The 234,445-nt window shown below is 34.5% G+C and overlaps 19 protein-coding genes across 27 annotated transcripts; 11 read left to right on the top strand and 8 right to left on the bottom strand.

Moving 5' to 3' along the window:
• Positions 1 to 9,503: 9,503 nt before the first annotated feature.
• Positions 9,504 to 12,156, bottom strand: LOC140882241 (chloroplast stem-loop binding protein of 41 kDa b, chloroplastic). Its single transcript, XM_073288108.1, has 11 exons — positions 12,019 to 12,156; positions 11,853 to 11,897; positions 11,553 to 11,687; positions 11,345 to 11,431; positions 11,171 to 11,261; positions 10,974 to 11,028; positions 10,818 to 10,878; positions 10,372 to 10,593; positions 10,169 to 10,285; positions 10,001 to 10,090; positions 9,504 to 9,905 (listed from the first exon to the last, which is right to left on the bottom strand). The coding sequence occupies exons 1-11, from the start codon at positions 12,103 to 12,105 to the stop codon at positions 9,726 to 9,728; spliced, it is 1,170 nt and encodes a 389-aa protein (XP_073144209.1). The 5' UTR covers positions 12,106 to 12,156; the 3' UTR covers positions 9,504 to 9,725.
• A 1,365-nt stretch (positions 12,157 to 13,521) lies between these two features.
• Positions 13,522 to 19,863, top strand: LOC140881758 (sodium-dependent phosphate transport protein 1, chloroplastic-like). Its single transcript, XM_073287314.1, has 10 exons — positions 13,522 to 14,001; positions 15,317 to 15,424; positions 15,651 to 15,806; positions 15,976 to 16,191; positions 16,326 to 16,535; positions 17,273 to 17,410; positions 17,935 to 18,036; positions 18,691 to 18,756; positions 18,987 to 19,071; positions 19,362 to 19,863. The coding sequence occupies exons 1-10, from the start codon at positions 13,612 to 13,614 to the stop codon at positions 19,457 to 19,459; spliced, it is 1,569 nt and encodes a 522-aa protein (XP_073143415.1). The 5' UTR covers positions 13,522 to 13,611; the 3' UTR covers positions 19,460 to 19,863.
• A 435-nt stretch (positions 19,864 to 20,298) lies between these two features.
• Positions 20,299 to 22,168, bottom strand: LOC140880956 (cytochrome P450 86A1). The gene has a single exon (XM_073285872.1). It carries the CDS (start codon positions 22,039 to 22,041, stop codon positions 20,491 to 20,493), a length of 1,551 nt encoding a protein of 516 aa, XP_073141973.1. The 5' UTR covers positions 22,042 to 22,168; the 3' UTR covers positions 20,299 to 20,490.
• A 2,377-nt stretch (positions 22,169 to 24,545) lies between these two features.
• Positions 24,546 to 27,998, top strand: LOC140880955 (uncharacterized). 2 transcript variants are annotated; one of them, XM_073285870.1, is made up of 4 exons: positions 24,546 to 25,890; positions 26,078 to 27,186; positions 27,408 to 27,689; positions 27,797 to 27,998. In XM_073285870.1, exons 1-4 carry the CDS (start codon positions 24,765 to 24,767, stop codon positions 27,950 to 27,952), a joined length of 2,673 nt encoding a protein of 890 aa, XP_073141971.1. In that variant the 5' UTR covers positions 24,546 to 24,764; the 3' UTR covers positions 27,953 to 27,998. The 2 variants fall into 2 exon arrangements, with proteins under 2 accessions (XP_073141971.1, XP_073141972.1); XM_073285871.1 differs by lacking the exon at positions 27,797 to 27,998 and having other exon boundaries at positions 27,283 to 27,547.
• A 19,629-nt stretch (positions 27,999 to 47,627) lies between these two features.
• Positions 47,628 to 50,902, top strand: LOC140881786 (4-hydroxy-tetrahydrodipicolinate synthase, chloroplastic-like). Its single transcript, XM_073287367.1, has 3 exons — positions 47,628 to 47,948; positions 48,698 to 48,782; positions 49,352 to 50,902. Exons 1-3 carry the CDS (start codon positions 47,903 to 47,905, stop codon positions 50,277 to 50,279), a joined length of 1,059 nt encoding a protein of 352 aa, XP_073143468.1. The 5' UTR covers positions 47,628 to 47,902; the 3' UTR covers positions 50,280 to 50,902.
• A 3,727-nt stretch (positions 50,903 to 54,629) lies between these two features.
• LOC140883613 (cysteine-rich repeat secretory protein 55-like) lies at positions 54,630 to 55,747 on the top strand. Its single transcript, XM_073290156.1, has one exon. It carries the CDS (start codon positions 54,781 to 54,783, stop codon positions 55,576 to 55,578), a length of 798 nt encoding a protein of 265 aa, XP_073146257.1. The 5' UTR covers positions 54,630 to 54,780; the 3' UTR covers positions 55,579 to 55,747.
• A 3,508-nt stretch (positions 55,748 to 59,255) lies between these two features.
• Positions 59,256 to 60,266, top strand: LOC140883037 (cysteine-rich repeat secretory protein 55-like). The gene has a single exon (XM_073289333.1). The coding sequence runs from the start codon at positions 59,277 to 59,279 to the stop codon at positions 60,057 to 60,059; it is 783 nt and encodes a 260-aa protein (XP_073145434.1). The 5' UTR covers positions 59,256 to 59,276; the 3' UTR covers positions 60,060 to 60,266.
• Positions 60,267 to 69,972: 9,706 nt separating this feature from the next.
• LOC140882902 (uncharacterized) lies at positions 69,973 to 73,054 on the bottom strand. The gene is made up of 2 exons (XM_073289149.1): positions 71,689 to 73,054; positions 69,973 to 70,273 (listed from the first exon to the last, which is right to left on the bottom strand). The coding sequence occupies exons 1-2, from the start codon at positions 72,916 to 72,918 to the stop codon at positions 70,115 to 70,117; spliced, it is 1,389 nt and encodes a 462-aa protein (XP_073145250.1). The 5' UTR covers positions 72,919 to 73,054; the 3' UTR covers positions 69,973 to 70,114.
• A 1,332-nt stretch (positions 73,055 to 74,386) lies between these two features.
• On the top strand, positions 74,387 to 77,942 carry LOC140883101 (uncharacterized). 3 transcript variants are annotated; one of them, XM_073289429.1, is made up of 12 exons: positions 74,392 to 74,662; positions 74,814 to 74,954; positions 75,270 to 75,323; positions 75,482 to 75,583; positions 75,701 to 75,778; positions 75,899 to 76,017; positions 76,224 to 76,325; positions 76,688 to 76,804; positions 77,016 to 77,082; positions 77,199 to 77,255; positions 77,336 to 77,425; positions 77,650 to 77,942. In XM_073289429.1, the coding sequence occupies exons 2-12, from the start codon at positions 74,841 to 74,843 to the stop codon at positions 77,695 to 77,697; spliced, it is 948 nt and encodes a 315-aa protein (XP_073145530.1). In that variant the 5' UTR covers positions 74,392 to 74,662; positions 74,814 to 74,840; the 3' UTR covers positions 77,698 to 77,942. The 3 variants fall into 3 exon arrangements, with proteins under 3 accessions (XP_073145532.1, XP_073145530.1, XP_073145531.1); XM_073289430.1 differs by having other exon boundaries at positions 74,396 to 74,662; positions 77,202 to 77,255; XM_073289431.1 differs by lacking the exon at positions 75,270 to 75,323 and having other exon boundaries at positions 74,387 to 74,662.
• A 961-nt stretch (positions 77,943 to 78,903) lies between these two features.
• Positions 78,904 to 84,284, bottom strand: LOC140879951 (FRIGIDA-like protein 3). The gene is made up of 5 exons (XM_073283948.1): positions 84,126 to 84,284; positions 83,356 to 83,393; positions 80,685 to 81,747; positions 80,019 to 80,197; positions 78,904 to 79,516 (listed from the first exon to the last, which is right to left on the bottom strand). Exons 3-5 carry the CDS (start codon positions 81,733 to 81,735, stop codon positions 79,097 to 79,099), a joined length of 1,650 nt encoding a protein of 549 aa, XP_073140049.1. The 5' UTR covers positions 81,736 to 81,747; positions 83,356 to 83,393; positions 84,126 to 84,284; the 3' UTR covers positions 78,904 to 79,096.
• Positions 84,285 to 86,867: 2,583 nt separating this feature from the next.
• LOC140882349 (uncharacterized) lies at positions 86,868 to 94,818 on the bottom strand. Of its 4 annotated transcripts, none has more exons than XM_073288298.1 (14): positions 94,402 to 94,818; positions 93,801 to 93,910; positions 92,595 to 92,657; positions 92,311 to 92,494; positions 92,059 to 92,163; positions 91,839 to 91,963; positions 91,187 to 91,760; positions 90,891 to 90,956; positions 90,606 to 90,682; positions 89,806 to 90,087; positions 89,362 to 89,701; positions 89,127 to 89,279; positions 87,875 to 88,408; positions 86,868 to 87,742 (listed from the first exon to the last, which is right to left on the bottom strand). In XM_073288298.1, the coding sequence occupies exons 1-14, from the start codon at positions 94,660 to 94,662 to the stop codon at positions 87,554 to 87,556; spliced, it is 3,063 nt and encodes a 1,020-aa protein (XP_073144399.1). In that variant the 5' UTR covers positions 94,663 to 94,818; the 3' UTR covers positions 86,868 to 87,553. The 4 variants fall into 4 exon arrangements, with proteins under 4 accessions (XP_073144399.1, XP_073144400.1, XP_073144401.1 ...); XM_073288300.1 differs by having other exon boundaries at positions 86,869 to 87,742; positions 92,311 to 92,462; positions 93,801 to 93,900; positions 94,402 to 94,441; XM_073288299.1 differs by lacking the exons at positions 93,801 to 93,910; positions 94,402 to 94,818 and adding an exon at positions 93,618 to 93,759.
• A 9,994-nt stretch (positions 94,819 to 104,812) lies between these two features.
• Positions 104,813 to 107,341, top strand: LOC140882381 (cytochrome b561 and DOMON domain-containing protein At3g25290). The gene is made up of 3 exons (XM_073288357.1): positions 104,813 to 105,645; positions 106,038 to 106,292; positions 106,815 to 107,341. The coding sequence occupies exons 1-3, from the start codon at positions 105,025 to 105,027 to the stop codon at positions 107,127 to 107,129; spliced, it is 1,191 nt and encodes a 396-aa protein (XP_073144458.1). The 5' UTR covers positions 104,813 to 105,024; the 3' UTR covers positions 107,130 to 107,341.
• A 4,022-nt stretch (positions 107,342 to 111,363) lies between these two features.
• Positions 111,364 to 112,852, top strand: LOC140883668 (large ribosomal subunit protein eL32z-like). Of its 2 annotated transcripts, none has more exons than XM_073290223.1 (4): positions 111,364 to 111,409; positions 111,936 to 112,030; positions 112,276 to 112,457; positions 112,555 to 112,852. In XM_073290223.1, exons 2-4 carry the CDS (start codon positions 111,941 to 111,943, stop codon positions 112,682 to 112,684), a joined length of 402 nt encoding a protein of 133 aa, XP_073146324.1. In that variant the 5' UTR covers positions 111,364 to 111,409; positions 111,936 to 111,940; the 3' UTR covers positions 112,685 to 112,852. The 2 variants fall into 2 exon arrangements, with proteins under 2 accessions (XP_073146324.1, XP_073146325.1); XM_073290224.1 differs by having other exon boundaries at positions 111,366 to 111,409; positions 111,939 to 112,030.
• A 4,227-nt stretch (positions 112,853 to 117,079) lies between these two features.
• On the bottom strand, positions 117,080 to 118,710 carry LOC140883782 (serine/threonine-protein kinase OXI1). The gene is made up of 2 exons (XM_073290368.1): positions 118,238 to 118,710; positions 117,080 to 118,154 (listed from the first exon to the last, which is right to left on the bottom strand). Exons 1-2 carry the CDS (start codon positions 118,642 to 118,644, stop codon positions 117,287 to 117,289), a joined length of 1,275 nt encoding a protein of 424 aa, XP_073146469.1. The 5' UTR covers positions 118,645 to 118,710; the 3' UTR covers positions 117,080 to 117,286.
• A 7,922-nt stretch (positions 118,711 to 126,632) lies between these two features.
• LOC140881344 (adenylylsulfatase HINT3) lies at positions 126,633 to 130,998 on the top strand. The gene is made up of 7 exons (XM_073286581.1): positions 126,633 to 126,904; positions 127,485 to 127,540; positions 127,805 to 127,862; positions 128,744 to 128,810; positions 130,288 to 130,343; positions 130,573 to 130,626; positions 130,709 to 130,998. The coding sequence occupies exons 1-7, from the start codon at positions 126,746 to 126,748 to the stop codon at positions 130,838 to 130,840; spliced, it is 582 nt and encodes a 193-aa protein (XP_073142682.1). The 5' UTR covers positions 126,633 to 126,745; the 3' UTR covers positions 130,841 to 130,998.
• A 35,846-nt stretch (positions 130,999 to 166,844) lies between these two features.
• LOC140880937 (E3 ubiquitin-protein ligase CHIP) lies at positions 166,845 to 173,441 on the top strand. Of its 2 annotated transcripts, none has more exons than XM_073285833.1 (8): positions 166,845 to 167,349; positions 167,477 to 167,544; positions 167,673 to 167,736; positions 168,288 to 168,359; positions 172,203 to 172,319; positions 172,448 to 172,601; positions 172,678 to 172,788; positions 172,866 to 173,441. In XM_073285833.1, the coding sequence occupies exons 2-8, from the start codon at positions 167,496 to 167,498 to the stop codon at positions 172,989 to 172,991; spliced, it is 693 nt and encodes a 230-aa protein (XP_073141934.1). In that variant the 5' UTR covers positions 166,845 to 167,349; positions 167,477 to 167,495; the 3' UTR covers positions 172,992 to 173,441. The 2 variants fall into 2 exon arrangements, with proteins under 2 accessions (XP_073141934.1, XP_073141933.1); XM_073285832.1 differs by having other exon boundaries at positions 166,850 to 167,349; positions 172,186 to 172,319.
• A 2,839-nt stretch (positions 173,442 to 176,280) lies between these two features.
• LOC140881953 (U-box domain-containing protein 9) lies at positions 176,281 to 178,434 on the bottom strand. The gene is made up of 2 exons (XM_073287642.1): positions 177,967 to 178,434; positions 176,281 to 177,667 (listed from the first exon to the last, which is right to left on the bottom strand). The coding sequence occupies exons 1-2, from the start codon at positions 178,258 to 178,260 to the stop codon at positions 176,582 to 176,584; spliced, it is 1,380 nt and encodes a 459-aa protein (XP_073143743.1). The 5' UTR covers positions 178,261 to 178,434; the 3' UTR covers positions 176,281 to 176,581.
• Positions 178,435 to 187,922: 9,488 nt separating this feature from the next.
• LOC140884780 (uncharacterized) lies at positions 187,923 to 189,303 on the top strand. The gene has a single exon (XM_073291639.1). The coding sequence runs from the start codon at positions 188,166 to 188,168 to the stop codon at positions 189,072 to 189,074; it is 909 nt and encodes a 302-aa protein (XP_073147740.1). The 5' UTR covers positions 187,923 to 188,165; the 3' UTR covers positions 189,075 to 189,303.
• A 435-nt stretch (positions 189,304 to 189,738) lies between these two features.
• On the bottom strand, positions 189,739 to 190,681 carry LOC140878471 (uncharacterized). Its single transcript, XM_073282071.1, has 2 exons — positions 190,292 to 190,681; positions 189,739 to 190,239 (listed from the first exon to the last, which is right to left on the bottom strand). The coding sequence occupies exons 1-2, from the start codon at positions 190,679 to 190,681 to the stop codon at positions 189,739 to 189,741; spliced, it is 891 nt and encodes a 296-aa protein (XP_073138172.1).
• Positions 190,682 to 234,445: the final 43,764 nt, after the last annotated feature.

Here is a 234,445-nt window from a genome sequence, read left to right as displayed (position 1 = left end):
ACATCATATTATTTTTGTCTAACTCAAGCTTATAAATGAAGAAAAGATATTCAGAAGCCCATGCGAAATATATATTCAAAATCCGGAGATCGATTTAGAAGGCGATTAATGCATAAACGTATAACATCTTGATATAAATAATAACATATAATCTTATTTTGGGGTGTAAAGTTTAGTTATATTTCGTTTCACATTAAAAAAAAATTGTGATTTATTTTAGGAAGTAAAGGTAGGTATAAATAAAATATCTGATTTAGCATATTCTATGCAAATAAACAAACAAACAATTGATTTGTTAGTTGCACTTGCTAGTCAAAATGAAGTTGGCTTAGTACAGTTGTACGTTCATGGAAAGCAGGCGGAGCGATGTTAATTGCAGATTCACCGCTGACTAAGTTGACTGTCGCCCATTCACGGGGCTTCGGCAACCGTTTTAGAGTTCATCAATGGTATCACGGAACAGTAGACCCCTATTAAAAAAAAATTGATTGAATTTTTTAAGGAATACACAAAAAGGGTAGGTCATTTTTATGACCCGATCCATATATATAACGAGAATTAATAAGAAAAAAAATTTAGTGGATCGTGTTGAATAAAAAATTCGTTCATAAAATTAAGTCGCTCTTGTCTATAGATGTAATTCTCCATGAATTTTTATTTATGTGAAATATAACTAACACACCAATACACAAACACACCCCTCATGCCAAGAATGAAACGGGAGTATGAAGACATTAGCAGATGACTTGGTTATAGGAATAACTGACTTGGTTATAGGAATAACTGGTAGCCTAACTATGAGTAATTCAACACGTAATGGTGGAATCTTCTCTTATACAATGTTAAAAAATTGATAACTTGAGTCTAACTACATCCGAAAGATAGTTTTGAAAAAAAAAACATTTATGCTTTAATTTTTGTTGCAAGGACATTTATATCTCTTTTTTTTGCCCGACTAATAATAGATTCGAATATTCGATCATTGTCTATGCACATTTAGAGCTTTATTTTTATATTTACTAGCCACTAATGCGCACACAATAATTTTTACAATAAATTTTGGTGTGTTGGAAAAAAAAAAGAAGCAAATCTCTATTACTGTTAAACGAATGTCGGTTTTCTCCATAGATTTACTTGCACGCTAATTGAAGCAAAATAAAAGCGATATTTTCAACTGAACAATTTAGGGGAAAATGAAGTTGTGAAGAGAAAACTGTCACTAAAAAAGAAGAAGTTATTTTATTAATTTACACTTGTAGATCCAATCAAAAGCCGTTTATTGTCATACCAAACATATCAATATTTCATTCTTAATAAAATATAAAAAATCGAAAAGATTGAAAAGATTTTTTATCGTTTGGCAAACTACATCTTTCCTCGATTGAAGATTATTATTTTCATGGATTTAATGAAGACTTAAAGCGTACTAGAAAAAGATATGAGACAATAAAATTCATTAAATATGTCTTTAATTTCGATTTGACAAGTGATGCTAGTACGTATATAAGTAAAAAAAAAAAAAAAAAAAAACTTTTGAATGGTTTGTTTCGGGGCATGAATTGCAGAAAAATCCCCATTTAGAAATTAAATTATGGTTCAGTCATCGTGTTAGTGCATTTTTATTTCATTTGCGACTTTAGTTAATGATATGAGTGTCCATTGGGGTGCGTCAGGTCTGGTTAAAGCAAAGAATTTAAAACCTGAATCCAAACCAACCCAATTAACACAATCAACCCGATTATGTTTAATATGCGACATTATTGTTTAATAAAAATAAAAATTCAAACCAAATATTAATAATATTTTAATTTAAACTCATTAAAAAATTCACCTAAATATGCTAATTATGTTTCGTAGGTTAAGAGTCTGATTATCTAACTATTAATTCTCCACAAAAGAAATTATTGTTTGAACAATTAAAACATTTCACAAAATAAATATTTTGCGATATTGAAATTGTATGCTATCAATTCAAATAATAATAATAATAATAATAATAATAATAATAATACAAAAATTCAAGCATCTGAAAGTAACTTAATCGTAACATAAAAAAGTCTTTGCGATGTGAATATATATATATTTATGTGTGTGTGCGTTTGTGTGTGGTTTGAGTGGGTCGGATGACTTGATTTTTAATTAAAATTCAGCTTATTTTTTAAAATAAGTTTTAACAGCTTATAAGCTGTGTTTGAGTGAGTCGGATGACTTGATTTTTAATTAAAATTTAACTTATTTTTAAAATAAGTTTTAACAACTTATAAGCTCGTAAAATTTTTTAAATAAGTTATAACAAATTATAAGTTTTTTTTAATAAATTTAGCCAAACACCCTCTAAACATGGGTTGTCAATTTGGACAGAAAATATTATAAAATAATTTATAATTTATTTTTATGTTTTTTTTAGTTTTTAAAAATATTTTATTACTCATGGACTACGTATTTCAAAATATTTCTTAACAATATTTTGAGTATTTATATTTTAATTAATTAATTGTATCTTCCAGGGAAAAAGATAAAATTTCTTTATTTTCTCGTTATTCATTGATATTGATGCATGGAAATATTGTTATCCACATACTATAAAATATAAAATATTTGTAGGTTTGACTCCTTTTAATGGCAAGCAAAGCTAGGCCCGTCAAAATAGACTGGCCCGTCACAACCATCCGTAAACAAACTATCATTAATTTAACATGTTTATTTAAGCGGTATTTGACAGAGCTTTTAGAAAATATTTTACGTTTTTTTTTTATAAAATTTTGACCAAACACTACCTTAGTATGATTGGTTAAAATTTACGAATCCAACCCAATATTTTATGCAGTGAGAAAGATTTAACCCATCTCGACGATTCAAGATATCTTTTTCTTTTCCAAATTCATTGAATCGATATTTTAACAATTTTACATTTAAAAAAAGTAATTTGAATAATTTTCCGTGTTTCTATTTTCAGATAAATTTATTTTCTTATTTATCTTTCCTCGATAGTTGACGCACATAAAAAATAAAATTTACTCACGAGTACAGCACAACATCCAAATTCATCAAATTGCATCGGATTTTCTCTTCGCCGTTCAAGCAACCATAAGGCCAGAAGGTCATCTTAGTTATGTGAGATCTATTGCATCAGATATTAGCAGATTTATGGAGTCTCACAACTTTCGACGAATCAGATGACTCATTCGATTGTTATTTTGTTTTTTCTTCCTTCTCTCATTTTGTATAAGAGCATAGATTTTTTTTTTTAGTTAATTAATCTTGTAATAAAGAGGGAAAAAATTGAACTGCTACAAAGTTTTTCTTCCAAAATAAAAGAAGGGTGGATACATTTTTATTATTGTTATTATTTATTTTTTGCTTAGGGATCCAATATTTAAATTAAGAGGATTACGTGTCAAAATTTTTATTTTTCACATATAGATATTTTTTTGGGTCACAGACTCATGCACAGTCACGATAGAAACGAATATTCATCTATATGTATCTATACGAATAACACACACGAGCCACCTATAGAATATCTCTTTTTATCAATAAATATTTTCCTTCAAATATTGCGTCGTTGCATTAGTCTCTTGATTTGTTCTCGTATATAATTTCATTGTTGTATCTTTTCCTTTTCTATGAGTGAAATGAAATGTCAAATCTATATCACAACTCTCTCTCTCTTACTTAAGAACCACACATATTATATCTAATTTCAATCTTTAATAACATCTACTCATAATCATTATATATAACATAAGAAGTTATTTACACTCCATTTTGTGTTATTTACACTACATTTTATGTATAAAATAGAGTAAAAATTTATTCACAAATTAAATGAATTACAAATAACAAAAAAATGAAGTGTAAATATCAACTTTCTATAATATATGTGATTTACCACTCTTACTATAATCAAGTATGAGGATGACCCCTTGAGATGTCTGGGTTGATAGATTAGTTTAGCATTTGATCAATAATTATGATTGTTTGATTCATCTATCAATACTTTATTGGACGAGTTTGTATCACAAAATATGCATGATGTGATTTACCTAATGACGAGTTATACCCAAATTTGATTATTAATTAGCCCAATAAAGGACTCATGAAATCTCACGCCTGCAAAACCTTTAGAAAATTGTCTACTGCCTACTTTTTAAAAGAGGAAGCTCTTGTATAGTCGTATTGTGCTATCACATTTTTTGCTGGTTTCAGTGTCGAACCTAAGATTTTGAGACGCGAGACGAGCTAAATAATATTACCTTCAAAGTTTAACATTCACAAGTTTTTTCATCGATGTAAATATAATATCAAACTCATAGTTCATAATCATAACCCAGGTAGGTAATATGTGTTTTAAACGCTATTGAAAGTTATGAAAAAAAAAGCTATTGAAATTTGAAATTTATTATTTGATCACAAATAACAAATCCAATTATAAATACTTATTTATTTTCAATACTCCTATAAAAATTGAAATCTAAATATGGAGTACATATGCAATGTAAATCTCAAACATAAAGGTAGTGTTTAGGAGAACGTCTAGAAAACAATTCTTAGTTTTTTTAACAAAATTTTGAAATATTGTGAAACTTTGTTAAGAAAAAGCCGATAAATGCTTTCCATAAACACTTTCAAAGACTGCCAAAATACCAAATTCAAACAGTTTTCCAAGAAAATCATTTGGCTGTCAACTTGAATGAATAGAAATCAAATCTAAAATCCATAACGAAAAGGTTAGGTTTAATTAAGCACAATTAAGAACTGAATGATGATTAATAAGGTTCTGAAAAAAATTATCACCATCTCAATTCATTATTTTCTATTACTTATGCCACTGTCTAGACCATAAATGTCAAAACAATTAACAAAAGCACCAACTAGGGTTCTTGTTCATATCTCAAAGAGGAAGAAAAAAATATATATTCGTCCATCTGATTGTTACATAACCCCAATTCCCCCATTGATTCGAAATCTTTGTAGTTAATAAAATTGTGTTTTTGGGTTGTGTTGGTGCTTTCTTAATTTGAATCTATTATATAAGCTCAATCATAAATCAAGGTCTATTGTTGGGCTCAAGGCCATATATAGCATATCAGTTGATTTTCAAAAAAAATTAGTGCCTCCAAAATTTGTGAGTATGCGTCCTTTCCTCACCACTACATTATAGGTCCGGGTCAGCCTGGTTTATATGGTTTTTGGTAACGTTGACTTAGAAGTTAGGAAGGTTTTCGTCGGACATTATCCGACGCATCTAATGTTACATCTGTGAAACAAGTGAACGATCCATTAACTTTTTCCTAAGGTTTAAGAAAACATACCTAGATCCGACATTTTCATATTCTCCTGAATTTCTCTAATTCAAGTATAGTATTTATCCGGCTACATCACCTAATTAGTGTTATTTACAAACTACAACGTTAGCTCAAAAAACAAAAATATACCTTGTGCACATAATAAGATAACGATTGTTGTTTCATCATATTTTTTCTTTTATAAAAAAATAGGAAGAGGATAATGTTTAGGAATGCGACAGCCCAACCAAAACATGACTAGTAAGCCATGTTAAGCACAGTGTTACCGCATTTGGATCGCAAGTTATTTCAAGGGAGCAATACGATAAACTATATATATATATATATATTGTATATATTTCGTTTATAGTAATATAATTTTTTATTTATGGTTATATTTTTACTATAAAAGTGTGGGGAGGAAAGAAACCAACGGCTCAAAATGGGTTCTTCAAAAGTGGTACTTTTGATTGCAGCCCAACACGATGTGGGGCCACTGGTATTGTCGGGCCCAGATGGCCCGTGTATATCTATATATTATATCAACAGCTGCGATCTTCCCTCCGCACGTGATCTTGCCTCTCGATCTCTCTTTTAATTGATTTCACAATTCAAAATAAATAAATGAATAAATTCCAAATCCAACAAATTTGGCATATGGTGCTTACCATAACCCTCAACAGTTGGCAACAACTTTCGAATCCATTTGCTAATATCATAATAACGACAACGATCAAAAAAAAAAAAAACAATAGAATTACTTATTATTAGTTCTAAGGACACGTGACGTGACTGAATGATGTTTGTTTGTTTGTTTTTTTTTGGTTACATTTAAATTTATGCATATTAGGTTAGAAAAATATTATTTGGATCCGATTTATATTTATAATAAAATATTTTTTTTAGTTAAATCTAATGAATTTGACTTAGTGCGTGAGACGATGTCATATGATATTTGTAATTATTTTACATCTGAGTCGTGCATGTCAACACACGTGATGCATGTGTTTTTATTATTTTTAAAGACCACGTATAAATTGAATGGTGTTTTGATAAATAACAAAACATCTAACGACTAAAAAATAAATTATATATATATATATATATATATAATGACTAATTTGTCTAATGATCTTATTGAAAATTAAGTTGAAATATAATGATAATTTCAAATCAACTTTCATTGAATTGAAAATTAATTAATTATATGGTCTCTATTATAATATATACTAATGATCGCGTGTGCAACATAATATATATACATAAATTATTATTATTATTATTATTATTATTATTATTATTTTACAGTGATAGAGTGTTTTTTAGTGTTTATGTTTTGTATAAATTCATATAAAATAAGGACAAAACAGGAAAGAAATTTTGATGTGTTCATTTCACATCAAAAAGTAATTTTTCTAATATCCTCAACTATAATAAAATAGTAGAGATATACTAGCGTCTTTTGCACGCGATGCGTGCATGTAAATAAATTTTTTTATGTTAATTGATTTTCATGTTATTTTGAGAAGTCACGTGATGAATTAGATATTCAAAAATTTAAAAGTGATAATATCTAATCTAAAATTTTAAAAATACAAACATAGATAGAGAATGTCAATTTGGTAAATAAGATAAAATCGAATGACTAAAAAAATAGGAGACAACATAAACTGACTAATTAATTTGTCTAATAATTATGGTTTTGATTGGAATTAAATTAAGATATAATCATTATTTCATCCCAAACTTCACCAATAAATTGAAATTTAGTTAATTAAATATTCTATACTTTATAATATTAATAATATAGTAAGATATATATATATTATAGTAGATATAATAATAATAATAATAATAATAATAATAATAATAATAATAATAATGATGATGATGATGATGATAACAACAACAACAACAACAATAATAATAATAATAATAATAATAATAATAATAATAAGAGCTAAAGAATTTTAAAAGGAATTAATTTGGCAATGTCCTCAACTCAGATTGGATGTTCATGCTTGTTTCCATGGAAACTTCAATTATTATGCTATTGGAGGAATTGTGAGGAATTGTGAGGGTTAACCACTTCTTGCATTTGGGAGGCAAATCAATCACCATCATAATGTGCTTCTTGCTGATCTATTTGTTATTGCCTAATCCTCGTCTCATTTCTTCATATTTTCTAATTGCAGTGCAAGCAGTCACTTCTCAAAAAGAGGATCTTACATATTATGAATCTTTGACTTTAGATATCAAAATATTTTATGTCAAAAGGGTGTTGTTTCTCTTCGTCTTATGGATAGTAAAACGAATAGAGTGACAATTTCTCTAGCTGCTTTTGCTTTTAAATCCCAGATTCTTTTTGTTTGGTCTCGTGGACATTTTCCATTTTGGATGATAGATCTTGTAATTAAGGATTTGATTCAATAATATTATAAGATCTCTTTTCTTTTTTAAAAAAAACATAATATGCGATAGTAAGATGAGTTATACCCACATTTGAATTTTTTAAAAAATATTATATAACAATTATTCTTTTCGACCTTCTTGATGAACGAACAACTAACAAATTGATTATAGTTATGAGTTTCTGACTTCTGAACGAACAACAAATTTACTAATACAAAATTTTTAAATAGAAATAGAGAACTTGTGTATAATAAGAAGGGGAAATTCTATGCTGATAGACCGGTACTACCCGATTTGTCAGATCCAATGGCCCCGGGCTATTGTGCACATCACATCATGATGATGTGTTAAGGCCCGGGCCGTTGGATTGCCCTCTGGGCACTGCCCCGGAGGGCAGCATAGAATTTCCCTATAAAAAGATAATCTGACACAAAAGTTAATTATTTTAAACTTTCCGACCAAATAAAAATAAAAATAAAAATAAAATAATAATAAAATAATAATAATTGATTTAATGAGGGTAACTTTATGAACTTATTTTGTTATGGGCGACTTTAAATAATTCATAGATATTATCTCACAAATATATATACATTTATGAGATTATTTGATTCGATCTATTATGAGTGAAATTAAAATTTTAAATCTAATTATTATTATTATTTTTTTGTGGAAATTGATTCATAAAACCATCGTACAAGTTCAATAAAAAAAAAATCGTCAATATCATACTAAACTAACTGCTAATGAAAACTTCAAATAATCATATGCCACATTACCTTTTGTAACAGATAGGTGATTAATGTATTGAATAATAAAGTAATAGCAAGAATCTAACTCAATATTGAATCCCAATGTGTTGTTCCTATTTTAACAGTGGTTAGGGAAACCATTAAATCCTTCTCAAGCCACAAAAGGGAATAATTGGTCTTGTTCACAAAGCTCCATGGTTCAGTAAATAGAAGCTAGGACAACTTGCCCATGGTTTTGGAAGTATGAAATTATCAATTTCAGGGAAGTCTCGAATTTTTTCTAAGTTGCTTTTGAATAGAATGATTTTAGTTGGACACATATTCGATGATAAAAATTAAAATAAAACCATAATGAAATATTTTAATAAATGATGTTGATCAAACTATTTTTTTGAAAACCAACATTCTAAAGTGTATTTGAAACACGTCATATATACTTGAAATCTTAATTTTCGGAAAAATATTTGACCGATGTCATTTTGCTAACTATTATTGAAATTTGAAAGTTCATTTTTGTTAAATTAAATAAAAAAAAAAACGTACTTGGAATTTGAATTTCAGATGGCACATTCACAAGAATATTAAAAATGAGCTCAAAAGTCAGATGGGTTGTTGGCCCAAATTTTTTAAAAAAAAACAATAATCGAAACCCGAGGTGGATCGTTTCAGTTCTTCGGTCCAATAGGAAAAGTGGACATTCGGCCCAATTCATGATTAAATTTTTTACCTTGAAAAAAGATAAAGTGTGAATTGTGAATTTGTGATACTACTGCTTGAGCTCGAGGCCACCAACTTAGTATCCAAGGCAACGATTTCGAGTTTCATCGTCCTAAAAAAATGATTTTAATTGTCATTTTTACAAGAAGAGCCAAATTTTGATATATTTTGTTGCGGACGAACAATGAAATTGTGTTATTGATTATACTTTATCTTATTGTTCAAAGAATAATGCTACTTAATCGCTGGATTCGTTATATTAACAAAGATATACAACTCCTTTTTAAGAGTTGAGAGGTTTCTAGATAAAATATTTGAAAGAAACAGCCAAAAAGAACAAGTAAAATAGCACTAATATAGTTTCAAACAAATGCTTAATGGGATGTCTGAAAATGTTGCAAGGATATACAAAGCTGGAGACTTTTTCCAAAAAAATATATTATAGTTTTCATATATAGTAGATTTTTTTTTTTTTTATTTTTTTTTTGAAAACATATAGAGTATATTTTATGAGCAATATACCGAGTAAAATATCAAGATTGAGTAAGCTCGATATCTAAGCAACAAGGCTAAGGCTCTTTCCTAGGATGATATCATCTGTTGAGAAATCTGCTGCTTTCCTGAATGTTCCCCTGCCAAAATCCAGGTTGTAGGAATCGGTAAGACCTTCCACCAGACCGAACTCCGGTACCAATCCCAGCAGGCTCTTTGCCTTTTCAACCGACGCGAAGAAATGCTGCAATCACATTGCCATGAAACCAAGATTTTAGGTATGCTCCAAATGATCAAGAAATATTTGACAGATGAAAGTTTTTAGAATGATCAGAGTACCTGGTCCCGGAATGGAAAAGCTTTCTTTTTACCGAAATCGAACTCCTTGGGGTTGTAGTGAATAATCTCAGGTTCTGGGAATCCACCGGCCTGTTTACAAAAAAAATGCATGGAAAATTAATCAGGTTTCTTGATAGTATCATTCTATCTTGACAGGAAGAATTTTACCTTGGCGCATGCTCTAGCTAATCCATCGAAAGTAACGTATCTGTCTCCGGCTATGTTGAAAACCTCTTCTCTTGCTTTTTCATTGCCAAGAACCCGAAGGAAAGCTACAGCAAGATCCTGGAAGTTGTTCAAGTACTCATTTTTAAAACCATTTATCAGTCACTCTCTGTCTTTGGTCAAATATGGTGTGATTTTTCGCTAACCTTCACATGGCCAAGTTGTGTGATCTGCATTCCTGAATTGGGAATTGGTATTGGTCTACCAGCTTTCAATCGGTGGAAGAACCACTCTTCAACTGGATTATAGTTCAATGGTCCGTATATATAAACTGGCCTGATAGAAGTCCAATTTACGCCCCGCGATTTCAGTAAGCTCTCCGTCTCTAGCTTGCCCTTGTGTCTGCTCTTTGGATCAACCGCATCAGTCTTCAATTATAACATCAAGAAACAGATGATTCAGAACAGATACAAAGAAAAGTGATAATGAAGCACAAACAAATGGTGTGCTTGTCAAGGAAAATTTGGTGTTCTCAAGAATTATATGCCTAGTAAACAGTAGTAAACTCAATTATCAATCAGATTCCAACCTGGATAAACATCCCAGTTTCTTGTTACAGTTTTGTATATGGTTTTTGCTCGTGTGTACTGACCTCAAAATGTGGTAGATAATCGGTTTTGAGGTACACTCCGGCTGAAGAGCAGTAAATGTACCTAGCGATGAGTCGAACAGATATGAAATCATACACAAGTGATGCATACTATGATTAATAACAAAAAGAACACAAAAGTAAAGCCTAGAGATTTACTGTTCAAGGTTTGGTAGAGCATCTAGAATTGGCTCCACTTCATTTGCTTCGCGACCTGAGACAGTGAAGGATCGACTTTTCGGGGTAAATCATTTATCTATAGCATCTCAGATCACGAACCAAAAAGGCACTTCAACCAAGAAACATAACATGCTGTATTATATATATAAAGGAAACATTAAAGATCTCACACCCACCATTTATATCATACACAACATCAAATCCTTCCGCCGAAAGGCTGCTCTTTACGAATTCAAAGTCCATTCTGTCTCCCTTCAAGTGCAAGATCTACAAAAGGAAAACATGAAATATATACACAAAAAATTCCCATTACGTACCATCAAACATCATATAGAACAAATTAAGCATACCTTGGACGCAAAATCGTTGAAATCTGCTTCTGATTCACCCGGCAACTGCGAGGTAATGGGTGCTTTCCCTCTGGTGAATAGAGTAACCTGCAAGAGACATAAATGAAAATCTTTCCGGAGACAAAATTTGAGCAACAAAGACTCAAATAGTAGAAATAACATGAATGGGAATAAAAACAAAACTTGGGAATATGTTTGAATTTGGTACCTGATGGCCCTCTTTGACAAGGAGTCTGGACAAAAAAATACCAATGAATCTGGTGCCTCCCATTATGAGAATTTTCTTGGCACTTGATGCAGTCACGCACAATGCTCCTTTTGACTGCCGTTGTTTCTTCTTGTACTGCACAAAGTAAGATTTGAACATGCAAATTGCAACCTTATATTAATCCTCTTTTATTTGTATAATATATAGACCATATTTTTTTCTCCAAAATACTCTTGTTTTTTTGAAATAAAATAAAATGAAAACTGAAATACAAAGTTTAAATTTAAGGGTGATAGTCACCTGATGCCCGACACTCCCAAACCTTGAACTTGAGCATTGCCCCAGCTAAATCAAGAAACAAGCAAATTTACTAAGCAGATAAAGAAAAAAATACTGAAACCCAATCAAAGAAACACATGAAATGAAGAGAAAATATCATCGTTAATATGTTATAATAGAGTCTTACAGATTTTGAAAATGAGTAAGAATCTGACTTGGCTATCTGCGTAGAATTAATATGGATGCAAGGTTTGAGGAGTGTGAATGTGGCCATGTTCCAAGCTCGGAGAGGGGAATGGTGAAAGGCCGTTGAGTTGCCATTCTCCCTTTTTGCTGTTTTTTGGATTGGATAAGACAAGTATTTGTATCCACACTTCTTCCAAGCTTGTAAATTTTAATATAATTCATTTTTTTTTATGTCTTTAATTTCTTGGGTCACATTATCATTGGAACTTGGATGCATCATCATCTGTCCATTTTATTTTTTAAAATGGATGGAACCAAACTCAATTTCAAGAACCAAATAAAATCTCAAACCATGTGAATTAATTCAAATCTTGTAGTCTCCGATAATAATAGAGGCGTACCTTATATATTCGTACGGAATTTTGATACATGCCATACTTTATGCCAGAAGGTCTATGTAAATTGGGCATGTTAATTAATGGATTATATATTAGTACAATGTGAAATCGATAACCTTATGCATGTATGACATGTATTGTTGACATAGATGATATTTATGATGATGTTATTTTTATTTCATATATGTCTCCATGTATAATTTCCTTGGAATTCTTATCGGTAATCTTAACCTACTTTCATTTTTTTTGGATCAACGATAATAAATAAAAAAAAAAAGAGATATTCACATTGCAACTCTTGAGATTTATCACATTTTCTAAAAATTCCAACTCTATTTATATATTACATATTCCTCCTTTGAGTTTTATAAAAATTAACAAATAAATCCAATAACTTATAACACTCGATCGAGCGGATGTATGTAATTTAAGCAAACATTGGATTGGTTTGTTACATTTCTTAGACTCAACGGAGGTACATGTAATAATTTTCTTTTTTGACACGATAAACTTTCGGAGAATAAAATATTTTATGCTACCTATAAGGGCACTACCCATGATAGATATAAGAGTGATCATTCATCAATACATGCGGGGTCCAATAAAAAAAATAATGGACCGCGAATGTATTGTTAAATGTCGACTATCAGTTAATGAGATCCTAATTGCCAAAATTATGGATCTTACGATCTATATTTTAACACATAAGCATAATTAATGTTATAAAACTAACGTGTGAAACCATTATATTGACAATTAAATTAATACTCGTAAGATATGTTGAAATATCAATGACATAATTAATAATAAATGCCGTTAATTTTGAAGAAATACATGGGCCTCACACAATCGGTCCATATGTAAGCAAAAGTGTAGATAGGCCCATGGGCTTCTCCAAAAGTTTAATCCTCAGACGACAATATTTCATCCGCGATGTATGTTTTTGAACAAAAGGCCCATTAAATTTGTCATCTGGGCCAAAAACAAAATTGTCCGGTCCATAGATAAAAATCTCCCCATGGAATGATTCTGGCATAAATAAAGATATTTTATGGACACGTGTCCATACAATCAACCAATTGCCCGGGGAACAAATATCCACTTGCCAACTCTGCTCCAGTCCAGTCTCCCCATCCCATTTTACGTTCATTTCCGCCAAAAAAATTGCAGAGGAGATTCTCTCTACTTGTTTCGCAATGAACACCAGATCGGTGCTCATTTCCTTCTACTCTGCTCCTGTGTATCATCAGATTTCACCGCCTAGAAGAAGGTTTGAGCCCGATAATCTTCCACAGTTGCAGTCATGTTCCCGTGAAGGATCCAATCTTCGCCATTTTTTTTCGGGAAGTGCGAGGATTGGTCTGATTAGAAGAAGTTTAAGTAGTACCGGAAGAGTGCGGGCGGATGTGAAGAACGAGACACGTGGTGTTGCGGAATCGCCGCTTCCGGAGCGTGTGAAGATTGGTTCGGATGATTATGCCGATGATGGAGGCTTCAGTTCGATGCCGTGGTGGGAACTGTTTCCAAGACGTTGGGTGATAGTGATTCTGTGTTTTACTGCTTTTCTACTCTGCAATATGGATAGGGTAAGTGGCTAGAGTCCTCAACCAACGTGAAAAATAATTGCACAATGGCTTCGTGCACATCGATATTTTGGTGATTTGGTAGTGCCTGTAGTATCATATAATTGTATGCTCTCTCCGACTAATTAACTAGTTGTAGGTTGGCTAGCCACTGTATACGTGGTTCACCTTTTTATTGACTTTTCCATTTAAATGATGAGTTACCCAATCACGAAAAAAATCTGCTTGAATTATGTGTTTGTGGAATGTGGCCATTTTGTGTTAAAATTATCGCAAGCCTCGTTTATGTTTCGTTTCAAATGTTCTTTGATGCTGTATTACAGTACGCGCTCTCATCCCTGCTTTGTATACACACTTCCCTTACAAACTTTTCGTGTACTTAGTAAAAGGCTGTCTTTCCTCACTATCAAGGAATGTGAAATGAAATGTGGTTGGAGTTGGAACAGCTGATCATCTTTGAATTCATCAAATTATTCCTGACTTTTTTCTTATTTTGCTCGAGTTTTTAATAAAGAATTTTCTTTTCATTTGACTCCCTCCTAAATGAAATTCCATGTCTAGTTTATGGAAGAGGAATGCATTTTTTTGTCGCAAGTAAAGCGTAAAATGTTATTCTGAATATTGGTTGTCTTTAGATCATGTAGGTAGTATTATTATTAGCCTTGCACGTGCACGCTAGTATTGTTTGCATGTCCACTAAATTTTTTATGACTAGATCTACCTAAAAGTTACCAAAAATCAGAGATAAAAGTAAGGCACTAAATTGAATTTGAAACGATATTTGATGATAAAAGAATTTAATAATGGGTATAAATTGGCTATAAAACTGAAGATTAAAAATTGTTTTACAATGGTTTAAGAAATTCTGATGATTTTTTTCCTCGATAATTTCCGAAGATGTATTTTTTCAACCTGGAGGAACAAGTTTATTGAAAAAATTGTAAAAGAAACTCAATGAGCGTTTGAATCTCTCTGTGTCTTTCAAAAATCGTAGGCAATATGATTGTTATTACCACAGCCACCAACACTATCACTACAAGAATGTGCACTACACAATTTTCAAGAACGTAATTGTGGTGCACGGATGCTGCATTTCTGCTGTGGTCATGGCCTCATGGGTTGGCAGTGAGTCCTGTCCTGGCACAGTGGGCGTGGCCGAAATTAACCTCTTACCGAGTACTAACTCCGCCATTTGGATTGAACATTTAATTTTTCTGCTTCATTCTTTCAGCTGATCACTTAGTGCTCTCAGTTTAATATTCCTGAAAAAGTTGCAAAAATGAGTGATTCTGTCTCCTTCTTACCTTTTGTATTGTAGGTGAACATGAGCATTGCAATTCTTCCAATGGCTACAGAGTACCACTGGAATTCAACAACTGTTGGTTTAATTCAATCTTCGTTCTTTTGGGGCTACCTTCTCACTCAGGTATGAAGATATCCTACTTGGTTTATGAAAAATGAAACATTTTTTTTTGTCTGCAAACTTCACTTCGATGAGATTGAGAATAATTCTTAAATATTTCTACTTTATTTGTTAACTCTGAGTTTGTATTGATTTTTAAATTTTTAAATGCTTGAAAAACCACATCTATACGTACTAATTGGGATCGAGGAGTTAGTTTCTCATTGTTTATAAATGGTGTGATTCTCAGATCGCAGGAGGTGTATGGGCAGACACTGTTGGTGGGAAGTTCGTTTTAGGATTTGGTGTAGTTTGGTGGTCAATAGCAACAATGCTCACACCTGTTGCGGCAAAGCTTGGTTTGCCTTTCTTACTCGTGGTTCGTGCTTTCATGGGTATTGGTGAGGTAAGTACTCTGGCATGTTAGGTTGGTATTTATCGTTCCTCTGAGTTTCTCTTTGGAATGCTATTATCATCAGGATGTCCCTAGGTTGTAATGTTTCGTGTCAACTTTGTCACAACAAATTTTGCTTTTCCAGTTTTCTGTTGAATTCAGCAAGATAACTTTCTTACAGGGTGTTGCGATGCCTGCTATGAATAATATACTGTCAAAATGGGTACCTGTATCAGAAAGGAGTAGATCGTTGGCATTGGTTTACAGTGGGATGTATCTTGGATCCGTAACTGGTCTATCATTTTCACCAATGTTGATCCATAAATTTGGCTGGCCATCCGTCTTCTTTTCATTTGGTTCTCTGGGTGCAGTTTGGTTCACTTGGTGGCTTAACCAGGTTAATTCTTGACTAGTATACAAATTTGTTGCAAATTTTCTATTTGCATTTATATTGATTCGTTTTTTGTCACAAAAATTTTTTCTGCCATCAATTGCTTGCCATTTGGTTCTGACAAGGAGTACTGGATGTAGGCATACAGTTCACCACTTGAGGACCCTAACTTATTGCCTGAAGAAAAGAAGCTGATTCTTGGCAACAGCAGAGTGATTGAACCTGTAAAATCTATACCATGGAAATTAATATTGACTAAAAAACCAGTATGGGCTCTGATAGTGTGTCATTTTTGTCACAACTGGGGAACATTTATCCTTCTTACATGGATGCCAACATATTATCACCAGGTATATATTTAATTATTTCCGATCAAGAATACTAGTACAATACTGATTGTAGTTGGGAAAAGTGCAAGTCTATAGTTGTTACTAACAAAGAATGCTGTTTTGGAATTCCTGGGTAGTGATATCAGTGGGTGAGGTTGGGAGTGTTCCTTGCTTTTGTTGACAGTCATTATGGGAAATCTGATTATAGCTACAACTCATGAATCCACACGTCAGCTGGATCCTTCCAAATTATGTTGATTATCCATGCATGCACTATGCAGTAGTCTTGAATTTGATAGTAAAAATAAAATGTTGATGAATCTAAAAAATAAAAGAATTTTTTTTTTTGGAACAATTAAGAATTTTACTATTTGAATTATGGAAATGCTGTGGAAAATGGAAGTTTTGATTGGTAAGGGAAGATGATGCCGGTGACGGTGGGTATAGGAAAATGGTCTGTCACATTACTTTGTGAAAATCATGGAGATTGTTGCATTGTGAAAAGGGGAGGAGATATTGAGGTGAATTTTTATACTTAAATATGGAATGCAGTTCAGTTTCTCTTGTTATTGAAGGGATTCAGGTTATCATGTCTTTGCCTGAGTGGTTGTTCATAGAGTCTCCGTGTTTAGACTTACTAATTAGAGTGGAAACAAACACTTAATTCTGCATGTGGCAAGCATTAAATATTGGCCATCCAAGCTCCTTGAAGATTCGGTCAGAGTTAACTGACCAAAGTTTTCTCCCTGGATCTGTAGGTGTTGAAGTTCAATCTTACTGAATCGGGTCTTTTTTGTGTCTTTCCATGGCTTACTATGGCCTGTTCTGCAAATTTTGGGGGTTGGATTGCAGATTCTCTTGTGAGCAAAGGTGCATCTGTGACCAATGTTAGAAAGGTATTCCCATGATTATCTTTTTGTCGACCAACAGTTTTTTATGTGCATTGGTACTGAGTGATTGTTATGTTCTATTGATGTAAATTGTGAAACTTTCTAAAACAGCTAAATGAATGCAAAGTCATACATACCAGAAAGACCCTTGCCAAATCACTTCCAACATTTTTCTGGCACATTTCAGTTACTTGATTCCCCAGATTTTTTTCTCCTGGTTGCTTTTCAATGCTTCTATAATCTACTAATTTTAATTATTCAGACTTCATCTCTCACTTGGGTACTAAGTGATATCGCCTCTTTTTGTTTACTTCTGTTTCTGGAGTTGTATTCTTGCATGCTTTTATCACGATCAGTAGATCTTCGTTGCTGGAGCTGGCAATTTCAAGTTTAACTACGTTTCTTTTCTAAGAATATTTTTTGAATGACCTATTGCCATTTCATGTTAGGGCCGTTATACGTGGATGCGATTGGGTGAAATTTGCAGTTTTTAATAACATCTGACTGGATATGCATAAATTGTCGTGCAGATAATGCAATCCATTGGATTTCTTGGTCCAGCTTTCTTCCTATCTCAATTGAGCCATGTGGATTCTCCTGCAATGGCAGTTTTGTGTATGACATGCTGCCAGGTTTGTTGTTATTTTGTGGTAAAAATATCATAATTCTAGTCGATGGTGGAAATAATGTTGAAGTACTCTTGTCAATTTCTAAAATTGGAATAATTTATCCACTTAAGTTTTGATTGTTTTCCTTAATCGATTTCCATGATAAGTTAGGATTTGTTGTCTAAAGGAAATAGTTGATAGGGAGAGTTTACTAGGTGTCAGAAAATTGCAATGTGTACTGTCCCTACATACTTTATGCAATGTGTATTTATTCTATGACCTAGTATTAAGATAACAGAAATTTTTTCCTTCTTCTGTTTCATGGGGAAATATGAAGATATCGTCTTACAAAATTTAGAGTTATTACTTTGTTTTCATTTTCTTTTCACTAAAATTCATTTGCAGTGGCTTAAAAGTACATGTACTTGTGTTAAAAAGATGAGGTATTTAAATTACGAGATATTTATAATTTGTAAATCTACTTCATGAAAGTTACCCAAACAGATTGAAATTTTATGCTTTTATTGTACAAAAAGAGAACATGATATTATTTTGTTTCAGCCGTTTTTCATTTTCTTTTGCTTTCTTTAATATATTCCTAGATCCAGCGGGAGCAATACTATGCATATTCAGTGAGTTGCCATTCTTGTAATGTGTGTAAAATTTATTATTGGTCAGGGAACCGATGCCTTTTCACAGTCAGGGCTGTATTCAAACCATCAAGATATTGCTCCTCGATATTCAGTAAGTACTTCCCCTTAATCTTCCATGACTACACCGATTTACTTGCTATAAAATCAGGAATGAGCTCTTCATTAAAAAAAAAAAAAGAAAAAGAAAAGAATCAGGAATGAGCTCGATGACAAATCAACTGTTGATTGCATTTAGACAATGTGCTCTGGTGCATGCTTACTTGGTTTCTCTTACACTAGCAAATAATTTTTTATGGTTTATCTTTTTTAACACTTATACAGGGGGTATTGCTTGGTCTATCTAACACTGCTGGGGTTCTAGCTGGTGTTTTTGGTACTGCTGCGACTGGTTATATCTTGCAACACGGTAAGCTTTCATTGCTCGCATATTTTAGCTGAAATAACTTGATCTGTCATCTGGCTCTGGTTCTTGAGTTGCAAATGGAAGTGAGGAATCTTCACCTATCTTCTTGTGAAGATTTGGTCCTTCATGTTCTTTATTCTTGTCTAGTTTGGTTGTCTCTGTTGCTGGAAGTTATAATATATTAACCATTAAAAGTATCTCACAATCTCCCATAGGTTATTCAATCTTGAAACCTTAGCACTTAATCTTAAGATGAAATCTGAGACTGTTAAATTTATCCGTTCTTAAAATAGGTTCTTGGGACGATGTCTTCAAAGTTTCGGTTGGACTTTATTTAGTTGGCACTGTGGTATGGAATCTTTTTTCGACTGGTGAAAAGATATTGGACTGAAATGATAGCATAATAGTCTGCATCGAGTAGGAACAAGGACCTCAAAGTAAACTTTGAAATGAGATATTGAGCAGATGAAGCTCATGGATGCATTCAAAATCCTGTTTTGATGTGTTCCATCTTTTAACTAATGGATTTACGATGGAGAGAACTGAAGAACTCTTTTGCAACCAGTATCTCCCAGAGATTGATGCATTCGCGGCACTGCCTATTTGGAGGAGAATAGGAATGTAGGAAGATTAGGATAGATACACAAATTTTATGTACATAATAACATTATATGCAACTCTTAGCCGATTCATGTAACATTATGTCCATATCTACGTTATTTGATATTGCTTACTATTTGCAAAAACCATGCATGGCTATTAATTCCGAAGTTGGTAATTGTTTGCTACCTACAACCCTGTCTATAAGGATGATCTGTAACTCACTAAATTATGCCATTCAGTGGGACAATAACTAAATACATACCCTTCGGCATGCCTGCTTTGTGCGAATCATTCCTAGTTGTTGGCCCTAGTCCTCTCACGTAATATTTTTTCCCTTTTTTTGGCTTGTATCAACTGCATTATTGTTTTTTTCCCTTTTCTTCTTTGTTGGTATAATTAAACGTTTATCATCTCCATAAATCAGAGTGATTCCAGCTCTATACCATAGTTTTACCGCAAACCATATCCTATTTAGCTTCCAACTCAGACCCCTTTCACGCATACTCCAATCCATTTTATAGCATGTATCAGATGAGTATCGAAGTTATCACGATCCAGTGTTAATCAACCATATATTTAGAATGTGCGTGGAATGAGCAAATAGTATTGTATCATTAGATTGATTGAACAAATTTTACACACATACAAAGTATAAGTGAACAACAGCAAAGCAAAACAAAAAATAAAAGACGACATTTTGCAACAAAAGAAGTTGCAATACCAATTTACCCCCTCCTCTTCTCTCCCACACATGCAGATGACACTTTCACTGTGCCTATTGCAAAGTTATGGCAACTCAATGCATATGCACAATCACCCTCACACAGACACTGTCACAGGTAATTCACGTGGCTTCAAGTAAACTTTGAGCCCATTCTTCATGAATAAAGTCAAAGACATCTTCTGCTCGACCCGGTGGCCCGGAACTAATGACAGCCGGTACCGGAGGAGCACGGCTGATGCCACAGACTTCATCTGCAGATAAGCCAAGTCCTTGCCTAAACAAGTCCTAGGTCCACCGTTAAACGCCACAAACTTGTACGTATCCTTGACCGGTTCGAACTGGTCTCCACTCTCTGATAGCCATCTCTCTGGTTTAAACTCCATGCAATCGTCACCCCAAATACTCTTCATCCTCCCCATGGAGTATATCGAATATGTCACCGTTGAACCAGCAGGTAACTCCGTCCCATCGGGCAAAACATCATCCGAGACCACGTATTTGAAGTCTTCAGGCACAGAAGGGTACAGACGGAGAGTCTCGGCTAGTGCTGCCTTTAGGTAAACTAGTTGGTCTGCTTCGTCAAATGTCAGCGGCTCTTCAATCCATTTCTGGGTGTCTTTGCCTCTGGTTTTCTGGAGAACATTCAAGATCTCCTTTATGATCTTTTCTTCGACGCGAGGTGTGTTCATTACGAGCCAGAAGAACCAACTTAGAGCCACCGAGGATGTGTCACGCCCCGCAAGAACGAAGTTTAAGGCTATCCGTTTGAGTATTGAGTTTGAGAAGAGGTTACCATCAATATCTCTCTTCTTCATGAAACGGGACAAAAGATCATCTGATGGGGTTTGTTTTCGGGCATCAAGTGCTTCTGTCATGTAATTTTCCACAATACTCAAACTTCTCCTCAACCTCTTTTCAGCTCCCACATCAAAGATTTTCTTCAATCTCCATAGAAAACCAGGGTAGAGCAGCCTCTGCAGAGTTGCTTCTGTTGCAGAATCAAACGCAATTGCAAATGGATTCTCCGGCATTTCAACTGACAAAGTTTCCGGGTCCTTCCCAAACGTAAGCCCACATATATTATCAAACGTTAAACGGAGCAACATATCTTGCAAATCCACTGATATGTGATCTTTTGCAGCCTTCTCCAAGATAACCCACAATCGGGTTCGTATTGTTCGGTTCACCCAACGAGCCATCGCTTGGCGAAGAGTCCTCGTGGTAAACTCGAGAGCCGCAGTTTTTCGCTGCAGCAGCCATGTCTCACCATCACTGTTGAATATCCCTTGTCCCAAAAGATCATGAAAGGCGGTTTGCCAAGTAGGGCCTTTCGGATAGTTATAGAACCGGGTCCGAAGAATGTGTTCTATGTTTTTCGGGTGACATGTGACTGTGTAGAACCCTTGTTTCCTAGCCAAGAACGGGATGGCAATGGTGCATGTTTGATACGTGGCTGCAGCGCCCGTCGAAAGGAGGTTTCCAGCTATCCAGTCGTGGATTCGACTCCTATTGACGAAGAGATGCGGAAGGCTACCGACGAGTGGCCACGCCTTCGGGCCAGTGAGTTTTCGTGCTAGCGGCCAAAACCATAGGCAGTAAGCTGTGACCACCGCTGTTAAGCAGAAGAAAAGTAGTAGAGTGTCCATGTTCTTGGGTGAGAAATTAAGTCGAGTACGTAAAATCTAGTGAATGCGATAGGTGAGGATGATACTCTGCTAATATATATATCTGTGACATTGTGTGATATCTATAGAGAATTAGGAGAGAGTTGTTGGGAAAAATTTTATGGGACAAAAGAAAGGGTTGGTTTGATAGTGAACTTTTTGGAAGTTGCGAATTCATAAGAAAAGTAAGCTAGACTTGCCCTTTTTTTTTTCTTCGTTTATTTGGTGGCAAATACGTCGGTCCATACATCGTCAATAATACTTTCTATTTATTGGGTATATTATATTAGTGTCACATTGTCTTGAAAAACTTTGACATGTTTTAAACATATCCAATGTTAGATACTACAACAAAAATATTTGTCCACAATCAGTTGAAAGTGAGCAAGATTTAGTGATCCATGTACAATTTTTTTTTTAAAAAAAATGTTTGTAACAATTAATATTGATTTGAATTAAGTATCGCGTCTTTGATTTATGATTTGCGCTATTTCGTAAATTATGTAATACCATAAATTATGGTTTTAGTTCGTAACATATATTAAAGGTTTTTTTTTGGTATACTTGTAGATTACTTGTGCTGATCAGTACTTGTTTTTCAGTGCTTGAAATTTGATTTACTTGAGAAATGGGCAAGTTTCCTATACATGCATTGAGACAAAGGGTAGTTGGAAGCAGTTCATTCCAGTTGAGAAATTATGTTTGTCACACAAATCTTTAACTCGGACAAAAGTAGTGAATTTGAAGGCTGAAGAAATTTTGTGACACCACTTTGACTCTACACTGATCTAACCATCAAACTAAGACACAAGCCCACCATTAACTACAGAACGAGTCCCGGAAAAACCATTAAAAATAGTCTCTAAATGTACAAAAAGATTTTTTTTGATATAAAATAAATATACGGTTATCGTTAGAAATAAAATAATTAGTGAGATATTTTATTTAATTTTTTTAGCGGTTCGCCTAATTACAAGTACAATCGATCAAAAATAATTCAAAATTTTCATCAAATAAACCGGTTATTACGAAATAACTAAGAGATTAGATATGAATAGAGTTGATTTGTCTAACGGATATAAATATGTGAGACATTGTACAAGAGATCTAATAAAAAAATAATATTTTTTATAGATCAACTTGAATAGATGATTCATCTCACAAAAATTGATTTTGTGAAACCGTCTCACAAGAGTTTTTGTGTTTTATATTGGATCTCCATGAGTTGGATTGATCGGCTCATATACAATGAAAAATAATATTTTCAAGGTTCGGGTTGGATAGAAGATTTGTCTCACGAATTTGATCCGTGAAACCGTCTACGGAGTTTTTGTGTTAATTTTAATATAGTGCTAGTTGTCAACACACATGTGTTACGTAAGAATAATAGTTGTATATATACACTAATATTTTGTTATAATAATTTTTAATTGTATTTAATAAATTTATTTTAAGGTGGAGGAAGATAATATAAATATAAGAAAATAGATAAATATGTTGAGCACCAAATAATAATTTGTATAAAAGGAGCTGTTGAAGAGAGATAATTAGAGAGTAAAAATGATAGAAACTGAAAGTTATCTTATGGAAGGCTTCACCAATGCACCAAAATAATTACTATAAGTGGTTTTAACTTTATCATAGTATAAATATATAGATAGTTCAACTAATCTGTAAGGTATAATATATTCCTTTTATAATCACGACCCTGTCCATGTTGTCTGAGGGCACGGTGCCCGAAGGGCAATTGGACAGGGTCGTGATGGAAGTGTCTATGCTGGCTTTAAAGTACTGCCCTAAACATAATCACCATGAACAAATTTTGTTAGCTGTTAAGCACAAAAACCATTTTAAACTACGTCTCTTTTATGTGAAAGCCTACGGTAAGGCCAAAAACAAACAGATGATAAGAATAAGCTAGGATATACATTTTATTTTTTTTGGGTTATGGATCTTTTCACTCCATGGTGGAAAATTTTCGTTTTTAAAAATAACCTGGGGAAGAGTTGGTTATAATTTTGTTTCGAAATTGATATCTAATTCCATATTTAAAATATTGATGTTAGACAGATGAACTATAAGTTATTGGTTATAGTTCCTAAATCCTACATGCATACTAATATAACAAAAAATTAAAACTGAGTATATTATAATTATTAGGTCTTCAATGAGATACAGTCACAAATTTATATACGTGAGACAAGTTGAGTCGATCTATATTTGCAATGAAAAGTAATATTTTTAGACTAAAAATAATATTTTTTCATTGATAAAGTCGAAGAAAAGATTCGCGAGACCGTCTCATAGGAGTTTTTGTGTATTATAATATAATGTTAAATGAGTGTTGCCCCTAAATTTCTCCATTTGCTGGTTGCTGTCGCGTGCCAAAAAAAGGGGGGGTGCTGGAGAGTTGTATTTTTTTGCCCTTAAATACAGGATCAACTGAAGTCATCAACCAAAAACGGATGGATAAATATAGAAAGAATATAAAATAGATTTAACATTTCTTTGGGGGGAATCTGGGGAGCTCAAAATTTAGAATTTTATCATTTCATATGCTCCAGAAAAATCCAATCCCATTTTTTCTGATTCAAGTTTTTCTTTTTCATTTTTTTTTTGGTTGAATCTTGATTTCGACACCAGGATCTTGAAGCCATGCAGATAAGAAATAGCTTACAAAGTGGCAAACACTTTCGTAAATAAATATGGGTGTCGATGCATATGATGTTCAAGTTTGTATAGGGAAACTATTAAGATTTTCATCAAGAATTTGTGTTGCATTCTTGATAGAATATCCATTAGTTTCATTTCCTTTGCTATGTTTATTTCTCTTGTACATGTCATTTCCGTCGGTTTTCTGGTTTTTGCTATATAGTTTCCCCTTTCTTGTCTTTACGGCCATCATTCTCAGAATCTTTTTCAGTATTGAAAATGGAAATGAAAAAAAAGAAGATGAGTCTGGAAGTACAACGTCTGCAGAGAACAAAAGATATTTAAAGCATGCCCGGTCTGTGAGACGAAGACGAGCTCAACATGTTGATGTAGAAGATAATAATAACAATAATAATGGCCAATGCAACTTGGAAGAGAAAAACGCGGTTTTCTCGACGAGTTTCAATCATGATATGGTTGACAAAAATGCACTGATTGAAGAAAGCCCAAGAGAGATTCGAGAGATTGAAGTGGATTCTTCATCTACAAACAGCATCACATGTGAAGGGCCTAAAAGATTGACATGTTTAAAGAGGTGGGAAGATGAAGACCAAGAAGAGAGTAGAAAATGGAACAGTGGTGATCAGAAAAGCGTAATGGATGTCGGTCTTGAAAGAACGAAGAGACTAGAGAGTATGATCGCAAGGCGTAGGGCGCGAAAACTCTTGTCTCTTCAAGTTAGGAGAACGCTGATGACTATGGATAGAAATGATCGTACAACTGCAAATCTTTCTTCCCTTGTTATTCCCAAACATGATGATACCTTTATATTTTCTGGTAATGATAGTTGTCAGGTTTCGCCTGTACCTGGTTCGGCACCGTCCATTATGATACCAATGCGCAACCCCTTTGATATTCCATACGATCCACACGAGGAAAAACCGGACCTCACAGGGGATAGCTTCCAGCAAGAGTTCATGTCTGCTAACCAAAACGATGTGATGTTTTGCAGGCATGAGAGCTTCAGTTTAGGGGCTTTCTTTCCTGTACAAAACAAGCAGAATCGACTAGGAGAAACATCGTCGTTCCAAGATTTCCGTTTCAGACAACAAAGTTGTTCAAAAGAGTATCAGGTCTCCAACCCGGGACACCTCTTTTGCAAGCAGAAAACTTGCACATGTATGTCTTGATTCATGTTTCCTTATTATGATGCTGATGTTTTCTACAGTTAACAGGACACCCTAATTGCCTAATTCTCACTTAATGCCTGTGCAGCAACAATTGCCAATGATATTCCCCACTTCACTTCATTTTAATGGATTCTTTCTTACAAAAATAAGTTACCCCCATATTTTCCTTATCCCAGGTAATGAAACTAATGAGACAAAAGCAACAGAGTCAGAATCATCTCAAGTAATCGAACCCGAGTCGATATCTAACAGTGCAGATGATCACATCAAAGAGGTCATTCAAGTATATGAGAACGGAAATCATTCCCAAGAAGATATTGACAGAGAACATGAAGGATCGATATCAGGTGGCAATTCAAACACCGAGCCAAGTTCATCATCTTCATCAGAAGAGAATGAGGCATACTTTAAAATAGATAAAGGAGCAATATTAAAATCTCTTTCTATGACTCGAAGAAATAATGACATAGAAGCAAAGGAGAACACTGACCAGATAGGACATCATCTGAATTATGAAGCTTATATGTCTGACAAGAATAGCTTGCACGATCACTTTTATTATGCCGATAAAATTGTTCCACGTCACACTCCTTCTTTTTCGATCGCTTCGGATATGCAGGTCGAAGTCTCAGAAATTAGTTCCCCTCCACTAACAATCAATGAGAACATCTCATCCCTAGGTGAGGATTTATCAACATATGATGTTGACATGGATAAAGAGATAACTAGGTGCCGTCACGACTCATGGGAAGGCTCGTCTCACCTGTCAGGAGTGGAGAGTGAATCTTTATCAAGAGAAGTAAATGAGGTCAGTAGTGAACAAGACATAACGGAAGTTGAAATTTCAAGAATTAATGAGTATGAGGATAGTCCAGTGATTGAATCAATTGGCCATCGCGAAATGGTGAATGTGTCAGCACCTCCTGAGAACACAGATAATCTTGAAGAAATTCGACACAACGAAGGTGTCCAAGGCTTTGTAGGAATTACCCTTTTTCGGTTTAATTCTAACGGTCCCCAAGCATTAAATTTGACAGAAAATCTTGTGGTGCAACAATTTCCTGAAATCCCAAGCTCATCCTTGTCTCCCAACTCTGTACTACAACCATCATTTTCATTGGATCAGAGTATTTTGTCAAGTGCTGATCAAGAGAATGAGGAGATTCAGCAATCCGTCGCCCATAATGGAGAGTTATTGAGTCCAGTTACCTCCAGAAACTCAACACCTATGACAGAGCACTCAATTGCTCTTCCGCCGGCTCGTGCAGACATCGAAATTTCACAGGTTTGTAAGGGGAAAATAAGTTCTCCCGCAATTGATATATTCATCATCTTACATGACTACTTTTTCATGCTATAACTTTCTAAAAAAACATTGAAGAGTGCAGTTTTCTTATGACATGACATAAAATGTTGCCCTTTCATCTGCACGCAAAGACATGGATGTTTACTAAAAGAACAAGAATGTGGTGATAAAAAAAAAGTAACGACGCTCCTACGTAGCAGGAACCATATGAAGCTCCTAGAATGTCTACTGTGGAAGGTGAAAACACTACATCGGTCGACGATCAAGAAACTCTCGAATTAAATGGCCTGAACTCTATTAGTGTTGCAAGTGTTAGCTCACATATATTGAGCAGTGATGATGAACCTGCAGAGTTGTTGCAGCCAGAGGAAACCGAATTCAGATCTCTCGACAAGAATGCTGAAGTCTTGGCGAAAAGTATTGAAGCAGGGCATATAAATCATGTCGACGATGGGCCGAACACATCACTATCGACTGAAGAGGTATTTGTTACAGATTCCATTACGTTGTACCTCTAATAAACATTGATCAGAACATTTCTAATCACATCAGTGTCTCTTACTTCTCATGCATGTGAAAATCTAACCAGGAATTGATTGAGGATCAAGAAAAGGGTGCAGAAGAAGTTATTACGCACAGTCATAGTAAGACTTCAAGAAGTTATGAAGATCAGAGAGAAAACTCAGCTTCAGAAAACAATACCACAGAGGAAAACCATTCCAATAATTTCATGGATCATATATGAATTAAGCACAGGTTCCACAATTCAAACTGCTTAACTTTGACGAGACAAAAACGAGCATCCAAAACCCGCCAAATTACATGTAGGCCCGCTGGGTTGGCCCGTTCCGCCACCTAAAATAGATGGATTGAGTTGATGTTTTTCTAACTCGCCTAAAAGGTGGGCCGCCCCGCCCCGTCTAATGATGGATTACGACGGGTTGTGGGCCGGCCCGACCCGCTGACCCGTTTTGACAAGGGGTTTTATATTTTGGATGGATGTGTTGGACTTTGAGATTGTATTAGGCTTTCTCATTGTGAATGGAAATTGGACTTGCCATATGGTGGCACGTGGGATTGTCTCACATTGAATATAAAAGAGAAAATGAGTGAGCAAATATTGTGTTACACTTTATGAAGGTGTAAAAATTTAAAAGAAAAAAATTAAGTACAATATTAAATATAAACACACCAAACAAAATATTATAAATTATATATAAAGCCTAATAAACAATTCAAAGTTTTAATTATGTATAATTCGGTTAATCAATTTTTTTTTACGAAAACCAAAACCGAACCGAAATAACTTATTTAACCGAAATTTTCTAACACTAAAACCGACTTTTGAAATTAACTAAACCGAATTTCCGAATTCATTAGGTTCAGTCGGTTATTTTTGACGCGTTGAAGTTTTTTTTTTAAAAAAAACTTATATTAAATATTTATAATTTAATATAAAATTTAAAAGTTAAACATATTAAAAAATAAAATTAAACTTAAATATTTTTAAAACAATTATTTTTTCACGTTTTTTTTTGCATTTTTCATGTTTTTTTGCTCTTAATTTGGTCAATCAAAGGGTTGGCCGCTTTTTTCACGCATTTGCCCAAAACGAACTTTTTTACTCACGCTTAATCGCGAGTAACCGAAACTTTTTCGTGCTTTTTAGAATACTGAATGTGATCCCCAATTGATCTCATGATACGACTCCCTATTTTATTTGAATTTGTTTTTTTTACCATTTCTTCTTCTTATTATTATTTTTCTTTTGCCCAATTTTATGTGCGCCCTACTTTTTTTTTTTTTTTTTTTAATTTTTATGGAGATCCACATGAAAAATATGTGGAGTTAAATCTTAGTAACTCCCATGCATCATCTAACAACCCTTTATACAGAAAATTTAACCTTGTCTGTATAATCAATGTCTTAATAATGCACATAAGGGTATAATTTTATCAATACATGTAGGATCCACAGAAAAAATAATGGATCTCACATGTATCAATAAATGATCTCCACCTTTATATCATCCTTGGGTCATTATCTGTGCAGATAATATGTAACTTAGCGTCAGTGCCGGCTTCAAGGGGAGGCGGCCTAGGCGCCTAGTGTAGTAGTCCGTACCCAAAATCAGTGATTAAGTGTTAATCAATTCATTAATCCTACTAATTAAGAGTAAACATGATTAAGAAAACTCTTAATAGGTTAACGGAGTCCGAAATTGGATTCAGAACACTTGAAAATGGTTTAAGGGTCATCGAGTTCGGAGGCTCCGAAGTCAAGGTTCGGACGGTCCGAAGTCAGGGTTCGGACGGTCCGAAGAGTGGTTCGGACGCTCCGAACGTGCTGCCGACAGTCGTCATGGATGATGTCATCATGCTGACGTAAACAATGATGTAATATCGGGTTCGGACGACCCGAAGCCCAGTTCAGACGACCCGAAGTCCAGTTCGGACGATCCGAACTCCGTCTATAAATAGGAGGGCCGAGATTCAGATTTAGACGCACCAATCACCTCTTCTCTCTCGATTCCTTATCCTTCTAACTCCGATCTAGGGAATTTTAAGCGTCCCATCGGAAATCCAGAAGTGGCATAGCGATCCAGGCGTCGTAGCGGAGCTGTGGCCTAGTTTTGAGGCACTCGACAGCAAAGGGCTAACGACGGACGAAGGTATAGCTTTTGCTTCCTAAAAATATTTAGGAGTATGCTTTAGCTTAGTTAAGGCTTTTAGAGCACTATAATGATAGTAGTATCATTTGGCAGTGTAGAGCAGACTATAGGCGTGGACCTAGAGTTGGTAAAGCTTGCACTGATTTGAGGTACGAAAGTACTGTTCGAGATATCCTGACTGAGTATGCATATATTATGTGACTGCATGATTTATATGTCATTGATTTATGTTGCATTCATTTGCATACTGAGCTATCTCCTTCGAGATGTCTGTTAGTAGGGTTTTTCCCTATCCTGTTAGTGGTTGGACTTCCATCGATTTGGGTCCGGCATATCCACTGGTATTATGGTATGGGAGCCACCTCCTGAAGTGCCGGCACAACGTGCTACATACCAGGGCCCGGTCTGTCTCTGTTATCTGATCCTTGACCTCGAGTTTATAGGGAGTTCACTTTGCATGTATGTATACTCATACTCTCGTACTGAGCGTTTTATGCTCACGTCTCATACTCTGTGTTTCTGGACACCCTATTCCATGGGGCAGGTTTGCGATTGGACGAGGCGGGTGGATCCAAGAGGGGCTAGGCAGTGGTTGGCCAGCTGGAGCTTCGTCTAGGTTTTATTTCTGTTGTTTTGGGTTGATACAGCTATTCGATTTGGTTGTATAATATTTGGATAAATTACAGATTCCTTTCCTTGGGATTGTATTTATTTATGATTTCCGCCAGTTTATTCTGATATCTGTTTTATTAAGTTAATTGCATGCCTAAAGTTCTGTTAGTAGGTGATCCGGGTAAGGGTCACTATATTTATGGTATCAGAGCATGCAAAAGTATTCTTGGGATTTAGTCTTATCATGAGGTATTTTTGTAGATGGCAAACTACGATGATGAGAGTAGCCACGGAAGTGGAGTCGGTCTTTGGGGCGATGCCGACCGAGAGCGTCGTCGAGAACGGCGTCATCATCATCATGAAGACAAGCGTTTCACTGTGCGTCGATTATTAGCTATGGGTCCTAAGCCCTTAGTTGAAGGTGAGTCTCCGGAGGATGCGGAGAACTGGTTAGACCGCATGGAGATGACTTTTCAGACTTTCCACTGCACCGAGGAGCAGAAGATGGAGACCCTGGGTTATCTTCTGGATGGACGTGCGCGCAGGTGGTGGAGGTTTACTTCTGCACCTTTTGTTGCGGTGAGAGGAGTGGCCACCTGGGCCGAGTTCCGCACAGCTTTTTAGAAGCTATATTTTCCTCCTGCACTCCGTCAGTCGAAGGCAGGCGAGCTACTGAGTCTGCGATAGGCAGCCATGTCTATCGATGAGTATCAGCAGAAGTTCTTTGATCTGCTATCCTATTGCCCCGAGATTGCTGACAGCTCTGGGATGAAGTATAATCTGTTCCTTCAGGGCTTTAACCCTGAGATCCATGACCGTGTGGCGGTTGGCGACGACATGTCCTACGAGGGTTTGGTGAGCCGTTGTCACCAGGCAGAGGACAGCATTCGGCGGAACAGGTCTTTCCCTCAGTCGAGGCCTGCTAGTTTTTTGGATCCCCGTGCCCAATCTTTCAAGAAGTCTGGATCAACTTTTTCTTCCTCTGGCTCTGCTGGTGTTGTCCGTTTTGGAAAGAAGGACAAGTGTGATCACTGTGGGAAGAACCATCCATCCGAAAAGTATCGTAGAGCTTTTGGAGCTTGTTTCCATTGTGGAGAGACTGGTCATATCCGGAGGGATTGTCCACTATCTGGGGGAGGCGGTTCTGGTTCTGGTTCAGAATCTGGTTCTTTGGCCACCGTTCAGCAGAAGTCGCAGGGACAGCCTGCTGGGGGTTCTCATTTGAGGCCACGAGCTTCTGGCCAGGTGTTTGCCTTGAGGTATGATCAGGCAGTGGAGGAGAATGAGAAAGTCATCGCAGGTACATTTCTGCTTTATGGTATACCTGCTCTTGTACTTATTGACACTGGTGCATCTCATTCCTTCATTTCTGGACGTTTTGTTAAGAGGCATAAGTTACCATGCATTGCACTATACGTAGTGATGTCTGTTTCTACTCCGACGGGCCAATCTGCTTTGGTTAAGCGTCTAGTGATGGGTTGCCCTTTAGAGTTCGAAGGGAACATTCTGTTAGCGAATCTCATGGTCCTGGCGATGGACGACTTTGATTGCATTCTGGGAATAGATATGTTGACTACCTATCGAGCTTCAGTGGATTGCTATCAGAGATTAGTATGCTTTCATCCGAAAGGGAGTGAAAGCTTGTTTTTCTATGGTGAGGGAGCGCGACCCCCGATGCCTTTGGTATCAGCTTTGAGAGCCTGTCGAGCTTTAGAGTCTGGCGGGGAAGGCTACCTTGTCTATGCAGTTGATTTGTCCGCTGAGAGCATTGGGATAGAGAGTATTCCTGTTGTAGATGAATTCCCAGATGTTTTTCCTGATGAGATTCTGGGTTTTTCTCCTGCTAGGGAAGTCGAGTTTGGCATAGAGTTGATGCCGGGTACTTCACCTATTTCTCGAGCACCGTATCGTCTGGTTCCGTCAGAGATGCGTGAATTGAAAAATCAGCTACATGATCTTTTGGACAAGGGGTACATTCGTCCTAGTGTATCTCCATGGGGAGCTCCTGTTCTTTTTGTAAAGAAGAAGGATGGGTCGATGCGGCTGTGCATTGACTATCGGCAGCTGAATCGAGTCACTGTGAAGAACAAGTGTGAGGACCTCGGGTTGCTAATCTCATTTTAGGGCAATTAATGATTAAAACCAATTAATCATATATAAAAAGAATACTCAAAAAAAATAATTCAAATTTTTTTTTGTGAATAGTGCCTGGCTAGATCGGTAAGATCTTACCGATCTAGCGAGCACATTTTTCAGCTTCTCTGTTTTGGAAAAATCAGGGCTGGCAAGATCCGCCAACTTCTGCGGATCGAGCAGCCATCAAATTCCAGAAATTCAGCAGAAAAGTTTTTGCTGTCACGGCTTGCATCTTGGCACAATTCAACATCAATCAAAGATACTAACATGATATAACTTCTATAAACATACATATACTCATAAATCAAGTCTTGAACATAATAAACTAGCTTTTACAACTTCAACTAGATCACAAACTACTCAAAACATAAGATTACACAACTTGTTTCAAAGTTCTTCCAACATATCATGTTAAGTGTTCTACCATGCTTTTAAGTATATCTACAACCCGAGTCTTCACGTGCTAGACTCTCTCCCAGTTGTCAATGACGTCGATGACTAGCTCCTGCCCCATCTGTTGTCATGCACACATAGAAAACAAGACAACAGTCGGATAAACTCCGGTGAAAAATCAATCTCAGTATAATCGACATATAAATGCGTTAAATAAATTCATATCAACTCTAAACATATCAACTCGAGAATAGAGTAAAAATAACGCATATATCGACTCAAACTGCAAATCAAACTTCAATTTATATAGGGCGCTTATCTCAAGAATTGATTCGTCTCAAATCATTGCCATCAAGATTCGTATCCGATCTTGATATGGATATCCATCTATCGAAATCATTCCGGAATTCGAAAATAAGGGCATCCTCCAACCTCGGCATAGAATCAATTCGTATCATTCTCGTATCATAATCACATCGACTCAAAAGTAAAGATCCACTACCTGGGATGGATCGACAAGAACAATAACAAGTTCTAAATCAAAAATAAAACATAATCAGTATGTGATTTGGCGGACTACTCAAGATTCATCAATCTTGAGTATCATAGTCCTAAATGTCGATGTCGTCTTATACCTTTCATTTCATTGAGTCGTAGTTGCTTCAAATCTGTACAACTTTCATCAAAGAATAGCAATCAAACTTGCTCAAGTTCATTATCCAATCTTCAAGGTAACATAACTTCAACCTTGAGCTATTTGATCTTGTTTATCAAATGCTAAAATCTCGAGTCCGAATCTCTTATTTACAATCTGAAACACATCATATCAAGCTATTTCTATCAGCTACAACTCACATAAAAATCAGCTCAATCACAACTCAAACTTCAAAGCAAAACGAGTTACAAACTTTGCTCAATTCTTGACCGATTCGAATTGTAGCTTCTCGAACTCGAAACATTCAAATATAATCTGATATGAAGTGTAAACATGCTGCATATATCAGCAACCAACTCATATCTAACTCAGCTCAAGCATTATAAACTCAAACATGATCAAAGTCTTGAACCGACGGCATAACGGTATAAAATCGGTAACCGAAACGATATCGAATTCAACTAACACCATATTCATCATACACCAACAATATATCATCATAACCCATCATCTAAGCAGCTATAGATTTCGAAATATATACTGTCATATCATAGCAATTACAAACGATAATCATTCTTCAATCCAACTTCGATATCGAACGGCATACGAACTCAAGAACACAAACATAAATGCATCATCTGATCTCTGCCATATATTGATCTTCAAAACATGCCGAAAGGATTAAATACTTACATCAAATCGAAGGCCTCGTCGCAAGGATTCCAGAACATCTTTTGGAATCGAAATCGAACAACCGACGCAAAAGATACGGAATTTCGAAAATCGAAGAGCAAAAGAGAAAATAAGATTTCGACTCTTTCTCTGTTCTCATTTCAACTTTTCTGAAGGAATTCTGATTATACACGTGCCTATGCTGATAATCAAGTTAATAATCTGATATGTATTGCATAAATTACAATTTAGTCCCTCAAGTTGTCATTAATTGCAATTCAGTCCTCGACCTTCTCTTTAAGTCAATTTCAATCCTAAATAATTTAAGAATATTAGAATTTAAATCAAAACTCTAAATATTCCCAAATTAAATATATTCGGATTAAAATTAAATAACTTCGGATTAATTAAATAATCCTGGCCTTTTGCACTTTAGCCCTTGCAACTTCAATATTTGCAAACCAGTCCCTGATCGGGTTGTATCTTCAAAATTCATCTTCTTTAATTCCCGAAATATGGAATTTAATCTTAAATCCCATAAATATTCAAATCGAATATTTATTTTTTTAATTTAAGAATTCTCGGGATTTAATTCTCAAAATCCGTAAATTCTCAAATTAAATATTTTCGGTTCGGAAATTTAATCTATCATGTCCATAACTTCTCAAATCATGATTAATAACTTAATATTTTTGGGCCTTACAATTCCTCCCCTCTAAGAAATGATTTTGTCCTCGAAATCGTAGTCAATCCAAATATCAAGTCTGATAGACTGAATGATTATCTAAAGTTATTCTCACTTCAATCATCCAGCTCTGCATTTCATATCTCACTTCATCTTTCAATCTCTTGTCAGATTATTACTTCGAATCTGCTTCTATTCTCTTGTATTCGGTATCTATTCAGTTGTACTTTACGTCATTGAAACGAATTTGTTCTGAGCTGTTTCTTTCTTCAATCAAGGAGTTGTCGAATAATCGACTTAACGCAGAATCTCGTCAATATCTATCTCATCTGAATAAAGTACATAAGAAGAATCTACTGATACTTCGTTCACCTAGATATTGAACTTATCAAGCTGCAAGAATACATTCATTCAATGAAATCATCAATTATGTCTGACATTTCATTCAGTGAAATTCAGCTTTTGTGATGACTTGATTCTTCCTCTATATCATTCTATAAAGAGTATAGAACATAAATCAAGTCTACACTGTTATTCAGTTCATCGCTTCAAGATCAGTATTCAACTTCATATTCTGAATCTGTAAATTAAACTCTGCTCTTTCTCTATTCTGAATTGAATGATGTCTCAAGAATAACTTTTTCACTTAACTAATCAGTGTCAGCTTCAAAAGGTATATCTATCATTCAATACTACTTATGTTTCTTATTCTCTGTTTCCATTTCGTACAGATTCATATTCATCATTCTTGTGTTCCTCAAATCAAATCTGATCTGATGTCGACAATTCATGTCTGATCTGATATCATATACTTCAATAATAGCATTTCAACACAAAACAATCGGATTTTCTTTCATCATATCCTCATAACATTATCTCAAAATCGACTCATTAGCTGTTACAGGAATTGTAATCATCAAGTGGCAACAAATCAAGTCAAATAATACCGAATTAGGTATTAAAGTTCTGAGAATAGTCTCAAAATCTGGAAAATCAAGTCAGATAATCCATCAATCGAAAAATGGTATAATGTAATCACATATAACCAACTCTCAGAACATCAATCAATCAATCGATGCCACATCTGTCGAATAAATCTAAAGTCTTAATCCTGACAATAGATTTTAATCATTCCTGTAATTTCATCATATCTATCTTCTTCACAGATCTGAATAGATAGCTGTTATTCATATCTCATACAGTGTATTCTACAAATCTGATTAGTCTATTCGAACTATCTAGTAATCAGAGTGTATGCTGTATTCACAGATTTCAAAGTATTCAGAGCTGTTGATAATTGGTATCATGTCAGATAAAATTCATTCTCGAAATTCAATTCATCTTCTCTGATTATTCTTCCAATTCAAGGATAACATATTGTACCTTTACCTCAAAAAGTACACAAAATCTTCTGATCATCTGTATTACAATGTAATAGTAAACCTAATGTTTCAATCTGAAACATTATTTCTTGGCTTACTGTTAGTCTTGAAACGAATCTAATCACAATTCAGTGATTTAATCATACGGACAGATTATCATATCCAGTAATTTCAATCAATCTGTTCATATCTACCACCTGTTTACTTCATATAAACTGTTTCATCTTGGTAGTTTCACAAAATATTCTTTCAAATCATGATCTCATATCGATTCTGGAATTTCTCAACTATCACTGAACTCATCTGGTCAATGATTTTCAACTTCATCAGAAACTCCCTGTACGTTTAACTTCGAAAACGTACTAATTCGGTTACTTCTATTTGCTTTATCTTCTGATAAAACAAGTATTGAATGAATATTGAATTCATTATTGTGCAATTCTTCATATTTTGATATTTCTTGTCGGAAATATCAAGCACAATCATATTATCTGTCACAATAAAAATTCATCTATTCTGATCAGAGGCTTCAATTCATATCTCATTCTAGAATTTTGTACTGAATTCTCATCGCTTCAGTTTACTTTCTGTGTTTCTGTCATCTTCTAAACAGTTCTGGATTGCTTTCAATCAAAATCCATTCTGATTGGTCATTTATTCATCTGAATATTCAAACCAGAATACACAAAATCTGAAATCAATTGATCGAATGCCTGTTTCGTTCTTCATTTCTATTTCTCAGTTGAATTCTAATAACTTGATCTCATCTCAATGTGCTTAATCTTTCCAAATCCATTCTCACTTAATTTGGATTACAGCAATTCTGAATGTATTCGTATCTATCTCGATACTTCAAGCACATAAATTCAAAAGATCAATCAATCACGCATTCATCTCTTCTCTTCGTTCTATTTCCCAAATCTCAATTGGAAATTTTATCAGTTACGAGTCAAAAATATTATAATACTGAATGTATACATCAATAATCAGTAACTCTTGAAATTCATAATCAGGGAAACTCACTTAAGTCGAGTTCATTCACAGAACAATAATATGAATGGCAATATGCTAAGTGAAAACAACTCACTAGCATCTCAACTCAAGACGAGTAGATCAAATCAGACCCTAACAAAGAATAAGAGTCAATCAAAATCGATTGAGGTCGGTACCAAAACCTCAAAATCAACATCAGGAATTTCAAAAATCATGATTTTATGATGTAATAACTTCAGTAAAATCAAATAAAAGACTCATCTGTAACTGATTTTCATATCATTATTTACTCGATAAACCTCAAAAGCAGTATTCAATTCATAAACTCTTCACTTCTCTGATAAATTTCAGTTCACAACTTAAACTAAAGTCAAGAATCTTACTGAAATATATCTGTCATCTCTACTCATCGGCATATCTTTCAATTCTGGTTTAGATCATGAACATATCTAGTGCATTGATTATACTTATTTCGGCATATTTTTGTAATCAAACATCATATAGTAAACCAAAATCACAGAATCTTAATTCGAGATTCTATATCATCATATTCAATTGCACATTATGTTCTTACTGATCTAATTTAATCGCTTCTTATCATCAATTCTTCTACTAATCTGTATTCGATTATTGCATCATCATCTATCAAGCAACATAAACAGATATTTCAATATGAACTAAATCATCTTCAGTTTCATTTCTTTGAAGCGAAATCATATTCTGTCTCATTTCATCAAATCAGTAGTTCTATTCTTCAGTTCAATTCACAAATTCTCTTTACGGATACAGAGTTGAAAATATAATATGCTTTCAGCTATTATGAATCTATTGCACCAATAATAACCAGGTCAAAACAAAATAAATCTGTTACCTTAAATTTCATTTTCAGGTGCAATTTCATTCTAATTCTCTTTATACTTTTGGAATAGAAATTGTAACTAAATATGTGTTCCTCTTACACACCGTAGCAACGTTACAATTTCAGTCCTTTTTGCTTCATCATTCTGCTTTAGTTCTATTAAATAAGACTATGTCTTTCATAACATGTTACAGTCGTCAACATTTATTCTGACATATTCTTGAAGTCAAGCCATTAAATATACAACTCAGTCTTGAGCTTTTTCATCATCTTCAATTCAAAGAATTATAATAGGCTTGAAAACCTAATAAAACATTCTTCAATACTCAAAATATTCAGCTTCTAAAAGGTATATTTTTCCTTCTCATAATTTCTATCTGTTGTGGCAAAGAAACATTAATAAAACTCTGTTTTAAGCACTTACCAACAAATAAATATACCTCTATTTGTCAAAATTTCTTAGTCAAAATCTATCAGTTGGTTGCTAGGTCTTGAAGTTGGTAGACAGTCAATCTGATACATCATTCATCAGTATCTTTCAGATATCTGAACATCAGTTTTTCAGAACAACTTCTACCTGCAATACTTTTATTCATTTGCTGATATTCTGTTCTGTTCAATCAGATATATTTCATTCAGCTGAGTACTAATATAGTTCTGTTCAATCTGACCATACCATTCTGTTCAGTCTGGCCATACAACTCTGTCAGTCTGGGGTGCTTACGTCACCCAAAGAACACTGTTCTCTTCAATTTTGGGTGCTTACTTCACCCAAAGAAATTCTTATAATAACATCGATAAGAATTCGAAAATTTACAAATCAGTAAATTAATCAATTCAATTTCAAAGTAGATCAAGAGTACATGCCATTTATCAAATCATCGAATCATATACTGCATAATCATGCAATAATATAAATGCATGTGACTCACTCTACCCCGTTCAGCTTCTATCTCAGTCCAGAACCTACGCTCTAATACCACCTGTTGTGAGGACCTCGGGTTGCTAATCTCATCTTAGGGCAATTAATGATTAAAACCAATTAATCATATATAAAAAGAATACTCAAAAAGAATAATTCAATTTTTTTTTTGTGAATAGTGCCTGGCTAGATCGGTAAGATCTTACCAATCTAGCGAGCACATTTTTCAGCTTCTCTATTTTGGAAAAATCAGGGCTGGCTAGATCCGCCAACTTCTGCGGATCGAGCAGCCATCAAATTCCAGAAATTCAGCAGAAAAGTTTTTGCTGTCACGGCTTGCATCTTGGCACAATTCAACATCAATCAAAGATACTAACATGATATAACTTCTATAAACATACATAAACTCATAAATCAAGTCTTGAGCATAATAAACTAGCTTTTACAACTTCAACTAGATCACAAACTACTCAAAACATAAGATTACACAACTTGTTTCAAAGTTCTTCCAACATATCATGTTAAGTGTTCTACCATGCTTCTAAGTACATCTACAACCCGAGTCCTCACGTGCTAGACTCTCTCCCAGTTGTCAATGACGTCGATGACTAGCTCCTGCCCCATTTGTTGTCATGCACACATACAAAACAAGACAACAGCCGGATAAACTCTGGTGAGAAATCAATCTCAGTATAATCGATATATAAATGCGTTAAATAAATTCATATCAACTCTAAACATATCAACTCGAGAATAGAGTAAAAATAACGCATATATCGACTCAAACTTCAAATCAAACTTCAATTTATATAGCGCGCTTATCTCAAGAATTGATTCGTCTCAAGTCATTGACATCAAGATTCGTATCTGATCTTGATATGGATATCCATCTATCGATATTATTCCGAAATTCGAAAATAAGGGCGTCCTCCAACCTCGGCATAGAATCAATTCGTATTATTCTCGTATCATAATCACATTGACTCAAAAGTAAAGATCCACTACCTGGGATGGATCGACAAGAACAATAACAAGTTCTAAATCAAAAATAAAACATAATCAGTATTTGATTTGGCGGACTACTCAAGATTTATCAATCTTGAGTATCGTAGTCATAAATGTCGATGTCGTCTTATACCTTTCATTTCATTGAGTCGTAGTTGCTTCAAATCTGTACAACTTTCATCAAAGAATAGCAATCAAACTTGCTCAAGTTCATTATCCAATCTTCAAGGTAGCATAACTTCAACCTTGAGCTATTTGATCTTGTTTCTCAAATGCTAAAATCTCGAGTCCGAATCTCTTATTTAAAATATGAAACATATCATATCAAGCTATTTCTATCAGCTACAACTCACATAAAAATCAGCTCAATCACAACTCAAACTTCAAAGCAAAACAAGTTACAAACTTTGCTCAATTCTTGACCGATTCGAATTGTAGCTTCTCGAACTCGAAACATTCAAATATAATCTGATATGAAGTGTAAACATGCTGCATATATCAGCAACCAACTCATATCTAACTCAGCTCAAGCATTATAAACTCAAACATGATCAAAGTCTTGAACCGACGGCATAACGGTATAAAATCGGTAACCGAAACGATATCGAATTCAACTAACATCATATTCATCATACACCAGCAATATATCATCATAACCAATCATCTAAGAAGCAATAGATTTCGAAATATATGCTGTCATATCATAGCAATTACAAACGATAATCATTCTTCAATCCAACTTCGATACCGAACGGCATACGAACTCAAGAATACAAACATAAATGCATCATCTGATCTCTGCCATATATCAATCTTCAAAACATGCCGAAAGGATTAAATACTTACATCAAATCGAAGGCCTCGTCGCAAGGATTCCAGAACATCTTTCGGAATCGAAATCGGACAACCGGTGCAAAAGATACGGGATTTCGAAAATCGAAGAGCAAAAGAGAAAATATGATCTTGACTCTTTCTCTGTTCTCATTTCAACTTTTCTGAAGGAATTCTGATTATACACGTGCCTATGCTGATAATAATGTTAATAATCTGATATGTATTGCATAAATTGCAATTTAGTCCCTCAAGTTGTCATTAATTGCAATTCAGTCATCGGCCTTCTCTTTAAGTCAATTTCAATCCTAAATAATTTAAGAATATTAGAATTTAAATCAAAACTCTAAATATTCCCAAATTAAATATATTTGGATTAAAATTAAATAACTTCGGATTAATTAAATAATCCTGGCCTTTTGCACTTTAGCCCTTGCAACTTCAATATTTGCAAATCAGTCCCTGATCGGGTTGTATCTTCAAAATTCATCTTATTTAATTCCCGAAACATGGAATTTAATCTTAAATCCCATAAATATTCAAATCGAATATTTATTCTTTTAATTTAAGAATTCTCGGGATTTAATTCTCAAAATCCGTAAATTCTCAAATTAAATATTTTTGGTTCGGAAATTTAATCTATCATGTCCATAACTTCTCAAATCAATATTAGCCCATATTATGAAATTTAATTCTCAAATCCCATAATTAATAACTTAATATTTTTGGGCCTTACAACAAGTATCCGTTGCCTCGTATTGATGACTTGTTTGATCAGCTGCAGGGCACGTCAGTTTACTCCAAGATTGACTTGAGATCTGGGTATCATCAGTTGAGAGTCCGTGATCAGGACGTAGCCAAGACTGCATTCCGTACTCGCTATGGGCATTACGAGTTCCTAGTGATGCCATTTGGTTTGACTAATGCGCCGGCTATGTTCATGGATCTGACGAACCATGTCTTCAGGGAGTATTTGGACAAGTTTGTCGTGGTCTTCATTGACGACATCTTGGTGTATTCGCGTAATATAGAAGAGCATGTTTCTCACTTGCGGTTACTACTGCAGACTCTTCGAGATGAGCAGTTGTACGCCAAGCTGAGCAAGTGTGAGTTTTGGATGGATGGAGTGGTCTTTCTTGGCCATATCATATCCAGGGAGGGGATTTCTGTTGATCCAAGCAAGATTGAGGCGGTGCTTAATTGGTCACGTCCGACGACAGTTGCTGAGATCCGTAGTTTTCTGGGTCTAGCAGGTTATTATCGTCGCTTCATTCTGAACTTCTCTCCGTTAGCTCGACATTTGACGCAGCTTATCCGCAAGGGTGTGGATTTCGAGTGGTCCTCCGAGTGTGAGGAGAACTTCTGTGAGCTTCGACGGCGGTTGACTTCTGCGTCGATGTTGGCATTACCGTCAAGATCTGGAGGGTATGTGGTATACACTGATGCTTCTCTTCAGGGGTTAGGTTGTGTCCTGACTCAGAATGGGCATGTGATCGCATACGCTTCTAGACAGCTGAAGCTTCACGAGGAAAACTACCCAGTCCATGATTTGGAGTTAGCAGCCATTGTGTTCGCTTTGAAGATCTGGCGTCATTATCTGTATGGCGAGAAATTTGAGATCCTCACCGAGCATAAGAGTCTCAAGTATTTGTTCACTCAGGCGGAGTTGAACATGAGGCAGAGACGTTGGATGGACTTGCTTAAGGACTATGATTGCGAGATTAAGTACCATCCGGGAGCTGCTAATCTCACTGCTGATGCTTTGAGTCGCAAGGTGCGACTATCCGCACTTCATACTTGTTCGATGTCTAGTGCGATCAGTGACTGTTGTACTTCAGGTTATATCTTCAAGCATAAGAAAGGTATGCAGAGTATCCAGATGTTTGCAATATTATCTGAGCCAACTTTGTATTCACGGATTCAAGATGCTCAGATGTCTGATTCGAAGACCCAGCGTTTAGCTCGTCTAGCTAACGAGGGTAGCTCGTCTGGATTTCATTATCAGCCAGATGGCTTTCTGTGTTTGTCTGGTAGGCTTATGATTCCGCAGGATGAAGAGTTGCGAGAGGAGATTTTGTCTCAGACACATCGTACTAAGTTGAGTATTCATCCTGGGAGCAACAAGATGTACAAGGATCTACGTACTCGTTTCTGGTGGAAGGGAATGAAACACAGTGTTTATCAGTTTGTTTCGAGATGTTTGGTGTGTCAACAGGTTAAGGCAGAGCACCGAAGACCTGGAGGATTGCTTCACAGTCTGCCTATTCCTGAATGGAAATGAGAGTTTATCACAATGGACTTTGTGACCCATTTGCCGGTATCCCCGAGGAACTGTGATGCTATCTGGATTGTGGTAGACCGACTCACCAAGTCAGCGTATTTCATTTCCTATAGCCGGGAGTACAATGTGGATCGTATGGCTCGGTTGTACATTCAGGATATCGTTCGACTTCATGGAGTGCCTGTGAGCATTGTTAGCGATCGAGACCCCAGGTTCACTTCTAGATTCTGGGGGAGTGTTCAGCGTGCGATGGGTACTACTCTCAGTTTGAGTACTGCCTATTATCCGGAGACTGATGGTCAGTCAGAGCGCACTATCCGTACTTTGGAGGATATGCTTAGAGCGTGCGTCATGGATTTTGGTTCAGCCTGGCAGGATCATTTGCCGTTGATCGAGTTCGCGTACAACAACAGCTATCATACTAGTATTGGGATGACACCTTTTGAGGCGTTGTACAGGCGACGTTGTCGTACTCCACTCTTCTGGGATGAAGTGGGGGAGAGACATGCTGAGGGACCAGAGTTTATCCAGCAGACAATTGACATTGTTGATCAGATCAAGAAACGGATTAAGACTGCACAGGATCGTCAGGCCAGCTATGCTAATACCAAGCGTAGGCCTTTGTAGTTCGATGTCGGGGAGAAAGTGTTTCTGAGAGTGTCACCTTTCCGCAAGATTCTCAGATTTGTCCTTAAGGGCAAGTTGTCTCCCAGGTTTATCGGTCCGTTTGAGATCTTGGTGAGCATCGGCGATTTGGCTTATCGACTAGCTTTGCCACCGCATCTATCCAGTATTCACGACGTGTTCCACGTATCTCTGTTGCGACGGTATGTGGCGGATGAATCTCATATTCTGCAGCGTTCTGAGGTTCAGGTGAATAAGGATTTGACATATGTTGAAAAACCTATTCGTATCCTGGATTATAAGGATAAGGTTTTGCGGAACAAAGTCATTCATTTGGTTTTAGTTCAGTGGCAGCGCCGAGGCACTGAGGAAGCTACTTGGGAGCTTGAAGACAGGATGCGTGAAGACCATCCTGAGTTGTTTTGATTTCATTCTTTTAGTTGCAAACTCTGTAAACGTTTGATTTGAATAAAAAATGTTTCTGATTTCTATTTTACATTCAGTACTTAAGATCTGTTTTCGAGGACGAAACATCTTAAGTGGGGGAGAATGTAGTAGCCCGTACCCGAAATCAGTGATTAAGTGTTAATCAATTCATTAATCCTACTAATTAAGAGTAAACGTGATTAAGGGAACACTTAATGGGTTAAAGGAGTCCGGAATTGGATTCAGAACACTTGAAAATGGTTTAAGGGTCATCGAGTTCGGAGGCTCCGAAGTCAAGGTTCGGACGGTCCGAAGTCAGGGTTCGGACGGTCCGAAGAGTGGTTCGGACGCTCCGAACGTGCTGCCGACATTCGTCATGGATGATGTCATCATGCTAACGTAAGCAATGACGTAATATCGGGTTCGGACGACCCGAAGCCCAGTTCGAACGACCCAAACGTGTTCGGACGACCCGAAGTCCAGTTCGGATGATCCGAACTCCGTCTATAAATAGGAGGGCCGAGATTCAGATTTAGACGCACCAATCACCTCCTCTTTCTCGATTCCTTAGCCTTCTAACTCCGATCTAAGGAATTCTAGGCATCCCATCGAGAATTCGAAAGTGGCATAGCGATCCAGGCGTCGTAGCGGAGCTGTGGCCTAGTTTTGAGGCACTCGACAGCAAAGGGCTAACGACGGACGAAGGTATAACTTTTGCTTTCTAAAAATATTTAGGAGTATGTTTTAGCTTAGTTAAGGCTTTTAGAGCACTATAATGATAGTAGTATCATTTGGCAGTGTAGAGCAGACTATAGGCGTGGATCTAGAGTTGGTAGAGCTTGCTGATTTGAGGTACGAAAGTACTGTTCGAGATATCCTGACTGAGTATGCATGTATTATGTGACTGCATGATTTATATGTCATTGATTTATGCTGCATTCATTTGCATACTGAGCTATCTCATTCGAGATGTCTGTTAGTAGAGTTTTTCCCTATTCTGTTAGTGGTTGGACTTCCATCGATTTGGGTCCGGCATATCCACTGGTATTATGGTATGGGAGCCACCTCCTGAAGCGACGGCACAGCGTGCTACATACCAGGGCCCGGTCTGTCTCTGTTATCTGATCCTTGACCTCGAGTTTATAGGGAGTTCACTTTGCATGCATGTGTACTCATACTCTCGTACTGAGCGTTTTATGCTCACGTCTCGTACTCTGTGTTTTTGGACACCCTATTTCATGGGGCAGGTTTGCGATTGGACGAGGCGAGTGGATCCAAGAGGGGCTAGGCAGTGGTTGGCCAGCTGGAGCTTCGTCTAGGTTTTATTTCTGTTGTTTTCGGTTGATACAGCTATTCGATTTGGTTGTATAATATTTGGATAAATTACAGATTCCTTTCCTTGGGATTGTATTTATTTATGGTTTCCGCCAGTTTATTTTGATATCTGTTTTATTAAGTTAATTGCATGCCTAAAGTTCTGTTAGTAAGTGATCCGGGTAAGGGTCACTACACCTAGAGCCTCCCCTTGGTGGGGGCCTCAAATTTTTTTAATATATATTTTTAAGTATTATTTTTTATATATATTTAAAATATTACGTGAATCTGTTTATTTTGTTTAAAATTCGAAATCGTGGTCAAATTTTTTTATTTTTTTTCATCATTTATTTAGTAAAAAATATATTTTTTAATTTAAACAAAAATCTTTTTTTTTTTACGTTAAATTGATTAACTCAAATGAGTTAGGTTATTCAAATTGGGCCAATCATCTTTCGTTTATTTATTGAATGAGATTTATTTTTGTCTATTTTTGTAATGTGGTTGATTTTTTTTAATTGATTTAATTTTTGGTCTCGATATACTAGAATCTTGTAATTTGCTTATTCGACAATGAGAATGATTTTTACTTAATTAGATTATAATTATTTCTTGTTTAAATTACTATTAAATTATAATTTATATTTTTTTCAGATTTGTTATGATAAAAATATATTATTTATGCTTCCTTAATTTGGAGATTCTTATTCTATTTGTAATATGCATTAAATCATCTCTGACTAATGAAATTTGTGAATTCATCGAGTTTTTTTATTTTTAGTTTTATTTTTTATATTTCGATTCAATTGTTTATATTATTATTTTTAGTTACAAAAAGTTGAAAATTTGATTTTTAGATGAAGTGATTGTATCTATATTTAATTAAAAAAATTATATAGCTCTCTCCCCTGAATATTTGCGCCTAATATTCTGGAGACGGTCCTGCTTAGCGCTACATACATCTACTACTGCTACTACTACACTATATCAAGGGGGAGACCATGAGCTGACAATTGGTCTCATGCTTTGGCTCCCTGTTTTTTTATTTTGTTTTGTTTTGTTTTATTTTTATCATTTTTTAATTTTATTAATTTTTTTGGCCTTGCTCTCAAATTTTTGTATGGTCCATCGTTAATTTTATAATTATTATATTATCTATAATTTAATATAAATCTATTTTATTGCAAAAATATTGTAGAGACATGCAACCCTTACACCCAGATTCTAATATATATTATTAAAAATCTTATAGTTATGGGTAGGGATGGAAACAAATCAAACTACTTGTGAGTAACTCGAGAGCGGCTCGGTCAAAACTCGACTCGAACTCGGTTTGACTGAGCTCGAGCTCGAGTAGCTCGTATGTATAATCGAGCTCGAACTCGAGTATTATATGTATGTGTTTGAGTATCTCGCGAAGTACTCGATTATATGTATATATATAAATATAATATATATAATATAGATAGAGTTTTGTTATGCTGCCCAACAACTATGTCCAACTTCATGCCCACTATATATAAGTCAACTCACTTATTGAACTGGTCAACTCAATTATTGTACATGGTGGACACGAAGTTGGACATAGTTATTGGACAACATAATAAAACTCAATATCGATTTATATATAAAAAATATATATTTATATATATTCATTTACATATAAATTTATTTTTTGAATTTTTCGAGCCCGAATAGTTCGAAATATACACAAGTCGAGTTAGTACTCGAGCTCGACTCATTTACACCCGTCTATGGGTCACCTTCTACAAGAACGCCGTTACCTGATGCAAACCCATTAGGGCCCAAATTTGAATACATCCACTCGACCCGAGACTATTTTTTCTAACCCATAATCCCTCTAAACGGGCCATGTCTTGTCTAACCCGAACCCACACACGCCGGTAAATAAAATAATATAGTAATATAAATTCTTGACATATGTCACTCAACGCCTTCCCTTTGTTCTGACTAAAAAAAACCTAATACTCTTCCGCCGCATCTCCACCTCCGCCCCATTTCTGCTCACGCCTCCGCCGCCGCATTTCATCCAAATCATCTCCAAGACTCCTGCTCCAGGAGTGGTGATTTGAGAGAGAATCACGAGTGATCTATCTTTGAATTCAGAAATCGTAATGCTACAGCGGCAACAACACGTCGGGCCTCCGTAGTACAGACATTGCTGAAAATTTCTCCGAATCCTTTTCTCCTCTATTGATTACGTGTTTCCGTCAATGACATCGGCTCTTGGATGCTGGTCTCTCAAAGCTACTCATACAGGTATTGTCTTTGTGCCTCTATTGAAGTAGACGATTCTAACTCGTAACTATTACCGTTCTGAAAGATGCACGACAGTAGCTTTGTTTTCCCTTATTATTTTTGTCTTTATGCCTCTATTGAAAATCAAGTAGCTTGATTTTGATGATTGTTGCTGCTGGAATCTGTCTATTTCTCGTGTTTATTCAATTTTTTGGCTTGTTTTCGTATATATATGTTAAATATTTCTAGTTTTGTCTTTTTAAAATCGGACGCTTTTTGTCTGGCTTCTTTTCTTATATGCGGTTAAAATGACTGCATTATTTTAAAAAAAATTGTCTCTAAGCGTTTAAAATGTGGATGCATTTTCACATTTCCTGTTCTTTGCTTTCTTCTTCTTCTTTTTTTTTTTTTCTTGTTTCGAATTCCTTACACTTTTCATTCTAAGTTGAATGCGAAATCTGTGCTAAAAATGAGTTAGTTACACATATAAAATTGTCATACATTCTGCACGATAATTTTCTTTGTTGTTTGAATGAAGTGAATATATTAAAAAGTGATCTTTCTATGGCCTATCTACCCTTCTTTCGCTCGATCCTTTTGACACAGAAATATTTATCCTGATATGATTGATGTGAATACATCACCACAGACTCAACTTTTGATTGTATCAACTGAGCGTTAAAGGTTGATTTTGCTTCTTTCTATAACCTGTGCCTTTTTCCTACATAATGATGAAGCCAATTTGTACTTCTACTAATGCAATCATGCAGGACGAATGCCAAACTGGAGGTCTCCCAGAGCAGCGGTAATTCCTAATTTTCATCTCCCAATGCGTAGTAATGAAGTCAAGAATAGGTAACTATTTCTTCTTACAAGCAATCTTTTTAGTTTCTATTTTATATCCAACGGAATAGAATATGAGCTGATTTTATTTTCTTGTAGCAGAGTGCAGTCTTTCCCTTTATTTTCTGGTAGCAGAGTGCAGTCTGATTTGGTTAATAGCTTGAATGATTAACAGAATATGATACGAACTGATTTTGTTTTCTTGTAGCAGAGTGAAGTTTCTCCCACAGTTTTAAAGATAAATTCTGTTGTTGTACTATTGATATCTAGAATAATCTTGTGAGTGCTTGGAATTGTGTTACACACACAGGAGGTTCTCTCCTGTATTGTCATTATTTATATTTTTTTGCTGTTATTGGTTCCTTAAAAGTTAAAACTGAAGGCGAGTCATTGATGAAAGAACATTGTTAACTTTAGGATGCTCACAATGTGCAATATTTGTTTTTATGGTTAGTTGGATGGCAGGAATACACACTGATAGAAGATGTTGCTCACATTACTTTAAAAGAAAATAATCGTTATTATCGTGTCAAAACAAATAGGTACACCTGAAATGTGATTCCTTTTTGCATTTTTGACAGGACCAATGTTGATGATATAAAATCGCTTAGATTGATAACCGCCATCAAAACCCCCTATCTCCCCGATGGCAGATTCGATCTAGAGGCCTATGATGTGTTAGTAAACATGCAAATCGAGGATGGTGTTGAAGGGGTAATTGTTGGTGGAACCACCGGAGAAGGCCAGTTAATGAGCTGGGACGAACATATTATGCTCATTGGTCACACGGTGAACTGTTTTGGTGCATCCATCAAAGTTATTGGCAACACTGGAAGCAACTCAACACGAGAGGCAGTTCACGCCACTGAACAAGGCTTTGCTGTTGGAATGCATGCCGCCCTTCACATTAATCCTTATTATGGTAAAACCTCCATGGAAGGTATGATCTCTCATTTCAATAACGTTCTTCACATGGGCCCAACGATTATATACAATGTGCCAACACGAACCGGCCAAGATATTCCACCACATGTAATCCAGTCAATGGCGCGGAACCCCAACTTAGCTGGTGTCAAGGAATGCGTCGGGAATGATAGGATCGAGTTGTATACAAATAATGGCATTGTCGTGTGGAGTGGGAATGATGATCAATGCCACGATTCGAGGTGGGATTATGGAGCTACTGGAGTAATTTCCGTCACCAGCAACTTAATTCCCGGCCTAATGAAAGAACTCATGTTTGAAGGAAAGAATCCAACTTTGAATTCCAAACTTCTCTCTCTAATGGAGTGGCTTTTCCACGAGCCAAATCCTATTGGCTTAAACACAGCTCTTGCTCAGCTTGGGGTCGTGAGGCCTGTTTTTCGCTTACCTTATGTACCCCTCCCGTTCGAAAAGAGGGCCGAGTTTGTTAGCATAGTCAAGGAACTTGGAAGAGAGAATTTTATAGGAGAGAAAGATGTTCAGATCCTGGATGACGACGACTTCATTTTGATTGGGCGATATTAGGTACAACAGCTACTTGTTTCCGAACTTGGATTTTTTTTATACTTGTTTTACTAGGGCTTTATTGCATTCACACCCCATGTGAAAAGTTTAAAAGACATAAAACCCCATAAGAAATATTAATAGGTTAATGCATCCCTCAGTTTTTTAAAATGTAGCACATTTCACCCCTATGTTATACAAACTCGGGTACATTTATACCCTCCCATAGGGGTTTATATGCTAATTTTTTTAAAACATAAGGTTTAACATGCTATTAATTTTACATAGGGTGTTTTATGTTTTTTAAATTTTTTACAGGGATTTGAATGCAATTAGCCCTGTTTTACTATAATATTTATATATGGTTTCGCATAATAATGGACAATTTGTTAGGTATGAATTCAAATCGGCACTTGTTTTATAGTGGGTCGGTTGCATATCAAAACCACCACTTCTTAGTGGACAAATTAGCAAAATGTAGTTCCACTGGATGTGTACGACTGTCCTCGTAGGCTTTTATCTTTTTGAGGTCCATCGACTCAATTCGTGCACGTATGTATCCTAAAAACTTGGTGTGAAAGACAATTCGCTTTATGTTAAACTGAACTCATTGTTTCAAATATCTATAGAAATTTTAGATTGTATATATTTAGCTATCTCAAAAAATTTCCTCCGAAATAATCACTTACTCATTTCTGACTTTTTCGTGGACAGACTGTTGTAATGGGATGGATAATTCGATGTTACAGATAGGATACCATAGCTTCAATGACCAAGATTTGATCAATCTCACATTCTTTCTTTTCTTTTTCTTTTTTTTTAATGATTATTATCTGGGTCTTATATGGAAAACCATGTGCGACCAAATTTGGGTCATTATCACGCAGAGGGAGTACCCCTCTGTTGTAGTGTTAGGTTTACCCCTAATTCAAGAAAAGGAAATTTTCATGCTAATCTATTGCTGTGCGGGTATTGCGATTATACGACGGATGAAGGTAGTGTTTGGGAAAGCTTTTGGAAAGCATTTCTCAGTTTTTTCTTAACAAAAATTTGAAATTTTGTTAACGAAAAATTGAAAAGTGTTTTCTAGAAGCTCTCCCAAACACTAACGAAGTATTCAAACTTAAACATTACGTTCACTATCATTAAGTTGGGATGATGCATATAGAATTAATGAGTGGCCGTCTTTGATTTTCACTCATTTATGTTCATGAATTGAGTGTAGAGAGGCCTACGAAAAAGGGTTTGGACTAATCTACGGTTTCATCACCTTATCCATTGACTTGATCCTCGCGATCATGGTATTTACTATTTAGGAGTCGGGGGCGCAATTATGAGTGGAGCCATGTGTTGCTCCGTCGGGTGGTAGCTTGGGTGACCAATTATTATTATTTTTTTTTATACATTAAATTTAGTTTATTTTGTCAATATCTGTGAACAATTTTAAAAATAAAAAGATATAAGCTAAACACATTAAAAAATTGAGAGATTATAAAATTTTAATTCAGGTAAAAATAAAAATCTGGCTTCGTTGGATACAATTCATAAAAAATCATGAATGCATAATATATCTTTTACTATATTATAATACATAAACCCCATAAAAAAATCATATTTGATCATTTTAGTATATTTTCAAATTTATCCTTTATCATTTTTCTAATATGTTTAATAATGGAGGTCGTAAATTTTTTATTAAATTTTTTTTCACATTTTGTTCTATTATCCACAATTATCCTAACCACTATCATATTATCCTAACATTTAAACAAAAATTATAATTAAATTTAAGTTTATAAAATAATATTTAATTTCAAATAATATATATGTTGCATGTGCACCGTGTAGGCGTGTACTAGTATTACTAAAAGACGAGCACAAAAGTTAAAACATTGTCATCAATTCATAATAATTCATGATATAATTATTTGATAAGTCGTTAATATTTTTATTTTTCAATATATAACACCATTATGAGTTAGAATTGACGTGTACCATATTTTATTAAATAAATAATACAAGTATATAATAAAATTTTATATAAAAATTGAGGGTCCGTTCAGACAAGTGCGTATAAAACTTTTATAAAAGTGATCTTTATAAAATTTTTGTAAAATGTTCTAAATTTTTTTTTAAGAATAAAGGCGTGTGAACAATTATGAAAACGTTTTTAAAATCGAAAAGCTACATTTTAAAAAAGCGATTTTATATTTAAAAATAATTAAGAATATTTTTGGACAGTTATTCTATATAAAAAATTTTAATTCTCATTTAACCCATATCTTTTATTCTAAAAACATTAAAAAAAACACCCTGAAAAAATTATACTTGGAGAACATTTTTTAAAAAGTGTTACATAAATTTTATTAAAATATTTTCATTCATAAAACACTAAAAAATAAAATCGTTTTTTTAAACTTCTTGTTGTTTTTTTTCTTTCTAACATGCAACAAACAACGATTAATCATGGATAGAAAAGTCCAGATTTACAATATTGATTAACCAAGATGGTATGCAACCATGCAAATATTCCAAAAAACAAGAAGTTTTGAAAGCTTCCTTCGACAGTTGGTGCGCAACTCTATTAGCGCTGTTCTTCTCATAGGTGCAATGGAGAATTGAATCAAGAAGCACTTTAATCTCGAGAAAATTTAGATGTTGATCTTCTAATTATTTAAAATAATAATTATGTTCTAAAAGGTACAATAACTTGATTTTTTTTTTTTGTATTTTTCCTCCGTCGCCGAAACTGGAGGGAGCAACAAAATTTTGCTTATTTGCAGTGTTCTAAAAAGCACGCTTAAGCGACGATTAAGCGTGATAAAAGTGAAACATACCTAAAAAGCCATGCTTTCGAGAAAAGCGGAACAAAAAACAAGTCAACCATAGTTGAGAACGATAAAAAAATATATTAGAGTGTTACTTTTTTAAAGAACGAAAGTATTTTTAAATATATTTTTAGTTTTTTAGCTAATTTTGTTAATTTAGGTTGAAACTTATTTATATGATCATTAATAGGTGCTAAGTGGGCGAACATTTAGTGCCAAATAAATAAAAAAATCGAAGTTACAGTTGAGAACGATATAAATGAATGTTTGTTTGTTACTTTTTAAAAGAACAAAAGTATGTTACATTTAATACATTAAATTAACATATTTTAGATTTTATTAAATTATTTATATTAAAAAAAGTTTAAGCGTAAAAAAATATTTTTTTATTAGCTAGTTGTAATTATCTCAAACCAATAATAAGATAAAACATGAAAGAATAAAAAATATTTATTACAAAAATAATTATAGATCAACTTTTAAATTCCAAAACATGATAACATACATGACGAAAACCAAAAAACAAACCAACTTACAGGACCAAAACCAAAATAAGCCAACATATATGACTAAATCCAAAAAAAAAAATCGAGTTACATGATATTTTCCAAAACAAACCAACATACAGGACCAAAACAAAAAAGAAGCCATCTCATACAATACCAAAATGCTAATTTTGACCTTTAATCTCCATGGCAAGTACACTCTCTGACCCAATATTCTCGGATGAGCTAGCGAGTCACTGCTTGGTTCTAGAAAAAAAATAGATATTATATAAAATAGGCGGAAGACTAACTTACAATGGGGATGATTCAATGTTTTGAATATATACATGATTCTAGGAAAGTACGCACACAATTTAAATATTTTGTGCTAAGTAATTCATGGTCAACTCAATTCGATTGAGTGGATAATACATAATGTAACACAACTTTAATGAGATCGTTTCACAAGTCGATTTCGTTAAACAAATCTCCGATTTGACCCGTGAAAAATATAATTTTTTATGTAATATATACGTGTATATATATATATATATTAATTTTCATTGTAGATAAAAATCGGGTCAACCACTAACGAATGTATATCTATGTCACCGTCTCATTTTATAGACTTACTTGTTCAAAAACTTTAGAAATGTAGGGTCTATAAAAAAATATGAGCATCACTTATTCAAATTAAAATTAGAATTTTAGGTGTTGCGTGAGGTTGCTCCCTTATACTACGCTTGGTTCCCTCATGAAAAATCATCCAATTGAATTGTATTAAAAATATATATATCACCCACTCATTTGCTAAGCTCGTTCAAGAACAACTTGTATGCTTTAAAAAAATGTGTAGTAAAGAAAATTGAAGAATATATAAGATAAAAAAGGATATTTGACAGCTTATAAACTGCTTAAAATTTACTTAAAAAAAAAACTTGTTTGAATATCATGTTCAAAAATTTTGTCACATCTCAAATATGTCCTCCTATATATAGTTCGGTGCTTATATACCACACCTTTTATCTAGAACAAATCCGATATATTCAACCCGAAAAGAAAATTCAAAGTGCAACCACCAAGTCAAAAAACACTGCTACAGACCCCTTGCCTCCCCCCACTTTATATATAATTTGGCAACTGAAAAAGCAAAGCCATGAATTAAGCCTAGCTAGCTAGTAGCTATTGCCCTATTCTTGGTCACGAAAAATGAATCAAATATTGTACAATTTTCTTCTTACCATACTCTTCATCCACATTTCCACCGCAGAATCTGCAGACCCTTCAGCTTATTTCTGCAATGATAACTCCAACGCAAATAACAACACCCAATTATCAAGAAACATCGACTCATTGTTACCTATATTAGTACAAGGCGCGATCCAAAAAGGATTCTTGGCGACTTCTTATGGTCACGGTGCAAATCAAATCTACGGTCTGGCGCAATGCAGAGCCGACCTCAGCCGCTCCGATTGCTCCGCTTGCATCCAAGACGCCGCACAACAAAGCCAAAAGCTGTGTCGTCCGAACCAACCGGACGTAAGGATTTGGTATGACTATTGTTTCTTGAAGTACAACACCGTCGAGTTCTTCGGACAAGTCGACACCTCCCCCAGCGTAATCTTTTATAACGTGGCGAACGTGTCGGATCCCAATGTTTTCAACGAGAAACTCGAAGCTTTGGCGGATAAGATCAAGTCAGAAGCTGTGAAGCTACCGGGAAGCAAAGGACTCGGGAAAGCGGAGACAGAGCTCTCCGCTTTCGAGACGCTATACGGGTTGGTGCAATGCACGAGAGATTTGTCGCCTATAAGTTGCGCTCAGTGCTTGGCTATTGCGATCGAGAACTTCGCCACATTCTGCCATGGAAAGAAAGGATGCCGAGTTTTGTATGGGAGTTGCTACGTGCGATACGAGCTCTATCCCTTCTTCTTTCCTCTGGATTCGCAGGGATCTTTGGTTGATAACGCTGCCAAGTATGAATCTTTCAAGGTTTTTAAGCCTTGATCTTCCCTATCTTCTTGTCTTTTTGGCATCTTTTGCTGCTTATTTTTTGAATAATAAAATGTAACGTTATCTTAATGGTGTACAAGGTTTTTCGATTAATTCTCCGCCGCCATGCATTTATCTTTATTTTTGTCGTTGAATTAAAGTTGACTCGTTCCAGTCTATGCATTGACTGATTCCCATGAGTTGACATGATCCAAGATTAATCGTTTTTGCCAAGTCAAACACGAACTCGATCAATCTTTTTAGCTCAAATTAAATTTGAAAAATTAAATATCATTTGAGGATATTATAATTACAGAAAGAATAATGTTAAAATTACAATAATTATATCAATATTTATAATAATTATATCGTGATATTTTGATATTATATCATGATATTTTGTATTCAATGCATCATTAGATTTGATAATAGGTGTCAGATGGGCCAACCCATGGCGGGACGGGCCGGCCCCCCAAAAATCTACATTTTGGCGGGCCGGCCCACCATCCCAGCGGGCTGAAAATACTCAACTCAACCCAACCCAAGGTGAGTTGCGGGTTAGGCAGGCTGGCCCGCGGGTTGACTCACTACAAATAAAAATAAATAAAATCATTATAATTAATTATAAATTTCAATACATGAATAAATATTAATAGAAAATTTTAATAAAAATTTTAATTATTGATTTTATACGTGTAAATTTTTATAAAGTAATTAATACAAAAAAAATCACAATTTCATTAAAAAATTCATATATCACAATAAAAATAAAAATAAAATAAAATTATCCGGGCCCGCAGCGGGCCAACTCACGCGGGTCGCGGGCCTAGGCAACCAGGTTGGCCCATCTAGGCTCACCTTTAGTTGGGTTGAAAAAATTTCAACTCAACCCACTTAAATCGTGTGGCGGGGGCCTAGGAGTAAAAACGAACCGAATCGAGCCGAATAATGGTAAAATTTTAAGGTTCGAATTCGGCTCGATAAGAGTATATTCGAGTTCGAGCTCGATTCGAAGTTCGATAATTTCAAATATTTTGGCTCGAGTTCGGCTCGAAATGAAGTTCGAGTTCGGTTCGAAATATTCGAACCTATTCGTGAACTATTCGGATATTATGGTTCGAAAGCTCGAAATGTATATATATTATTATATAATTATATTATATTAATTAAATATTAAAGTTCGCGAACTATTCGCGAACTATCGAACAGAGTAATTTTGGCTTGAGCTCTGCTCGAAAAAAAGTTCGAACATGTTCGAATTCGGCTCGAGTTCGATAAGCTCGAATACAGATCAAATATTTATCGAGCGCGCTCATAAAGCTCACGAACAGGTTCGGTTCATTTGCACCCCTAGGCGGGGCGGGCCGACCCGATGGGGCTAATCCAAATTGACGGCTCTAGACTTGGACCTAATATTTGTGGCTATATGAAGAGTTACCGTTGATAAAAATAGTATAATTTAATTTTTTAAATTTTAAAGTAGATAAAGTATTATGATTTGATCTCTCTTCCAACAAGTGGAATTATTGAATCCCATCACGAGTCTTCAAGTAATTTTAAATAGTTTTTTTTTATTAATTATATGTTAAAGCTCACTATTTATTTGAACATAATAATTTGAGTTGGGTTCAAAATATACTATACCATTTTTTTTGGAACGTAAAATATACTATATATACCATATTTGAAGTAGTAGTTAATTATTATGTAAAATCAAATGCATAATATTCGAACCCGCTTGCAAGCCTAGTGTATCACCAATTTGTGTGTGCATGTTGTCGTCCAAGTCCAATGCAACGTAAAATCTAAATATGTTTTGTAATTATGAGGTATAGATTAAATACATAAAAACAATTATAAATATGAAAAATGAACGATATATTTTAGAGAATGAGAAAAGAAATATGATCTTTATACACAGAGGAATGGTTGTAGGAGCTATTCCTGGAATACAAAATCCAGCCATTGCGGAAGCCTTGGGCATAAGGGAAGCATTAAGCTGGCTAAAAGAATTGGATTACCATCACTTTCAAATTGAATCAGATGCCAAAATTGTCATAGATGCTTTTAACTCCTCGGTGTTTGATCAATCCAGCTTGGGCCTTTTCAATTGAAGATTGTAAACTTCTTGTCGAAGAATTTCAATTTTGTTTGTTTTATTTTGTTAGGCGATCAGGGAACCAAGTAGCTCACGCTTTAGCTAGGGCGGTAGGTTCTTTGTCTGATTTTGAAGGCCGAGTTACTTCCTCGCCTTTTTTTATTTCAGATGTACTTTTGGTTGACTCTGTTTAATATTAAGCTTCTTTCGAGAAAAAAATATGATCTTTATATTTAGGAGTACGGAGTATCATGATTGTTCAATATATATTATAATTGGACGATCGACGGAATATAGTTTTTAGAGGTTGCGAACACTACCTAATAATATTGCATTTTAAAATATCATTAATAGACTAATCAAACTTCACCTATGCATATATATGCACAATATCATTAGGTTTGCATTCATATATATACAATTATATTGCAAGGTCAATCCACTAACTATGATTGTGTTAAAAATATACAGTACCTTGTACATTATGATTTTGTGTTCTAGTTTATTAAGTTTTGAAAGTTTGATTTTATTACATTATCTTTTAATTTTTATTTATTTTGGTGAAATTGTTGCCGTAACACAAGCAAGCTAATTAATCAGCAATCTTCTTCAATGTTATGTCAGCTTTTGTTTCATGATGCATGTAAGCAATTTTTTGGTGTCGCATTACGTTTTTCATCCAACAGATATAAATCTATGAGACCGAGACCCGCTGTTATTTAATACGGTGTTATACCTAATCTAGCTAGCTTGTTGTAATAATCTTGAATGAGTTTTCATTTGTTTCCAGACCGAGTGTTTGTGAAACTTTCATGCTAATTAATGAATCAACGTACTCTTGCGCGGGTATCGTTGAAACTTTAGATTATAGACAAACCAAGTTTTCAAAGTTCATTATTGAGGTGCAAGTATGGCCAAAATAAAGGCTTTGACAAATCTACAAGCGTTCCATCACAATATTCATCGACTTCATCTTCCAGAACATTGAACAGGCCGCTAGCTGTGCACGATTGTATTCAGGAAATTTAAGTCGGAAAGAGATTCCAGCCTGTTAATTAAGTAATTGCGTTCGGATTGAAGATTTGGATTTGATGAAACGATTTGAAAAAAAAATAAAATTAGTTGGTATTTAAAATCCCTTGTCAATTGAATTTTGCTAATCAAATGAACGTAAGTGTTAATGTTGTTATTATCGATTTGAGAATCTTTAGCTTCAAATCCATCTATACAATTTCCGTAACTAATAAAATCTTGTGCAAAAGTGTATTACAGGGGTGTTTTATAAACAAATTTACCATTCGAAACAAATTTAGTTTTAACATAAATTTTTTAGGGGTGGCTCCCTCCCTCAATGCGTGGAAGACTAAGATAGTGTTTAAGATAGCGTTCAAAATTTTATTAAAAAAAAAAAATGCTACGTAAGATATTTGAGGTTTTAATTTCAAGATAAGTCCACAGTGTCACTGTTCTAGAACACTGCCAATATTTTCAACCCAATTCCAAAGTAGTCAAAAAACACTGCTACAGAACCTCCCCCACTTGTTTTTATTTATTTTTATTTTTTTTATTTGGCTATTTGAAAAGGCCATTTACCCTGTTTTTTCATCACAAAAAAATGAATCAAATGTACAATTTTCTTCTTACCATTCTCTTCTTCTACATCTCCACTGCAGAATCTGGAGACCCTTTAGCTTCTTCCTGCAATCGTGATTACACCAACAACTCCCAGTTATCAAGAAACATCGATGCCTTTTTACCTAAACTAGTACAAGGGGCGATCCAAAAAGGATTCTTGACAACTTCTTATGGTAACGGGGCAAATCAAATCTACGGGCTGGCGCAATGCAGAGCCGACGTGAGCCAGTCCGATTGCGCCGCTTGCATCAAAGACGCCGCGAAGCAGAGCCGTAAACTGTGTCGTCCTAACCAAGCGGGCGTAAGCATTTGGTATGATTACTGTTTCTTGAGGTACAGCACCGTCGAATTCTTCGGACAAGTCGACACTTCCTACGCTGTCTTCTATTGGAACGTGGCAAATGTGACCGATCCCGCTGTTTTCAACAAGAAACTGGGAGCTTTGGTGGATAAGATGGAGTCAGAAGCTGTGAAGCTGCCGGGAAGCAAAGGACTCGGGAAAGCGAAGACGGAAGTCTCCCCTTTCGAGACGCTATACGGGTTGGTGCAATGCACGAGAGATTTGTCGCCTATAAATTGCTCTCAGTGCCTGGCTAATGCGATCGGGAACTTCCCCATTTACTGCAATGACAAGAAAGGATGCCGGGTTTTTTATGGGAGTTGCTATGTCCGATACGAGCTCTATCCCTTCTTCTTTCCTCTGGAATCTCAGGGATCCAGCTTGGTTGCTAACTCTGCCAAGTATGAATCTTTCAGGCCTTGATATACTTCGGTAGTGTTCGTAGAAGCTCTTTCAAACACTGCCTTCATCTCATTTGGTGTTGTCATTGTAAGCTACAGCAGGAGTTCTACTCGGAGCTTTTCGTACACATTAATCTTCGTCTGAATAAAATGTAACGTTATACTAGTAGTGTTGTTCAAGGTTTTCGAATTCTCGGCCATGCATCTATCTACCTTCCTAGCTATGTCATTACAGCAGAGTACTTTTTGTTAGCTGTTTTTCGATTAATCGGGATAGTTGAGATTAATTTATGATTATATTTTAACTTAATTTTTATCAAACTAAAACTTTTAGGCAAATTAGTTATTTTTTTTTTATCATTATTATTAAAAAGTAGAATTCAATGATACAATGTTTAACAAATAAGGAAATTTTCCGATCACCCAACAAAAAGGTGTAGGAAAAGAAATACCAAATTAAGCTAAATAGCGAGCCACTAAAGTAGATGGCCGACTAGCATAATTTAAACTCAAAATCGAGTTATCAGTCATCAAATCATTAATCTCTTGAGCGCACGATCCAATGTACCCCCAATCATCAGATGAATCCATGACTGATTGCACGACCATCTTTGAGTCGGAATAAATAGAAGTGTTGAAGAAGCCCTTTTCGCGAACTAACTGAATACCCTCCTTAATAGCCAGAAGCTCTGCATGAACCACGGAAAGAGGCTGGCCAATTCTTCTCCCAAAAGCCAGCATTAGATTACCGTCAGAATTTCGAATCACGCCCGCTATGCTGTATAAATTAAGTCTCTCATTAAGAGCTGCATCTACATCAAGACGAAGGTGTCCGATCGGTGAAGATAACCATGTGGTGGAGTTCGCATTCTCTGGTTCAAGCATATCGATCTTCAAATCTCTAACAGCAGCCCAATACTCCTCAATATACCGATCATCCCAATTTTCTGGCATATAACTAATCACGTCATCGGAATTGCGTATAACTCGAAGACGTCCACACCAAACACTCCATGTCCGACAAGCAAATATTTCAAAATCTATTTTGTTAAAGTTTTTCATCATCCATAACAAATATCAACCCCGAACTTGATTCAATAATCACTTAAACACCTGGCCCTTCCAATGACCCTTAGTTGCTGGACAAAAAAACAGAGCATGACTAGTCGTATCATCACCAAACCCACAGAGAGGGCACTTACCCGAGACTGGAACATGGTGTGCATCAAGATTCTTCTCTGTCCGAATTATATCATGTGACAGTTTCCACCAAAAGATTTTAGTTATTTTTATATGGTCTCTTCTTTTTTTTTTTTTTGGTCATTTGATTTTTTTTATTCACCAAAATAACACCCGTCCTTTGGTGTTTTTTTCTTTGAAAATGCTATACATATTTGTGAAATTGATCTATTTATTGTGTTTTTGTGACTTTGATTGCGAAAACGCTATTTTTTTTTTAATTTTTTGCGTTTTTTAACTTTACCATTTATTTATATATTTTTGGTTTTGAAAAAATAGATTTTATAGATACACGACACGGGCACCGGAATACTGATCTATCTTTATTTTTCTGGTGGAATTGAAGTTGACTCAGGCTCAGTCTACATATTATTTCCTTTTCGATACATACAAATGATTTGGATCAAATTTTTTCCAAGTCGAACTTTTTAGCTCAAAACCAACACACACATATTATTATACTAACAGCACCGCACACGCATGCACACGCATTATGTGTATAATATTATATACAAATATTATGTTTTGTGTGTATATAATATAAATTTATTTTTTTCAAATATTTGATTTTAATTTATCCTTTTTATTTTTGCAATTGAATAATTTTGTGGGTTTTTTATTTTATTTTAAAAAAAACAATTAAAAGTGAGCATATCAAAAGACTACTAAGGTGTTCTTCCTTTATATATAATATAGATATAGATATATAAAACATGAGAGAGACATCTATATATAGTTTATTGATTTGATCCATGAAACATAGAACCTTCGATTTGGATTAGGTCCGTCGGGTCGGCCCACCCCGTCACACAATTTAAGTGGGTTGAGATGACATTTTTTCAACTCAACTAAAAGTGGGCCAACCCATGCGGGTCGCGGGTCTAGGCGGGGATCAGCCCCTTAGGCGGTCCTGGGTTGGCCCGCTGGCCTGAAAAATTATTATTATTTTTTATTTTTATTGTGATATATATATATATATTTTAATAAAAATTATTAAATTTTTGTATTAATTATTTTATATAAAATTTATACGTATAAATCAATAATTAAAATTTTTATTAATATGTTTCTATTAATATTTATTTATTTATTAATAATTAATTATAATAATTTTTATTTGTAGTGAGCCAACCCGCGGACCGACCCTCCTAACCCGCAATCCACCTTGAGTTGGGTTGAGTTGAGTTGAGTTGAGAATTTTCAGCTCATCGGAATGGTGGGTCAGCCCGCCCCGCCATAGGTTGTCTTGCCTGACAGCTGTAATGAGACATCAACGTCAAATTACTTATCAAGTCAATAAAAATACTCATTCATTTCTATTGGAAAAGGGCAAAAAATTCGAAATGAAAATTACATTCTCTAATGTATGATATAATCTATTATCATCTACAATTTAAATTTAAAGAAACCATCTATCAACTTTTTTTCCACTCATATTTTTTTATTACTTATCTTCCTCGATTTTTTTTTATCTACATCATTTTTATTTATTTAGTTGCACATGCATCATGTGTATCTCTCAAGTTAATATTATATATATATATATATATATATATATATATATATATTTATCAATACTATTATATAAAAGACTGTTTATTATAGTAACTATCTTAAGGACACCAAATTTATTTATTTCAAAATTACCTTTTTATACTCAATATTTCACTAAAAACTTCCCACACTAACTTCATGATTTGCTTTAAAAAAACTTCTCTTCTACACAAACAAAATGTTGAAAGAGTTGATGCCCCGCTAGCCAACTTGTGGCTAAGGGCTTTGAGAGTCTCTTATTGTAAACAATATTTGTTTAAATATAATTTACATTCTTTAATGACGTTTTATTTATCTTTCTTCATATTGTTATATTGTGATATACTATTATTATTTTGATAAAGACCTTGAATATACTATAGTGTAAGTAAGATGAGATAGTGGAGACAGAGAGAGCACTATCATGAAACACATCTTATAGCCACTGTATATTCTAAAGAGTTCCTAGTCAATTGAGCCGTCCGCAATAAGGATAAGGATCGCTCGAGATTGAGACTAGCATTTGCGATGCCAAATACCACGTTTCATTGGTATGAAATATAGAGATGTTCGAAGCATGCAAATGTATATTCATTGGATGAATGATTGAACTACCATATTCGGACTATACAAGTGGTTTTCACTAATTGAGTGGATAAGTCTGCGGTTTTGGTTGTACACCATTAGTCCTTATTACTTGAAACATCATGGAAACTCTATATGCTAGTACTGTGCTTTGACTCGTTTATCGACTCTATGAGGGTCATCAGGTGTCGAGATTGGGCACAGTTACGATACATATAGGAGTCAATGCTTTGTTGTCAAGGATTCACCACACGCTTGCGAGTGTGGATATCCTATGCGATCTGACGAGATATTAGTGTGACAAATCTCTTGCCAGAGTACACGATGTGCTTTAGGTTACTTGATTTCCTAGTTGCACATGCGATGTCACTATTTGATCTTCAAGATATATTGCATAGTTATCGAATCTCGAACAACTCTCGATATACCAATGGTTGTTGATTCGATCAGGATATATGGATGAAGGAACCGTACTATACGTTAACCAAAACCTACTGGTTCTTGCAGGCACTATCAGTGATACCTAGGGAATCATGGGGCGATGTTGCTAGGCGCTTTTACCATGATTCGATGGGCAAGTCGAAAATCGTTGTTCCGAGTCACAAGGAGTTGTGAGCCCACGGCTAGCTATATCCCTGAACCATTGAGGGTCACACAAGTAATAGATTTTTAATTCCCGTTGAGATAATTAAATTTAATGAGTCATCAGTTTCTGGGATATACAAGAAGAACAGATTTATTCTGTTGGAGTCCAAAACCTCAAGTTGAGACTTGAGAGGTAAAATTTACTCTTGTTTTATTTTACTTGTTTTTTTTTAATCGTAGAGATTTGATACCCACGATCTGGAATCGTTCCAGATCAGAAAATAAATTTTTAAACTTTTGCTGCCACGGGTATCATATCTAACAGATGCGAGATCGTGATCCAACAAATGTGTGCATTTTTTACTAGTTTATATTGTAGTTGAGCTCGGCTGAAGTGCGGGTCCAGATTCAAATTCAATTGGTTCCGGAAAAATCAAATAATAGGTCCGATGAATGTGAAAGTTTGTAGTGCGTGGATTTGATTTATGATGATGGTGGTTCAATATATTGGACAGTCGAATAAAATTTATATTGACCCGAACAAATGGAAGCCCAATTAACAGTGTTACACTGCAAGCTAACTACTAATTAACTATTGGATGAAATAATTGAATGGGAAAGTGGAGTAATTAGGCCCCCCATTAGTGGGAAGTTTCTGCTGCAATGCTTTAGCCACAGCTTGTGAAGTTGACGTTTGGCGTTCATGGTCATCACGTGAATGTTTCTTATTTTAGCCTTCACTAATCATGCTAGACTAAAATAATTACTTTTTCCCAATAATAATAATAATAATAATAATAATAATAATATATACCTAAGTGTTTTAGAATATTCATAAAATACTACCACTTATCAAAAATCTATTTTGAATATTCTAGAGTAGTCTACAGATCCTCTCTGTGTGGATTAGAAAATTCCGTAACGCAACAGCAAACTCATATCATATATGCTTGGTTCGATCGAGGACCATCTACTTAAAAAAAGGGTCCATCAATAAATAATGAAAATCCACGCAAAAAGTCAGTAAAAAAAAGAAAAGAAAATGATGTAATTTATTTTTTCCTAATAGGCAATGAATTATGTCACGTCCCTCACCCTCACATGCGTTTGAGCGACTTGACAATAGGTTCTTATAACAAATAGATTGTATTTGTTTTTGTTTTATGAAAATGATTAATCTAAGTTGTTATAAAAGTTTATTGTAGTCTATTATAAAATCATTTTAAATATTTCATTTTTTTCATATTAGATAGTGATATCATAATGAACCAACGAGTCCATAAGAAGTGCTTCCATATTTCTCATCAGGTCCAGGTGGCAGATCAAAGATCTTGAGCAATTATCTGATAATTTTACGACATGAGAATCCACGATCGCAAAGGTGGATGGTGATATCCCGGGAAGTCAGGGATATCAGGGCTAAGAAGAAGCCGAAGCATCAGGGATGCTAGTCAGGGCAGTGAACAGAGCTATACCGAGTCAGGGGTATCAGGGCTGTATTAAAGCAAGGGTAGCAGGGCTGTTAGTCAGGACAACGAGTAAGACTCTAGCCCGACTATTTTTGGGAGGAGTAGTGATACCCTGGTAAGCCAGGGGTGGCAGGACCAGGAAAAGCCAGGGGTGTCAGGGCTGTATTAAAGCAGGCTAGGAGCTTCAGGATCCCGGGAGACCAGATCTGCATGACTTAGACAAAGCCCATGTCTCAAGGGCATGATCCCCACGACTACCATAATCCCGAGCCTTCCGGCTCCATCGTGCGTCACAGGTAAATGTGGGTAACTCCTACACCCACGATCCAGATCGTGGCCACTACCCTGGAAATGCGGAGTGACTCTCTCACTCCAAGGCCTATAAATACCTGGCCATAAGCATTTGTAGAGGTATGTTCATCTAAAATCCCAAAGCACTATACTCATTTTTCTTAAAAGCCCACTCTATTTCTAAGTTTGACTTAAGCATCGAAGTGGCCCCGCCGGAAAACCTTCCGGCGCCCCACTAACGTGCTTTCATTCTTTTCCCTTGTGTGCAGATCATCCCGATCCAGGAGGGACAAACCACATTTTACACCTACTAGCCCGGTCATCACGTCAGGCCCACTTCACTACCCTGACAACCCGGGCCCCGATTTGATAAACCATCATCAGTGGACATTGAATAAAATGAACCTTGATTCGAACAAAATTATCAGTTTATTTTTATTAATCAAGAGTGTGTTATAAAAAAAATATTATCCTTTCATCCAAATCGGGTATGATTTTATGCTTCAGCAAATTAATCCATTTTCTTTTCGATGCATGCGGAAAAATGAATGAACATATATGGGATTAATATTAAATTAAATTTGAACACCTACTTCGGCCCTTTGGTTCCATAAAAGAGTGTGCATAAAAGTAGGCTCTTCGGAGTTAATTAGGGGCTTTCTCCAATACTAAATTTATAATTATAAACCTAACAACATATATATTATTTCTTTAAAAAAATATATAATTTAATATTCCATCAACTAATTACTTACTACATGATTCTAGGTCTTTTTACTGTAACTTGATGGGCCGTCGCCTCGTCAGTATTGATTATTTTCAACCTTTCCGCAACCAACCTTGATTTCAATAATATAAAACCCTTTATTTAATAATATTTATTTAATTTTTTAAATTAAAACTGTATCTTTAAACTTCTTTCAAATTCCACCAATTTATTATCGTAAAAATATAAAAGATTCGATGCGGCATGAGGAGCATAATAGAGGAGGGTGGCCCAATATCAGTTAAGTTTGATTTTTCGTAGCCGAAAAGTTGAGTGACCATAATAATAATAATAATGCTATTAATAATATAAAAATAAGGCTAGACTACATGCTGTAATCATGACAACACTTCTAAATATTAGTATTTCGCTGCACGCGTTGTATGCTCGTACATTTCGTTTTTTAACGAAGAAAATAAATAATAAATTATAAAATTTAAAATAATAAAAATATAATTTTTTTCTAAATAAATATTCACAAAAATATATATATATCTTATAAAGTGAGAGTCATTTTGTAAATAAAATAATATCAAAGGGCACAAAATGAGCTTTTAATGACTAGAAAATAGGAAACCATTTAAAATGACTATTTCGCCCATTAATTTTGATTTTATTGAAAATTAAGTTAGGAGATAATGATAATTTCAAATCAAAATTCACCAATTAATTGAAAGTTTGTTAATTAGAGGGTCTTTACTTTAATAATATAGGAATATATATATATATATATATATATATATATATATATATTTTACCAAACTTCTAAATATTTTTTTAAAAATGGAAAAATTTATATATGCGTTCTCAATAATTATGAGTATAATTCTCTTTAGTCTTTATCAATTATCAATATTAATATTTTTAAGCACTGTTCGTTGGAATAATTATTTTAATATGATAACTTTTGTTATTTTTGAATTAATGAATTTTAACAGTATTTTTTTAAATTAATAGTGATATAACTATTTAAAATTTAGAAGTATAAATATAAATTTAAAAAATCACCAAAAGTAATTATTCTAGCGATATAATGTAGATTTATCTAATGTACATGGAAGTATAACCACCGTTGCATCATCGTCATAAAAAATATATATATAAAGAGAGAAAAAAAAAATCATCTTCTAAAAAAAAGTGATATTAATGTGCGTGGGCACCACTTGATAAAACACAATTATTGCTCTAATTGTCTTCATAATTACCTTCATTATTAACTCTCTCAAAACACTATTTATACACTATCACCACTTAGAAACAGCTTAAAGAAAAATTCCCCCTGGGGATTGAAGTCTCTAGCCAGGTGAAAATCATGCTTATGAGAGCATATAGCATATCCCTACTGCCCAACTCCACCGTGGTAATAGGGTGGTGCCGCGGCGGCAGACGGAAGAGGCGGCAGAAGGGCGGAGCGATTCGTCTAGGGAACCGGCGTCGACGGTTCTTCGTGGTGTCACGTTCGATGTTAAGACGGGGTATGATCATGGCTACTTTGCCTTTCCGAATGTTGAAGAAAATCCTGACCCAAATCATGAGAAACGGGCAATTGATGGAGTTCTACCGTTGGTATTTGCCAATGTTGCGGCCTCACTTATTTCCTCTATGTTGATAATTGATTGATTGAAGAAAAGTACTCAACTCTTTGTATATCTTGCCTTTTATTTTGTACCTTTCTTAGTTTAATTTCCAAAGTTATTATGTAAAAAATAGGGAAACCTGCGATAACGGTTCTTTATGTTTTGCGATTTCGATCATTTATGCTTTCATATTTCAGTTTTAGTCCTGTATATTTCGATTTATGACACTATACACGTTAGCTCCTAATCAGCATTACATTCATCAGGGCCACATCGAAAAAAAAAGACTAAAATCGTCAAAAAAATCAAAAATATATAGCGAACAAAAATGAAATCTAAAAATATAAAGGATCGAAATCGCAAAATGACTATTTCCCTAAAAAATATTGCGGATCCAAGTTAAAGTTATAGCAGGCAGCAAGCCAAAGATAAGAATTCAAAGATAGATATTAACAGGGCTTCTAAACATTATACAACGTCAGATTAAATAAATCTCTATTCACAACTTAATTAGCAACATGTATATACAAGACCTCAGTTAGTTAACAGTGCGCGGGCGTTGGACGTGGGTGATCTGGTCTTTGATCGCGATGTTCGACCGATGCAGTCGGCACTTGAATGAGCCGGCGTGAGTGGTGTCGGAGCATATGCATAGCTTCTTCGACATCGGTTTCTTTTCCGAGTTTTCTTTGCCATGGAACATCGATTCCGCCGCCTTATTCGAGCTGCGTGTGTATATTGCCATCGACTCAATACAGTTCATCAAAAATCATTCATCAAGTTTGAACAATAAATGAAATTAATTATTAATCTGCCAAAAAAATAGGCTGCTTGCTACTATATACTCATGTAACTATAAATACCAAAAAAAAAAAAAAAAAAAAAACTGATCCCACTAGCTAGCAAGATTATATATAATTACCAAAAGAAAAGATGAAAATCAGAATATATTGAAAACTGAAACAAGATTAAAGTTTTGGGTTACCAAATAACGTGGCTGGAATTGGAGTGCTGATCGTGTATCCCAAAGGGTAGACCCATTTTTAACAAAATATATTGTTTGGATAATTGTATTTAGTTTAAATTATCTGGAAGTGGGGGAAATGGTACTTTGCATGTTCATCGGATACGGATCCTAACAAATCCGGATTATTTGTGGGATTTCAATAGGTTGACCAGAGAAGTTTGGGTACATGCAATTTCAGCTTGTTACACGTGTATTCAGCTGGATCCGATAAACTGCATTTATTTATTATTTTAATTTTTAACTGAAACAGTGATGAACATTCACTTCTTTTATCTACCTTTTTAGGTAATATATAAAATCTTAGATAATATTATCTGCGTATCTAATTCTAAAATTTGTAATAGCATATGTACGACATTTGTTAAGTTTGAGATGTATTATATTATATATACTAGTGTATTGATGTACAACTTTGTATAATATTTTTGTAATTAATTTGATTATATTGAAATAAGAGTAATATCATAGTTGTAAAAATAATCGAAGGACTAAACTGTAATTTGAAATATTGAAATATAAAAAAAATAAATAAAACAAAAATGTAGTATCCATGTCACATAAGAGCAATTTTGGTTTAAAAAAATGGTGTTTAAATGACAGATTCTTTATATACGTTAAAAGATATAGTATCTTTAAAATATGTCCCGGATTTATATTCAAGCCATGACGTAAGACGGATACATAAAAAGTAATATTTTTTTATGGGTTGGATCGGAGATCCATCTTAAGACAAATCGATCTAATCTATATATGGAATGAAAAACAATACTTTTACATATAATAAGGTGTTTTTGTGAAACTTTTATACCCTTGTCTACTTGAGAAGTGCCAACTATTTGTGCTCGCACTATGGAAACTGGAAATATAAAACATGATTCCATACAACAGTGTTCCAACCAGGATTGGGTTGAATCCAATAAAGTGTAAAGAGAAAATCTTGCAAGAGAAAAGTGGTTTTCCAGTGTTATGTTATCATCACAACATAAGAAAGAAAAAACCAGCACCTCACCAACCGTATTTTGCTTGCGTTTGAGCTTTAGTAGCATATCCTTTCGAGCGTCGTTCAGCCAACTCCATCTCTTTTTGCTTCAAGTCATAAAGTAAAGACCCAATCTGGTGCTTCCTCTTGTGCAACTTTGAAGGCTTACCCTTGGTTGATATGGGCTGCAAGAAGGCATATGGTAGATACATAAGATGCTAACTGAACTATTATAATTTACAGCACTTGAAGAAAGTCAATTGATAGCTGAATGTTACAATACGGCCCTATAAGAATCACTCAAATTTTCGTCAGCAGTTAATCAGGTACAACATTGCTATTCAAAAACCAATAACATTGTAGTTGCCTGCATAGGACAAACTACAAAACACCATATCTGCCCAAAGTTGATTCAAGCATGACATGTTTTATTGGAGATGAAGTGAACGAGAATGAACAAATTAGGGGAGATATTACAGGGCAAAATGGTGTTTCATATTTGCAAGCCAAGATGGTTTATCAGACAAAACGAATTAGTAGATCATAAATGAGGAAGCAAGGCCAGTAGTCAGCATGCAGCCAGTACAACCACTAGCTTCTTAGGAGGCATTCCCCGTCTCATGGATTTTATCAGAATACTGTATAAACTAGTGAACACTGTAGACACTTGGGTTTTCCCGAATGCTTTTGACGGTTTGTAAATTATTTTGAAGATTAAAGAGATGTGTTTAAGAATATCTTGACACAGTTCGCAACATAACCAGAAAACAGTATCCCCTATATACTGGGGGATGATGAGTATGGCACATAAGTTTTCATCATCGTGCTTCACCTGAACCTAATTTCAGGCAAGCAAATTTTCTGCATCGACTAAAAACGTGCACAACAATTGCATATCAATTCACAATATTAGTTGGTATAACTACTAACAGTATTGCTCCCAAAACAAAAATAAAAAACTGTTCACGGTAAGCACTGGAAGATTTGAATTAAATATCATTTCATACTTTTACGCAGCAGTGAAAGCAGACATGGAGATACTTTTGCTAATCTCTGTATATTCACAACGCTGGGGCTTAAGTATAGTCTCTTTCCCCCTCCTAAATCTTAAAAATTAACTATATCGTGTGTAGTGTCTCACAACACAATTTCAATGAGATCGAGTAGTGTTTGCAATCACAAAAAAAAGTGATCGCTAGATTTTGACTTAAAAAGATCATTTTTGTGTGTTTCTTAAACCCAAATTACGTGTTAGTTTATGCTTGACTTAATTGAAATCCAAAAGCTAGTCATTGTGGTGATTATGATTATCTGAAAGTGATTCTAATAAAAATTCTAATAAAAAGGTCAAAGTTAAAACCAATTTAATGACTTGATTATCAAACACTACTCATCTTTAATTTTTAGATTTTAACAATTGTTTCCAATCAAATACAACTTTTGATTTTTATTCACTTTTTATAATCTATAAATTTAATTGCTTCTACAAAATCATAATCTTGCAATAATCTATAAATTTAATCTTCTACGAAAACATAATCTTTTGCAAGCCCTCCCTAAATCAGAAATGATAATTCTCGAGTCTTGATGAGAGGAGTACCTGATATGCAGTGCCAAATGCAATCCCAGTCATTTTGGTCTGGTCTTCCCGTGGCCGATTTTTCATCAACTCGTCCTGCTTCACCTCAACTATATCTTGTGGAGCATCTCTTCTGCCCCTCTTTCCAGGAACATTAAGTGCATTCTCAACCCCTCCAGATGCCTCAGGAAACGCAGTCATAATTGAAGTATCAGCCCAATTATTCTCATCCTGTGGATTGTTGCTATAATACCCATAACCCGCAGCATAATTTGGGTAATCCGAATGATCCTCACTCCCGTACGAATAATCAACTGCCTCAGCGCCAACATTAGCAAATTGTCCACCATTCTGATGATTATAGTAGCTTTCACTTCCTGAAATCCTACCAGAATAATCATAATTGAACTCATCGGATTTAACCTCAGAGAATCCCAAATTGGAACTCACGCCGTCATCATTTTCCATAACGCTGCTCACAACAGCTGAGCCAACCTTTTCACCATGGAAAGATTCAATTGCACTGAAATTTTTGGTGCTTTTACTTCCTAAGCTCCAACTAGAATTATCATAATTCATCTCATCCGACTGATCATTGACAAGTCCGACATTTGAACTTACAACCTTATCACTTCCAGTCACACTCTCAGTAGAATCTCGAGCTTCAGGTTCAATTATGCATCTGTGGCCAGAACCCAAAGCATAAGGCATAGCGCCCAAAGTGGCTGAGTTCTTCGGTGCGGGCATACTAGATAAAAATGACATCGCAGAGGAGGTAGATAATGATGCTTTCGACTTTTTCTTTTGCCTTTCCTCTTCATCCTCCTCCTCCTCCTCGTCATTATCGCCAGAAGAAAACGGGTTTACCATTGGAGGAGGTCTGAATTGAACAACCTTTTTGGTGGTAGTAGTAGAAGAAGCGGAAGTCGACGATTTGGGCGGAGGAAGGGACGAGAACAGCGATGAAGATGATGCCTTCGGCTTTGATTTTTCTAGAACCTGATCATCAATCTGTTCATCATGTTGCCCGTAATTCGTCTGGGATTTGGGAGGGGGCAATGAATTGAAAATAGATGATTTTGGGGGCGGGAAAGAGCTGAAAATCCCACCGGGTCTCGAAGTGGACTTTGAGGGGAAATCTCGTTCTTCTTCAGCTTCGGACTTCGATACGAGTGGTTCTGATCGTGGTTTCGACTGCTGATTCTGTTCTTCTTCATCAGAGGAAGCGTAATTTGCCAACAAAGAATCCATACAAAATTTATGATTGGAGAAGAAGAAAATCCCAATTGGAAGAAGAAAAGAGGAATTAGGGTTCTGGAGCTGAGGGTAGGAAAGGGATAGGCTGTTCGGAAATCCTGGATTGGCCGATGAGGAGGGATGCCTAATATTTGCTACATTTTGTTTTGTTTTTTAAAAGAAAATTTGTAATTTTGTTATTTATCGGGAAAAAAATATTAAATCATAATTAAATTGAATTTTTCCTTTTAAAAAATATCTGTTTTTTTGTTTTATTTTTTGAACCATCTATTTAATTTTGTTATATATAATCTAGTGTCTATGTGCACACGCATTAGTCATTACATGATTTTGTATAATAAGGATTTTTTTTAAAAAAAAAGAATAATTTCGGGATTGTTCTTGTGATCTATAATTATAAAATTTATGTTCACCATATTACTAATATATGTATAACTTATCATATCTCATGTCACGTTCTGCTCATCATATTATTTATCCATATATTAACTATTTATTTTACATCAATCAAATCATTAATTATTTATCTAACATCAATCAAATCATTGAATTTAAATTACTATACTACCCCTTATAAATAATATAATTTTTATTTTATTTATTGTTAAAAGGACAAAATAGTCATTTAACATTTTTATATAAAATTTAATCAATCAAATCAAATAAACTATAATTTATCAATCAAATCCAATACTATTTTAACTATCATTTTTTATTTATTTATTATTATATTATATTACTTATATCATACTTCAAATCAAACGGTAAATATTGTAACTATATAAATAGGTAAAAGGTAGTTCTGTAATTTATGAAATTAGATTATTATAGTATTAGTGTATATGACACACACATTGCATGTATAACATAACATATTAATATATATTCTTTGAATTTACAATACAACAATTGAGAACATGTAAGAGATTATCCTTAGAAAAAAAAAAAACCAACATGCTTTTACCGAAACTTTTATTAAAAAATAAAAATAAAAAATTCAAACTAAAATCAGTCCTGGTGGAACAAATGTGTAAAAAAAGAAATCGGCAAGGTAAGAAAGAAATTGGATTTAGAGGAAAGAGAGTTTGGAGGCACGAATATTGATAGGCATAGTTTTTTTTGTGAGACGATATTTATTTGTGAGATGAGTTAATCTATATTTATAATAGAAATTAATATAAAAAATAATATTTTTTATGTGTAACCTAAATATGAGACTCGTTTCACAAAATTAATTTGTGAGACCGTTTCACAAGAATTTTTGTCTTATCGATAATTTGATATGTACAATATTGAGATAGTGTTTGAGATTATTTTAGGAAGCACTTTCTACCTAAATCTTATCTATCCAAATGACATGAGAACAAAATTGACACAAAACTTTTTTTGTATTTTATCATACCAAAACATTTAGTCCAGCATGCTAATAAAGATAGCAAAGAGAGAGATTGTCCAACTTCACTTATAATCAATTATATTGTTCAAATTCAATTGGGCAATTTATCTGATTTTAAGAAAGAAGCAAATAAAATATTGTCCTTTTAAAATTTATACCCAAAATTCCACCACTCTTTCCCACCCCGTTGACTTCTACACAGACACACTTGTACACATCCATATACGTTTCACCTTACTTTATTCGTATAATTCCGAATTCTCCTTAATCTTTAACAAGTTTTCTTTGCATCCCTTCAATTATCAATCTTTTTTTCTCCCTTTTAGTTATTCGTGATTTTATGTAAGTGATGATGTTATATCCATCAAGTTGGTCTTCATTGTTGTGTTGAACTAATATCATCACATGATCTTTAGTCTTGGATAGCAATCTGAATGAATCATTCGGGATAACTTATTTTTTGATGATCATGTGTTTGACGGATTGCTTGCAGAATTCGGATGGTTTGCGGGTACGGAAGATGGAGACCAAAAGGCAGATATCATTATCAGTTTGCAGTTGGCTTCCATCTGCAATACTTCTTTCTGCAGTTTTCTTCATAGGGAGCTTACTTATGGTCATGGATTACAAACAGGTACTTTGCATCTCTTTCATCTGGGATAAATCCGTTTGTCAGCGAATCCACCGGGGGATTTTGGTAGAAATGCAGCGGCTTAAAATTTTTCCCAGGGGTACCAAGTTATTCATCCATATAAATTACATTTATTTTTGTGAAAACTGGTATAAAGTTTGAGTATCTGATGCCGATCGTTTTTCGAGCCGCCAATATGTCTGTCCAACATGTATTAGTGTCTGTTGTTTTCCAATCCGGCAGCGATATCAATAACTCTGTTTGTGATGGATGGATATCTTTAGAGTGAGCCAAGTGAATATGCCATTTCCTTTGCAGAGGTTCTTGGGATGTCATTATGCTATAAAAGCCACAAAATTCAACATATGCGAGGTTTGTACAGAAATTTCAGGAGTTATTAGTTATGTTACCACAAGATTAATGTATTAGTCTTAATAGGGCATGTTTGCAAAATCACCACCTATCACTATCAGCATGCTGCATGTATAAGTTCTACTCTGGAATCCTTTATGCTGTTTTACTTGGTGTAGAATCGGTGCAGGCCTGATGGGACCGTCACGTTGCCTAGAGGCATCATTTCGGAAACAACTGATCTGGAGATGCTGCCACTAAGGGGACCTCCGAAGAAGAAGGTATGGGTGTTAGTATATTACTGCTTCTTTGTTTTAGAGATACACATTGAAGAAAATAACAAGGGTTAGAGACAGCGATCGGATTCAGAAATCTTTTCCTAACTTCTGCTGTAACAGTCAAAATCCCCGACGAATTTGCTGGCTGTTACCGTTGGAATAAAGCATAAGAAAAATGTAGATGAAATTGTTAAAAAGGTAAGAAATATTGCATATCCTGGCAGGATTTGTGTGTGTTTATTTATTTTATTTTTTTTGAATAAACCATTTGTGTGTGTTTCTTGTGCGACTTCAACAATTGGATTATTGGATTTGCAGTTTGCATTAACTGATTTTGCGTTGATGCTCTTTCATTATGATGGGAACTTGGATGGCTGGAAAGATTTAGAATGGAGCAAAAGTGCCATACATGTTTCAGCCATCAATCAAACTAAGTGGTATCATTTTTTTCACTCCCAGTTTATACTACTTGTCATACAATTAATCGTCGTCTTTGTTTATTGGTCGTGTCCCATGTGCATCAGAGAAAAGTTAAACAATATCTAGTACTATATCCTCAGCTATACAAATTGTATTCGAATTAACATCTACCTAGCATTTTAGATAAGTGGCAAGTTCGATTTATGTTCATATTTTTGGTTAGGTGGTTTGCCAAGAGGTTCCTACATCCGGATGTTGTTGCACACTACGACTACGTTTTCCTCTGGGATGACGATCTTGGAATTGAAAATTTTCACGCTCAGAGGTGAATATATTTGATATGTATGGTTACATTTAGATCAGTAGATGCATTACTTTTCTTATGGTACGACACAATTGAAAAAAGAAAGTTAGGTGTGGCCAATTGGCTAAGGGTTGTGCCCTCGGAATGTATCTATGCTCAAAGAATGGCCCTCGTTGGCTCTTGAGCCTAGGCGCACACCTTGTTCTAAGTTGAGACGAGTAGTCTAAAAAGTTGTCTGTTTTGATAATGCATTCTGATATATGAGTTTTTGGTCAGCTGTTTAAGATTGTAAGAGATTATGGTGCGGAACATCGACAGAAATTTAACTATTGTCACGTTAAAATTAAAAGATGTACTTTCTTACTTTCTTGGTGGCGACACAGATATCTATCGGTTATCAAAGAAGAAGGGCTTCATATTTCGCAACCTGCACTAATTTCTGCCAAGTTTCACGTGCATTACAAACTAACAGCGGAGAAAGTTACTTCCCAAGTTCACGGGTACTTCATGTGTTCTTCACAATGCTTACTCGATCTTTTAGTCAAGTTTTTGATATTGTTGAGTAAGATAAATGAGTTATTAACGAAAATATCATGAGACCACAAAGTTTATCAGACCAAAGTAAGAAAGGGAACAGCTTTACGCTACGTTAAAAATCCATGATTTCACGTTATCAATTAGTTGACATGATAAATTTCGTGCATAGTGCAGGTTTATGGAGATGATGGCTCCGGTTTTCTCGCAAACAGCGTGGCGTTGTGCATGGTACATGATTCAGGTGTGGAGCAGCAGCTGAATTATGCTACTACATTGTTGGTTGATCTCTTCTTTGAATTTTTTTTCTCTGGAACAAGTTGTGTGAAGCAACATCTTTTTTGTTACCATTATTGTCAGCAGAATGATATGGCAATTGCACTGGGGTGGAACTTTCAGCTTGGATACTGTGCACAGGTTCCCATTTCACCAAAAGAAACATTTTTTGGCACCACATATAGTTTCTGAAATTTCGGCACAACATATATTTCTTACAGGGAAACAAGACAACAAATATCGGGATTGTTGATGCTGAATATGTCGTTCACCGAGGCCTTCCCACCCTCGGAGGTTCAGCAGTCAAACAGGTACCCTAAGAAACCGTAAGCTTTACTTAGGATACCGATGGTCGCAAGCGAAATGTTACGCATAAGTTGTGAGCTTCAATGAGCCACATTAACTGACAGGGTGTAGAGTGAATAAATATGCTAATGCCGAGGGGAGTCGAGACTTTGTAATTAGCATGTTTCGTAAAATCTCATGTTAGAAAAATGATGAAATTGAATAAGTAGGTGAAATTTGATATTTGTAGATTGAAAAAGAGTCTTTGATTGAATTAAACAAGTTCAAGAAAAGGTGAAAAAAAGCTGTTGGAGAAGATGAATGTTGGGTGCATCCATTCCAGTCGCGATTAGTCCACAACAAGTGATCACACGGCAACACTCCATAAGCAAATATAGGTGATATACAAAAGAAATATTGTAGCATAAATTGTTGAAATAAAATCAGTTGTGATGGCCTAAAAATCCATTGATTGTAAATTATTTGATTGTATGGATCCAAACACTTTAATGTTATTCTAGCACAAATTAAGGAGGAGATTCATTAACGTCTTCATGGAATATGAACATTTACGTTGATATTAGTATGATAAGTTCAAACCACAGATTTGAATAAATCTAATAATTAAATCAGTACTTATCCTTTTTATATGTTTACCTACAAACATTAGCAATTATATAATTTTTGTACTCGTAATAACAAATAGAAAATCTAAGAAAAATATTTCAATTTTTTTCTTTAGAACCCACCTAAACAAAATGCAATAAAAATATTAGATAGATCAAAATCTTTTTCTAAGGATAGTTCAAGAAGGAATTTAATTTGTGTCAAAAAAAAAAAAAGAAAGAAGTAATTTAATTCCTTGTGTCGCATATACAAAACCAAAAAAACTAAAGAGAATATAATATAAAAAAAAGATTGAAAAATATTTTTATTTCAGAATATGGACAATTTGCGGCGGCTTTTGCACATTGCACCATAAAATATTGATTTTGATAAGAACGAGCAAAAAGACTCGGCTCGATTCAAAATATCTTCAAACCCAACTTAAAATTTTGCAAAAACTCTTGATTTTTTTCTGAAACATTCAAAATAGAAGGAAAATGTTACAACACAATCTTAAGTTTTACCCATCATGAGATCTGAGAATTACTCTGTGAAAAATCTAAAAGACATAAAACCCCCTAAGAAATATTAATAGGCTAATGCATCCCTCAGTTTTTTAAAATGTAGCACATTTCACCCCGATGTTATACAAACTCGGGCACATTTATACCCTCTCATAGGGGTTTTTATGCTAATTTTTTTAAAACATAGGGTCTAACATGCTATTAATTTTACTAATTTTACACAGGGGGTTTTATGTCTTTTAAACTTTTAACAAGGGGTGTGAATGCAATTAGCCCGCTAATGAAAGCACTAAAAAAACATTAAGATGCATGCAACAAACGCTTCACACCTAATCCCAAACAACGAGAAATGAAAACAAAATAATAGCGCAGCATTGTGAACATTAGAACAGAGCATATCTATTAGAGGATCGTAATATTAGCTTCTACAAACAGACTAGAAATTAAGGAGGATAAAGTCCCGTTTTTTTGTTTTTGTTTTCCAGATAACTGAATTCGAACAGAATGTAAAAGGGGTCAACACTAAGAGTTAACAGATCATTATCAGACTGTCACCATCTCTGTTAATCAGTGCAGATAAGTAGGCTGATACTGGTACGCGTTTCCAAAGAAGTTTCCATGGTTATGAGAGAAGTTATAACTGGGCGTACCAAGAAATGTCGGAACGTGGTGATCATTTGGTCCAGGGTAAGCATATGGCCTTTCATATATGTATGGGGGTGCATACCTGTCAGTCATTCTCCCGTAGAAGTTCTTGTCAGCAGCAGCATTAGCGACTCGGGGTGCATATCCACCAGCATTGGCACGAGGTCTTTTAGGTTGTGGCTTCGCAACTTCTGTAGCTCTTTTCTTGTCAGCCTTTGCTTTCTCGATTTCAAGAACTTGTTTGTGGAGTGGATCCACTGGGAATTGTTCCTCAAGCTTGTGATCTTCAATGCACTTGATCACAGCTTTAAGTGCGGCGAGCTCTTTCTCATTTGCATCAGTCTGCAATAAAACAATTTTTAGTTTCACCATGATACCTGCAGTAGAAAGTTATAGAACTCTTTACCTGGGGTGGAGCTACCACCATGTTTATGGGTGTCAATTGACCCCATCAACTCCAAAACCTTTCCTCATCTATATGACAAACTTATCTAATAAAATTCATTCAATGAACAATTAAATGGAATCCAAGAGGTCAATAACTTCTTGATTTCACTCTCCAAATAATTACAAGTTACCTCGTATTTCTCAATTCTATTGTTCTTCTTATTGTACTAAGATTGATTTCATAATCTTTTTTGTACGATATATGCGAAAATATGATAATGGTTATTGTTTTGTTTATGCACGTCAACCATATTTATATTTTCTGATAACTGATTTTTTTTATAAAAAAATCATTTTCGCCCTCCACCATACTGAATTTTCTTGCTTCGTTTCTGTTCTTAATCAAAGGTCATATCAATTAACGATATCAACATTGACACAATCAGAGGAAACAGACCTGTGTAGAAGCAGTAGGTGACATATTTCCAGGTTTGGCAGCTGCTGACACTTTTTTCACCTCAGACAAGTAGGATTTCAGCAATGAAATTGGTGGAAACTGATTGGTAAGCTCAAAAGCAAATGCTAAATTGACAGCATCGATCTGCCTACCATTCTTCACCAGCACATCAATCACGCCTGATAAGTCGGGCAAAAAATGTGAAGTGCATAAAATATTCATGCTTTGTATAAGATACATCATTAAGCCAAAAAAAAAAAAAAAACATTTAAAAATATGCAATTTAGAACGAACTCATGTTACAAATACATGGGAACAAAAGTTAGAAATGCAGCATAAAAATTAAAAATTATAAAAAAGAGAGCTAAATCTTGTCATACCACGCTTGGTTAGAAAAGCAACTGAAATGCTTGCATAACAACTACATAAAATTCTATCTGTAATTACATGAAATCCTGGCACTGACTGAATTCATCCTCCTAAGGTCAAAATGCTGGATAAAGCTAAAAGAATAGTGGTAAACAATGAAAAGGAATTAAATATAAGGCACTGTTCTACCAACCCATCTTACAAATCAAATAGTGCACACATGGTATGGGATTTTGACACTCTTTAAACGTAAGAAAGTGTTTAAAGCTTACATTACAAGTGTTTGCAGTTACCAACCTGGCATTTTATCTGACAACCCAAGGAAACGGCATAATTCAGCTGTCTGCCGACGACGAGATACCATGGGAATTAGTTTGGTCAAGATTTCCTCGTCAAAATCTGAATTAATACCAAAAGAAGCCAGAAGCTGCAGAAACGCATGAGCCTCTAACGAATTTCCATTGTTCGCATCTACATCGAGATGATCTAACTTTGGTTTCCAATCTTCAGCAATCACTCTCGCTCGTTCCTTCACATTTTCTGAGATAATGCCAGATAGAGAGCGAACATCAAGATTTACAAATAAACTGCTAAGGCATTCCATCAGCATGATACAGGTCCTGCGAAGTCCTAAGAGATTTGAATCTTTCCGAGCATCTGAATTTGGAATTTCCATGCCATAGAAACCTTTCAGCGAGTCCAGAACCAGGGAAGCAGGGTCAGCTGCAGCTCTCAAAGCCATAGGAATTTCCTCCCTTAATGTAGCAAGATTTTTGCGGTTGTCTGATATAAATTTGTGTAGTCCTTCAGAGTTCATCTGTTGGCAAAAACTCACCAACTCTGGATAAGACTTCACCTCTACATGCATATTTTCAAAAGGTTTTTTCACCCTAGCAAATTCACTCTCTGCAACAATGGGATCAGACATTTGTTTCTCCATGACAGTTACTTCGGCTAGGTTCTGCCTACTTGTGGCACCTGAATCCACTGAAAATGGTTTTCCATTATTCTCCATTGCAGTCAAAATAGCCAAGACAGCGGCATCTCGCTTTTCTTGAAGCCTCTCAAGAGAATCTTGCTCCTTAGCCACAATAGCTGCTTTACGCTTCTCCAACATCTCTCTTGATTCAACTATTTTGGTTTCAAAGCCCTTTTCATGTTCTTCTAGTTCCGTGAATCGTCTTTTCAAGGACTTCTGAAGCCCGCTAAAATGCTCTTCAAGCTGTTTCCATTTCAAATTGAGAGTGATAGCACGGTGGCTTTCAAGTTCAGCAAATGCTTTCTGAAGTTGTTGTATCTTAGAGGCTGTGGAGTCCACTAGTGTGGCAACTGATATGTTGTCTTCCATGACATAGAAATCCTGGAATATAACAAAGTCAATCATAAGTTCACCGACAAAAACAGAAAAATAAATCAACTCAAAAATCTCTGAGGATATGTTGGTATAAGGAACATAAAAGATTCAGAAATGGATATACTTTCACAATTCGAAATAATGAATGAGTGGAACCAAAAATAGACCAGTTCATAACAGTTCAGATTGCAACGGCGTCGATTTCCAAAAAAAAAAAAACCGATCCCTTGTTCGCAGCATAATTTGGACTTCTTTGCCATGCTTCTTGACCTATATAGTTTATCATGACCAGGAAACGACAAATATTTCACTTTGTCTAATATATTTGTAGAATTATACATATGATATGACAAGAAAGCCCTTGAATTTAACAAGTTACATACATCTTGAACTGAGCCAAACATAACTATTTTTGCGCTATAAGTTAACAGGCCCAAGCACCCCTAAGAAACCAGTTGGAACCACAAAGGGAAAAGCGAAAGGAAACAGGAAATTCCCGAATTCAATACTTTAAGCAACTGCTATACTCATAAGATAGGAGGCAACTCTTCATTAATTTAGGGTGTAAGTTTCCGATTCACAGGCAGTGAATATTAAACAGATTATAGTCTTTTTCTTCTTTTTTTGTTCTCTCTAGAAATAAATGATATAGAAAATCCGTACATGATGATGTAACTGAAGATAAGAATCAAGTTCTCTTTAAACTTAACCTAATGATTCCTGGCTACCATCTTATTGCACAACACTCCACTAAATGAGAACAAAAGTTCCAGCACCAGTTCTATGACAAAATTCTGGCCAAGAAAGAGAGTTTCGACAGGGGATAAATCTTAGTCCGAATCAAACTCGTTAATTTCCCGATGATAAGTGAGATTTTTCTCATGTAAGTCCCACAAGTATGTGTTTTTCAGTATAATTCTTGAAATAATTGATTAACAAGATAATTGGACATAAATAAAGAAATCTAAATCTAAAAATTATAAATAAAGGTGTTTGTAAACAAAAGGAAAATAAAATATTCAAGAGCAAGACTCTATATATAAATAGTAAAGCACCAAAAATTGAAACTGTGGTTTCGAATGCATCATATGAGATAACCATCACAAACAAGTATACAACACAGCAAGCACTAACAACAGAACATATAAGAAACATACAGCTCGTTTAATGCAATAATTAAAGCAAAGGAGCATATTAATCTGAACAAAATAGACAAGCATTCTCTGCTAGATATGAAGGAAAAGGAGAGATGCCACTCCTGGAGTACTAACCTAAACTGAGGCAAAAATATTCACCACAAAAATCTTACGATACTTACACCCAGATAACCCAGCCGCTTAGCAAATGGTTAAATATTAAGTTGGCAATTCCACAATAAAGTGTTGGAAAAGCAAATACTAGTTTAATGAAAATTAGAATGATTTTTCTTTTCCAAAAAATAAAATAAAATGATTTTGAGTGTGTAAAGGCCGTGTGCTGTGAAAGAAAAGAAAAATTGATTGGGGGAAAAGTGACATCTAGAGAACAGAAGCAATAATGATAGCCACAAAAGAAGCGATAAATGAATAATAAGTGAGCATACATAGGGATAATTTCATTAAAAAAAATGTGTACCAAGGTAGAGCAGTAGAGATACTTCAATCAGCAACACCCTGCAAAAATAAACCATTAGAATAAAGAAACGATGCTCCAGAAAACAAGAACTAATTTTGATTGAAAACAATAAACTATTAATTTGATTTGGTTTTCAAAATTATCTGGACAAAGAACCGGGAAAAAAAGATAGTCATCAGCAATTTTCCAATTTTATCCCTTTTTTTCCTTTTATAATATTATTATTATTATTATTAACGTTCCTTTCAGCTGTTGGTTCTAGCTGGGTTAACAAATCGAGAGGTGCCAACAACAATGAGCTCTGACACAAGTACGCTAAGCTACAACTTAACTTACACGAGATACAAAAGAGCAAAGAACAACTAGAAAACAAGAAACCGTTTAACCGACTCCATATCCATCAATTTAATGACATAAAATAAATATAAATTTAAATCTTCTTCGTGACTAAGATCAACTACTCATTCACAACAATAAACACAAAAAAAACATCACAAAAAAGTATAAGTAAAAATTAGAACTTTCCCAGCTGAAATACACCCCAAAACACGGTTAATCACGAACAAAAACTCATATCGAAGAACCAAACAAAAAAAGAAAAACAACCAAGAAACTCGAAGCAGCAAGTGAAAACAAAGCTAAATTAGGCGAATACAGAGCACTCGGTTGATAAAATCGGAGTCAGCAAAGTAGAGGATGAATGGCAGCTCGATCTGAAAACTCAAGCAAAGAAATCAACCAAAACACGAGAAATGAATAAAAGTGTTCACCGGATCGGGCGCAACAGGTGGCGGAAGGCGATTTGGCGGCGGCTAATTCGTGAATCGGAGCATATTGGGAGCTGGGGAGAGGCGAGTAGCGAATCCCTAAAGGGAATGTTTGGGGAAGAGGAAAGTGAAGTAGAAGAAATGAGATGTTTTTTATTGAGACAAGTGAGTCTGACAGCTACGCACACTCGTACGTTGACATCACATGCACTCCCTCCCTTTGCTTTTCTTTTTTCAATTTTGTGAACCAAATACCAAATAGTACCAAACATTATTTCCCAAAAATATTAATAAATACAATTTTACATGGTATTACTTATTTATTACATATGAGATTATAATTTTTATATTTATATATATATATATATATAAAGTTTTGATTACATGAACAACCATTATGAGCAACTACGTGAACAACAGCTAACGTGACAATCACTCATTGGATGTACAATATGACATATCAACTGTTGCTCACGTAATTGCTCATGTGATCGAAATTCTATATCTATGTGTGTGCTATAAAATTATAATTCAACCATATGTTTCTTGTATGATCCCAGCCCTTGATGTACATGTACTACAACAATATGGCATTATTTGTTGTGATATAAATCGATTCGAATAAACCAGATGGAGACAATGGAGAATAATGAATATATAGATCGAAGAAGGTCGACAAGTATCGAGTAGTAATAGATGTTCGTCGGCATCGGTCGGAGTTAGTGATTACAAAAACCTACCAAAGTTACATTCAAACTACCTCTAGACAAAGAGCCGGAACTTCTGGGGTTATTCTCATATTTTAAAATCTTGAACTTTATTTACAAAGTTTACCAATGAAACTGGTAAAATATTTGTATTTGAGATTTAAAAGATAAATGGATTTTGGAATTTGGGGCGAGTAGGTTGGTGTTGAAGCAATCACAAAGTGAATGTACAGCACCAATCATTTCAGTCAGTGTGAGCCTACTGGCAGCAATAAATACATACCACTTGCAAGTTGCATGTATAGATCCATTTGAGAATATTTATCAAGGAGACACACGCATCACCCATTTGAATCCTTATTTCCCAAAGACATGAAGGCACATTCATAATTTTTTTTATACTATATTATATTAGAAGTCAATTATAACATCGAATTTAAAGTATATGGAAATTTATATACTAATTGGTTTGTTTGATTGAACTGAAGGATACTTAACTATTTATTCATAGTGTGACAAATATAATTTTGCTTAATCGGGATTCGCAGGATAAGATTTAGAACGGTATCACGGATCTATATTCGTGATAAAGGTCAATCCGATCTAAATTTGTTGTGAAAATTAATAATTTTGACATAAAAAATAATAATGTTCACTCAAGGGATACGTCTCCTATTAAACTATCTTACATATTTATACATGTCGACTCGATCTATACAAAAGCAAAAAATAATATTTTTGACGTAAAACTAATATATTTTTATGGATTGAATAAAATATTTATATCACAAAATTAACTCGTAAGATAATATCACAAAATTTTTGTGTGATAGTTAAAGTTTCACAAAAAAAATATCTAAAAAAAATATTATATTTTAAAATATATTTCAATTACTAATTTAAATAAAGTAATAACTTTTATGAGACGGTATCATGAGTCAAATTTGTGAGACGGATCTCCTACTCGAGTCAACTATAAAAAAAATATTATTTTTTATTGTAAATATGGGTAGAGTATCTCACAAAAGACTTGCTCAATAAATAATTATCAAAACTGAACTCACTGGATATTTTGATAGAAAACTAAAATGAACCGAAGGAAAATGATTTGGACATCGGATTACATGAATTGGACATCAGATTACATCTAAAACTGAAATAACTTATATAAAACCGAACCGATCTATTAACATCTCTAATAAAAATAAAATTTTTAGGAATTGAATACTTTTAACTCAACAATGAATATTATACAATCTTTTTTCATAATATAACTACCAATGACACTTTGCTCTTAAAAATAATACTTTCGAAATCCAAAATACTTTGCTCTGGAAAATAATACTACTTTCGAAATACAAAATAATAGTTTATCGGCCAGATATCACCATCTCACAAACTAAAATTTGAAACGGTTTCACAGAAGTTTTGTATAACATTAATAATGTGAAGGAAAGTCAAGGGACCATTTTTTTAAAAGATCCTACTGTGTTTTTTTTTTTTAATTAACGCCTTTCTCTTGTATTTCAATTGTCAATGAAAACTATTTTTAAAACCAAGCACACAGTATCGATTGGCTATAAATTTCCCCTAAATTAAACTACGTGCTTGAGCCCCATGTGTGTGTATCACAAGTTATCATTATCCTAACCACATAATTACTCCCTCCCAAAATTAATATGGTCCTATCCGTCCGTATCTTCTTTCTCCAATACTTTTATGATCCGTTCTTTACTCTTTTCTTCCTCTCTTTCTTATCCATCACTTCTTTCTTCAATTCTTAAAGGACTACATCATTCCCCTCAAAACTCCATCTTGATTTCATCTGTTTCTTTGCCGCCACCCCGCCCTACCATTGCATTTGCATCTACCTATCGCTAGACCATCGTTGCTGTAGCCCAAGCTCCACCTCTATTGTCGTCCCTGCACCATCGTAGCCACCTCCTTGCTCAGTCATATTCCCCTTCAATGCTGTGTTTGTAGCCACTGAATCCTTACTGTCCGTAAAATTGCAAACCCCCAGGAAATAAATACAAAGGATGTGCAACCCAAAGGATGGTATCCATTTTGCGCCATGTGACAGATAATACCATTTTTTATTTTTTTTTTGGAGAGGAACAGATAATACCTTTTTGCACCACAGATGCTTTGTCATCAAGACAAATCAGTGGATAGTGTCGCTGAGAAATTTGCCAACTAAATACACCTCTGAAGTTTAATATCGGTCAAATATTCTTTTAGATTAACCAACTTTTAAATCCTTTTTGCAAAATAATCATCAAACAGATGGTAAAACCAAAAACAAAACCAACGTTCCGACTTCCAACATAGGCTAGCGATATACTTGATCAATACAGCTGAAAAGGAGAGATTTTTTTCTTTGGAATTATGAAGGACAAATTTCCAAACCATCCACAAGAATATTACAACGTTTCTTTGTCCAGAATCACCTAAATAATTAACAAAAAATGTGGTACCGGTGCAAATATATCTCAGTACAATTGTTACAGCAATGTTTGTAATAGATTAAAAAAAATCAAATAAATTATATTTTCTAGCCGGTTATGAGGCGACCATCAATGGCAACTACTCGTTTAAGTAAATCATGAACTCGGAATATTTACAGATATTACTCATTACGTTCTATACACTAGAGAAAAAACTCTACCCAGAAAACCCAAAAAAAATAAATAAATAAAAAAGAGGTTCTAACCTGAATATATGTCAGGGTTTCCTCAAGGCAGAAGCTGCTCCCATGACGACTGCCAATATGATCCCCACACCCGCCCCAACAGAGGCACCAACTGCTGCCGCTGACAAAGAATTGGATTTAGCCAGGGCATCTTGATCTGCAGCGCCAGAAACTCCACGCTCCCTTGCGAATTCCAAGAAAATACGATCTCTAGCTAACTCCTTCAAGTATAAAAAAATAAATTAACAGTCACTTAAGAAATTGAACCAACGGTGGCAAAACACAACTTGAAGACAAAACCATGCCCAATTTTACACTGAATTTCTTTTGAGAAGAATGCGATCGAGAAATACCTGAAAATCTGCTTCCTCCTTAGTGTGGAGCACTTGATGAACAATTTGACAGAGAGCCGTAACACCTTCTATTGGGAGAACTGCTGGTTTCTTTTGGAAAGGCCTCCGGACAAGATTTAACGGAGTAAAAAAGAGCTTTTCATTACCAGATTTCCCATCAGTGGCATCGCTATTCACAGTATTCCATGAGAGAGAAGCACCAACAGCAAAGGGCATAACATATGGACATGAATTGATCACCACGGTTGAGCTAGGAGACGCTTGATATGCCTGAACAACGGTATTAATAGCTTCCTTTTGCTGGTGTGCACTAACAGAAAATTTGTTTGTTATAGCAAGGACCCAAGGAACACCAAGAGATTTTGCCTCATCTAGGAGTACAGACAGAGCTGGCGGTTGTGATGCACTCGAGCCATATCGAGGCACTCGGTGGGACAAGTTATGTACAAGAACAACCAAATCTATTTTCTTACTCAGGTCACGAATTCCCTTCCACAATTCATCCCTGAAACGGGAGGCCTCCATATTCAAATTCTGCAATTTGAAAACTGGGAAATAAGTGATACACACCTTAATTAAGCACTCACAAGCTAGAAAATGCATACAAACAAGTAAATGAAGCACGTGATAATACTTCACAGGTCAAACATTGTATTTTCGGGGTTACAAATGACAGTCCAACAAAATCATCAAAATGTAGAACATTTTCAAACAACAATTCCATGAAATTCTGTGCGCTCACACTTGTTTGATATGAGGGCAGAAGTCTAGATAGCCAAGAGAAGAAAAGTACATGGGTATTGAGAATCCACCATCTTGGATCCATTTTTTGTCTCTTCGTCACATAAATAAAAAGATATCCCAATTTAACCTTTCAAGCAAGGATGAGAAAAGAAATTCAGGATTTCCAACCACCCACTGCCAAAACTTGGCAAAAGCACAAACTCGTAATTTCATTTGAAAGAACTCCTGCATTCGAATACCCTCATCAAATTTTTGGACAAAGTCATTTTCATACATATGCAGACAGTAATTTACCAGGATACGTATCAATTATCAAAGGTTAAAAGGGGAGAGTTTCGAAATTAGTTTCCTCTTGTTTTTGAAAGACAAATTGGACAGAAACTTCGGAAACAATCGATGTGAATTTGGAATGCCAATTCATGAAATGAACAAGAACTAAATAGTCACACAAACATAAATGGACGGAAACAAACTTTAAGGGTGCTGGTACTAGATCGCCGGAACAAACCTGCAAATTTAGTCCTGCGGAATCTGAATAGAACAAACCACCAGCAACACCTTCTCGAACATCCACATCTGTATTAAACGTTTCTAAACTAGTATTGTTTGTAGTTCTTCCCTGATCCAAGATTGACTTAAGAAGAGAGGTCTTACCCGCACCCTACATGATTGATAAACTTCCGTGTTAACTATGAATGAATATAAAGATTCAGAGAGCCTTAAAGAATAGTAGTGCATTATACCTCAAGGCCAATTAGTCGCACCCTGCGGGTTCTAACATGAACCTCTTTGACAACAGTCGAAAAATCAGTAGTACAAAATACAACAAAATCGCTAAGCCCATCTGGATGGATGAACTTTTCCTCCATTTCTGCAGACATATTCTGATTAAAATTTAGATCAACACGAGTTGGGTCAATTGAAGGGAATGCAGGCATCAATCCATCCCCCAATAATTGTTGTTTAGGTGGTCGTCTCAATGGAGCTCCAACACGTATTCGAATCTTTTGCATCTCTGGTTGCAATTCATGATGCAAAGAGTACTCTGGCGGAGACGGAAAAGATTCCACTGTTGTTGAGCACCTGCCAGAGTTTAATAGATAATGGATGAGCCTCACAGGACATAGAGGAGGGAGAAAAGGACGACCAGAGACAATAATCATCTAACAAGTTAGGAAAAGGGATACCAATTTCCATTCACTCGGGCTTGAACCAATGTACAAAGATGTAATCCAAAACCAGAAATATCAACTTTCAGAGGGTCTCCATTCTTGTCAGAAGGAATACCATTCCATCCTAGTGGAACCAAGGACGTAGCAGCACGAATTATTGGGGATTCCACAATATGCCCAAGTTCAACTGTACCAGCAACCGAAACTCCTAACCATTTTTGTAAATGTGGGAATTGTAGCTCTTGCTCACTCCCCAAAAATGAAAATGTATTTTCATTCATGTAGAGTTCATAGATTCTGTAAGAAATGACAAGAAGTTGGTAAAAATAGTCATGATTCGTGCAATCGAAAGGAGAAACACTAAATAAAATTTGGTAGTAAAAGAGGTTGTGCCAAATCAAAATAGTTGATTGACAGGTACATCAATGTCAAGCCTCAAGAATCATCGTCGAGGAGAGAAGCTTACTTGAGATAAACTATCGCCACCATTTGTCACTAAATCATTTTGATACTAAAATTCACAGAATGAAAGAACTTCAAATCTTAATAGTGAAGCAACTATTGCTAGTTTAAATTATCATAGCAACACAAAATGCGTTTTACGTGTAAATTTTTCAAAATCATATTTTACATGAATGTTACGAAAAGTAGCCTCAAGAAAAATACTCTACCTCAGCATCCCAAAAACTCCAACCAGATTGTAAAAGGATCGACACTAGAACTTACATATTAACATCATAATACAAAAGAAACTAACTGTAACACAGGAGTTCATGATTGGAAAGACGAGAAGAAAACAAAAGCCCAAAACAGACCTTTGAAACCGGGACCTGTATGACCTCATTGAGTGTGACTGGAAGCGCTCTCTGACTTCAGCAATCACAGATCTGACCTGAAAGTAAATTTACGATAAGTTAAAATACAAGAATAAAAAATATGGATATCACATTCCTAAAAACAAATTTAGCCATCAGTTAGAAATAAAAGACTATTAAAAAATATGTATCACATTCTTGAAGGATTGATAAATTCTACTTAAGGGAGAAGGAAACTGAAGGCCCGAACGTTAAAACCACAGAGAATTTAGTAAGAAGTCTCACCGATGTCAGTTTTGAGTATTCTGAACTGGAAAGCGACTCAATAGATGAATTTCCCAAAAGATACAGCTGTTAAGAAAAACAAAAGCTAGATGATTCAACTAATAGAGTTACTTTGACCCTGCTAGCATGAACTCCCAATAGAATGTAGTGAATACATAGATTTTTATTTTTACTGAAGTAGAGCAAAATACATATATATAATGATGTAGGAACACTATGAAGCTACAAATTGTTGCATTTTCAGGCAGAATACCGTGCAGTTGAAAAAAAGAAGGGGAATCAATTGATGGCCATACTTGCCCAAAAGGAATGTATGAAGGTAAGGAAGGTATACTGCGCCATGCCCTCTTGTCCCCACCAGTATTCTTTCCAGGTGATTTCCCATTATTCACTTCATCGGATAAACCTTCATTTTTTTCGGGGAAAGGCCGCAGAGAAATGCCATCTGAACCCTCTTCAATCTCAAGAGACTGTGGGGGAGTAACTATGTCGTCAATTGATGATGTTACATTGGAATCGATAACAGCAGATCTCTCAACTGCCTCAACTTTTCTCCCCATATATTTATTTAGCTGTCTTCTAACACCTTCTATCGGAACAAGTCTTGAAAGTCTCCAAAAAGAAGTTTGGACAGGACCTAAACCTAAAACCAACTCCTCATCTTCATGTTCCTTCACTTTTTCTGCCTTCTGCTTCTCCAAACTTTCCCTAGACTTTGGCACGGATGATGAAGTTTCAGCACCAGAGTCTGACAATGGATTTTGTGCATTATAGTGATGAAAATATGCTGGAGACAATATTCGAGGTACTAAATCTTCTGGAATACAATAGGTTTTAAAAAAATGCTGCCACCCTTTTCCATTCACATAACTGAAACAAAAGATATAGAGAGGTTCGTGACGTGAGCCAGAGTGCTCAAAACATCAAATAATATGGTAGCATACGCACTCTCGCAGGGCGGCATTTCCAACTGGGGGTTGTGAGAATGTGATACACTTCACCTGGACCTTTTCAGTTTCTTTTGATGAAACAGCAATAATCCTCAAAATTGCAAGGGTGGCCAAAACTGCTACCTGAAAGTTTATCAAGTAAAAAGATAGCATTAAGCTTACGTGGACAACTGGAAAAAAAAATGTTTGAAAGCAAGATAAACAAAAAAAAAGCATACCGCTCCACCAAGTGAATGCCCACATAACACAAGCTTTTGTCTTTTCTTCTGTGCTAGCCTGTATAACTCCAATGCCGGTATTCCTTTAGCACGTGCCATGAATCCCTGAAGACAGTTGGAGAATTTTTACTCCAGAGATGGGGATATAAACGAAATGCAAGCTTTGGCAATATAATAGAAGTCAATTTCAAAGGTCCTATTTCCAGAAAATCACATTAAAAACAAATGCCAGATAACGGATACGCTTCCTACCCTGTGAACAGCAGGCTTAGGAGTAAATTTTGTCTGTTTGGGCTTTGACTCCATAGAAATCGAGGCATTCTCCCCATTATTCATTTGACTGTTAGGTTCTGCAGCTTCGATCCCATTTACATCTACCACGGCATCTTCATGGAATATAGCACCTTGAAATATATTTGCATCAGCCATGACATCCCTTTATAACAGATAGGGGAAAAAGAAAGTAAAATAGAATAACAATAATGATTTTCATAAACAAAAATAACCATTTACTCAAAAGTACAATTATTACATACTTGTACTGCTTGGTTCCAATGAAGGAAGCAAATAATGTGTCCCCTGCCTCAGCTAATAAATACCTAAGAAGTCAGAAACAGATTAAATTAATTTATGGAGATAATTTGGATGGTGGATAATGAAAAGGGAAGAGAAACAAATAAGCAAGCAAAAAGAAAAATTTCAATCTTTCGTCCCAATGGACTATGATATTAAAAAAAATAAAACGATGAAAATGCAAATAAGATAAGTGAATGTCTGATCCCCTTCTAATAACTATTTATTCACATAAAACCATCTGGCTGTTATTATCCTGACTACAATTTCCATAGTGATGTATAATTCTCGTTTCCCCAAATCAAGAAAAAAGGGATATCTGCATTCATTATTTCATAGAACATGAGGCAAGACTCTATGTTGGGGAAGGGAACAGAAAGAGAATGGCTGTCATATGCTAGCCACTTTCACTTCCGCTGGCCTGACAAATATTCTACCTCTATCATAAGTCTGCATCAGATAACGTACCCACCACATAAACAATTTTGTTCTCTAACTTATTTTAAGTGTGATTCAAAAAGAAATTCAAGTGCAAAGGTGAATGTTCAACGAAAACAATAATGTGTGCAAACTTTTATTCTCAGTAATGAAAGTACAGATGTTAGATTCTGATTTCCTGTTTCATGGTTTTATACTGCCTTAGCTATTGCTCTTAATTGTCATGACCTCCAGTTTACTTACTAATATTGTGTGAAACCTTGAACTAGTAAATAGTTTACAGGTATAACTTGGACATGGAAGACACACTAGCTAACTTCTATTCTTGACATAAACGATCAAGGGACGATTAGAGCAACAAAATCAAAGAAAGAATAACTCTTTAGACAGTCACTGAAGTGAGCAGTCCCAAAAACCATGCGGAGATTTTCACCTATTAATACTGTCACAAGTGTTACATGTAATATACAAACACAAAATTCGTGTTTTGATGACTATTTTCCCGTTCGCCTTTATTAAAAAGTTTAACCAAATGAAAAGTTCCTTACAGGGAAAAAAACCCATGGTGGTTCATTTTTGCAATAAATCTTTGGTTGTGACATTGATTTCATGTAATTTCCAGAACAAATGTCAACAAGAAAACATCAGAGGCAATTTGTTAAGGATAAAGAGAATAAATTCGAATAGAGGTGAGAAAGGATTGAGCGCTTCATATCTGTTCACTAAAACACCTGTGAAGAACGTGATCAGAAGATGGTTGCACGTGCTCTAAAGAAATTAATTGCCCCCCAAAGTCGGCCTTGAATTTATTCACTGCTCGAACCACTTCAGCTGCAGGTCTCTACCAGAATGCACATGTTACAAGTCACTAGTTTCAGTGCAAAAGGAATGCAAAAATGTGATCCATTAATCAAAAGAAAAACTTACAAAGAAAAAAAATAACCTTCGTCAACATAATTATAAGACCCTCTTAATGATTAAATAAGTAGGCATGTAGCCCTCTAAAACCCTTGAATGATTCAAAGACAGCATTGGCACAAACTTGAGTACAGTTTACAGACAAGTGGAGCAATCTTCTCAAATATCATTTCATCATGATGATCTGTTCCTGCCCCGTTGTAACATGCGGCTATTATAAATCAAATCCAAGATACGATTTTGGAAGAGGGGCGACAGGTTTTCATCAAACATCGATTTCCCCCTTCCAGTTCATTTAATTTTTACCACGAGACAAAATCTCTCGGACTTCAAAATCAAAAGGTAAGAAAACGAAAACATTTAACGTCACTGACAGCGATTTTCACATCAATTGGATCAGAGATCATAATGCACCTTGTAAACACACTCCGAGAGGACCATGCAGCAGAGAATTTCCTGCAAATCTGAAAGCGACTCCGCTTTAACAGCGCGGCACAAATCCAGCAATTGCTTCTTACTGCGCTCCAACTCTTGCTGAATCTTCTTTCGCTGTTCGGGCCGGCCATTGGTCCACGGCCACTTCACCGCCACCCTCCAAGGTGGAGGCCAGTTCACTCTCAAAACTTTGGTCCGCTGATCTCGAATCCATGTCTCCACCCTCTGAAGTGCATCCATCACACATGCAATTCAATAAACCCTAATTTGGATTAACCGATGAGGAGGATTTGTGGTTGTGATGAAGGGATCCATTTGCGATTTGTATGTTTGTGGAAACGTGAGAAGGCATATGCCCTGATTCGATCATGGCTTCGATTATATATTGTGTCGTGTGTTATTGATATTGGTAAATTACATAAGTGGTTTACCCAACTTTCATCAAAAAATATAATGTTCAAATCATAGATTATGATTTAAAATTCTTGATGATGATATGATAATCTGTGTTATTTATATTATATCTTATCTTAATGTATGAAACATGATGTGTGATGTAATTCGATTTTAGGATAACTAAAGGTGTTTGGATCTATTGAAAAATTATCATTTTGTATCGTATGTTTATTGGGGATTTGTATGTTTTCCCATTCGACGCTGTCGTGTTTTTTATTCATTGAAAAATTACCATTTTTAATCACATATTTACTTGGGATTTGTCGATGCTGCCTCATTTGAAAATTGTCCGAATAGGGATTCAACGATTTTTTTCACGATAAACATCTCGCGTGAAAAAAAAAAATTGTTGGATTTAGCACGTTGACATTATTTTTATAAAGGGATTTGAACCAGAAAAAATACGATAATATTAAATACGAAACAAATAGTCATGTCAATAGAGTTCGAATGATTTGAATAACACTTTTTGGTATTATTATATAATCTTTTAACTAAAAAAATGTTTTTTAAAATTTTGGTAAAGGTGTTTGAATATAAAAATTGGCAAATTTTGTATTTTGCGAGTGTCAGGTACTCACGTGCCAAATAGACAAAATAAAATAAAAAATGAAATCTAACTTCTAAATCAAGCGAAATGTGAGTCTTGGTTTCGTCGTCGGTCTCAATTCCATCGGTTAAATGTCAAAAAACACTATAAATATTAAAGAAAAATCATTAATGGCAATTGAAACTTCAACACTGCTACTAAAAATTCGAAAATGACAAGTGTTTGTCATAACACAAAATACAAGATGTTGCTGGAAAACTCGAGTAATTACGAAATATGACTGAAAATATGTACTGAAAATCTAGAAAAATACAAGAACAATAATGAAATTTCAAAAATGTGCAGAAATAGTGCTAATAAAATTCAGATCTTTTGGAGCTTGGAATTGTTGGATTGTTAGTTTGTATCCTTTGTGTTCTACATGAATGTTCCTTTTATATGCGGGTTCTCGAGTCAGTTTCTCAATTGCTCACCTCCATTAGCCTCATTACTTGCAGCACTGACAGCCCCACTAACAACTCCACTAACAGCTCCACTAACTCTTAACTGTTTTGACTTGGTCTTTCTCTCAATCTTTCTCAGCTTGGTTTCTCGAGTGCCGAAGGTTCCCCAAGTGCCTAAGTACACCATCCCACTATTTGTAACTGTTTTGACTCAATCTTCTCCTCTTTCTCTACTTGATTCCTCGAGAGTCGAGCTGGTTCGTGAGTATCCAACTGCATCATCTCACTACTTGCATTGTGGGTCTTGGAAGACGTTGATCAAATCTTTGTAGTTTCTGTATGGGCTTTAATTTACCGATGCCTATCATAAAAATTCTTAATTGATTAAATGATAAATTAATTACACAAATTAATTTATGGGTCAAAGAAGAGGAAAAGTTATTTACCACCAAACACTTTTGTATATATACTACCGTTTTATTTGCAACATGTATGTGCTTATACAATAAAAATAATTATCTAAATATGAATTTTGTTATTTTCAAAATAATCGATTTTTATATATTTTTTTATTAGGAGTTATATCGTTATCTAAAATATGAATTTTGTTATTTTCAAAATAATCGATTTTTATATATTTTTTTATTAGAAGTTATATCGTTATCTAAAATTTTATGATAAGTCGATCTACAGAGTGGCGGTGGCCGGTGAGTCGTGACTTTTTTTATTATTATTAGGAGTCATATGTATCTAACAATTTATGATGAGTGGATTTACATAGTAACTGTGAGTCATGACTTTATATTCACGAAGCTGCCTTACGGATTTAAATTTACGAGTTATATCGATCCAATTTATTTTTAAATTTAAAAAAATATTTTTATATAAAAATAATAATTTTTCATTGATAGAGTCGAATAAATGATTTGACTCACGATATAAACTCAATATACCGTCTCACATAAAATTTAATAAGTTTATTGTGAGACGGGTCAACTCGAATCATATTTACAATAAAAATTAATATGTTTGACATAAAATTAATATTTTTTATGGGTGATCTAAGAGTGTGTTTGGCTAAATTTATTTAAAACAACTTACAAGTTCACATGTCTTATTAGTTGTTTTATAAGCTTATAAGTTATATGATCTTATTTTAAAAAATAAGATGTTAAAGTACTTGGATAAAATAAGATCACAATCCTTAAATTTGTTGATATGTTTGGTATTATAAGATCTTTTTATTGTGATAATTACCAAAAGAGCATGAAAATTATATTGACACGCAACTATTTGTCAACGTTTACATACAATATATAGACTCATTTTATATTTTGATTAATATAATAGTGCTTTCAATTCATATAATTGTAAGAATAATTATTATAATTAATTATTAGATATCACAATGATATTTTTTTTCATTAAAATAGCAACATGATAATAGTGATTACGATTATACTAACAAAGTAATATCAATAATAGTTATTATTTATACTAGTGTACTAATGCACGCGTTGCATACTTATATAATATTTTTGTAATTAATTTGATTTATATTTAAATGTGAGCAAATACTATGGTTGTAAAAATTACCAAGGAACTAAACTGCAATTTGAAATTTCGAAAAAAAAAAAAACATATAAGTGCAATTTTGGCAACAAAGATGGTGTCCTCTTTTGTCTAATAAACATATTCTTTATATTTCTTATTTTCCTTACTATATATTATATATTATTATAATAGCTAAACCCGACTCATTAGAGAAACTATTTTTGGTCATTTTAATATATTTTTAAATTTACCCTTATCATTTTTTTAACGTATTCAATAATTAAGAGATAAAAAATAATTTATCATTAAAAAACTTTCCACGTCCTCTATGCACTATCTCATTATCCTAATTTACAATTACTACTATCCCGTTAACCATTATCCTAATTTATAAATTTATAAAAATATATTTTGTGCACATGCAGTACACGTGCTTCGGTGTACTAGTATATATTATAAACCATCATAGTTATAATCAATATAACCGTAATCATGATTATTTTAATTTATTGTTGATGGTATATTTGGAATATTATTATAAGCTATATATAAAGGTGATTTGGCATTTAAAAGATATTACTATATTTAATTCGCACATATTTTTCACACAATAGAAAATTTATTTTGAAATAAATTTTAAATATATATATTTAAAATAATATAATTTTTTTATAGACCTCGAATATTTTTATTCTAAAAGTGTTATTTATCATAATTTAGCATCTTTATCTCAATTTTCTTTTGGTGTTTTTTTTTTTTGCTTTCTTACAAAAAATTATTCAATAAAAACAAATTTCTTACATTTATAAATCATTTTTCTTGTATGTCATATTGTCATGTATAAAACAATATGTGAGTGCTAAATATCATTAATAAAAATATATTTTTAAAAAATAACAATTAAACAAAATTAAGCTTGAAATAATATTAGTTTTAACTATCAAATCAAATTCTTAAATAACATTAGCCAAATACCACCATGAAATTATAAATCTATGGATCTCAAATCCTAATATAATTCAAATTTCAATTTCAAATCTCTTGATTTTTAATTCTTTTAATTTAAATTCCACAGTATGAGATGCATAGTGTAGGGAGACGGAAATGAATGATTATGGCGAGGGGTGAAAGGAACATTTACTCGCACAATCTCTCGTATTGCAGCTGTTGATTTTCGCAATACCTTGTGTGATGGTGGGTTTTTTGTATAACAATTTCACGCATCCTTGGGTTTTAATACCGGGCCGCAGGGTATTAACCTATTTGCTAAAAACAAACCAAACAACGGACTACAAGGTAATCAAACGGGGTCTCAAGTCGATCAACTCAATTTTCTTTTGTACTTGATTCAACTAAGGCTACGTTTACTTTGAATGATGGGATTGAACAATGATAGATTAAAGTATGATTATTAATATAATTTGATATGATAGAGAGTGATTATGAATAAATAATAATATGTTTAGTTTGATGGATTAATTTTGGAATTGAAATGATAATTAAGAACAAATTACGATTTCACCCTTTAGCTATCATAATAATCATATGTTCGGCAAAGAAGAAAAGAAGGTGGAAGATAAAAAGGAAGGACATAATTGATTTTTTTCATTTTCTCACTCCATAATATTTATAATCCCATTAAAAATTTAGGACTAAAAATCATCTCTCAATCCTATCATTAACGGGCCTAAAGATTTATACCATTTTTCAATTTTGTAAGTAAACATAGGATTAGTTGGTATTATCTATGTTATCCTTCATTTATCAAGGCAAGTAAACGCAGCCTAAACATATAAATGAGACACTATCATTTGAACACTACTTCAATTGTGGATTCTCATCGATATATACGTGAGGTCGGTGAAAAATGGACGTTTGTGTTAACTAAATATTATGTGAATATTATAAAAGATTTATTAGATTATATCCTTGTATATCTTAGTTTAAATCAGGAGCTTATTTGTGCTTATTTAGTCGTGATAGGCATCTTATTCACTTGTATTTATACATTACTTTGTGATTAATAAAATCATTCATTCACAAAACTCCATATGGTATCAGAAGTTCTTGGCTTACGCCGCTAAAATACCCTACTCCCCTCACTGCCGTTGCCGTCCCTCTATGGCTTCCTTGCTAGGGGTGTGCAACTATTCGGTTAAACCGAAAAAACCGACCGAACCTATGGTATTCGTAAATTCGGTTCGGTCAATACGGTAATTCGTTTTGAAATTCTAAAAATTTGGTTATTTAGGTTATTTCGGTTCGGTTACGATTTTGATTTTGGACAATTCGGTTTAACCGAAATAATCGAATTATTACAATACATTTAATTAAGTTATATATGGGCTGAAATAAATTTTTTTTTTAGGATTTATTTAACTAAATAACCTCCGTTAGACCATGATTTGGAAATATAATCTTCTCAATTTTTGTAGTAACCCAGATTCCATTTTAAGATAATAATATGTTAAACATGATTAAGGGTTGGTAATTAACCAATTCCGGGGCTTAATCGGACTTCAGAATCAAGAATTGGATTTTCATTTTCTGAGCCAGTTCGGACGGTCCGAAGAGGACTTCGGACGGCCCGAACTCAGCACACCGGGGGCTCCGAAGGTGAGCTTGTTGACTTCGGAGTTAAGGCACGTTCGGACGATCCGAACTAGGATCGAACGGCCCGAACTGCCTCATGTCATGCAAGCAGGATTACTCAGCCATGGATTTTGACAAGTGTCGGACGTAGAGAAGTTCGGACCCGGCGTGGCTTGCATGCATGCATTGAGTTGGATCGGACGATCCGAACCCCAGTTCGGAGGGCCCGAACTCGTCCGAAAATTTTCCTATAAATAGGGGCCTTCAGATTCATTTCTGATTACGAATTCCCGAGTTTTCTTCTCCAGTTATATAGTGTGAGTTATACACTTGAGGGCCCTATCGGTTATAATCGAGGTTCTGGAATAACCAAGGTGTGGTTATAGTCATCCGGGACCAGCGACTCCAAAGGGCTATCTACGGACGAAGGTATGGTCCGAGAATCTATTTAAGTTTTGGGAGTACTTATTAGCTTAGTTAAGGCTTATAGAACTTGTGTAGTGATACGGCGAATTTTTGAATATAGGCTTGGAACCTAGGATCTACTATACTTGAACTAGCCTAGAGGTACGTACACATTGACTGAGATTGCCAGCGAGTATATATGTTTATATGTTGCATTTATTTGGCATTATTATATGACGTGATATATGATTTACTGCTTTCTATACTCATATGTCATGTGCATAATACACGTTGAGCCTATATCTTGTTATACTTGATTATAGCGCCGCTCATCTCTATACTCGATAGTCTGTCACTGAGAGTACCGCGACGGCGGGGACATGTATGTCTGACTACTCTGGTGTACTATACGAGTGTGGTTGCACCCAAAGGTTGATCCGTACGGTGGCAGCACTCATGTGGCGCCGGTACTGAACATGACTTTTCAGATGACCTTTTACCAGTCATCATGTTGCATGCATCATATATACATATGTTTACTCATGTTTATGTACTGGGCGTTAGCGCTCACGTCCTAGTTATTATCTTAGACACCCTATTTCACGGGGCAGGTCGCAGGATGGACGGAGCTGGTAGTTCAAGGCAGGACTAGAGAGCAGGAGCCTTGAGGAATTAATTATACAGCAGGATTCGATATAGCTGTATAATGTTTACTTTTAAGTTTTTCGATATGGTTGTATCACTACAGTATTAAGCCTGGATATATTTTACTAAGCTGATATGTAAATTATGGATTATATTTCCGCACGTTTTACTCTGTTAAGTATTTTGCTGTATTAAGTTTACTGCATGCTATTAGTTGTCAGTTAGTAGGTGATTCCATGCAGGGTCACTACAATTTTTCTCTTTGTTTTGTTTTTGCATTTCCTTTGTATTTGAAGGTCATTTTGCAAATCTTTTTTGAAGGAAGGTCATAAATCAAAAAATTTGGTTGACCAAGGTCATTTTTCAAACTCTCTCAAATATTTTACTCACCACCAATTATTGACCCACGTATCATATATGGGCTTCCTTTCTCTTACCCAAAATTTCAACCGTAGTCATTTTCATTCTTCGGAGTTCGAGTTCTGCCCTAATTCACTACAGCCGCCATTCAAGGATGAAAAGTGAGTTTCAGACTAAATCTCAGTCGCGCCATTCGAAGGACGAAGAATGAGTTTCAGACTAAATCTCATGTTCTTAAGGCGTGGAAGTTGGGCGTCGAAAAGCTAGTTCTGCAGTCCCGTAGCGAAGCCGATCTGCCGCATCATTCCAGTCGTGCCAAGGCCCAATTCGAAGAGTTATTCAAGGTAAATGAGAAAACACCATAACTTCAATGTTAATTTAACCAATTTCATTTTTTATAGTGAGTGGCTCGGCCATGTTCATGTGCCGAGGAGATATAGTGATATATATAATATATATTATTTTGGCTCGGCCATGGTCATTTGCCGAGGAGACTAAAGAGGAAAATTTATTATATATAATGTTATTTAATTATGTTAGACCACACAACAAAATTCTCAATTTTCTCATTTAAATTTCGGTTAATTCGATCACCATTCTTAAAATCGGTTCGGTCTAATCGGTTATTTAAACTAATTCGGTCGGTTCGGTTTCCATGAAAACATTTCGGTTTATTTGGTTAACTACTTTTTTTGGTTCGGTCAGTAACCGAACTGAACGATTTCACACCCCTATCCTCGGCCGTCGTCAATATCACCTCCACACCCTCCCTCACCGCCATCAACGTGGCTGCTCAAGCACCTCTCAAACTAACGTCTACCAATTATCCTATCTGGAAGCTTCAGTTTCAGTCTCTTCTTATTGGCTATGATTTGATGGCCTATGTCGATGGCTCCAAGTCTTGTCCACCCCCACCATCACTATCGATGCAGGCGTATCTCATATTCAAGAATTTTCTCTCTGGGTTCGTCAGGATCAACTACTCCTCAATACGATTATTGATGTTCTCTCATCCACCATAATCCCATTCATTGCTGCTTCTAGCACTTCGCTTGATGTTTGTACGATTCTCTCCAATACTTATGCCTCTCCCAGTCGGGGTCGCATCCTTCAACTTAAGGCACAAATTTCGAATCTTGTTAAGGGATCGAAATCCATTACCGATTTCATGCAAGGAATCAAAGTCACGGTTGATGCCTTCGCTCTCATGGGTGTCTCTGTTGACTCCGAAGATCTCACCATCAAGGTCCTTCATGGTCTTGATGAGAACTACAAGGAATTATCCCATGCAATTCAAGCTCGGGATACCGCTATCTCTTTTGATGAACTACATGAGAAGCTTCTTACCTTTGAGGCTAATCTTGCTATTGCTGCTCCGCCTCCCTCCACAACGCCAACCACTGCTTTCACGGCTTCTCGCTCTGGCCGGCCACATCCCGCCGATGCCTTGTCGGCCTCATCTCGTCCTAGTACCAGGAAGCGGGGTCGGGCTTATAGTGTCCCTTCAACGGCTTTTCCTCGCCAGCCTGCGGCGCCCTTCACTCCCCGACATTATCTTGGTCGCTGTCAGATTTGTGGTGTCACTGGCCACTCCGTCAAACACTGCCCTTCTTTTCCGTACACCCCGTCGTTAGCTCCTCTGCCCCGGCCAGCCTATATTCCTCCTCAAGCACACACGGCTGCTGCCCCATTGTCCACGCCATCTCCCTCTGATTGGTTACTAGACACTGGTGCTTCTCATCATGTCTCTACGGATCACGCCACTCTGTCTCTCCATGCTCCATATGATGGTTTGGACTCCATTGTTGTTGGCAATGACACTGGTTTGTCCATTCCACCTTCATATTATTAGATAGGATAACTATGATTGTATAGTTAACTGTTAACACAAACAGTACTATAATTATATCATCAAACATTGCAAAATATATAATTATTTAAAAAGTAACTAAACTACTATATAACTTCTTATATCTATTAGTTTTGTTTTCCCAACTACATCTCAATCCTCTCATCGTCTCATTTCATGCGTCGAACACTCAAATTGAAATTTGTCTGACTAAAACAATTATTAGGCAATAATGCATTTTGATTTCTATCTCCCAGTAATTCCACACAAAAAAATAAATAATAAACAAACAAACAAACTTTAGAGCAGGAGTGCAAACGAACCGAATCGAGCCGAATAATGGTAAAAATTTAACTCTCGAATTTGGCTTGAATTAAGTATATTCGAGTTCGGGCTCGATTCGAAGCTCAAAAATTTCAAATATTTTGGCTCGAGCTCGGCTCGAAATGAAGTTCAAGTTCGGGTTCAGCTCGAAATATTCGAACATATTCGTGAACTATTCGAACTATTGCTCGGATATTATGGTTCGAAAAGCTCAAAATGTCCGAAAAAATTCGAAATGTATATATATTTATCATATAATTATATTATATTAATAAAATTGTAAGGTTCGCGAACTGTCGAACAAAATAATTTTGGCTCGAATTCGATTCGAAAAAAAGTTCGAACATGTTTAGATTCGGCTCAAGTTCAATAAATTCGAATACGAATCAAATATTTATAGAGTCGGCTCGAAAAAATCGCAAACCAATTTGATTCGTTTATACCCCTACGTGCTTTAGAGTACCCATTTGTAAAAGATGCTTAAAAGTTAAAATAGTATATATATATATATATATACTTTTAAAAAAACGTGATACTATGTATGAGGACTGGATTTGACCCCAATTTTGAACACAACGTACGCAAGTCAATTAATTTAAATTATTTAAATTTTTTTGGTACAATGTGTTTCCCATTAATTGGATCCAAAAGGGTTAATTGGATTCGGTCCCTACTCCCTAACCCAAACATGAATTATGATTGTTCGTGTCGGAAAAATCTTGTCAACTATTTGATGTGGTGTATTTTTCCATTTCAACCATTTAAATTTAAACTTCAAAAAATTATCGTACATATATTGTTGTTCAGTCACTTGATGCACGAAGTTCATATATTAATTCAATATTTCATATCAAAAAATTATAATCATATACTTATTTTGATTAAGTCGATAATTTAAATTCGTACAACGACATCAGTTTTAGTGTCTTAGATATGACAAGAATCATGGACTCAATTAAAATTTAGTGATATCCAAAAATCATAAATTATTCATCACAACTCAAATCACACGTACAAATTTGGATTAAAAAAACATTATAAGACTATAACGATAAAAACATGTGGTGTTAGAGAGCTCAATCTAATATCTTTTGACACGGACCGAATCCCGAGTTAGGTTTGACGCAGGTGACTCGGTCTTACTCAGCTTGATTCAAAACATAACCCAACAAGATCTCGTCAAAATTTAAAAACGGAATCTTGATTTATTTGGTAATTAATTGTAACAATCTCCTCTCCCGGTCGAAAAACAGGACAGGGAAAAAGCTGACGTTGTATAAAAACAAATGCGTGGAGGTGCCGCACAAATGTCTTGATTTTGGATTACCCCAAACCACACACCGTTGAAAAAGAAAAACGGTGGAATTTGGGGGAAAACAGACATCTTTTAACCGCACATACAACGCAACTCTCTCTGTCCATCAATGGCGCCTTCTTCCCTAACCCTAGCCATCGTCTCTTTGGCAACATGGGTTTCTCTAATCTCACCCGCCCACTCCGCCACGTGCACCTCACAGACCTTCACCAACAACAAGCTCTACGCTTTCTGCAACGATCTTCCCTCGCTCGCCTCCTACCTCCATTGGGCCTACGATCCGGCGGGCCTCACCCTTTCCATTGCCTTCATTGCTCCTCCGGACGGGCCAGATGGCTGGGTCTCATGGGCCATCAACCCAACGGCCACCGGAATGCGGGGCTCGCAGGCCCTCATCGCGTTCAGGGATGCTGGTGGTAAGATGACGGTTAAGACCTACAACATCTCGTCCTATGCGCCGTTGACGGAGTCCAAGGTCTGGTACGAGGTGAAGGAGGCGACGGCGGAGTTTTCCGGCGGGGTTATCAGGCTTTTCGCCACCTTGGTTTTGCCGCAGGGGGCTGCGACGACGGTGAACCAGGTTTGGCAGGTGGGGCCCTCTGTCACAGGTGGGGTGCCGGATAGGCATGCGTTTCAGCCTGCGAATCTCAACTCCAAAGCTCGTCTGGATTTGCTGAGAGGAGAGAGCACTGTTATCCTGGTGGGCAACACTAGAACCAAGAAGAGGAACGTGAGTTTCTTTCTTTCTAATTTCTATTCTACCGATAAAAATGTTATAATCTATTAATTAGGAATATTTATATGCTCAAGCCCAACAATATCATCCATGATGGATTTTGATATGGGATAATTGTCATTATTATTTTTTTCAATTTTTTAAACTATGGTTGATAAGTCATAGCAGTGTGAAAGAGATTAATATAATTTCCGATAAAACATGTTCCTAGTCAAATATTTTTCTTTGTTTTTAATTCCTCGTCATTTTCGTTTTCATTCACTGAAGAAGACTCGGGTATCAAACTTTGGAGCTCACAGAAAGTTTTGTTTCTTGGCTGGTTTAGATTCTCTGATTAAACTGTTTGTATTGGAACAAGTGGTGATATTTGTTTTAAATACTGACAGACTCATGGGATACTGAATGTTGTGAGCTGGGGGATTATGTTTCCCATTGGGATCATCATCGCCAGGTATTTGAGGGCTTTTCCGTCCGCCGATCCAGCTTGGTTTTATCTTCACGTTTCCTGCCAGGTTTCGGCTTATGCCATTGGAGTTTCTGGTTGGAGTACAGGGCTTAAGCTTGGAAGTGAATCGAAGGGCGTTAGGTATGCTAATCATGGCAATATCGGGATCGCACTCTTTGCCTTTGCAACCGTGCAGGTATCACTGTCTGATCAACTTTCTTGAATTCGTATTTTGTTGTTTCAATCGTAGTAGTTTATTCAAATTGCACTCTTTCGAAGATGAATTAGATAGAGGGTGGAAAACACAATCAGTAGGGTGTTGCGGAAAACACAATCAGTTTTAAATTTTAAGATACAGATTTCTAACATGTACTATGATTTCAAAAGCAAGATGCTGACCTTGAATGTCTGTCTTACACGATACTCTATCTGTTCACAAAGTATACGGTAGTCGATCAACTGTTTTAACTTTTGAAAAATCACAAAGGATTTGTGACACGTTGAATACGAATTATGTAGATGCGTCGTTTGACCTGCAAACACAATATTTCCGTTTAAAGTGTCTTGTTAATCGGCGAACCTCTAACTTGAATTACCAATTTAGGTTATTTATTGTGTTTTGGCTTTGCTTGTACCTTTTATCGATTGTCCTCAAGACCTCGAAAAGATCACAAATATGTGTTTTGTCATGTGGCTGATGTATGGACTTCGAATATAGGTTTTTGCATTGTTACTGAGGCCCAATAAGGAACACAAATATCGGTTTTACTGGAATATATACCATCACGGCATGGGATACGTGATCCTCATCCTTGGCATCATCAATGTGTTCAAAGGTTTCAACATATTAAAACCCGAACCGAAGTGGAGAGATGCGTACATCATCTTGATTTCCGTACTCGGAGGTTTAGCTGTATTATTGGAAGCAATCACATGGATCATGGTTCTCAAGAGGAAAAAATCGAGCAAGACGACCCAACCATACGAAGGCCATGGTCATGGAAATGGCAGGCAAGAACATATGGACATGTGATCAATATGTGTTGTGTACTTGATGATGAAAATTTCGATAATCAATATATATTATTAGTAATTCATCCCGGTTCCCCAACTTCTGTGTGCTTCTTGTGTTTTTTTTTTTTTGGCTCTTTCTTCCTTCTTTTCCAGTCAACTTTGCTCTAGTGTTGTAATTAGTTTTGGCACGGGATGCATATATTTATAGATGGATGAAATATGTTTTATTCCCATTTTCTTACCATCATTTATAGCTCAATTAAATTTTACAATGCCCTGCAACTCAAATGCTGCATGTGGGATCTGAAGTTTGCTCCAATGCTTATAATGTGTGAATATAATATAAAATAGAAAATTAAAATATGTTACACCTAAATGATTCCCCCGTCAGCTGCGGTCATTAGGGGACTAATTAGTTCACAATAAAATTTACCATCGCATGCTTAAGCGGAACATGCGCATGAAATTAAGCTGATTTTATGATGATTTGCTTTGATTTGGTGCAAAGGGTCAAATTTTAATTTGGTTATGTTATATGAATATCATCTGCTCGACTCAATTTTATATCCATGGATTTAACATTAATAATGTATTTCTTTTATGATAACCTAAACTCCACTTATTTTTAAGGTCCAAGTTCTTGGTGAGTCAAGAGCGATTTTCTTTTGCTATTATGTGCATGATCGATGTCACATAAATCATGTAAAATTGTGTACCAATGTACCATAATAATATGTTGTGGCTCGTGGCTAACTAACTAATAATGTTGCCTGTTTAATTTGATGCAATAATTCGTGGATCCTTTTCTACTTTTGCTTTTGATTATGCTGTTAGCTTTTTTGGGGGGGATTCTCTTAGGTACGATAAATGTATGTTTTTTTTTAATGATTTCGACTTCCAAGTTATAATATGTTATGGAGAGTAGTTAGCTTGTCTTCTCAATCTCATAATGCTGGTCGCTTTCGAAACTTTATAAAAACAATTCAAAATAAGAAGGTTTTTATTCTTGATTATATTGTTTTTCTACATACATTTGGAAAAAGACAATTGTAAGTCACATGTTCTTATTGAAATATTGAATCGCAAAAACTTTTGTGAAACAGTCTCACTGATGAATTCTGTGAAACAGATCTTTTAATTGAGTTATTCATAAAAAATATTATTTTAATATTTTTATGTTAAAAATAAAACTTTTTATTTTGAAATCATCTCACAAAAAATCTAATCATTAAATAATAAGACACGATTAATATTTATGAGCATGAAACGAATAGAATTCGGAAGGAATGGATTACAAAATTGACGACTCACGGATCTATAATTAGACGAGTCGGGATCGGCAAGTGGACAAGTTGGTCAATAGTTTTGGACTCGACACTAATTTATTTTGTTTTTTTATTTCATTCAACAAATTATGTGGAGGATCTTATTCTTGCCCAAAATGTAATTAATTAATGGTCACACATCGTAACAACGTGAAATTTGTCGCCATTTGCATGTAATGTGCGATGCGATCGTGACCAAATTTTAAAAAATGGGTCTCACTCTTAGAAGATGCTTCGTAAAGATGACGTCAATGTTCCATCACTCAATCATCATCTCATTTGTCATCGGGAATGTTTCATAAATAATGTTAAAATTACATGTGATGTATCAAATATCGGTATTTACATCAATTGCACGGTGATATTTTATTATTATTGTGATATTCAATGTATTTTGAGATTTTGACTAATTTATTTTGAGATTTTGACTAATTAAAATTTTCGTATTGAATTTTTTGTAACATAAATATTAATGTATGCGTAACGTCACTCTCGTTTCATTTATATCCCTTATTATTTCCCATATTTATCAAATAAGAAGGCAGTTACATGAGTGAAACACTAATTGACTCATTTTTAGAAGGTGCTTGACTGATTTTATAGAGCCGAACAAAACAACCTATAATATGTTTTGAAGCTTATAAACTATTACGATTTATTTGACAATAACTTGGTCAAACAATTAACAAGCGATCAAAATAAGTTGTTTTTAAAAAATTAGGGGCTCTAATTTTTTTTAAAATATCTTTTTTAAAATTTTACATCTCAAAAATAGTTTTTTATATTTTCATAAATCCCGTCATGTCTCCACTTATCAATTATTAAATATTTTTTAAAATGAAATGTTCAAAAAATATCAATTTTTCTAAATTAAAATATGAAATGTTTTTATTTTTTTTGTAAAATAGTGTAATATTTATGATAAAATTTTAAAACTATTTTTAAATAACATTCATAATATTATACTGTTTTTGATAATTTTAAAAATAAAAATATCTTATAATGTTAAATACATCAACAACTTTAATTCGTTTAAAATAAGTTCATCCAAACACTTTAACAACTTATTTTTAAATAAATAATGACACCTTATAAACTCCTAAACCAGTCTCAAATACCATGTAAGCTGTTTTTAATAAATTTAGTCAAACACCCTCTTATTTATTTGATTTGGATAATAATTCGAGAAATTAATTTAAAAACCATTTTTATTTTTTTGAAGACTTTAAAACAGTGTTTTCATGACCGGATCGATGATCGAACCGGTTTACTTAAAAAATGATCCAATCGATCGGACCGTTTTAACCGAACGATCGAACCAAATAACCGTTTATATAATTTAATATAATAAATAATATATTTTGAAATTTTAAAAACTCAAAAATTATATAAATAGACATAAAATATATATTTAACATACTTTGAAAGCTAAATAAATATGAAAATATATTTAAAATATCAATTATAGTTATAAATTATTTAAATAATAAATTATTTATTTTTTAAAAATCAATAATTATTAAAATATTTTTTAAATGAAGTAGAAATTTTAAATAATAATGTATTTATATATAAAAATATTAAATATAAGGTTTCAAAATAAAAAAAATTAAATTTTCAAAAAAATAAAAATAAAAAATTTTGAAAAATCGGTTTAACCGGTTTAACCGATTTTTTGGTTCTTGGCCGATCCAACTGGTTCTTGATCGGTTTTGACCGGTTCGATCGATTTTCGGTTCTTGGGGCCGGTCTGGATCGGTCCGGCGACCGATTCTCGGTCGAATCAGCAGGTCCGGTCCGGTTTCAAAAACACTGTTTTAAAATACCATTTTGAACGTAATAGAAGTTACACAATTACTGTTTAAAATTGTATAGTGTGATGATGAGTTGATTTTAATTAAATTCACCGTATTTTTCTACATTCGTATAAAGAAATTTGAAATTCATGAACTCAAGCAAAACATAAAGCTCAGCTGAATTCTTGGATTTTGAATCTATTCATTGCTTGAATAACTTCATGTTTGGAGAATTTCAAATCCACCGCTTTATCGACTTATGCATATATTAATTGTGATAAATTTAAGATACGTCCAAGACCAAAATACGTATAATTTCAAGTCTACCGTTCAATTGTGATCTCCGAGGGTAATTGAACTATACCTTCGACTTGCATTTGGATTTAAAGATTTGTTTTTGATAGATCGATTTGAGTAACACCCGTCTTGGACTCTTGATGATTTGAAATACATTACAATTATATTACAATTGTATAAAAATTAATATATAGTTGATTTGAAATGTAGACATCAAAGAAAGACAAATTCTTTGAAATGTACCATCTCAAATTCATCATCCTAAGAACAATTTAAAGATAAAACAAAATATCGTATGAGTATTTTCGATTGTTATAGCTCAAGGTCGAGTATAGCTTGAAAAAATCGAACATGTCCACTAACTATCCAAAATCCTCCATCATAAATAAATACTTGAAATATCTATATTTAATATATAATATATATTTATACTCATGAAATACTAAAAATGAAATCGACAATTTTTTATACAAATCAATATTTTTCGAGCCACCTCGGTTCATGGACACCCTATGTGAATGGCAAAATTGGGTTCGAGCCCAAGGGTTATTTGGGTCTAAAGTAAACCCCATACAAGGGGAAAGTAATGACTGAAGGAAATAAATCAAATCCAAAAATGGGCCTCAACATATCATTGCTAAAGCCCAATGGTGAGCCGAAACAAAGTTTATTATCACATTGGGCCTAAGCGAGACAGTCCATCATCGAATGTTGATGGTATCGCTGATCAATAATTCGAACCACTCCTCATGGTTTAACGGGCCTGACTAAAAGCTGGCCCAATAATGAAAATTTCAGAAATAAAAAACCGACCCAGTATCTCCAAACCCTAGATCACTTTCTTCATACCCGCAGGAGTTCAGCCGCTGCTTCGCCACCAGGTTCGAATCAAAGCATTCCTTTCTTTTTGCGAATTCTTCTATCTCCGGTGTTAATCTTCATTTTTCCAAAAGAACAATTTCACAGTTGAATTCTTTTTATTTTCTTTATGTACTTGACTATCCTGATTATTTCATTTTTTAAAATTTTGTTCGTCCTCAGTTGTGGGAAGTGAAATCTTTCGTTTTTGGTGATGAGAGATTATGACGAGTTAAATGTTAACATTCGGCGACTGGTTTCGTTTGTGTATATGATGGCGAATTTTTTTTAGTTTATAATATGTGAAAATGAATTGTCCAAGTTTGTTTTACTGAAAAATAAACCTATGGAACCGACTTGTTTTTGGATATGGATGGATTCGATTTTAACCTAAGCTGCACCTTAAGCATCTTGTACTTGGAAATGCATTTTTGTCCATGGACAATTTATATAGTATCGTATTTTATGTTATGTTGTGTCCATATATACTTTCCGACAATCTATGTGGATTGTGGAATTGGGTTCTATTTTGACGCAATTATCTTTTAGAAGACATGGCCGTCCCGTTGCTGAGCAAGAAGATTATTAAGAAGCGTGTCAAGAAGTTCAAAAGGCACCAGAGCGACCGATATGTGTCTGTGAAGGTCATTTTTTTTGTAACTTGTAATCTGCTCATACAGTTTTTACTTATTTAATATAATGAATTCGTACTTGATGAAATTTTGAGTTTTATACTGATCTTAGGTTTGCATTTGGAATTTGCGAACTTCTTTTGTAGCTTTACTCTTGCCCTGCATTTTTTAGGGTCATTTGAGTTTTGTAATATCTGAGGGTAAAATCTTGCATATGTATTTATCTTGTTCTGAATTACGAGTTTTGTGTGGTGCAGACAAACTGGCGCAGGCCCAAGGGTATTGATTCCCGTGTGAGGAGAAAGTTTAAAGGATGCACCTTGATGCCAAATATAGGATACGGCTCAGACAAGAAGACTCGCCACTATCTTCCAAATGGGTTTAAGAAGTTTCTTGTGCACAATGTCAAAGAACTGGAAGTTCTGATGATGCACAACAGGTTTGTAATAAATATTTTATGGTCCTGTGTACTTTTATCATTTTGACTTGCTCCAAATTTTATCCTACCGACTCTTTTATCGTTTTTGTTTTATCAGGAAATACTGTGCTGAGATAGCTCACAATATTTCTACCAAGAAAAGAAAGGAGATTGTGGAACGGGCGGCTCAGTTGGACGTTGTTGTGACAAACAAATTGGCTAGGTTGCGCAGCCAGGAGGATGAGTAAGCAGCAGTCATGTATTTTTTTCCCCTTTTCTTATGCTTTCTTTACCGAGTAGCAATCAAAAGACTGAGTTGGAATATTTCCTTGCGCAATTTTTGTTTGGAATTATTAGTTCTGCATTTTAATGCACGACAATCTCATGTAGTCTTGCAATGATACTTTTCTCTTAAACGTCTTTGAGCTTCAAAATCTTTGTTGTTTTTTTTACCTCGTATTAGCTAGTTTCTATTTTTGTGATTGATGATGGGTTCAACACACGGTGCCACAAAATGAACATCACCAATCACCCTAGCACTTTTAGTTTTCTGACCGGATCTGTGCAGTACCAATCTAGTTTAGTTTGTAGATGATTAAACTTCCCATCTTGGGTACCATCTAAAAATTGATATTTCAAACAAACCGGTAGACGTTTTCAAGGAGCTTGAGCTGAATTTGTTTGGTTTTTATGTCATCCGTCTGTGTTGTTAAGTAAACATCAACAAACTTAATAGTTTCTACCCTCTAAAACAGAGGTTCTTACCCGGTCCCTGACGTTGCAATCGGTTTTCTTGGAAAGGATAGCAATTGAAATAGTAAATGGTATGAAAATGATAAGAATAAATCTGGGTGTTTTGAAATATGGTTTTGGCAGCAGTTTTTATTTTCCAAGTTGTTCTATTGAAATTCTCAAATTTGAAAGTGTCTTCCACTAAGACCATCTCCAGCAGTTGGCACTAAAATAGTGCCACATTTTACACTATTATAGTGCAATCCATATTTCATTTCCAGCAGTCTTCACCAAATTTCTACATCAAAGGAATATTCCATAATATTTTTTATTTTTACATATATTTTATAATATATTTTTATTATACAAATTAATGTGGTAAATTTAATTAAAAATTATATGAATTCGTATATTATTTATTAATTAACATTTTTTAAGTTGAGTGAAATATCAACCAAATTAATGTTATTTTCGGTATTTTGAATTTAAAATTTCGTTTTATTTTGTAATTGTCGTAAAATTTTAATTATCTTACGTTAATTTTTTTTTTCATATATGCAACGAATTATTTTAAAAGTGATATGTAAAATATTATTAATGTTATTAAAAAACAAATTATATAAAAATTATGACAAACGAAAATAATGATAATAACAACAAATGAACCATAAAATCCATAAACAAAAAGGTAATAAAATTAAATTAAAAAAAATATTTTATCGTTGTGAACAGTGCAACTCCAAATTGTTCCAAACTTCAAAAAATCGGCAATTTGCCGTTCACTGCTGGAGCTATTTGTTGCACTAATTTCCAGCAGCACACTATTTTAGTGTGCTGTTGAAGATGGTCTAAACATATTTGACATTACAAAATATTTCGATGCTAATAAACATATTTCTAATGATAAATGAGATTTTCATATTTCAAGAGTGATGTCAATTGTTCTAGCACTATGTTAGACGTGAAGTCACATTTCAATTTTCATGAACGAAAAGATTATCAAAGTGCAGTTCTGAGTGTAGATGTTTAAATTTGTAATTTTTCGAATAGCGTAGTAGGTAAGAGAAGAAACTTTTGAATAAAGATAAATGCAAGTACCGCCACTTCCACACAGCGTAATAACTCGCGGGCTGAACTCCGAAGTATTCACTCGTGAATAAGGGTAGAGTAGACCCTACCCGCAGGGTAGTACTCGGGTGACATGACGGTTCATGATTGGTTAAAATTAAATGGGCTTCACGTGGAACCCACTTATTTTGATCAATCATGGGATTATAGATCACTCGCAGGGTAGTGTCCTGCGGGCGGCATGTACTAAACCGTGAATAAGATGAGAAATAATGTAATGATAATATGATATATTGAAATATATAGACTAATGATAATTTTTTCTCTCACCTCAAATGTTTAACCTAAAGGTGTACTCGATTGAGAAAAGTTTTAGATTTTATGAAATTTCTATCTAAAATATTTATGGCATTCACAATTTTAGGGGTTACCATACTCGATTGACTATTTTGGTTGTACAATTTTTAGGGGTTGCCTAACCATATGAATTAAAGGGCTAATCCTTCAGATACATGTCCCCCACCCCGATTAAGAGATCAAATATTATGTTTTATTGATATAATTAAATTTAAATGCACACGATGTTATTATAAAATAATTATTCATTTTAGAAGACGTTATTTTGTTTAGATTGCAATGTTTTAACAGATTTTTTACTATTGGATTTCAAAGTCGAAATCTCATACTGAATTTCGAATGTTATGTTACATAGATTACAAATCATCGACTATTCTACATGTTTAACTTGTGTGTCTTGTTAAAAAAAAAAAAAAAAAAAAAAAAAAAAAAAACCTTGTGTGATAGCATTGATTAACAACAACTAATATGAGAGCTGTCAAAATGAGCTAGATTCGTTTAACCTATCACGTCATACAAAATAGATGGACTGAATTGACAATTTTTCAACCCGTCTAATGGTTGTGGTCCGGGTCGTCCCACCAAAACCCGTCAAATTACACATTAACGCGTCGGATTGGTCCATCCCACCACCTTAAATAGGTGGGTTGTTTTGGTTTGGGTTGGGTTGGTTTTTTCCAAATTCGTCTAAAAAGTGGGCCGACCTGCTCCATCTCGTCTAATGGTGAGTTACGATAGATTAAGAACCGACCCATCTCGCTAGTCTGTTATGATACATCTACTGGTATGTAGAGCTGCAATACGGATACCCAATGGTTTTTAACAAGTATGCCGCATATTAGAATTTCTTCTTTACTAAAATTGGAGCATTCTAAATAAATTTATATATTAGAATTACTAATGTACCATATATTTAATGCTCAATATTATCGTCAACTTGCAATCTAGCAAAAGTAAAACCAGCATAAATATTGAACATACTGAGAACTGGCTTGGTGATTAGTTATTGTCTTAAATGGTATAGTATTTTATTATTGTTTCTTCACTTCTCATTAACAAAGATACATAGAAACTAAAGAAAAAAGCGACTTGTTATTAATTGAGAAGTGGTCCTCTAATGTGAAATACATGTGCTTAGGTTGAAATAATTTTCGATACTCTAACCACAAGACTTGTAAACTCGTTTTTATAGGTGAATTAGTTGAAAATTAATGAATGAGTTGTTCTAAATTGAAGAAAGGTGGTTAGATTCTAACCTCATCCTACTTAAATGCGATTGTAACCATTGCCTTTTCCTAATTTTCGTTCATCACAAGATTCACACCCACCACCCATGTGAACTTCGACCCACTAAGACCAAAAAAGAAACCTATTCAAAGTTATCACTTGGCGGTCCAATACATTAGATTTTTTGTTTTTGTTTTGGTAAAAAATAATAATTAAGGAAGTAATATCATGCTGCATGCAACAAGGGTTAAGGAACAATTGCTGTTTCGGTCTTATTATTTTTTTGTGATTATTATTATTATTATTATTATTATTATTATTTTATACAATCTGGGTGAAGAAATTTCTTAACTACTGCTCATACACATAAGATTTGAACTCATTACATTTTGGTTCTTAAGGTCTCACTTTGCCACTAGATCAAGAAATCCTTGACTAATTTTGATTTTCTATTTTATTAAATTACAATTTTAGTCATCATTTTTTATATATATATAAAAAAAAGTCCTCTCTCCAACTTGTCTTTTACATGGAATCAATGCAACAATCTCAATGAAAAATAACTGAAATTATCAAAAACAAATGCATAAAACTAAAATTGAAATTTGATAGGATAGAAAGAAAAAATCGTAAAATGATTCATTTCGGGCCTAAAAAGCAATTTTTTCCAACTATCAATGTAAGTGAATTAGGTAAGATTAAGAACTAAGACACCGTTCTGTTCACAGTATTACTAATATATGTATAACTCATCTCATCTCATCCCACGTTCTTTTCATCATATTATTTATCTATATCTTAACTATTTATTTTACATCAATCAAATCATAAATTATTTATCTCACATCAATCAAATCATTGAATTCAAATTACTATATTACCCCTAAAAAATAATATAATTTTTATTTTATTTATTGTTAAAAGAACAAAATAGTCATTTAACATTTTTATATAAAATTTAATCAATCAAATCAAATAAACTATAATCTATCAATCAAATCCAATACAATTTTAACTATAATTTCTTATTTATTTTTTATTACATTATACTACTTATCTATATATTACTCATACTATACTTCAAACCAAACCAAACCAAACCAAACCATGCCTAATTTTTAATATTGTGTCTTGAAGTGTGTCTCCTTCTATGATGTGAAATTTTAGCATTTTGAATTTGATCACCAACAAGCAATGTCAACATCCACTAACATATTATTTACTTACAAGATTTGATGGTATTGAGACACATAATTATTTCAAGCGTAATATCTAACTTGATAAAAAGAGATTAAAAAATATCAAAAAATCACCGATAATTAATAACTTATCTAATATCAAGATTGAGACTAAGCCTTAATTCGACACGAATCGTCTACCTATGCGAATATACAATAGTGGGTAGTTTGATCGATTGTTTTATTTTTATATATATGCTAATTATAAGTTAACCCTTTTTATAAAAATTAAAAAACAACAAAATTGTCATGTTGAATTTGAGTGGGATGATTGTTGACCCACATTTCCCTGTTTTGATTTTCTTCATCCGATTTTTGGACATTCTCCATTTTACCCTCGACCTTAGTAGCAAACACCCTTTGGACGTACGACTCCACGTCAAGTTTCTCATGCCCTCCACCGCCCTCCACCGCCGTTAACTCAGGTATAAACGGCGGTCTGGGCATATCGACGATCGAGTCCCAATCTACGGCCCTGAAGAAATCGTGGCCCTTGATTTCACCGACGGAGATCCTCTTCCTCGGGTCTTTCTCTAGTAGTTTTTTTATCAAGTTCCTTAACGGCGTCAACTCCCCCGTTAAGTCCGGTTGCTTGGTTATGATTCGGTAAAATGTTTCCTTCCGGTTCACTCCTCGAAACGGCGTGGAGCCGTACAGCATCTCGTAGAGCATCACACCTAAGCACCACCAGTCGACGGAGAAATCGTGGCCGTCGCCTCGTATGATCTCCGGCGCCACGTACTCCTCCGTGCCGACGAACGAATTTGATTTCTCCGTTGAATCGGAGCTGGAACTGGTTGAGGTAGCTCCGAGTGTGGCGGAGTGTTTCGGGGAGATTTCGGGATCGCGGCGGTTGAAGGAGATGCAGAATCTCTTTTTCTTCCTTTCCGGCTTGTTGATGTTGGGCTCTGGTTTGGTGACGATCATTGGGCTGGTTTGTGCAGATTTCGATGGGAGTTTTGTGGAGAGATCGAAATCCACGAGCATTAAATGTCCATTTTCCTGAATCATCACGTTTTCTGGTTTCAAATCTCTGTAAACAATCCCTAGTCCATGGAGATACTCCAATCCCAACACCAATTCTGCCGCGTAAAATCTGAAAATCGAACCGAATACAAATTGAAACTAGAAATTGCAACAATTGGTAAGAGAATACTCAAATTAGAAGTGATCGGTTACCTGATGATATCGTCGGAGAACATTTTCTCAGTTTGCTTTTTCCTCAAATAATTGAGATCACGGCCGGGACAGTAATCAACGGCGTATCCGACGATCTTGTCAGTTACCAAAACGCCATGAAGCTTGGGCAACAGCGGATGATTGAATGATGCTAACACATCTCTCTCAAACCAAATCCTTCTGTATTCATCGCCGCGACCTCCGATACTTACACCGGTGGTCTTGCCGTGCTTCTTTTTTTCAATCGAAGATCTGGAGATTGCTTTGAGAGCAAGCAATTTCCCGTCCCCTTGTTTTTTAACGAGGAAAACCACACCTTTGGCACCGCGGCCTAGGGCTGAGATAATATTCAGATCGTTCAAATTCAGAGAGAATGCTGTACCTTCGTGGTGATCGCCGCCGTGCATGGCGGAGTAAGCTTGCCGCCGGTGTAAGGATCCTGTGCGAACAGGAATATTAATGCGGTGAAGAAAAGCAGATGTATGATTTTAAAAGAGTATTTTGTGCTCTACGATGGAACCATTAAATTTATAGTCAGCGGCCGCGGTATCATTTTAATTTTAATTTTCATATTTTATTAATTAATATTAATATAATATAATTATTCAAATCTAGAAAATAAATACAAATCAAACTCTGCATTTGAATAAATAAAATAATACTCGTAATTTTGAAAAAGAAGATGGCAAAGTCCAATATTTTATATTTCAATTTTTTATATAAATGATACCTTTTTTTTTTCTTCCAAAAAATAATTTCTGATAAAAATTTCTTTATCGAAACTCGTCCCGATAAACTAACCCTGGCATGTAAAGATTAATATTCATTTTGTCGATTCATGATATTGCCAGTCAAACAATTAATTTACTTTTGCTTTTCATTATAATTTAAATATTAATTAATTATGGCAAACAAAATTCCTAAAACATCAAACAATTTCACGTCACGACAAGAAAAATGAGACGTTTAAAGACGTAAGCTCAGATACTCGAGAATTAGTCTGACTTCATGTTCCAACAAACAAAATTGTCAAAGTATAGATTTGATTTTACCTTCTAGAAATCATATTTAAAAAATACTATATATATTTTTTTGCTTGGAGTGGTGATCAAGGCCACGCCGTAATGGCAAATCCTGGGCTAGGTGTCAATTTCTGAACATGGAGAATTATATCTTTAAATTTATTATTCGTATATATAATTAAAGTTTTATTTAGTTCTTGACTAATCGTCTTTATGAAATGTTGATACAATTTAACTTAGTTGTTTCCTGATATATCTTACGTACAGTTTTGTTAAGTACTAATACGATAATTTTTTGTGATTGAGTTTTACCTATCAAATGAGCTATAAATCATAAACTTATATAGAATTTCGTTAGTATGATGTAGGACAATGTGTGACATCAAGTGATCAAACATAGTTTGCATGAGAATTTTCAAGCTAGTTTTGGGATAGTCTCATAAAAATATATACGTACAATGACAAATATTTTATAATAGACGTTGAGTTCACTTAATAATCAATGAATTTTTTACATATCTATCATATATATATATATATATTATAATAGTTCAACTCCTTAAACTAATCCATTTTGGTGTGTCAAATCACACCAAAAATTTTTCACATTTTATCTTTAAATTTAACACACATCTCTTTTATGTTAGATCTTAAATGACTAAATTATCTTCGCTTTTTTCTAACAGTCCTATTTCCTTTTAACTTTATCTCTTTTTTCAAATTTCATCATTTATCAATTTCTATTAAATTATTTACAAATTTTTTTTTACAACTTATCTCTGATTTATATATCAAATTATCAAGCACGTAAAAATCATGTGTCGCGATCGCTACTATATCTTATATTGCACATGCTCTACGGTCACTAGTATTAATAAATTTTCATAGTTAGATGAGATCTTGAGACACTATCACAAGAATATCGTCTCATTACCCAGTTTGTGTCCTCTCAAATGGCAAGCACATGATTAGGGGTGGTTCGGTACGGTATACCGCATATCGTACCGAATACCGCATATCGTACCGGAAATTTAGATACCGAAATTTTTGATACCGATACCGTACCAAAAATTTTGGTATATCTCGGTATGACATAAATCCATATCGATATCGTACCGAATACCGAAATTCGATACGGTAACAATATCGGATACCGTGTATATCGAAATACCAAAAATTCGAAAATCTTATACCGATACCGATACCGAAAATTTCTATATATTCGGTTTTTTTCGTTACGGTAAAAGAGGTATGACGACATTTCGGTATTTTTTGTCAGCCCTACACATGATGTCGACAAGCATATTTGTAAGGCATAGGTAAGCCTATTTTTTTTTTAATGACGTGGAAACCCGCAGCCGTTACCTTTTGGTGCATATTGGGTAAACCCCCGGGCTAACGCAATAGTTTGCAAAATACGTTAGCCATGTAAACCACACTAGACGAGCCTTGTGTGACAGACTAGCCCAAAAAAATGTTAGTAGGGAAAATTGAACTCCTGACCTTTGACCAAGATTTCACCTACTCTATCAACTTAGACATTCTTTATAGACAGTAATTCTATCTTTCACACATAGGAAAGCTGCTTTTGATTTATTTTTCTTTTTGTGTAAAAAATTACAAATTATGACAACATTAATTCTTGAGTTCCGTGTATAACATTTTGTCTTTTTTTTGATACATTGACTTTTAATAATGTTGGTAATAGGCATATATATATATATATATATATATATATATATATATATATATATATATATATTCATGATTCATTGCACACCAGTGTGCAGGGATTTTGTGTGCACCGCGGGATGTTCGCGCGAACATCTAAAAAAAAAATCAAATGTTCACGCGAACATCACAGGGTGCACACAAAATCCCTGCACATTGGTGTGCAGAGGAACAAGATTATGTATATATAAATGTTAAGAGTACGTTTGATTATGTGAGACGGTATTATCAATCTATATTCATGATGTGTGTCAATTTTATTTATATTTTCATTGAAAAGTAATTTCGACATAAATTTTTTTTCATTAGTCATATCATATCAAATATATGTATCACAAATTTAATCATGAGACGATCTCATAAAAGTTTTTGTGAAAATTCAAATAGTTGTTTCCCAATGTATTGTATAGTTTCATTTAGTTAGGCAAAAAATTATTATAATTGAGTCTTGCGTATGATTTTGAGATCAGATGCGTCACAAATCATCGAATTATATTTTATCTGCCTTACGTCAATGCATGCCATCAAACATAATTCGCATCTCCTCAAATTGCAAGCATACTGCATATGGTGACAAATGCTCAAGCGAATTTCTAAGGCACAGCTAAGCCTATCTTTCACTTTTCTATAAATTTTAATCCTTTTGATTATTTATACAAAATTATCACAAAATAAATTCTCGAGCAGCGTGTATAGCATTTGTCCTGATCGATCGCGCATGTTATTATATAAATAAAATCCACCCGAATATTTTTATAAGACTGTACGTCTCCGACTCAAATCTCCATATTTTCATTCTTTAATCACTGGATATCCATGTTCTTGATCTATTTCCAAAATTTTCCAACTCATATATTCTAAATGTATCAAATAATCTATTTTTTTTATTTTTTCAACCATAATAAATATGAAATAAATAGATAATTACGTAACATGTTATAAAATCGAACTCAATAAAATGTATATATATTCTATAATTACGTAACATGTTATAAAATCGAACTCAATAAAATGTGTATTCTGCTCTATTGTTTTTTTTTTTAAATAACGAATTTTATTTTATTTTTATTTTGTCGTTATGTGCGTTTTTTTTCTTCTCAAGTTAACTGGTTAAGTAGTTTGATTGCCACAGCCACTGCATTTTTTTTATGTATCAAAATAAATGTTGATGCTGTTGAAATTATTCCAAAAGAACCGTGTTTGAAAATTCGTGAGAAACCTAAATATTGTTCAATATATTAAATTACTAATACTAAGTTATAGTTGACGAATATGTTGATAGGCTATTAGGGTATCTACGAAATATGTCACAACACATGAGTTTAATAATGTTGGCAAACTCTTAAGCACATTTCTAATGATATGCTAATTCAATATTTTCAACTTTTATTTTCTGCCACAGTGGCTCATTTAAAAATCAAATATTTGACTTGTCATCTATTAAAGAGATTTTTTTTGAACTGAAAGAGAACATTTTATAACACAACCATTTGATTTAAATGATGAGATCGATACTAATTGTTTACACATCTATGTTAAGTATTACACAAAAGATTGTAGTATAATGTTATTTTTATCAATATATATTGCAAGTCTTCTATTATTTCATAGAAGATTTATGAGATAATTTTACGAGTAATTTTATAAAATAGATCACCGACACGACTGACTCATAGAAAATTTCATCTTATTATAACAATTTTAAATTATTTTTGAACTAGAGCGCTGATACGTAGATAAATAATGTTGGTTTGTCAAACAACAATTATAACACCTCTATAATTAAACTTGTTATTTAATATCTTAAAACTATAAAATTTGTAATATGTTGACTATGACCAGTAACAATTAATCATGTAAAAAAATGGGGATGTCGATTTTTATTTTTATTTTTATTTTTTTGAAAAAAATGATATTAAAAACTCTCGAGATATAGATAAATATACTATCACACGCTAAAAAACAGTGGAAGGATCAAAGTATATGTTGCGAGGCTGAGAGTATTTTGGGTGGGTGTCGATGCTTTTAATTTAGTAGTGTTTTGTATAGTTTTTTGAACCATTTTTCATATTTTTTTTAAAACAAAATTTTGAATTTGTAGAGTTTTTAGAAGCATTTTTCATCTTTTTTTTAAACAAAAATTTGAATTTGTAGAGTTTTTAGAAAGCACTTCTCAGTTTTTTTTTTTATAAATTTGGTTAAGGAAAAGCTGAAAAACGCTTCCTAGAAGCTCTAGAAAACAATACCTTAATGTTTGACATTTGGTGAAATTTTTCACAAAATGCATGCTTGTCACTTTAATTACTCATTAGGTCGATAGAGTATGTCTATTGTGAAACAGTTCATAGATTTATATTCGTGAGACGCATTGATTCGATTCAAATCATATTTGTTGTGGATACTAATAATTTTGACACAAAAATATAAATTTTTACGAATTAGATTGAGCCTAGTTGAAAATATTTCTCTCAAAATTGATTTATGATATGATCTTATATATAAAAGTTTTTGTGGGTTCACACATGAGCTTTGTTTTGGTTGGGAGATCGGGCAGGGGCTTTCAAAACTTCATTATATTTGCATCATGAATAGCTATTGGATTTTATATTGGAATATGTGCAAAATGTTTGAAATGATTATGGGAGGTAAATTGCATTTCCATACATGCAACGAGAAAATTTCAAGTTTACATATTTTTTTTTGTATATGCGAACAGATGCAAATTGTTTGATTGAAGTATATATGTAAGGATTTAAAATAATTCAAACAATACCTAGTCTTAGTTTAAAAAATAATTCAAAACGTAGATAAAAAAATTTAAAATGCATACTAGAATTAATTAAATAAATTCATGTCGAAAATTTGAAGTCCAAACCCTCATCGATGAGTTTCCTTTATTTTTTTAAGAAAAAAAAATGATTGGTTTCATTTAATAGGATCGATTTTTGTTTTTTGTTTTCGGAATTGGGCTTCCAAAATGGGCAGGCAATAATTTGGCCCATCTTGAAAGACTGTAACCAACCTGCCAATATTTCACATTAAATTATAGCTTGTTATACATGTCCCTCTATTTTTTATTTTTTTTTATTTTTATGAAGTAAAAATCTGCAGTCACTATCTTTCTATGTGTATTGGGTAAATTTTCGAACTAATTTAATGACCCGCAAATTATGCTAGCCAGGTAATCTATACTAGACAAGCTCTGTGCGACATACTAGTCCAAAAAAGTGTTGGTAGGGGGAATCAAACTCGTGACTCTAACCAAGAGTTCACCTACTCCACCAACTTGAACATCTCATTGAGGGCATGTCTCTCTATTTTATTTTACAAAAAATGAGGCCATCGTGAAACAACAGAGGTTCTTTTGAAAATGATTTCACAGTTAAAAATAATTATGAAGGAGTTTGGAGTTTTTTGGACAACCATTGTTTTATAAAAATCTTTTAATTCTTACTTAATCAACCTTTTTGTTTTTAAAAGTGTAAAAAAACACATCTTAATTGTTTTTTGTAGGGATGTAAATGAGACGAACAGTTCGCGAACTGTTCGGGTCTCGGCTCGTTAAAAGCTCGTTCGAGCTCGTTTAATGAGGCTCGTTAAGGCAAACGAACCAAGCTCGAGCTTTACAATATTCGGCTCGTTAGCTCGTGAACATGCTCGTTAACAGGCTCGTTAACAAGCTCGTAAGTCATCTCTTAGACGAAAAAATAATAGTATTGATATTTAATTTATAAATTTACACTTTACTTATGGAAAATATTAAAAAATCTATAAAAATTAATTTATTAGAATAAAATTACAAATTTTAATAATAATATTATATATTTTTTCAAATATATAATTTAATTTTTAATTAATTTAATGAATATTTAAGTTTACAGTTTAAATATATTAAGCTCGTTTAGGCTCGATAAAAGCTCGAATAAGCTCGTGAGCCATGCATATATTCGTTAAATAAGCTCGGGCTCGACTCGTTTATAAGTGAACGAGCTTGAACATTCAAAAGCTCGGTTAAGCTCGAATCGTTTACATCCCTAGTTTTAAAGTACACTAAGATAGCACATTTTTTAAAAAAAAATCAAAAAAGTTTTATAAAAATATTATCCAACCATATAATTTTAAGTGTTTTTTTCATTTATAAAATATTTTAAAAAATATTTTTAAAATACTCGTCCAAAACAAGCCTAGATATCATTTGATTGAAAAAAAATAACATTGTAGAAATTTGTGCATGTTGTCATTTGTTAATGGGCCTTCCATTAATATATATACCATAAATACTCATGTTATTTTCAACAACGACAATAATAATTTACTCACTTGGATTTAACTTTAAATTTTTTTTACCGTACTTCACATTATAATCAAGCATCCAATTGACGGTTTTGTCTATGTTACCCCATTCGGGTAGTATCCGAATAGGATCCAATGGTCCATGTTTTTTTGGACTTGATATAATCTCATTTAAAATAAGATCAAATCAAATCCAAAAAAATATGAGTCATTGGATGCATCACATGGGCAGTGCCCATGTGCTAGCATAGACAAAGCCTTGATTGACTCATGCGTTTATGGTCATCGAGTAATTTTGGGTTTTTTTATTACCTATCGGTAGATGAAATTCTATCATATTGGTAATATCCAAATCATGCATCCAACGATTCGTATTTTTACACATAGGCGTAATTAATAATATATTATTGACGTGACAAATTATGAGATATTAAATCTATCATTGAGGTATTACCCATATGTTAGGTTGAAATGTACCTTATCATTATATTTTCATGTACATAAAGTCGACATGTCAAAAAACTGATCCGAACCCAACACATCGATTCCATAAATTTCGGGTTAAGATTGAGGGGTTTTAGGTTTGGGTTGGACCCGAAAACGGACTAAAAAAAGTAATCAAGTTCGGGTCCCAAATTTTTTTAAATTATTATTTATACAGTGTCAAGCAAAATTGACATTCATCTTATTGTATTTAATAATATAATACATTTTCATTATTTAATATTTTTTATTTTTTTATTTTTAAGATATATTTTTTTACTTTTTGTTATCATGTGTTTAAATTAAAATTAAAATTTATTATTATTATTGTGTAATTTGAATTTTTATTAAATTATTTTGTTAAAAAATAAAAATTAAATTTGGGTTATCCAGGTTCGAGTTCGGGTTGATCCAGATTCGGATCAAGTTCAAATTGATAATTTTTTTAATAATATATTGCGTCAAACCAACCCGAATCCTCCCAATATACCCGAATAATTAACACCCCTAGTAAAATTCTTATCATATTGTTTTTGACAAAATATTCAAATTGACATAATATATCAACACACTATGTGAATGTTTGGGAAAACTTCTAGTAAGCATTTATTAGTTTTTAACAAAATTTTAAAAATTTTATTAAAAAATGACTAAAATTTTGTTTTAAAAAAAGCTAGAAATATTTCCTAGAATTCTATGCTAAACACTACCTATATCCATGAATTTTCACATCAGCACTTTATTACACACACATATCTCATCGAATCGTGTCTTATTTTTTTGAGAAAAACAAATAATAATTAAATGTATAAAATGAAGCTTTTAGAAAAGAAAATAAAACTAAATTCAATCAAACAAACAACAACAATGATGATAAATGATCCAAATTAAAAAAAACCCACAAATCAAATCATCTCCTTCAAATCCATGGCGGACGAGCATTCCTAGCTTATCAACACCTTTCCTACTGTAAATGTAAATGGAGTGCCCTGCACGACGTCGTTTGCTTCTGCTTTCTTCACACCTCAACCCTTCCGCCACAACTCCTTGCCTTTCTACTTCCTCTTGCAGAAAAACCAACGGAGAGACCGATTGCGTTTTTTGCAAGATTATTCGGGGCGAAGCACCTGCTTTTAAGGCGCGTTTTTACTCTACTTCCTTTTTATTTATCCTCGATTTTGTGTTAAATTTGTCTTCTTTGATGTGTTTCACAGCCATTTTTCCTTACTCGGAGAGTGTTGCTTCGCTTGTGAATAGCTGAATCACGAAATTGAAATCTAGAATTCGACAAGAAAGTGTGTGTGGGGTTCCCATGGGTTCACTCCTCTCGACTTTGGATATATATATATATAAAAGAAGTAGCTAGTGTTTTTCCAAATCACCTTATTATTTCATAAAAGTGGACCGAGCTGAAGGGGAACAAGGAACTCGGAATGTTTGACCTGATATTGTTATACTCTGTATTTTTGGCTTTGGTGGATAGATTGAGTAGTGGTTTTTATTTTGTTCTTAGGGAATCTTGGAACTTTATGAAGGGAACATGCTCGGCTTGACCAATAATTATCCTTCAAGGAATACTCTTTTGCTAATTTTTCAACCGAGAACTAGCATCTCAACTTTCAATGCATTGTTTGATCTTAGAATGTTTCTCTAAAGTTGTTACTTTGTATGAGTAGTTTCTGATTTTTGGTTATTGCTCAAACTTTGTTATCCTGTAGGTTTATGAAGATGATGCATGCATGTGCATTTTGGATACACATCCTTTGAGTCTTGGGTAAGGTATTATATGTTAAAACAGCTTAAATTATTCCATGGCCTTACGTAATACAATTACCGTCTTATTCTTATGGAGTGATGGTTATTTGCTCCTTTAAATGTTTGGATTTACATGAAACAATGTCATCGTAGTTTACATATTCTGAGGCATGACATTTACTTCTAGTCGTACTAGTTAATAAGTTTCTAGTTTAAGTTTTTAATTTCAATCCTTTCAGTCTTTATTAACATGTGCTAACTTCATTTTTTACAAATTCTTTAGGCACTTGCTTATCATACCTAAATGCCATTTTCCTTCATTGGACATGACTCCTCCATCGGTAAGTTTTTCATGTATTCTTGTATTTTTTGACATTGAGAGGAGACGTTGCATGACGTTATTTTGTTTTTTCTTAAATTCTTTAAATGTGAAGTTGCTAGATAATAATGCATGAGATGGAAGATTTGTCTCGCTTGTCTGCATAAATAATTATTGTGAACTGCAATTGAATACAGTGTGAACTTAAGTTTGATAAAACTATGGTTTTTTTCATTCCTTCGTTATTAATGTATATACTATCATAATTTCTTAAAAAATGGGGTTGCCACTTGTGATCACATATAGTTCTTTTACCGCCTTGTTACATTTTGGTTTCTGTTTGAATTTATGGTTCCTGTGTCTAACTTTACTCTAATAATCAACCTTTTATAAAACAGTCTTGAAATTTACCTTTTGGTGATAGGAGCTTGAAGTTTTGTTCCCATAAATCCACCAGAAAATTGGTGGATCCTTATTGCAGGATTTAAAAGAACCTCTGTTGTTTCTCATACTTCAGGCATTGTTTGAAAATTTATGTGATATCAATATATTATATATATATATATATAAATATTGATAATGTGATATCAAATATTTTAAAATGCTTAATTCAATGCAAAATATATTTTTCATGGAATAATTTATTTCCATATTTAGCTGAGTTAGCTTGGTGATATTGGTTGACCAATCTTACATTTTGTTGTCTTATGTTTGTTCTCCCAGTTGCCACCTTGACTTGTTCTAAAAAATATCAATCTAGTCTTAAACACGAGGACGATGCTAGTATATTTGGACATTGAGTTAATATTGTGTCATAGAGGTGCTGAGTTCTGCGTAATGCGTATCACTCCTATAAATAAAAAAGAGTTATGAGTATCACTAAATTGTAACATCCTGATGCAGATTATAGGGGCTATGTGTTCAAAAGTGCCTATGATTAGCAATGCTGTCATGAAAGCTACTGGTTTTGGTATGTCTTCTTGTCAACTTAGGCATCCTTTTGTTTATTCTCTTTCTGACACCGTTAACATCAGTGTCGCGGTGGTGATGGTTTTCTTGTTATTGGTGTCATCGCTATACTTTTCTTACTGTTCAATGCCATTTGTTTATGAATTTGAGGTTCATTTTATGTAGTAATTTTCACATATAGATTTTTTAGTATTTTTGCTGGAGGAGGGCTTTCACCTACTTACTGTATGTTTTTTGCATATGGTGTACTTTGCTGAGAGTTTGTTGGGATCCTTTGTTCTGAACTTGAGAATTAATTGCAGAGCAGGTTGCTCTTTTCCTGTGCTCAACCCTTTTAAATACTTGTTGCCTTTAGCCCTTTTGTCTCGTCCTTACAAACCCTAGAGTAGTATCCTACGAGAATGAATAGTGAGAGTTTAGGAAACCTGAAGAAAACACGAAGACAAAGGAAGAAAGCTTTGTTATGCTTGAGAGTTTGAAGATTTACCTGATGGTTGTGATCAGTTGACTTCTTGATTTAGGAAGTTTTTTTAGTGGTGGAGATTCACTTTCCAGTCTCTCTAGAGTTACCAGCAAAAGTATTATCTGGAATGTGCTGCTATCTGTATTCTGCAATTCCAGAGGTTCTACTTGTTCTAGTCTACGTGACTTTGTACAAGACCTTCAATGATGGAGCAACTAGCAAAATCAATATCCTAGCAACTAGAGTGGCTCCATACCAGATATCAATAACATCATGTTTTGTATGCATGATACACTTTTGTGCCCGATAATGCTACCAATAACAAAAGGTGGTCAAATTTTGAATAATCGCTGCTCCAGCTGCCATGGTTATAAAATTCCGCTGTTATATATGTGCGAGTATAAGTAAATGACTTGGGCTTTTGAGTGTGATTGCTAGTCTTTTACAACACGAAACAACTTTGAGCCACTGGAATTTGCAAGCAAGTTCCAAAGATTTTTTAGCTTTACTTTGATATTTGTGCCCGTACCCGTACCCATTCTGGTAACTAATGCTGAGCACGTTGATTCTACATTTATGATTCTTTAGTTTTCGGTCACGTCATTTAGCTTTACTCGTAACACCCAAGATTTTCTGTGAGATCCCTCAGAGTTGGTCTTTAAATGATAGAGGCTGAACTCTTGCAAATCTTATACAAGCACATGCCTGATTCTGTTTTCTTGACGAATATAGGACATTATGAAATCTGGCTTTGAAGTGATGAGTCTTACCAAATGAAATTTTGGCAAGAACCATGAGTAATTTTCATAATCTACATTCGAAATAGCTACTTTTCGCTGAAGAGTCTTGCAGTGAGGCAAGTGTTTCTGTGTAGTAAAGAATATGATACAAGGTTAATCTAGCGTATCAGTTTTTCCCATCATATTATGGTATCTCTTCATTCACCTGATTGTCACTTGTTTATGCTTGACCACCGACAGAGAGAGAACTGTCTAAAAATGTTTTAACCATGCAGATTCTTTCAACTTGCTGGTGAACAATGGTAAAGCCGCTGGCCAAGTGATATATCATGTAAGTTCTGCTACATAAAATTTCAATAAACTGTCATAGCAAAACAAAACAAAACACCTTCATCTTGTACGTACCATATTGACGGTTGTGATGAAATGGAAAATACTGTTAGAAATGATTTTTCCTAAAAAATTTGTTGGGCTCATGGAAAATGGTGACCTGATGATAATATGCATATATTTTGTAACAAATATTGATATTGTACTTTTATGTGGCGTGACAAGTTCAGACACACATTCATATAATTCCTCGTAAATCACACGACTGCTTATGGGCTTCTGAGGTAAGTGTTTTTCTTCCCTTCATGTTACTACAAAATCCTTATTAGGCGAGAGCCAATTCTGACCGAGGATGAGCATTTACAGTCTCTACGAAGGCGTCCGTTGAAGATTGATCAAGAAGCTTCTCAACTTGCAGATTGCATTCGGGAAAATCTATCTTCTTCAAATGAGTGTGAAGATAACAAAGGTCAGGCAACCAGCCTCATAGGTAACTGAAGCGATCAATGGTTTTTGTGTGGATTGTATGATGTTTATATTGTATTATATATACACAAAAATATAGGATCCAATTATTTTTGCTCCATTGCCTACAGGGTGCAACTTGAGTTTGCAATAAATTATTTTTTAAGAATTTGATATTATTATTATAATTATTTATGCGTGGGCCGTAAATCTCAGTCTAACACAATAGTTTGCAAACCATATTGTATTAGGTAAATTTTGTCTAACAGATTTGCTTGAAAAAGTGTTGGCTAGTTGAATCGAATCCTCACCATTATTATTATTATTATGAAATGTGTAAAAGAAAGCCCGAGTTAAATAGTAGCAATTGATCAACTTATTGACCAGCTTTATCAGATACAAGTCAACCATTCATATATAGGTTGTTTTTTTTTAATGTATGCTATTCAGTGGTGGAGCTATATGGTTCCGAAAGGGTGCGATTGCTCCCCTCAAATTATAAAAATTTTTAGTACTATATACATGATATATCTTTTAAATATAAATTTATTTTTCAAATTATAAAAATTTTTAGTACTATATACATGATATATCTTTTAAATATAAATTTATTTGTGCGATCGCTCCTTTGAATTTTTTTTTAAAAAACTTAGTACTATACATATAATATATTTTAGAATGTTGATTTAATTTTATATTGATTAGGATGATCTTTGATGAATAATATAAGAATAAATTTATTTTAGACTATAATAGATTTGACAGTATGATTTGTATTGACTCATATTTGTTTTTGAAAAACGAAGTCTTTTATGCTTGAATGTGACATGAGAAATTTGATTTAGCTTACTCATTTTTATCCACCTGATTTAGGGAGTGTTTGCAATAGATTGTGCTTTTGTAGAAGTGATTAATTTATAGATTATAAAAAAGTTAAGAAAAATCAAAAGTTGGTAGTGTTTGAAAATAAATGTGAAAATCTAAAAATCAAAGTTGGGTAGTGTTTGATAAATAAGTGATTAGAGTGATTTTAACAATGACCTTCTTATTAGAATCACTTTTGGAGAATCATAATCACCACATGACTAGCTTTTGGATTTCAATTAAGTTAAGCATAAGCTAACACATAATCTAGATTTAAAAAATACACAAAAATGATTTTTTTAAGTCAAAAGCTAACAATCACTTTTTTTTAGTGCTTGCAAACACTCCCTTATTCTCGATGGATTTAATTCATCTTGAGTATCAACTTCTTAACTTTATTTTTGATATGCGAAGTAACAATCAATTATCTAAGGTTGCGGGGATTAGCGAACATGCTAAAATGATGTTCCAATCGAATAAAGATCGATTATATCATTTGATATATTTATTTTTAAATTTAACAGTGTTATTACTTGTTGCAAATGCTACCGTAGAGAGTGTTTTCAACAATAAAAATAATCAAAATATCACCTCGTAATCGGTTGGAATATGATGTTTTAGATGATGGTTTGATACCTTATATTGAGCGTGATGTGTTTGATACAGTTGATATTGAAACTATTATTCAATATTTTCAAACTATGAAATATTGGAGTGTGTTATTGTAAAAATATATGAAGTTAATATATAACTTTTTATTATACATTTTGTGTTGTAATAATTTTTTTAATTTATTGAATTCGTCCCTCCTGATTGAAAATCCTGGGCACGCCACTAATGCTATTCGTATATAGATAAGATAATTTTGTAAAATGGGTGATATTATTTATAAAATCAGATGACGTATATTTTAGTCATAAAAAAACGAAGTAATTATTGACCTTGAAACTTATACTAGAACTAGTGGCATACTTTGTTATTTTTCTAATGCCCATTTGCCATTGGTTCGTTAAACTGGTAATTCTCAATTTATACCAATTCTTTTCGCTGAATGCCGAGTCAAGATTAAATATTTATTTTATACTTTTGAAGTTCGTTACAATTTTAACACCAAGTTTCGATATTGTACCAATTCTTGTGATATCATATGAATGAGTGAATTTCCTAAAATTGTTCTAACGCCGGTTATTATTATCATAATTGCAATTAATTAAGAACGGAAACGTGTTTTGGCCGCCCAACAGTTGGTAAACATTGCATTATAAAAACTAAGAAAGACTAGACTAGACTTATTTTCTTTTTTTTGTTTTGTTAAAAAGGCAAGACTTTGAGAATGCCCGACGACTGCATAACCTAACGGCATTAGTAGTTTATCCACAACTTGATCGAAATTTTCGAGCATTTAGATAGTGTTTGCAACCTCTAAACATAAATGGTTATGAAGATTCTATTCACAAATTCATGAAGAAAATATCAATAATCACTTATTTTTAGAGATTGTAAAAACTACCTTAGTAATCACCCGAACAATAAAATGACACCAATGGGGTGTCCTAGTTGGTGTAGTAGATGAGTACTTGACTAGAAATCAAGAGTTCGATTCACCTACCAACATCTTCTTGAAATAGTATGTCGCACATAGTTTGTCTCGTACGATTTACCAGATTAACCGAAAGCTAACGGTGCCCACGTAAGAAAAATGATAAATTGGTTACTTATGTTTTATCGATCAATCATCATTTAATTAACGTAATGATCTCACAAAAAATTTTGAGATATTTCTTATCGAGCAAAGAAAATCCCTCAAAATGAGAGAATAATATAGGAAAATATATGATATGATATTTTTTTTAAAAAAAATTGTCTTTTTCACCCAGCAATATTTGAAAATTGCCATGTAAAAATCGAATGGAATGCGAAGACTTGACTTCGAAATGTTTTAGGGGACATTCGATCTTTACTTGTGTAAGACTCGAAAATATTAAGTTCTTAATTACGGAATTTAAGAGTTAAATTTTGAATAAGAGTGAAAAAATGAATTTAAGAATTTATGAAAATTTGAGATTTCAATTTCGGGTAAAAAATATTTAATTTGAGGATTTTTTGAATTTTAAGATTTTAATATCCAAAATTCTTAAATTAAAAGATTTAAAATATTTGAATTGATATTTATGGAATTTAAGATGTAAATTCTAAGATTATAAATATCAAGGATTTAATTTGAGGATGAAATCCGAGCAAGGGCCAATTTGCAAATAGTGAGAAATTCAAGGACTAAAATGCGATAAGGTCCGAAACGATTTAATTTTAATTCGAGAATATTTAATTTGAGAATATTTAGAGTTTAGAATTAAATTTTATTATTCTTAAATTATTTAGGATTGAAATTGAATTAAATCGCTTGTTCGGGGACTGATTTGCAATTAGGTCAAAGTTCAGGGACCAAAGTGCAATTTGCCTTGCAACTTGCCATAAAAACGTGTAATACGATGCAAAGTGATTAGATTCCCAGCCAAGAAAACCGAAAGAGAGGGAGAAAGGGGTTTCAAGCCATTTTTGATGTTTCAAGCTTCCGTAAAAATCGATCCGCCCGGTAGAATTTTTGATTGAGCATATATTTGCGATCACAACTTCGAGTACTTCGTTTTGACGTAATTTTTATGAAGTTCTACCATGTTTGAATTTTTTGATGTTGTTAAAATTAAGATTTGATTGTATAAACATGTTCTAGCATATACGACGATAGCATATCTAAGACGGATCGGAAAAAGATCGTCGTTTGAATATGTTTTCGATTTTTGAAAGATTTTTCAGAAATCTGATTTTTAGGGGCTGATGTTCACGTTTTATGCTGCTGGAATTGGTGATGATATTTGATTGATATGATTGTATTATTGATGTTAATGCCTTTGGGATTTTTGAATTCGAACCGTTACGTCGTCGGTTTTGATTTTGATCGAACAATCAAGTCTTGTAGTTGTTTCAGAATTTATGAGATTGTAGTGATATTGGGAGCTGGTATTGAATTAAAAATCAATGCATTTCAGATTTGAATGCAAAAGATCGAATTCGAATCGGCGAACTCGAGAATTTAGCCTTTGAACCGAGAAAGACTGAAGAAGGTGTGAAGCAAGTTTGCCTTGAATGATTGTACTGATTTGAGCAGATTGTGATAGAAGTTCTTTGATGTCAGTTGTCCATAATTGGAGTTTCTCAGATTCAGAAGGAAAGGTATGAATAGACATTAATAAGATGGGCAGAATAACTCGAGATTGTTTTTGATTATCGAGTTGCCTAAAATCACATACATGCATGTTTAATATATGTTATTGTTTATGTTTACATAAATGAGATAGATTATTCAAGATAGCTATCTTCTTGAATTCGCAGAATATTTATGTAAATGTTTACTTGTCTTCTTTGATTTATATTATGTTCTGTATTGAACATGTTTTACGTATTCTATGTGATGCTTACAGATTTGTCGGTATCCTTGAGTGATTATATGATCATATGATTATATGATTGATGTGTTCGAGATGTTGTTTTAGCTTACGTATGATTTGATGCATCCAGATTATGTTGCATTCATCTTGAACTCCAGCCTGAAAAGCACAGAGGGTTGAAAGGCCTAGAGTGCAGATGACGTTTGGAGAACTGTAGTTGAGTGACATGAAATGTAGATTTACTTCCAGAGTCAGATGACTCATGGCATGGAATATAGATTTATTTCCAGAGCTAGAAGACTCACTATAGTTGCACCAAAGTCAGAGAAATTGAGATATTTAATACCACCTCGAGTGGGAGAGTAGGTGGTTGGTTAAAAATTTTATTTTCCCGGTATCCCAGAGCTACGATTTATTGATATCAGATTTGATAGCCTATTCTTTGACACATGCATTGTATTTATGCATTAACCTAGAGATTACTATGGTTTAGAATATGCGGTCATAAATGCTAGCATGTTAGTATTTGACATTTAAGATTTGAATGAGTTTATATGCTTGGTTTTATTTTATCATAGATGAACGAATATACTATCATGTTTTGTCTGTTATTACATGATTGGAGATTTAAGATTCATTTGGCATATAGATTTAATATGCTTAAATGATGTATATGCATGTCGTTCATACTGAGATTTATTCTTACCAGAGTTATCCGGCTGTTGTTTTGTTTGTATGTGTGCATTGCATCAAGTTGGGGTATAAGTAAGTCAGACTTGGCTTGGATAGCACGAGATTGAAAGATTAGAAGTGGAGACTCGGGTTTTTAAGCCGATGACATGTATTTTATGATTTGGTAATAATGTTAGAACAACAAGCATTTTTGTATATGTTGTTGTTGAGTATTGATTCATGTATTACAGATATGTAGATTGATGTTTAAATGCATGTCAATTATGTAGAATCATGTTGGAAAGCTTATATGATAGATTATATCATTTTTCAGACTTGATAGCATAAAGAAGACTGATTTTATGCACAGGGCACGGACCCCGTGCATGCCATGTGCATAGGTCCGGATGGACACTGTCCCAAAAATATTTTGAGAAAAGGAGGCACGGACCCCTTGTAAGCCTCCGTGTAAGGGTCCGTGTGTCCTCTGTTCCGCAACTCCTTTGAATTTCAAATTCTGCATAGGCACGGACCCTTAGCCAGAACAGGCACGGACCCCGTGCCCTGGTCCGTGCAAGGGTCCGGACCTTGGGTCCGTGTATGTTAAAAAAAAATAAAAATTTCAGTCTTTGATTTTATTCGTTCAAGTGTGATTCTTTTATGATTAAATGTTAATTTGCCCCTTAAGATGAGATTAGCACCCGAGGTCCCCACAACAAATGGTATCAGAGCGTAAAATCTTGGACTACGATAGAAGTTGAGCGGGGTAGATTGAGTCGCATGCATTTATAGTATTGCATGAGTATGCTTTACTTGATTTACAGAATTGTATGCGACTATGATTGCTTTAGTGAACACTGCTTGCTTTACTGAGATGCGAATTACATGCTTATATGCTGATATGTATGCATGATTTATTAAATTCATTAGAATAAGTGAATTCGTTGCAAGCATGTTTTATTTGAAAAGCATGAGAAATTGCAAGCATGTGTTCTATTCAAAAACATGAGATTATATGTATGTTATACTGAAATTGTATTTTATAATCTCTGCCATATATATTGCTTCTGTTATTGAATAATACAGATTGTACAGATAGCATGAGAACCTCAGATAGAACAGAACAGTGTTGAGAAACGTTTTTGAGCCGATCGATATGATGATTGCACTGTGGAGTATGTTAGTTGAACAACTCCAAAGCTATTAATCACCAACTCAGAAAGATACAGAATATGCTATGTTTAGAAAGGGATTGAATTGAAGAGCTGGATCAGTTGTTCAAGAGAAGAATATTCATATGAACATAGAATCAGCTTGATTTATATCAACTCCTGGACTTAGCAAGAAATTGGTGAAGTTGCCAGAAGAAGTATTGAAATTTTTGGCAGGTAAGTAAACAGAATTGTTTCTTTCCGTATATGATAAAGAAGATAGAAAAGCAAACTTTGCAGAATAGAAGCATAACAACTTCAATGAGTTGATTTCAAGCCAGTAATAGAATAACGAAATCACGAACCGGTAGTACGAGGCAGAGTTGAATTTTTATTCACGCCTCTGTCATTGTGAAAAACTTTCATAGCAGTATAGCTATGAAGCAAGAGATAGTGACAACTGCAGTAAAGATTAATTTAGCCTAAACTCCAGCAGATAAAAAAATATAAGCATAGCTTCCATAGCTGAAATAGATCAAGAGAATCTTTGAATGACAGATAATTTCATAGGCAATAAGCCAATACAGAAAATAAGGTTCAAGTTGTATCAGATAAGAATATTATAGGTATGTGAGTTAATTCTAGTTAACCACTTATATATTGATTGCATAGCATACATTTATAGATTAGTGATTTGTTATGCTACAATCCATATCTGATGAGCCTTTATTTATCGTATTTGCTAAGATTTTGCCTTTGAGTAGATGAAACACATTTGCAAGATTAGTCATAGAAGATGAAATACAGAATTGAGAAAATAAGATTGAATGTGCTGATATCAGGCGTGAAGTATTAGGCTAGCATGCATTATAGATATTAATGCAATAAATGAGTACCAGTTAACAGCTGATTGAATCCGTGTACTACTTAAGCAATAGTTAAGATGTGAGTTTCAGACATTAGATTTTTGTTATTCGGTACTGGGTATACCAAGAGGAAAACGTCGGAAGAATTTTAGTCGATGTACTGAATTAGTATAGAACTAACCTAAAATTGACAGATATGTCAGTGGTTAGAATATACAGAAATATTCAGAAGACATATTCCGACTTTTCTATGAAATGAAAGGAGTTCTATAGAAAGTGATGTATAGTATGAAAGTCTGATGACAACTCGTATACAAGAGCATTACGTGAACTGAAGAACTCCAGAAACAGCTAGAAGATTGAGTAGAAAAGAGTTATTTAGTACCAAAATGATGATTAATTCTATGACAATAAGTTAAGTCGAAAAGATTATATTCGACTATTGTCAGCTGAGAATTAATAAATGAACTCATGTCAATAGAGAATAAGAAAAATCAGTTACAGTTGAGCTTTCTCTTCAATTTTGCTGAAGCTATTACATCATAGAAATCATGATTCTTAATTTTCTTGATATCGATTTTGAGGTTGTGTTATTTGACCTCGATCGATTTTGATTGACTCTTATTCTTTTGCTAGAGTCTGCTTTGCTTAACTCGCTGTCATTCAGAATATTTGATTTTGTCTGACATTTCCTTGAGCGAGGTTCTTTGATTGAAATTTGAGCATTATTGATTATTTGATGTATCTATTCAGTGTATCTTGAAGTATTTGGCTCGTAATTGATAGAAACTCAGATTCAAAGTATCCACAGTATTTATGGGTTGATTGCATAATTTGCCACTAATTGGGAAATAGAATGAAGAAATTAGCTACTTGCTTGATTAATTGAGTACATATCTGTAATGTTTGTACTTTTTGTACTTGAGTTTCTAGACAGATACTCACACAATCAGAATTGTTGCAATCCAAGCTAATATTGATTGGTTTGGAAAGATAAAAGCAACATGGATATGAGATCAAGCAATGAAAATTAAGTTGTGAATGCTAGATTAAGATATGAGATAAGATAGCAGATCAGAACAGATAAACTTTTGCGGTGAATAATCGTTTGAGTATGCCAGATATTCTAGATATGAAATATCAGATTTTGAAAGAGGCATATGACAACAGATTGAATATCCATTCAGTTGTCTACATCTGTATGACTTACATGTAGTCATTACTTGGAAATCAGTATTGGTGACAAAAATGAAAACAGATACGACAGAATTGACATTACCAATACTAAAATTCCAGTAAACGAAGCAGAAAAGAGGAACCCAAGTGGTTTATGTAACATATTAGTTACATAAGAGTTGAAAGAAGATCAACTTTGCAGAAGATTTTAGTTCGAATCTACTCAAATCGTCATGATTTTACGAATTAGATTGTAGTAGATTGCGACAGATTCAAGAATATGTTGTATTAAATATGATACACACATACAGAGATACTTGTTACAAAGTTAGCTAGATGATCAGATTACAGGAATTATTGAAATCTATTGTCAAGATAGAGACTGTAGATTTGTTTTCTAGATTGTGGCACTGATTGTTAGATGTTCTGAGTGTTTGGTTGTATGAGATTTCATTATACCATCCTCCGATTAGTGGAATATTAGATGTGATTATCCAGATTTCCGAGGATATGCTCAGAACTATAGTACTAGATTCGGTACTAGTTGATTGATTATGTGCCATTTGATTACCATAATTCCTATGACAGTTATCTGATAGATATAGAGACAGTCTTTTGCATTTAGATGATAAGAAAAACAGAATTGTCTTTATATTGAAACGATATGTCAGAAGTATTAGCTATCAGACCAGATATGAGTCAAGAAATGATATAGAATTTGAAGATTGATTTGAACAGAATAAGAACAGAGCAGCATAGACAGAGTTAGCAAATGAGTAATAGATATAGATTTTGAAGCCTGAACAGAATGATCAGCAAAGAAGTTCTTTCCCAAGCATCATTAGGTTCAGAAAGAGATTTCAGAAGCTACGAGTATTTGATCTAGCTTATTGATTAATACTCAATCTCAAATTGTCAGACAAATGACTTGTTATCCATATGCATTGGCTGAAGAATATCAGCTAGAATATGTATGTCCATTCAAGTCAGATAACTGATACAGAGTTAGATCACAAGAAAGAGCAACTTAGATCTAAGTTGACTCAGTGATTATATATTCAAGAGAATAGATATGATTGCAGAAGCGATCAGAAGAAGAGTAAGATACTATAGAAGAGAATATATCAGAATAGATATCTAAAGCTCAGATAATTGAAGTACGTATTACTTCAGTAAGCTATACAGTTTACGAGAATCAGCAGTAAGATCGAATGCGATTTCGAGGACGAAATCATTCCTTAGACGGAAGGAATTGTAAGACCCAAAAATATTAAGTTCTTAATGACGGGATTTAAGAGTTAAATTCCGAATAAGAGTGAAAAGATGAATTTAAGAATTTATGGAAATTCGAGATTTCAATTTCGGGTCAAAAATATTTAATTTGAGGATTTTTCGGATTTTAAGATTTTAATATCCAGAATTCTTAAATTAAAAGATTAAAAATATTTGAATTGATATTTATGGAATTTAAGATGTAAATTCCAAGATTATAAATATCAAGGATTTATGTGAGACCTCGTTTCTAAACAACTAATCTCGGACAAAACAACCACAGACAAAATTAAATTTTTTTTTAAAAGACGTTCGCGCGCCCGCGTCGGCACCTCGCCAAAACCAGCGTGCCCGTGCTCTCAGAACTCGCGCCCGCGCCCTAATCCGCGCGCCCGCACCGTCCTCTCGCCCAGAAATCAAAGGCACCGAAAAGAAATCCAACCAAACCTAAACACTTGCATTTAAAATATCTGATAAGCCAACAACAATACAAGAATAGTTTAGGGAAGAAAACATTCGATTCGGTAGTACCTACATCGATTCTTGCTTACAATACAACACGAGAAGTTCGAATGACAAAACATGATCGTAAAACATAAACTAGATTGACATGCTGATTCGACTTCTAAACGAGTCTCACTTATATCTCTTGCTCTTGACGCTAACCAGGTCTACGCTGACTTGATCCTGCCCCTCCTGTTTCCAAGTACACATACAAAAGAAAGCAACAGCCGGATAAACCGGTGAGAACGATATTCCCAGCAAAAGCAACATAACACGTAATACAATCAATCAAAATGCTTCCAAGGCAATGCATAATCAAATAACAACGTAATGAAATGCATGTCTTTAAATCGGGATATCAATTCTGATAAACGAGAGATTTTTGCTGTGCTTTTTGGGATCCCGAGGATGAGATCACGTAACGACTCACCGACTCTCCCAATCGAGGTGGTGTCACGTATCCCACTCCTCTAGACTTTGAGCAACCATAATGAGTATGCTAGCACTAGGCAAAACGACTACGACCTAGGCCACTCAATCATAGTTCTCAAACGTCTAAACAAAAATGGCGGTTCTGCCCGCTGAAATCAACGTAGGCTCAAGATGAATGCATAACAGAAATATAAACATAAGCCACATAATCAAAATAAAAATCAATCAACAAGACACAAGTTTCTCATGCTAGAACTAGTGTAGATGCAATATGTGATTTGAAAGGGAAACTCGAGAACCAACTGTCCCGAGTATGCTATCCCGCTACGATGACTGCTTTTACCTTTCGATGCAGTAGATCCAACTCCGGATAAGCGTTCTTCGTCCAATATCTTGATGATAAAAAGCTGTTAACACCAGCTTGACAACTCCAAACGAATGATAAAACGGAGCTCTCGCTGCAGTGATCGCTAATCTGCCTTCAGAAATAAATTCCAACGGCCGGATCGAGCTTGGAATGAAATCACAAAGCTTGGAAACTCAATTGGGCGCCTACAATGGAGGTTCTCGGTTTGGAGGAGGAAGGAGAGACTTTGAAAAGTCAATACAAGTGTAGATAATATATAAAATCCAATAATTGCATTTTAGTCCCTGAAATATCCAAAATTTTCAAAATGGACCCTGATCAAAATCAAGTCGGCTTGTGAATTCTGAAACCTCCGATTAACTCAAATAAACTCATTTAAGATAAAAATGGGACGTTACAATTCTCCCCCACTAAGAAGAGATTTCGTCCTCGAAATCAACGAGAACTATAACTCATAAGATAGAATAAAGAACTAAAGACAGTAAGAAGAACTCACGTCATCCGAATAACTCCGGAAATCGCTGTCTCATGTCAGATTCTGTCTCCCAAGTCGCTTTCTCGACGTCGTGACGGCTCCACTGCACTTTCACCAATGGAATCAACTTGGTTCTAAGCTGTTTCTCTTTTCGATTGAGGATCTGAATCGGTCGTTCAAAGTAGCTCAGAGTCTCATCTAACTCGGCTTCGTCAGGCTGAAGGATATGAGAAGGATCTGGATGATACTTTCACAGCATAGAGACGTGAAAAACGTCGTGAATATCAGATAAAGACGGAGGAAGTGCAAGTCTGTAGGCAAGATCGCCTATCTTCTCGAGAATCTCATACGGACCGATGAATCTCGGAGATAACTTCCCTCTCTTACCGAATCTGACAGTGCCTCTGTACGGAGAAATCTTAAGGAATACACGGTCTCCCTGCTCAAAACTCAGAGGTCTACATCTGACATTCGCATACTTTGTCTGTCTATCTTGAGCTGACTTCATTCTGGTCTGAATGATCTTAACTTGCTTTGCCATATCTCTAAGCATATCCGGTCCCAAATCAGGTGACTCGGACAAATCATCCCAAAACAACAGAGATCGGCATTTCTTACCGTACAATGCCTCAAAAGGCGCCATACCGATACTCGCTTGGAAGCTGTTGTTGTAAGAAAACTCAACAAGAGGCAAAGAATCTTGGCAACTAGTGCCAAAGTCTAGCACTACCGCTCGCAGCATATCCTCTAACGTTTGGATAGTCCGCTCTAACTGTCCATCGGTCTGAGGATGATAAGCTGTACTCAGATGCAATCGAGTACAGTGCCTCCTGAAGACTGTGCCAGAAGTGCGAAGTGAATCTAGGGTCTCGGTCTGAAACGATCAACTTCGGCACCCCATACAATCTCACAACATTGCTAACATACAACTCAGCCATCTTATCATGACGATACATCATCTTGTACGGAATAAAACAAGAAGACTTCGTCAATCGGTCGATCACTACCCAAACAGCATCGCATCCTCGAACAGATCGCGGTAACTTCGTGACGAAATCCATAGAAATATGATCCCATTTCCATTCAGGAACAGATAGACTGTGTAATAGACCACTCGGTTGCTTCCGTTCTGCTTTCACTTGCTGACAGTTCAAACACCGAGATACAAACCTCACAACATCTCTCTTTATTCTCTTCCACCAGAACTGGTTCTTCAGATCGTTGTACATTTTACGACCTCCAGGATGAACACTGAACCGACTGCAATGAGCCTCTCGGAGAATACGCTGTCTCAACTCCGAAATATCAGGCACAACAATACGGTTATTCACAACCAAAACGTCATCTCTAACCTGGAATTCAGACTGATGCCCAGATCTGACTTTCTCTACTGAAACCTGAATGCTCGACTCGGACTTCTGTGCTTCTCTGATCGCAACAAACAACTCCGGCTCGGCTTGAATAGCAAACACCCTGATAGTCTTCCTATCTGTCTCAAACTCTAAACCAGAAGTGCAACAATCATCGATCAACTGAGAAACACCGATAGTTTAAAGAGATAGAGAACAAAGCTTTCGGCTCAAGGCATCTGCAACTGCATTCGACTTTCCTGGATAATACTTGATTTTGCAGTCGAAATCCTTCAACAGATCTAACCATCTTCTCTGTCTCATATTCAGCTCTGCCTGTGAAAACAAATACTTAAAGCTCTTATGATCAGAGAAGATCTCTAAAGACTCACCATAAAGATAGTGACGCCAGATCTTCAGAGCAAATACAATTGCATCTAGTTCAAGATCATGAACCGGATAACGAGTCTCGTGCGGTTTCAGCTGCCTCGATGCATACGCTATCACATGCTTATGCTGCATAAGAACACAACCCAAGCCTTGGTTAGAAGCATCGCAATAGACTGTGAAACCTCCAGTACCTTTCGGAATAGAAAGAATCGAAGCACTGGTCAGTCTCCTCTTCAGATCAACAAAACTAGCCTCACAATCTGAAGTCCAGACAAAAGGCGCATTCTTCTGAGTCAGCTGGGTAATAGGCTTGGCAATAGACGAGAAACCCTCGATGAATCGGCGATAATAACCAGCTAAACCCATGAAGCTTCGGATCTCAGGTACTGATGTCGGTCTAGGCCAATTCATAACCACTTCAATCTTGCTGGGATCGACAGAAATCCCATCTCCAGAAATGATGTGACCGAGAAAGACAACTCGATCCAACCAGAATTCATACTTAGACAACTTGGCAAACAACTGCTCAACTCGCAAAATCTGCAGTACGGTCCTCAAGTGCTCTGCATGGTCAGTACGGTTCTTCGAGTAGATAAGAATATCATCGATAAAGATAATGACAAACTCATCTAAATAACGCTGAAAGATACGGTTCATCAAACCCATAAAAACCGTGGGAGCATTAGTCAAACCGAACGGCATGACTATAAACTCAAAATGACCATACCTTGTTCTGAATGCGGTCTTAGGAACATCTTCCTCTCGCACTCTCAGTTGGTGATAACCTGACCTCAGATCAATTTTAGAATAGACAGAAGAACCCTGCAGCTGATCAAAAAAGGTCATCTATTCTGGGTAAAGAATATCTGTTCTTAACTGTAGCCTGATTCAGTTGATGGTAGTCAATACAGAGCCGCATAGAACCATCCTTCTTTCGAACAAACAGAACAGGAGCGCCCCAAGGAGATACACTAGGTCTGATGTATCCCTTGGCAATCAAATCCTCAAGCTGTTCCTTCAACTCTCTCAGTTCAATAGGTACCATACGATAAGGAGCTTTGGAAATAGGTTGAGTACCTGGCACCAAATCGATGCTGAATTCGATCTCTCGAATAGGCGGTAATCCAGGAACATCTTCCGGAAACACATCCGCAAAATCTCTAACCACTGGTATATCAACCAATTCGGGGCTAGATTTTAGTACATCAATTGCATAGACCAAAAACCCCTCTGCACCTTTTTGTAACAAACGAGTCATAGATAACACTGAAATCAAAGGAATTCTAGATCGAGAACCCTTACCAAAGAATTTCCACTCGTCTGCCATTTCGGGTCTGAACCTGATAACTTTCAGAAAACAATCGACTGTTGCCCTGTATTTGGTTAAAGCATCGATACCGACAATACAATCAAAATCTGACAGCCCAAGTACAATACAGTCGAACTCTAAAATATTACCCTCAAAACACAGTTCACAGTTCCTGACTAATCTGACAGAAACAATTCCTCCACCCAAAGGTGAAGTAACAGCAACTACAGTAGGCAATAACTCAGTAGGCAAAGCATGCAATAACACAAATTTCTCAGAGATAAAGGAATGGGAAGCACCTGTATCTATCAAGACATGAGCAGAATAACCGAAAATCGAACAGTTACCTGCTATAACATCGTCAGGTGCTGCCTGAGCCTGATCCTCTGTCAGAGCAAAGACTCGTGCCTGCTGTCTCGGAGGCTGGTTCGCACTAGAGTTACCTCCCTGTTTGTTCTGCTGCTGAGGCTGGAAAGAGTGCACTACAGAAGACTGCCTCTCAGACTGAGCTGTAGATCGAGATGAACTTCCACTCTGAGCTCGATCTCTGTTACGCTGAGGGCACACCTTGGAAAAATGTCCCGGTTGCTGACAAGTGTTGCAGTTTCCAAAGACTCCTACACATTGATCTGTCGAGTGCCTACCTCCACACTTGCTGCAATATAAGGAAGATGATCCGGAACTCTGTCCGAAACCAAACTGCTTGGAACCACTGGAACTAGAAGAACTGTTCCCCTGCCTCTTGAACTGTTTCCCTCTTGCTTTATACTGATCCTTTCTGTTTCCCCACTGCTTCCACCTTCATACCTCTGCTGCTGGTTCTGGTGCTGAGGTGGCTGATTCTGATACTGAGATGGTTGGTTCTGATACTGTCTCTGCTGCTGAGATACCACCTGATTACCTCTCTGCCTCCACAAGCCTGCTTCTGCTCCTTTTGCGTGATTCATGGCATCCGCAAAGTTGTCTGGCCTAGCCGTGTTCACCAACGTGAAGATGTCGGGATTCAAGTCGTTGATAAACTGATCGGCTTTGGCTTCTTCACTGTCGGCAATGTGCGGGGCAAAACGCAACAAGCTGTCAAACTTGGCTACGTACTCCTCAATGTTCATATTCCCTTGCCTCAGATTGGCAAACTCGGCTCCCTTGTCCTTTCGGTACGAAACAGGGAAAAACCGCTTATAAAACTCAGTTTTGAAAAGAGACCAATCGACAACTGTACCTCTGTTCTCCAAGGATCTCTTGGTCGTGATCCACCAGTTCTTTGCAACACCACGCAGCTGATGAATGACTAACCTGGTTCGGCGGTCATCTGTATAATCCAGGGAATCGAACAGCTGATCAATGTCATCCAACCAACTCTCACAGTCAACTGGATTCTCAGTACACATCAACAAAGGCGGATTAAAAGACTGAAACCTCTTCAACAAGGTTTCCATAGGAGTCGCTGTAGCATCCAACTGATCAACTTCAGTACTAGCTTGTTCAGTCGTAGGAATGACTGGCGGTGTGTTCCTGTTTATCACTCGACGAGGACCCATCTGATAATCAAAGGTTAGGATACGAGAAATCTCAATCGCTACAATTCGGTGCCCTTACAACCGCTTGGAATACCGGATACCCGTCGATAACAAAAACAGTTATATCTCAAGTAGTTCATGCTTTATAAATTAAATCACACATCACGTAATTCAATTAATTCTTAAATAATAAAGCATGCTCGCATGGTATTAATTAAACAATTAAAGAACTCAAACACATGCGAGGAGCCAATACATGCGGACTCGAACTACACCGCTCACTCTAGTTCAACCAAGAATCTTAAGGTCTCTGATACCACTTAATGTGAGACTTCGTTTCTAAACAACTAATGAAACGACCCTAACTCTATAATAAATAAATATGCGGAAATTTTTTTTTTTTTTTTTTTTATACTTACTAAATAAAACATGTACATATATGCCCATACATATATGCACAGAGTAAAAATATTTAAAATGAATAACCAATTAAATACTTAAATAAAAATTGCATTCTTAAAAATATAATAATAAATATCTGAGTCAAACATTAATTAAAATATACTGCATAAATAAATAAAAGTTTGCATGCACTGAAAAAAATTAAATAAATATTCTAGACCCTCAATCACTGAAAATAATAAAAATGTATCATGCTGACAAGAACAATCACAAAAACATGCATAGCGACTCAGAATATTTCACGGTCACGGGGCCACTGCATGCATGCTCATACGTCCTCGCCTCCGGTGGGTACAACGTCATCCTCAACGTACTCACCTGCACCATACCAGTGTAGTGAGCCTAGAGGCCCAACATGCTAACATAACAAGGGTTTAAAATAATTTAAACCAATTTAATACTAATACATACATATACATGAATGAGCATGCTTAAAAATTTCATAACATAACTTAACTTAAATAAACATAAATAACATTATACATAACATTATTGAGCAATTCATTTTCTAACATCGCATGGTTGTATCCGTAGTGTAACCTTAAATCATACATTAAATACTGATCAGCGTGGAAACCTACGTACGTGGCCGGTGACGAATCACCTCTTAAATTGGCAGTAAACTGCCCTTCAATCATATGGGGACGAATCCCCCTTAAATTGTCACACTACTTCAACTTCCAACATAAAATATTTTTATTGCTCAACTTAAACATTAAATCATGCATAAAATATTATTTCATGAATGCATGTACTTGAATAAAATGTGTGTCCATCATATATATTTAATTTAATTTCTTACTAACATATAAATATTAAAATAACTTAAATGCATATAAATAATTAAATATATAATCAGGACACATGCAAATTTTCTCATGGATGGTTCTGGACTGCTGGCCCTAACACTCAAGCCCATTAACTTAAAACTGGCCCATTAACATACTTAAGCCCATTAACTTAACTTTAAGCCCAAATAATTAGTCTCAGCCCAATTAAATTAAATAAGCCCATTAAAATTACACTAAGCCCAATAAAACTTAAACTGGCCCAATGGCCCAAAAACCCAAAGACTGACCCAATAACTTTTATGGGCTCAAAAGCCCACAAAATTAATGGACTAACTTAATTAAAATTTTAAAAGTCCAAATAAAATTATTTGGGAGTCCAAATAATTTTATTTCAATTTATTAGTCTCAAAAACACATAATTTTGTAAAATACTTAAAAAATAAAATACTCGAGCCCGGCCCACCAAACTCGGACCCGAACTCACTGACCCGACCCACTACCTAACCGACCCGACCCGGACCACTCAGACCCGACCCGGACACCTAAACTAGCCCAGCCCGATCCCCCTCCCCCCCTTGCCTCTCGGCCGTGAGCAGCAGGCCCTCTTGGCCTGCTGCCGGCCGGCTCCGGCCGCCCCTGGCCGGAGCGCCGCCGCCCGGACGTAGCCCACGTCCGGGCGGACCTAACCCAGTCGGGCCCCAGCCCCCATGCAGCCAGGAACCCTGACCCCGTAGCCCTGAACCCGTAACCCTAATCTGTGCGCCTCCATGGCCGAATGGATGCAGCTCAGTCCTAGCCTCGTTCCAGCCCAAACTGACCGACTCCGACCGACCCTAAGGCACTCTAGGGTCCCTCTGGACCGAGCCATCAGCTGTACACATCCATGAAATAAAAAAAAACGTGAATCATGAAGCAAAGCATAGCAAAAGTCGAACCCTTCAACCAATTTCTGAAATAATTCGAAAACTTTAATGCCTACACCATTAACACGATATATATATCTGATTGGTACAAACAAATTGAAAGAAAATCATGCCTTTCACCGTAGAAGTCGATTAGCACGCACGTAGGACGTTTCCGGGACGACGGGACGACGAGTAAACTTGAAGCTTCGAAGAAAAATGGTTATGGAGTCTAGGAGGTGCCTTGAACCGATGAAGAAGATGATGATGGGGTGTCGGCTGCTTGGGAGGAAGGAGAGATGTCGGCTAATGCTAGGGTTTTGGGTAGAATAGGTTAAATTTTTGGTTTAATTAAAATATAAGCTAACTAATTAAATAAAGAGGTTTTAAAAATAAATAATAAACAACTTAAACTCTTAAAAATCTGATAACCTAATTAAGAATCTCGAAATATAATTTTAGGGAAATTTTAAAAATACTAAAAAGTCAATGTTTTGACTAATTTTGGATAAAAATGACCCCTAAAATTAAATAAAATTAAATACTTAAAATTTTGGGATAATAAAACTCAAAATAATATTTTAAGGCTCCAAAAAGCTCCTAAAATAATTTGGGTGGAAAGTTGTCATCTCGTCCGTCCATGGTCCCGTCTACGCGATTAAATAATAAAATACTAAAAATCATAAAAAATCACTAATTATGGGTTAAATGCTTAAAATTAAATCATGCACAAATAATTCACATAATTATTTAACCCATGAATCATAAATTTAAATAATTAAATATCCTAATTATGCAGGCAGATTTATGTAATTAAAAATACCGGGTGTTACAACTAATCTCGGACAAAACAACCACAGACAAATTCATTATTTTTTTTTTAAAAAAAAACGTTCGCGCGCCCGCGCCGGCACCTCGCCAAAACCAGCGCTCCCGCGCTCTCAGAATGCGCGCCCGCGCCCTAACCTCGCCAAGAGGCCGCGCGCCCGCGCCGTCCTTTCGCCCAAAAATCAAAGGCACCAAAAAGAAATCCAACCAAACCTAAACACTTGCATTTAAAATATCTGATAAGCCAACAACAATACAAGAACATTTTAGGGAAGAAAACATTCGATTCGGTAGTACCTACATCGATTCTTGCTTACAATACAACACGAGAAGTTCGAATGACAAAACATGATTGTAAAACATAAACTAGATTGACATGCTAATTCGACTTCTAAACGAGTCTTACTTCTATCTCTTGCTCTTGACGCTAACCAGGTTTACGCTGACTTGATCCTGCCCCTCCTGTTGCCAAGTACACATACAAAACAAAGCAAGAGCCGGATAAACCGGTGAGAACGATATTCCCAGCAAAAGCAATATAACACATAATACAATCAATCAACATGCTTCCAAGGCAATACATAATCAAATAACAATGTAATGAAATGCATGTCTTTAAATCGGGATATCAATTCTGATAAACGAGAGATTTCTGCTGTGCATTTTGGGATCCCGAGGATGAGATCACATAACGACTCACCGACTCTCCCAATCGAGGTGGTGTCACGTATCCCACTCCTATAGAATTTGAGCAACCATAATGAGTATGCTAGCACTAGTCAAAACGACTACGACCTAGGCCACTCAATCATAGTTCTCAAACGTCTAAACAAAAAGGGCGGTTCTGCCCGCTGAAATCAACGTAGGCTCAAGATAAATGCATAACAGAAATATAAATATAAGCCACATAATCAAAAGCAAAATCAATCAACAAGACACAAGTTTCTCATGCTAGAACAAGTGTAGATGCAATATGTGATTTGAAAGGGAAACTCGAGAACCAACTGTCCCGAGTATGCTATCCCGCTACGATGAATGCTTTTACCTTTCGATGCAGTAGATCCAACTCCGGATAAGCGTTCTTCGTCCAATCTCTTGAAGATCAAAAGCTGTTAACACTGGCTTGACAACTCCAAACGAATGATAAAACGGAGCTCTCGCTGCAGTGATCGCTAATCTGCCTTCAGAAATAAATTCCAACGGCCGGATCGAGCTTGGAATGAAATCACAAAGCTTGGAAACTCAATTGGGCGCCTACAATGGAGGTTCTCGGTTTGGAGGAGGAATGAGAGACTTTAAAAAGTCAATACAAGTGTAGATAATATATAAAATCCAATAATTGCGTTTTAGTCCCTGAAATATCCAAAATTTGCAAAATGGACCCTGATCAAAATCAAGTCAGCTTGTGAATTCTGAAACCTCCGATTAACTCAAATAAACTCATTTAAGATAAAAACGGGGCGTTACAATTTAATTTGAGGATAAAATCCGAGCAAAGGCCAATTTGCAAATAGTGAGAAATTCAAGGACTAAAATGCGATAAGGTTCGGAATGATTTAATTTTAATTAGAGAATATTTAATTTGAGAATATTTAGAGTTTAGAATTAAATTCTATTATTCTTAAATTATTTAGGATTGAAATTGAATTAAATCGCTTGTCCGGGGATTGATTTGCAATTAGGTCAAAGTTCAGGGATCAAAGTGCAATTTGCCTTGCAACTTGACATAAAAACGTGTAATACGATGCAAAGTGATCAGATTCCCAGCCAAGAAAACCGAGAGATATGGAGAAAGGGGTTTCAATCCATTTTTGATGTTTCAAGCTTCCGTAAAAAACGATCCGCCCGGTAGAATTTTTCCGATTGAGCATATATTTGCGATCACAGCTCCGAGTGCTTAATTTTGACGTAATTTTTATGAAGTTCTACCATGTTTGAATTTTATGATGTTGTTAGAATTAAGATTTGATTGTATAAACATGTTCTAGCATATACGACGATAGCATATCTAAGACGGATCGGGAAAAGATCGTCGTTTGAACATGTTTCCGATTTTTGAAAGATTTTTCAGAAATCTGATTTTTAGGGGCTGATGTTCACGTTTTATGCTGCTGGAATTGGTGATGATATTTGATTGATATGATTGTATTATTGATGTTAATGCCTTTGGGATTTTCGAATTCGAACCGTTACGCCGTCGGTTTTGATTTTGACCGAACAATCAAGTCTTGTAGTTGTTTCAGAATTTATGAGATTGTAGTGATATTGGGAGCTGATATTGAATTGAAAATCAATGCATTTCAGATTTGAATGCAAAGATCGAATTCGAATCGGCGAACTCGAGAAGTTAGCCTTTGAACCGAGAATGACTGAAGAAGGTGTGAAGCTAGTTTGCCTTGAATGATTGTACTGATTTGAGCAGATTGTGATAGAAGTTCTTTGATGTCAGTTGTCCAGAATTGGAGCTTCTCAGATTCAGAAGGAAAGGTATGAATAGACATTAATAAGATGGGCAGAATAACTCGAGATTGTTTTTGATTATCGAGTTGCCTAAAATCACATACATGCATGTTTAATATATGTTATTGTTTACGTTTACATAAATGGGATAGATTATTCAAGATTGCTATCTTTTTGAATTCTCAGAATATTTATGTAAATGTTTACTTGTCTTCTTTGATTTATATTATGTTCTGTATTGAACATGTTTTACGTATTCTATGTGATGCTTACAGATTTGTCGGTATCCTTGAGTGATTATATGATCATATGATTATATGATTTATTTGTTCAAGATATAGTTTTAGCTTATGTATGATTTGATGCGTCCAGATTATGTTGCATAATCTTGAACTCCAGCCTGAAAAGCACAGAGGGTTGAAAGGCCTAGAGTGCAGATGACGTTTGGAGAACTGTAGTTGAGTGGCATGGAATGTAGATTTATTTCCAGAGTCAGATGACTCATGGCACAGAATATAGATTTATTTCCAGAGCTAGAAGACTCACTATAGTTGCACCAAAGTCAGGGGAATTGAGATATTTAACACCACCTTTAGTGGGAGAGACAGTGGTTGGTTAAAGATTTTATTTTCCCGGGATCCCAGAGCTACGATTTATTGATATCAGATTTGATAGCCTATTCTTTGACACATGCATTGCATTTATGCATTAACCTAGAGATTACTATGGTTTAGAATAAGCGGTCATAAATGCTAGCATGTTAGTATTTGACATTCAAGATTTGAATGAGTTTATATGCTTGGTTTTATTTTATCATAGATGAACGAATATACTATCATGTTTTGTCTATTATTACATGATTGGAGATTTAAGATTCATTTGACATATAGATTTAATATGCTTAAATGATGTATATGCATGTCGTTCATACTGAGATTTATTCTCACCGGAGTTATCCGGCTGTTGCTTTGTTTGTATGTGTGCATTGCATCAGGTTGGGGCATAAGCAAGTCAGACTTGGCTTGGATAGCACGAGATTGAAAGATTAGAAGTGGAGACTCGGGTTTTTAAGCAGATGACATGTATTTTATGATTTGGTAATCATGTTAGAACAACAAGCATTTTTGTATATGTTGTTGTTGAGTATTGATTCATGTATTACAGATATGTAGATTGATGTTTAAATGCATGTCAATTAGGTAGAATCATGTTGGAAAGCTTATATGATAGATTATATCATTTTTCAGACTTGATAGCATAAAGAAGACTGATTTTATGCACAGGGCACGGACCCCGTGCATGCCATGTGCATAGGTCCGGATGGACACTGTCCCATAAATGTTTTGAGAAAAGGAGGCATGGACCTCGTGTAAGCCTCCGTGTAAGAGTTCGTGTGTCCTCTGTTCCTCAACTCCTTTGAATTTCAAATTCTGCATAGGCACGGACCCTTAGCCAGAACAGGCACGGACCCCGTGTCCTGGTCCGTGCAAGGGTCTGGACCTTGGGTCCGTGTATGTTAAAAAAAAAAATTTCAGTCTTTGATTTATTCGTTCAAGTGTGATTCTTTTATGATTAAATATTAATTTGCCCCTTAAGATGAGATTAGCACCCGAGGTTCCCACAACAGGTGGTATCAGAGCGTAAAGTCTTGGACTAAGATAGAAATTGAGCGCGATAGATTGAGTCGCATGCATTTATAGTATTGCATGAGTATGTTTTACTTGCTTTACAGAATTGTATGCGACTATGATTGCTTGAGTGAACACTGCTTGCTTTACTTAGATGCGAATTACATGCTTATATGCTGATATGTATGCATGATTTATTGAATTCATTAGAATAAGTGAATTCGTTGCAAGCATGTTTTATTTGAAAAGCATGAGAAATTGCAAGCATATGTTTTATTCAAAAACATGAGATTATATGTATGTTATACTGAAATTGTATTTTATAATCTCTGCCATATATATTGCTTCTGTTATTGAATAATACAGATTGTACAGATAGCATGAGAACCTCAGTCAGAACAGAACCGCAGACAGAACAGAACAGTGTTGAGGAACATTTTTGAGCCGATCGATATGATGATTGCACCGAGGAGTATATTAGTTGAACAACTCCAAAGCTATTAATCACCAACTCAGAAAGATACAGAATATGCTATGTCTAGAAAAGGATTGAATTGAAGTGCTGGATCAGTTGTTCAAGAGAATAATATTCAGATGAACATAGAATCAGCTTGATTTATATCAACTCCAGGACTTAGCAAGAAATTGGTGAAGTTGCCAGAAGAAGTATTGAAATGTTTGGCAGGTAAGTAAACAGAATTGTTTCTTTCCGTATATGATAAAGAAGATAGAAAAGCAAACTTTGCAGAATAGAAGCATAACAACTTCAATGAGTTGATTTCAAGCCAGTAATAGAATAATGAAATCGTGAACCGGTAGTACGAGGCAGAGCTGAATTTTTATTCACGCCTCTGTCATTGTGAAAAACTTTCATAACAGTATAGCTATGAAGCAAGAGATAGTGACAACTGCAGTAAAGATTAATTTAGCCTAAACTCCAGCAGATAAAGAAATATAAGCATAGCTTCCATAGCTGAAATAGATCAAGAGAATCATTGAATGGCAGATAATTTCATAGGCAATAAGCCAATACAGAAAATAAGGTTCAATGTATCAGATAAGAATATTACAGGTAAGTGAGTTAATTCTAGTTAACCTCTTATATATTGATTGCATAACATACATTTATAGATTAGTGATTTGTTATGCTACAATCCGTATCTGATGAGCTTTTATTTATCGTATTTGCTAAGATTTTGCCTTTGAGTAGATGGAACACATTTGCAAGATTAGTCATAGAAGATGAAATACAGAATTGAGAAAATAAGATTGAATGTGCTGATATCAAATGTGAAGTATTAAGCTAGCATGCATTATAGATATTAATGCAATAACTGAGTACCAGTTAACAGCTGACTGAATCCGTGCACTGCTTAAGCAATAGTTAAGATGTGAGTTTCAGACATTAGATTTTTGTTATTCGGTACTGGGTATACCAAGAGGAAAACGTCGGAAGAATTTTAGTCGATGTACTGAATTAGTATAGAACTAACCTAAAATTGACAGATATGTCAGTGGTTAGAATATACAGAAATATTCAAAAGACATATTCCGACTTTTCTACGAAATGAAAGGAGTTCTATAGAAAGTGATGTCTAGTATGAAAGTCTGATGACAACTCGTATAGAAGAGCATTACGTGAACTGAAGAACTCCAGAAACAGCTAGAAGATTGAGTAGAAAAGAGTTATTTAGTACCGAAATGATGATTAATTCTATGACAATAAGTTAAGTCGAAAAGATTATATTCGACTATTGTCAGCTGAGAATTAATAATGAACTCGTGTCAATAGAGAATAAAAAAAATCAGTTACAGTTGAGCTTTCTCTTCAATTTTGCTGAAGCTATTACATCATAGAAATCATGATTCTTAAATTTCTTGATATCGATTTTGAGGTTGTGTTATTTGACCTCGATCGATTTTGATTGACTCTTATTCTTTTGCTAGAGTCTGCTTTGCTTAACTCGCAGTCATTCAGAATATTTGATTTTGTCTGACATTTCCTTGAGCGAGATTCTTTGATTGAAATTTGAGCATTATTGATTATTTGATGTATCTATTCAGTGTATCTTGAAGTATTTGGCTCGTAATTGATAGAAACTCAGATTCAAAGTATCCACAATATTTATGGGTTGATTGCATAATTTGCCACTAATTGGGAAATAGAAAGAAGAAATTAGCTACTTGCTTGATCGATTGAGTACATATCTGTAATGTTTGTACTTTTTGTACTTGAGTTTCTTGACAGATACTCACACAATCAGAATTGTTGCAATCCAAGCTAATATTGATTGGTTTGAAAAGATAAAAGCAACATGGATATGAGATCAATCAATGAAAATTAAGTTGTGAATGCTAGATTAAGATATGAGATAAGATAGCAGATCATAACAGATAAACTTTTGCGGTGAATAATCGTTTGAGTATGCCAAATATTCTAGATATGGAATATCAGATTTTGAAAGAGGCATATGACAACAGATTGAATATCCATTCAGTTGTCTACATCTGTATGACTTACATGTATTCATTACTTGGCAATCAGTATTGGTGAAAGAAATGAAAACAGATACGACAGAATTGACATTACCAATACTAAAATTCCAGTAAACGAAGCAGAAAAGAGGAACCCAAGTTGTTTATGAAACAGATTAGTTACATAAGAGTTGAAAGAAGATCAACTTTGCAGAAGATTTTAGTTCGAATCTTCTCAAATCATCATGATTTTGCGAATTAGATTGTAGTAGATTGCGACAGATTCAAGAATATGTTGTATTAGATATGATACACACATACAGAGATACGTGTTACAAAGTTAGCAAGATGATCAGATTACAGGAATTATTGAAATCTATTGTCAAGATAGAGTTTGAAGATTTGTTTTCTAGATTGTGGCACTGATTGTCAGATGTTCTGAGTGTTTGGTTGTATGAGATTTCATTATACCATCCTCCGATTAGTGGAATATCAGATATGATTATCCAGATTTCCGAGGATATGCTCAGAACTATAGTACTAGATTCGGTACTAGTTGATTGATTATGTGTCATTTGATTACCATAATTCCTGTGACAACTATCTGATAGATATAGAGACAGTCTTTTGCATTTAGATGATAAGAAAAACAAAATTATCTTTATATTGAAACGATATGTCAGAAGTATTAGCTATCAGACCAGATATGAGTCAAGAAAAGATAGAGAATTTGAAGATTGATTTGAACAGAATAAGAACAGAGCAGCATAGATAGAGTTAGCAAATGAGTAATAGATATAGATTTTGAAGCCTGAACAGAATGATCAGCAAAGAAGTTCTTTCCCAAGCATCATTAGGTTCAGAAAGAGATTTCAGAAGCTATGAGTATTTGATCTAGCTTATTGATTAATACTCAATCTTGAATTGTCAGACAGATGACTTGTTATCCATATGCATTGGCTGAAGAATATCAGCTAGAATATGTATGTCCATTCAAGTCAGATAACTGATACAGAGTTAGATCACAAGAAAGAGCAACTTAGATCTAAATTAACTCAGTGATTATATTTTCAAGATAATAGATATGATTGCAGAAGTGATCAGAAATAAGAGTAAGATACTATAGAAGAGAATATATCAGAATAGATATCTAAAGCTCAGAGAATTGAAGTACGTATTACTTCAGTCAGCTATACAGTTTACGAGAATCAGCAGTAAGATCGAATGCGATTTCGAGGACGAAATCATTCCTTAGAGGGGAGGAATTGTAAGACCCAAAAATATTAAGTTATTAATGACGGAATTTAAGAGTTAAATTCCGAATAAGAGTGAAAAGATGAATTTAAGAATTTATGGAAATTCGAAATTTTAATTTCGGGTCAAAAATATTTAATTTGAGGATTTTTCGGATTTTAAGATTTTAATATCCAGAATTCTTAAATTAAAAGATTAAAAATATTTGAATTGATATTTATGGAATTTAAGATGTAAATTCCAAGATTATAAATATCAAGGATTTAATTTGAGGATGAAATCCGAGCAAAGACCAATTTGCAAATAGTGAGAAATTCAAGAACTAAAATGCGATAAGGTCCGAAATGATTTAATTTTAATTCGAGAATATTTAATTTGAGAATATTTAGAGTTTAGAATTAAATTTTATTATTCTTAAATTATTTAGGATTGAAATTGAATTAAATCGCTTGTCCGAGGACTGATTTGCAATTAGGTCAAAGTTCAGGGACCAAAGTGCAATTTGCCTTGCAACTTGACATAAAAACGTGTAATACGTTGCAAAGTGATCAGATTCCCAGCCAAGAAAACCGAGAGAGAGGGAGAAAGGGGTTTCAAGCCATTTTTGATGTTTCAAGCTTCGGTAAAAATCGATCCACCCGGTAGAATTTCCGATTGAGCATATATTTGCGATCACAGCTCCGAGTGCTTCATTTTGACGTAATTTTTATGAAGTTCTACCATGTTTGAATTTTATGATGTTGTTAGAATTAAGATTTGATTGTATAAACATGTTCTAGCATATACGACGATAGCATATCTAAGACGGATCGGGAAAAGATCGTCGTTTGAACATGTTTCCGATTTTTGAAAGATTTTTCAGAAATCTGATTTTTAGGGGCTGATGTTCACGTTTTATGCTGCTGGAATTGGTGATGATATTTGATTGATATGATTGTATTATTGATGTTAATGCCTTTGGGATTTTCGAATTCGAACCGTTACGCCGTCGGTTTTGATTTTGACCGAACAATCAAGTCTTGTAGTTGTTTCAGAATTTATGAGATTGTAGTGATATTGGGAGCTGATATTGAATTGAAAATCAATGCATTTCAGATTTGAATGCAAAGATCGAATTCGAATCGGCGAACTCGAGAAGTTAGCCTTTGAACCGAGAATGACTGAAGAAGGTGTGAAGCTAGTTTGCCTTGAATGATTGTACTGATTTGAGCAGATTGTGATAGAAGTTCTTTGATGTCAGTTGTCCAGAATTGGAGCTTCTCAGATTCAGAAGGAAAGGTATGAATAGACATTAACAAGATGAGCAGAATAACTCGAGATTGTTTTTGATTATCGAGTTGCCTAAAATCACATACATGCATGTTTAATATATGTTATTGTTTACGTTTACATAAATGGGATAGATTATTCAAGATAGATATCTTCTTGAATTCCCTGAATATTTATGTAAATGTTTACTTGTCTTCTTTGATTTATATTATGTTTTGTATTGAACATGTTTTACGTATTCTATGTGATGCTTACAGATTTGTCGGTATCCTTGAGTGATTATATGATCATATGATTATATGATTGATGTGTTCAAGATGTTATTTTAGCTTATGTATGATTTGATGCATCCAGATTATGTTGCATTCATCTTAAACTCCAGCCTGAAAAGCACAGAGGGTTGAAAGGCCTAGAGTGCAGATGACGTTTGGAGAACTGTACTTGAGTGGCACGGAATGTAGATTTATTTCCAGAGATAGATGACTCATGGCACGGAATATAGATTTATTTCCAGAGCTATAAGACTCACTATAGTTGCACCAAAGTCAGGGGAATTGAGATATTTAACACCACCTCGAGTGGGAGAGTCGGTGGTTGGTTAAAGATTTTATTTTCTCGGGATCCCAGAGCTACAATTTATTGATATCAGATTTGATAGCCTATTCTTTGACACATGCATTGCATTTATGCATTAACTTAGAGATTACTATGGTTTAGAATATGCGGTCATAAATGCTAGCATGTTAGTATTTGACATTCAAGATTCGAATAAGTTTATATGCTTGGTTTTATTTTATCATAGATGAACGAATATACTATCATGTTTTGTCTGTTATTACATGATTGGAGATTTAAGATTCTTTTGGCATATAGATTTAATATGCTTAAATGATGTATATGCATGTCGTTCATACTGAGATTTATTTTCACCGGAGTTATCCAGTTGTTGCTTTGTTTGTATGTGTGCATTGCATCAGGTTGGGGCATAAGCAAGTCATACTTGGCTTGGATAGCACGAGATTTAAAGATTAGAAGTGGAGACTCGGGTTTTTAAGCAGATGACATGTATTTTATGATTTGGTAATCATGTTAGAACAACAAGTATTTTTGTATATGTTGTTGTTGAGTATTGATTCATGTATTGCAGATATGTAGATTGATGTTTAAATGCATGTAAATTATGTAGAATCATGTTGGAAAGCTTATATGATAGATTATATCATTTTTCAGACTTGATAGCATAAAGAAGACTGATTTTATGCACAGGGCACGGACCCCGTGCATGCCATGTGCATAGGTCCGGATGGACACTGTCCCAAAAATGTTTTGAGAAAAGGAGGCACGGACCCCGTGTAAGCCTCCATGTAAGGGTCTGTGTGTCCTCTGTTCCGCAACTCCTTTGAATTTCAAATTCTGCATAGGCACGGACCCTTAGCCAGAACAGGCACAGACCCCGTGCCCTGGTCCGTGTAAGGGTCCGGACCTTGGGTCCGTGTATGTTAAAAAAAATAAAAAATTCAGTCTTTGATTTTATTCGTTCAAGTGTGATTCTTTTATGATTAAATGTTAATTTGCCCCTTAAGATGAGATTAGCACCCGAGGTCCCCACAACAAGTGGTATCAGAGCGTAAAGTCTTGGACTAAGATAGAAGTTGAGCGGGGTAGATTGAGTCGCATGCATTTATAGTATTGCATGAGTATGTTTTACTTGCTTTACAGAATTGTATGCGACTATGATTGCTTGAGTGAACACTGCTTGCTTTACTGAGATGCGAATTACATGCTTATATGCTGATATGTATGCATGATTTATTGAATTCATTAGAATAAGTGAATTCGTTGCAAGCATGTTTTATTTGAAAAGCATGAGAAATTGCAAGCATGTGTTCTATTCAAAAACATGAGATTATATGTATGTTATACTGAAATTGTATTTTATAATCTCTGCCATATATATTTCTTATGTTATTGAATAATACAGATTGTACAGATAGCATGAGAACCTCAGACAGAACAGAACCGTAGACAGAACAGAAAAGTGTTGAGGAACGTTTTTGAGCCGATCGATATGATGATTGCACTGAGGAGTATGTTAGTTGAACAACTCCAAAGCTATTAATCACCAACTCAGAAAGATACAGAATATGCTATGTCTAGAAAGAGATTGAATTGAAGAGCTGGATCAGTTGTTCAAGAGAAGAATATTCAGATGAACATAGAATCAGCTTGATTTATATCAACTCCAGGACTTAGCAAGAAATTGGTGAAGTTGCCAGAAGAAGTATTGAAATGTTTGGCAGGTAAGTAAACAGAATTGTTTCTTTCCGTATATGATAAAGAAGATAAAAAAACAAACTTTTCAAAATAGAAGCATAACAACTTCAATGAGTTGATTTCAAGCCAGTAATAGAATAACGAAATCACAAACCGGTAGTACGAGGCAGAGTTGAATTTTTATTCACGCCTCTATCATTGTGAAAAACTTTCATAACAGTATAGCTATGAAACTAGAGATAGTGACAACTGCAGTAAAGATTAATTTAGCCTAAACTCCAGCAGATAAAGAAATATAAGCATAGCTTCCATAGCTGAAATAGATCAAGAGAATCTTTGAATGACAGATAATTTCATAGGCAATAAGCCAATACAGAAAATAAAGTTCAAGTTGTATCAGATAAGAATATTACAGGTAAGTGAGTTAATTCTAGTTAACCGCTTATATATTGATTGCATAGCATACATTTATAGATTAGTGATTTGTTATGCTACAATCCGTATCTGATGAACCTTTATTTATCGTATTTGCTAAGATTTTGCCTTTGAGTAGATGGAACACATTTTGCAAGATTAGTCATAGAATATGAAATACAGAATTGAGAAAATAAGATTGAATGTGCTGATATCAGGCGTGAAGTATTAGGCTAGCATGCATTATAGATATTAATGCAATAACTGAGTACCAGTTAACAGCTGATTGAATCTGTGCACTGCTTAAGCAATAGTTAAGATGTGAGTTTCAGACATTAGATTTGCTAAAACAGAGTTTTTTGCGAAAAATTATTGCATGGGGAGAGGTAGCTTGCGACTTTGAACCTTTCTTAGTGAAATACCATCGGATTTACTAGGCTGCTTAGTGAACGTGATGTCTTGAACTATTCAGTTATTGATGTAAACCAAGACAACAGTATTCACACAATAAATTTTCTCATACTTTATTTGTTCTCATGGTTTTGTCCGTTTTGGCCCTGGACAACATCTTGGATTCTTAAGTGTTTCATGGAAGCGGCTCGTCTTCACACTTAAATAGGTGACCTCCTATGATATGAGTATCCTGTCATACCCTATTTCTTAAAGAAATATAGGAATCAATAAAAGTTTGTTAAAACTTTACCTCACTACTTGCACATGTTGCACTTTTATCCTAGGAATGAGAATAGAACGAAGTTCTAAGTGCACGCGAACATTCATAACTTGATTTTCCCATTGAACCAAGATCTTAGGATCTCCAATTTACAAGGTTGGGTTTTCTCTATGAATATTCTTTAATTTTGTAGGTTTTAATCTCATTCCTCTTGATAAGCAATTTACTTGATCTCTCCCTAAACCTTTTGTTAACGGATCCGCTAAGTTATCTTTTGATTTTACATAATCAACTGCGATAACTCCATTTGAGATCAACTGTCTAATGGTATTATATCTTCGACATATGTGTCTTGACTTACCATTATACATACTACTTTGTGCCCTATCTATAGCCGACTGACTATCGCAATGTATCATTATTGCTGGCACTGGTTTCGTCCAACATGGAATATCTTCTAGGAAATTACGAAGCCATTCCGCTTCTTCTTCCACTTTGTCTAAAGCTATGAATTCCGATTCTATAGTTGAACGAGCTATACACATTTGCTTAGAAGATTTCCATGACACCGCTTCACCGATAGTGAACACATATCCACTTGTGAACTTAGAGTCTTTTGTGTAGGATAATCCAATTTGCATCACAATATCCTTCAAGTACAGAAGGATATGTTGCATAATGTAATCCATAGTCCATTGAATATCTTAAGTATTTAAATACTCTTTCTAATGCTTTCCAATGGTCATGACTAGGATTACTAGTGAACCTACTCAATTTATTTATCGAGTAAGCAATATCAGGACGAGTACAATTTGTAATATACATTAAACTTCCAATAATCCTTGCATATTGTTGTTGATATACAGGTTCACCACGATTTTTAGATAAATGTAAATCTACAGGTGATCTAACCAGCGTAACATCATACGGATTGAATTTCCTAAGTACTTTCTCAATATAATGAGATTGTGTTAGGGTAATTCCTTCTGACATTTTTTCAATTTTAATTCCTAAGATAACGTCTGCTTTTCCCATATCTTTCATGTCAAAATGTTTTGTCAATATTTTCTTAGTATTCATGATGACATCATGACTACTCCCCATAATGAGCATGTCGTCTACATATAGACAGACAATTACATATGAGTCAGGTGTGTCATTTATATAAACACATTTATCACACTCATTAATCTTGAATCCATTTGACATCATTGTTTTGTCAAATTTTTCATGCCATTGTTTAGGAGCTTGTTTTAGTCCATACAACGACTTAACAAGTCGACACACTTTATTTTCTTGACCAGGAGCAATAAAACCTTCAGGTTTTTCCATATATATTTCTTCTTCCAACTCACCATTTAAAAATGCCGTCTTTACATCCATTTGATGAATTTTGAGATTATTTAAAGCAGCAATTGCTATAAGTGCTTGAATAGACATTATTCTCGTAACAGGTGAATATGTATCGAAGAAATCCAACCCTTTTTTTTTTGTCTAAATCCCTCAGCCACTAACCTTTCTTTGTATTTTTCAACAGATCCATCAGCTTTGTATTTTCTTTTTAGGATCCATTTGCATCCTAAAGGTTTGCTTCCTGGTAGGAGATCAACTAATTTCCAAGTATGATTTTGAATGATGGAATCTATTTCGCTGTTTATGGCCTCTTTCCAAAGCGGAGCGTCTGGACTAGATAGCGCTTCGCTTAAGGTCCTTGGATCATTTTCTATAGCATAACTAAGAAAATCAGGACCAAAAGTTTTAGCTATCTTGGCTCTCTTACTACGCCTTGGTTCTTCACTTTCATGAGTTTCCTCATTAGTGGATTCATGATCTCTTTTTACAGAGCTCTTTTCTTTCTCTTCATGACAAGGAAAGATGTTCTCAAAAAATGTAGCATTCCTCGATTCAATAATCGTATTTTCATGAATATCAGGAATCACTGACTTGTGCACTAGGAATCTATATGCACTACTGTTGTTTGCATATCCAATAAAAATGTAATCTACAGTCTTGGGTCCAATCTTCACTTGTTTTGGCTTAGGTATTTCTACTTTCGCCAAACACCCCCACACTTTCAAGTATTTGTAGAAGGCTTATGTCCTTTCCACAATTCGTAAGGAGTTTCATTCTTCTTTTTATGTGGAATTTTATTAAGAATATGATTTGACGAAAGTATTGCTTCCCCCCCACAAGTTTTGGGATAGGCCAGAACTTATTAACATGACATTCATCATTTCTTTCAATGTACGATTTTTCCTTTTCGCAACACCATTAGATTGTGGTGAATAAGGAGCCGTTGTTTGATGAATAATGTCTGATTCATTGGAAAATTCTTCAAACGGAGCAACATATTCACCTCCTCTATCACTACGAATCTTCTTGATTCGTTTACCTAGTTGATTTTCAACTTCATTTTTATAGGTCTTAAACGCTTCAAGAGCTTCATATTTGCTTCTTAAAAGAAACACATAACAGAATCTTGTGCAATCATCAATGAATGTAATAAAATACTTTTTGCCACCTCTAGTTTGTACAAACTTTAAGTCACAAATATTGGTGTGAATTAGTTTTAGAGGTGTTTTACTTCTTTCCACTGTGTGAAAAGGTACTTTAGTTAATTTAGCTTCAACACATACTTCACATTTGTAGTTTGTATCAATCTTATTCTTTGGAATAAGATTTAACTTTTCGAGTTTCCTCAAAGTGTTGAAGTTAACATGTCCTAATCTAATATGCCATAAATTAGAACATTCAACCAAGTAATTAAAAGCATTAACTTTATTACTTTCAAACTTGCGAAGTACATTCATTACATTCATTTTGAACAGTCCATTTTCTATATAACCTTTGCCTAGGAACTGTCCATTTTTCATGATTACAATTTTGCCGGCTTCAAACACTATTCTAAATCCGGCCTTAACCAGTCTAGAGCCCGACACAAGATTCTTTCGTATGTTCGGAACATGAAGGACATCGATTAGAGTAAGCTCCTTTCCCGAAGTCATCTTGATCACCACTTTGCCTAAGCCAACGATGTTGGAAGTCGCATTGTTACCCATATAGAGCTGCCTTCCACTTATAGGAGTATACTTAGAGAATAACTCTTTGTCAGCCCAGATATGTCGTGTCGCTCGAGTGTCGATAAAACATTCTCTAGAATGATCAACCATGTTAGCCTCGAAGACTACTACTGATAGATCTAACTCAGACAAGGTCATTTTTATGCTATTAAAAATATGATTGTTGCACAAAATATATTGAAATACAAGATCACGTCAAACAAATACAAAATAAATTTTTTCAATAAAACAAATTCGTGTGAGATTTTCGATGATAGTTTTCCGTCAAAAATGTTTGAATTCAAGAACTTTAGAGAATTGACGAATGTAGATGTCATCGACGAAACTGAACTTTTTGGTTCTTTTTCGTATTTTATTTATTTATGAATATATCAAATATTTTGTGTAATTGGCGTAATTGATGCCTATGGATTTGACGTAGTTCGCATTTTTTTCATATTTTTTTTCTAGATGTCAATGTGGTAATGTCTCAAAACAGATAAATCAATGAACGTCCCACGAAACTTATTCATTTTGTCATCAAAGATTTAGAGTATAATCTTTCTCATTATATTTGTGTAAGTACTTTTTTTTTTTTTTATAGATTTACTAAAAATAATAATTATTTTTAGGTAAATTTTCGTAAAAATAATAATTTATAAAATAATATTATTATTAGACGGGTCAAACCGATGCCTATCTCAATAAAAATAATACTTTAATTTTAGCCTAAAAATAATAATTTTTCTTTAGTCGAATTGAATAAGATATCTATCTCACAAAATTGACTCATAAGACCGTCTTATAAAAGTTTTTTTTATTACATTATATCAATAATTATAACTAATTTATGCAAATACTTATACTTATTAATTCTAATAATTAATTACATAAAATAATATTCTGTGCATTGCACATGTGAGATACTAGTGAGATATAAAGAACAAGTTTGGATATATAAACAGTAACTTAAAAAAACCCTTAAATAAGTTCAGTTTTTTAAAGTGTTTTTATTAAAAAAAACATAAGTCATTTTGATGTTTGTGTGAATGTTGAAATATGTTTTTGTTTTTATTTTTAAATATAGTTCGAAGTAGAAGCCCGAAAATCATAAATTATAGCTATTTAAAACAGTTTTTGAACCAAACACAACAATTTTTTTAAAAAATATTTTTAATTTTCTTTTTCTTTAAAAAAAAGTGTTTTTATCTTATTGAATTCTCTAACCAAATGGACTCAAAGACGAGGTGTCTCATCTAGTAAACTCTTTCATAAGAAACATTACTTGCAAATAACCGTGCAAATATGACGCAAAACAGATGAAATATATTTTGTATATGGTGTTGTGCACAACATGAACATGGTTGGTACCATGCAGTGCAAAAAAAGATTTCATTTTTTTTTTTAATTTCCCTCGTCAGTAAAATTCCTTTCGTGAGAAAAATAATCCTAATATATTTTTTTTCACAACGATACTTGTAAGTTGCAACACAAATATCACATTGAAGATACAAAAACTCGATGTCTCATCCGGTAAATATACCGTGCAAGAGGATGAATTGATTGAAGACATAATAGGAATATCATAATTCAAATCAAATTAAGTTTTTGGAACAGACAGATTGTAAAATATGATTAAATGATTACAACAAAAAAAACAAACAAACAAAGCGATCCCACTATCAATATCGTATTCCACTTATGTTGATAATAATAACAATTAAATATTGTGATTAGTGAAGAATTGAAAAGCCATAACAAAATTAAAAAATGACAAGAAATTCCGATTGGCTAATAGCACCATCATACATGGATATAGATGGGCTGGCCGTAGCAAAAAACGGATTGTCAATAGCTTAGAACTTCCAATCCAAGTACCGCTTTGACGTGCTCTTCCCGTCTTCCACCATCGCAAGTCTACCTTCGAAATTTCAAGCACAACTTGCTCAGCCCTGGTGAGAGTAAAATCAAGAAAGTTCTTGACAAATCCATTCACCCCCTCCTTTACAGCGGAATTTTGTTCTTGTTTGATTATTCAATAATCTGTAATTGAGACGGGAACCGCTTTTGAACGTCTGCGTGTTGCTTTTGCGCGTGGGTGTGTATAGCGTTGAAGTTCTGCTTATATATCTCAAAACTTGGTCAAGGGAAGAAGGGAAAAATGTCGTCGTTGGCGGCGAAACAGGCGGAGATACTCAGACAAGACGGCAACACGTGCTTCAAGAAAGATCGATTCGCCGCTGCCATTGAAGCGTATACTGAGGTTTTTTGCTTTTTGTTTTTACGTGTTCATCAGATGTTGTGGATCGGCAGATATTCAATGTTTCTGAAAAAAAATTGTTTTTTTCCCCTGATCTTCTTAGTTATTATTTCGTTTCTTGTGGTTTCAGGCTATAACGTTGTGTCCTAATGTTCCGGTGTATTGGACGAACCGGGCTCTGTGCCATCTCAAGCGGAAGTATGTGCGATCAGTGCATTTACAGAAAATCTTTCTGACTGTTGATTTCTTGGGTTTTTCTTTTTCGAATTTGTTTATGTTATAATTTATTGCTCTTATGTGGGTTTTTATGCGCATTTTGGGTATAGTGACTGGAAGAGAGTGGAGGAGGATTGTAGGCAAGCGGTTGTGCTTGATCATCATTCCGTTAAGGTCTGGTTTACTAAATAATTTGTCAAAGCACTTTCCATTTCTGTTTGTGTTAATCGTTTGCGTATGTTATCTACTGTATTGGGATGTCTTGTATTCATTACCGATTTTCCAGCAAATACCAAGATTGCTAGTCCAGACATTCCCTGTGGTTCCCTACCTCATTATCAAGGCATTGCAAAGGTTGCAAGTCAATTGCAAAAAGTCTTTACTATATACTCTTGTAGTCTTGTTGTTTGGAGCAATGCTTTAAAAGATTCCAGACGTATTTTAGGGGCAGATATAGAGAATTTTAATTTTGATAAATGGTTAGTGGTGATCATTATTCGATTTTGATCGATCTAGTTTTTATTTTCATTTATTAGTTCCTTTTTATCGGATGTGATATCTTGGGCAAACTTGAATAATAATATTGTTGAAATCTTTCTATCGATTTTTTATTTGTGATGGTTTTGTTAATTTTATGTGCATTATTGTTTTCTGAGCATTTAAACACGAAGTTCGGTGATAACGGTCTCATGTCCCACTGACACGTGTATTTTTTTTAATAACAGGGTCACTATATGCTCGGTCTTGCGCTGTTACAAAGGAAAGAATACGCGGAAGGTGTCAAGGAATTGGAGAAGGTACTTTGATGTTTACCTTTTTGGAAAAGTTACCGCATGTGAAAAGTTTCACTTGGTAAATGAATGGATGCATGTGCATACATCGAGAGTATCTCTTTCATCTTGGTGGTATCATCATCTTTTTTTAAATATTAGAATAAAATATTTACTTGGATTTAGACCTTTGTTATTAGATCTTGTTGGAAACTATAGGTTGGTGGTGAGGATGGTTTCAAGTTTCAGCCACTATCATAGCCAATGAGATATATGCATATGCTGGCAGCTTGCTCCTCACTGTCTTCAAGTTTGTCGCATACATGTAGATTTTAATGGTTGGTACAAGCCCTACGTGAGCGTGAAACTAATCACTCAAAGGTTGGTCGTCATCATATTGAAAGACATCAAGGCAGTTGATGCCATTTTCCCCAAGCACAAAAGAGGAGTTTTTCATTGACCATCATGATATCTACCATTTCCACCTGACTTTACAACATATACCACCTTACCACACCCTTGAACTTTTCACTGGGATTCGTATCTGGGACTGTATCAAAATTATTTAATTTTCATGATGTAATTGGAAAAGGGTATTTTATCTGAATTCCCTAAGATTGTATTCTCTTCTGTGCTTCCCACTTTGCTTCTTGCATGATATGAGAAATGAAAGTGTATATTGAATCAGATTAAGTTCATTTATGTTATGATTTTTCACGTACATGAGTTGATTGCGATGAGTTATATGAAGGATTTCCCATCATATTTACGACAAGATACTTTCACCTGTAGAAAGGGATGATAATTGAACCATAAATCAGAGATGAATATAGTTTTAGCTCAATGATGGGCGTTTTCTCGTAGATGTAGGACTTTATAGTTGAACCATGAGTGATTTTACTGTCCACATCTCATCTTTGTTTTTCTACTATTTAGTGGACACAATCATAATAACTTTTTTTTGTTGTTCAATTGAAGATGAAACATCCTGTCTGTGCTTCCCTGCTTTCTGTCTCTCTGATTTTAAATACAACATCCCAGAATAAAATATTTTTCTGCTACAAGCTGAACACTTTAGTTCTGATTCTCTGTGTAACTTGAGGGGGTCTGTCAAATGAGAGCACATATTTTGGGACCAGATTTGATATAATTTAGATCAAGATATATCTTTGATATGATTTGATTTTGATTGTGTTCTAAATTAAGATAGATCAATTGAGTTCTATTCGGCATAGTGATAAATATAAATGATTAAACCACACGATTCTCTTTTGACTATATTTTTACTTCTTAAAATTCAAGAAATGCAACATTTGCTTTTAAACTTCCAACTGGATAGAATGAGGCATGAGGCTAGGGGCCTAGGGTTCATATCTTTTTCTAAATCATGATACAGACCAGGAACATGAACTGATTTCTTCACTTCAATGACAAGTTATCCTGTTTTACTTGTGTAAACCTACTTTCATCTGCGTCTATTGATGTCTTGACGAATGTTTGTTGTTGTCGTTATTATTATTATTATTATTATTATTATTATTATTATTATTATTATTATTATTATTCCCGTAGATTGCATAATAAATATCTTGATATTGGTAAAATTCACGCTCACATTAGTAGCCCAAGTACCTTGTGATCATATTTAATCTCCCATTGCTAAAACTATTTATTTGATTGCATCATGGAGAAGATTCTGGAGACTAGCACAGAGTTTTCTGTATAAAGTTTTCCTTGGGGACATGCGTTTATTGTGATGTTTTTTTGTTGTAAATGTTTATTGTGATGTTCAGGAGACTAGCACATAATTGTGATGTTTTTTGTTATAAAATTTTCCATCCCGTATCTTGGAGAAGTTTATTTATTGTGATGTTTTTTGTTATAAATGTGTTGAAACTGATATAGGCATCGACGTTTTCTTTTCCGTGATTGTGTTTACCAAGTTCTCTTTGCTATTATCATGTAGTTATGACACCTTCTCTGTTTCCTACATCTATAGTATTGATTTAAACTTATTCAATCATCCTGTAAAGTATCTCTGTTCAGAAATGTACTTTGACCCGTGTTTGACGTATACGACTGGTGGTTGAAACCAAAATCTTCATACACATGGCATCAGATCTGTGAATCATATTCGTTCAGCATATAATAGTCCTGGCAATATCAAAGTACACTATAATGTAATGGCTCCTCCGCCAACATACTGGACCAATAAATGGATCTGGCAACACCATAATTGCATGATTGTTGCATTTGTAATTTAGTCGATACTGGATGCACTATATTAATAATAGCTGATACTGTTTGTTTTGTTATTGTTCGATTATTTACTGTGTCGTGAAGAAGGCACTTGTTGTATAACCACATCGATCCAGTTTTTGTTTGTTATCTATGTGACTATGTCCTTGCTTATTGACAATCTACTATATGAGTTTGTCAGGGCAAAGAAATTTCATAAATGCAAATTATTAGTATTATTATTATTATTATTATTGTTATTATTATTTATCGAGAACATGGCTTTGAAAATCTTTCACCTGCCAGCATGCAGCTCACTACCGGAAAACTCCTATAGTAATACAAGACAAAGCCAAGTATCTTTTGCTCCATGGTGGTGATATTTATTAATTCGCACATTCTTTTTGTTATATTTGGTGGCTACTAAGTACTAATATCAAAATCTTATAGCAACTGATCCTAATCCCCACCTGTTTGTATTCTCCTCCTTGTCAGCCTCAGCCTCAGCCTCAGCCTCAGCCTTGAAAGTCGTGACACACCACCATTTTTTAGAATATCTAATATCTCCAATGATCAGGATAATATCAAGTGTTTGTATCATTTGAGTGTATGAAGGTGTGAAATGTGGAATGTATGCACTACGCGTCTATCTTGCAGTTTGTGGAGATCACACATCACACGTCTTAGTGATACAGGATTTAAAAAGATTTTCTTCATGACAAACGTGGAATAATTGTGTAGTTTGTGCCATGGTGCAATTTTTTGGTTTTGGGCTGTGGCATGGATGTATATATCCCGTCCAGGGACAGTTGATTGTGATTGTGTATATAAGTTAATAATTAACTTTTACTTTATCACATCATGTAATATATGGGTGGTGCTGGTGAAAGTTGGCAAATGTCATGACGATGGTGGTTTTCTTTTTCCCCTTATCATAACTATGGTGGCCACCTGTCAGTGCTAAATATTTTAGAATTTCAATGGCATTATTTTGAGTGGTGCTTTTGGAAGTATTTGAAGTGATATTGATCAGGAACTATGAGAAGAAAGTGCAGTAAGACTGAGGTTGAGTAAAGCGTTTAGAGCACAATTTCTTTGAAATTGTCCAAATGCTCAGGAGGGTAGGAGAATTGTCTTTTCAAGTGACCAGGACGAACATGCCTTGTGATGGTTTCCTGTATGGTGATGATCTTATGATAGGTCCCTTGATTTTTTTTCCCAGGCAATCTAGACTTCTCGTGTGCTTGCTGCCAGTTTTAACTTTTACAAAGTAATTGTAAACTGATTTGGTGTGTCAGATATTTTTTTTAGCTTACCTACCTTTTTATGTGGTTCATAGTAATTGGATGCCAAAATCTGTTGTAAATTGTCCTTTTTGTGTACTATATGGATAGTTTCAATACTCCGATTTATTTCGTACGAATATTAATCTGCAGTTGTCACATGATCCCATCTTATTCATGCAAGTGGTCGTGATTAATGTTTGGGATATCAGTATCTTGATGCAATTGTGGCATCTTTGTATTGTATTCCTTTTTTGTTGAAAAAAACAACTGAAGTTTGTGGTAGAGGAGGATATGCTTTTGAATTTTATGTCATGTTCGATGTAACATAGGCATTGGACCTTGGTAGGAGTGCAAACCCGAAAGGATACATGGTAGAGGAGATATGGCAGGAGCTTGCAACAGCAAGGTACCTGACATGGGAACATGAATCTACCAAGCGTTCGTGGAAACTTCAAAACCTAAGGTAGTATTGCTCTCTTTTCTATGTGCTTTCTTTTTAGAACTTGTTTCACTTTCGCATTGTTCCCTTCTGCCTTTGGTGTTTTGAATTGCTTACCTTATGCTACATTGTTGAATGGCTCTATGACTCAGAGAAGCATGTATGGCAGCTCTGAAGCAGAAACAGTTCCTTGATACTTCTGATAGGGAAGGTTTTGTGGACGAAACTGCCAAGTTTGATCGAGATCAAATCGAAGCTCTAGGCAGAGTTTTCGACAAAGCTGCTGTAGATGACACTCCAACTGAGGTAACCGTCACGGTCCCCATGTGTGTCCTGTTTCCCTCGCTTGGCTCTTCTGAAACCACCTTTCCTATTATTTCAGGTACCAGATTATCTTTGTTGTAAAATTACTTTGGACATATTCCGCGACCCTGTGATTACTCCATGTGGGATTACATATGAGAGAGCAGTGATCCTTGACCATCTGGTGAAGGTACATTTCTCATATCTTTTCTGAGTCAATAGCCATATAAATTCGTGGAATTACCCTCCAACTTCATCCCCTCTTAGGTGGGCAAATTTGATCCCATCACCCGAGAACCGCTTTATGCTTCTCAGCTCATACCAAATTTGGCCATAAAAGAAGCTGTAAGAGCGTATCTGGAGAAGCACGGGTGGGCATATAAGACGGATTGATAGTTTTATCATTTGTTCGAGTTTTGAAATGGATGTTTGATTGATGTGCGTTACCGAGGCAAAGTATATGAGAAACACCCACAACTTTGTTGGTAAATGAGCTCAGCACATATATTCCTTGACCCCAAAGTATGCAGTCAAAAGCACATTGGCGCCATATGATCCAAATCTTTGGAAATGTACATTGCTTACAATCGAAACTTGTACAGTGCTGTAGAAGACTTCTCCCCTTTTAACATCATCCGTTTGATAATTTATGCTGCCATTTCGACATAGATGTTTTTTTGCGTGTTTCGTTCGATCGATTTTAGATGGTTGAGAAAGTAATAAATTTTTGCTGTGCTTACCTAAGCTGTTTGAAAGTCTATGCAGTTGTTGAAACTTGAAAATGATAATAGTCTGATTGCACATTTTACTCAGGGAAGGATAATATAAATGGAATATTTTCTATGAGCTTCTTTCTTTACGTTTTAACTCGTCCGAGAGAGTGTTTTTAGGAGAATCAAAACATCTGATCATCAGTCAAATATTCATTTATTCTGTCAACTTAGACACTCAAATGTGGACCGAAACTCTTGTTTTCTTAGGAGGTTTTGTTAGGAACAAGCTTTAATCGTTTGAAATATTTGGAGTTTGGGCAATAAGCTTACCAAAAAACATATGTATTAGATTTCTGTTACTGTGTGACTCACACTGTAATCGAATCAACTTCTTCTTAAAAAGCAATTATGAAACATCAAGACAAGTACGATATTTGTATCAAACTAAAGATTTTAGGACAAACAAACATTAGCACGTTGCCATTGCTATTCTAAGTAATGGACTCTAATGTCTAAATCCTAACAGAACCCCAACCGTAACACATGTCTTCTTAGGTACAGAAAATGATAAAGAAAAAGGAAAGAAAACTCGAATTACTAACAAACTAGGGGTGCAATCAAGTCAAGCCGAGCCGAGTATCATACTACTCGAGCTCGACTCGTATTTGACTATTCGAGCTCGATCGAGTAATTATTTTTGCACTCGAGCTCAACTATAGTTCGAGTTGCTCGAGCTCGAGCTCGAAAAATAAATAAATAAATATATATATATATAAATAAATAATATATGAATAAATAAATAAAAGATTATATATATTATATTTTTATATTTATATTTATATTATATATATACATATATATGATCGAGTAGCTCGCGAGCTATTCGATCATATACATTGATAGCTCGAGCTCGATGTGTGTTCGAGCTACTCGAGCAATCGAGCTCGAGTCGAGTTCGATCAAACCGAGCTCGAGTCGAGTTTTGACCGAGCTATTCGCGAGCTGCTCACAAGTAGCTCGGCTCGTTTTCACCCATACTAACAACTAATAACACGTCATGTGAAAGTTTACCTAAAATCCATATCACAATCTACGAAATATTTATTTGATTTTCTTATTATTATATAATGATGATGTTTTTTCACTATCATGACCTCAATTCGAACTCAAGTCTCTCCTTTAACCGGTGGCCATATTTCTTACATTCTGAAATGTGAACCTCATCATCGAAGATTGCAAACAACTCGCTCGAGATGTTTCATCTTGTAATTTTGCTTTTGTTAGAATATCAGCGAACCAGGCTGTCCATGCTTTAGCTAGGGGATGTCTGATTTAGCAGGAAGATTCGTTCCATCTCCTACTGTTATTTCTAATGTTATTGTACCGGATTTGATTTCTTAAATGCAATTGGTTTCTGTTTCAAAAAATATATATATATATATATATATATACACACACATACATACATGCACACAATAATAGAAGGAACTGTTGTTTATACAGATTTACTCAATAATTGTATAATAATTTATATACTCAATTCGGAAGGCAAATCCTTGGTATTTTATTTTGAAAATTAATAATTAAAACTTTAATATTATTAAAAAAAATTTTTTAAAAAAAGCATATCTATATTTTGCTCTCCCTTTTGTTATATTGTGAAATGAATCAAAGTGCCGCACTAACACGTGGTAGACCCCTACTATTTTAGCAAATCATAAATTGACATGTTGGGGGATGAACCCAAATCATCAATAAAAAAAAAAACCATTGTTTGTATCAAATCATTTTGCTTGTCAATTATGTTGGACATTGCTTTTTAAGTTTTGAATGAATGCCCCATATTCACTTGTCCATACCGATTATTTTCAATCAAAAAGTGAATTCTCAATCAACGTACAAGTGAAAAGTTGAGCAATTATTATATTCTTAGACAAAAAAAAACATAACACGTGTCAAATCTACATATTTTGCAACTCATGTTTAAGGTTGCGCTCGAACAGAAAAATTTCAAAATTCAGTGTTTTTTTTTTGAACGTAAAAAAGATGATGTATTAATTATCATTACCAAACACATCATTGCGAACAAACGAGCTATGGAAAATTCAGTGTAATTTGATTACACGTTTATTGTCCACAAAAAAAATAGTAAATCACATCTAAAATGAGAGAACTACATTTTCTGTTCTATTATTTGTATTTTTTTAACTTTTGATCATGTTATCGGTGATTTTAATTTTAAATCTTGTAATTTGTTTTTTTTTTTAATTTTTGTGAATTTTTATTTGTAGTGTTATCACTTATATATTGTTTTCATTTTTTATCCTTTAACTTGTATTTTATTTTCATTTTTTTTAATCTTTTTTAAGCTAATTTCCTTCTCTCTTTTTTTTATTAAAAAAAGATCACTTTATATCATAAAAATAAGTAACAAAAACGGGGTCCACAGAGTTGACAAATAAAAGAGAAGACAGAGTGACAAAAAGTGGAGTTGTTCTTAGATTGCTATTGCTATATATTTTCGAAGTACAAATAATATTTAATTTTTTTAAAAAAAAAGAAATTATAAACATCGATATGGACTGCAGGATAAAAATGTATGGTAGAAAAGTTTTGCAGGCCATGGGATGGACCACAAGACAAGGGTGTATGTTCAAATTCTTTCATCTTATAAAGTTTCCAAAATCCAATCTGGAAATCACTCCTTCATTATGCTTATGCTTGGTGTTTGTTTTGGATCCATCCCCTAAATACAAATCTCATCATTCAACATCACAAAACAATTCCAACCATCAATAATGCAAAACAAAATATCCCCTCCCTTTTCATGGAAGAGAAAATGGGAAGTCCATTGAAAGAAAAGAATCAATATTCCAACAAGTTTTTAATGAACTACAACACTTCAAGAAAATAATCAATCGCAAAATTCCGAGAAAGTGGGATCCAATCGCTTTCAGATAAATCCAAAACCAACTATTAATGCTTTTTTTACATTACATTGCTTTATTAGTAAACTTCAACAGTTGATCCAAAACCAAAGATCACTTAAACCAGAAACTTTAACAGTTCCTCCAAAACCATGTGCATCAGCAAAATTTATAGATAAAGCATCCCACAGTAAAATTAAGATCAAACCCTTGTTTAGATAAAGAATATACATGCACAAGGAAGTTTGAGACTTGCAAAAACAACCATAAGATACCTTAACTTTTATGATGGCGGAGAATTTACAGGATACGTGGATACGTGTGCTCGAAAAACTGGATTCGATCATGCTGTATGGGTGAGATTGACGGCCCTATTTAGTTTCTCCAGTATGCCGCCGGCTTTTCTTTTGGCCCTCGAAGTTCCATTTTGAGCAAGCTGGGATATTGTGCCGAATACATTTTCTTCTTCTTTTATTTCTTTCCACTTGGATCGATCGCTCAAACATATAGTGTATAGGATGGCGATGCAATTCTCCTTATTTCTGGCGCAAGTCGTCTCCCTAATTATGCTGAGCAAGCATGGGACGGCCCCGAGTTCTCCCATCTCCTCTATTGCTTTTTGATTGCTCGATAGCATAGCGAGGATGGAGAGTAACTCATCAACGTGCATCCTACTCTTTATCTTTTTCAAGATTGCTGGTACCGCACCATCTCTCACGGCTCTCAGCTTATTCTCATGAATGATGCATAGATTAAAGATGGCTGAAGCGGTATCTCTCATAGCTAAGGAATACCCTTCGTTTAACAGATTGATTAGAGGTTTTAAGGCACCGGATTTTCCGATCAGCTCCTTATTCGAGTCGAGGGCGGACAACGTGAAAAGGGCTGCAGCCGCATTGCTCTTTGTTTCGATAGTTCCGGACCTCAATGCATCCATGAGGAGAGGAATCACCACTGGAGTTTCGGCAACAAGTTTCTTGTTGTTGTCGTGAATGGAGAGATTCAAAAGCGTGGTGATCAAATCTTCTTGGAGTTCCAAGTGAAACTCTGTCTGGAACTCGCTGTTGGAGAGTGGAGACAGCAACTGAGGTATGAAATCAACAGATTCACTGAAAAGTGCCCTGAATGAAGGCATTCGTTTCGTCAACAATCGCATTTCTTTCGCGGCTTCTTTTTGATCAGACGCCGAAGAAGACATTTTCTCGAGCAAATAAATGAAATGGACTCGATCAGCTTCGGTCAACACCTCCTCACTGGTATACTGAACAGAGTCTGGCATTCTGACCCCATGATCCTTGCACCATTGTGCTATCATATCTCGGATCAAATGATTGGGCGTGAGTATAGTGTGTGAGAGTACTTGTTGAGTAATCGGGCATGTCCGATTCCCAGATTTCAACCATTTCTGAATAAAGGGCCGATCATAAGTCTGCCAAATTCGTTGGGAATATGTCAATAACAAAGATACAGTATAACAGGGAAGAGATTTGTATCAATAAGCACAAAGAACATTACCCCTGGATCTTCAAAAAACGACTGATGAAATGAATATCAGCAGTGCATACAGGAATATATTTAAGAAAACAAGGGGGAAACTTGAGCATCAATATTCTTTAGCAAAAAAATTAAAGCACGAGCTAATGCAAAATCACCGGTCAAGATGAATATATTCAACAAAATCCTGCACTTTCCCACTAGCAAAAACGTGTTAAAGTAAAGAGTAAAAACCTGTCCAGTGGCAACAATCACAGGATCCCTCATGAGTTCCTTGGAGAGTGGGCACCTAAACTCCTCCGGCACCGTCCCATGATCGAATCGTTGATAGTGAAGCTTCAAAGAAACGGATTTCTTAAACTTCAGCTCCTTCAAATCACAGAGCATTTGATGGGCTCTATCGATCGCCTCCAAATTAACATCATCCTCATCCACCATCGCCCTCACCAATTTCTGCAATTCTTTCTTCCACTCCACTGCCTTCGCCACCATCGTCGGATCCTTCTCAAAGACACCACTTTTAGCCATCACCCTCAACAACAAAAAAACCCAATTTAAAATTCTCTCCGGAATGGGATTTCCACCGTTTCTCTGTAATCTTTATCTTTATCCAAGAATCCCATATAATTTGGGACAAGGTGTGTGGGTGAGTGAAGTGTAGAACAAGAATGAAGGGGGAGAAGGTTGGAGTAAAGAATTACGTGTAGAGTGTGTGTAAATGTAATAGCTATTGAGGTGTCGGGTCCACAGAGCTACGCAAGCTGAGATCCATGGCGAGACAGCTGGCAAGCTACGCGGAAGAAGAGATACACCAAACCCTTCCTCTTTTTTTCTCATGCATTTACTTAATTACTTTATATTTAATAATCATAATAATTTTTTAAAAAAAAATACAATTTTTTGTTAAAAAAAAGGAGAGAATTGTGCTATAAACTCTCCCAAACACTATCTATCTAAGACAATCTTTTAGCTTGTTTTAGCTTTTGTATACATGGTTCGAGTCGATACATGAGTTTTTTTTAATGACGTGAGAACTCGCGGCTGCTATCTTTCGATGCGCACTGTGTAAATTTTTGAATTAATGCAATAGCCTGGAAACTACGTTAGCTAGATAAATCGCATTAGACAATCCCTATGCGACATGTTAATCCAATAAACTATTGAAGTAGACATTAAACTCCTAACCTCTTGCACAACAAGTGGTACTCCATCGAGTGTGTTTGTTGTATCTTGTAGATGTGTTCAAATATGTTATTTGGATCAAGATTGTATTTGTATTCTCAAAAAATATATATATTATTTTACCAGATCATGAGTAAGAGGTACAATTTATTATTCTCTATTTCTAACTAATTTAGGTTATATTTTTTATTTTCATGTTTAATGTTATTTTTTCTAATATTTCATCAATTTATCTCCATTAAATCAGTATATTTAACTGTTTGTACAATTTTTTTATCTTAAAATCTTCGTTAAATGAGGACAATATGAGAAGTTTATTTATAAAATTCACATTTCTAAACATTTTTTTTTAATTTATGTGAAAACATACACGTACAGATTTAAATGAGTGGAACGGGGAGTGAGTAGGTTTTTTTTTTCAAGTGATCATGTTTTGTTTATTATGATTTCGAGCTTAATTTTGTTATTCATTTTAAACAAGTGTAAATGATTGGCATTGGCAAGAAGGCAGATGGGTCAGTCGTCTCTGCAGCTTTGCATGTGGGATGTGGATTGAATTATACATATGATTGCGTATTCATTATAATAATCGAAATCATATATTAGATTTGAAATTACTGTTATATATATAATAAAGATGACAACGTGCGAGATTATTGCTACACAATCGTACTTGTGGTATTTAAGTCATGAATAGGCGTTGCAAGTGGCATTACAATTCTGATCAATTTATGGGGGTTGACATAACATGCCATCCGATGTTCCCAATAAAAAAGGAAAGCATTCCTTGAAATTGTACCAAAATTTTAGGTTGAGCTTGGATCCATGAATTAGATTTGGAGGAAATTCTTTGAATGTTCTATCTCCCTTTTAATCATATACACTTTTTTTTTTCGTTTGTCTTTTATATATATATATATATATATATATATATATAGTTTTGATATTATGAGCACTTCATGATGTGCACTTTTGTGTGCACCGCTGACGTGACATTCTTTACATACAATAGGTGAACGCCACATCTGCAGGTGCACACATAAGTGAACATGATAGGTGCTCATCATATCAAAACTCATATATATGTATATATATATATATATATATATATATATATGTATTTCGGTTTTTACATTTAATTGGTTTTTTTTCCTCTGAGTTTTACAACATACTCTAATTAACCAAAATTTGGAAAACGTACAAACATTTTTAGAATGAATTAGAAAATAAATTTGCTATTGCAATTATTTTATTAATCTATGTAAAAAAAAAACTTATATATTGGTTTATAATATACATATATATACAACACGATGACACATTGCCAGAAGGCGAAGTGGCACGGAAATGTATTTGACTAGTGATTTTGGTGCTACGCAAGCTTACAAATTTGTGCTACCTTGTTTTTCCCTTGGACTTATTTTCACATGTTTTGAAGGATCAGAAGGAATAACTTTAGCTTATTGTAGAGGCAATATATATAAAAGGAGCATTGTACAGTGTCAAATAACATCAATCACGTGTAATCGAAATCGTCATAATGGACAATGCTTAACCGTGTGTTTGAAATCATAAAATTAGATTTGATTTGATGTGATTTAAAATTGAAAATATCGTTTTGATGTTTGAGTTATTTGGCAAAATTAGATTTCAAAATGAGATTGATATTTGATGGGCTTAGACTGATGACCCTAGACTTTCAGTAGTAGAAGGTTCTAAATAATTTTTTTATTAAATATCGATACGATAACTTTAACTAATAATCAAAATTCCAAATACTTTCAACTAAAAATAATGACATAAATGATGACAATAAAAGGGGAAAAAATTGAAACAAAAAAAAATCAATGAACTCTCTAATCTCACGAACCAGATATATATTAATACATAATACAAATAGAATAAAAATCATTAAATTAACGAAGTAAAAAATTTTATCATAAAACAAATAAAAATATAATTTAAATACTAATATATGAAAAGAATAATTATGATTTATTTGAATAAAAACCAGCCAAATATTCGAATAAGAAAATTAAAAGATTTTAAAATCTCTGATACAAAAAACTAAATAAATTAAAAATAAAACATCAACCGCAATATACAAATAGACAATAAAATTTCAATAAAAATGACAAATTCGACACAAATTGAATAATCTAATTCAACTGAATGAAATAATTTAACAACAAAAAAACATGTTTTTTTTATAGAAGAAATAAGTTTTTTTAACCCTAAGAAATGAGGAGAAAAAAGTAGAAAAAATTGACCACAATTCAAATTTTTAACAAAAATATCGAGAGAGACACATAATATTTTAAATAAAAAATATTTATAATTAAATAAAATTTAAAAATTGAGGTCCTGTATCAAGGGGAGACTCTAGGAACTGTCTGGGCTGCCTCCCATTAGAGCCGACACTGACCCTCTTGATGAGATTTCATTTAATTTTTTGAAATTCTAACAAAATTGATTGAATTTAATGTAATTTCATGAGATTTGAGATTATAAAACAACTAAATTATTTTTTATAATAAATTTATATACTTTGTAAATTTTAATTTTTTTCTTCATAATTTTTTTTTGCAAAATATTATTTATCCAAATTTTATACTATCAAATTTTAAAATATATTTTAACTTTATGTTAAATATCAAAATGGAATTTCGATTCCATAGATTCCAATTCCAATTTCAATTCTAAATATAATTTCAAATCTTTTTTTTTAGACGTTGACAGACACTAATCACTATAAGTAAAACAAAATCACCCAAAAAATGAGAGAGAGACAGAGACAGTGGAAGAAAATAGTCTAGAGTATAATAAATATAATAATTTACTGGAATTAAATATATGGAGCGCGATACTTATTATATAAATCGATGGAATTCAAGAGTGGTTGAATTAAGTTTTTTTTTTTTGGAGGAGGAAAAAAGTAGTTGTATTAAGGTTAAAACTTGAGGACCATCCTACTAGGCTAGTACGAGCTATGAATAGAGATGGGATGGGCCTCGGCATAAATGGAATGGATAAAGACCAACTTTTCATTCACTTCGGCCCAATAAAAAAGAACTACAAGTAAGTAGTGACCTGATCCAACCTGATTACCTGTTCATGTTATAAATATGCAATTTTTATTTTTGTTGGGCTTCATTTTTCTTTTTTTTGAACAAATTGTTGGGCTTTATTTTCGTAAACAACTAAATAGAGAAACAATACTGTTTGGGATCATATAAAAATATAGAGAAATTAGTTGTACTAGCTTGTTTAAAACCTCAATTTTTAATACGTAAAAAAAAGGCTAATTGCATTCATACCTCCTGTAAAAAGTCTAAAAAGCATAAAATACCCTGTGTAAAATTAATAGTATGTTAGACCCTATGTTTTAAAAAAATTAGCATAAAAACTCCTATGAGAGGGTACAAATGTACCGAGTTTGTATAACATTGGGGTGAAATGTGCCACATTTTAAAAAACTGAGGGATGCATTAGCCTATTAATATTTCTTAGGGGGTTTTATGTCTTTTAGACTTTTCACAGGGGGTGTGAATGCAATTAGCCCCGTAAAAAAAAACCTCAATTTTTAAAAGTAGCCTTACTTACTTAAATTTTATAACACAGCCTTATATTATTTAAAAATCCTAAAATACCATGATTTTACCATTTTCTCTATCTCAATTTATTATTACAATTTAACATAATTAAATAAACTTACTCTTATGTAGTTATATTTGGGTTTGACATGCGTGTTTTTTTAAATTAAAAAAACAGTTATAAAAATTAAATTACTCAAGTTATAGGCAAAAATTATAAATAGCTTATTATAATAATAATTATTATTGAAATATTAATGTCTCTTGTTTTAACTGTTAACACTACATAAAAAAGTAAACTTTCAATATAAATGGTCGCAGTATTTAGAGACGACAATGATCATTAGTATTCTTATTATTTAGCATTATTTTTAATTTTATTAATTTTCATTAAAATAATATTTTTATTATTTATTTTCTATTTAAATTTGAAATTTTAAAATAAAAAAACAGAAGAAAAAGAATACGCGACTTCTACACTAATTACTTTATATGAAAAATGAGAATTGTTCTTACTTCATTATTTCTTCTTCTTTTACATAAATTAAAACATCAACTTATCTGGTATTTGATTATTAATTTTGATGAAAAATTTTATTCTATTTTTAGATGCTTATATATATGTAGAAACTTTCAAATGTTAATCACGAACTTGTATGTTTTTAATTTAATATAATATGTATTTTGTGTTCACGCATAAATTGGTTCAAAGATAGGCTAAATATAAAAAATATATTTAAAGGATAACTTTGGAACATAAGGTTATTTTTAAAAATTAATTTAGTTTAAGACTACATTTCATTATGGCATTTTGTGAGAGGTCGTTTTAGAAAATCCCTCAATAATATAACCACAATAAACATGCAAAAACCTCATTGTTATTATTATCTTATGTCAACTGCTGTTTAGGGGGTAAAGAAAATAAATTTTTTTCCAAAAAATCAAATTTTTTTCTCATACTTTCTTAATGTCATCAATATGAAAATATCCTAATTGTATTGTTACCATCAATTAAATTATGGGACCAAATTTAATAGCCATTAGTCATTATCTAATAATGATCATTAAAAAATTAAATGTTATTTGATCACTTAGTCGATTGATTGTGACGAAGAAGTGATATCAAATTAGTAGAGGTGTCCGCACATAATTTCTGCAATTTAAAAACAAAAACTCAAATGACATGGTCTCACGTGTCAATTTTTTTAGACAAATCACAAATATAGGTAGGCATGCTTATCGGTTTCGATTGAACCGATTGAAGCCAGTTTCGGGTTTATCGAGCCGGTTACGGGTTGAACCGGTCCGTTACGCATGCCTAGATGTAGATTATTCACGAAAAAATATTAATTTTTATTATAAATATGGACATGATAAACTATCCGTTATCACATAACATCTACTGAATTTTGATTCTTTCATATTTTACATTTTGATTTATGTATGTTGTCAATTTATACCCAGGTCTCTATTTCCTTTAGTTTTTTGGAATTCGAAAAATCAAAGAGAAAAATGTCATTAATAGTTGGATAGGAAATTCAGAAACCATTTATGATTCATATCTCACAAACAACGAAAATCCGTCCACATGCATTTTCATTTTTCAGTACATATCGAACCACAAAGAAATAGAAACACCTACCCACTAATAAAAAATTAAAACATCTTTCAATTTTCAAATTCGACTCCTCCTATTATTGACGATAAAAGCTAAAAAAAAAAAGGTGTAATATATCATATTTTATCATTGCAATTTAAATGGGTTGGACTGAAATTAACGGGGAACGAAAACACGTGTATAATTGGATAATGAGATACTATCATATCATAGATCCAATTGTTAATATCTCAACATGCAGGGGTTTTTAAATAAATATAATAAATTTTAAAAAAAACTTAAACGAATATAACAAATTTTAAAACTTTAAAAAAATATAATAACGTGGGATTTGAAACCCCACTTCATTGAAGAGTTAAAGTTTGAAACCCCGACTTCTCATAAAGGAGTCGAGGTTTGAAACCCCTACTCCTCATAGCCTATATATTATATAGAGAAATTTTCAGCTGTCCAACCGTGTTTTTTCGCATCACTTTTTCGCGACCAAGTAGAAAAACATGGTTGAGCAGCTGAAAATTCCTCATATTATATATATATATATATATATATATAATTTCCATTCTTTTCATTGTTATTTTTTAGTTTTATATTTGCCGATTTAATTATTTTTGCATGTTAAAAAAAGCGATTGTTATGATTAAAAAATTTTAGTTGTTTAAAATTTTTATAATACAGTTGAATTTTTATAAATTAATAATATAACGTCGATGATATTTCACTAATTTAGAAATGAATTAATTAATCGATAAATTAATAAATTATTATTGATAGAGTATCTTTGATTCAAAATGAATATAAAAATTAATTATATAAGAAAATTTTGTTTTACTAATTTTCATAGATTTATATAATAGTATTCTATCGAGATTGAAAAAAATTATTATTTTCATAATTAATAATTATAAAAATATTTTAAAGGTTTTATATGCATATATGTTTTTTCTATTATAAAATTTAGAATGAAATAAAATGATAAAATAAACTTTTATAAATTTAATTTTTGATAAATTAATAATTTTTATAAAAGATAAATTTTTTTAGTCTCGACTTGAATTGATATATTAAATTAATAGTTTTAATAAATTACTAAAATTATAATTTTTTTAGAAAAACTCTTATAAAAATCTATGAAAATAAACATATATAACCAAAACCACGTTCATTCAATCAAAAAATAATTTTTAAAATAATAATTTATTAATTTATCGGTTAATTGATATTTTTCTAAAATTGAATATCATTGATCAAAATATTATTAATTTATAGAAGTTCTACATTATTGTAAAATTCCAAACATCTAAAATATTACTAACTTTCATTTTTTAAAAAGTACTATTAATCTGACTCGTCACTTTTCAAACATGTAATTAATAAATTGAAAAAAAAAACAAATGTCTATCTACCAATTCAAAGAGTAACAAAATATATTTTTTAAAATAATAATTTATTAATTCATCGATTAATCAAAACTTCTCTAAATTATTATTATTATTATTATTATTATTATTATTATTATTATTATTATTATTATTATTATTATTATTATTATTATTTGTCCCTATATATAAAAAATTTCCTCATAGACGCCATATTTTCATTTATCGAAATTAATCTTATGTGTTATAAATATTACACTTTTATTTTTATTTGTTTTTTTTCTAAAATTTTAATATTTCAAATTTTATATTTTTCTCAACTAAACGCATAGATAAGATAAATTGATAAATAAATTTTAAATTTATTTTTTATATTATTTTATAAATGAATAAAAATATTGCTGACCTGTTCGATCACTGACCTGTTGGATCGTTTTTTAAGTTAGACCGATTCGATCACTGACCTGGTTATAAAAATATTGCTTAAATGAAAAAGGACTAAAAATCAAAACATAACTTAATTTACGCCAAAATACAAAATTGAATACTTACATGACCAAATCACAAAACAAGAAAACTTATAAGACTATTTTGACTATTATTCCTTTTATAAATGTTCGATTATATTACAAACTTTTTTCAAACATGTAAAACAAATATAGATGCAAATATAAAACCAAAAAATAATAATGATAAAATTGAAAATATATATATATATAAGAATAAAATATAAATGTATATACAATGAAACTCGTCGAAAATAACAAATTAGGAGTCGGGGTCTCAAACCCCAACTCATCAATGAAGCGGGGTCTCAAACCTCACGTTATTATTTTTTTAAAAAAATTTTAAAATTTGTTAAAAAAAATTTAAATTTATTATATTTATTTAAATAACCCCAACATGCAGGTATAATTAGACAATGTTTTGTAGAGCTTCTATGGAGCACTTCTCAGCTTTTCTTGAAAATTTTGTTAAAAAAAAAAACTGAAAAGTGCTTCTTATAAACTTTACAAATCACTATTTAAATGTTATAAATTTGATATGACATCAGTTATGGTAGGGATTAAGATAATTTTGTAAATTATTTTAAAAAACGATTTTGAATTTTTCTTTACAAATTTTTGAAAAAAAAAAATGCATAATCACTTTAAAAGCATTTACAAATAGTCGATCGAAAATGAAAATTATAATGCAGGCAAATGCTGGAGATGGTAGATTGGCTCATACAAATAAAATAGTACTAGTTACTTTCTTGGAACCCAAGACATCATTGGAGAATAGTTTATACTTTATAGATCCTAAAACACACGAAAATAAAAACTAAAACCTCCACCACACCAACTAACACGTTTTGGAGACGTCGAATTGTAATAATAATAATAATGACCATAGAAGACTAGAATATATATGAAGAATATCCGTTTCTTTCTTTAATTTTATACAATAAGATAAGAAACTAAAAAAAAAAATCAATAAAACTATATGATAGGGATAAAATGTATGGACAAATGAAATCCAATTAAACTAAGTAATCATTAATAGTGTCATTCATGCATTCATTAATCTCTCCCAACTCCAATTTACCCTTCACCTCTTCCAATCACCAAGAGCCACTCCTCCCTTAATCCTACATCTCTCGTCTACCCAGAAGCCAGCCCAGCCCCATCTCCAAATCCACCCATTTATTGCTATTTGAGACACGTACGTACGTGTAAAACTTTCCATAACAATGTCCCTTTACACCTTTAATATTATTTGTATAACATTAAATTTCATCGTAACAAGATTGACGGATTGCCACGGATATTGTAGAAGATCGGCGGGGGTGACTGGTGAGAGAAAGATATATAATATAATATTTATTATTCTTTAAGTTTTTCGAAATATTTAATCGGGTTTAATTTGATCACCGAAAGATAAAGAAGAAAAAAGTAGGTTCTGTAATGATTTATTATTATTATTATTATTATTATTATTATTATTATTAAATTTCACGGGACTAGATTTCAAAAAACGAATATATGCCATTTGTCTTCCACAATTTTTTTTTTATACTATACCAAAAAAACAATACATTGTACGCCATTTGAAAAAAACGATGGTAGTAACGTATGATGTATATCGGTTTTGGTTTTCTACAATATTTATATATTATTATTATTATTATTATTATTATTGGATAAAATTTTGTCAAAGGTGTCTAGATAAACCCACAGACCGACGTTTCCCCGGTGCTCACACGTGCCTGCCACGTGCTTGGATGTCGAGTGTAGCTCCACGTGGTTCCATCGGATCCGTCTACGTGACAGTACGGATAGAATAATCCAACGGATATGCGTGATGCTGCTGCTGCAAACAGAGGCCTATATTTATTTTTAAAGCCAACAATCACACTAGAATACACCTTCAGTATATACTCTCCCACCAGCCCCATCTTTATCCGTGCAAACTCCATTCTTTTTTATTCATAAATCTCACTGTTTCTTTCGAATATTCTTTCGTAAATTCCTCGGCATTATGCCATTTATCAATACTTTCATTCTTTTTCTGTCCGTATAAAAAAAACCAAGTTATAATCAAAAGCTCAAGATCAATTTTTTTTTTCCAGAAAGAAACAAGAAACTGATATTTATTTAATTGAAAACCGAGAGATTTGAAGGCATGTTGTACGCTAGGATGAAGAGAGTAACTGACCCGTTGGGTGAGAGGGTGAAGGCCAGAATCTTCGGCCGGGATGGGTTCGAGCCGGGTTACGTCAGCAGCGGGAGTGAGCACAGCGCTCACGACGGGGATGACGTCATCTCGCCGAGTCTTTCCGGGATCTTCTTCGGCTTCAACGGTGACGCCGGGGAATCGGTTCCGGAGGAGCTAGTTGAGTTTGATGAGGATAATGGCGAGCGTGATCCTTCGGTTTCTGATGCGAACGAGGTGTATGTGGATTTGATTGAGCCGATTCTGCGGGATCAGAGAGATTTGTTTCAGGAGGTGCTTTTGGGTCATGTGATGAGAGCTCTGCAGGTGTTCGCGTCCGTGAAATCTAGCAAACAGACTACGCGGAGGAATGTGATGGCGTTTCTGAGAAATTTTGGGTATAATGTGGCGATTTGCAAGACCAAGTGGGAGAGCTCCGGCGGGCTTACCGCCGGAAACCACGAGTTCATCGACGTAGTCCGGCCGGAAAATGAAGTGAGATACTTGATCGAGTTGGATTTCGCTTCGGAGTTCGAGATCGCAAGACCGACGGAGTCTTACGAGCGTCTCCAGAAATGCTTGCCGGCGGTGTTCGTGGGAACCAGCGATGTTTTCAAGCTGATTCTGAAGGTGATGAGCGACGGTGCTAAGCGATCTCTCAAGTCCAGAGGCCTCCTCCTCCCGCCGTGGAGGAAACACCGGTTCATGCAGAAGAAATGGCTGGGTGCCTACCGCCGGACAACCAATATATTCCCGGCTTCGTTTTCGTCTGCTTCTCCGGTGAACCAATGCTACACGGTGAAGTGCCGCGCCGTCGGTTTCGACGCCGGCGTCAACGGCGGAGGTGAGCTGTTTCCCGCGACGGCCCGGACCCGCTGAGAAAATTTTTGTCGTTTTGTGTGCATAATGTTACTCTCGGTATTATCCATTGTGTAGCGTACGCGGCAACTGCACTGTGTCTGTATGTCGGCGCAAGTTAGCCTCGCGTCACGTGTTAACCAAACCAATGTAAGATCATCTAGAAAAAGATTTTGCCAAAGAAATCCAACGGTTCATGGATAATAACTAATTTCTTATAATAAAAACCTCATGATATAATTGGCAATAAATTTTGGGAAATGCTACAGGTATATAGAAATAAAAAATTACACATTGAGTTGCATATTTTATATGAAATTATAAAATTATTTTTTCATTTTATTTGAAAAAATTATTTTTAAATACATCAATGATATTTATGTAATATCAAGTATAATGCATAATTTAATGTGTAATTTTTCGTGTACATATAGCATTACCCATAAACTTTATTCCAATATAAATTATGATATTAATTGTCATCCTTCCGAAAAAGAAAATTTGATAATTGCAATGATTATTATTAGTAATAATTTTATTACAACGTACTTTTCCGTTTCCCTTTTCAGATTTAAATAGAACTAGTGGGTTTTTGTTTAAAGATAATGTATTAACAAATCTTAAACGTGGTGGAAAAAATTAAACTTAATTAACTTACCAAAAAGAAATGACAAATTATTTCTATTTAAAATAATAATGCTAATTTATCCGAAAATGCATTGTTTTTCATAGAACCAACTGCCCTAGCTAATAGGTGAACCGCTTGGTTCGCTGATCGACGAACAAAAACAAAAGAACAAGAATGTAAATCCGACACAAGAGATTTACAATCTTCAACTATCAAGTCCAAACTAGAAATATCAGATGCCTTGTTCTTTAGAGCTTGAATGACCAAAAGTGCATCCGATTCCACAATGAGATTTGATAAATTTAACTCTTTTAGCCAACTGAGTGCTTCACGGATACTCAAAGCTTTAGCTAATGTCGGGTCAGAGATTCCAAATATGCATCCATGAGAAGCTGCTACAACAGAACCATGTTCATCTCGGACTAAACATCCAAACCCCATTCGCGGAGGATCATTAAAAATCGCGGCATCCACATTGCATTTAAGAAAATGTGGTGGTGGTTTACGCCAGTAGGTATCATAATTATGTTTGGGAACTGAATTCAGTTCTCGCATTTGCTACACTCCATTGAGATCGGATATCCATAGTTGATTGAAAGATAAGAGTCACAGGTTTATGCTTTCCATTCCAAACCACATCATTCCGATTTAGCCAAATGCTCCACAACACAGCTGCTGCTATCTTAATATCAGTAGAATCATTAGAGGAAACCAGATTATTCCACCAGTCAATGAAAGAATTTGTTGAACCCATATAGCTCCCAAGAGAGGTAAGGCTCCAAACACCTCGAATGGTTGGGCATAAAACAAGAGCATGCAAATCTATTTCTGGCTCTTGACGGCAAATCGGGCACCATTCCAGAACATCTACCCGTCTTCGTCTTAATGTTGTCATCGTCGGAAGGCAATTTGAAAGAATTCTCCAGATAAAATTTCTGATTTTCGCAGGAAGTTTTAATCTCCATACCCTTAACCAATTTACTCCAGCAGAAATAGCCATCGGACTCCTTCTGGACTACAACAAATTATACCCACTCTTAACAGAATAAAGACCTTTTCGATCAGTAATTCTAGCATCTAATAAGAACAATAAAAAAAAACAACGTACTAGAAACCAAATTACTGACCATACGTTTTTAAATTATATTAAAAAGGATTGACTTCGGAGGCACTTCATCTCATATGAGTCAGATGCTCATTGGTTCACGCGGGGTTAAATCGAGGGAGGTGCACGAGCGGCAGAAACCTGAGGAAGAAAGCAACATGATCAACCTCCAGTTGATATCCTCACAATATTTTCGCAGGGAATATGCTTCACGCGAAGGTCGAACCCGCAACGTTGGGAAATTTCTTCCCACGTCACTCAACATATATATATGCATGCATATATATATATTACAATAATAATGATAACACTCCTGTGACATGATATTATTCGTGAGATGAGTCAACCCTATTCATATTTATAATAATAAGTAATATTTTTGACATAAAACGTATTATATGTATATATATATAGAAATTTTTAGCTGTCCAACCAATGATGCCCAACTTGTTCCAGACCACTAAAACCCGGTACCGTATTTTAATGATGCGAAAAATAAAAAAAAAACAACTAAAAGTCGGTACCGAGTTTTAGTGGTCGGGGACGAGTTGGATAGGAATGATTGGAAAACTGAAAAATTCTATAATAATAATAATAATAATAATAATAATAATAACACTCCTGTGAGACGGTTGACCGCTAAAATCGGTGTGATAAAAATCAACTGGCAAGCGTATCAGGTCAAGTAATAGTACAGTGGACTGAGAGTCCAAGTATCGAACCCACAGGGACTGTATAAATATGACTACCAAAATATAATTATTTCTACTTAATCTAGACTAATCGAAAAGAGTGATTTCAGATTTTAAACTAATAACTAAAATTGCAAATAAAATAAATTCACTAAAACACAGCAGAGATTTAAGGTTGAAATCAATTTGGAAAAAGCTCGATCAAGGACACACGTAGGTACCAGAAAATTTATGTAACAATCAGTCGATCTAAGACATCAGACTCACTCTTAATTCACGGGAATTTTCCTAAATTATTCAAAGAACTATTTCTAGAACAATCAAATCTATTCAAATATTGACGAATTAATTTTGTCGTAATTCTAATCAAATTTAAATGCATGACGAACTGTGAAAATTTAGTTTACACCCAAATCGCATAATGAAACCAAATTATATTTTTAGTTGGTTTGACACTATGTTGATTATTGAAGTGATCAAAATCGAAACCTCCTCTGTTGACTTAGAATCAATTAACATGCAAGAAAATAACTGGCCAGGAAATTCACAAGACAAATATAAATTCAACAATCAATAAAATAAAATCAAGTCTGAAAATTCTTGAATAAACCATCAAGTTTTATACATAAATTGTCTGGCTCAATCACGTGGCCTTGATCGAAGAAAAACTACTCAATAAATAAATTCATGATTTAAACAAAGTTTTTAATCATGAATAATCAAAAAAAAAAAAATAAGAAAAGGAGAAAAAATCTTCTCCCAAGCAGTAGCAGTAGCCGCTCTCTCACATTCTCTGCGTCTGAAATTATGGAACTCTTGAAAAATATTAAAATTTCCTATTTATAGAGCCCGGATCCCATACCAATTTGTTTCCTTCACGAAATACAATTCTAAAAATATTTCATGATAAAGATGTGATAAATTGTAGGTCCAATAGATAATGATAACACTCCTGTGAGATGATATCATTCGTGAGACGGGTCAATCCTATCCATATTTATAATACTAAGTAATATTTTTGACATAAAACGTATTATATATATGTATATATATATATATATATATATGTATATATATATATATATATATATATATATATATATAGAAATTTTCAGCTGTCCAACCAATGATGCCCAACTCGTTCCCGACCACTAAAACCCGGTATCGTGTTTTAATTATGCGAAAAATAAAAAAATAACTAAAAACCAGTACCGAGTTTTAGTGGTCGTGCACGAGTTTGATAGGAATGGTTGGGAAGCTGAAAACTTATATATATTTATATATATATATATATAATAATAATAATAATAATTAAAATTAATTAACTTACCAAAAAGAAATCAAATTTAACTTAATTAACTTACCAAAAATAAATGACAAATTATTTCTATTTAAACAAAAATAATGCTAATTTATCTGAAAATGCAATGTTTTTCATAATCATTTTGTGACAAATTGCTTCGTATTTGCGTTTGAAAAGCGTTTTTTTTTTTTATTTAAGTTTTTAAAAATATCTATGGATAATTCTAGCATCTAATAAGAACAATAAAAAAAAAAAAAACAACGTACTAGAAACCAAATTACTGACCATACGTTTTTAAATTATATTAAAAAAGGATTGACTCTAGAGGGATTTTATCTCACATGAGTCAGATACTCATTGGTTCATGCGGGGTTAATTAAGTCTGAAAATTCTTGAATAAACCATCAAGTTTTTTACATAAATTGTCTGGCCCAATCACGTGACTTTGATCGAAGAAAAACTACTCAATAAATAAATTCATGATTTAAACAAAGTTTTTAATCATTAATAATCAAAAGAAAATAATAAAAGGAGAAAAAAATCTTCTCCCAAGCAGTATCAGTAGCCGCCCTCTCACGTTCTCTGCGTCTGAAATTCTGGAACCCTTGAAAAATATTAAAATCTTCTATTTTAGTGCCCGGATCTCATACCAATTTGTTTCCTTCACGAAATACAATTCTAAAAATATTTCTGACTCCGCGACACGCGCGCGCAGGCCTTCAAACCAGTGCCTCAAATCTTCTCTCGCACGCACGCGCAAAATAGCCCTGCTCGCGCGCGCCTTTGTTTCTCATTCGCTCAAATCTTTGGAATTTATCTTTGCGCTCGCGCAAGTTGATTCTGAAACGACCCTAACTCTATAATAAATAAATATGCGGAAATTTTTTTTTTTTTTTTTTTATACTTACTAAATAAAACATGTACATATATGCCCATACATATATGCACAGAGTAAAAATATTTAAAATGAATAACCAATTAAATACTTAAATAAAAATTGCATTCTTAAAAATATAATAATAAATATCTGATTGGTACAAACAAATTGAAAAAAAATCATGCCTTTCACCGTAGAAGTCGATTAGCACGCACGTAGGACGTTTCCGGGACGACGGGACGACGAGTAAACTTGAAGCTTCGAAGAAAAATGGTTATGGAGTCTAGGAGGTGCCTTGAACCGATGAAGAAGATGATGATGGGGTGTCGGCTGCTTGGGAGGAAGGAGAGATGTCGGCTAATGCTAGGGTTTTGGGTAGAATAGGTTAAATTTTTGGTTTAATTAAAATATAAGCTAACTAATTAAATAAAGAGGTTTTAAAAATAAATAATAAACAACTTAAACTCTTAAAAATCTGATAACCTAATTAAGAATCTCGAAATATAATTTTAGGGAAATTTTAAAAATACTAAAAAGTCAATGTTTTGACTAATTTTGGATAAAAATGACCCCTAAAATTAAATAAAATTAAATACTTAAAATTTTGGGATAATAAAACTCAAAATAATATTTTAAGGCTCCAAAAAGCTCCTAAAATAATTTGGGTGGAAAGTTGTCATCTCGTCCGTCCATGGTCCCGTCTACGCGATTAAATAATAAAATACTAAAAATCATAAAAAATCACTAATTATGGGTTAAATGCTTAAAATTAAATCATGCACAAATAATTCACATAATTATTTAACCCATGAATCATAAATTTAAATAATTAAATATCCTAATTATGCAGGCAGATTTATGTAATTAAAAATACCGGGTGTTACAATTCTCCCCCCCTTAAATTGAATTTCGTCCTCGAAATTAAAGTACTTACCCGAACAACTCCGGGTAGCGAGTCCTCATATCCTCCTCGGTCTCCCAAGTAGCTTCCTCCTCCGAGTGATTCAGCCACTGGACTCTGACCATCGGTATGACCCGCGTCCTAAGCCTCCGCTCCTCTCTAGCCAAAATCCGCACTGGTCTCTCCTCGTAAACAAGATCTGGTGGCAACTGTAAGGGCTCAAAATCCAACACATGCGACGGATTGGAGACATATCTCCGAAGCATGGATACATGGAAAACGTTGTGCACTGCCGCTAGCCCTGGAGGTAGAGCTAAACGATAGGCCAACGTGCCAACTCGCTCCAAGATCTCGAATGGCCCTATGTATCTCGGATTAAGCTTGCCTCTCCGCCCAAAACGCGCTACTCCCTTCATAGGTGACACCTTCAAGAATACGTGATCACCTACCGCGAACTCCAAATCGCGTCGTCTGGCATCCGCATAACTCTTCTGCCGACTCTGCGCAGTCCTCATCCTATCTCGAATCTGCGTCACGATGTCAGCTGTCTGCTGCACAATCTCTGGACCCAACAAAATCCTCTCACCAACCTCATCCCAATGCACCGGAGATCTGCATCTCCTCCCATAAAGTGCTGCATATGGAGCCATACCTATAGACGACTGAAAGCTGTTGTTATAGGTAAACTCCACCAATGGCAGTCTAGTCTCCCAAGAGCCCCGAAAATCAATGACACAAGCTCTCAGAAGATCCTCGAGAACCTGGATCACTCTCTCAGACTGACCATCTGTCTGGGGATGAAATGCTGTACTGAACAGAAGCCTAGTCCCCATAGCCGTGTGCAGACTCTTCCAAAACGCAGATGTGAATCTCGGATCTCTGTCTGACACAATAGACACTGGTATGCCATGCAGTCTAACAATCTCTCTAATGTAAAGCTCTGCATACTGTGTCAAAGTATAGTTAGTCCTCACCGGCAAGAAATGAGCTGACTTGGTGAGTCTATCCACAATCACCCAAATCGCTGTACATCCTCTGGTACTCCTCGGTAAGCCAACTACAAAGTCCATCGTAATATTCTCCCACTTCCATTCCGGAATAGGGAGAGGTCTAAGAAGTCCTGCTGGACGCTGATGCTCTGCTTTGACTTGCTGACAAGTCAAGCACTCTGACACCACTCTCCCGATGTCACTCTTCATACCGGGCCACCAATACAATAGCTGCAAGTCTTTGTACATCTTCGTACTTCCGGGGTGAATGGAGTACGGAGATGCGTGAGCCTCTGTCAAAATCTCAGCTCGCAACTGATCGACGTTCGGTACCCACATCCTCCCACGGTACTGAACGATGCCATCCTCCACTGTATACAAGAGATTTCCTCTAGCCTCATCTCTCTGTCTCCATCGCTGTAACTCCTCATCAGTGGACTGTCCCTCTCTAATCCGATCTCTCAAAACCGGCTGCACCGTCAACACTGACAAGCTCGGTGCATGGCCGCTCGGATAGCACTCCAACCCAAACCTCTGAATCTCGGTCTGTAGTGGTAACTGCACAGTCAAACATGTTACCACTGATGACTTCCGACTCAAAGCATCGGCCACTACATTAGCTTTACCCGGATGGTAGCTAATGTCACAATCATAGTCCTTCACCAACTCCAACCATCTGCGCTGTCTCATGTTCAACTCCTTCTGTGTGAAGAAGTACTTGAGACTCTTGTGATCGGTGAAAATCTTGCACTTCTCGCCGTAAAGATAGTGCCTCCAGATTTTCAAAGCGAAAACCACTGCTGCCAACTCCAAGTCATGCGTCGGGTAGTTCTGCTCATGAATCTTCAACTGTCTCGACGCATACGCAATAACCTTACCACACTGCATAAGCACTGCGCCTAAACCAAGTTTAGACGCGTCGGTGTAAACCACTAACTCCTCATGTGGTACTGTCATCGCTAACACTGGTGCTGTAGTGAGTGCTTCCTTCAGCTGATCGAAGCTCCTCTGACAGTCTGAACTCCATATAAACTTCGCATTCTTCTTGGTCAAGGAAGTCAAGGGTACTGCAATAGAGGAAAAACCCTTGATGAACTTCCTGTAGTATCCGGCCAAACCCAAGAAACTGCGAATCTCTGAAGCATTCTTCGGAATGCCCCAATTCTGCACTGCCTCTACCTTAGACTGATCGACTGCAACTCCATCTCTCGAAATAATGTGGCCAAGAAATGCCACCTGCTCAAGCCAAAACTCGCACTTGCTGAACTTGGCATACAACCGATGCTCCCTCAAAGTCTGCAATGCGGTCTGAAGGTGCTGTCTATGCTCCTCGATGCTCCTAGAATAGATCAAAATATCATCAATAAAGACTATGATGAACTGATCCAGATATGGCTGAAAGACTCGGTTCATGAGATCCATGAAAACCGCTGGAGCATTGGTCAACCCAAATGACATCACTAAGAACTCGTAATGCCCATATCGTGTCCGGAAAGCAGTCTTGGACACATCTGCATCCCTAACACGCAACTGATGGTAACCAGATCGCAGATCGATCTTGGAGAACACTGAAGCTCCCTGCAACTGGTCAAACAAGTCCTCTATCCTCGGCAGTGGATACTTGTTCTTCACTGTGACTCTGTTAAGCTCTCGGTAATCGATGCACAGTCTCATACTGCCATCCTTCTTCTTCACAAACAATACCGGAGCTCCCCAAGGAGAAAAACTAGGTCGAACGAAGCCTTTCTCTAACAACTCCTGTATCTGCTCCTTCAACTCTTTCATCTCGGTAGGAGCAAGCCTGTACGGTGCCTTAGAGATAGGCACGGTGTCTGGCACTAAGTCAATACTGAACTCCACCTCTCTCACTGGTGGAATTCCTGCCACATCCTCCGGAAAGACATCCGGAAAGTCACGAACCACCTCTAACTCTGATAATGATCTGCTAGATGGCTCTGAAGTCGTGACAATACTCGCTAGAAACCCCTGGCAACCCCGTCTCAACAACTTCCTCGCCTGAATATAGGATATCACCTGAGGAATATCACTGCTCTGAGATGCATAAAAAGTGAACGGGTCGCCCCCTGTAGGTCTCACTGACACTGATCTCCGACGAAAATCAATCGAAGCTCCATTGACTGTCAACCAGTCCATACCCAAAATAAGATCAAAACCACTCAAAGGCAAGACTACTACATCTGCTCGAATGGAGTGTCCCTGCAGCTCTAACTCCAGTCCTCGAATAACCTTCGAGGTAGACATAATCTGCCCTGACGGCATAGTAACATCATACCCGCTGTCACTACTCTCAGGTGTGATGCCTACCCGTCTGATAAACTCCAGGGAGATAAACGAATGCGTAGCCCCTGAATCTAGCAACGCAAACGTGGAGTTGCCTCCAACTAGAATTCTCCCTGCACGCAGAAAATTCCCAACAGTTTCATACCACTTCTAAATTTTTTTTTCCAAACGAGTCACTACAAGTTCTTAATTCTAATCACAAGTAAAACATGCTTCCTATTCTAACATGCAGTTAAATGACCCAAATAACAAGAATTTCAAATTAAATACTAAATCTTTAACCAAAGGAGAATTATTAAAATACTAGGGATAGGATGTACCGGTGATCAAGGAGGTGTCTGGATCGACCTCCTCAGCCTGCATCACGAACACCCTACCAGCGGTGTTCTTCTTCCTGGGGCAGTTAGCAATCTGATGCCCCGGCTCTCTGCAGTGGAAGCAAACTCCTGCTCCCAATAGGCAAGGTCCCGAATGCATCTTCTGGCACTTCGGGCAAGTGGGATGAGCTATGGCATTAGGGGCCCCGCCCCTCTGCTGCTGCTGCGGCCTCTGCTGCTGTGGCCTATGCTGCTGATTCGGGCCCTTAGCCGGCCCTGTATACTGCTTCTTCGCAGGTGGCTGCGAAGATGGTCGCTGATATCCTGTCTGTACAAACTGCCTCTTGCCCTGCTGCTCTCTCTGGATCGCTCTCCGACCCTCCTCAGAACGCAAGGCCCTGCTGACTGCAGACTCATATGTAAACACGTCTGCCATGCGCACGTCATGCCTGATCTCAGCCTTCAGGCCCTCAACAAACTGTCGCAGCTTCTCCTGCGGACTATCAGCAATCATGGGCACGAAACGACAGCCCCTCTCAAACTGGCTTATGTACTCCACCACAGATCTGTCCCCCTGACGGAGACTCATGAACTCTCGGATCATGCGACTGCGCACATCCTCAGTGAAATATTTGGCGTAGAAGATACGCCTGAACTCAGCCCATGTCAGAGTAGGTAGATGGACTCCTCGTACTGCACCCTCCCACCATGAGGCTGCATCGCCTCGCATCATGTATGTAGCACAGCTCACCCTGTCGGCGTCTGTGATCCCCATATAGTCAAAAATGGACTCCAAAGATCGAATCCATCCCTCAGCCACCAACGGATCGGTGGTCCCCAAAAACTCCTTAGGCCCCTTCTTCTGGAACCTCTCGGCGACGTCCTCCTCGTGGGACAGTCTGGGACGGGCTGCCTGCTGCTCCAGCAAGGCAGTAATACCCGCCATCATCGTGGCACTGGCCTGCTCCAGTGCTGTCATGGGGTGCTGCTGAGGTGGCGGTGGAGGTGGAGGTGGAGGTCCCCCACGTCGGTTCACTGGTCTGGGAGGCATTCTGCACCACCGCATATTTATTTACGTAAATCGCCTTGCATAACTAAGTGTTTAAAAATTAAGGCTAACTTAAATTCTAGAAATTTAAATCATACTATAAACATTAAAACTTACAGACCGGTAGCGTGGATTTCTGAGCTCGCATAGCAGTGAGGACCCCTCCGAGGACCGTGCTCTGATACCAACTGAAACGACCCTAACTCTATAATAAATAAATATGCGGAAATTTTTTTTTTTTTTTTTTTATACTTACTAAATAAAACATGTACATATATGCCCATACATATATGCACAGAGTAAAAATATTTAAAATGAATAACCAATTAAATACTTAAATAAAAATTGCATTCTTAAAAATATAATAATAAATATCTGATTGGTACAAACAAATTGAAAGAAAATCATGCCTTTCACCGTAGAAGTCGATTAGCACGCACGTAGGACGTTTCCGGGACGACGGGACGACGAGTAAACTTGAAGCTTCGAAGAAAAATGGTTATGGAGTCTAGGAGGTGCCTTGAACCGATGAAGAAGATGATGATGGGGTGTCGGCTGCTTGGGAGGAAGGAGAGATGTCGGCTAATGCTAGGGTTTTGGGTAGAATAGGTTAAATTTTTGGTTTAATTAAAATATAAGCTAACTAATTAAATAAAGAGGTTTTAAAAATAAATAATAAACAACTTAAACTCTTAAAAATCTGATAACCTAATTAAGAATCTCGAAATATAATTTTAGGGAAATTTTAAAAATACTAAAAAGTCAATGTTTTGACTAATTTTGGATAAAAATGACCCCTAAAATTAAATAAAATTAAATACTTAAAATTTTGGGATAATAAAACTCAAAATAATATTTTAAGGCTCCAAAAAGCTCCTAAAATAATTTGGGTGGAAAGTTGTCATCTCGTCCGTCCATGGTCCCGTCTACGCGATTAAATAATAAAATACTAAAAATCATAAAAAATCACTAATTATGGGTTAAATGCTTAAAATTAAATCATGCACAAATAATTCACATAATTATTTAACCCATGAATCATAAATTAAAATAAATAAATATCCTAATTATGCAGGCAGATTTATGTAATTAAAAATACCGGGTGTTACAGATTCCCTCGCTCGCGCGCGTGTTCCAATTTCTGAAGCAAGCGCGATAGCGCTACCTTGTCTGCGCTAAACTCACCTTTGTTGCTTAAGCGCGATTGCGCTTCATTCCTGCTTGTTTGCACTACATGTTGTGCGTTTGCACAACATGTAGTGCAAACAAATTCTTTAGCGCTTGGACTTTTTTTTTTCTTTTCTTTTCTTTTCTTTTCTTCTCTTCTCTTCTCTTCTCTTCAAAACTCTTTTAAATTTTATTTTTTCTACAAATAAAACCCAGAGAATGAAATGCATGCAAATGCAATAAAACACATAATAACACACAAAATAATATGATTGTACACAAAATAAATATAAAAAAATCACGAACTAATGCATACAAAATGCACTTATCAACGGTCACATTCGTAAGACGGGTGACCGTTTAAATCGATATTAAAAATAATTACTAGCAAGCGTACCAGGTCAAATTATAGAAAGTGGATAGAAAGTCCAAATGTCGAACCCACTGTGACTGATTTTTATGAATACCAAAATAAATTATTTAAACTTAATTTGGACTAAACAATAAAAGAGTGATATGATTTATTCAATTAAACTAAAAATTCAGAAATAAATTAATAATTAAACAAATAAAAACGCATCAAAGAACTTGGGTAATAAATTCAATTAATAAAGACTCGATCAAGGCGCACGCAGATACCGAACAAATTATGCAAACACGTGACAAAATCTAAGATCCAATTTTAATCTAAATCACGGCGAATTCTCCAGATATGTTTAACAGTCTATTTCTAGAATTTGTTAAGCCTATTTCAAGTTATGACGGATTAATTTTCATAATTATATTCAAACTCAAATGCATTAGGAATTATGAGAATTCAGTTTTTACCTAAAGACGCATACTGAAATCGAATACTATTTCTAGCCGATTTAACCATATGTCAATTGTTGGGGTCATCGAAATAAATTACTAATCTGTCGATTCGAAATCAATTAACAAATGAGTAAAAAATTGATCAGGTTATTCACAAGAACAAAATACAAATCCAACAATCAATACTTTTGATAGAAATAAAAAATCCTAAATAAACATCCACATGTTCAACAATAATTTGTTCGTCCCAATCTCGCGGCCTTAATCGAATAAAATGAGTACTCGAGAACATGATTCAAACAAGGATTTTTAATCATGAACTTAAAAATCAAAAGAAGAAAAGAGAGAAGAAAAGAGAAATCTTTACTCCCAAAGGTTTTCATAGCTGCTTCTCTATGATAAACACGTCCGAAACCCCTCATCTGATGAAATAAGATCTATTTATATGCCCCAAATATTCAAATATTGATTCTTACTCTAACAAGAGTTTCCAAAAATAAGAAGTCTGCACATGCACCCGAGCGAGTAACTTTCTGCCAATATATTTTTTTCATGCTTCTCCGGACTCGCTCGAGCGCCTAAAATTGCGCTCGAGCAATATGTGATCTGTTTTATTTTTTTAACGCTGTTCCAGGCTTGCTCGAGCGCATGTTCATGTGCTCGAGCGAGCTATGATATGTCATCTCCCCATTAAAATATTCCAGCTCACACATAGTTCTTGAAAAATTCATAACTTGAGTTCTAACCGTCGGATCAAGGTAAAATTTGTACAGAAGCTTCAAAAATATTGAAATTCAGTTTGAACGGTGAAGATCAAATTTGGATCTTTCTAGCAGCAAAAATAAATTTTTTACCATTGCTGCTCTGTAATTCATTCTTGCGGCTCTTCTCTTGCCCCAAAATCATGATTTCTTCACAAATTCATACAAAAATCAACCCGAAGATTGAAATGCACGCATACGTAATAAATCACGTAAAAACACACGAAAACAAAATGACACAATACGAATGCATGCAAAATATACATAAAAATAACATAAAATAATGCACATAAAATGTCGTTATCAACGGGTCAACCCTACCCATATTTATAATAATAAATAATACTTTTGACATAAAATGTAATATTTTTTAATTCATAACTCATATAAAAAACCCATCTAAAAAAATGATCTTTGTGACCATCTTATAGGAGTTTTTGTCATATATATATATATATATATATATATATATATATATATAATTCGTTTGCCTTTGAAATATTTAAATAAATAAATAAATCTTAATTCAATTCCACGAGGGTATTTTCATAATCCCATAGATTAACATGTTTACCGCCATTGTTACACATCGATTTGGTTGATTGAATGAATGAATATATGTGGAGTGTCGTTCCAATTCAAACTTAACAAGAATATCCATCATTTGATTTGGATTTGGATGATTCAATGAAATTATGTTAAGTGTCGTTCCAATTCAAACTTAACGAGAATATCATCATTTTTATTATATAATATGAATGGATATCATAAAAAAATTAGATTATCATGGATATGGATAAGATGTTAAGATGATGGTTAAAATGGGATGAAAAAACTTGTAGGTGTGGAATAAAATATTTAGTAGGTCGAATAGACATCCGTTGCATCGATGGGCGTCGACGTGATGAAATATTTATTATTAATTTGGGATTTGAATTGATGAGGGGTTGGATAAGAAAACATGCAATTTTTGCACTAAAGATTGGACAACTGGCTGCCATTTCACCATTAGTTTATACAATCCATTTAATTTCATTGTTAATTAAATTTTAGAGGAGATATCTCGTTACAAAATTTTACAAATTTATTTTCGTGAAATAAGTTGATAATCATGTATATAATAAAAAATAATATTTTTAACGTAAAAATTTAAACTTTTCTATGTGTTGAGACCATTTTTATGAGTTTGTTTGAAATTTCTATTCCCACTCGTTACTATGATAATATTACTAAGTGAAATTCTACTTGGCCTCAATGCAGATTTAAGGTTGAGATCTATCAATAAATGTGGGTAGTATCTGTAAAGGTATGATGAAATTATTCTAGGATATCCATATTCAAAAATTAGTTCTAAAAAGAATTAAATGTATACAATAAATTAATTTGAAGATTAATATAGAAATAATCAATCAGGTCGAGTTAAAATCCTATGCAGGCGAATTACATCGTAATCAGTGGTTATAAAATGAGAAACTAGAAATTTATGAGATAATTTAACGAGTTAAAAAATTAAACTTCTGGGTTTGAATTTTTTTATTGAGCTCTTGCCTGATATATTATTGTGATTTAATATCTTTTTAATCCATGTTATGTTACACAAGATATAATAATAATAATAATAAGAATAATAATAATAATAATAATATAAAAATGTTAAAGTTATAACAAATATCATGTACACCGATATTTATAATAATAATAACGTGAGATTTTTTATTTTATCTCCAGAATTTATATTTAATATATCGTTAAATTTTGATAAATTAATTTTTTATATTGAATTTTTTGTATTGTAAAATTTAGTGTACAAATTTTATTATATATATAACATACTGTCTTAATATTGATCCATGATTCGATAAAGGGAAAAAAAAGTGGGGCCAATAACATAGTTGGATAATGCACGATATTAAATGAATGTAGATAAGGTGAAATTTCGCTTTATTAGATGTCCTTTAATAATTAACTTGGACGAGGGGTTGTTGACCCTTTTAGGGGCCACTCTAAAAATTTCAAAGTTCCGAAATTCTTAGCTACAACCAGCCTAAAAAGGCGCCGAGATGGCACACCTTCAACCCTTGGAACAATTATTAGTTTGGAAAAAATTATTTTATATAATATTATTATTATTTACATAAAATAAATAATTGGAAACACAAACGAAGACCGTCTTACGGATCAAATTTGTGATACAAATATCTGATCTGAGCTGACTAAAGGAAAAAAATATCATATCAAAGTATTACTTTTTATTTTTAATGTGAATCGAGTCAATCAACGAAATGTAGGTGTGTGAGTTTGTCTCACAAAATACCTATTTTCAAAAGTTGTTTGGCTTAGATAATAAACTCTACAAATAAATTATAAACTCTTAAAATTTGTTTAGTAATTTTTTTTTTCAAACAACTTATAAGCGGTCAAAATGATATGTTTAACAACTTATAAATTGTTTTTAAAAAGTCTGGGTGACCTAATTAATTTTTTGTAAAATATATTATTTTAGCATTCTATCTCTCAAAAATATCCTTGAATATTTTCATAAATCTCCATCATATATTTCACCCATAAATATTAAATATTATTTTAAAAATATTTCCAAATAACATAAATTTTTCTAAATTAAAATATTAAAATAATTTTATTTTTTTTAATATAGGTTTATTCTAAAACTATTTTCATATATGTATAAATCGAAACATTATCTTTATAACATTATATTTTTGGTAATTTTGACAATAAAAAATATCTTATAATATTGATGCTTCAAAAATTTCGCATCAAATAAATTATTTCGAACCGATAATCACGAACCAATTTTTTCAATAAACCGAGACGAATGATCCCAAATATTTATGTGTATAAAAAAACATGTGAGATGGCTCGTCCGAAGACGAAGCCACTCCGACGCTCAAGTCAGTATAAGATTCAATAAAAAAAGTAAAAAAAAATTGCAAGAGATAGAAAATATGTGAAAGACATGAAAATACATAAGTAAGATGTGTATGAAACGGATTGAGAGATGTTCCATGCATATCCATGCAATATTATAATATATCTCTAAAATATAAATAAATATATGATAGGATTTTTTTAATCATATCATCAAATACCAAACCTATCGACATCTTTTAGTTGTTTTAAATAAGTTTACTCAAACATTTTAATAATTTATTTTTAAAATAAATCATAACAACTTATAAACTCATAAAAAAACTTTTATGCTCTAGGAACTTATAAGCTTTCTTTAATAAGTTTAATCAAACATCCTCTTGGTTAGAATTTGTGTGATAAATTATTATTGTAAACTTTAATAGATTTAAAAGTAAGCAGAGAAGTATTTAACTAAAATATACTAATATTCATTACATAAGTAAATAGAATTATTTGCAAAAAATTTTAAAATTAAGTTCAATATATGTTAATCCAATCAATTTAATTTTATGACTTTATTTCAGGAACATCAATATCTACTATTTAAGTTCCGTTAACGAGGTTTGAAACTGAAAAAATAGTCGTTCATCAAATTTTCATTTGATTTGGTTCCACCCGATTTCATCTCGAAAATCTTATAAAATTTTAATGTTTTCAAGTATTCTTGAAGATGAATTTCGTATAATGTTTAACACATAGAGCTGTGATCATAATGGGCTAGACTCGTCCAATTATAAAAATATATGTATTAAAATTTCAATTTCTCAACCCTTCAAAATGAAAGCTCGCCCGCCTAATATTTTTTTAAAAAAGAAGTTGCTAAAAAATATGTGTATTTAATTGACGCTGCGGTGTCCCCACCAACCAAAATAATAGGTAATTTCATCCTGCTAACCCGTTATTACAACAATATTACACACATTCTAAATTTATATAATATAGGCTAAAATAATGTTAATGTTATAAATATATTATTATTATAAATGATTATTTTATTAAAGATATGTGATCAAGATAAATATGTTAATATAATATTTGTACAGATTTGTATTTTGTAATTGTTCCCTATAAATAGGGGTGATTGAGTTCAATGAAATTTGCACCTGAGTATTGACTCATATGAATTCTCTCTTCTCTCATGAATTCTCTCTACTCATCTCTCTTATTCTCTTATGATTTATAACATGTTATCAGCACGATGCTGTAACCAACTGAGAATGAAAATAATTCTCGTTTTATTGATGTTATTGGAATAACACAACATGTTGTCAATACTCAAATTTATGAGAGATATTCATTGGTTTTCTAGAAGTAGCACAATGAAAACAATTGATATATTGATGCCCATGAAATATCATGAATATGTTGATGGCTATAAAGTACCACAACATGATTTTATATTGAGAATTTGAAGAAATTCATGATCATGATATAATATATTGAGAATTTTGAGAGATTTCTGATTACAATTTTGATATATCGAAAGATATTCATGAATTTATGATATAATATATTGAATATTGAGATATTCAAGATTAAAATCTGATATAAGATCAAATATATCAAGAATCTAAAGAGATTCTTAGTTATAATATAATATATTGAGAATCTGAATAGATTCATGATAAAGATGTGATATATGATTTCGTATATTGAGAAAGAAAAGAAATCATGATTGATATCTGATATGATATCCAAGATCTATAAATATCATTGAAGAAATAGATCTCATGTTAAAATTATATCAATATTGAAATACTGATAAAAAGATGTAAGATTTGATAATATTCATGAAGAATAATAATATAAGATCCAAGATTTGGAAATATTCTCGAAGAATTTAATTTAATGCTCTTTTGGTTGTTGAGGATCTTATGAATTGGGAAATTTAGTACAATTTCTCAATGAATATCGATATATGATCTAAAAGTGTCAATATCCATAAAAAAATATTATTAAAGATATATGTGAGATATATATCAAAAGATATTGACTTGATATCGATTCAAATCATATATTTGTTTTTAATGCTCTAGAAGAAGCATGATATATTATTTGTCACTATTTTTATGAATAGCGACTTGATGTTCAATGATGAACTACATATGCTATTGATTGACGATTATGAATGTGCGGTAGTAAGATCACAACACTATCAATCGAAAAAGAAAAATAAACGTTAAACCCAATGAATTGGATCATCATCTATATTGGGCAACGACGACGATAGATTGATGGTAGCCTATGCATGATGATATTAAGGGATTAATATATGACTAACTTCAAGCCATTTTATTTATTTATTGAACTAATTTATTTTTGACAAATTGAGTTTTTATTTATGTTTAAACTAAATTTTGAAAAACTCTAGCATGTGTTTTGATTCACATAAATTGTTTTGATGATATAAAATAAAAACTACAAATTTTGTGAATCTATTAGTCAATATATTGCATGAGATATTGATTATGCAATTTGGTGATAAATTTTTTTATTTGAAGGATATATTGGGTTGTTACATATTTATTTCATAAAATTTGATTATGGATTTTAAATTCCTCAATTTTGATTGGGGATATAAATTTTGAATTTTTTCAATCATTTGACTAAACTATTATTTTTTAAATTAATGATAGAGTATTTTTATCACATGTTATTATCTTACATGTAGGAACATGAATTTAATGTGAAATGATATTCGTGATAGATCAAATGTCATTGTTGAAAGATCTACTTGATGCATACATGTATTTGAAAAGGTACGTCCGATTTTTTAATTTCAATTCTTTAATTATAATATCTTCTTTATAGTATTTTGTTCAAAGAAAGACAATTATGAAAGTTGTCTGATTAATGTGGTCCATTCTTTTAAGTGAATGTGACAGTGCCAATGAACACATGTGATACATTGTGGTTGATTAATTCTTCAAGGAAGAATAAGTTATCTCGTATGAAGCGAGATATATGAATTATAAATTCGCCACAAAATATTGAGATATACGTCACAATCAAATATTGTACTAAACGTACATCGGTATCTCGTATTACTATCGTACCTGAAGTACGTAAAAGATTTATTGATATCTATCAAACAAGATATACAAGTTTGTGGAGACCATTGATGTCTACCCAAATCATATGTTTTATCGTATGTTGATTGAATGTTTGAAAGATCTATAAGATCGCTTGATTGACGATGAAAAAAGATGATGTGGTTGATATTATAAAATAGTGATACACAATAATGACGTATATGTATTTTGAATCTAGCAGATATTGATTTGGTTTAAATAGTATATTACAAATCAATATTTCTAGAATAGCTAAAGAGCTCCAAAAGTATTATTGATACAAATACTTTCAGAGTTTGGCATAATGGATTGAATTGAGCATTCAAATTATATAAATAGTTGAAAAACTATTGATAGTGCACAAAGTTGTTAATGAATAAGCCAAAAGTTCCTGGATCGATAAATATGGATATTTTTGAATCAAAGATCCAGAAGATTTTATGAATTTTTATTGGCTTATCAAATTTGATACCACTATCATTAGCTCAAATTGATAAAGAATCCCCATATTATCTAGAATAATAAATAACGTGGGCCCACGAAGCGCAACACGATGTTTGCGAAAATACGTATTGAAAAAATTTCCAGAACATGTAATCAAGACAAGCTTGATCAAAATAGGATATGCATATCAATTTCATGATTATAAATACATTGGTTTAGTTGATTTATTTTGCCTCCAATCAACTATTAAACCATGAGAATAAATGCGTCATATTTGGGGATATCTGAAAGATATATTATAAATATTATGCCAAATGCTCATGTACAGAAAGTTAATGTTTGTGCAAGAAATGCACTACAATAAATCTCTTGAAGAGATTGTAAATATTTTGGAAATAAATTGAATCTTATGATCAATTATCTTGAAAAATAAGATTTTATGACGCGAAATTCTCATTTATTATTCTTGTAAAACAATGTTTCCAGCATTGAGGGAGAGGAAATAGAAGCTACAAGAATATTTGAGATCGATCCCAATGAAATATGAGGTGAACATGATGTTCAAAGTTTAAATCTCAAATACATTATTTGATCTTGTGTATAAGATCGTTTAACTTCATTTATGTTCAAGTTGAATAATTTAAATCATCTTTAGTGACGAAGAACTCCTTTAAAGAAAATGAGTGAATATCTCAATATGAAAAGAATAATGGAGGTTGGTCGTTATGAAAAGAATCGATGTCCTGCTGGACCATATCTTATACTACTTGCAAGTAAATGAAAAAGAACGCTAGAAGCGTGAACGATAAATTATTTCAATGAATCCAATTTGGATTATGTTATTCATGAATAATAACAAGTATATCAAAATATGAGATTTCACAAATTATTTGTGATCGAAATGATATAATCATTCGTGTGTTTTGCTATTACGCAAAATGATGATTATTTTGAACTACAACTTGTTGAACTTTCAATAACAATGATATGTGGCAATATGAGCAAATATTAGCAAAGTTTCTCCAAGTATTTCAAGCGGATTATGAGAAAATATTTGCATTTATCGTGGATGTACTGATTTGATGGTGATACATATAGAAACATCCTCGAAGGATTTGATGCTCAAAATATTGTTTTTGTCAACTTGAAGAAGAAGATATATTTGGTCTTGAAGTACCATATATTTGACAAAATCAGCATCTGAATCAATTTTTGGCAAATAAGTGCATAAGATTGAAATATTAAGAGTTAATAATTTCAAGTGATGTTTGCAAGAGGAGGAGGAATCAAAGTTGTACTATTTTTCTCTTGTCTATGATTTTTCCCACGTGGTTTTTCATAACAAGGTTTTTAATGAGACAATTAACAAGTATCGCGATATGTCGTACTCTTTTTCCTACATTAGGATTTTGTCCCATTGGGTTTTTCCTGATAAGGTTTTAACGAGGCGCATCTATCGTCGGGAAGACATCTAAAGAAAGTATATGTTGCTGTACTCTTTTTCCTTCGTTCAGATTTTTCCCACGGGATTTTACTGTCAAGGTTTTAACGAGGCAGCACTTGAGTCCCGATGAAGTTCTCAGACATACATCTTGCCAAATGGAGATTTTGAAGAATCGATTGCTTGTGCAAATAATCATCTAAGGGGGAGTGTTATAAATATATTATTATTATAGATGATTATCTTATTAAAGATATGTGATTAAGATAAATATGTTAATATAATATTTGTACAGATTTGTATCTTGTAATTGTTCCCTATAAATAGGGGTGATTGAGTTCAATGAAATTTGCACCTGAGTATTGACTCATATGAATTCCCTCTTCTCTCATGAATTCTCTCTACTCATCTCTCTTATTCTCTTATGATTTATAACAGTTAATTAATCTTAGGGGAAATTTGTGATAAATCTCCAACAGCAAACTTACATACCTCCTCAGTCCTTATTTCAGAAATTCTTTGTTCCCAATCCCTAACAAAAGCCTGCTCTTTGTTTCAACTCTTTATTTTGACCAATTTACCAAAATGTCCTAATATTGTTTACGAAAAAAAAAGAAAACGGGATTCTCCTGAGAAATCGTTACTTTCCCTCTATAGTGACCCAACCCGGATCCACTACTAATCAGAGAATATAAACTTAATTAAACATGCAATTAACATTAATCAAAAAATGCTGCGAAACTTAAATAAATACTAGTCGGCAGAATACAACCAACTAATAAAATCAATTCGATATACAACCCAATCGAATATTAAATAATACAGCTAGTCCTGCAGCCGCACTTACTGGTGATTGACTCCTCCGAGTCCCTAGGTACACCACCTGCACCTGCAACTGCACCGTATAATGGGGTGTCCAGACAACAATAAAACACTGGACGTGAACTCTAAACTCAATACGCTAGTACGGTAAACATACAAACATGATGCATGCATATGAATATCGGGTATCATACTGGGAAGTATCCTGCTCAGTCCAGGCGTCATGGTATGTAGCACACTGAGCCGTCGCACTAGGAGGTGGATCCCATACCATAAATCGTGGAAAATGGAAACTTGATCCAAAACTGTGGATCCATCATCCACTCATGCAATGGGACTGAGAAATCCCCTATACAGGATAAGCCAATAACACCGGATAAACAAGATGTATGCACATGTAACATAACATAAACATGTAATCATGACACATAAATGCAACATATATATAAGCATGCATAGTATACCCGCTGGCAATATCAGACAGTACTTACGTACCTTACTAAAGGCAGTCCTAGAAGTTTCACTCTAGGTTCCATGCCTATCATAAACTCTACAATGCAAATATCCATGCATAAATATTTATGCCCTAAAAGACTTAACTAAGCTATTGCATACTTCTAAATAATTTAAGGAGACCAAAGCTTTACCTGCGTCCGTCGTCAGCCCGCTGATTGTGATTTCCTCAAAACTTAGGCACAACTCCGCTACGACGTCGGGATCGCTCCGCTACTTCCAGATTCCAAATAGGACACCTGTAACTCTCTATATCTGACTAGAAAGGCCAAGGAAAGAGAGAGAGAAGAGAGGAATGAACGCTTAGAAATGAGCCTCGGATCCCATATTTATAGACAGCGATCGGAAGCTCCGATCGTCACTTCGAAAGCTCCGATCGCTGATCGGACGCTCCGATCCCTGATCAGTGGTTCCGATCTTCTGAATGCACGACACATGTCTTGTAGCGACCCAACCCGGATCCTCTACCTAATCAGAGTTAAGAGCATAATTAAGCATGCATCAAATAAATTGCTGCAAAAGACTTAAATAAAAACAGACCGGCAGAATATAACCGGTTAAACAAATTCGATTATACAACCCAATCGAATAAATAAGCCTAAAGGGGTAGAAACCTACAGCTAATCCTGCTATCTTCACTGGTCACTGGCTACTCCAAGCTCCTGGTGCTCGATCTTGCACCTACACCTGCCCCGTCAAATGGGGTGTCCAAGCATACAGAAAATACTGGACGTGATCTCTAAGCTCAATACATAAGCAAATATATATAAAATATATGCAGCACATAAATGACTTTAAAACAAGGATTTAAAACAATAAGCTCAGGGCGCCGTGAATATACAGAGCAATGCCGGATAGCTAGTCCGCGGTGCCGCTCCTATATTTTCCTATCAACTATAGCGTCTACTCCAACGTCGTTGTCACTCCTAGTGATAGAAAAACCAGGGGCTGCTCGTCCCCAAACACGAATCCACAGGAAGAAACACCTCACTGATAAAAACTGTCATGACTCACATCATACCAGATGCAGTCTACCGTAAAAACATGCATGTGCTAAAACATGGTAAAACATATAGCTCATACTCATGCAACACATATAATATATATCATGCTGGCCATCTCAGTCAGTACTTACGTACCTTACTACAGGCAGTTCCTAGCAGTCCCACTCTAGGTTCTCAAGCCTATCATCAGCTCTTCAATGCAAATACCTATGCATTATTAATTATATTCTAAAAGCCTTAACTAAGCTATTGCATACTCCTAAATAATTTAAGGAGACCATAACTATACCTGCATCCGTCGTCAGCCCACTGATGGCGACTATCCCGCAAATAGGGCACACCCCTGCTGCAGTCCACAGCCTTGAGCACGGCTCCACTACACAAGCACTGCTCCGCTACTATGTCAGACACTGTCTGACTATGTTAAAAATATATTTCCTACTCCAACTCTAAAATAAGAGTACCCAAAGCCCTAAAATAAAGCCACGTGGGCGAAGGAGAGGAATTCGAATTTTGCACAAATGAGGAGCTCGGACCTCATATTTATAGAACACGTTCGGACCATTCGATCCTACCTTAGGACCGTCCGAACTCTGCAGGCATGACAAGTGTCACCTGATAGCACTTCGGGCCGTCCGATCCTGCACTTCGGGTCATCCGAAGTCACTTCAATGACGTCACTGATGACATAATATCCTGGAACTGCTGGACGCATAAGAACGGATCGTCCGATATAGAAATTTGGGCCTTGTTGTGTCAGCACAATGTTGGGATTGGTGTTTCCTGACTAGAGGTGTTGAGCACCGAGAACTTTTGGAACCTTTAAATGGTTAGGTTCAGTTAGTGATTCGAAGAATGTTGTAAACCAGTCAGTCTTCGTCAATCTAAGACTTTTTTTTGGGACGATGATCTCTATCAAGCGGGTGTTCGTGTCCTTCGTAATCAGTGAGATCGGGGTCAGGATGGAAGAGGTATCAGTGTTGTGATACATTAGCGCCAGAGAAGTTTGACTGTCATCAAGTAGCGTTGTTGTTTCAGTCGGGAGAATGCTAAATGTGGTTCAGCATTAATGGAGCTTGCAAGAATTTAGATAAGAGTCTGAGCGTGTCGAAAGCAATTTTGATCAGACAGACAGGTGGGGGTTTGAAATAAGTTCTCGAGGTTTACCCTAGATTTCGAGGACGAAATCTTTTAAGGGGGGGAGAATGTAGTGACCCGTATCCAAAATTAATGATTAATGGGTAATTAATCAAGTAATCATGTTTGAATTTAGTAAAACATGATTAAGGAAAGTCCAGGTGAATTAACGGAGTCCGGAAATGAATCCAGAGCACTTGAATTGGTGGGAAAGGTTCGGGAGGATCGGACGATCCGAACTAAGTTTGGAGGATCCGAACATGAACGGAGCCAAAGATCGGAGGCCCCAAGAAGTTCGGACGACCCGAAGTCCCAAAAGAACCTAGTTGAAACAAAGCTATACTCCAATGTGACTGCTTAACACGATTCCCAGACTGACCATCCTTCCCATGCTCTACCGAAGCAAACGAGCTTCCCAAGAAAAACTGGGAATTCAGTCCACCATCTCTAGTGCGAATCATAGTTCATGTTCCTTAGTGTAATCAATAACCGTGCCCTGATGAAATCTATCATCACTTGCCAATCATGACGTTACGTCATCTCTTAACCATTGGCACGCGAAGATATACGTATATGCCGCAATGAGAGTCATCACACCCCTGATGATCTACATCATCTAGACCATATGTTATTCATCCATGAATTCCAATCTATGGACATCCTCCTGATAGTTATACATACTCGCAATCACTGTACACACATCAAGACTAAGGCAAGCGCCCACCAATATGCTCAACTGGGACATTTGACAGTGTACAGACATATGGAAACACTTCCTATTCTGTCTTGGAACTCGACAGTCATTGCAATTTAGTATTACTCATCACGGAGTCTCTGATGATACCATCATCGCTCGTCCCAACCTACCAAGGTTGAATGAAATGATCCTGGAAACTAAATCCCAACAGATTCTCAACAGTTAAATTGCTCCTTTGATGTACGCATCAGCCTTAGCACTGAAAGGACTAATTCATCGATTCCCTAGTCACTCCGGGGAAACAATTACGCTCACAGTAACTTGTCACACAAAACACCTCTGACTGTCATCCATTGTTGAAGCGCAATATTAAAAACTTGACCGGCTAAATCGGTGTGATATAAATCTACTGGCAAGCGTACCAGGTCAAGTAATAGTAAAGTAAACTGAGAGTCCAAGTATCGATCCCACAGGGACTGTTGTCAATTCTCAAGAATTAATTATTTTACTTAATCTAGAAAAAATAATAAAAAGAAATTTGATTTAAATAAAATAATAAAATAAAATAAAAACTGCTTAAGAAATAAGAATTAAAAATAAATGAAGAAAAAAAATAATTAAAACAAAGACAACCAAGACACACGTAGGTACCGAACAAATCATGTAACAAGTAGTCGATTCAGGACTCAGATTTAATCTTAAATTACGGGAATTCTCCTATCTTGTTCAAAGGACTATTTCTAGAACAATCAAACCTATTCAAATATTGATGAACTAATCTTTCGTAATTCTAATCAAATTTGAATGCATTAAATATTTGTGAAAATTCAGTTTACACCCAAACCGCACACTGAAACCGAATTCTATTTTTAGTCAGTTTTACAATATGTTGATTATCAAAGTGATCAAAATAAATATATCCTCTGTCGACTTGGAATCGATTAACATGCAAGAAAACAGTTGATCAGACTATTCACAAGACAAATATAAATCTGACAATCAATAAAATAAAATCAACTCTGAAAAATCCCAAACAAACATCCAAGTTTTTTACATGAATTTGTTCGGCCCAACCACGCCGTCTTGGTTGAAAATAAACTACTTAATAATTAAAACTAGAATTAAACAAAAATTAAAAGAAAAAGAAAAGAGAAAGTGCAGAAATATCTTCTCTTCTCCAGCCGCCTTGCTCTGGTTGCCCATACTTAAATCTTGATCGCCCTCGAGCAAGACATGCAAAAAAAAACAATATGCACACAAAACATAAGTAAGGACGATTCATGAGAGTGCACAGCCTCTGAGAAGTTCAATCACAAAAACAAATTCACCGAAATGCTCTCAACTTTTCATAATATACCTTCAGTTTAACGTGAACGTGTGTGTGTGTGTGAAATGTCATTCCAATTTCATGAAACTTAGACCGAATTCGTCTCAAATCTGCTTAGCGACCTATGACAACTTAGTGCAAGTTTCACTCTCCAAGTATTCATTTCTTCCAATGATCTTTAGACTAAACTCACCTCCCTTAAGATAATGAATTACACACCTCCGGATTTTGCACCCGGTATTGCTTTAGCCCCAATAATTACCCGCTGACTTAGCTATAACTGGCTAAGATACAAAAAATCATTCTATTTTTTCTTTCTAATCCCCTCGTATATAGTTTGGATGGAGCATCAATCCCATTTAATCCGCATATTTAGCTTTAAATTTAATCTTTTATACGATTTTAATCCTTTCAAGGCCCGGATGGAATTGTATATAAATTTTTTTTCTAGGTGCGCCCAAGATCATAAGTGTCTTACTAGAGCCTCATCAAAATTCATAGAACACAATCAAGATCCACAAACCACCTATTGCCGTGCAATGGTCAAACAGACAGAAACTTCATCAAATCTTTCGCTACAATTCACTGGTCTAACATTAGTGCTTAAAAATATTCACGGTTCAACCTACAGTTTCTCATGTCAAGTCAAGAGCAAAAATGTTCAAAAATCCATTTTTTTTCAAATAAACTTCATCATCATTGGACATTATGACTCATCCAACTCATGCAAGACAACACAAACGAACAAAAACAAATAATATGAAAACAAACATGAAACATGACAGATGCAACATAAACACATAGACATTGCAATACTATTCTACCCCCCATACTTATCCAAAGCATTGCCCTCAATACTTTAGAACAATGAACATAATGAAAAACAAACAAAAACACAATGAAAACAAAAATAACACGCACCTGGTTTTTGATTCATCCTCTTCCTTCTTGACAGTCTCCGTTGGGACGGTATCAGCAGTTTAGATATATCGGCGAGCACGACCAACTGGCATGGGAAAGAAACAAAACTCCATAAAAAATAAAGATAAAAACCAAAAACAAAATAAAAAGCAAAAATAAAAACACTGGGTTGCCTCCCAGTCAGCGCTAAATTTATAGTCTATAGCCCGACTATACTCCTCTCTTGAGTGGAGAAATTCAAGGTGGTTTATCCACCTTCTTTGAAAAACTCAGGTCAGTCATGCACTTGCATGTTACACCATTAAAGACATCGTGCATTGGACCAATTCCTGCAGACAACTGCACCTGCTGACATGCATCACCAACAACATCAATCATATCAATCAAACGAATATCAGAACAAGATTTTAAAATTGGGCTCTCAGTAGCCAACTTAAGCATGGTAAAAACTACTTGTTCATCATTCAGCCTCAGTACCAACTCTCATCTCTCAACATCAATTAACGCCCTACTAGCAGCAAGAAAAGGGCGTCCTAAAATCAGTGAAACCTCACAATCCTCATCCATGTCAAGAATAACAAAGTCTACAGGAAAGATAAAGTGTTCTATATTGACTAGGACATTCTCCACAATCCCCCTCGGGTATTTAATAGATCCATCAGCAAATTTAAGGGAGATAGCAGCAGTTTCAATATTTTCTACACCTAGTTTTCGAGCAATAGAATAAGGCATTAAAATATGCTCGACCCAAGATCACACAACACATTTTCAAAAGATAAACTTCCAATTTTACAGGGTATAGAAAAACTCCGTGGATCTTGAGATTTGGTTGGAAGCTTCTTCTGCAGCACCGCCGAGCATTCCTCGTTCATTGTGACTTGCGTTATATCATTCAATTTCTTCTTTTTCTCAGCAAGTCTTTCAGAAACTTTGCATATCTCGGCATCTGAGCTAATGCATCTGCAAAAGAAATGTTAATATGCAGTTTCTTGAAAATTTCAAGAAACTTTTGAAATTGAGTTTCAAACAACAGTTGCTTAGCTCTATGGGGAAAAGGTAGAGTAGATATATCAACATTATCATTAACTTCAAATTTTGAAGTCTTACCTTTCTTACCTTCCTTGGAGGAATTTTCAGCACGCACCTCCTCCTTCTTCTCTGAAGTTTTCGCCCCTTCCATGGCATTCTCTTCTTTTGATTGCTTCTCAGACTGTTCAGATTATGATCTCGCCACTACCATAATTGCATTGACGCCCTTGGGATTTGGTTCAGTGTTGCTCGGCAAAACTCCAATAGGACGTGTGGACAATTGGGTTGCAATCTGGCCCATCTGAATTTCCAGCTTCTGCAGCATGCTCTCCTGATTCTGCAAGCGAGCCTCAGTACCCGCCACGTACTTCATCATGATCTCCTCAAAACTTGGCTTTTTCTCCTCTTGCTTGGCCTGCCAGTTCTGACTGTAGTTGTTGTTTGAGTTGTATGTCTGCCTTCCTTGATTGCCCATAAAATTCACAGCCTCAACTTCAAACAACTGCTGGTCTTGTTGCATATTCCCTTGTGCTTGATTGACCGGCGTTGTTTTCATGAGTGCCACTTGGTGTGTCAGCGCGTCAATCATTGCATTCAGGGCCATTAAAGCATCGACCTCTAAAACTCCAGCCTTCTTCTCTCTCTTTACATCCAGCCACCCAATGTTACTCTCTGTCATGTTGCCAATGATCTTCCAGGCTTCAGCTGGCGTCTTCCTGAATAAGCATCCATTAGCAACAGCATCTAGCATAGAACGCACTGAAGGATCTGCTCCATTATAGAACGTCTGGGTTTGCTGGCTTTGTGTGAGATTATGCTGAGGACACATCCTCAAAATCTTTTTAAATCTGGTACACGCCGCATGTAGATATTCTCCCTCCTTATGCTTGAAAGATATAATATCTGAGAACAACTTCGCCATCTTCGTAGGAGGAAAATACTTGTTCAAAAAAGTCTGAACAAGTTGATCCCATGCAGTAATGGAACCAGCAGGCAGATCATCTAACCACTCCGTAGTTTCCCCTTGTAGAGAGAATGTGAATAACCGCAGTCGCACTGCACCAGATGTTACCCCATTCACCTTGAACGTGTCACAGATTGATAGAAATCGCTCCAGATGAGCGTAGGGGTCTTCCAAGGATGTGCCCCCAAATCTAGCTTGCAATTGAGTCAGCTGAAGAGTAGAGGGTTTCAGCTCAAAATTGTTCGCCTCAACAGCGGGGCGAACTATGCTAGATCCATAGCCTTCAGTTGGCGGCCTAATAATATCCCAAACAGTACGGTTGTCCGCCATCTCTACTAGCACCTACAGCTGAAAGTTACAAAGAAAAGAGAGGAATTCAGAATCTTAAAAATAAAAAAAAACAGTCTAATCTCAAGCGAAATAAAAATTCTGATATCAACACAGTCCCAGGCAACGGCGCCAAAAACTTGACCGGCTAAATCGGTGTGATATAAATCTACTGACAAGCGTACCAGGTCAAGTAATAGTAAAGTGAACTGAGAGTCCAAGTATCGAATTCACAGGGACTGTTGTCAATTCTCAAAATTAATTATTTTACTTAATTTAGAGAAAATAATAAAAAACAATTTGATTTAAATAAAATAATAAAATAAAATAAAAACTGCTTAAGAAATAAGAATTAAAAATAACTGAAGAAAAAAAATAATTAAAACAAAGACAACCAAGACACACGTAGGTACCGAACAAATCATGTAACAAGTAGTCGATTCAGGACTCAGATTTAATCTTAAATTACGGAAATTCTCCTATCTTGTTCAAAGAACTATTTCTAAAACAATTAAACCTATTCAAATATTGATGAACTAATCTTTCGTAATTCTAATCAAATTTGAATACATTAAATATTTGTGAAAATTCAGTTTACATCCAAACCGCACACTGAAACCGAATTCTATTTCTAGTCGATTTTACAATATGTTGATTATCAAAGTGATCAAAATCAATACCTCCTCTGTCGACTTGGAATCGATTAACATGCAAGAAAACAGTTGATCAGACTATTCACAGGACAAATATAAATCTGACAATTAATAAAATAAAATCAACTCTGAAAAATCACAAACAAACATCCAAGTTTTCTACATGAATTTTTTCGGCCCAATCACGTCGTCTTGGTTGAAAATAAACTACTTAATAATTAAAACTAGAATTAAACAAAAATTAAAAGAAAAAGAAAAGATAAAGTGCAGAAATATCTTCTCTTCTCCAGCCGCCTTGCTCTGGTTGTGCGTCCAAAAATCCCTGATGAATCCCCAGTTGTGCGTCTTTTACCTCTTATTTATATGTTCTAAAAATCCCAAGAAAGAAAGCCCAAAAAATAAGAGATTTTAATTCTGAAAATTCTAATTTTTTTCCTGATCCCGACGTCTCGCTCGAGCGCTCGCTCGAGCGAGTGAGAGACTCTCTGTTCCGTAAAATTTCTTGCCCGTATTTCTCGCTCGAGCGAGCATGTTTCTGCCCGAAAAACTAATCACACACAGACTTGCTCATCGCTTCTTTGCGCGAACGTTCAGCGCGTTTGCGCTTCTTCCTTGCGCTAACATTTAGCGCTAATCTCTTCTCTTCCATGCGCATTTACGCAACTCCTAGCATGGTTCCTATCTTGTTTGCGCAGCACCTTGCTTGTTTGCACTATTGTTGTGCGTTTGCACAACATGTAGTGCAAACAAATTCGTTTGCACAATATTTTTGTGCAAATGCGCTTCCATCTTCTTCTTTTTCTTTTTTTTTCTTTTTCTTTTCTTTTCTCTTTTCCTCTCTTCTCTTCTCCTCTCTTCAAAACTCTTTTAAATTTCATTTTTCCTACAAATAGAATGCGGAGAATGAAATGCACACAAATGCAATAAAACACATAATAACACACAAAATAATATGAATGCACACAAAATAACCATAAAAATATCACGAACTAATGCATACAAAATGCATTTATCAAATATCCTTGACAAACAGTCCGCACGGATGTGACTCACTATCTTGAAAGAACAAATTTGATCTGTCCCGATCTTGCGAAATCTTCAATCCAAAAGGCAAACCTCGTTGGTTACTAAGTCAAAAATCTATTATCTCTGTCATTTCACAGACATCGTGCATCATACGCTAAGAGACTAGTGACACATCCTGCTAGATATCGAGGATTAGACCCCAGCTAATGTCACACCTCACGATCAGACAAATGATGTTCCCTTGCTAATGTCCATTAGCATTTCCAACTACTCGTCGGATCCAAACACAATGATATACTTAGATGTCATCACAGGAACACTTCAGCGAAATTTTCGGTTGACAACCTTCACTATCGTTGTTCAATGGACAACTCCCACATGAAACAACAACTTGATCATTTCCTGACCATTGCTATCACAAAGAAATTGATTGGATCAATGTCGGCTTTTCCTTGCAAGAAAGCACTATACTGGAAACTACCAATTTCCTCGCTTGTTTCTCCTGTCAAGTTAACACCTAACTTGTCCATACATGTCAATTGTAATCTTTTTGTAGATTCGTCTCTGGCAAACCTAGAGACTCCAAAGCATTACCTGCTCCGAGACTGTACCAAGTACTCATTTCCTAAGCACTAAGCGACAAAATACTATCCCAAGTATTTCTCGATTCACTATGTCCTAATCATCACTGATTGGACTAATCCTATCGACCTCGTCGATCCACTATGACTCACACTTAGTTGGGCATCGATATCAAACTTGATATCTAATCCAAGGTCGTACCTCGTCGTGACTGTCGCCAAATCCCTAGACTGAATAGTCTTCCCACCGCCATCTCCTGAAGCACAAAGGCTCCCAGGTAACACTGACATATGGTCGCGCTCCATCACGTCTAGTCATGGTCATAGTCCACAACTCTCGGCATATACTGGACCTGACATCCAGATGAAAACCCATCATCGCAAGTCTCAACCTCACGAAGGTCAAACAACCTACTGTTCTAAGAAAACAACCTAGAACAAAGTCCAAAGTTCCAAATCGAACAATATTCTCATGCCTCCAGATAAATCACCTCATCACTGGCACTAACTTAGTCCATTGACTAACTAGGTCAATCCTGGAATAGCATAGACTAACCACAAGTCAACATTCACAGTCGGCCCACTCAAACCCCATGAGCTACAATAGTTGAACACTAATCAACTAGAATCAAGCCAAACTTAGCATAATCACTTGCAATCATTCACGAATTGCTGGATAAATAAAACATGTATCATTGCTTCAAGTTTTGTACAATTTCTTATTACAATCCCATGTATTAAAATTACAGTATTCCGAATACAACAAAATGTATAACCAATAACTTGAATGATACAATCTGCATCTGATGATTTATTACAACTGAAATACTGTTTACAACTACAACAATACAGTATTTAAATCGTCGTACTAGTCTTTATTCCTTGAGCATGAAGCTTCTCATCGACATACGCATCAACGTAAGCGTACTCCCGTCCAATTCCCTCTACCTGTCCTCTTGCAAAGAACTCTGGAGAAATAGCATGTGATAGCTAATCCTCTATGCTCTACGTCAGTGCATGTCAGTCGGCCTCTACTGCTCATGATCTACCATCAGCTTTCTTCTTGCATACATATCATGCTTTTGAACATGAAGTTTCTCGTATGCCTACCGAACGCATCAATACAAGCATACTAGTAAAGTATATTTCCTCAATCTCCCCATATCTCTTAAAGATTTGCACGAACATATCCGAAATGGTTCATTATACGCAAGATCTTAATAACAATCTCTTCAATTACGAGTGAAGAATCTCTTCGGACTGGAATCACATGGGTTATTACACACCATTCGTTCCAAAAATTCCTCAGAGGTATCTGACGTGATATACTCGTCATACTCTTCCAGTCTTTCTCAGCTAGAATCCATATGTTCTTCGACCAGCATCCCAATGTATCGAATGATGAACCTTCCACAACAGTCAACCTATCTATCGATATGCTACTACTGGTGTTCTCATCACTGTTGCATTCCTTATAGTAAAGACTTCTGCCGCAAACTGCGACAATGAAGAACCAAACCATCTTTCATTAGGTCTCACCAATCCTACAAGGAGAATCCAAAGTCTCAGTACTACATCCCAAGTCTCTTTGCATGCATGCTCTGATACCAATAAATGTAGCGACCCAACCTGAATCCACTATCTAATTAGAGTTAAGAGCATAATTAAGCATGCATTAAATAAATTGCTGCAAAAGACTTAAATAAAAAAGACCGGCAGAATACAACCGGTTAAACAAATTCGATTATACAACCCAATCGAATAAATAAGCCTAAAAGGGTAGAAACCTACAGCTAATCATGCTGTCTTTACTGGTCACTGGCTACTCCAAGCTCCTGGTGCTCGATCCTGCACCTACACCTGCCTCGTCGAATGGGGTGTCCAAGCATACAGAAAATACTGGACGTGTCTAAGCTCAATACATAAGCAATGATATATAAAATATATGCAGCACATAAATGACTTTAAAACAAGGATTTAAAACAATAAGCTCAGGGCGCCGTGAATATATAGGGCAATGCCAAATAGCTAGTCCGCGGTACCGCTCCTATATTATCCTATCAACTTTAACGTCTACTCCACCATCGTGGTTGCTCCTAGTGATAGCAAAACCAGGGGCTGAGCGTCCCCAGACACGAATCCAAAGAAATAAACGCCTCACTGATGAAAACTGTCATGACTCACATCATACCAGATGCAGTCTACCGTAAAAACATGCATGCGCTAAAACATGGTAAAACATATAGCTAATACTCATGCAACACATATAATATATAGGATAATGCTAAATGTACAACAAATATCGTGTACAACGATATTTACAATAATTATATCGTGAGATTCGCTATTTTATCGTGAGATTTTGTATTCAATTTATCGTGAGATTTTGATATATATAATTTTTACATTGTGTTGTAAGATTTGTTGTACAAAATTTATTGTACATGTAGCATTGCTCTAATATATATCATGCTGGCCATCTCAGTCAGTACTTACGTACCTTACTACAGGCAGTTCCTAGCAGTCCCACTCTAGGTTCTCAAGCCTATCATCAGCTCTACAATGCAAATACCCATGCATAATTAGTTATGATCTAAAAGCCATTACTAAGCTATTTCATACTCCTAAATAATTTAAGAAGACCATAGCTATACCTGCATACGTCGTCAGCCCGCTGATAGCGATATCCCGCAAATAGGGCACACCCCTGCTGCAGCTCCACAGCCTTGAGCACGGCTCCACTACACGAGCACTGCTCCGCTACTATGTCAGACACTGTCTGACTATGTTAAAAATATATTTCCTACTCCAACTCTAAAATAAGAGTACCCAAAGCCCTAAAATAGAGCCACGTGGGCGAAAAAGAGGAATTCGGAATTCGCACAAATGAGGAGCTCGGAACTCATATTTATAGAACACGTTCGGACCGTACGATCCTGCCTTCGGACCATCTGAACTCTGCATGCATGACAAGTGTCACCTGATAGCACTTCGGGCCATCCGATCCTGAACTTTGGATCGTCCGAAGTCACTTCAGTGACGTCACCGATGAAATAATATCTTGGAATAGCTGGACGCATAAGAACGGATCGTCCGATGGGACTTCGGGTCGTCCGAACTTCTCAGGGACTTCGATCTTTGGCTCCATTCACGTTCGGATCGTCCGATCCTCCCGAACATTTCCCACCAATTCAAGTGCTCTGGATTTATTTTCGGACTCCGTTAATTCACCTGGACTTTTCTTAATCATGTTTTACTAAATCCAAACATGATTACTTGATTAGTTACCCATTAATCATTAATTTTGAATACGGGTCACTACAGTTCCTGACAGCACATCGAAAGCTCCGTTCAGGCCTTCGAAAGCTCCGATGTCCCATCACCATCGTCATCACACTGACGTCACTCGAACAGCTGGCTAGAGCAGATCGGACGTTCCGATTGCCCTGTTTCCAAACCAAAACTATGCTTCCGATCTTACACTGATCGGAGGCTCTGATCTTCGTTTGAAAGTAAAGCTGTCAAACGGGTCAACCCATGGCGGGGCGGGCCGGCCCACCAAAAATCCACCTTTTGGCGGGTCGATGGCGGGCCGACCCACCATCTTGGCGGGCTGGAAATTCTCAACCCAACTCAAGGTGGGTTGCGGGTTAGGCGGGCCGGCCCGCGGATTGGATCACGACAAATAAAAATAAATAAAAAATAATATAATTAATTATAAATATCATTTCATAAATAAATATTAATAGAAACATATTAATAAAAATTTTAATTATTGATTCATGTATGTAAATATTATGTAAAGTAATTAATACAAAAACAAATCACAAATTTTATTAAAAAAATACATATATAACAATAAAAATAAAAATAAATTATTAATTTTTCAGGCCCGCGGGCCAACCCAGGCCGGAGGCGGGCAACCCATGCGGGTCGCGGGCCTAGGCGGGTAGGCCCATCTAGGCCCACCTTTTGTTGGGTTGAAAAAATTTCAACCCAACCCACTTAAATTATGTGGCGGACCGGGCCAACCCGTCGGGCCTAACCCAAGTTGACGGCTCTATTCGAAAGTCCCGATCTCACTCGAGTCCCGGACCCTCTAGACCACTTTTGAGCGTTTTTTATTCATTTCTGAGCTACTTAGAATCATTTAGAAATCTCTTAATCATGTTTTATTTTTATCTTAAACATGATCACATTATTAATATCCATTAATCATTATTTTTGGATACGGGTTACTACATTCTCCCCCCTTTAAAAGATTTTGTCCTCGAAATCTAGGAAAAACCCCGTGAACGTACTATAAACCCTTACTTGCATGTCTGGTCAAATGGCTTTCGACACACTCAGACTCTTTTCATAATCTTGCAAGCTTTAATAATAAATGAATCTTCTCATCATTTCGCAAACTTATCAGTTATCAGTTTGGCTCTCATAGAAACTGACAACTACTGCGCGCTACTTGAAGAAGGTTAAACTTACTTGACTCTAATGTATCCCAACATTGATACCTCTTCAGTCTTTGAAGTGTATCTCTTCAAGATTCTTCCATCGCGCCGATGCTCGCATGATCATATCTCGCCATTAGAGATACTCCTATAAGGACAATGATTATCTCTTCGCATTCTGACGTTATCATGTCAAACTAGTATGCATCAAGATAAGATATCTTGATGACCCGTATATACCGACAATTGTCTTGGAACACACAATGTCCCCTGTTACTTGATTTCCATACTGGAATCAATCAGACGATAGTTCATTCTTAACCTTCGGGAACTAATTGAACTAACCATGATTCTACTGATCATATAGAGCACAAACACCTGCTTGTTCAAATTCACTATCCCAAGTGAAACCTATACAGGTGATCCCTCGCTGTAACTCATCTGCCTTACGACTTCCGTCGAGCTACTAACTAGATTTCTCTATCTAGTGGTTCCCAAAGCTCTCAGTGTAGAATACCCATTCCAACATTGTACCAAATTATACATCTTGTCTATAAGGGAATCCCATTGACGCTTAAGTCATACCTCAACGTAACTGCTTACATGATTACCAGACTGGTTATCCTTCCCATGCTTTCCTGAAACAACACAAGCTCCTAAAGCAATGCTGGGAACTCGATTCACCACATCTGGTATAATTTACAGTTCATGTTTCTCAGTATAACTTATCATTATGTCCTGATGACAACCGTCATCACTTCTACAATCATAACAAAAAGTTATCCCTTAACCATTGGTTTGCAAAACCACCCGCATACGCTGCAATGGTAATCATCACATCTCTGATGAGCTACATCATCCCGACACAGGTTACTCACCTATGACTCATGATTAAAGGATTTGTCAAATCCCCTTGACACTAACCCAATATGTAAATTAATCCTACAGGAATCAACCATTTCCGAATCTCTTCCTGAGATATAACCCATGCAATAACTGCGCCTAAATCGTGACTTAGGTAAGCTTCCTCCATAATGCTCAACTAGTACAATATTCCATAGTACATCGGCATATGGCATGTTTCCTACCTCGTCTCAAAACTCGACAGTCATTTGCATCTGGTATAACTCATTTCGGAGTCTATGATGATTCCTATCATTGTTGATTCTATCCTCGCAAGATCCGATCAACTGATCTTAAAGGAAACCAGTCCCAACGGATTCAACATTTCCACTATCTCATGTCCCTGCTGAAACGCATCAGCTCTGACATGAATTTGGAAAAGACTAAGATCCCTGAAACTATCACAAGTCACTAGTTACCAAATTACTCTAACGATCACTCTATGCTTGGAGTAACTTGCTACACATCACATACCCGACTATTGTTCATTGCTGAAACGCAATATCCTTGACAATAGTACACACTGATGTGACCTATCTTTAGACAAGATACATTGTCCCTCATACTAGATTATGGCAATCGCCCTCGATCCATTCTAATATTTCAACAATCCTGCTAGACTCTGAAAATCAAGTCTAAGCTATTGTTTCACCTTTCGACCAAACAACTGATGCTCACTCGCTAATGGCTATAATTCCCAGTACTCGTCGGATCTCAATCCCATAGGATACTCGACATCAATGTTGGATACGTCCGCAACAATCGACTAACAGCCTTCAAAATTGCTGCTCACTAATAAATCATTAGTTGATCAAGCTAATAATCAAACACACAAGCATAACAACTAAATCTGAACAACTATTGATACTCAAATAAATATTAAACGAAGAACAAATCAAAATCTCATGAGATAAATAAAACTTCAAGAATTCATCTTCCTCTACCAAGTATTAAAACTTATCCACTAAAATTTAAGAAATCTCTAGAAAAATTGATGAATAAAAAATTAAATATAAGAACAAAGAAGAAAACCTAGCCACCAAGAGTTTCTTCAGAGTTTTTCCATCCAAAAGATGATGAAAAGATCCCTAAAAATTGAGTTATATAAGATATTTAAAGTCTAGAATCCTTCCCAAGTAAGTTTTATTTTTAAAATATTATTCCCGAAATTTCGTCTCGCTCGAGCGAGACATTCTCTGCCTCAATCTCCCGCACATACATATTGCTTGCGCAAATGCGTGATTCTTTACCGCAGATGTGTTGTTCCATTTGTTCTCAACATGGCGTCGAGCGATACATTCTCTGCCTCAATCTCCCGCACAGACATGTTGCAAGCGCAGATGCGCGATTATTTACCACAGATGCATTGTTCCATTTGTTCTCAACATGGCGCAGAATCGCTCCAACATGCGCAGCAACGTGATACGCCGATGTTTTCCCAAGCGCAGATGCATTGCCTTCTCTTACATGCTCGCTCGAGCATACTAAAGTCGCGTTCGAGCGAGAAATTCTCTGTCCGAGTTCTTAAGTTCTTCTTTTTTCGCTGCTTTTCTTCCATCTTTTGATTTATTACTTCTCTTTTCCTATGTCAAATCACAAACAATGAGTAGAAACTATAAAATAAATTTAATCAATGCAAATTCTTTTAATCATAAAATTTAGCTTAAATAATTGTAAGAAAATATCACTACATCAAACTCCCCCATACTTAAACCTTGCTCGTCCTCGAGCAACACAAAACCCAAAAATATAGATAAACGAATTACGAGCTCATAATCCATAACGAAAAATAACCATGATCTACACATGTGTGCCTCAGCAATTAACTCAATGCATGATCAAGAAAGGCGTTAAAATGCTAACAACGAAACAAATTAAATATCCAGACATTTCAACTAGAGATATAGCTGTGAACGTGTATGTATGTATGGTTATTAACATTTGTCCTGCACACTTCACGGATCCATTCAATGCAAAACTACACAACAACTCAAGTTGCACACAATACACATATAAGCTACTTGCACACACTTATCCACTATCTAACCACTCACAAATACAAATGAAGTAGGACTTTATTAGCTTGTAACGTGGCCTAGGTATTGGCTTATAAAAGAAAGGTAAGGATATAACAAATAAGAAAGTATGAAAATATGCACAATAAAAGCTTCTCTTTTTCTTTGCATGATTTTTTTCTTTTTTTTAATTATTTTTTCTTCTTTCTCATACCTTGATTTCTTATTCTTTTATTTTTGTGCTCCATTGGGAGACACATACATTTTTTTAAAAAATTTTTCAAGGCAGATTTCTCTCTTTCTATTTTTTCTTCTTCTTTCATGCACTGATCATTTTGACAACAAACTCAAGAATAGATAAACCATGATAACACAATGCATATAACAAACACATTATACTCCCTTCAAAGGTATGGATTAAAATGTCATAGTTAAGCTCATTAGGGTAGTTGATAGAGTAGCCAAAGAATTTTGAATGAGGTTTAAATATATGCCAATCATATACCATTCTTTTCAATTAAGCTCAAAAGGGACACTATGGACAAATTTTCTTCACATGGTAGGCTCGAAAGGCTCAAACGAATCAAAAATCGCCCATATCATTTTCATATTTGCTCGCAGTCTATATATACTTCTCAAAGATATATGTAGTTAAGTTTTGATATGCACTAGCTACTTCCTAAAACTGCCACAAGGCTCACACGACCTTCACTATGTCATATACATTTCACAAGTCATGACTCATGCGTGCTAAAAAATATTCAATAACTATATCAAAGTCTAATTTGCATTGGATATCAAAGTGTTCCAAGGTTAGCAAATCATCTATTTTCAAAAGCATGCATGTCATCAATTAGATATCATCATGAGATGATGAATTTCAATATTTATATTCATCATTACTATGAGCTCTAAATTTTTTTTTTTTTAAAAAAAAGAACCGGCAGCTAAACCCTCCAAGTGACTGGCCAAGTACTCTTTCCCATACTTAAAAACTTGCATTGTTCTCAATGTAAGTAAAAATGCAAAATAAACAATAAATACTAAGAATGAAAAGGAAAAACTCTCCTTGGATTGCATCCCAAGTAGCGCCTCTTTTTATTGTCGTCCACCCGACTGCATGATTCCTTATTCATGGTGGTTCATATCTGGTTCTCTTGTCCACCTTCACCTATTTTATCATTTTCACAGTTAATTTTGGTCTCTTTTTTGATTTCCTGGAGATCCCCGTCTATTGATGACTTCTTTCTTTTCCCATGGATATTTTTTTGGTCGATCTGGAGGAAGTTTTGGCTCCGTTTTAGATGCCTGCAATTCAGAAAGAAAAATTCTAGCATTAGAAATCTTAGCAGGTCTTGCAATAATCTCCTTTAACTTATCCTCATTCACAAATTTCTTGTTTTCTTGTGACAAGTGATCATTGATATCAAGAGTATTAACAAAACTTTCACCATTAAGATATTTCAGGGTATCAAAAATATTAAACTTAACATTCTCCCCATCAACTTCCCTAGTGAGAGTACCATTATCGACATTTATGACAGACTTTGAAGTTTTTAAAAATGGTCTTCCTAGCAAAATTAGACTGTTCAAATCATTAGTTTTCATGTCAAGCAGTGGTGGGGAATCAACAAAATGAAATTAATCAATTCGAACAAGAATAAATCAAAATCTGCATAGATACGTCTCTAACTAAATAAAACTAATGACGATCATAAATTAAAAAATCTTCATTACAAGATAAAACTCGAATAAAATAATCGATAATTAATAAAAACTAGCTAAATTCTCTGAGACTGGTTTCTTTAACTTCGCCACAACAGCCACCAAAACCGGAACCTTTTTGGGAGGGGAATCGTTGGTAGAGACAAGCCGGATGGAAACATACAATCATCGAAGATTGAGTCAGTGGAGGTTATAACATCTACACCTTTGGAGGTGCAAACATTCACCGAACCATTTTCATGCAGGAGACTCGAGAGAACAAATGATGTGTGACTTTGAAAAGTATTCGGAGGTTATATATATATTTTTTTAAAAAATTATTTTTCGGTATTTCGGTATACCGAAAAAAAAAATTTACCATACCGATACCGAAAATTTCAGTATGGTATTTTCGGTAATTTCGATAATTTTTTCGGTATGATTTTTCGGTATTTTGATATTTCGGTATTTTTTTCCCACCCCTAATCGCATATCTCTATTTCAAATGATAAATGATGAATATTAGAGGATATGTGTTGAAGATGACCTTAGATATTTGAAACTTACACACACACAGAAATCCCCGACTCTTTGAATCCTAAAATAACCCTAGCTACTAGCTAGTCTCAAGAATCATTCACAAAAATTTATATTATTCAATGTATATATTTTAATTCTCATTTTGATAATATGGATGGATGGATATTTACAACTCTCTGAATATTTTATTTCGTAAATAAATTTTACAGACAATTATCTCACTTTCTCACTAATTTGGTGGACAAGATTTGGAGGAGATTTGATGGGATTTTTGGATTTGCAAATAATGTTTAATTTGGTGTTTGTAAAATGAAATTTTAAAATGGGATTGATATTTGATGTGATTTTATTTAACTAAGTGAAATCCTTACAAAATTGGTCGGATTTAATGGGATTTGGATTTATAAAAATAATAAAATTATTTCTAATAATAAATTTATAAACTTTAGTTATAAATTTAAGTTTTTCTAACATTTTTTTAAAAAAAATATCACTTTCCTAACATTTATGCTAGTGAATTCCAATATGTATTTTAACTTATTTCCAAACACCAAAATGAAATTTGAATTTCATGAATTTCAATTCCAAATCCAAATCCAATTACAAATTCAATTCCAAATTTTATTTTTTAGGCATCCAAACATACTGTAATTATCACGAGACATGATTCGTGTAAAGTGTACGGCAAAGATAAATTTCTAAGGTAAAATAATAATAAATTAGTGATGAACTGAAGCAATGAAGGTGACATAACTAGCTGCATGTATATCTAAGACGAAAAATCACAAACGTGTTCCTGCTTCACTTTGCAAACACAATTAAGGACTCCACTAATTGTCTAAATCTGATTTATTTGTGGAGCGACGTTTAATTAATTGTGTATAATTATTTTTTTTAAAAAAAATTAAAATAATTATAACTGTATGTTTTGTATTCTTGTCATGAAATATTAAGCATTTTATTTTAAAATAAGATCACATGGATATAAAAATCTATAAAGATTATTCGAATGAAAATTTAGTCAACCACGGGCTAAAATGTGGTTTCAAGAAATCTAGGAAAATTAGATTTGATCATGCTTAAAATAAATCAATGTCTACACATTGTATGCCGTGCAATATAAAAAAGTATTTTTTATTAAAAAAATATAACTTAAATTTGGAAAAATTACACATCATATTTTTTTCTCTAAAAAATACAAATATCGAATCAGCAATATTCATGTGATAGATATGATTTTGTTGAATAAATAATGTAGTGTTTGAGAGCAGTGTTTTAAAAAGCACGAAAAAACACCGCTTAAGTGCGATTAAGAATGAACAAAAAGCTTTGCTTTGGCCTTTGGACAAAAGCATGGAAAAAGCGGTCAACCATTTGGTTAACTATATTAAGAGAAAAAAGCGTGAAAAAACACCTCCAACGGATCAAAATTAAATTTTAGTTTAAATGATAAATATTTAATAATATAAGTTTTTTTTTAAAAAAAACACCTCCAATGCATCAAAATTAAATCTGCTTCGTACATTTTTTTTCTTTGCGACTAAGACTAAGAGATAAAACACGACCTCAAACCTTTTACTCCAGATAATTTCTTATTTTGAGATTTAAGTTTTTTATAACTTGAAATTTTATGTATTTATTTTAAAATCAATTAAGTTTATATGTTAATTATTCTATTAATTAATGAGAAAAATGCTTTTTTAGTCTTATATGTTTGTCATGTTGCGATTTTGGTCATCTATGTTTTTAGATTTCAGTTTTAGTCCGCTATCTTTATTTTTTTTTGGCAATTTTAGTCATTTTTCTGATGTGGCGCTGATGTGACACTAATTTAGTGTTGATGTAAAGTGCCACGTAAGCATTTTCGAATAAAAAGGACTGAAATTGTCAAAAATCGAAACATACAGGACTAAAAATGAAATATAAAAGCATAAAGGGCCGAAATCGCAAAGTAAAAAACATAAATTAAATGATCAAAATTACAGTTTTTTTATTAATTAATTAATATAAATAAAATGATACAAAAAATGAAAAATATTTTTTCACGCTTAAGTAATTATTCTAAACTTACTTAATTAAGCTTGTGAGCTTAAAGTTTGACCGTGACATTTTATCACGCTTCGCATTTTTTTAGAACTTTGATTGAAAGTACTATTGATAAAAGAAAATGAATGCTTTTAGTCTTTAGATACCTTAAATTATAATATTTCATTGTTTTGTCTACCCTATGCACAACTTTAATATATAATAATATAAGGGCTCATTTGGTTCAAATGATTAGCTTGGATTGAGTTGGTCCGGATAAACTCATATTAATGGAAGATAACTAATAAACCTACCTCCACCCCTTGAATTAACAATCACTTTCTTAACCAAAATTTATTTCCAATTCTACCTTTCCCAACATCCAAAAAAAGGCCAACCAATTTCTCCCCCATCTAACCGAGGAAGAAAGTAGCTGCGCACGTTAGGGTTTTCAACTTGCAAAAACATCAGGCAAATCAATGTTCATCATTTTCTCAATAAACCAACATCGGAATCCTGTTTACGAATTTTATTTATGTGATAGTGTTTGATTTCTTGTTTTGGTTGAGAAAATTATATCGATATTCACAAATCACACAATATCCAAACCAAAAAAAAAAAAGGAAGATTTACTATCTCACCAAAGGAAGAAATTGATAAAAAAAATTCCAGATTTACTGCTTTTTTGTGGCGCGTGTGGAAGATTTTTGAATTGCTCAAATTTATCTCGTTGAAGAGGGAGCAGTTGGACACGATAAATTTGGATAGTAAAACTCCATATAACGAAAGGCCCAAAAAATAAGTAATATTAAGATTACTGCAAGGGTCATTTTTTCCAAAAATATAAGTTTCTAATTTTATCTCATTATCAAAAATCATACCAAATACAATACTAATTTATCGGTATGTTACTTTTCTATCTCAGTCATTTTTTTTTATCATTTATATACTAATTAATCATTCAATAATCCTATTATAGCAATCAAATGTAGTCTAAGATACATACATAAGCATAAATAACGTAGTGAAATTTTTATTATCAATGTCCATGGTTGATGATGGTCCAATGAGCAAATAGCAATGGGATGGTAAAGGTGCACGTCACCTACAAATATATATTTTTTATAATTATATATTAATTTCATTAAGAAATAAATGCAAACTATTCAGAATCTCTATTAAAATCAGCCAAACAATATAATTGGTTGTTGGCCATCGATCGGACGTCTACTCCCATAGTATACTACCTCAAACAAGCTGTGATCCAAGAAAAAATGCGATAAACAACAAGAAGCATTGTCTCCTCGTTAGCACCATAGAATTCTTGATTAGTAGGCTACAAACATCTATCAATGCGCTTAACGAGATTAATTTCGAATTCTAAAGGATCTAGTAATGCATTTGCGGTCATTCAGTTCAACCACATATTAATCTCTTTCAGGCATCCAGATACGTTCTATATGTAAAATAGTTACTGAAGTGTGATCCTTACAAAATTGCGGCGCCGGCGTGGATTGGCGGAGTTGGAGGAAACTGAGAAATAGGCCTCTAAACTCTAAAATTTTCCTACTCACTCACATGTGTACATGTTATCCAAATAATACGACACGATTCCGAATTTTAGTTCCATCTTTAAAATTTGTACCTCCATATATATTTGCAAAAATATTTTTAAAAGAGACCAAAAGAAGAGTTCGTTAATATATATATATGCTGCTGCACGACCCGAGTGCACCCTAGATGGATATTTAATTTCTCTATCAATCACAATGCAGAATCATCACACCGTAATATATGCTGCAAGATATTCAAAAAGGTGAAATCGCATATATTACTCATGTGTAATATCAAGTTTGCTGATAAACCCTTATTCAAGTTTTTTAAACTAATAAACCCTGTGATTCTAGCTATGTATAATGCACACCCCTTTCAGCTAAAAATAACTAAAAAATGACGAAAATACTTTG

This window comes from Henckelia pumila, chromosome 2, assembly GCF_033568475.1.
Source record: "Henckelia pumila isolate YLH828 chromosome 2, ASM3356847v2, whole genome shotgun sequence".
NCBI lineage: Eukaryota > Viridiplantae > Streptophyta > Magnoliopsida > Lamiales > Gesneriaceae > Henckelia > Henckelia pumila.
The sequence above is the reverse complement of the archived record's forward strand: the minus strand, read 5'-3'. Positions and strand labels throughout refer to the sequence as shown.

What these genes read in the sequence shown, in the direction of transcription:
- LOC140882902 (XM_073289149.1), bottom strand. Translation starts at nt 72,918, where the DNA reads ATGGATTCTTTGTTGGCAAATTACGCTTCCTCTGATGAAGAAGAACAG. An exon ending in CATTTGGCACTGCATATCAG is followed by an intron (nt 70,274 to 71,688) that starts GTACTCCTCTCA and finishes GCCTTCTTGCAG; the next exon opens with CCCATATCAACCAAGGGTAA.
- LOC140881758 (XM_073287314.1), top strand. Translation starts at nt 13,612, where the DNA reads ATGAACACCAGATCGGTGCTCATTTCCTTCTACTCTGCTCCTGTGTAT. An exon ending in CTTTCATGGGTATTGGTGAG is followed by an intron (nt 15,807 to 15,975) that starts GTAAGTACTCTG and finishes ACTTTCTTACAG; the next exon opens with GGTGTTGCGATGCCTGCTAT. An exon ending in TGCCAACATATTATCACCAG is followed by an intron (nt 16,536 to 17,272) that starts GTATATATTTAA and finishes CTGGATCTGTAG; the next exon opens with GTGTTGAAGTTCAATCTTAC.
- LOC140881953 (XM_073287642.1), bottom strand. Translation starts at nt 178,260, where the DNA reads ATGGCTAAAAGTGGTGTCTTTGAGAAGGATCCGACGATGGTGGCGAAG. An exon ending in TGATTGTTGCCACTGGACAG is followed by an intron (nt 177,668 to 177,966) that starts GTTTTTACTCTT and finishes CGAATTTGGCAG; the next exon opens with ACTTATGATCGGCCCTTTAT.
- LOC140882381 (XM_073288357.1), top strand. Translation starts at nt 105,025, where the DNA reads ATGGCGCCTTCTTCCCTAACCCTAGCCATCGTCTCTTTGGCAACATGG. An exon ending in CTAGAACCAAGAAGAGGAAC is followed by an intron (nt 105,646 to 106,037) that starts GTGAGTTTCTTT and finishes AAATACTGACAG; the next exon opens with ACTCATGGGATACTGAATGT. An exon ending in TTGCCTTTGCAACCGTGCAG is followed by an intron (nt 106,293 to 106,814) that starts GTATCACTGTCT and finishes CTTCGAATATAG; the next exon opens with GTTTTTGCATTGTTACTGAG.
- LOC140880956 (XM_073285872.1), bottom strand. Translation starts at nt 22,041, where the DNA reads ATGGACACTCTACTACTTTTCTTCTGCTTAACAGCGGTGGTCACAGCT.
- LOC140881344 (XM_073286581.1), top strand. Translation starts at nt 126,746, where the DNA reads ATGGAGTGCCCTGCACGACGTCGTTTGCTTCTGCTTTCTTCACACCTC. An exon ending in GCGAAGCACCTGCTTTTAAG is followed by an intron (nt 126,905 to 127,484) that starts GCGCGTTTTTAC and finishes GTTATCCTGTAG; the next exon opens with GTTTATGAAGATGATGCATG. An exon ending in CATGAAAGCTACTGGTTTTG is followed by an intron (nt 128,811 to 130,287) that starts GTATGTCTTCTT and finishes TTAACCATGCAG; the next exon opens with ATTCTTTCAACTTGCTGGTG.
- LOC140882241 (XM_073288108.1), bottom strand. Translation starts at nt 12,105, where the DNA reads ATGGCCACATTCACACTCCTCAAACCTTGCATCCATATTAATTCTACG. An exon ending in GCTCTACCAAACCTTGAACA is followed by an intron (nt 10,879 to 10,973) that starts GTAAATCTCTAG and finishes ACTCATCGCTAG; the next exon opens with GTACATTTACTGCTCTTCAG. An exon ending in ATTATCTACCACATTTTGAG is followed by an intron (nt 10,594 to 10,817) that starts GTCAGTACACAC and finishes TTATAATTGAAG; the next exon opens with ACTGATGCGGTTGATCCAAA.
- LOC140883037 (XM_073289333.1), top strand. Translation starts at nt 59,277, where the DNA reads ATGAATCAAATGTACAATTTTCTTCTTACCATTCTCTTCTTCTACATC.
- LOC140879951 (XM_073283948.1), bottom strand. Translation starts at nt 81,735, where the DNA reads ATGGAAGACAACATATCAGTTGCCACACTAGTGGACTCCACAGCCTCT. An exon ending in GTTGTCAGATAAAATGCCAG is followed by an intron (nt 80,198 to 80,684) that starts GTTGGTAACTGC and finishes CCGACTTATCAG; the next exon opens with GCGTGATTGATGTGCTGGTG. An exon ending in CACCTACTGCTTCTACACAG is followed by an intron (nt 79,517 to 80,018) that starts GTCTGTTTCCTC and finishes GTTTTATTGCAG; the next exon opens with ACTGATGCAAATGAGAAAGA.
- LOC140882349 (XM_073288298.1), bottom strand. Translation starts at nt 94,662, where the DNA reads ATGGATGCACTTCAGAGGGTGGAGACATGGATTCGAGATCAGCGGACC. An exon ending in TGCGACTAATTGGCCTTGAG is followed by an intron (nt 89,280 to 89,361) that starts GTATAATGCACT and finishes TCAATCATGTAG; the next exon opens with GGTGCGGGTAAGACCTCTCT. An exon ending in CCGCAGGACTAAATTTGCAG is followed by an intron (nt 88,409 to 89,126) that starts GTTTGTTCCGGC and finishes TTCAAATTGCAG; the next exon opens with AATTTGAATATGGAGGCCTC.
- LOC140878471 (XM_073282071.1), bottom strand. Translation starts at nt 190,681, where the DNA reads ATGGCTATTTCTGCTGGAGTAAATTGGTTAAGGGTATGGAGATTAAAA. An exon ending in GGAATGGAAAGCATAAACCT is followed by an intron (nt 190,240 to 190,291) that starts GTGACTCTTATC and finishes AATGGAGTGTAG; the next exon opens with CAAATGCGAGAACTGAATTC.
- LOC140880955 (XM_073285870.1), top strand. Translation starts at nt 24,765, where the DNA reads ATGGGTGTCGATGCATATGATGTTCAAGTTTGTATAGGGAAACTATTA. An exon ending in CAGACATCGAAATTTCACAG is followed by an intron (nt 27,187 to 27,407) that starts GTTTGTAAGGGG and finishes CCTACGTAGCAG; the next exon opens with GAACCATATGAAGCTCCTAG. An exon ending in CATCACTATCGACTGAAGAG is followed by an intron (nt 27,690 to 27,796) that starts GTATTTGTTACA and finishes AAATCTAACCAG; the next exon opens with GAATTGATTGAGGATCAAGA.
- LOC140884780 (XM_073291639.1), top strand. Translation starts at nt 188,166, where the DNA reads ATGTTGTACGCTAGGATGAAGAGAGTAACTGACCCGTTGGGTGAGAGG.
- LOC140881786 (XM_073287367.1), top strand. Translation starts at nt 47,903, where the DNA reads ATGACATCGGCTCTTGGATGCTGGTCTCTCAAAGCTACTCATACAG. An exon ending in TCTCAAAGCTACTCATACAG is followed by an intron (nt 47,949 to 48,697) that starts GTATTGTCTTTG and finishes GCAATCATGCAG; the next exon opens with GACGAATGCCAAACTGGAGG. An exon ending in AGTAATGAAGTCAAGAATAG is followed by an intron (nt 48,783 to 49,351) that starts GTAACTATTTCT and finishes CATTTTTGACAG; the next exon opens with GACCAATGTTGATGATATAA.
- LOC140883613 (XM_073290156.1), top strand. Translation starts at nt 54,781, where the DNA reads ATGAATCAAATATTGTACAATTTTCTTCTTACCATACTCTTCATCCAC.
- LOC140883782 (XM_073290368.1), bottom strand. Translation starts at nt 118,644, where the DNA reads ATGCACGGCGGCGATCACCACGAAGGTACAGCATTCTCTCTGAATTTG. An exon ending in TTCTCCGACGATATCATCAG is followed by an intron (nt 118,155 to 118,237) that starts GTAACCGATCAC and finishes TTCGATTTTCAG; the next exon opens with ATTTTACGCGGCAGAATTGG.
- LOC140880937 (XM_073285832.1), top strand. Translation starts at nt 167,248, where the DNA reads ATGTCGTCGTTGGCGGCGAAACAGGCGGAGATACTCAGACAAGACGGC. An exon ending in CCATTGAAGCGTATACTGAG is followed by an intron (nt 167,350 to 167,476) that starts GTTTTTTGCTTT and finishes TTGTGGTTTCAG; the next exon opens with GCTATAACGTTGTGTCCTAA. An exon ending in TAGATGACACTCCAACTGAG is followed by an intron (nt 172,602 to 172,677) that starts GTAACCGTCACG and finishes CTATTATTTCAG; the next exon opens with GTACCAGATTATCTTTGTTG.
- LOC140883101 (XM_073289429.1), top strand. Translation starts at nt 74,841, where the DNA reads ATGGAGACCAAAAGGCAGATATCATTATCAGTTTGCAGTTGGCTTCCA. An exon ending in GGGGACCTCCGAAGAAGAAG is followed by an intron (nt 75,584 to 75,700) that starts GTATGGGTGTTA and finishes CTGCTGTAACAG; the next exon opens with TCAAAATCCCCGACGAATTT. An exon ending in AGCTTGGATACTGTGCACAG is followed by an intron (nt 77,256 to 77,335) that starts GTTCCCATTTCA and finishes TATTTCTTACAG; the next exon opens with GGAAACAAGACAACAAATAT.
- LOC140883668 (XM_073290223.1), top strand. Translation starts at nt 111,941, where the DNA reads ATGGCCGTCCCGTTGCTGAGCAAGAAGATTATTAAGAAGCGTGTCAAG. An exon ending in ACCGATATGTGTCTGTGAAG is followed by an intron (nt 112,031 to 112,275) that starts GTCATTTTTTTT and finishes TGTGTGGTGCAG; the next exon opens with ACAAACTGGCGCAGGCCCAA. An exon ending in GTTCTGATGATGCACAACAG is followed by an intron (nt 112,458 to 112,554) that starts GTTTGTAATAAA and finishes TTGTTTTATCAG; the next exon opens with GAAATACTGTGCTGAGATAG.